Below are 286755 nucleotides of genomic sequence, written 5' to 3' on the forward strand. Positions count from 1 at the left end.
AAAAAATTAATAACTGCGTTTATTCTAGCCGAAATAAAACAATAAGACTTTCTCCAGAACAAAAAATTTTATCAGACATACTGTGAAAATTTCCTTGCTCTGTTAAACATCTTTTGGAAAATATTTTAAAAAAGAAAAAAATAATAATTCAAAGGGGAGCTAATAATTCTGACTTCAACTGTAAATATATATATATATATATATATATATATATATACAATCGTATGTATAAAAAAGAAAATCAAACACAGTGAGTCTCAAAACCCTTTTGTAAGAGGAACTGTTTTTTTTCGCCATTCATTCACATCTGCTGCTGACGTCAGAACAACAGAAACGTTGCTCTTTCACCAAAGTCACTTTAGAGCTAGTATTTGAATGATTCTTTATCGAAATGTCTAAAGTGATGACAAAACAGGTGATTTTGCTCACATTTTAAGATTATAATTTTGAACGGCATGAAATGCCATCAGTCTACAGAGATTTTCCATTATTTCTCTGTTGCAATATTACTATGGTATAAATACAGCACTACAACACACAAAAGAGAGAGATCGACTTAGAAAGTAAGTGATCTGTTTAATCAAGATTTGATCAGCTGTAGTTTAAAATTATGCTGTTTTCTCTTAGGGCTTATTATGCGGTCTCTGTCGCCATCTTGTGGAACATCGTCAACTGTCTGTGCACAAAGACAGGCTAATAGCCGCCAACGCGCTGTCTTTCAGAAATAATAAATATTTTAAAATAGGCACTATCCTTATAAATAAACTGCGTAATTGCAATCTAAACAACTAATTTCTCAACTAAAAAGCCTCAAAAGTACATTCTGTTGCCCAACAGCAGCAATATTTGTCAAACTGTAAAGAGTCCTCAGCTTGTCGCTGTATGTGGGTGGAGTAATACACAAGGCTGAAGGGTTAGGAGGCTGAACGAGTGCTGTTACTGGCAGAAAGAATATTGCACAGCTCTCAGCTAATCACATTAGGACCCAAACAGAACTGTTGTATACATTATTTGCGTATAATTTTATACGTTTAATACGTTTAATTTAGTGGAAAAAAAGCATCTTAAGGACTACTTGGATAACAGAGTTCAAACTCAGAATCACTAACGTCCAACAAGTTCTTGGTCTCAGTTTTGACACGTCTTTAGGAACAGAGCTCCGGTCTTTGTGTCCAAAGATAATGCCGTACAAAGTGCCACACTTTGGATGATGCGTTCACGCTCCAAGTTATTTTGGGAAACAACAGCCATGACCTTGGGCAGAAGAGCTGTCCAATTTAGGACTTCAGTTGGATCTCCTTTTGTTGCTCTGGCATAGTTAACAGACTCAGTTGTCCCGTCATCATACACAAGTTGCGTATTCACTATATATTTTAATTAAACTTGTTTTGTTTGAAAAAAGTTTCAAACATATCTTAAATCATATTGTAATTTAGTTTATATTGCATAGATTGATCCTGCAGCTTCAGGCACCATTCTTTTAGTAATCTCTAAAAGGTCTAATAAAACTTACTTTCTTCTTTCTCTGTCTGGTGCGTCCATCCATCCAGAACGTCATGAGAATCAATATGACCCTTGCCTATAATTAGATATAAATTGATTCTTACCATAAAAATGGGTATGGTGGAGCGCTAGAGTGGTAATTCATTTATTTATTCATTAATGAAATAATAATATGCATGGGTCACCCTGAGTAGGTGTGAGCAGTGCATTCTTGCTTACTGTTATAAATCTGTGTGTCTGCAGTATAATGGACATCTGGAAGCTTGAAGTGATTTAATATAAAGTCATTCTCACTCCGAATGCTTTAGCACCTATATACAGTGGCTTAAATTTGACTAGTTTTACCTTTCTAAGAGTTGAATGAAGTGATAAAAATGTAAAGTGTTAAATAAAGGTAATTACAAATGTTATATTTGTATTCACACTGATTTTATGTATACAGTTTTATACTTCTAATTAGAAAAGAACAGAAATACTGTAGTTTCACACTGAACAGTCATTCATTCATTTTCCTTTGGCTTAGTCTCTTATTTATCAGGGGTCACCAGAGTGGAATGAACCATCAACTATTCCGGTATGTTTTTCAGAGTTTTTGTTTATGCAATTCATAGAACACTGAGACAACATGCAAACTCCTTTTAGAACGGCCAAATGGCCCAGTTGGGACTCAAACTAGCGACATTCTTGCTGTGAGGCGACAGTACTAACCATTGAGCCACTGTGCTGCCAACATTGAACATTTTCTACTATGCTCAAATAATCAACACAAGTTTCCTAATAATTTCAGTCAGTCATATTAATATTGAAAAATTCAGATTCACACACTGAAAACAGTCATGTTTTTTGTATGAATTTGGGTCAAAGACTTTTTGGTGTTTGCATCAAAGTACTTTTATAAAAGTGATTTTGTCGATGAAATGCCTGAAGCAAGTAATATTTCAAATAAATATTTATTTCTAAATTAAAAATCAGTATATTTGGTTGAAAGAAGGGTGACGCGGTGGCGCAGTAGGTAATGCTGTCGCCTCACAACAAGAAGGTCGCTGGTTCAAACCTCGACTGGTCAGTTGGCATTTCTGTGTGGAGTGTGCATGTTCTCCCCGCGTTTGCGTGGGTTTCCTCCGGGTGCTCCCTCACAAATCCACTGCGTAAAACACATGCTGGATAAGTTGGCGGTTCATTCCGCTGTGCTGACCCCAGATTAATAAAGGGACTAAGCCGAAAAGAAAATGAATGAATGAATGAATGAATGGTTGAAAGAACATGCCATTGTCATTTAGCAAAGCATATTTATGTACAAATTAAACACACATTCTTATTTATTGCAATTGTGATAATATTACTATTGTTCATTAAATTATATATGAAATATGAAGTGATCATAGTAAAAGAATGAGCAATCATGTATATTTGATTAGGGTTGGGGAAAGTTACTTTAGAAAGTAATGCATACAGTAACAATATGGAGTTACCCCCCCCACCCCCCCACCCAAAAAAAAAAAAAAACTAATTGCATTACTTAGTTACCTTTTTTGGTAAGTAATGCATTACTTTTGAGTTACTTTTGCGTTACTTTTGTCTGACCTGGCTGAGGCTTGATCTCTTTCAGAACATGCAGGGTTTTTTTCTTCTTAATAGGGAAGCTCTGCAGTTACCAACACACTGTATAACCTTCATTTACCTTAAAAACAAACAAACAAACAAACATGTTTGACACTTTTGTACTTTCTGTCTTATTAAAAAGTAAAATCAGTCTATTCAGATAGTGCCCTTTCCTTTTCTTCCATGTGTTCAAAATGAGAATATTTCTATCACAGTAGTGTAAGCCAAGGCTCTGCCATCTTCCTTTCTGCCTGTTCTGTTATTCTCTCATTGCGTGTAGGATTCATCGTGACATTTTATTCAGCATTTTATTTTTAAAAAATGGATTAACTAAACTGAAGAGAAACTTAAATATTAGCACTTAATTTTGAAAGGTAATGCTTGTTGCTTAAAAAATATTATTACATAACTCGTGTTAGTTGTAATGCGTTACCCCCAACACTATATTTGATTGTTGAAATTTGTATTTTTATTTTATTTATATTCATTCATTTTCTTTTCGTCTTAGTCCTTTTATTAATCTGGGGTCGCCACAGCGGAATGAACCGCCAACTTATTTAGCAAATGTATTACACAGACTTGTGGGGGAAACCGCTGCACGCAAATACGGAGATCATGCCAACTCCACACAAAAATGCCAACTGACCCAGTTGAGGCTCGAACCAGCAACCTTGCTGTGAGGTGAAAGTGCTACCACCATTATTTAAATTATATTTAAAAAAAACTTTTTTGAACAATGTATTTTTAAACATTTAATCTAGACAACTATCCGAAATAACAACTAAGTTACGTCACAGGTACACATACTCTATATTAGCACACATTCATTCATTCATTCATTTTCTTGCCAGCTTAGTCCCTTTATTAATCCGGGGTCGCCACAGCAGAATGAACCGCCAACTTTTTGAATTTATGAACCTCAAAAATTAAAAAAGGCATTAATTTGACTTAAAGACAAAGGGGGACCAGAAGCCATATTCTATAAATGCTTTCAGAGTCAGTTGGATTAAAAGATGTTTAACTAGTTCAAATTCAACATAGTTTTTTTATTCCCAATTATTGGTTAAATAAAATTGGCGGGTTTGGTTTTAGTTAACTTTTACCAGCAAGCATTACTAGCTTGGAAATATGCTATTCTCATAACTTTTCTCCACATAAAAAAAAACATTTTTATGGAACAACACTGATATTACAGTTAAGAATAAATCCTATTTATTTTTATAGAGATATATTACATTTATTTTCCTTATTTGATGACTTGGGGAACTTGTTAACTTATGAACAGTTTATGAAAATTCATCAATTTCCAATCCCATTCAAGAAATGTAACATTATTGTAAATGCTATCCCAAAAGAATTATTACATCTAACAAAAAATCACATTTCATATATAAATAATAAAAAAAAAAAACATAGAACCCTCCTTATTATTTAAAGGTATTAGTGTATATATGATAAGAAATGCAACTACTAACTTATTCTTCGAATTCTCCAACAAAAAAATCGAATTGCTCCAAGAGGGAAATCATATTGGTCAGCGTTAATAGAAGATATTGATTGGAACATGCTTCTCCAATATAAATATGTAATCCCAAACAAAGCAAAGGAAATCCATTTTAAAATTCTACACAAAATATTTCCGGTCAATGCATTTATCTCAAAATTTACTGATATTGTAGATACTTGTTCCTTTTGTCAGGAAAATGAGGAAACGCTCATGTTTTTTCAATGTAAAATCTCACAAAAGTTTTGGTCAGATCTGTATAATTATTTGAATAAATCCCAATCAACAAAACAAATCTTTAAACTGAAAGAAATTATTTGTTATTATTCTAGTCTTAAGAGTAAAAATGAAGAATATATATTTAACTCTTTTATATTACATGCCAAATTCTTTATCCACAAACAATAATTTCTTAAATCCTCTCCCTTATTTGCCCATTTTTAATTGAAATTGATTCCTTGCTTAAAGCTTTATGTCTATCTAACAACAAAAAATTCTGCAAGTTAATATAAACTTATGAAAATATCATGCTTCCAGTATGTAAGTAATTAATGCTTTCTGTATTTCTTGATTTAATTTAATTTTGTACTTCCCCTTTCTTCATTTGTTCTTTTTTCTTCTCTTTCTATTACTTTTTTAATTTTTACTTATTGTTCTTATCACTTTATAATTGTATTCTAGTCTTCTACAGATTACTTCCTGATTTATATTGAAAATTTCTTCTTTTCTAAATAAAAGTTTATAAAAAAAAAAACATACTGTATATCAACACCTTGACCGTCACCGCACTGTGTAAGCTCAGTCTTGAAAACGGTAAATGCACGTGATAGAATAATTTATCAAGAGAAGGTTTAGACAAAAAATATGTACAGAAAAAGTTCCATCAAATCCAAATGGGTTCAAAACAAAAACAAAACGAAACGGCAAAGTACACAGACAGCTTTCCAAGAACACTTCACCTGTGAGTTCTAACAACTACCTGCGTCTGAGGGGTGGGGCAAAAGTTATGTCAACTGCTTTGAGTGACAGAACGACACACCAATAAACAAGCAGCTGCTCCACATACGTCAGCGCTGAATCGAGCCAATGACGATTGATTGGATGTTGAAGGACTCCGCGGACGCGCGCCGTCCAATCAGCGTGCTCCACATGCGGCAGAGAGGCAGTATTGAGTCTCCTGCAATAAAACAAGAGTAACCGCCACTTCCATCACCAGTGAACGGACGAGAAGGACGGCGAAAGGGGTCGAGCGTCACATTTCCAGGCAGGCAGAGGCTTGGACGGGGCTGATTGTGATGTACTAAGCAAGGAGCTTTTCTTTGGCGTTCACTGACACACATTTCTTTGGGGCACAAGAAGAAGACTGTTTGGATAAGACTCCTGGAAGGTGCATTTGCCCGTCTCAACTTTCCACATATGTTCTTCATTGTGGATGTCAATGCATGTGTCACTCATAGGCATATTCTTATATTTTTGTTCTTCCTTTTTTTTTGTAAACAAGGCAGATTTCTTGACTTGAGCGGGATTCTCTTCCCATCTAACCATGGAGAACGCTCACACCAAGAGTGTGGAAGAAGTTTATAGTAATTTCAGCGTCAACGAGAGCACGGGACTGACTTTAGACCAGGTGAAAAGGAATAGAGACAAATGGGGTCCTAACGGTACGTCTGATACATTCTGTTCTTCAGCGTCATGTCAGCCAGCTGAAGTTGACATGAAATTGTTTTACATTTGTTGCAATCAGCCGGCAGGAGCGTCCGAAACATCTGACGTCATCAAACACGCTTTATGGCAAGCCGTAATAACAATAATTTTAGTTAAAACCAACTGCTTCTGCTGTAGATTTTCCCCCAGTAAGCAATCCCATTATTATTAGTATGTTTTTTTTACCTTTTAATTTTGTTTTACTTGATTGTTGAGTTTGAGCTTTCCATGTATGAAATTGTTAGAGTGTCCAGTAGGCATGGGACGATAACCGTTTTCAAGGTATATCGCGGTTTGGTAAAGTAAAGGTTTGAAAACTGCCAAAATTTTCTGCTATACAGTTCCTAAGGTCTGTGGAAAATTTTTCTTATTCATGTTTTTTTTTTTAAGTTTTAGGACAACAGTATCTTCAGCTGAAAAAAATATCCAAACATTTTGTTTTAAATTATAAAGACATCTGTGTTTTTGAAACAAACAAATGATTTATTTGAATTATTCAGGCATATCCTGACATGTTTACTGCTCCAAAATATTTTTATTATTATTTTTAAATGTTTCTCAAAATAAAATCTATTGTGTTCAAAGAGGGGAAAAAGTTTTTGGGTTTTTACCCAAAATGTATAGATAGATAGTAGTGATCACAATACTGTGAAACAGTGAAATCTTTATCCAAGGTTATCATACTGTCAGAATTAGGCATGGGCTGACATAAGATTCTGATGGTATAATAACCTTGGTTAAAAATATCACGGTATTATGATTACTGCTCTAAAATATATTCTTTTTAAATGTCTGAGTAAAAACCAAAACTTTTTTTTCTTTCTTTTGAACTCGATATAATTTATTTTGGAAGATCAACATATCAGGCTAAATGAATTGACTTCTGCTGTCTTCATTTGTTTCAAAATTAGATTTTATTTTTAACAATTTAAAGCGGCATCTTTACATATCTTTGCTGCTGAAGATGCTGCTGACCTAAAAACCAAAACAAAAAAACTAATACATAAACCAAAAAAAATCGTACACATACCTTAGGCACGGTATAGCAGAAAATGTTAACAGTTTGAAAACCTTTACTTTTCCAAACCGCGATATACCTTGAAAACGATTATTATCCCATGCCTAGTCAGAATCTTATACCGGCCCATGCCAAGTGTCCAGTTGTTCCTTGCATTTTTAATTTTACTATTAAGTTGTAAGCTGTTATTCTGAATAGTCCTTACATATGCAACGTGGAAAAAGTAGTTGTAGCTATATGGAGTTAAAAAAGTAATAGGGCTGGGCGATTTAGTGTAAAATTAAAATCTCGATTAATTGAATGTTTTAAATCTATTACGATTAATGTATGTTTTATGTAATGGACAGTATATGCCGTCTTGAGGTCTCTCGTGGATGCAGAAGTAATAAAGGCTTAACAGAGCAGGGTCACGTGACTCCACATGTACAGTAGTAGGGAAAGTAATTGAAAAATTGACCTGGAAAAATTAGCTCGGTTATAGGTTCTGAATGTCAGTTTTGATTAATCGCCAAGCCCTACTATATAATCCTTGCAGGAATTATGGTATCTATTATGATCCAAAAAATTACTTTTACTATTACCGTATATTGACTGTTTTTAAGTAATGACGGTTAAAGTCATTTAAAAAGGACTGTTTTAAATAATTATTCACACACACGGCATTGTTGGCTTACAAAATTCAAACAAACATCATCCTGTTGCACTACTACACTTGATTTTGGTTTTATTGTAAAAAAAAAATAAATAAATAAAAAAAAAATTGTTAAATGAGAATATGAAATATTTGATGGCATACTTCACAAAACAAAGATAATTTAATGTTCACAAATGTTTTATTTTGATTAGATTTTTAAATAAATTGGTCTTGCACTTCATATTTTCATGTTTTCGGTTGTATATGTATTAATTCCGGTACTATTACTCTAAACCGATATTAACCATTTGGTAGAGGCTGATAATTTTAAGCGTTACGCGTGTTAACTAGCGACATTAAGAGTTAAAAAAAATGCAATCCAAAAGAAAATTTCTTGGTGGGGTAGTTAAAGGGTTAAGTCATAAGCAGTTATTTTGAATAGTCTTCTCCTAATGTTCATAGTGATTAGTAAACAGGGAATTCATAATAGTGAATATTTGAATATAATGGAAACTGGTTACCTTAATGTAAGAATAAATGTTAAAACGGCTTGCCATATGCTTTTTTTTCTCTTCACAGAATTAAGCTGAAAGACATGTTGAAATCTTACCTGTTTGTTATGTGACAATCAAAGCATCATCTTTCTTTTTCTTTTTTTCTTAAATTAAAACTGGGCATGAAAATATTCCAGTCAGCAGAAGAGCTTGTAAAGGTTTCACTGCATGTGCTAAATTTCCTTTTGGATTTGAATCAAATATTTATTCCAATTTCTTTCTTTCTTTCTTTCTTTCTTTCTTTCTTTCTTTCTTTCTTTCTTTCTATCTTTCTATCTATCTATCTATCTATCTATCTATCTATCTATCTATCTATCTATCTATCTATCTATCTATCTATCTATCGTGAATTTTAATATACTATCCATCTATCTTTCTATCTATGTACCATCTGTATCGTATCTAGCTATCTACAGTATCGTATCTATAGTATTTTATCTATAGTATCTACAGTATCATATTTATAGTATCGTATCTATAGTATTGTATCTATAGTATCGTATAGTATATAGTATCTATATATACACACACACACACACACTATTTATGTACAATGTATAGTGCATTTTTGTGACTTTATGCTTTCTCTTTTTCATATCATTCAATAACCCACACAGAGTTGCCTGCAGAGGAAGGTAATAATTAATTCATAATCTGTAGCATGTTGTTAATCTTGCTCTTCTAGTCTGATTCTGAAATGTCTGATTTAAATGTTCGACAGGAAAGTCAATATGGGAGCTTGTCATTGAGCAGTTTGAAGATTTACTTGTGCGGATTCTTCTACTGGCAGCTTGCATATCTTTTGTAAGTACATGTTCTGGCAGATTTCTGTAATTATTACAGTTATGTGATATTCTTGGAGTGCAAACATGGTCAGCCATTTGTCAGCTGGGCTTCTCAGTACATATTCGTGTCAGGTGTTGATGGCTTTACACGAGAAAGGAAGCATAGCAATTGCATGCACTCAAATAAGCAGCCAGAGGAGCTGTGAAAGTGAAGATGTCTTGTTAGCTTAGTCACCGTGTCTTTGATTACTCACAGATCAGAAAGGCTAAACGGCTGAGGAAGCGCAACTCCTTAGGAATGGTGACAACAGCATTCAGTGAGATTGAGTGTCTGTCACTAGCTGCCAAATGAGACGTCTTGGTAGTGCGCTGCTGTTTTATGACTGGGGGTTAAGGACCTCTTGATAAATGGGCCTAGATCGTTTACCACTGAATGAAAAGACATGTGGTTGTTTTGCTTGGAGATTTAAAGGGGTGGTAAGGTCAGGCTGTCAAGCAGATTTATGGATGAGATCAATGTATTATATAGAGCTGGTGTTAGTGGTTCAAGATCTTATAAAATAAAAGTTTGTAGGTTCACAGTGTGCAGTTTACCTTCATCTTTATATTAAATTGTATGTTAATTTGTCCACGCTTATATGTACATACACATTTTAATATTTAATTTTAATGTACAACTTAATTTGTAATAAGCTGTAATTTACTTTAAAAATATTTAGTAGTTTATTATAATCAAGTAAATGTAATATTTGATTTTTTGTATTGTTGTTGTTGTTGTTGTTGTTATTATTATTATTATTATTATTAATAATAATAATTATTGTTATAATTTTATAAGTATCACATTTAATTGCATATAGTAAATTGTTAAATGATTACCTTATAATTTATATTAAAAGCTATTAAAATTAAGATAAATATCAATTATTTTTTTAAAATATTGTTTATTAATAATAATAATAATAATAATATTTATTTATTTATTATTAATTTATTATTATTATTATTATTATTATTATTATTATTATTATTATTATTATTATTATTTTTAGGGGTTTTCACCTTTACTAGGATAGGACAGTGGAGATTTTACTGACAGGAAAGTGTGGGTAGCAGTGATGGGGAAGAATCGGCAAAGGACTTCGAGCCGGGAATTGAACTCGAGACGCCATTAGCACCTTGGTGCTATGTGTTAACGCGCTAACCACTAGGCTATTAGTGCTGACAATTGTTATTATTTCTAATAATAATAATATCTACTAATATATCTACATATTTAAAAAAAATATTTAATAGTTTATAATACGCAATTAAACGTAATATTTACTAATTTACTTTTTGATTATTATTATTATTATTATTATTTTGTAAATATTTCATTTAATTGTAAGTAATACACTATTAAATTATTACATTTAACATTTATATTAAAAGCTATTAAAATTAAGATGTATATAAATTATTTTTTGATGATGATGATGATGATGATTATAATAATGATGATGATTATTATTATTATTATTTTCGTAATCTGTTTTTATCATAATAATATGATCTAATTTTTCAACAGTATGATGGTAAAGGTTACAAAAATTTATTGGATTATTTAATATATATAACATTAATTCTTTAATTTATTGTACACTTAATAATATTAATAATAGTAATAATATTTTCGTAAATATTACATTTAGTTGTAAATAATAAATAAACTATATAAAATAATATTATTAATAATTAATAGTTTTATTATTTATTATTATAAATAATTAATAGTTTATAATACGCAATAAATGTCATTTACTAATTTACTTTTTGATTATTATTATTATTTTGTAAATATTACATTTAATTGTAAATAATAAACTATTAAATGATTACATTTAAAATTTATAATAAAAGCTATTCAAAATAAACATGTTTATAAATTATTTTAAAATTATTATTATTATTATTATTATTATTATTTTCATCATAATTTTTTTTAATAATAGTAATGTATTGTACAGTATGATGATAAATATATATATTTTTTCCCAGTACTGGGTTGCAGCTGGAAGGGCATCCACTGCGTAAGACATATGCTGGAAAAGTTGGCCGTTCATTCCACTGTAATGAAGGGACCCCTTAGTAATGAAGGGACTAAACCGAAAAGAAAATAAATGAATGAATAATAATAGTTTTCATAAAATTATAGAAATTAATTGCATTACTATTTATTGTAATATTCATTTATGTTTTAGATATTAATTCCTATGTCACACCTATACATTAGTTTGAATATTATTTTATTTAATTTTAAAACATTTTAAACATTATTAAAATAAAATGTGATTTCTAAAATCAAAGTAATGGTAGGATGGTTGATCCTCATGCTTTGTCTACCCAAAAAGACATTACAGTTCATACAGCAGCTGATGAAACTGGCTGGTCGGGTTGAAGTAGAGAGGTATGCCAGCAGAGATACTGAGGTGTTGGACTCTGTGATTTGACAGCTGTCTCGTACTTGGCTGTGTAAGAGGGCATCTCTGTCGGCCAAATTAAGCTTCTGACCTTCAGTTACTAGCCTTTCATTTCCACAGACAGACCAGCAGCTCTCATGAGAACCACAAAGATTTTAGTTTATCTGAGTGGAGAAAAAAAGGTGTAAAATTTCACCGCTTCATTGGCATGCAAAACTCCTCTCTGAGTTGCAATAAAAGTGTGTGCTTAATGACCTGAAGGAAAGTAAACCACTTTTGTAGCTTCCTATTTTAGCAGGAGCTTGTACATAAAAACATACAGTATGTAAATGAGGGAAATAAAAGATATCGTGCTGGGACTGCAGTGTAATCTCCAGTCATTAAAACATGCAGCTTAGTTTTTATTCCCCCTGAAGTTTAAACTGGTTTCAGATCATGCCCTTTATGCAGTCCAAACAGAATCTCATGTGAATAGCTTCTAAGGGAAAATGTCAATTGCGCGTCTCGTCTCGAATCTTGATCCTCTAGTCTTGAAATATCCACAGGGTGTTTTGAATGTGAAACACTTGATTAGATGTAACAGGACGTGCTGTGACATGACTTTTTTTGTCTGCAGGTATTAGCCTGGTTCGAGGAGGGGGAGGAAACTATCACTGCCTTTGTGGAGCCTTTTGTAATCTTACTGATTCTTATAGCTAATGCCATCGTCGGCGTTTGGCAGGTCAGTAAACAGATTGTTTATCTTAAAAAATTGAAATATCTAATGTTGCTTTTTGCAAAAGTATGTAAATCATATGATAATTAGTTGGTCAACTGCATTCTATACCTCATGCATACATAAACTAAAGAGAGATTGTATAGTAGGATTAGGAAAACTGGTCAGAAAGGAAAATAAGATTCGTATTTATCTTAAAAGTAAAATCAGACACCATCGCTTAACTATTCTCTATTGTGCACATGCGCACACACACACGCAAACACACGCACACACACACACACACACACACACACACACACACACACACACACACACACTCACACACATAAAATAGAGGACAGATAAACCAAACGAAATTATTTTATTTTACTTTATTTCATTTATTACATTGATCTTTCTTCTAACCCCAACAATCTATTTTGTACTCCATATATACACATATATATATATATATATAATACGTTTTATTGATTTTTATATAATGTTTTTGTACAAATTATTTATTATATTTTTATGCATTTTATATTTTTATTTATTAATTATTATTATTATTATTATTATTATTATTAACAATATTTTAAATAAGTTAAAAAAAAGCAATAATATGCAAGTGGTATGACCAATTGACCAATCACCGTTGGTCAAATGTATTACAGACAATAAAGGGATATATTAAAATAAGAATATGAAGTAAGTGTTATTTAAATGTTGACAGATGCATCTTTAGCAGTTATATATAACATATATATTAAAATATTGAATGGTTTATTTTTTATTTAGTTATTTATATTTATTTTATTTTTAATATTACAGATGTATTACAGAAAATAACAGAATAAAGTAAAATAAGAATATGAATTAAGTGTTAAATGTTGCGACAATTAAATGTTAATAGATGCATCTTTATCAATTTGTGTATGTTTGTGTGTGTTAGTTTGTGTGTGTTTGTCTCTGTGGGTCTGTGTGTTTAATTTTTTTATTGTATTTATTTACAAATAAATATTTATTTATTTATTTGTAAATAAAATGATTTAGTGGAGGGCTAATCATTTTGACTTCAACTAAATATTTTAAATTATATATATATATATATAAGTTTGTATTTAATTTTTTATTTATTCATTTTTTTTTGTTTGTTTAATTTATTTATTATTATATTTATTTATTATTTATATTCTCAACTTGTTTTATATTATCCATCTCAGGAACGTAATGCAGAAAATGCCATTGAAGCCCTCAAAGAGTACGAGCCAGAGATGGGCAAGGTGTACCGTCAGGACAGGAAGTCCGTGCAAAGGATCAAAGCCAAAGACATCGTGCCTGGAGACATAGTGGAGGTCGCTGGTGAGTGCTGCGTTTTATATTATGAAGACAATGTGATCTGTGCGTTGCTCGGTCCAGTCTAAAAGCAGTTATTAGCGAGGTCACTGCACTTATGGGTTGTTATATGAGATAATAACACGCTCTCAGCTCTGTATGAACCCTGTTCAGCTTCAATTTAGGAGTAAAGGTATTTTTGGTTACACCTGTTGATTCTCAGAGGATTGTGTGCGTCAGTTCTCATCACATGTTCGTCAGCGGTCATGCTCTTTCCCAGAAGCATGGCTATATCGGTTGATGGCTCCATTGGTTTGCTTCTCATAGTTTTGCTTCATTTGTACAGTTGAAGTTAGAATTATTAGCCCGCCTGTATATTTTGTTCATCAATTTCTGTTTAACAGAGAAGATGTTTTTCTAAATATAATAGTTTTAATAACTCTGATTTATTTTATCTTTGCCATGATGACAGTAAATAATATTAGACTAGATATTTTTCAAGACATTACTATACAGCTTAAAATGACATTTAAAGGCTTAACTGAATTAAGTTAGGCAAGTCACTGTATAATGTGGTTAATAATTTTGACCTTAAAATGTTTTATAATATAAAACAATAAGACATTCTTCAAAGGAAACCGTAATATATGAAATACTGTGAAGATTTACTTGTTAAACATCATTTGGGAAAATTTTGAAAAAGTGAAAATTCAGTGGAGGCCCAATCATTTTGACTTCAACAGTATGTGGAGAGAGAGCTGCTTGATTACTCTTTGAAAGATTGTCATCTAGATACAAACACAGGCATGATGACATTAAATTGTTTAATAAATCTTTAACCATTATCGTCATTTCTGTTACAGAAAATGTACTTCTCACAGAAGTGCTGGGGTATTTGTTTATAGTAAAATCACTGGGAAACATCCATACACATGCACATACATGCACTACGGTCAATTTAACTTACCCAATTCACCTATAGTTGAGCCATCGTGCCGCCTTTTTAAAATTGTATTGGATAATTAATATTAATTATTACGGACAATTTAGCCTACCCAATTCACCTGTATCGCATGTCTTTGGACTTGTGGGGGAAACCGGAGCATCTGGAGGAAACCCAAGCATGGGTAGAACATGCAAACTCCACACAGAAAAGCCAACTGACCCAACTGAGGCTTGAACCAGCGACTTTCTTGCTGTGAGGTGAACATGCTATCTACTGCGCCAGAATGCAGCCCTTTTAAATGAATTGAAACAACACAATTCTTAAGAGTCTTTTTGGGTCAATTCAAAGTTTTCTGTTCAGATAAACCACAATTATGTTCTACTTAACCCTAGTATATTCAGTGGAGCTTGTGCACTAGCCTGCTAATATTGACGGGCTCGTGCGAGTAAACGGCTTTTCAACTCGTTTTACGCTTGAGCAAATAAGTAAATGCCAAAGACTATTTAACTGATTACATTGTATTTACATTACATAATTAATGCTATAAAATGAATCGTATAAAATGAAAAAAAAAGAAGTGTCAATGATGTAGTAGTTAAGGTGTCAACTAATGCACTCCAGTGCTCACGGTGACCTGAGTTTGATTCCCGCCTCCCGGTACCATGCCAGTCATTTCCCTATCTGCTCCCCGTGCTTTCCTGCCAATACTCTCTACTATTTAATACATTTAAAGGTGAAAACCCCCAAAAAATAATTATTAAAAATGGAAAACATTAACCATTCACCTGAAGTTTATCAGTATTGGAAGAAACACTAGCTCGACATATACCCTACACACATGAAACCACTGTTAAAAAAACTTAAGTGAAAAACAAAGTTCAAAAGATTCTATCAAAAATGTTGATTCATCCACAGAGTCGGGTAAAATCTTTAAGGGCGTACTTGCACTATGCTTTGGCGCGGTATGCTTGTAGTGTGAGTGCAAAACGCGCCAAAGCCTGAAACTGAAAGCGAGACGTGACTTTAAGGGACTGTTTCATATGGATTTATTAATCAATCTTACTGTAAATGAACGCAAACTGCCGTAGATTATTAAAGACACCTTTAGCAGACCTCCTCATTCCTGCAGCACGAGGACTTTATGATTGTTTATGAGCGCCAAAAGTGGCGGATCTGTTGGGCGAAATATCTAACTGCGTGTCACTGCATCCCTAAAGACTGCTTGGCGAAATATTTGACTGCCTTAAGTCCCCGAGTCATTCAGTCAAACCATTTAAATAATAAACTGATCTTAAACTAAAAACTGAACTACCCTGATCCTGTTACTATGACCATTTATGTGAAGCTGCTTTGACAATCTACATTGTAAAAGCGCTATACAAATAATGCTGAATTGAATGGAATTGAATTGAATAATACTCATTCAAATTAAAGGTATTTAATTTACTTCTGCAATTAACCATTTATTATAACATGCAATATGTAATTTAATGTTACAGAGATAGAAAAGCCTTGAAATAAAAGCTGTGATAAGGAAGCCCAAAATTGTCTTCATGTGAGATCTGTGAATGGATTTGGGCAACTGATGCATTAAAGAACTTTATTTTATCAGCACTGCTTGAACGTTTCCTTTCTGCGGACCAATTGGTTCTTTTTATCGCTTTTGTGCATATTGATAATTCTTCTGTTTGACGCTGATAGGCTGTTCAGAATCAGATTATGGAATGGTTTAATTATAACCCACAGTGACAATGGTGCAGATGACAGGTGTCGGCCCTGGGCCCATCGCCCACCCCTTCTGCAGCGTCCCACTGAATGCAGCATGTGACGTCAGATAGAATCCAGACAGACTGCAAAGTCACCTTGGAGAGGTCATTGCTGGAATGGTGCTCTTTGGAGGTTTCACGAATGCATCTGTTTCATAATTCATCAGTGTTAGGTGTATTTTATGCATAATGCCTTGTAGATAAATATGTGATAACAGATTTGACCGACCAACCCTGCTTCAATGTGATTAATTTAGAAAGAACAGGTCACCTGGAGCTTTTTGGCTGAATCTGGAGAGCGTTTCATAGTGTGACATCTGCGCTGATTGTTTTAAAGTGCTTTCCTGTGGTCTCTAAATCTCTGTTTCTGCTCCTGCTGAGGGTTGTGAGAATGACGCAGTCCGAGCTTCAGCGCAGCACAGCCGCTGCAGAGGACTCTGGGACTGTAAACGCTTCAGTCGTGAACAGAATTACAAATGCCGCCAGTGGCACCCTGACAGCCTATCAGTTTTGCACAGGGCCGAGCTCAGCATGCGGCCCACCTCACAGTCCCTCATTACTCATCAAACACTGTAATTAGCATAACTTACAGTCTGCTTTGATAGTCTAAGTCAAAGTGCTTTTGATATAGAAGACAACAAATATGTAGTGACTGATGTAAGGATAGTACTTGGTATAAGAGATGTTGAACTCGTAGGCTTTGCAAAAAGGCCCCTGAAATCTTAACCCTTAAATGCACACCTCTGGTTTTTCCATGACCCTTACTACCTTCCCTATTTATTCAGTTTTATTTATTTAAAGGGCACCTATTTTACCCATTTTTCAATATTTAAGATGATTCTTTTGTGTTTTCAGAATATGTATGTGTAGTTTCAGCTAAAAATACTCATCGTATTATTTGTTATACCTTTATATGTTGTCTTTTATAATTGTACTGACATGCGGATGTTGTGATGAATTATAGCGATTTTACTGACCTTATTACAAACATGCACTGTTTTAACAACGTTTTAAACTTGTAAAACTCATTCTTAAGGTGCAGATGATCACAGAGCGCTGAACAGATCTTTTAATCCCAGCTGCTTTGTGCAAGTCCTGTCTTGTGGATATGTTTATAAGCGTTACTCTCGGGACATGTTAATACAAGGCTGTTAAAACTGCACTCCTACGTCACGTTCCAGTTCTTTTTATTGTGGTTTTGCCTTTTATATGGAATAGTATTTTGACTGGAAGTGGATTTGGAGGTGAGTGGGAATGGGAAAGGTCCAAGAGTTGGGACACAAACTTGGGATGTCAGTACAGTACCCATGAGGCTATCAGCATTGATAGAACACCTCCTCCTTTTTGTTACGCACAATATACCATGGGGAAAAAAATTTAAAACGTATATCTGTTTTCAAATAAATTTTTATTTAAAGCATATAATGTCTAGAGTTATATGATGGAGTATTTTTCTGTGCAACAATTAAATGCGATGACTCTTTAAGAGCAAATCATCTTTTATTCCTTATGGTGGGAATGTCTGATACGCAATCGTATGAATTCCACAGGATTAAAACCAAAGAATCTCATCAGCAAAAAAATAATATAAAATTGCTTGAGGGGTTGCTCTGCAGATGAAGGCAGATCTAGCAGTCAGCTTTCAAAATATATTTTCAAAAGCATCATTTCTAATGACTTTAACATGTATAATTAAGGTTGTCTCATAACTTACTGATCCATCCATGTTCTGTATATGACTGGGGCACTAAAGACCTAAATATGTAATAATGATTGGCAAAAAATGTGGAAATGTCAAGGTCATGATACCCAGTGAATTCATTTATTTGTTTATTGATTTATCCATCCTTCCAACTTTCAACTTGGGATGCCTGTTGGGTCTTAAAAAATCTTCATGTCTTAAATTACAAAAAGTAAATTTTAAGCCTTAAAAAGTCTTAAATTCATTGAAATATTGTGTTATAGGTAGGGCCACATAGAATCTGCAGATGTTTTTTGCTATTTCTGTGGAGAATATTAGTAAAAGTCTGCAGAATTATTTTGGGAGTATCATAACTAAAACCTTAATATAAGAAATAAAAAAATAATATCTTAACTTTTATTGTTTAAAATGCATATCCAATTAGATTAACTTTATTTGGTAAATAAAGCAAGTTTGTTATATAATATCTCTAGCAAAAGACAGAAAATAATACTGTACAAACTGCATTGTACATAAATCAGATAAACATTTTCACATTAGTCAATAATATTACTGAAATTAATAAAAAAAACTGAATAAATATAGATTTCCACACATTTACTCAAGTAAATAAACAGAATTGATGATGGGCTGAAAATCCTCTGAATTCTGTGCACGCATAGTCCGGGTGGGCCTAGTCTTAGGTCTTAATTAATTTTAAACGGGTCTTAATTTTGCTTTGTCCAAGTAAAGCTACTCAATTGGGTCAACAACCATTCCATCACCAACAATCCATCTCAATAAAACCTTCTTTTTTTATATATATATTTAGTTTTTTAGTTTTTTTGAAAGGAGATACGATTTACAACAGCTGTTAGACATTTTTACAACAAATTCTCCGTTAAAATGAAAAGAAAACAAAAATAATTGATTCATCATGATAATACCGGTAATAAACTGCTAAAAAAAACTAATATTTTCTCTATTAGAAGTCTTAAAAGGGTCTTAAAGTCGTAGGTTTGACTGGATGAAACCTGCAGACACCTGGTTGTTCCTCAAACAGCATAGAATAGAGCTACCAATGCTGAGGTCACAGGTTAGGTTAGCTGCTACTTTTATATAATTATGGATTGATCCATCTAAGTTGCATTATTTGTGTTTTTCCTACCCAAACTTGGAAATGGATTAACACAGTTTTTAAAAAAAATGCTTTCATGAAGCCACATCATTATGATGTCATTAGCAACAAACAAAAAAACCTTTCTGGCCAAACCGATTTCTGACATTTTTTCCATGCTCTAGGATTGGTCACTCTGTCCTGCAATGTTTTGTTGCTGATAGTTTGAGTCATCCTTACTTTTCCCAACTCTTATTAAAGCCAATAAAACGTTCTGACGTGTGTACAGTGCAGAAGCCGACAGTCAAGTGGAAGGGCTCCAGCTTTAACAGCTGTTCCCATTGTTCACTCAGAGAGATGACCTTATAGGGCAGTGCCCATGATGTACAACCTCTTTCACCCTCGTGTACCCGCTTTCACATTGGCCTTGCCCATTAGCACAAGCTGTGCTCTGGGAATTTAAGCACCCATGCGGGATGGCATGCAGCCTTCCGCTGGACCTGGTAACCATCGCCTATCACTGCAGGGTCTTGCAGCAAGTGGCAGGAACCTAGCAGGTGTTTGATGTCCTTCGCTTGTGGCAGATGAATGTTAAAATGAACGAGAGTAAAGGAGATACTAGTCATTTATTAGCCAACAGTTGATCAGTGATTCTCATCACACATCTGAGTGGTCAATCTGAATCATTAATTTATAGTTTGTAGGCATTTAAAAGTTGCTATTAATGAGGCAAGTTAATTCATCTGTCACTACTGTAGTTATTGGAGCAAAAAACACAATGCCTAATTAGTCAATTTTTTTTGTTAAAATGTGTGCTGCTTTACAGAAAATGACACCAATTTGAGGGTAACAGTGTGCTAAGAGAGCTTTAGCTCCGCCCCCTCTTTTAGAGCGCTGAAGATGTAATCAACTATTCCTAGGGGCTCTATTTTGACGGTCCATGCGCAAAAGCGCAACTGCAGGGTGCAAATGCTTTCAGGGCGTGTCAGGACGCGTTTTTGCTAATTTAAGGACGGGAAATCTGCCTTGTGCTTCGGCGCATGGTCTAAAAGGGTTGAGTTTATTTCCTTAATGAGTTATAGGTGTGTTTTAAGAATAAACCAATTAGAGTCTCATCTCCCATTACCTTTAAGACCCAGCTGTGTCGCGCCAAGAGCGCATTCGCTATTTACAGGACGCAAAGTAAGTCTAAGTGGAAAAAATTAGCACTTCACAAGCAAACAGTTAACAGTTTTTTTTAACAGAAAACTGTTAAACAGAGCATCTACTGCATGAGAATGAGTGATAATGGATCACTTTCACTTTCGCTCTTGGATAGGGAAACCTTTACGCACAGACATCAATTAGTCTATAAATAAATACTTTTGTTTGTTAAGCGCAAATATTCGTTTCAAAACTATTTCTAAATTCAGTTCCAATTTCCAGCAAACGAATAAATGAATAATAATAGCAAAATGTGCTCAAAAACCTGAGTTATATCCTAAAACACATGCTGTGCCCCATATGGTCTAAAACCTGACAGGTGGGCAAATCTAAGCTTGTTTTTAATAAAACAAATATAAATAAGGATATAATAAATAATACTGCTAATAATAATAACATTATACAAAAGCAAATTGTTATGAATGAACTGAAAAAGCCTCCCGAGATGAAGAAGACATAAAAGCAGTGGTTTTTCATATTTATGTAGGCTAGAAAATAATATGTTATGTAATATTTTAATCCTTTATATTTATATTCTATATCTATTCCTATTATATACTATATATATCCTTAATATTTACATTTTTTCATATGTAAAGATATTTGCCTATTGCTCTCTTGTGCGTATTAAGCAGTGCGTAAGCGAGGCGCAACTCTGCGCCGGAGTTTAGACCGGGTTAGTTTTGGTCTAATGAAAAATCTATTATAGTTTATAAAAATAGCAACGCACCAGCGGTCCGCCTCAGAATGCCTTCCTTTTTAGACCAGAACGCCTATGGGCGCACATCTGAGCGCTAATGCTTTTGCTATTTAAACAGCGTAGCGCAACGCCTCAAAACGACTCTTGCACCAAGCTGAAACTACCAAAAGACTACTGCGTCACGCCTTGCGCCACACTGCGCCGGGTGTATGATAGGGCCATATGCTTTAAAAATACTTAAATATTTAAATGACCATCAGCACCTCCAAGTCCGAGGCCATGGTGCTCCACCGGAAAAAGGTGGTTTGCCATCTCCAGGTTGGAGGAAAGTCCTTACCCCAGGTGGAGGAGTTTAATTATCTCGGGGTTTTGTTCACGAGTTAGGGAAGGATGGAACGAGAGATTGACAGGCGGATTGGTGCAGTGGCAGCAGTAATGCATCGATGTACCGGTCCGTTGTGGTGAAGGAGCAGCTGAGTCGAAAGGCAAAGCTCTCGATTTACCTGGTCCATCTACGTTTCTACCCTCACCTATGGTCATGAGCTTTGGGTCATGACCGAAAAGACAAGATCTAGGATACAAGCGGCCGAAATGAGTTTCCTTCGCTGGGTGGCAGAGCGCTCTCTTATGGATAGGTTGAGGAGCTCTGACACCAGGGAGGAGTTTGGAGTAGAGTCGCTGCTTCTCCACATCGAGAGAAGTCAGCTGAGGTGGCTTGGGCATCTGTTTCGGATGCCTCCAGGACGCCTACCTAGGGAGGTGTTCCAAGCATATCCCACCGGGAGGAGGCCTCGGGGAAGACCCAGGACACGCTGGAGGGATGTCTCCTAGCTGGCCTGGGAACGCCTCTGGATCCCCCTGGAGGAGCTGGAGGAAGTGTCTGGGGAGAGGGAAGTCTGGGGTTCTCTCCTAGGACTACTGCCCCCGCGACCCGGCCCTGGAAAAGCGGCAGAAAATGAATGAATGAATATTTGAATGTTTGAATGTCTTTGTAATATTCATTCATTCATTCATTTTCTTTCGGCTTAGTCTCTTGTTTATCAGGGGTCACCAGGGCGGAATGAACCACTTCTTTTTGTAATAAACTTAATTTAACGTTTTTATTGGTACAACCAGCAATTCTAATTAATTAGTTGTCTCTTTCTCCATCTTTTTTTGATTGTGTCGTGAGCAGTGCTTCATTGAGTAGTAGTCTTTTTCTTTGTTTAATGCCATTGAGTACATGATCTTAAACCTTTTTGCCTTTCTGCATTATCTTCTTATACTTTGCTTTGAAATCAAAGGTTGTAATTTGGCCCAATCCCCATTCTAGTTTTGTAAAAAGCATGATGCTAAAACATGAACACCGTTATGAATATATTAAACCATATGCTTGTTTTAGTGTAAAAATGACAAAAAATGCTACTTTGTGCATCTCCTTCTGTGCTGCCGTTGTAGGAAATTTTTGTACTCCTTGGTTTCAAGTGTGGTCCTAAAAAATCTCAGTTTCAAGGGCTATCTAGAAACTATCAATCACTTGTTGCTTAGCTTAGTTTTAATCATTGAATTGGATAAGCCCATTAGTCTTACATTCAAAAATGAAGAGCTTTTTTTCTTAGGTCAAACAATAAAATGTACATAATATTGATAAATCTAGATATACGCACTAATACAATTCACCAAACAAGAAATTATCAGGAAAAAATCATTTTACACCCAAGTATATAAATAAAAGGCAAAATACCACATACATACACAAAGATATACAAGCATAAATTAGAATAATAAAAAAACGAACAAAACAGAAAACAAATAAATAATATAAAATAAATAATTAATTAATTATACAAAGAAAAAGAAAGGGGGAAAACGGCAATTAAAATATAGGTGTCTCCTTAAAATTGTTATAAAAGGGCTCCACACTTTTTGGTGGCTTTGGTTTTATTGCAAACCCAATCTTTTTCACTTGACAAGCATGTAAGAAATCAAAAACCCATTGCCGATAAGACGTGGGAGCTGCTGACTTCCAATTCATAAGAATAAGTCAGTAAAGCTGCAAAGGCTACACTATCGGCTTGTAATGAACTTAATTCAACATAGTCTGGCAGGATTCCAAACAGTGCTGTTAAGGGGTTTGGGTCTATTGACAATGAAAAAACAGCAGAAAAACACCTAAATACTTCCCCCCCCAAAACAAAAATGAAGTGTTTTGACCATTTTTCTATTTAAAATTTAATTCTTTTCTAGTTACATCAAGTACTAAGAGCTACGAAAATTAAAAGTTACTATTTTGTAGGCTGATATGGCCAGCATAATAATAATCAAGAAAGTTTGCTGTCCTTAAGTGGGTTATTGCAATAGGGTTTACAGAAATGCAATTTAGCCCTTCTAAATGTAACATTTTTATTTTTGAGTGAACTGTCCCTTTAATAATTATTGATACATTTCAAGAAAACATCTTAAAGCATGCAACTAAGAAATGGAAAGTAGATCCACCACAAAAGGTCACCAAATTGTTTCAAAAGTCCTTAGTTATCCTAAAACACTGAATAGTACATTCTCAGGGGTTTAATTGTTATATTGAAGTTGGCGACTGTCTCTAAAACCAGATATTCTTCTTGCAAATGGCCACACCAGAAGTATGTGCACAAATCATGACTGCTTTTTTCACATTATAATGATTCAGCTTGACCCACCAACCATTCCCTGTGAATCAGATCACTATTCTATGATGACATGTGGCAAATAAAGAGCAGGCATGTTTGTTTGACCCCTGTGTCCTCCTGCGTCACCATAACAAGCATAGGAATGAATGGTGCTGTGCCACTGATGAAAGCACAAAGCTTTTAAATGAAACCATACTGCTTTCCATCACCTGACCTCCACCCGCGGAGGGTTAGGTGTGAGCTATCTTACCCAGCTGATTGATGCATGCTGGAGGTATTTTAAGATACTGAAGTGCTTTATGATATGGCAGCTGGAATGTTTGCATATACCGCATCTTCCTTTCCATTGTGGTCTTGATCTTTAACGGTGCATTAGTATTTGAGTATTGAGTCCTTGTGTGGGTGTCCTGTAGGGCCCTTTTTGCTGGGTTTATTCTGTGCTCTTTGAGGGCCTGTGAGGAGGAGTACAGTGGGCGAATAGATAACTCTAACAACTCTGAGGTTCGGAGGTCATGCTGCTACCTGGAGGCCAGATATGCCTGAAATAGCTCATCGCAGGGGCTTTTTGTATATGCATACTGATAAATGCTGGTATGTTCTGGAAAGGCTTGACGCACTTGTGAATCGCTCCATAAGGCTTCTCTTAAGCCATGAATCAGCTCTTAGCTAGAACGAAATTAAATCGACACGTCATTCTCACCTCATTGTGCTCGTCTGTGTTAGTCAGCAGTGCTTGAGCTTCTCATTGAAAAACGTATCCATGTAATATTAAATCTGGAGTTTGAATTGAGTATTGTTCTTAATTATTGGCATGTTCATCTGATCCAGTTTCATTTGGGGGAGTATATTGTAAAAACATCCTGAATTGAATTGAGAATTACTTCAGTTTAGCTTGAATCACAGTAACTTTGAGTCAGCAATCAAGGTGCTGAATTGTGATTTGAAATTGTGGTTGGATTAATGGAACTGGCTTTTTGGAAATACACGCATCTCAATCTGCTAATTATTGGTTATAGAAATAAAAAAACAATACAAATTTTGGTGACACTTGTGGTACAGTTCCTGCAATTAACTAACCATTAACTAAGACTTTTAGCTCAGTGAAGTACTAATTTGCTAATATTCAATCATACTAACCAATTAGGGGTGTAGAAAAGGATCATACTTTTATAAGTACCGATAAACAGTCATTATATTAATCAAAACCATGTAGTAAGCCAGTAATTAATAGTGGGAAACAATACTTAATTTTGATGTACAACACTCGCTATTAATAAACCATTAACTGACCTTTTTCCTCTCACTCCGAATTTGCTGCTTATTAATAGCTATTAATGTAGTAATAAGCTCAGAATGATGCTTAATATTTACTTTATAAGTACTTATAAGTACAGTTGAAGCCAGAATTATTAGCCCCCTGTTTATTTTTTTCCCCAACTTTTGTTTAACTGAGAGATTTTTTTTTCCAACACATTTTTAAACATAAAAGTTTTATTAACTCTGTTTTTAATTACTGATTTATTTTATCTTTGCCATGATGACAGTTAATAATATTTTACTAGATATTTTTCAAGATGCTTCTATACAGCTTAAAGTGATATTTAACTAGGTTAAGAAGGTTAGAGTAATAGGCAAGTTATTGTATACTGAAGGTTTGTTCTGTAGACTATAGAAAAAAAACATATCGCTTAAAGGGGGTAATAATTTTGACCTTAATGTTTTTTTTTTAAATAATGCTTTTATTCTAGCTGAAATAAAACAAATAAGACTTTCTCCAGAAGAAAAAAATATTATAAGACATACTGTGAAAATTTCCTTGCTCTGTTAAACATCATTTGGGAAATATTTAAAAAAGAAAACAAAACTCAAAGGGGGTTTATTAATTCTGACTTCAACTGTAAAACCAATATCTTAGCAATAGATAAGCCTCTCTTGAGAATTGGTTCTTAAACTAAAGGCTTTACTGATTTTTCCATAATGCATACAAATCAAGCAATAAGTAAATATTTTTATATTTATTATTCCAATATTTTATGTTGTGGTTTATGTAATTTAGAAATTTCTCTTAACATTACTGGTGTTCACTGTTGGAAAAGTTTCTTTAAAGTAATAATTACAAAAAATTACTGATTACTACTGGAAAATTGTAATCTGATTACTTTTTACATTAAGTAATTAGTAATTTTAATCAGATCACTAATTACTTCATTTTGAAGGTACTTTTAAAACATAAAATATACCTATAAAACTACAACATAAACTGCAGCTCTTTTAGTAATTTAATATTCACTCTAAAACATTACAATGGGTTGATCATAGCAGCTTAAATTATTCAAGACTTAAAGAGTTTGCCCAAGTCTTAAAATTCTTTAATCATTCAATTGTCTTTTTTTTCCCCTTTTTTTTTAAACACAAAAGAAGACATTTAGAAAAAAAACTGGATAGCTATAACCATTGACATCCATAGAACACGCAAACACTGCAGTGCTTTTGCATACTGTATTTGTCTGAGGTAATCAGTCTACGGAAATGTGAATATTCCAAACAAAGCATTAATCTGATCGTTCAGTTCTTGTCATGTGACCGTTTTTATCTAGGTATACCTTCACTCTCGATCCTGCACAAAAATTTTTGTAAACTGTTTAGGCTGAGTTGGGCCGCTGTGTTTTTGGGCACCAGTGTCCTCCTTGGTGAAAAGTATTGTCATAGACTGCTTTCTGTTCTAGTACTGAACAAGTTGCTAGTCGAGTTAAAATCAGCCGAAAATTCTTTATAGAGTGTATTTAGACTGCAGTTCACAGCAATATTTAAGGTTTTCCATTTCGTGAAATTAATGTCACTCCTTCCACTTGAAGAAACAACCACTGGACAGCTGCTATTTCAACTCGCGTTCTCCAGAAATTTGAAAGCACATGCAGCAGAAACCGTGATTTTAAAATAAGCATTTTTTTTTTCTTCTAAAAACTGTATTTGTGACACAATTACACTGACTTTAGTAACTGTTTTCAAATTACACACATTTAAAATGTATTTCGTTTTATTATTGTATTCCTCAAAAATGTAATTAAAATACAGTAACTCGGCCGGTGTCAATTCTCAAATGATTCTCCAACTTTCTGTACAGTATGGGCAATTTAGAGATTTCACTCAAGAACTAAAAATAAAAGAATTCAAAGAATTAAAAATCTGATAATTATTCATTTCTGAATTAAATGCACTGACAAAAAATTGTATATAGTATCATTTTCACTTATTCTCTTCCATTAAATTGTGGTTTGTCTATCAGAGAACCTCATCCATATCCTCTGAGCATCCACACATTTCTACAGCAGAGCACTTGTCGGCTGAGCCTGTTGGTGCTCTTGTTACCAGTGAACAATGCTGGATGACCTTCGGGGAACCAGACCTCATTGTGTGCATTCGTTCCCTGTTTAGGTGACTGAAAGTTGTGATTGAGCTCCATTAAGTCTTTCTGAGAAAAGCCATCCCGGTCTCGTGTTTTGGTGACCTCGCAACGCAACTCCTCACTGATTGTGTCGAAAGGACAGACCGTTAATCCTCAGTGCAGAGATCCTGTAGCAGACACATGTGTGCTGATCTGTGCCAAGGCCACATGGCATCCATTGTTGTCATGCCCTGACATTTTTCATACGGCTGCTATGTGTACTTGCACTGGTGTTCAACATGGACAGATGCTTCGCACACTTTCACTGATGTTCAACATGGACCGATTCTCTGCGCACTTTCACTAATGTTAAATGTGGACAGATCAACAAAGAGACACTCTGTCTGACGTAAAGGAGAGTTCTCCCAAAATGGAAATTTTGTCAATATTGATTCACCCTTAAGTAGGTACAAACCTTAAGTGCAAGACACTATAAATAAATAGGAACAAAATTGGCACCATACCTCCCCAGTTGATTGATTACATTAGGAATGGCTATTATTTTGTGCATACATATTTTAAAAAAAATGTTAGGTTTAGAGGTTGTTTTTTGTGTTAACAGATTTTCGAGTGTTGAGCATCAGTTAAGACAATGTTAGCACTTATGAGCTTTAATTGTGGGGAAAACTGGATAATTTTGAGCTTTTGTCAGCTAATTTTATCCTCCATGCTTAAAATATTTTTTGAGATGGGATCAAAATCGGTGACATACTGTATTGTGAATCTGCTAGTGGAGTGATGACATGTCGGTTTCTCATTATTATTTTTATTATTATTATTATTAATAATAGCGAAGACCACATATTAATATGTGAAGACCTTGCTTAACTATTCATGAGAGCACATGCTTTCCGAAGGCAAGGCAGACCTGTCAACCTATGAGGCCCAATAACTGGGTTTGTGTTTGTTTTCATGATCCATGGGGTTTGTTGCATGTTTCCCTGCGATTCTGTCAGGGCCGATACAGCAGACAACTGCTGGTTTGCAGCAAGCATTTTTTTCAAAGCTTGTAATTTTTAAAGTAATTTTTACATTACTTTTATCAGTTGAGTTTGTTACCATTCAGACACATTGCCTATATCCGTGCTGGTGTGTTCGTCTGTTTAAAATACTTCACATTATCGCAAAGCTAATGGTTGAAATAGACAGGGAAAGAGACCTGCTGCACTGCTATCCACTGTGTCTGCATTCAGACCCAGGGATTAAGGAGGAAAGAAGTCCTCCTCATTTATAGTGTTTATATAAACACGATTATCTTTATGATGATATAAAAAATTGTGGTTGTGTACATGATTTTTAAAGATTTATTATTATTTTTTTATTGCAATATAAATACAATTGGGATTGGGATGATTCTGTAGGGGAGTGAATCATGCATAAAATATAAATGGATACATTTTCATAGATGAATACAATTCAGAAAAGGATACAAATTATATAAACAGTGTTTTTAACCGTATTCAGGTACAGTAATTCAAATAGTCACATGTAAAATAATACTGCGTAGGGTTTATTGTAGGGTTGGGCATCTAAGCTATAATGCCGATCCGATACGCATCTCGATACAAAGAATACGATCCGATATATTAGCGATACATTTGTGACATATTGCGATGCAACACGATACGATTCACACCCATATCACGATACAATGCGATAATTCAGCACTAACTAATTAAATCAAGTTTATGAGATGATGTGAAAGAGGATGCTGTGCCATTGAATGAGTTTGATTATTTATTAACCAAGCAAAACCAAGACTTTTTTTTACAAACTGGCTTTTCTCTCAGAGCCAAAGTGTCAGTTTACAGTAGAGGGCCATTTTAGAACATATAGCACATATTATTTAAGTATTTTCAAGATAAACAGAATGTATAAGTGCAATATATATTAAAATATATATATTTGCACTCTTGCAACATAAAGGTTGAGCATTGCACAACAAGAATTGTGATTTAACTTTTCAAATATGTAAACAAGTTTTACAAAGATATATTTTGCCACTGATTATTCAAAACTTAAGGTCGTGAACTAGCAGTGTTATGCTGCTTTGAAACATCACTGTCACTGTAAACAACAGGCTAATAAAAATATAACAAACCAGCAATCTTCTTGCTGTGAGGTGGTCAAACTACCCACTGTGCCACCGTGACACCCATTATTTTTATCATTATTATTATTATTATTATTAAATAAAAATTAACAGGAGGAGGTGTTTAAAACCTTCGTTCTCCGTGACACTAGGCTGAATATCTTTGCAGATGGACAGGGCTGGCACTGGAAGATGCTTTCACAACAACACTGGCGCCGCTTCAAGTGAGATTTCAGATTACTCGTACTGCCCGCGTATTTTATAGATGCAAATATTATGCAAATTGCATCTGTCCTGTCAAGTCGTCCATCCTTAAATCCATAAGGTTGCCATACTTTAGATTTAAAACTCAGTGGGAACTAAAATGTTTGTTTTGCTTCTCGCGCTTTCTGAGGGCGCACCACTAGCTTCATCCGCACACCTGATACACTGAGTTGTAGTGTAAGTGTACACATCCGCAAATCCATTGCTAAGGCTTACTTTATGTAGGTCGATTAAATTATGCTCCAAAAACAGGTCGACAACACTTGTTAATAAATAAAAAATACATTCTATATTAAAAATATAAGCTGTATCTTGGAAAAACCGATGCATCTCGCAAAAACCGATGCATCTCGATTTGCTTCCAAAATTTCATTCATCCTTTGCTGCTCAACCGATGCACTCGCATCGTGCACGCGCATGACCGCGTATCGATACATATCGATTAATTTTCCCATCCCTAGTTTATTGAATTAAATGATTCAATAAAAAATTAATCATTATTAAAGTTTCAAATGACGCAATTTCTAATGCCTCTATGCTTTTAAAATCCTCATGCTGCAAAAACACATGCAAGTGGTAAACTCTAATTCAAACTCAATATTGCATATGCTGCGATGTAACCATTGCAATTGATCACATTGTATATCGATGCTGAAATGATATATTGTGCAACTCTAATGGAAATGGAGGTTTATGGCTCGGTGCAGAACATGTTCATTTTGAGAAAAATCTTTAAAAAATATGTTCTCTGAAAAAAAAAAAAAAACTCAATGACAAATGTTTTGCATTTTTTATACATTAATTAGTTATTCAGGTTTCAACAATTTTATTAAAATTTTTTAAGTGATTCAAAGCTGTTTAAAGTCCACATGAACTGGAAAAATTTTAGGGGGTTCTCTAACAACATGCATCCAAGGTCAAAAAACACTTTCATGGTCTTATAATACGCATTTATTTTTACCTAATTATCCAAATGACTCTCATATGATTTGTTCAATGATTCATTTGTTCCCAAACTTCTTGGCATGATAATAATCTGAGCTGATTGGTCGACTGCATTCTGTGTGAGATGAAGAGAAATTCCCACCACAGCTTATCAACATTGTTGAAGTAGTCAGAGTGCACAGTGTATGTGTGAGCCCAATGCAGGAGTGCATTAAAGCAATGCAGTTTAACACCAGCATATTGCTCTATTCTTAACCATAAGTAAAAAAGTGACACATTCAGTATTAATCCACACAGTGGCGAAAGCTGAACTATTTTGAAACTTGACTGCCGCACGCGTGTAGAAACAGCTGACGGTGGCCATATCAACGACAAACGGCAGAGAATCATGAGCTCACAAACGCATTTAAATCCGTAAGCAAAGCGGCAAGTGTTGCGTTTTCAATGTGGTTTTAGACGCGATATGAGAATATGAAGAGTTAATCAGATACAGTACAAGCGGTTACAAGTAACAAAACACAATTAAATACATAATTTGCAAGCTAGAGAAAACGAGGCAGCCATTTTAATCACACTTGCTTACACTTGTGAAATAGACCAAGAAACTGGTCCATGAACTGTACTGTAAAGTTCCTTACATCAATAGTCTTTTCTGATCCTTCCAAATGGCCGACAAATCCCCCGTTGTAAGTGTGTAGATTGCTGAAACGCTCATCAGAAAAATGACCGGAACACAGCACAAGGCTAGGGCTATAATGAGATATTTTTGAAAACATTTTTGCAACTTTAACCACTGATTCTTCACAGCCTCGTCTTTGGGTAGGGAAAATAACACTAATTTTCTTTCACACTTCAAAGCACAGCATCTCTGCGACATGATTTAGCTAGGATCTGCTAAAGTGTTTGTCTTTTTTTTTTTTTTTTTTCTAGTGTTTGTGGGCGAGACCGGGAGTTTAAATTTTCCCGGGTCTGCGAACGCGAGAAATGGGCGGGACTTGAGTTCCATAAAGACGTCACACCGACAGGGCTAAAGACTCGTTACAGCGGTGATTCATTCGAACCACTATGAGGGGGGCAGCGTTTGTAGGTGGAGACATAGAAAACAGGCATGACTAGTTTTAGCTGAAGATCTTGTTTTAGGGTCTTGAATAGATCCTGAGGTTTCACCTGCCCTGACCAGCTTAAAAGTATCATCCAAAGCTAATGGCACAGTCGTTGGGAGCCTGCCTTTAGCATTTGCATATATCTATATAGTTAATTTAAAGCTAGATTATATTAATTCATATTTCCACAGCTGTCTCTTTAGGAATGCATATCACTTATACTCTTATGCAGTGTTCTTAAACAGTATTGTTATGAGTTCTGAAAACATGAAGGCAGTATTATTTCTCATATGATTGACTGCATGTGGGGGTGTGGGGGACTCTTCCTGTCCAACAATCGGACAGCTGCTGTCATGCCTTTTATGTTTAAAGCTGATCAGCCAACATATCAAAATAGTTTTCCCATTTTTGGCGCGGCACATTGTTGTTCCCCATTCTATTTTCTTCTCTTGGCCCTGATGAGCTTACATGTGTCTTTTGTTCTCCATGGGGCGAGCATGTTCTCGCTCTCTAGTTGCCTTTTTAAGTCCTTTAATGACTATGAGAAGGGGACTGGTGGATTTTGTTAATTAAAGATCATAACTTAATTTGGGTTCGTCACGTTGCCAAGTTTTTCATCAGTCAGGAAAAGATTTTTTTAGAAGGCATTGAGGGTTATGAGTTTCTAAATGCTGCGTTCTGACACTTGTCAAGATGCAATATGTGGATAAAAAATTACTTAAAAAAACAAGCAAACAAACACCAAAACTTGAAGTCTAAACATAGGGCATCTTATTTCTGTATTGATTTATAACAGTTATTCTTATTTGTAACATTGCATTATTTACTGCCTCTTTACTGCATGTTTTTACACGTTTTACTTTTAAGGATAGTACATTTAGCATAACGGAGTTAAAAAGATGTGTTAAAGGTGTTGTATGTTAGTTTTTGACTCTTCTAAAGCCTAAAATACCATAATATTTTTGCAGATATTTAAGAAATAAGCCAAGTAAACATTCTTGTTTATCTGAAAAACATTCAGATTGAAACAAGAAATAAGAGCCGTTTCTAATATATCAATTTGTGGTGTTGCTTAGATTATTTTCCATATTAAAAAGAGATGTTCTGTCATCGCGTGCCGTTACTTTTTTATCGAACACGATTTACCTGTTGGTCATCAATCTGGCAATCTGCGCTTGCATTTGTTTTGATTTCAGGAATGCAATAACTAGTTCTACCACTGGGTGTCAAACTTGCGTACTGCACCTTTAACCTATGTGCTCATAAAGAGTTTCTATTGTGCAAAACATGGTATTTTGAGGATTATTTCTGCCTTTTTTGTGTTAATATAGATAAACAATATTGGACAATTGTTTTGTTATCCAAGTCTTTTTTTTATTGCAAGAATTGCAGTAAATCAATCATATATATATATATATATATTTATATATATATATATATATATATATATATATATATATATATATATATATATATATATATATATATATATATATATATATATAGCTTTACACTAGTTTTTTTTCCCTATGGTAGCCGATGGCTAACAGTTTCCTTCATACTTTTAATATCTTTTATCATGTTTAACAGAGAAAAACTCTTCTTTTAACTTTTATCACTCAAAGGTCTGAAGTGGAGGATGAGTAACTAATGAGAGAATTTTCCTTTTTGGGTGCACTGTCCCTATACTTCTTTTGTAGTAAGGTTAGGGCTGAGCCAATAAGCAATCTTATATCGAACTGCAATAAAATTAGTCAATAACAATGTTAAACGCTATACTTGTGTTTTTTTTTATTTTTTTTTTTTTTTTTACTCTGAATTGATCTAAGAGCCAATCACACAGTAGAAATGTGCAACTATGGGAATCTAAAAGTGTGTTCATATTAGAGATGTACCGATTTATCGGCCAAAAATGTTATGCTATTTAATGGACCCTTTAATTTTTGTGGCTTCTGTCATTGTTAGGGTACTCCTTTTTAAATCTGGAAACATAAACAGCTTCTATTGAAATGTATATCGTTATCGTTCAATATGGAAAAGAATTATTGAGATTACGTATTTGCCATATTGCCTAACCCCAAGTAAGGCTTGTAATTTTACTACATATTTGCTTATGAGCTAATTATTTATTTGTTTTCTAGTGGGTGATAAGGTGCCTGCCGATATCCGTATCAGTGCCATCAAGTCCACCACACTCCGAGTGGACCAGTCTATTCTGACAGGTAACACTGTTTTTTTTTTTCGTGTCTGTATTTAAGTTTCAAGTGTGTTTTGTCTGTGGATTTACCATAAGTCAAACATTGAGTAAAAAAAAAAAAAATTCAAAGCACTTCATGTGATTTATTTCTCCTTTTTTTTTTTTTGCAGGCGAGTCTGTATCTGTCATCAAGCATACTGACCCCGTGCCGGATCCCCGTGCCGTCAATCAGGACAAGAAGAACATGTTGTTCTCAGTAAGAACATTAAATATCAACTAAATCTTGTTTTGAGCTTGGTATCGATTTAGATGCACCAATTCAATTAGTTTTAGTGATTAGAGATTTAATACAAGGCTATTGATATTTCAAAAAGTAATCTGTAAACACTTTATTTCAGATGCATGGTGTGTTAAAACAAAGTTTTTAAATTAGAATTAAAATGTATTTTATTTTATTTCAAGAAATTATTTGAATATTTAATAAAGAGGTCTTCCATTTAAACATTTTGTAAATTTCCTACTGTCAATATTTATAAAAACATATTCTTTGATTTAGTAATGTACATGGCAAAAAACTTAATTTGGATATTTTAATGCCAATATGCTCTCTTTTTATGCTTTATATTTCTAATTTCAGATTAATTTGAGAAAAATTTGGAATTTGCCAACAAAAAAAGAACTGCTAATAAAAACCAAGCAGTGAAAAAAAAAACTAAAATATTGCAATAAAAAAATCTTTTTTTTTTTTTAGCTATTAATTTTTTTTCTCAATACTTTATTTTTGTTTCTTTCTAAAAATTACTAAAATACTTAGTTTTTTGTTTCTAAAAACTTTCTATGGTCCTATATGTGGTATATATCTATAAGTAAATATGGTCCTAGATTGACTCGGTTAAATGTGTTCCATTTAAGAAATTTTGTAAATTGTCTTCTGTAAATATTTTAAAACTTATTAAAAGATTTTATTAACATTCTTTGCTAAGAACTTCATGTGAACACTTTAATGGCAAATTTCTATATATTTGCATTTATTTATTTTTGTACGTTTTATCCAGATTTAAATGGTTGTATTTTTGTTTATTCTAACATAGCCCTAACAAACCATACATCAGTGCAAAACATATTTGTTGTTTATCTTTCATGTGATGTATAAATCTAATTCCCTTTATTTTGTATTTTTTGCACCATGCTATTTTATTGCCTTTGCAAGTGAACTGAATGTATTGAAGTACAGTTGAAGTCAAAATGATTAGCCATCCTGTAAAGTTTTGTTTCTGAAATGATGTTAACAGAGAAAGGCAATTTTCACTGTTTCCTATAATATTTTTTCTTCTGGAGAAAGTTTTATTTTGGCTAGAATAAAAGCAGTTTTGAATTTTTTAAAAAACATTTTATGGTCAATTATTAGTCATCAGGCAAATTTTTTTCAAGTTTCTACAGAACATACCATACTTATACAACGACTTGCCTATTTACCCTAACTTGCCTAATTAACACAGTTAAGCCTTTAAATGTCACTTTAAGCTGAATACTAGTATCTTGAAAAATATGTAGTAAAATATTATTTACTTTCATTATGGCAAAGTCAATAGAAATCAGTTATTAGAATTTAGTTATTAAAACTATGATTAGAACTGTGTTTCTTTTCGGTAAACAGAATTTGGGAGGAAAAATATTCAGGATATGTAATAATTCTGACTTCAACTGTATATGCATTTTTCAGGGAACCAACATTGCTGCAGGTAAAGCCATCGGCGTAGTGGTGGCCACAGGTGTGAACACAGAGATCGGTAAGATCCGTGATGAAATGGCCTCCACCGAGCAGGAGAGGACGCCGCTGCAGCAGAAGCTGGACGAGTTTGGCGAGCAGCTCTCTAAAGTCATCTCCCTGATCTGCATCGCCGTCTGGATCATCAACATCGGCCACTTCAACGACCCCGTCCACGGTGGCTCCTGGATCCGTGGCGCCGTTTACTACTTCAAGATCGCCGTGGCTCTGGCTGTAGCTGCCATTCCTGAAGGTCTGCCCGCTGTCATCACCACCTGCCTGGCTCTCGGCACTCGCCGTATGGCCAAGAAGAACGCCATCGTCCGCTCTCTGCCCTCTGTGGAGACTCTGGGCTGCACCTCAGTCATCTGCTCCGACAAGACTGGCACCCTCACCACCAACCAGATGTCCGTCTGCAGGGTGAGTGAGTGAGTGAGTGAGTGCATCCTTTCTGCAGAAAGTTCGACAAGCCCATAAAATGGTTTTGATGAGTGCAGTTTGATGTGTGGACATTTGCTGTTGTAACCATAAGCTGTGGCAGATGGGCTGTAGGGTTTAGTTAATGATTTGATGTTTTATAATTGACTTCCCCATTTTTTTACATGTTAGTATCAGTATGTTAGTCTTAAGGATGTCTATTGACCTTATTCTAAAATGCGGAAGTCAACTGTTTTCCCGATTGTCTTAGAACTTCCGATTCAGTCGCCTATAGGAGAAACGACTAGAAATAATAAACGGCAGAAAACGGTCAAACTACTTGCTCTACAAACAAATGTTTGCATGACTATACAGACCAAGTAGAATAATATAATAGGAAAATACCAAATTGCAACATCTAGCAGCGTAATGAGCCGTTTTTAACGTCAAAATATGAATGGAAGTGAATGAGACCGGAAGTCTCGAGCCAAAAAGATTCAAATGGCAGCGCCCACTCGTCGGAGGAGAATAAGGTGAATAAAGTAGTGTGCTCCAAAGATGTGAAACCATCTAGAACATGGACATACCCAAAGCTTGCAGTTTGTTGCTTCAGGGGTGTCCAGACTCAGTCCTGGAAAGTTTAGTTCTAACCCCAGTCACCTGGGTTATCTAATACAGTGGTTCTCAAAGTGGGGGTCGGGACCCCCCTAGGGGTCGCTGGACAATGAAGGGGGGGTCGCCTGGTGTCCAAAAATCTATTTTTATTAAACCATAAGAATTACCATATTGTATTCATAACCTACTGAAGAGGAAAAATAGTCATTTATAATTACTATATACTATATAGATACTAGCTTATAGTTACTTGTTCTATTGGATTGCGACCCCTGTGGTAATTACATTATATTAAAGACAGATGCAGCAGATTGATTTTATAACACCAGGTTTAACTTTCTGGCCCATTTACAGCACTCACATACATTAAAAAAATTAAACGAAGATTAGACCTGGGTGTGTTGGTGTGTGTGCGCTATTGCATGCAAGGTTTCTGTCTTTATAACCACCTCAGAGGATATTGGGGGTCGCGAGTCAATGGCATTGTTATTTTGTGGGTCGCAGGCTGAAAAGTTTGGGAACTGCTGATCTAATAAAGCTCTTACTAGGCTTTCAAGACCCATCGTTGCGACTGTGTTGAGGCAGTTTAGAGCTAAAATCTGCACCGGCCCGCCAGGACCAAGTTTGGACACCCCTAGCTTAAGTGTATCAAATAATTTTTTTATGTCACTTCATACTTATCAAATCTTCTGACCAATCGAATGCTCTTAAGTAAATGACATGCCCTGCCCCGTTCAAGACGCTTTTCATTTGAGCTGATATAAACAAAATGCTATTGGCTGTTTTTATTTGGAGGAGGAGCTACCATAAGTCAAACATTGAGTAAAAAAATTTTATTTCAAAGCACTTCATGTGATCTTTAAGGATGAACAAATTTATCTAGAAAATCTTTTCACTGTGCTGCGTTTTTCATTCAATTAAACTAAAAAAAAATTGGATTTGGGGATCCTCTGCCATTCCTCCTTGCAGATCCCCTCTAGTTCTGTTAGGTTGGAATGGTAAACATTGGTGAACAGCCATTTTTAAGTCTCTCTAGAGATGTTCATTTGGATTTAAGTCAGGGCTCTGGCTTGCCCATTCAAGAACAGTCAAAGAGTTGTTGTGAAGCCACTCCTTCATTATTTTAGCTGTGTGCTTAGGGTAAACCTTCAGCCCAGTCTGAGGTCCTGAGCACTCTGGTGAAGGTTTTTGTTCAGGATATCCTTATACTTGGCCGCATTAGTTTTTCCTTGATTGGAACCAGTCTTCCTGTCCCTGCAGATGAAAAATTTAAGAGGGTCTGAATACTTTCCGTTCCCACTGTAGTTAAACTAGTTATGTTACTCGGGTAAATGACATGCCTCGCTCCTTTCAGGACGCTTCTCATTTGCTTTTCATTCGATGCGATTAATATGTACCACTCTTATTGGCTGAGCTGATATAAATGAAATACTACTGGCTGTTTTTTGGAGGAGGAGCTACCATAAGTCAAACATTGAGTAAAAAAACGTAATTTCAAAGCACTTCATGTGACCTTTACGGATGAACTAATTTACTAAGAAAATGTCTTTTTATTGTGCTGTGTTTTTCATTCAATGAAATTTTTATTCAGAGGTAGATGTACAGTGGGTACAGAAAGTATTCAGACCCTCTTAAATGTTTTCGCTCTTTCTTTTTTTTTTCTTCTTTTTTTGTCTTTTTTTTTTTTTTTTTTTTTTTTACATAGCAGCCATTTTGTTAAAATTAAAATTCGTTTTTTTTTATTAATAATGTACACACAGCTCACCATATTGACAGAAAAAGACAGCATTGTTGACATTTTTGCAGATTTATTAAAAAAATATAAATATCACACTGAAATATCACACGGTCCTAAATATTCAGACCCTTTGCTCAGTACTTAGTGGAAGCAGCCTTTGGATCTAATACAGCCATGAGTCTTTTTGGGAAAGATGCAACACGTTTTACACACTTGGATTTGGGGATCCTCTGCCATTCCATCTTGCAGATCCTCTCCAGTTCTGTCAGGTTGGATGGTAATTGTCTCTCCAGAGATGCTCAATTGGATTCATGTCAGGGCTCTGGCTGGGCCATTCAAGAACAGTCACAGAGTTGTTGTGAAGCCACTCCTTCATTATTTTAGCTCTGTGCTTAGGGTAAACCTTCGGCCCAGTCTGAGGTCTTGATGCCCTGTCCTGCATCTCATCCTGCAACTTATTTTTCCTTTCCTTTTTTCTTTGTTTATGGCCCCCAAATCTGTAATTCTGGGAGTAAGAGTTTGTACTTTTTTATTTAGTTATTTATTTTTTTAATTTGGTAAAATCTATGAACTAATTGGCAGTTTTTTATTTTATTTATTTATTTATTTATTTATTTTTTTTATCGTCACTAATTTTTTAATGTAAAATTCTCGCTATTAACGAACCATTAACTTTTAAAACTTTTCGCTCAATAAACGACTCCTGAAATACCCAATTCAACTACAGCGCATGTCTTTAACTTGTGGGGGAAACCAAAGCACCCAGAGGAAACCCACGCCAACATGGGGAGAACATGCAAACTCCACACAGGAATGGCAATTGACCCAGCCGGGACTCGAACCAGCAACCTTCTTGCTGTCAGGCGACAGTGCTAACCACTGAGTCACGAAGAATAAAAATTAGGTTATTACTAAGCTATTTGCTCTAGGTGTGAAAATGAACAGAGCTTTGCATGTGATAAGTCACAGCTTTTGTGGTTTTGATAATCTCTCTAATACACAGTATCATGATTTTGACTTTTCAGTAATTTTTCATTTTGCATTTTAAACATTTGTCCCTTTTCACAATTGCTAATCACTGGAAACTCGAAGATTGTAAACATTCTGAACACCATCCATCTTTCTCATCCTCTGGCATTTTTGGAAATGTGTTTACTCTAACTTTGTTTGGTTTTGCTGCTCTGATAAAAATCTTCCCAGTCATTTTTGGAAATGAAGTGCTTTGCTGCAACTTCCTGAACAGCAGAGATGGAGATCTCTGTCACAGCACTGATATGCTCACACTGCAGAAATACAGGAATGAACTGCATGATGGAGAGCTGAAGTATCTGAATTGTCAACTTGTTATTTTTTTCTCATCACTCATTCTTTCTCGGTGTGCTTTCTCCACCTTTTCTATGTGCAGTTCTGCTAGTTTTAGTATTTATTTAAACATAAAATCATTCAGGACAGACTTACTGAGTCACTGAATACATATAATCTTCTTATGCTAATACTTGCTTATGCTGCCATCTTCTGACAGCTAACTTTTTTTCAAACAAAATCCTTCTAGACGGCCAGCATGCTGAAGTTAACAACTTTTATCGTAAAGGGAGTTCACACAAAATTGAAAATCTCCTCTTCGTTTATTCTCTCATATGGTTTTAAAGCTATGCGTTTCTTCTGTTGAACACAAAAGAAAATACTTTAAAGAATTCTGGTTGCATTCGACTTCCTTTGACTTCAATAGTATTTCTATACCTACTAAGGGTGCCAGCAACCAGCATTTTTCTAAATATCTTCTTTAATGTTCAACAGAAGAAACCCATAGCCTTAAATCCATATGAGAGAGTAATTGATGACCTACTATGGGTGCCAGCAACCAGCATTTTTCTAAATATCTTCTTTCGTGTTCAACGGAAGAAACTCGTAGCCTTAACCGCGTGAGAGAGTAAATAATGAGGGGATTTTCAATTTTATGTGAACTTTCCCTTTAAGGTAAAAGTTGTTAACTTCAGCATGCTGGATTGGATAGGCTAGAAGGATTGGGCTAAAAAAAAATAGCTGTCAGAAGGAAGTTCAAACAGGTTTTGAAAGTAAAGTGTAAGTAAATGATGACAATTAAAATTCTGTGCTGCAATATTAATTTAAAGAAGCCCTTTACCCAAAAGTTCTGTTGTTTAGAAAATAAATAAACTGATCTGAAACAACATGAGTTGGTGTATAAATGACATGTTCGTTGTTTTCACGTGTGTTTGTCTTCTAGATGTTCATCATAGACAAGGCTGAAGGAGAAAACTGCTCACTGACTGAATTCACCATCTCTGGCTCCACATATGCTCCTGAAGGAGACGTGTGAGTGTCCTCTTCTTGCACTGATATTTACTTGTGCTAATCAATGCTTTAGATTAATTGTTATTTAAATATCAATTACGTGTATCTTTTTCAAGCATTAAACATGGATGTCATTACCCTGTATTGTACACTCACCGACCACTGTATTAGTACCGGGTTGGGTTGGACCCCCTTTTGCCTATTTGAGTTACTGTTGCCTTTCTATCTGCTCCAACTAGTCTGGCCATTCACCTCTGACATCAACAAGGTATTTGCGTCCACAGAACCCCCGTTGGCTGGATATTTTCTTTTTTTGACCATTCTCTGTAAACCCTAGAGATGGTTGTGTGTGAAAATCCTTGTATATCAGCAGTTTCTGAAATAGTTAGACCAGCCGTCTGGCATCGCCAACCATGCCACGTTCAAAGTCACCTTTTTTCTCCATTCTGATGTTCTACTTGCCTCAATGCATTAAGTTTCTGCCATGTGATTGACTGATTGGGAATTTGAGTTAACCTAATAAAGTGGTTGGTTAGTGTATAAAGTCAGATGTGACTTGATTCAAAACATGTATAGCACATACGAGAGGAAAATTAAGAGCATGTGTGAATTTATTAAATATTCTTTGCTTCTGTGGTTGGAGGAGCAGAATGGGTCATCCGTTTTATGGTCCTGGGTTGTTTTGTTGTGCCATGTCCATTGTGGAGCGTATTATCAGATTGGAACATTTAACATTTGTGAAAATGTAGTGTATAAATGTTTATCCATCTGAGGTACAGTTGAAGTCAAAAATTATTATTCCTACTATAAAAATATTATTATTATTATTATTAATATTATTATTATATTCCCAAATGTTATAAAGTTTAATAGGTCAAGAGTTGTCACAATATTTCCTATAATATTTTTTTCTTCTAGAAAAAAAAGCTTTTTTTATTATTCTTTTTTTTATTGCCTAAAATGAATGTTTTTAATGTAAAAAAAAAAATTTAATTAATAATGAAAGTTTTATTGGACCCTTTAGGAAATATGTGTTTTTCGATTGGCTACAGAAAAGACAATGGTGATCCAACTTGCATTGTTAACATAATAACCTAGTTAAGTCTTTTAATTACTATTTAAACTGAATACTAGTAACTTGCAAAATAACTAGTAATTATTATGTTCTGTCACCATGGCAAAGACAAAAGAAAGTGTTTGTTAATTATTAACTTATGTTTATAATGTTTTTGAAAAAATGATCTGTTAAACAACAACACTGGAAATATTTTTAAAATAATTAATTTCACTGTAGGGGCTAACAATTGACTTCTGCTCTACATAAATTGAGACAATCATGAGTGTTTTCTTTGCATATTCTCCAGAATTTCCTTAATTTGTGCAATATCAGATGCTCATTTAGGAAATAACACTCTTATTGTAAAAATTTTCTTATTGTTTTTTCTCACATCTAATAACACATGCAGCAGTTGCCACTTGCCAGTGTAAATATGAGGTGACGCTATTGAAATTACACTAGTCATTACATTTAATCATTAAATCCTTCAACTAAATTTTTCAGTCATCATTTTTTTATAACCCTACTAGCCTTTTTATTTAAATTTATAAACATTTTCCTATGGGTGCGGATGCTTATGTTCTGAGTGTCATTTGCACATCCTGTTATGCAGGTTACATGGTGCCACTGAATTATAGCTTGTGTTATTAAAGTCCACGTGAAGCTGAAGTAGCTGAGACTTTAATTTCAGTATGTGGATGTGCTTCAAACTGACCCTGATGAATTTTGAGTTGGTGGCGGGGCTTTCTTTTTGTGCATAATTTCCTCATGGCAAACTAATGGTTTGGTTAAGAGTATTGGGGCATCAGTTTTGATTTCACACAGACTTTAAGGTTAATGATTGTTTGTTAATTTGAAGTCAAACTGATGCACATGATTGCACTTTTTTTTCTCAGCTTCTGTTTAATTGGTACTTTATTCAATTGTTCTGTTTGGTCTTTCAGATGCCTTGACAACAGAATCGTGAAGTGCTCCCAATATGATGGTTTGGTGGAGTTGGCGACCATCTGTGCCTTGTGCAATGACTCCTCCCTGGATTTTAATGAGGTGTGCTTAATCATTATCCTTTTTTGGCTGGATGATATAAAGAAAAATTCATAACTTGTTGGAAAAATATATATTTACAAAAGTATATATATAATTTTTTTATTAAAAATGATTGAAAAATAATAAAAGGCTTGTCACATCACAAGTATAAAAACAACATGTATGCATATTTTACTTTTATTATTTAAAAAATAATAATAATAGTGCTTAGATTATTCAGTTTTGAGTTGCCCATAGCTAGTGATTGGTATCTGATTTCTGGTTATTTATGTTTTTTTTTAACCTTTTGAAATTTTGGTTTATAGCAACAACTCATTTTTAGTCTAAATATTACCAAAAAAATAATAAAAAAAATTTTTTTGGATGCACCAAAATTTTCAAATATTTCCCATGTGATGTTTTTAACAGAGCAAGGACATTTTTCTTATATTTTTCTTTAGAAGAAAGTCTTAGCATTTTCTTTTTTTATTCCTAACAAACTAAAATAAATAAGTTAAATGTTATTAGCCTCCTTAAAGGTGCAGTAGGTGATTGTTTTCAGAGACATTTTTTGTTGTACTTTGTGAAGAGACTCTCAACTTCCAGTAGTAATATTTACAGTAAATGATCTAAATGTGTTTATGTATTTTTATTTTCTGGGTAAGACTACAAAAATGTTAATTCAATTAAATATTGTCCTGCCGACAATTCCCATAGTTCTGATGAGTAGCCCAAACTTTCTGTAACAAATGTAGATTTGTACAACGTCGCATCTGATCATGCAGATCCGCTATTTTCGTGTACACGTGTGCATGCGCACCAAGCATTCATGTGCAGACGAGACGCGCTGAATCAAAACTTGTTAAAATCCTGAATCAATATTGGAGTTACTTTTGCATGCTGGAGGAAGGATGACAACATGGCTGAAGTATTTCTCTTAGACAGGTAATGTTCTGTTTTAAAACTATTTTAGTCACACAAAGCTGATGTAGAATGTGTTGTGTTATGAATGGGTTATATGCACAGACGTGTAGTTCAGCCACTGAAACTTTACGGTAATAGATTGATGTGACTATTTTCAGTTCCATAAGGGACCTTTTACAGCATCGGTAATGTATATTTTTATTTAGTTTGACAACAAAACATCAGTAAATAGCGCCGTTCGACCTAGCCTACTTTTCTGTGGTGAAAATGCTTTTATATTCACATTGGTTAATTTTTGAACAATGACACCCTGTGATGCGCTCCCTATAGTGTTTACCATGCTACTCTGAATATTCACTCTGAAATAGCATGCAAGTATGGCTTAGTAATAAGTGTAATTCCTGTACTCCGCCGGCCAACTATTAAGCATACAGTAGTCGATTTAGAACAAGGCGTGTGATAGAGTGAGACCATTTAGACAAGTGTTGCTTGCTACACAGCTGAAAGCATGCTAGATATAATACAGTTATTAGATTAAAAGTGTATTATTATAAAGTACTATAAAGTTTTCTAACTGGCGAATGACAAGAACTTGTGGGTTATCTGTTGTCATCTTTAAAGTGCACACGCTGGTGTTTCAGCAGCCGTGGCTTTGGACAGCAGAGGAGGGACAGTCAAAGATATTATGCTAAGCCGTTAACGTTTTGGCAGATCACCTGCTGCACCTTTTAAGATTTTATTTTTTTTATTATTTGCTACAGTACAAACCACCATTGTCCAATGACTTGTTTGATTAACTCAACTTGCCTAGTTAACTTTTTTAACCTAGGTTTAAGTGTACACACTGACAATTGTTAAATTGTTAACTGATTGATAATAAAGCGTATTCGGCATGCTGTCCCGGGAGAGAGCCCTGAGCTCAGAATATCCTAGAGTTCGGGGCTCCCACCCTTTTGAAGGGCGAGAGGAGAGTTTGAGCTCAGGTAGGTCTCGAGAACCTTGTGAGCGTGATGAGATATTTCTGGCTAAGAGGGTTTCTTAAGATGCTATTTTTAAGTAGTCATTTTACTTGCGGTGTATGTTTTTTGACTGTGGGAGGAAACCAAGAAATCCAGGGAATACCCATGCGAACACGTTGGAGAACACGCAAACTCCACACAGAATCGCTGACCGGCTTGTAGAAGGGCCGAACCAGCGGTGTTCTTGCTGTGAGGCAACAGTGCTGACCACTGGGCTGCCGTGCCGCCCTATCAGAGAAGGGGAGGAGTAGGGGTGGAAGGGGGGATTCTTTAAGACGAAGATGACTGGAGTAGAAAGCTCTGGTAATTTATAGTGTGTCAGTATTCATCTTATTGGTGCAAATATAAGGAGCTCATATGTGGTACCAGCTGTTTTCAATCATAAACACGTGATCCTCACGAAATTAGTTTATTATTAAACCACATTACAAGTATCTTTCTAAATGGCTAGAAAAATATGATGTACTGTCGTCATGGCAAAGACAAAATAAATGAGTTATTAGATATTAGTTAACTATTATATATAAAAATGTGCTGCATCAAATTTTCTCAGTTAAAGAGCACTTGGGAAATATTTAAAAAAGGTAAAAATTTCACTAATAATTTAGCCTTCATTCTGACATCACGTCATAGATGTCCCTGGCCAGTATATTGTTTTAATCTAATTTAATGTACCCTTCAAGGGAACATTTCTGATTTGATTTATAGTTGAGACATGATATGATCAAATAAATTCTTGATGATTCAGTGCATCTTTAAATGTGTTTGCTGCCAGTAGAGCAAACACTGTGAAAAGGACTCATGTTAAAGCGACAGTTCACTATTTTCATTCATTAATTTTATTTTCGGCTTAATCCCTTTAATAATCAGGGTTTGCCACAGCGGAATGAACTGCCAACTTATCCAGCATAAATTTTACACAGCGGATGCCCTTTCAGCTGCAACCCAACACTGAGAAACACCCACGCACACTCATTCACACACATACACTACGGTCAATTTGGCCTACCCAATTCACCTATAGTGCATGTCTTTAGACTTTTTTGGGGAAACCTGAGCACCCAGAGAAAGCCCACCTGAACAATGGGGAGAACATGCAAACTCTACACAGAAATGCCAACTGACCCAGCTGAGGCTCAGAGGCAACAGCACTACCCACTGTGCCACCGCGTCACCCTACCCACTATTTTATTTACTATTTTAGTTCCTTTTGTTCCCTACTTCTGCGAAAGACTTCTCTTTTATTGGTATGTCACAATCAAGGGAGGAGTCTGGCTTATTTAAGCAGACACCAGACTCGAGATCTTTGTCAGTTTATCTGGCTAGCGACCTGTTGTGGCAGAACTGTGCGCAATTATCTTTGTGTCGCATACTCTGTTATATAATGTGGATGTAGTGTTTGTTTTTGAGTTCTATAGAAGTCTTTATATTGAGTTTAGTTTTTTTGATATTGTATTTATTCTTTTGTACTCATCTTTTTGGGAAGCGGGTTACTGTACATGTTTGCACTGGATGTTTTTATCATCACCTTTGTAAATAAATTCCACCATTTTTCACACTTCCGGGAAAGGTCATCATTTATTGTGTTTTTGTTGGTGTCGGGCATTCCACGCCTCATAGTAAACCCATTCTGGGGGAACTACACAAATTACTACGTCAGCACTCAGGACATCCAGCCCTCTTACAAGTCTGTGGAGAGGATAGTTTTGGCAGCGTCGCAATACACAAAAATTCGGTTAGCTTGGCACTCATTGACTTCCATAGCAATTTTTTTCCTTCTAATAAAGTCAATGGGTTCCAGCAACCAGCATTGTTCAAAATATCTTCTTTTATGTTCAACTCATACTTTAAGCTCATAAGGGACAATATATGATGATGTAGTTTTTATTTTTGGGTGAATCTTTAATAAATGCAAACTCCCTTTCAGTCCAAAGGTGTTTATGAGAAGGTTGGAGAGGCGACAGAAACGGCTCTAACCTGCCTGGTGGAAAAGATGAACGTCTTTGACACTGACGTCAGGAACCTGTCAAAGATCGAGCGAGCCAATGCCTGCAATGCTGTAAATATTTTGACCACCAGTAAACAATTATGCAACTGCTTATTTAATTCTGATTTAATAACCCATTCTGTTTGTGTGTGTGCACTGTAGGTGATCAAGCAGCTGATGAAGAAGGAGTTCACCCTCGAGTTCTCCAGAGACAGAAAGTCCATGTCTGTGTACTGCTCCCCAAACAAAGCCAAATCCTCCTCTTCTAAGATGTTTGTCAAGGTACTGACTTGTTACCGATGGTTGCTGTATAGACTGTGGTTTTGTCACCTGCCTAAATGAAGGTGTTTTCCTCAGGGAGCTCCAGAAGGGGTGATCGATAGGTGTGCATATGTCCGTGTTGGAGGATCCAAGGTTCCTCTGACTCAGGGCATCAAGGACAAGATCATGTCTGTGATCCGCGAGTACGGGACTGGCCGGGATACCCTGCGCTGCCTGGCACTGGCCACCCGTGACAATCCGCTCAAGAAAGAGGAGATGGTCCTGTCAGATACCGCCCGGTTTGCTGATTATGAGGTAGGGCTGCACGATATTGTAAAATACTGACACTGCAATTATTTTAATATTCTGTGATTTGAAATGTGTGATTAAACTATTTACTAAGCTATGTTTTAAACGCATTTAAACTTGCTAACTTCCAATTTAATAAACTATTAATCCAACTGTTTTACTTGGTATGCTGGTACTGTCTAATGCATCCCAAAAACGTGTTTATTGTTCTAGCCAGTTAACTTTTTTTAGCAAATATTTTTTTTATTTACTTGAACTAAATTAAACTAAAGTTTATTTGTAAAGCGTTTTTCACAATAATTATTGTTTTAAAGCAGCTCTACAACAAGTGCATGTTGTTGTATTCAGGGTGTGAATAATACATTGGCGATCGGGGGCTCAAGTTTTTCGATTATGTTCAGTAATATGCCTCAGTAAACCAAAGTTACAAATTAAATTAAATTACATCTAATTTATAAATCAATCTTTTGTTTTTGTTTTGAGGGATATTGAGTGGTTCTCAATGGCATTTGTTATTATTAAATAAACGGTGACGGGTTTGCATTCCTGCACCTTATAATGGATGACTATGAAAGACGGCATGAAGTTTTTATTACTGTTGAAAGGGTCATGAAACACCAAAACACATTTTTAGTGATGTTGACAGTCATGTATGTGTCCCACAATGCTAAAAACACTATTAGGACACACATATTTCACACAAAAGTGAAAATTAATCGTTTTTCCGTTATTTCAAGCAAATTTGTTCTCACGTCTTGAAAAGAAAATTGAAAACTACGTCATGGCGATAAAATCCTTGTGTAAAACGTGGAGACTTGATGTCTGTACTGGCGGGTACAAAATTACATATTTGAGTTTTCAGCATTAATTCATGAGATAGACTTTGTTCGAACCAATCAGTGCGTTCTATTGTGAATGAGGTGGAACTTCATTAACATGCATGATATAGCTTCGAAGACAGAGAGACGCCACGTTGTGTTGCCAACCGTAATTAAACAATTTCTTCTTCCACTTGTTTTAGAGACATGGGTCGTCAGTGTTGCGTTAATTAATGTGCTACAACACAGATTTTGTTTTCAATCCCCTGCTATGAGAGCGCAGATGGACCCACATGTCGCGTTTTAGCAGACCACTGTAATCCACACAAGTATCTTTAAACTACTTTAACATCACTACAATATTATTGACTAAAAGATCTGCTGTAAATGCTGCTCTCTGAATGTAAACAACTTAATCAAACTTTTACCATCGTGTAGGATGTTCACTCCATTTTGTGAAAGGGTAGTCCATACACACATGGCTTTCTGACACTATCCTACCGAATGCATCTAAGTTACTGAAAAATGCACAGGGTTTTTTTCTCTCATACAGTGTGCGGTGTCAAACATTCCTTTAAAACAAATCTTCTAGTTGTTCCTCGCATCAAATATCTCTTTGTCACTGGGGGAATTCATTTTTTGGCACAAACATGCATTCACAATGGTATGAACCATTATAGGGGTGGTCAAATGTGTATTTACTTTATCTATTATTTTAACTGAAAATATATCAAGGATACAGATCAGATCAAACTATTTCTTAACAATTATAGGGCAAAACACCCATACATCTTGTTTTGATGTTCTTCAGGGGGGGATCAAGCGTTAAATAGGGTGGTCAGACCCCCCAACCCACCTTGTAATTCGCACCCTGGTTATATTACAATAAAAATCCGAAAAAATAAGGTTATTAGTTACCAAAACTTTATTAGTTACTTATAACTTGAACTGTTAAAAGCCATTAGTTACTTGTTAAAGTTATTATATATAAGCATAGTTAACCTGCAGTTATATGGGAGAGGTCATTACCTATTGTCATCTTAGTCATTGTCATAAACGATCTAAATGAAAACTTGAAAGGATCAAACTTCATGAGATTTTCTTAGTTTTCACTGTGAAGTTTTTATTTCCTAAACATTCTTCTCTCTGCCAGTCTGATCTAACCTTCGTGGGCTGTGTGGGCATGCTGGACCCTCCTCGAACAGAAGTAGCGGCCTCCATCAAGCTCTGCCGCCATGCTGGGATCAGGGTCATCATGATCACCGGTGATAACAAAGGCACGGCCGTGGCCATCTGCAGACGCATCGGCATCTTCTCTGACGAGGACGACGTCCACCGCATGGCTTTCACGGGACGCGAGTTTGACGACCTGTCGCCCCATGCCCAGCGTGAGGCGGTCACTGTGGCCCGCTGCTTCGCACGAGTCGAGCCTTCACACAAGTCCAAGATTGTGGAGTTCCTGCAGGGCTTTGATGAGATCACTGCCATGGTGAGCTGCCATAAGCTTGTGACAGATACAGCTTTGGAAAAATTAGTTACGAGATTAGTTTAAATTTGTTTTTCTTCTCTAAGACAGTGGTTCCCAAAGTGGAGTTTGGGACCCCCTGAGTTACTTGATGATTTCCATAAATTAATTTTATTAAACTATTAGAATTCCCATATTTTTGCCATAACCTACAGCAGATAAAAATAGTTTATTTATTATTTATTATTATTTATTTATCATTATGTATATATTATTATTTAATTTATTGTTATTATTATTATTATTATTATTATTATTGTATTTTATTATATATATATATATATATATATATATATATATATATATAAATTCTTTTATTTATTTATTCTTATTTTTATTTATTTACTGTTTATTTATTTGTTATTATTAAAAATATATATTGTGTAATTTTTATTTATTAATTTATTTTTTCTATTGGACTGCGACCCTTGGGGTGATTACATTATATTAAAGACACAGCAATAGCTTTAGATGTAGCATGTTGATTTCATGATACCAAGTTAAACTTTCTTACACATTTACAGCACTTACATACATTTAAAAAATAAATAAATAAACAATAGGCTTGGGCCTTTTTTATATTTATAGCAACCTCAAAGGATTTTGGCGTTGTTATTTTGGGGTTCGCTGGAAGGGTTTGAGAACCCCTGCTCTAAAACAACTAATGGTATTGTTTCCAAAATTGTTGAAATTTGTGCATAAAAATGCAGTTTGTATTAACACAATACCATTAGAAGAATAAGATTAGAAAAGTTAGGAAAGCAGTATTTTGTGGAAAAGCATTGATTTTTAGTCACAGCAATTGAAAACATCAAACAAACAAAGATACTTTACCTGACTTTTAAAAAATGTTGTCAGACCTTCTTATAGGTTTTTATTATTATTTTTTATATTTAACTTGTACAAATACCTATTAAATCCATTACATCCAGAGAAACTAAAAGTTTTCAAATAGACTAAATTTGTCCTGTAGCTTTAGTCCCAATTAATCCCCCTTTTATGCCGTTTGTTATGTTTGTTAGGAATAAACGTAACTCTGTAGTAGGCAAAAGTACAATGATAATCATTGAACATCAGAACATTCTTTTTTTTTTTTTGTAAAAGTAAAAAATACAGTAAAATTCAATAATCAATCCCTTCTCCTAATCATATATGGTATAATTGTCTCAAATTTTGTCAAAACATTTGTAGTGTTGATATTAATTAAAGATTGAATATTACAGTGATTAATGGTGAGGATGATGATAATAATAAAAAATAAATAAAACAATACTTTTTCCAGAGTGCACATATGTATTTGTATGGTCGTTTTTTTTCAGCAATATTATGATAATTTTAATCTCAAACTTTTTTGTTCTAACCAAAATGGTTCGAACAAGTCATGTGCAACAGTTCAGAAAACCATCGTAATAGCTAGTTGTTGTTGTTGTTTGTAACAAATGTTTGGTTGTGTCTCTGCAGACAGGAGATGGTGTGAATGATGCCCCTGCCCTGAAAAAGGCAGAGATTGGCATCGCCATGGGCTCTGGCACTGCTGTGGCCAAGACAGCCTCGGAGATGGTCCTCGCTGATGACAACTTTTCCACCATTGTGGCCGCCGTTGAAGAAGGCAGAGCAATCTACAACAACATGAAGCAGTTCATCCGCTACCTGATCTCCTCCAACGTGGGAGAGGTCGTCTGGTCAGTCCATTTTTATTATTTGTTTTATTATTGTTATTATTATTAGCTTTACAGAATTACATGAAATATCAGTCCTACAATACAGTACACATGAAACAGTACAAAAAAGCAAAAAGGAACCAAAAAAAGTGGATGTAATTCTATCTGTAAATATACACCTATTTTATGTTTAAGAGTGTAACTTTGGTTTGAAAAGTGGGCGGGGCACAAAACGGGAAGAAATGTTTTAGATTTAAATCCCATTTCCATACGTTCAGGGTCAAAATATTTAATTTCAAACTGATGTAAAAAAGTCTTTAACAATTATCTATTAGATTTCAACATTATCTTTCATTTATAAATTTAAGGAAAACAAACCAATAAATAAACATTTTTATGTTTTATTTATTATTAGTCTTTTTCCTCAAAGTGACGGCATGAGCTGCACTCAGCAGTGAAATTGAAACTGAAAGCACGCACACAATTTAAATGATCATTTTGCATATTAGAGTTATGATTACGACAGGCATTTGATATGTTTTTTCATTCATAGCGAACACAGTGTTGTGCATGAAAATACATCTTTATCAGTGTCAGTATAACTACTCTAGCCTTTATTATGAATAGTTGTATTCTGATGTTGTCACTTTACTGAGCATTAACAACCAGGACAAATTTAAAGTCAAGTTAAAATTTAACATTTTAACCAACAGTAAACCTACAGTACATATAGGCCTAATATTATTGTTGTTTTAACATATATTTAAGAAATAGCAACAATAATAGCCTACTCATATTAACCTTTTTTTTACATCTGCAGAATCGTGAGAAAATCCTGATATTTATTTTTAGCAAAAACAATTGTGATTCTCATTTTAGCCGGAATTGTGCAGCCCTAGGTTCAATTTCTTACATTGTGGCTAGTATGGCGCAGGTGCTAGAACCCACCTTTATGCATGTGTTACGTCGTAAATGTATAGCAAGTGTAAACCCATTAATCAGATATGGATCACAAAAAAACGATATAAGCACCAAATCAGAATTGGGCATCAAGACCTGACAGTGTAAACGGGGCCTTGATAAAAATTTTTAGAGCATGCACGTGAAGTTTGTGCATACGAATGTGCGCATAAATGCATGGTTAACAAATGGCTAAAAATATAAAAAGTGGGAAGGACACTAACGGTATTTTGAAACTATGCAAAATGTGGAACTATGACCCTGTATATGCTTGGATTTATACACGCGTAAAAGCATCAACACATACACTCTTGCACTCATATACATACATCTACATGTTTATACATGTGTACACACTTTCACACATATAATCATTTATACACACATGCATACAAATATCAAGTGGTTTGTTGTCTGTGGCTGATATTGATGGTCTCCTCCTCAGTATCTTCCTGACCGCTGCATTGGGTTTCCCTGAGGCGCTGATCCCCGTCCAGCTGCTGTGGGTGAACCTGGTGACTGACGGCTTGCCTGCCACCGCTCTAGGCTTCAACCCCCCTGATCTGGACATCATGAACAAGCCCCCCCGAAGCGCCAAAGAGCCCCTCATCTCCGGATGGCTCTTTTTCAGATACTTGGCCATCGGCTGTGAGTTTCTGTACAAACATACATATGCTGATATTGAATAATTCATTATATGGTGATAATGAACATGCACAATATTGATATCATGGGCACTTTCAAGATGGAGTGAATGTTTATTTATTATTTCAACTTTTAGAGTGGTTTTTAAGAATATTCACATTGTGCTTTTTAAGTGATATAACATTTGCTTGGAGAAATAATTATTTAGCTAATTTTCAAGTTAATCTGGCGTACTACATAATGAAATATTGATTGTAAAATGTTGTGACCTTAGGGGTAATGTACATTAACACTATCCGTCAATAATTTAATTAAACTCACAATGAAAACGATAAAAGCTTTAACTATATATGGTTAATTTCTCAGTTAATGCCTGATAACATTTTAAAATTGTATTCGTAAGCCGATTCAAAGTCGTAATTGTTTTATGACATTGAGTTTACAACTGATATAAGTTGGTTGTATTTTAAACTAATATTAACATAGTAGCTATAATAAATAAGCCTTCTCATTGTTAACATTTACTAAAGAGATGTAGTAGTCGTAGTAGTCGTAGTAGTAGTAGTAGTAGTAGTAGTACTAATAGTCATACTAGTAATAGTAGTCATACTAGTACTTGTAGTCGTAGTACTAGTAGTTGTAAATGTAGTAATGGTACTAATCGTAGTCATACTATGATTACTAGTACTAGTAATCATAGTCATAGTACTAGTAGTCGTAATCGCAGTCTTAGTACTAGTTGTCGTAGCACTAATAGTCTTAGTCGTAGTCTTAGTACTAGTAGTCATAGTACCAGTAATCGTAGTCATAGTACTAGTTGTCATAATTGTAGTCGTAGTACTAGTAGTCGTAATAGTAGTCATAGTACTAGTAGTGTTGCCCCCTTGAACAATGAATAGGACAGCCTTTTGATTTTCTGTAGATTTATTTGCCCCAGTCTTTTTTTTCTCTTTTTTTTTTTTCTGTACAACAACAACGATTCATTTACAAGAACGGTTCACTTACAGACTGAATCACTTATCTGACTCTTCTTCTCTTATGAACACACAATGTCTCTTTTCTCACAGCGCCCTCAATGGTGCATGTATGCATCCCTGTACGCTGTCCTCTCCAACTTATTTATATATAAACCACAAGTAAAATAAAGGCATTAAAAATAAAAGAAAACATGTATAATCCTTTTGAGGCCATTACAGTAGTCATAGTCGTAGTACTAGTAGTAGACGGAATTGTAGTCGTAGTACTAGTAGTCGTAATTGTAGTCAAAGTCATAGTACTAGTAGTAGACATAATCATAGTCATAGTACTAGAAGTAGTCGTAATCATAGTCGTAGTACTAGTAGTCGTAATTATAGTCATAGTCGTAGTACTAGTAGTAGTCAATCTTAGTCGTATTACTAGTCGTAATTGTAGTCATAGTTATAGTACTAGTAGTCGTAATCGTAGTCGTAGTACTAGTAGTTGTAATTGTGGTCTTAGTACTATTAGTCGTTATTGTTGTCATAGTCGTAATCGTAGTCGTAATTGTAGTCAAAGTACTAGTAGCTGTAATCATAGTCTTAGTACTAGTAGTCGTACTCATCGTAGTAGTACTCATAATGGTAGTAGTTGTCAAAGACGTAGTAGTAGTCGTCCATCATCATCATCATCATTATATTAGTAGTATTTTTAAACTAATGTTAACATAATAGCTGTAATAAATTCCTTTTTCTCACTGCAATATTAAATCTCATTAGTAAATGTTAACAAAGTGTTACCTATAGTACCTATTGTACTTTACAATTCTTTTTGCAGTTTAATTTGGTTGAAACATTTGTTTACTCTCATCATGTGTATAAAAGTAGGTAATGCCAAGCATTTTATTTTATTAATTTGCCTGTAAAAATAAAATTTTTTTGCAGCTTTTTGAAGTTCAGTCTGGAATTAATACCATTTACTGAGATTTACATATTCAGCAATTTAATCATAACACGAAAAACTCATTACCTTTGAGTAGATTTACTTACTTTTATATTAGTTTTAAGTTCTTTGTTTTTGTTTTTTTTTTTGCTTGCAATGTGTGAAGCACAGCTGGCACCTAAACCAAGCAGCATCTTTCTGGTCAATGTAACACATTTACATTGATCAAATCTTTGAGATTTCTATTGAAATAGCTGTATTTCACCTGTGAGCAACTTGTCAGAAATTTAAGTGTAACTTGCATATGCAAATATTAGTATTTAATAGTTTTATAGTCATGTATTGCATGTCTATTAACTTGTGTGTGTGATGTTTGTCAGGTTATGTGGGTGCTGCTACTGTAGGAGCTGCAGCCTGGTGGTTCATTGTTGCTGATGATGGTCCAATGATCACACTTTACCAGCTGGTACGTATCTCTGTTTTTAAATAAATGGTGTGTGAATCAGCCTTAGGAAATTTAGGATTCCTTAGGAACTTTCATGCATGGAAGACAAAACCGGCATATGCATTCTTTTATCACACTGTTTGCACATTTCATTTATATCTGCATCTTATAGCTCCTCATGGGATTGTGAAATATTGCAACATATATTATATGGGCAAAATAAAAAGTAATTTCATAGGATGTTTTATATCATTTGATAGGATTTTTACAAGTGCAATACTACAGAGATGCAGACAGCAATAGTAATTATTTTTATGTTTTACCTGCAATCATTCATTTTTGAAATCGTTTTATATTATTTTAGTAATATTTATTTCGCATTTGTACATTTTTAATGAAACTTGCCCTGACATTTTAAATAAAGTAAGATCACATATAAAAAAGTACATTTCTGAGTACATACTTTAAAATGTAAACAATAAATAGTGCTTTTCAAGTGGTCAATAAAAAACAGGGGTTGAATAATGATACTAATACTCTGGCTAATTTGGTGTTGGAGGTTTCATGGCTAAATTTGAACTTCATTGATTGTTCTTACTGGTGGGATGTGCAGAGTGTGAAAGTTTAATTAGCAGAGTTTAAATACAGTTTATGAAAGTGAAGTTGAACATCTCCCATGGCCTAGCCAGTCACCAGATCCTAAATATTATTGAGCCACTTTGGGGTGTTTTGATCCTGTATTGCAAATTGATGCTGTATTAGCCACAAAAGGAGGCCCTACACCCTACTACACCATACTATTGTGGTATGAAACCAGGTGTTTCTGTTTCATTGTCCAATTGCTGTACATAAACCAATAATTGGTTGAATTTACAGAAATCATACTATTTTGCTAAATATATTGTTATCAGCATAGGAGATGGCTTGTACCGTGATATGAGATTTTCTTATTGTCCTAAATCCTCCTTATCTGCGCTCTCTCTCTCTTCCTCTCAGAGTCATTTCCTGCAGTGTTCTCCCGATAATCCTGACTTCCAGGACTTGGAGTGTCACGTCTTCGAGTCTCCTTACCCCATGACCATGGCCCTGTCTGTGCTCGTCACCATTGAGATGTGCAACGCCCTCAACAGGTCAGTCCTCAAAGCACACAGCTGTCTTCCACATCACGTCTGACTGTGAGCTTTGTGTTCATGATGTCCTCTTTCCTCCTGCAGTCTATCCGAGAACCAGTCTCTGGTGCGCATGCCACCCTGGGAGAATATCTGGCTGCTGGGAGCCATCTGTCTCTCCATGTCTCTGCACTTCCTCATCCTCTATGTGGAGCCACTGCCGGTACAACACACACACACACGTCTTCATTTTCTTCTTAACACCACTAGTCAACAACTAGCCGATGTAGTGTACTGTAGATTATACTAGATTGGAGTCATGAAAAAAGTGGTTGCATTAGAAGTGGTGGTAGTTTATTTTATTTTTTAAATTTATGCTTCACTTTACCAGGATAGTCCCATTTGAGATGCAAAATCTCTTCTCCCAGGGAGTCTGAACTCATGGGACATTTCAAATGAGTTTGGCAGAAGATTTAGTACTATAGCTGTCAGTGTAAATGAACAAAGTATTACAAGTACAAGTTGGTAATTTACCATGCAAGGCCTTGAAGATAAACAGCAGCATGTGCACTTTCCTCCTTTAAAACAGTAGTAATAGGAAACATGATGTTGTAGATGATATCAGTAGTAAAGTCATAAATAGTAGAGGAAAAATGAATAGTAGTAGTGTGTGAATTAAATATAATAAATACTTTCTATAGTAATAGAAAATAATTTTAGTAGTACTACTGGTGGTGGAAATTTAGTAGTTGTGGTGATAAATAATTGTAATGAAATTAGAAGTAATGGAAACAAATTGGGTGGTAGTGGCAAAAGTAAAACTAGTTATCATTAAAATAAATAATACTGATAGTAGTAGTGAAAAATAAATTGTAGCGGTTAAGGTACTGGTGATTGAAATAAATGGTAGTGGTGAAATAAATTAATTAGAAATAAATTAGTAGTGATAGAAATTGTCATTGTAGTAGTAGTCATTGCAGAAGTAGTAATAGTATTAGTAGTCGCAGAAGCAGTCATTGCAGAAGTTCTCATTGTATTAGTAGTAGTAGAAGTCGTAGTTGTCGTCATTATTGTTGTTGTAGTAGTAGACGTTGTTGTAATAGAAGTAGTAGTTGCCATCATCATTTTAGTAGTAGTAGTAGTAGTAGTAGTAGTAGTAGTAGTTGTTGTTGTTGTCTCAGAATTTATTGTTGTAGTAGTAGTAGTAGTAGTAGTAGTAGAAGTAATAGTCATTGCAAAAGTTGTCATTGTAGTATTCGTCGAAGAAGTTGTAGTCGTCATTGTTGTAGTAGTAGTCGCAGTAGGAGTAGTAGTAATAGTAGTAGTTGCAGAAGTTGTCATTGTAGTAGTAGTAGTAGTAGTAGTAGTCGTCGCAGAAGTTGTAGTCGTTGTCATCATTGTAGTTGTAGTAGTTGTCACAGTAGGAATAATAGTAGTAGTTGCAGAAGTTGTCATTGTAGTATTCGTCGCAGAAGTTGTAGTCGTCATTGTTGTAGTAGTAGTCGCAGTAGGAGTAGTAGTAATAGTAGTAGTTGCAGAAGTTGTCATTGTAGTAGTAGTAGTAGTAGTAGTAGTCGTCGCAGAAGTTGTAGTCGTTGTCATCATTGTAGTTGTAGTAGTTGTCACAGTAGGAGTAGTAGTAATAGTAGTAGTTGCAGTAGTTGTCATTGTTGTATTCGTCGCAGAAGTTGTAGTCGTCATTGTTGTAGTAGTAGTCGCAGTAGTTGTAGTAATAGTAGTAGTTGCAGAAGTTGTCATTGTAGTAGTAGTAGTAGTAGTAGTCGTCATCGCAGAAGTTGTAATCGTTGTCATCATTGTAGTTGTAGTAGTTGTCACAGTAGGAGTAATAGTAGTAGTTGCAGAAGTTGTCATTGTAGTATTCGTCGCAGAAGTTGTAGTCGTCATTGTTGTAGTAGTAGTCGCAGTAGGAGTAGTAGTAATAGTAGTAGTTGCAGAAGTTATCATTGTAGTAGTAGTAGTAGTAGTAGTAGTCGTCGCAGAAGTTGTAGTCGTTGTCATCATTGTAGTTGTAGTAGTTGTCACAGTAGGAGTAGTAGTAATAGTAGTAGTTGCAGTAGTTGTCATTGTTGTATTCGTCGCAGAAGTTGTAGTCGTCATTGTTGTAGTAGTAGTCGCAGTAGTTGTAGTAATAGTAGTAGTTGCAGAAGTTGTCATTGTAATTGTAGTAGTAGTCATCCTTGCAGAAGTTGTCTAGAAGAGTAGTCGTCATTGTGTGGTGGTCGTCACAGAAGTAGCCATTATAGTTGTAACATTATAGTTTTATTTGTTTGACATTGTTGTTGTTTTGTGTGTGGTTCAGGTCATCTTCCAGATCACTCCTCTGAATGTGACGCAGTGGATGATGGTGCTGAAGATCTCGCTGCCTGTCATTCTCTTGGACGAGCTGCTCAAATTTGTGGCGAGGACCTACCTGGAGCCTGGTAAAGACCTGAAGGAGGAAAAGGAGGACAGGAGAGGCTGGTCCTTCTCTGCATGCACTGACGGCGTCTCCTGGCCCTTCATAGCTCTCACACTCCCTCTGGTGGTGTGGCTGTACAGCACTAACATAACCCAGCTCTTCCGGCACTCCTGACTGATCCCAGACCTGACTCCAAATAACCAGAGACACAACATTCATTAACAAGGAGCAACAATTACCCTTCACGTTTGCACACGCATCCAAGCCTTGTTTGAATTTTTATATATATATATACATATATCTCTATATATAGCGTATTGCTGTCAGAAAATAATGTTTTTTTATTATTATTATTATTACATTTTTAAGCTTTTTTTATTATTATTAAGTGTATATTTTCTCAGGTCGCTTTTTTTTGAAGGTTTCATGTCCAGAGAGTGAAACGTTTATCAGATTACTTTGTATATGTTGGGCTCTCTTTAGCTGGAGTTTGCGTATGGACGTTTATTTTGACGTCAACCGTCATTTCTGTTCCTCTTCGTCGTGAGGAAATCATTTTGCTTGAAGTAGATTTGCAGCTACCTCAGTTTCCGTCAGTTGCTTACTAAGATAGCTTTTATTTTTTATGCTCTATGGAAGACTAGCCAGATGCACTTGTTCCCTTCTACTACAACACTAGCTAGTTTGATTTGATGAATGCTTCAGGATGAAAGCTGTTTTTGGAGATGTTTACTTTACCATGTGTTTATAGGGACGGTGTAGTGATTTCTAATATTATAGATGAATTATTTTTATTGTAATGTACATGTCTGTATATAGTAGTAAATGAACTGAGCACAAATGATCCTCTTGGTTTTGTATTATAATGTTTAGGATGAATTCTGGGATGAAACCGTGCTGTTAGTTGACGAGTGTTGCTGGAAAAACAACTCTTAAATGGCACAAAATCAGTTCTTTTATAAGAGTCTTAATGCGAGTTTGTCAAACGCCACGCATAATTAGAAGCCGATCACACCGAACACACTTAGCCCTTCTGAAAACATGAGGCACACCTTAATGCCTTTATTCTGGCAGCTAGCACTCTGCAACTCTCACATTGTTGCCCACTGAAGCTAAGCAGGGCTGGATGGTAGACCACATGGGAAAGCTTGGTTGCTGCCAGAGGTGGTTAGTGAGGCCAGCAGGGGACACCAACCTGCGGTCAGTGTGGGTCCTAATGCCCCAGTATCTTTATGGAGACTCTACTGCTCAGTGAGCGCCATCTTTAGGATGAGGCGTTACACTGAAGTCCTGACTCCCTCTGGTCGTTAAAAATCCCAGGATGTCCTTCGAAAAAAGAGTAGGGGTTCCACCCTGGCATCCTGGCCAAATTTGCCCTCCAATCCAAACCCTCCCCATATCATAATTGGCTTCATCTCTGTCTTCTTTCCACCAATCAGTGTCCAGTGTGCGTGCCGGCGCAATAGGCTGCCATCTCATCATCCAGGTGAATGCTGCACACTGGTGGTGATAAGGAGATTCTCCCTATGTGTAAAGTGCTTTAAGTGCCCAGAAGAGCGCTATATAAATGTAAGAAATTATTAATTTTTGACAAGAAATAAACAAGTGCGGTGTTCTAGTGTGGCTAGGCAACAGTGTTGGGCACATTCCTTTAAAAGAGTAATTAGTTATAGGAAAGTCCGTTTAAGGCAAGTCATTTCACTCTGCGGCCATCTTTGAAAAGTCTCTCGGGCAGTATGGGGAAACATCAAATTCTCCAAAACTGCTTGCCAAGCTCACGATAACATTCCATACAATAATAAACCAATAAAATTAAACAACAGCTGACTCTTTAGTTTCATTTCTAAATGTTTGTATCACACAAAATCTGCAGAAACCTATGTCTAGTACTAGCCTCTTCCATGGAGTATCATCAGTCTGTAGCGATTGCTGATTGGCTCCTGTACTAGAAGGCGGGGCTTCATTCACCATATTGGTTACACTTTTCCCCATTCCAAATTATATGAGTGACATGTCTTGTGCATTCTGTAGTCTTTGGTTATAGTCACTAGTCATTTCTCGCAAATAGTAACATAGTTACATAATTATAAAAGTAACTAATCACCAGGGAAAGTAACTATTGTGTTAATTTAAAAAAAACTAATGTGTCAGTTGACTGTAAAATATCTCAAAAAAGTCGTCTTCCAAAAGTGATTGTGTCACGTGTGTCATTGTGCCACGATTGTGCCAAAAGTGATTGTGTCACGTGTGTCATTGTGCCACGATTGTGCCAAAAGCGATTGTGTCACGTGTGTCATTGTGTCGCGATTGTGTCACGTTGCATTAGTATATTAGATCCATCTTGGACAAGAAGGTCGCTTGTTCGAGTGTTGGCATTTGCATGTTCTCCAGTGTTTGCGTGGGTGTTCTCCGGATGGTCCGGTTTTCCCCACAGTCCAAACACATGCGGTTCAGGTGAATTGGGTAAACTAAACTGGCTGTAGTGTATGAGTGTGTATGGGTGTTTGCCAGTACTGGGTTGTGGCTGGAAGGGCATTCACTGCACAAAACATATGCTAAAGTAGTTGGCGGTTCATTCCGCTGTGGTGACCCCTGATAAGTAGGGGACTAAAGGCTGATTTATACTTCTCAAAAAATGTAACTGCATGTCGCAAAGACGCGTAGACCGGCTTGGTGCCGGTGACGAGTGTGGGCAGGGGTGAGAGCCGCGTGAACTCGTTGCAGCGAGTGTTTGCAAGTGTCGAGTCCCGTGTAGGAGCAATCAATGACAAGTTTTGTTTTGTGTTTACCTCCTGATTAAAGTTGTTGCACGTTCGCCGATTTCCGCCTCTGAATGAGCTTTAGCTACTTGTACATTAAGGTAGCGTTCAGAAAAAACAAAACACCCGTGAAGAAACTCGACACAGAGGAACATAACCTACTGCCAGCTAGTGCTCCAGAAGTGTTATCGCAGAGCAACACAAACAGCCTGCAGAAGTATAAATGCAGGACTACGCGCAAGGCAGGTGCCGTGGGTCACGCTGATCACTCTACACAGTATAAACCAGCCTTAAGCCCTGCTCAAACTGAGATTTCAGCCATGATTTTGTCATCTGAGACAAATTAGGAAAATCCTAATAGATTTCTGAAATTCCAGGCTAAAATCTGTGATCTTTGATTGTTGGTTTGACATGTTCACTGACAGCCATTTAGTGCCCTTTACGATCAGATGTTTGTTCTCTGATGACGTTCTGGCAGTATCAGAAGATTTCAGACACTTCCCGCAGTGTGATAACAGCTGTGATGAGCATCAATCCAAAAACCAATAGGAGCTCCGAATTTGATGACACAATCTATGAGACAATTCACATGACAAATGACAGTCTCACGCTCTCCTCTCCTCCATGACTGCCAGAAAATATCGACTACAAGTTGAAGGTAAATATTGGACAAGTACAGATTCAGACCTAAAGATGTAAAGTTAAAGTACACTTTTTCTAAAAAAAAAAAATAATAATAAATAATAATAATGTTTGTGGTTTGTTCAAACTATTTATTTAAAACGAGCTGAAACAACACAATTCTCTTTCTTTTTTGGAGGGGTAACTTGAAAGTTTTTACAAATGTAAGTAGATTGAACATAAAACAAATACGTTAACTCCTGAGATGGGTTGCAGCTGGAAGGGCATCCGCTGTGTAAAACATATGCTGGATAAGTTGGCGGTTCATTCTGCTGTGGCGACCCCAGATTAATAAAGGGACTAAGCCGAAAAGAAAATGAATGAACGAGTTAACTTAATTCCTTCATGCTGCCACAACACAAATGGATTGTGTGAAAGCCAGCATTATCTTACTTTGTAAAGAACAATTCCTGAGAAAAAGCCAATTACAGTAATGTTACGTCACACCACTGCACAGAATTAAACATGTTAACAGCATCCTATAACCTGTGAGATAGTTTGAACTGCAACATCAGAGCATAACAGGACCCCTTTAAAACCAATCATCTGTCCAGAGTGCATCAGCGAGTGAGTACTGAAATATTCACACTTCACCTCTCTTTCCTGTGTGTTTGTGTGTCTACTGACGTAATATGCACAATGTGCCAACACCTCGAAAATGTTTGATCATTAACATCTTAATGTTTGCTGTAGCATGACGTCAAATTATACATCTACATTATCTGTATTTCTGAGTTCAACCGTGTCTTATTTTCTCTCTCTCTCTCTCTTCAGCTCCAGAGGATTAAGCCCATCTACTCTCTGTATTCCATGCAGAAGCTTTTCTTGACTTTAGTGCATGTATGTTGTTTCAAGCAGCTCCACACATCAGTCTAGGCCTGCATGTCCAAACAAAAAAAACCTGAATAATTTGCATCGTTAGTTTAGAAGAAGCTCAAACATTAGGAGCGACAAATAAAGCTGAACATTGAAATTTGGAAATACTCTTGAAATGTGACATTAAAGCAGATTTGATGATGCATGTCCCCCCTAATGTTAAACTTTTGTATAGGAACTATTTAATTTGAAAAAAATATTGAACCTTTTGTGAAATATGTAAATTAACCAAAAAAAAACCTGATAGTTTATGTTGCTGTTTTGCGCAGGGATGTGCAATATGTTTTAAAGCCGAGGCTCATTTCAGGTGTGTGTTTGTGTGTGTGAGAGACATTGAGAAACAGGCCGTCTTTTACAGCCGGAGCTGCCAGATCAGTGTTGTAATTATCACAATCAATTGTGGTTCATTAATAAAAAGATATTACATGGTCGTATTGCTGTCTTTTTTGCGGGTTAGTAAATGATATTCATAAGATGGAAAGCATACGAGTGTGTTCATGATTTTAATTGCAAAAACATTTAAAAAATAGTCCTATTTACACAATATAGAAACATTCAAATAATACAAAAAGCAGCAGAAAATAAAATAAGCTTACAGACATTTCAATTTATATGAGCGTGGGCAAATTTCACAGAGCTAGATTCACCACAGAACAAAAAGAAAATGAACTTAAAAACTTTGCATTGGGATAAATCTCTTATTAAAGCAGAAAAATAAACTCTTAATGCAGCGATAAGCTTAATGAACATCAGGAACAAACTGCATTACATAAAAGGATGATAAAATGGTCAAAAAATATTTGACAGTTAATGGCTTCATTTTTTTTCTTTAATTTTGGGGTGAAATATTACCTTTCATCACCACAAAATTCATAAAAAGGTGGGGTGTACATGGTATGTATGAAAATATAATATTTTAAAATAAAGAGGGTTTAACTGTCAAACTGTCAATGTGAGGGGGCAAAAACATTTAACAAAAATTTCTTTCCGATTTTATGGTTCAATACAACTTGAAGAAATTTCCTAACATTCAGCCGCTCCAACTCAACAAGAGTAAAAGTACCAATACAGACCCAAAAAAAGTACTCGAGTGAAAGAAAAAGCTTTTTTTTTGTTCCAAAAACAAAAGGTGTGCCGTTTTTCAACTAATTTAAAATGAGGAAAATTTTTTTTTTTTTTTTTTTGGTGGGTGGGGGGGGGGGGGGGGCTTAATTTATGTTCAATCCACTCAATTGTCCCAACACTAAGCCATCTCTTTAGTACTATTTTTATTGTACCTTTTTAAGTACAATTCCCAAAAAAACAAAAATTTTCTTTGATTTTGGGGTGAAATTTTTATATGTACTCGCCACAAAAATCCATAAACTGAACATTTTTTACAAAGTGTATATTACATATATATATATATATATATATATATATATATATGGCTTGAAATATGACTCGATATGACAAAAACGAACAAATAAAACTATATTAAAGTATGCTTTTTTCCATAAAAAAAAACAAACAAACAAACAAAAAACAACAACACTTGATCGCCTTTATAGAAAAACAATGTAGGACAAACTGTTAAAAATCACGTGGGGGCAAAAACTTAATTTCCTTTTTGATTTTGTGGTGAAAAACTGCTTAAATCTCCTAACGTTCATCATATCCAACAAAAACACACAGCATTAGCACTCTGTGATGTAAAGAGTAACTTTAAACAATCATCTTTTTCAATAGAGTGAACCAAAGCTCAAAAGAGCAGCAGAATAACAGAACTGACACAATGAAAAACAAAAAAGCTGCAAAAGTGAAGCTCATGATGTTCATAAAGCATTAGAAACTATAATGGAGTAAATCCTTTATATGTTTAAATGGACAGTTTATTGTTGGTCTGCTCATCTCTGAACTCAAGAGCTCTCAGTTGTACTATATTAGCTTGTTTTTTTTTAATCTCCTGTATGACAAAACTGGAGACTAAATGACCAAATAATTAGTAGTAAATTCTTTATATTTTTTTAGTCCAAAAATCCAATCGACATCATCCTCGAGGTACAGCTTATTATTAGCCAGCTCAAGAACTCTCTGCTGTACAATATCACCCTTTTTATGACAAAACTGGAGACCAAACCAAATACCAAATCAAAGCGATCCATCAATGTCCAGTAGAGGGCAGCAGTGAGCGTGATGTGTTTCAGAACACATTTGAGTCGTGGTGGTCACTGCATGCCGAACCACTGCTCCTGATCTGCCCACTGCGCCGCCTCGCTGTCGCTGCCCTCCAGATCTCCTTCCTCGCCGCTGCCCTCCATGTCGTCTCCGTCCAGCTCCACCGTGGCGTCTGTGGGACTCTCCTCTTTCTCCATCTTCTGCATCCCCTCTAGTGACTTCTGGTCATTGGGGTCCAGGCTGTGGACGAGGAACAGAAGCACACCGTCATCTTTATATTATAGAGAGCTCAACATGTGGGATTTTATTACTCTGAAATTAAACCACCGGTTCTACTGCACCCAGCCAGCTCTGAGCTGGAATCAAACTGGCATGAGTCGTTGCTCTAACCAGGAGGCTAAAGAGCATGGCCTCCAGCGTCTATGGCTGAACAGCTTTTGAGGTCAGAGGAGTGAAGTTTACCTGCATAGCACTTCGCTACCTGGCCTTCGTAACACTCACTCCCATCCCGGACGAGCCCCCACGTGTAACCCACAGGTTCTACTGCACCCATCCCACCCTGAGCTGGGATCAAACCGGTGATACTTTGCATGGGAGTCAGTTGCTCTAACAAGGAGGCTAAAGACCATGGCCTCTAGTGTCTGTCTAGCACTTGGCTAGCTGGCCTCTGATACAGAAACAATGCATTAAAGATATAATTGAAGAGGAGAGTTCAGCACAAAACTGAAAATCATCAACTCATCCTGCACTGTCGCTCTGTTTCTTCTGTTGAACACAAATGAACAGGAACTCAAGAATGTTGGAAAAAAAACATCCTATTATTGATGCTGCTTTTTCAATGGTTCTTCAGAATATCTGGTGTTGTGTAGAAGAAACAAATTCATTCAAGTTTTGAAGCACTTGAGTCAATTTTCTTTTTTAGTTTTTAGGTGAACTGTAGTGTTTAGTTTGTAGATGAGCTTTAGAAAACACCTTTAGTAAAGCGGCTTTGAAACAATAATTATTGTAAAAATGGCTATACAAATAAACTTGAATTGAACTGAACTATCCGTTTAATAGCATTTTCATTAGCAGAGGAACATATTAATACTAGCATTATTTCAAATGACTTTTTGGGGGGTCTCATTTACCAGTTAAAACCTCAAGCAAGGCTCAGTTTAAAAAAAAAAAAAAAATATATATATATATATATATATATATATATATATATATATATATATATATATATATATATATACGCACGCACGCACGCACGCACGCACGCACGCACGCACGCACGCACGCACACACACACACACACACACACACACACTAGCCCTCCCTGAATTATTAGCCGCCCTGTTTAATTTTTCCCTAATTTGTTAACGGAGAGAAGATTTATTCAAAACATTTCTAATGGCTCATACAATGATTTATAGTGGTTCAGCTGAGTCAATATTGAAGGTAAAAATGTTTACTTTGAGTTTAGCTGCGCATATTTTCCTGTCAGGTTTGTTTTTCACAATCACAACTTTTTGCGTTGGAAGTTCTGCTCATTAATGAGACTCCCTGAAAATGTTTAGCCAATGATAAATCCTTGGGACCTATTATGCAAAAATGACTTTTATAAGGGCTTTAAACACAGTTGTGTGGCAACAGTGTGTGAATATAACCAGGCAGCTTCTAATGGTAAAAATGCATTCATTCTGTTTTTTATAATCACACTTGATAAAAAAAAAATCTGCAGGAACACTTTGATTGACATTTTCCCTTTGTACACGACTTCATCAGAGGGGGAAAGCTCCATGCATTAATTACCATCTCTCCCTCATGAGCATAGGACGTTGGTCTTGTTTGTGAATCTATCTATATGCTGACTCATGAGCGTTCGAAGCTCCACCCTCTTTTGAAAAGAGCGCAATCTCACTAGGATCAAGCCTGAAAGGGTCAGTTTCAAAGAGTTATAAAACATGATCTGTGGGGTATTATGAGCGGAAACTGAAGTGAATTTTATACTCTTTAAAGTGTGAAGTTAATCTATATATTCAAATTATATGTGTATAATCTGCTTGTAGATTTGCCTACCATTAAAACCATTAAAGTGTTATGTAAGGGGAAAGGGCCTGAGGAAACCACTAAGGGTCACGAGAAGTGGATGAGAAGAGAGCGGGAGAAAGCCTGAGTAATCAACTAAGGTGTCTCAGGAAATGGATAAGAATAGAGCAACACATGTGTAAACAGAGACGTATAGATGGATAAGATATATAGTTACCAGGTTGGGGTCAAGGGTTAAAGTAGGAGGGATCTTGTGTAACATATGGAGAACAAAGAAAAAAACTGGTGTAGAAGACTATTTAAACAGGCTATAATTTGAGTGAGACAGAATTTTTCAGACAGAGATGCTACTGGGGGTCTCCTGAAAGTTCTCCTTTGTTGTCGACAATAAAGTATATTCTTCTGTTATTCATAACCTCCAGACTGAGTTTGATTTAGTAAGAGAAAAACCAAGAAAACCACTACAAAACTTCACATACACACTCTAGGGCAGGGGTGGGCAAACTCTGTCCTGGAGGGCTGGTGCCCTGCACAGTTTAGCTCCAACTCTAATCAAACACACCTGCTTAAAGATTTCTAGTGATCTTGAAGACATTGATTAGTTTGTTCAAGTGTGTTTGACTAGTGCTGGAACAAAACTCTGCAGGGACACCGGCCTTCGAGGATCAAGTTTGCCCATCCCTGCTCTAGGGGCATCAGAGACGTATTTTACATCTTGTAAAAAGGGGCATAAATAAGTCACCTTTACACAAATACTGTTAGCAAGTAGCAGAAAAGCTGTAACTTGTTAATGGTTTTAAGTTGTTCCTTCCAGGATCCAATGGATAGAAATGGTAAAGAAGATACTTTGTATGGAGATACTCATGTTTAGCTTGGGACTTGCTTCAAAAAAGTGCATTGGACATAGAGTCTGCCATTTACCTCAGTGCTATACTGTACTGGTCCATCGCTTCCTGATAGTCATTAACAGCAACCAGAAAATCTCCCAGCATTCTGTGCAGCACACAGTCGCTCTGATTGGCTAACGTGTTTCGCAGAAGAGCAATTCCTTCCTCATACTTCTGTTCTCGACCTGTGAGAGAAATTGATTTGATGTTAAAAAATACTTTATTATGATTCAATATTACATAAAAAGATAATAAAGTATAAAGAGACAATAATAGTATAATGCTATATATATATATATATATATATATATATATATATATATATATATATATATATATATATATATATATATATATATATATATATATATATATATACATTAGGGATGTGCGGAGCAGCCGGTATTTGTATTTGTTGAGAGGGGAAAAGTATTTGTATTTGTATTCGAGTAAAATTCAAAATGGCGCAAAAAATATATTTTTTCTATTACACTACTAATTTACGTTATATTGAAAGTATTGTTTAATTATACTCATTATATAAATTATAGATATGCAATATTGGCTGTTGTTTTTGAACATGTGATAAGAAATGTCATTGAAAAGAAAATAACATAGAAGCCATTATCTCATCCATGGTTAAACCAACAACTCATAAAATACCATTGTGAATATTATGAACCCCACCACCACTGTTCTTGTTGAAGGACACTGAATAGACAGAATAAAAACAAATAATACTTCAAAAAACTGTTCCTCTTCTGAAAGAACTTTTTTCCAATGGACAGAATTCCTAAAACTAAAATTAACTAAATAAATCTAAATAAACCCTGCCTGGGAGATCTGGCAGAACAAAAGTATTCTATATAATACTAAAAGATACAGCCCTGCTATTATCATCTGCCAGCCACAAAAAAAGACACAAAGTTTGTTTGTTTGTTTATTTAGAGATATCTGCAAATATTTTTCAATGAATGTCCATGGAGGAATATGACTAGTCAGTCATAATATATTTGCAGATATTTCCAATCTGAATTATAATTATGACAAGTCAAAATATAATTAGAGATATCTCTAAATATATTTATGGATAGTCTGAACAAGGTTTAAATGCTAAGACGGCTTGCCATACGCACAGTGGCACAGTGGAGATTTCTCTAGTTATATCGTTTCAGTCGTTTGTTATGCAGTGACATGCAGTCAAATATTTCGCCAAACAGTCCTTAGGGATGCGGGGACACGCAGTCAGATATTTAACCGGACAGATCCGCCACTTTTGGCGCGCATAAACAATCATAAAGCTCTCGTGCTGCAGGAATGAGGAGGTCTGCTGAAGGCGCGCAGCTGACGTGCAGTAAGGGGTTTGCGTCTTTAATAAACTACGGCAGTTTGCGATCACTGAACAGTAAGAATGATTAATAAATCCATATGAAACAGCCCCTTAAAAGTCACGTCTCGCTTTCAGTTTCGGGCTTTGGCGCGTTTTGCACTGAGCGTGTGTCTTTCTCTCTCTCTCTCTCTCTCTCTCTCTCTCTCTCTCTCTCTCTCTCTCTCTCTCTCTCTCTCTCTCTCTCTCACTCAGGCATGCACTGTGGTCTCATGAGGAAACGCAGCTTTTTGATACAGTGTTTTTCTTGCTCCCGAATACAAATAATTTTTCAAGTATTTGTTCGAATCAAGTATTCGTAAAAACACGCTATTCGTGCCTTTCCGAATACCGTATTCGGGTTCGGCTCCACCCTTAATATACATATATATATATATATATATATAAAACTAACAAAACTAAAAATAAATACTAATTAAATAATGCAGAAAATTATCACAACTATGAGGAATTGACAAATTATTAAAAAAATTAAAAATAATACCAATAGTTAATTATTAAAAATATTTTGATTAAATTATAAAAAAATTAAAATACATAAATTTTTAATTGAGAAAAAATTTAGATGTAAAAGAAATAGAAGAAATATATACAATAACAAAAAAGTCAATTCAAATTTTAAAATAATATTCACGATAATAACATAAAAAACGCATTATTAAATAAATTATAATACAAATAATTAAATATATTACTACTGCTGCTATTAATAACAACAATAAAATAAAAATATTAATCAAACAGAAAAAGAATCAATTAATAGTTATAAGAAATAAAAAAATAATCAACTGTAAAATACATCAAAAAGTAAATTAATAAATTGTATTCATAATCATGCATTTATTCAAGATATGATAAGTTGATATGCCAAACATTATTACTATTGTTAAACTTAAAAAATCAGAAAATTACACTGAAAACTACAAAACTGATAAAAACTAAATTAAAAAAACAGTTAAATGAAAAAAAAGAACTAAATAATATATTGTGTGCAAAATGTTAATAATTAAACAGAACATAATCAATTTATAGTTATGAATAAGAAATAGAAAAATAATCAACTGAAAAATAAATCCAAAAGTAAATAATAAATACATGATTATGAATATAATTTGATAAAAATATGATAAGTGGATCCATCAAATATTATTACTATTATTAAAATAAAAAAGTACCCAAAAATTGAACTGAAAACAAAAACAAAAAATAATAATTATATAAAAAACTAAATAATATATTATGCGCAAAATGTTAATAATTAAACAAAAATAATTAGAAATAAAATAATAATAAATTTTAAATTACATAAAAAATTAATTAAATATGATTACTATTACCATTTATTATATAATAACTTTATACATCAAATATTATTATTATAATCGTTAAAGTTTTTTCAAAACTGAAAAAAACTAAAAAATATGAATGAATTTAAAAACCATAATAACCGTGATGTGCACGGTTTCTGATTTACTCTACAGAGAAGCAGATCTGAGACTCACTGAGCAGCTCTGCTTTCTTGACCACAGCTTTGATGTAGTCGGGCCGCTGTGCGAGGGCTTTGTCCAGCAGAGTCTTGGCTTTCTCCTGGGTCATGGGGTCTTCCAGACACACAGTAGCCAGAATAGTCAAAGTCTGAGCGTTTGCTCCCAGAGTCTTATAAATATTGTTGGCCATCCCCATCGCCTCACGGATGCCATTAGACGCTAGATAGCAGTCGATCAGACCTAGAAACAGGAATAAAAGAAAAATCTAATAATGTTGTTCACACATTCAAAAGAAAAGTACACAATAGAATCGATTTATAGCTTCAAACATGCAGCTTAGCCTTCAGTTTACAGCTGATATTCAAATGTGTTGTGATCAATCAAATCACAAAAAGATCCATCTCTTCTGTCCAGTTTTCTGATGAAGGGGGTTTGTGTGTGTGTGTGTGTGTGTGTGTGTGTGTGTGTGTGTGTGTGTGTGTGTGTGTGTGTGTGTGTGTGTGTGTGTGTGTGTGTGTGTGTTAAAGGGATAGTTTACCCCAAGAAATCTGAAATTTACTCACACGTGTGATTTCAAACCTTTGTGACTTTTATACTTTCTGTTAAATATAAAAGAAGATAGTTTGAAGATGAAAACTGGTAACTATTTACTTCCATAGGAAAAACAAATACTATGAAAGTCAATGGTTACTAGTTTCTAGCTTTCTTCAAAATCTATTTTTTTGTGTATTATGCAGCAGCTGAGCTACAATCATGGTATCTAAAACTCAGAATTTTTGAAAACTAAACTGAAACTTAACTTCATGGTACAGGGCCCGGGTGTAAACAGCCCCATGCTGTGAAAACAATCCAGCCAAATGCATCTGCATGTGATCAAAACTGGAAAAGCTCAAAGCAAATTCTGCTTTTTTTATCATCCACTTGTTTGAAGAAAACACATCTTAAAGGGACAGTTCACCCAGTCCTACTGCAGCGTTTACTGAGGGTGCAACGGTTTAAACTACTGCGGTATGGTAGGTGGTATGTTTAGAAAAAAATATATATACCTCTGTATTGGGTGACAAAAATCTGACAATTCTATTATTGTTATTATTATTATTCGATATGTTTTAATTATGTCTATTATAACTTTATTGCATTTATCATTGTGTGTATCTTTCACTGCTGCACAATTTCATGCCTGTAAAGAGCCTTACCATGCTACATTCTATATACAGTTAAAGTCAGCATTATTAGCCCCCCTGAATTATTAGCCCCCTGTAATTCTTCTCAGCACATTTCTAAACATAATAGTTTTAATAACTCATCTCTAATAACTGATTTATTTTATCTTTGTCATGATGACAGTAAATAATATTTGACTAGATATTTTTCAAGACACTTCTATACAGCTTAAAGTGACATTTAAAGGCTTAACTAGGTTAATTAGGTTAGCTAGGCAGGTTAGGGTAATTAGGCAAGTTATTGTATAATGATGGTTTCTTCTGTAGACTATCGAAAAAAAATAGCTTAAGGGGCTAATAATTTTGTCCCTAAAAGGGTTTTTAAAAAATTAAAAACTACTTTTATTCTAGGTGAACTGAAACAAGTAAGACTTTCTCCAGAAGAAAAAATATTATCAGACATACTGTGAAAATTTCCTTGCTCTGTTAAACATAATTTAGGAAATATTTTTAAAAAAAGGAAAAATTCAAAGGGGGGCTGACTTCAACTGTACTTGTTTTTCCTGAGGATGTTATTATTTATTTGGTGATTGATTCACTAATGTGTATATAGTTTTTCTACGTATATATACACGTATGTGTGTATGTATTGTACCCCCTCCCCTTTATTTTATTTATTTATATTTTTTATTATTTTATTTATGTCATGTCATTGCGTCACCATACTATCCGCATTTCCTCCAGAGTTTCATGCAATTTCGGGTTTTTGATTTTTAATTTGTGGACTTTAACTACAGTTTGGCACTTTCACTTTCATTCATGAACATTTCATGCATGCCCCTCCGTGACAAACGAGATATTGGATGCAACTATGAACTTATGGAAGACTGTTGTTTTAATGAAAGTTCATACGGCATGCTGAATACAAGAAAAAAAACTCAGCATTTCACGATGCAGGTGTCCGTGGTCTGCACTGCTTGGGTAGGTGCAAAGAGTGTCGAACAGAAGTGTGTGTGTGTGTGTGTGTGTGTGTGTGTGTGTGTGTGTGTGTGTGTGTGTGTGTGTGTGTGTGTGCGTTTGTGTGTTTGTGTTTGTGTGTGGACTATCCTGTTGCAAAACACAGAGAAAAGTCCTACATGACGGTAATACTTCGATTGCTGTGTTTACATGTCTGTACTGCACTTCAATAAAGCATCTAAAATCGGCATACTCCACTCGTCTCAATTCAATTTCTGTTTAGTTCGATTATGACCTTAATCTGATTAAATTATTTAAAAAATTTATTAAATTAATAAAAAAATAAATAAATAAATAAAAAAAATAAATAAATAAATCGCTGTTGACATGGTTAACTCTTAATCAGAGTATTGTCTTAATTGGATTAAAATCTAATGATTGGTGTCCTTGTAAATGTAGTCAGTGACATCAATGTGCTGTGTTTTGGTCTCACCTGTGAGGAAACTTGATGTAAACAACAGATTTACATACTAAGAGGTGATTGGACAGTTCTTTGTATGCGAATGCATGTGAATCAAATCAGAAGCGTATGAAGGCAATTTTTTTTTTTGCATTGTTGCAGTTGTTTTTATCATCCAACCAATATTAATAATACATATTCTGAAACGCAGATCACAGGGCACACCGAACTCTGGGAGAACAATGGGACTGGTATTTTATGAAGAACTATTGCACCCATACCATTTACTCACACTCATGTAGTTATAAACTTTTATACATTTCTTTCTTCTGTTAAACACAAAACTAAATATTCTGAAGAATGATGGGAAAAAGCTTCCAGAAAAAGCATTCATTTATTCTTTTTCGACTTAGTCCCTTATTTATCAGGGGTCGCCACAGCGGAATGAACTGCCAGCTATTACGGCATATGTTAAACACAACGGATGCCCTTACAGCTCCAACCCAGTACTGGGAAACACCCATACACTCTTGCATTCACACATACACACTCATATACTACAGCTAATTTAGTTGATCCAATTCATATGTAGCGCATTTCTTTGGACTGTGGGGGAAACCAGAGAACTCAGAGGAAACACAGCGTTACGACAAAAGTTTATTTATTTATTTATTATTATTATTTATTTATTTATTATTACTGGGAGTGGAGTTCGTGGATTTCCCTTACCCCTCTGGCCGATGTTTGAGCTTGTAGGGGTGGCCTGCCTATTTATTTGATTACTTTTGACGATGTTTATGTTTAGGGAGAAAGGTAAGCTTTCTGTATTTTTCTTTCAATATTTATAGGGAATTTAGTGCAAAGTTTGTTATTTTGGCCTGTGGCCACCCTGAAGAGATACTCATTTAAATGTACTACTTTTTTCCATAATAAATCTATGCAATTACTCTCAACTGAGTGTCTAAGTTTGGTTGTCGACTGAAGGGGATCTTTTGAATGAGGTTTTTGTTTTGTTTGAGAAATCCACCACCCCAACACATTTGTTTTTCCACTTACTGTGCCCATGTTAATTTACCCAAGACTTAGGGCGTAATACACAAGGAACACACGCAAACTCTACAGAGAAATGCCAACTGGTCCAGCCAACTCGAACCCTTGACCTTCTTGATGTGAGGTGACAACGCTAATCACAAAAAGTGCTATGGAAGTCTTCAGATTATCTTCATTTGTGAAGAAAGAAACTCAAACAGGTTTGAAATGAGTGAAGGATGAGTAAATGATGGACAGAATTAACATTTTTGGGTGAACTGTCCCTTTAACAACAGGAGTAAACAATGCTAATCATGACCATTCCTCATTAAACAGAAGTGTTCTTGCCTTCGTAGCAGTCGAGTCTGCAGGGTGCGAGTCTCATGGCCTCTCTGAAGTGAATGATGGCCTCCTGCACGCGGCCCATGTTCCTCAGCGCGACCCCCTTCAGGAGCAGCGCCTGCACACTGTTACTGTTCAGCTGGATGGCTTTAGCTCCCAGATACAGAGCGCGTGAGTAACGCTTACTGTAGAAACTGTGACATCTGAGGACAACAACACACATCAGAAGTAGAGATGGGCATTTCATTCATTCATTTTCGTTTCAGCTTAGTCCCTTTATTCATCAGGGGTCGCCACAGCGGAATGAACCACCAACTTATCCAGCATATGTTTTACCCAGCGGACATTTCACACTAAATTATCATATGTCTATCTGTGCACAATGCTTAAAAGGTCAGACTCACCCGGATATGACCCAGGGCTCAGCATGCTGGTCAGAGATGTTGAACAGACGTCCTCCTAAAACCTCCACATCTTCCAGATGACCCTCTCTGGCCATGAGATAGCCGTATACGTCCATACCTACAAATATCAGTTAATTTCAGATGAGACATCATGCGGCACATCAGCATTATTAGGCGACTGGTTATTGTCCTGCACCTTTGATGAGGTACGGGTCCAGCATCTGAGCTTGCTCAAACTTCAAGATGGAGTTCTTGGTGTCTCCGGCTCGGAAATACACATCCGCCAGGGTGACTAGAAGATCAACATTGTCCCTTAACAGAGACTTCTTCTCTAAAGAGCTGAAGAGATATAGAAGATATTTAATATCCAGTTGAAGTCAGAATTATTAGCCCTCCTGTATGTTGTCGTTTCAATAACTAATTTCTAATATTCAAACTTCTTTATTTTGTCTTTGCCATGATGACAGTAAATAATATTTGACTAAATATTTTTTCAAGGTACTAGTATTCAGCTTAAAGTGACATTTAAAGGGTCAGGAAACACCAAAACACATTTTTTGAGCTGTTGACAGTCGTATATGTGTCCCACACTGCTAAAAACACTATTAGGACACCTATATTTCACTAAAAAGTGTAAATTGGTTGTTTTTGCGTTATTTCAAGCAAATTCGTACTTCCGGTTTGAAACGAATTTTTGAAGCTGCGTCACGGTCATGACATAATAGCCTGTATTCCAGCGTGCAGACTGGGCGTCTGTGCCAGAGTGTGTCTTATTATGTCTTACAGTGTGATGCATTAATGCATGAGTAAGGCTTGGTTCAAACCAATCAGCGCGCTCTATTGTGCAACTTCATTAATATTCATTAGTCACAGTGTTTAGACGGCAGAGACGCCACGTTGTGTTGGCAAAACAAGCGTGAAGTGTTGCTTTTATAGTTTGCTGCTGTTAAGTTTCGTTTTCATTTTCTCTCTGTGAGAGCTCAGAGTCACGTGTGGATTAACAGTGTACGCGCCGCTCGACAACAGTAACTTACGTGTCTAAGGAGGAACATTGTTTACCTGAGAGCTGTTCTCATCTGCAAACGCTGAGATCCGGATTAGCTTGTAGTATTCTCTTCATAAAGACGCGGCTCTAGTTGCTGTTGATTGTCCTGTCTCTACAGATTTGGTAAGTGAGCGACCAGTGCTTTTTGTTTATTCAGTTTGTTCGTATCTAACAAACTATTGGACCGAGTGTAAACATGTTAGCACCACAACCAAACTTTAACCTCGTGTAGGGTTTTTACCGCATTTAGTGACCGGAATAACACACGCGGCTTTCTGACGCTACCTGCCGTGTGCATCTAAGTTTCCGAGAAATGCGGAGGGTTTTTTTCTCTCATTCGCCGTGCGGTATCAAACATTGCTTGAAAAATACACGCTTAGAGCAGATCCTCGAATCAAATATCTCGTTTGTCGTGAGGGGCATGAATGAATTCCCTGAATGAAAGAGCCAAACTGCAGTTAAAGTTCACCATTTAATAATTTGGCAAATAATTTGACTACAGATGTCCATGTAGGTTAAACACCATCACTTTCTCCTGTGTGTTTGTGTCAATTTTGACTCTGAAACTCACGCGCGCCCAAATAGACACTCCCACACCATCCCACTTTTCTTCCTCCGACACTCCCCCCTAAACAGAGCTGGACACGCCCACTTTTCTGACTTTTTCCAAAGTAGAGCTGTGAAAACACCCTGCTGAAACGAGGGGGTTTCATGGCCCTTTAAAGGCTTAACTGGGTTAATTGGGTTTACTAGGCAGGTTAGGGTAATTAGGCAAGTTATTGTATAGCAATGGTTTGTTCTGTAGACTATCGAAAAAATATATCGCTTAAGGGAACTAATAATATCGACCTTAAAATGGTTTTAAAAAATTTTTAAAGTGCGTTTATTCTAGCAGAAATAAAACAAATAAGACAAATCCTCACCAGATAGTGTTGATGGCTCTCTGATTGTCTCCTCCATGAATGAAGGCATGTGCTTTGATCCAGACAGAGAGCCAGTCCAGATTGGGGATACTCTGAATCACGTCCATGGTCATTGAGGCCACTTCAGCTCCCTTCACTGACAGAGACAGAAGACCTGCAGACCACAACACAAGGACAGGCTTTCATTCAGCCCTTACAATCAGCATTAAGGAGACTGTTCACCACAAAAATCATCAATTGCTTGTTATTTCCTAACAATGAAGTGGTTCTAAGCTTTTTTGAGTTTCTTTCTTGTGTTGAACAAAAAATGAGCCATTGACACTAATGGCTGGGTCTTCAACAGAAGGAAGAAACAAGTGGGAGGATGACTAAATGAAAATGCTTTAGTCTGTTCGTAGTTTAAATATAAAGATAAATCTTAAATCAAGAAGCATTTTCTACACAACCAAAAAATTTTGTCTTGTTTTCAGAAATAATGTCAAAATGAATTTAAATCAATTAAATGATTTTTTCTGGGACAATGGGCTAAACCAAGACATGTTCCTGGAGGTCTACCGTCCTGCAGATTTCAGTTGCAACCCATATCAAACACACCTGCCTGTAATTATCAAGTCCTGTTCAGGTCCTGATTAATTGGTTCAGGTGTGTTTGATCAGGGTTGGAGCTGAACTGTGCCGGAGAGTAGATCTCCAGGAACAGGGTTGAGCACCTCTGGGGTAAAAAATATAATATTTTAAATACAAATAAAATAACAATCTTCGCTTTGAAATAAGATTATTATGCTCACCCTATTGGAAGACTGTTTTGCTTATTTCAGAAAAAAAACACTTCATTTAGAAGTATTATTTTTGAAAGCAAGACAACATTTTTCTTGATCTAAGAATGTTAAGATATTTGGACTACATTTTTTGCTCCGTTAGTGAACTCTTCCTTCAAATACCAACAAAAAACATACAAAAAATCTAATGGCAGATTATGTTGTTTGAATTAAGACTCACTTCAACCTGACATTATTTCTGAAAACAAGACAATAATTTTTACTTGTATTTAAAGTTTAATGACTTAAGATTTTTTTTTGTCATTTAGACTACTTTTCTTTCAGTGTGGATAAACTCTTCCTTCTAAAACAATTGGCAGATTATTTAGCTTGATTTAAAACTCACTTCACTTTATCATTATTTCTAAAAACAAGACAATATTTTTTACTTGTCCAGAAACCTTTTCTCGCCTTGAAACAAGATTATTATGCTTACTCCATCAGAAGATTGTTTTGCTTATTTTGAAAAAAAAAAAACACTTCATTTTGGAGTATAACTTATGAATAAAAGACAATATTTTTTACTTGTCTAGAAAATGTTTATTGATTTAAGAATATTAAGATATTTGGACTACATTTTTTCTCCGTGGGTGAACTCTTCCTTCAAATACCAACAAAAAATATAAAAAACAACAACTGGCAGATTATTGTTCGATTTAAAACTCACTTCAATCTGACATTATTTCTGAAAACACGACAATATTTTTGGCAGACTTTTGTAAAAGAAAAAGATTAAACATATCGGGACTGTTAAAACAACATTTTACTTTATATATTCTTTCGCTTCCAATACAACAGCTAAGATTATGAATGACGGAGTGTAAAGCCATCTCTCGTGCACTTCAGCAGCGCATCCCGCTGGAGAGAATGCGCTGTTTAATTTCATCTCAAGGTATAAATAAAAACGAACACAGCTGCTCATCACGCTCAAAAAGTCTAACTAAAATGCACAACTCTTGTTGGTTGCACCCGCGAGACGCACAATAAACCCAAGACCCCGATCTTTTAAATCGATGTTTGTGAAGCATGTGAACCAACCGCAGACGCTTTGTCATGTTGGTCGCGACACTCTGCTTCATACCTTATTAGTTTATTACAATAATTACACTTAGCTCTGTCATTATTCTTCACCACATGTAGCCACTCTTTTAAACACATTTTGCCGTCCATCTCTAAACAAATGTTTAGATTATTATTGAAGGTGCTCTACAAGTGGTGAAGTTCCTGGCAGAGTAGAGAGTGAAAAAATGCATGCAGAAGTTGGACAAGAGCTATTAAAATATTAATTGTATAACAGGTATTGGTATCTAATCCCGCCCGCTTTTATTACAAGTTGTGTTTTTTTTTATAGTTTTGGCTGTGAAGTTTAATAAGAATATATATGTATTATATTATACAGTATATTATACCATACTATATATATATATATATATTTGTGTGTGTGTGTGTGTGTGTGTGTGTGTGTGTGTGTGTATATGTATATACACACACACACACAAACACACAAACACACATACACACATACACACATACATACATACATACATACATACATACATACATACATACACAAAGGAATAATCGTTATTATTAATTGTGATTAACATTTTGAGTAAAATAATCGTGATTATCATGTTGACAGACATATATGTGACACGTTGCTAAAACACTTTGAGGTGAACACACTTTAAAATGAAAGTTGGTTGTTTTCGTGTTGTTTAGAGCAAATTTGTTCTTCCGATTTAAAAAGAAAATTTGAAGCTAAGTGATGACGACAAGATCATTGCTTAGATTCCAGCGTGGTGATTGGCCGGCAGTACCAGGCAGTACACAGGGACGTCATTGGGTTTTGAGCATGTCTGGGCATTAATGCATGAGAAATAGTTGGTTTGCAAATTGGTTATTTTTTTAAGCCCCTGCCTCTTTCACCACTTGACACTTGCACCTAAACAAAGCTGGACTCACTTTCCTGACATTTTTCAAACAAGAGGCGAGAAAACACCCCGTTAAGACAGAGGGGTTTCATGAAGTTTCATGACCATTTAAACCTTTTTAGATTTTAGATAGATTGAACAGCAAAATGTGACAAAAACTCATCAGAAAAGCTATTTTTGCAGTGTGGGTGAACTATCCCTTTAAATACCAAAAAAAACCACCAAGTCAAATTCTTACTGACCAATGATGGCATCGAGAGCCAGAGGACACTGTCTCAACACCTCCTTATAGCTCGTAACCGCTGACCGCTCCTGACCGGCCTTTCTGTACAGATTTGCCAGCATCATGTTGATCTGTAACACAAACAAATTATCAGACAGTCTTCTATTTTCATTTGTCACTTTTAGACAAACACTACCATACATTTGTTTGGTATTAGGGCTGCACAAATACATCATTTCAGCATCGATATTGCAATTTGTTTATTATATTTAAAAATCATAAAAAAAATTATTCCAATCAAATTAAAATGATTAATCCTTAAACAGAGCAAATCAAGTCATATGGAGAAATTGCTCATATTGCAATAAAACAAAATATTGCAAAAAAAAAGACATTTATTTAGCCCTAAAACAGAGTAAAACCTAACAAATGTAGAAAGATTATTGCAATTTTAAATAACTTTTAAAAGAATTTTTAAAATAAAGATTAAATCATAATCACGAATAATAATTCATTTAATTAATAAATAATTTAAATTTAAATAAATAAACAATTTAAAGTTAAAAATTTTCCTGTGATTTCCAATCTTGGCATGATCTTTCAGAAATCATTCTTTTATGCATTTCTATTATTAACAATTATTGGTAGGTAGGTACTCAATCCTTAATACTGATTTATTTTTAATAATCAATGTTAATAGATATCTTGCCTCATATTTTTGTGGAAACATTTTATGATTCTTAAAATAATTATTTGTTTTACTCACTCATTCATTCTTGAATAATTTAACAAATAATGACAGGTTTCACAAAAATAGGAAGCAGCTCAAAAGTTTATCACAGATAATAATAATGATAATAATGATAATAACAACAAACAACAATACCAATAATACAAATAATAATAATAAAATAAAATCTTCTTAAAGGATCATTGAAAACTGGAGTAATGATTCAGACACAGAAGTACAGCATGTGAAAATAAACAGACCTTTGGCGTCCTCTGGCGTGAAGGAATCCCATCCAGCACAGAAATGGCATCTTTATCCAGCTTCAGAATAGTGTAACACTCTGCGATCTTGTATTTCACTTCAATCTCTGATGGCAAGTTCTGTAGTTAATGAAAACAGAAAGTCAAATGTCAACAAATGTGAGCATGAGAAATTATGCAGCCGTTACAAACATCACCATGATAATCGAATACAGAGATAGTTTCCACAAGTACAGTAACGTTTAAATCTATCATATGTCACAGTTTAGTGTATTTTGCCATTGTCATTTACATAAAAGAACTGTAGTTCATTGCACCTTCTAGTAAAAAAATTCACACACACACATAACACACAACACACACACAACACACACACCACACAGTTAAAGTCAGAGATATTAGCCCCCCTTTGAATTTATTTTTTTAATAAAATAAGTGACATCACTTATTTACTATATAACTACAGGTTAACTGTTTTTAAATAACAGTTAAAAGCTATTAGTTACTAGTTAATTAGTTAACGTTATTAGTACCTTTTTATTTTTTATTTATTAGTAACTAATAAGGTTATGGTAACTAATAATCTTTTGTAAAGTTGCTTTGAAACAATAATTATTGCGAATAGCGCTATACAAATAAACTTGAATTTAATAAAGGTTTTTAATCTAATTATTATATATTAAACCTTTTTAATATTATTAATAGGCTGCAGTTTGCTAGTTACTTTATTTTCAAGATCTGAACTATCTGCTGATGCTTTCCATAGTACGGAAAAAAATGTCATGTTAAATGCTATTTAAACATTGGAGACATTTAACACTCAAAGAAGCACATAATCAGGACCAGAGGTGATCATTGTCATAGTAGTTTATGCTGTTGTTCAGCAGCGAAGTTGCAAAAATAGAAAGCATTTCTAAAACAGAAATTTCGCACATCGTTGTCACAGTTGGTTTGGATAAAAACTCCTTATAACATGGAAAAGATCACAGCGGCACAGCGAGTGTCACAGTGTGGGTTGTTAGAACATGGTGTAATGTAAAAGGGGGAATGATTACGAATACTGCATAACGCAAATGCAGAGAAGGACCACCACTCCTAACACAGTAAATGGTCAGACTTTGGCTCAATCCCAATTCTACCCCTTAGCCCTTCCCCTTACCTCTACCCCTCGTTTTGCTGTAAAACATTTGTCTGTGGAGCTGACCTGTGCCTGCACCGCAGATGTTGTGCTGCCTGTGCTGGAGGGACGAACTTTAGATGTCTTGCTGAGCATCTTCTTCTGCTGTAGAGCCATGTTGTACTTGCAGGCCGCGTTCCTGTACTCTTTATCATGGAAGATGGCATCAGCATGATACACCAGCAGCTGGTACTTCTGAGACGGGGAGAACAGCTCTCTGAAAAAGAGGACGATATAACTAGTTAACATTCAGCTGTTAAATGAGTTTGCACACATGTATTCATCAATATACAACTGGAAGCTTCCAATTAAAGGTAGTAGAATTGTAGATAATGTTCAGTTTTTCTGCACAGACTGATCACTAGGCTTAATAAGAGCTCAATGTAAAAGCCATGGGTGTTGATTCTATTATGCAATTAATTCATTGTAATTTCTATTTTCTTCTTTAGGGCAACACTGTGGATCAGTGGTTAGCACTAGTGGTCGCTGGTTCGAGTCCCGGCTGGGTCAGTTGGCATTTATGTGTGGAGTTTGCATGTTCTTCCTCCTGTGTTCACGTGGGTCTCCTCCGGGTGCTCTGGTTTCGCCCACAGTCCAAAGACATGCGCTACAGGTGAATTGAATAAACCAAATAGTGTATGACAGTAAATGAGTATGATGTTAATGGATGTTTCACAGTACTGGGTTGCAGCTGGAAGGGCATCCGCTGTGTAAAACATATGCTGGATAAGATGATAAATAACCCCTGATTAATAAAGGGACTAAGCTGTTGGAAAATGATTGAATGAATGAATTTTCTTCTTTAATGTCCTGCTAAAAATGTTTTAGTTTTAGCTAAACAGAGAATCATTACTGATATTAATTTGGATATATTCACATGGACTTTTAATTTTTAGCCAGGCAGCCCAAGGTCTTCCGTTGAAAGGTCTTTCCATTACCAAATTGTGACGTTTAAGATCTGATTTCTCTAAAAATCAGTGATCTTCACTGCCTGTTAGATATACAATATGAAGTGGGTCTCAGATTGAACAAGAAGCACTGCATCAAATTCCATTTCCCCCGCCATGTCTTTAAAATATGATATTTTACGCCAGTATTTTCAATGTAATTTCTGTGCTAGCCTGTTGCTACAGATGGCGCTAGTGGTTACAATGGTCTTTCATCTATTTTTTACGCTTGAACAACAAAGTGAATGCTTAAGTCTATTTAACTGAATGTATTTTAATTGCATTACAACATGGATGCTTTGAAAACAACCTTGTGAAATTGAAAATAGTCATAATAAGCCTTCACCGGATGTTTATCATTGACTTTAAAACTAGCTGTGCATAGAGCCCTTTAAGACATTAAAAATGTGAATATACGTACAATTAGGAAACATCCATGAGGAAAAAAAAATAACTTAAACTTAGAGAGTTCAATTAACAAATCTACTTAGAAATACCTACACATATTAATAATGTTATGTTCTGCCAAAATAGTCCAGGCGCTATAACTATTACAATTTGCACAGTAAAATACAATATTTTAACACCTTCAAGAAAAATGTAAATATAACATGGGGCCTTAATACTAATAAACAAATCCAAACATACACACAAACAAAAAAAACAACAATGATGTTTTGCCAAAATAGCAGTCACTATCATGGTTGAGACAATAAAATTGTATATACAGTTGAAGTCGGAATTATTAGCCCCCATGTTTTTTTTTTCTCCAATTTCTGTTTAACGGAGAGAAGATTTTTTCAGCACATTTCTAAACATAATAGTTTTAATAACTCATCTCTAATAACTGATTTATTTATCTTCGTCATGATGACAGTAAATAATATTATACTAGATATTTTTCAAGACACTTCTATACAGCCTAAAGCAGGGGTGTCCAAACTTTTTGGGCCGAGGGCCAGATGCAAAAAAACAAACGTTGTCGCGGGCCAAATTTTACATACATCACACAGACACGCATATATATATATATATATATATATATATATATATATATATATATATATATATATATATATATATATATATAAATACAGTTGAAGTCAGAATTGTTAGCCCCCCTAAATTATTAGCCCCCGTTTATTTTTTCCTTAATTTCTGTTTAACGGAGAGAAGATTTTTTTCCACACATTTCTAAACATAATAGTTTTAGTAACTCATTTCTAATAACTGATTTATTTTATCTTTGCCATGATGACAGTAAATAATATTTGACTGGATATTTTTAAGACACTTCTATACAGCTTAAAGGGACATTTAAAGGCTTAACTAGGTTAATCAAGTTAACTAGTCAAGTTAAGGTAATTAGGCAAGTTATTTTATAACAATGGTTTGTTCTGAAGACTTAAGGGGCTAATAATTTTGACCTTAAAATGGTTCATAAAAAAATTTAAACCGCTTTTTATTCTAGCTGAAATAAAACAAAAGTCTTTCTCCAAAAGAAAAAAATATTAACAGACATTCTGTAAAAATGTCCTTGCTCTGTTAAACATCATTTGGGAAATATTTAAAAAAGAAGAAATAAATCAAAGAGGGGCTAATAATTCAGACTTCAACTGTGTGTAGACAGATAGATAGATAGACAGATAGATAGATAGATAGATAGATAGATAGATAGATAGATAGATAGATAGATAGATAGATAGATAGATAGATAGATAGATAGATAGATAGATAGATAGATAGATAGATAGATAGATAGATAGATAGATAGATAGATAGACAGACATACCGACAGACAGACAGGCAGACAGACAGGCAGACAGATAGATAGATCATAACAAGAACTGCTGCTTAATTGAATGCATGTAATAGCGACACCCGGTGGTTATTTTTTGAATTACGTTCATTTTTGTATAGCGGGCCAGATTCTATTGGTATTTATAAAAAGCCTCGCGGGCCGCCACAAAACTGATTGCGGGCCGCAGATGGCCCGCGGGCTGTAGTTTGGACATGCCTGGCCTAAAGTTACATTTAAAGGCTTAACTAGGTTAATTATTTTAACTAGGCAGGTTAGGGTAATTAGGCAAGTTATTGTATGACGATGGTTTGTTCTGTAGACTATTGAAAAAAAAAATAGCTTAAAGGGGCTAATAATTTTGACCTTAGAATGACTTAAAAAAAATAAAAACTGCTTTTATTCTAGCTGAAATAAAACAAATAAGACTTTCTCTAGAAGAAAAATATTACCAGACATACTGTGAAATTGCCCTTGCTCTGTTAAACATAATTTGGGAAATATTAAAAAAAAAAAAAAGAAAAGAAAAAATGCAAAAGGGGGGCTAATAATTCTGACTTTAACTGTATATATACATGATATAGTGTGTATATATTCGTGAAGAGACATATTTAAACATATTCTTAAGGAAATTCCTGTCTTTATGAATAGATCAGTGAACCGTTGACTCAAACGATTCATTCAAAACAATGATTGATTTAGAAAAAAAGCTAACTTATGCCTTTATGTGGCGACCCCTGACGAATAAAGGGACTAAACTGAAGGAAAATGAATGAATGAATAAATTTTCTTTTTTAATGTCCTACTAAAAATGTACATTTTGGGGTGAACCTAAATGTCAACACATCTGACTTCTCAATGGGGAACCGGGTTTTAAAATAATAAACTGATCCAAAAATACAAAAACAAGTAATGTTTTAGTTTTACCTCAATAGAGAATCCCTACGGATATTAATTAAGACATTAAATATGTGTATATATGTACAAGTAAGAAATATCCATGAGGAGAAATATAACTTTGGGACACTTTGGGAGTTTAATTAACAAATCTAATCAGAAATAGACATGGGAAGATAACCGTTTTCAAGATATACCGTGGTTTGGAAAAGTCAAGGTTTTAAAACCACCAAAATTTTCTGCTACACAGTTTCTAAGATTGTGTAAGATTTTTTTATTTACGTTTTTTTATTTTTTTTATTAGGACAACAGTATCTCCAGCAGAAAAAAATGTCCTAACATGCTGTATTAAATTGTACGGAAATCTGTGTTTTTTAAACAAATGAAGGCAGAAGAAGTTATTTAGTTCTTATTTAGCCTGACATGTTTACTGCTCCAAAATATTTAAAATATTTCTCAAAATAATATATATTGTGTGCAAAGTAGAAAAAAATGTTTCTTTTATACCGAGACATTTAAAAAGAAGTTATTTTAGGGCAGCAATCCCAATATCGTGAAACCATGATATTTTTAACCAAGGTTATCATACCGTCAGAATCTTATACCGGCCCATGCCTAATCAGAAATACCTAAACATATTAATAGTGTTATGTTCTGCCAAAATAGTGCAGGCGCTATAATTATTACAATTTGCACAGTAAAATACAATATATTAACACCTTCAAGAAAAATATTGATATAACACAGGGCGTTAATACTAATAAACAAATCCAAACATACAAACAAACAAATAAACAGCAATAATGTTTTGCCAAAATAGCAGTCACTATCATGATTAAGACAATAAAATTGTATATACAGTTGAAGTCGGAATTATTAGCCCCCATGTTTTTTTTTTTTATTCCAATTTCTGTTTAACGGAGAGAAGCTTTTTTCAGCACATTTCTAAACATAATAGTTTTAATAACTCATCTCTAATAACTGATTTATTTATCTCGTCATGATGACAGTTAATAATATTTGACTAGATATTTTTTAAGACAATTCTATACAGCCTAAAGTGACATTTAAAGGCTTAACTAGGTTAATTAGGTTAACTAGGCAGGTTAGGGTAATTAGGCAAGTCATTGTATAACGATGGTTCTTATTTAGCCTGACATGTTTACTGCTCCAAAATATTTAAAATATTTCTCAAAATAATATATATTGTGTGCAAAGTAGAAAAAAATGTTTCTTTTATACCGAGACATTTAAAAAGAAGTTATTTTAGGGCAGCAATCCCAATATCGTGAAACCATGATATTTTTAACCAAGGTTATCATACCGTCAGAATCTTATACTGGCCCATGCCTAATCAGAAATACCTAAACATAATAATAATAATGTCATGTTATGCCACAATAGTGCAGACGCTTTAATTATTACAATTTGCACAGTAAAATACAATATGTTAACACCTTTAAGAGAAAAGTAAAATAAACCTTGGGTGTTCAGTTAATAAACATATCCAAACATACACACAAACAAACAATAACAATGTTTTGCCAAAATAGTAAACGCTATCATAATTATGACTTTAAAATTGATATACACACATGATATACTGTAGAAATATTCACAATATGAATGTCCACAAAATGAATGTTGAAAGAATGCTGAAAAATAAAACATTTTATTATGTTTTTAATCATTTTTAATTAGTTTATTTTTTATTTTCTTGATTCTTTTATTCTTGTTTATGTAAAGCACTTTGAATTACCCTGGTGATTGAAATAAACTTGCCTTACCTAAAGGAGATACCCAAAAACTATGATAGCTAACGTTAATAAAAAAAATAACTAGCACTTTTGGAAAAACAATGGTTAATACCATAGTGAATTGTGGACACTGGGGTAAATTTGGTTTTATATTCGCACATTCTGACTTCCTCCTTAATAATATACTTTCCGAAAAGGATTCTTTGCAATTTACGAATAGTAAAATCATATTAACAGCGAGCGACTATTAAAGTACAACATTGTTCACAGTCAATTAAATGGTGGTATTGTTGTTTTGAAGTCATGTTTACATACCATTGCTGACTTAATAATCAAAGTACCATAGTAAACAATATAGAGAGCGTGTTACAAGTTGTCCCTGAACGAATGTGACCAACTTTACCTAAATATCTGACGGTATTGTTGCTCTTATTAAATTACACTAACGTTACATTACTTCACTTAAGCTTACTGTATTATGACGTCACATATCTGTTTTTAATAAATAACACATCACATGTAATATCCAATATTTGGTCAGTCTTCCAGGTGTGTTTATATAGTGACGCACTCACGGGTTGTTGGTGCTCATGGTCAGGAGTAAACTACTGATGATCCGGACATTAGAGTGCAGTCCGGCCGCTGCCATATCCCGCACATGATCGATCACATTCATCTTCAAAATCTTTGAGTCTGAAAGCACAATTCTGGTAAGTAATCGATACGCAGCGCAGCGGAAAACACAGCACAGTGACGGAGAAAAGATTTTTTGAACTGCAGGAAACAATAATATTTCAAAATAAAAGTCGGATATATCGCCAAAAGAAAAGTCGCCGCTCTTGGCAAGTGTTGTTTACAATATTTCAGGTTTGAGGTTATTTGGTCTTAAGTTTCACATTTTACAAAAAAAATTAAGCATATGCTTTAAAAATACATTAATCAAGTATGATTTCTAACATTTGACAATAGTTTCACTGTGTTTACGAGAGAAACGAACAAATGTACAGATTAGTGTTTTTTTTTTCGCTTTAAAAAAAATCTTTTCTATACATTAAATGCAAAAAATGTCTAGAAAATAACTTTTGTGGCAATGGCGAAATATGAGTGGATTAAGTTTATGTTAAAAAGTCAGCAATTTATTCTAACTAAAATAAAGTTATTTTGACGATAAATGCTAATTACAAACATCATTTTAAATTTAAAAACAAATATTTATCTTAGGCTATCATAAGTGTGTTTTTTTCGTGATATTGCAAACCATCATAAACCATTAGGTTACTAGGCCAACCCGTTATTTTATTTATTAATTATTTTATTTATTAAGCCTTTTTTAATAGCTTGTTTTCAGGTTATTTTCATTTTAGGGCCATGCGCTACTAGTCAAAACGAACTCGATATGTTGTATTTTAGCTCTTAAAATAGATCTACAATATATTTTATGTTGTTTAATTTGCATGAGCAAATAGCAGTATAGCCTAAATTACATGTTTTTAAAAGATTATCTTTCTGCCTACCTGCAGCGCACGTGAGTGGTTCCTCGGTTGATCCGCGGTAATTCCACTTAAGTTCTATACCTTTTCCATTTATAACACTGCAAACTTGACTTCGCAGGCCGATCATCTTTAAACCCAAAAGGCATATTTATTATTATAGCTTGACTGCTGCTGCATAATGGGATGTTTCTCTACACAAAGTGCGCTTTTTAGCAAGATGAAAGCATTCAAAGGGTTCTGCGTTTTGTCAATTTTAGCTTAATTGTAATAATATTAATATTAATAATAATAATAAATAAATTTAAATATTATTTATAGTGTAGCCTACTGTGAGACTGTGTAGTAAACTATTTTTTTTATTAAAACATTCTTATTAGGCTACATCTTCCCGAAAAACTAATAAGACTGGCAGTTGCGTCTCTGCTAAAATTAATTTAACAGCAAATTTCTTATGTGTTTTTTTTCCTTTTGGAGCTCAAGAAAGTTGTGTTTAAATAATTAGTTAACCAAAACATGTAATGAATTAAGCTGCTCCTATCATCACAGACGGTACTGCTACTTCATAGTTGCCTAAATATCATTCTGAAATCCCGCCAAGACTCTCAAAGAGCGTAAAAGAGTAATAAGAGTTGAGCATGATATGACGTGAATACTAGTTAGCTCCCATAGAAATATACATTGGATGTCGCCTACCCTGATGTTGTCTATTGGAAGGAATGCGTCAATAGATCCGCCATTTTAGTACAGGGTAGCGCTCCTTTGAAATGAACGCTCCTTTTAATTGAGCGCCATCTAGCGGTCACATGATCTAATGACTAAATATTATGACAACTTGTTCAACTTCTTTTATAAATATATATAACTTGATATTACTTTTTTTCTCACCACCACACTGGTCTTTTTCACAAGAAAAAAATGTTGTTGTTGGAAACTGTTTTTATATACACTTAAATTTGACTTTTGCATGCTAAAAGTACTTGAGTAAGAGACGTTTTACTTGATTTGGGTCATTAGAAAAACTCCATATGATTTATGTAGCCTATACCTGCTGTAGTCAACCTTAATCCTACTGTAGGTAGCCATAAAACCAAAACAACACCCATTCTTGTCTTAGGACATTTTAATAAGCAAATTTTAAAATAACAGTAAGTTCATGACTTGTTAAATATATAGTATAATTTGCTGGTTTTAATCACACAGAATAATATTAAATATAGTTATGAAACAACCATAACATAACCCTTATGTCTTAGGACATCTTTGATTACCTTTTTATTACCTACACCAAATGTTGACTAATGAAGGTACATTTATAACAGCCATTTATTTGTTAGACTACTGTATTGTCAAACCATGTTGCATACAAATGCATTCAACAGACTTACATGCCAGTGCATTGCTGTAGAGGACAAATAAAACACGAAATAGGTGTTTAGAAAGAGTATAGTTTATTTAGTTTGACATGCAAACAAGACAAACTTTCAGAAAACAACCCGAAACATTATAACGCGCTCGCGAATATAACCTGCGGTTGTCTTCAACTGTTGTCTTCAATAGTCCTTATTTGCTCAACAGCTTTGCTGAAAAACAAAGCAAAACATTACAACAGTCAGACAAAGAGCAAAGAGCATAGAATCACCAAGAGGCGACACTCTACAATTTGGGAAACAATAACGCGCTTTTTGAATAAATTAAATAAAAACAAAGCAGCTGCTTTCCATCGCGACAGCAATGAGATCCAATGGACGGCCGATCGCTTTCACTTCAAAATGGCGGAATCCGGGGCTGTTGCTCTTGGTCATTCTAAACTCTTTGCATAAAGTTAAATCATAACAGTTACCATGGTGTCTATTTCAAACTACAGTAAACTAAAGTTTGAAACTATAGTTTAAAATAGACGATGAGTGGGCCTCGCTACTCCCACCCACCATAACCCTCGCAGCGAGGTCCCACTACCGGCCCCCCGTGTTTCCCTGAGGGTCCTCGGGGGTTGTTTGTTCCCTGCCTAGGGCTCAAAGGCCGCCTCGCCCCAGGGAGTGCACGAGAAGACCGGGCGCCAGGCCGTGCCAGTATTCACTGGATGTTGCTCGGCGGCACATTTCGAGCAACAAACACGTAATATTCCTTGCGATGTTACGTTTATGTACGTAAACCACAAGGAACTACAGCACAGACGGGCCCGAGTGAAGCTTCACGAAGCGGACTTCGTGAGATTGGCGTGGCTCCACTCGTACCGTCGGTATTGAACTCACCTTGGTCAAGTACAAACAGCAACACCGAGCGAACTGACAACGCTGACAGAGAGCACACGAGCTTTATAGGAATGCAGATGCAAATTTTTACAAGGCACGTCACTGCTATCTCGTTGTCATGGCGAGCGCTGAAGAGGGCTCACCTGATTGGAGCACACTCGGGAATCTGCGTCACGGCGAGTTGTCGTCTGCCTTACACAAAATTACATTAAATATATTCAATATATATATATATTTTTACATTTTTGGTGCTGTGTAATATTCTGGGATGCAGTAGAATATGGAGACAGATGAATATAATTGGGTATATGCCGAGCTAGTGTTGTTCCCATTTACTTATAAACTTCCGGTGACCGGTTATTGTTTTTTCCATTTTATACGGTTCCTTTTACAGCATTCATGTTGTAATGTAATTAAAATACATTCAGTTAAATAAACTTTGGCATTCATTAATAATTAGTTGTTATTAGTTGTTCAAGCGTAAAACGAGACAAAAGGCCTGGTAAAATAAATGCTCACATTATAAAGACATGGCGGGGAAAATGTAATTTTATGCAGTGCTTCTGGTAAAATCTGAGACCCACTTCATATCGGATATGACTCAGCCAGAGGAGATCGCTGATTTGTAAAGAAAACAGACATTAAAAACGTGCAGATTTTTCCTTTGGCATACAGTTCGCTGGAAGCGCTTAACCCAAGTTACTGGCAAATTAAAAGTCCTATTATTATGCTTCAGCTAAAATCCCAGAATGTCTTTCGAAAAAGAGTACGGGTTTAATCCCGGCATCCTGGCCAAATTTACCCACTGGCCTCTGTCGATCATGGCCTCCTAACCATCCCCATATCATAATTGGCTTCATTACTCTTTCTTCTCTCTCTGTGGAGTGCGGTCTGGTGGAAAATGGCTGCTGTCGCTTCATCCAGGTGGATGCTACACTGGTGGTAGATGAGGAGATTCCTACCCAATATATACCAAACTAGCTAAATTTAATAACAATTTTTCCCCTAAATGCTCATTTTGTACTCAGTATGATGAAACTCTAAACCATTTATTTTGGGAGTGTACTTACTGTAAAGTGTTTTGGGTTGACTTTTCCAATTTCATAAAAAAAATCTTATTTCCAAACGTCTGTATTTCCCCAAAAATTGTATTCTTTGAGTAGATCCTTCTCATTGTAGATTTATTATTGATTTATTGCTTTTTTAAACAAAATTTTACATCCATAAATGTAAATTTTCAAAGAAACACCCTTACTTTTTTTATTTTCAGAAAGGACTTTGAAATTTATGTGAACTCTTTAAAAGACTCTAACAATTACACTGCATTTAAAATGCTTTCTTAGTGTAAATCATTTAAACTTGTTTAATTTGCTGGAATTCTATTTCCGTAGCGCCGGGCCGGATATATATATATATATGCCCAATGGCTCTTTAAAAAATGCCTTTGCCAAAAAAAAATGGCTCTTTGCTAAAAAAAAAAAGTGATGTATGAGTGTGAATAGGAGTGTATGGATGTTTCCCAGTGATGTGTTGCAGCTGGAATTTGAGTCATTGACTTCAATGAATCACTCAAAACAGTCGAATAATTAATTCAGAAACTAAGCAATTTCATGTCTTTATGAACGGATCACTGAATCATGGACTCAAATTAACCACTCAAAACAGTCGAATAATTTAGAAGCTAAGCAAATTCCTGCCTTCATCAATAAATCACTGAAACATTGAATCAAATGATTAACTTAAAAACAGATTCATTCAGAAATAAAAAAAAAACTGCATAGCACTGAAACTTAAAAATGGTTGGCTCTTAACTATTTTTGTTGACAAACAAAAAACAAAAAAAAAGATACACTATTGTGTCTGAAATGTAATCCACTCAATATAAACTGTGTAAAATAAATAATGCAACTACAATAGGAAATATGTTTAAAAAAACTAGCTTGTGTAATGTGATGCATCTTATAAGACATGAGAAACCCACACAGGGATACTTTTGCTTTCAGAACCTGAACTATAGAATCATTCAAACTGTTCAAATAGTGACCGCTTTTACACTCTTAAAGACGATTGTTTTCTTCCTCATTAAATGACACTGTCGATTAAGTCAGAGCACACGTGATTAAAACTCACAAATGAATAATATCACACACCCCCCATCCGCAGTCACACAAAAACAGACAATGTTGATATGTATATTGTTTTACCAGGTTTCACAGGGTTATGTTGTGTACAGAGATACATGTCAGTTGTATGACTTGAATGCAACTGAATCCTCTTCTTCAGACAGTGGTGATGGGGTCTGGGGTCTGGGGTCTTTGGGATTTTGAAACCAACTTCAGTCCAATATGCTCTTAAAAAAATCAGGTTGTCATCATCATCATCATCATCATCATCATCATCATCATAAGAATCAATGCAGGGCTCATTTACATCATGTCCACACGTCAAACCCAACAGTTTGTTTCTCACAATCAACTTCAAAGTGCACAATTGATCACATCTCACGACAACAGAGGAAAATCTCTTCGCAAATGTAAAATCCTTTTAAAAAACAAAAGGAAAACTGCATTATATCAAATAAATCACATTGACACTACCTCTTGAACAGCTTCGAGCGCTTAATAGTAGGTTTCGGATCATGAAGAAGGCTCTGGAAACTCTACAATAATGCTGAAAGAAACTCTGTACCTTGCTGATGTGCAAAGGGGAAAATGTTGAAATGTACCAGACAAACAGTTGTAACAAAATTCTTAACCACAGGAATAAACGAGAATGTTAATCTATGCACATAAATATACAAATAAATACAGGTAACAAAATAAGCACTTTCCCTGATTATTAGCAATTAATAGTAACTGGAAGACAGATTTTAAATAGGCCTCAAAGAGCTGTGATGATGGATTTCATTTGGACAAAAATGTGAAAACATGGCCGTTGTTTGTGCAATAAAATCTGCACGCTATTGTTTCCAAGAAATTCAGAAGCTCAAATCCAGAAAAGTGTCTTTTAGGGTGTGTTCACACTTGCAGTTCAGATATGGTGGTCCATTCTGAACATTATTCATATACTATCCGGAATATGAATCCAGAATACTATCCAGACCAGTATTTATGCAGGCATTATTTTTAAAGCCCGAACAGAACTTAATCATTATCATTTGAAAATCAAAAAGCGTATAAATGTGTAAATAAGTCAAAAAAGCACCAGAAATTCCTTTGAAACACAAACAAAAATAAAGATTTACTGTGGGGAGACACATTTCTAATGCTTGTATTGAATTGAGACAGGTACCATTGTGATTATGATAAAAAAAATAAAAAAAAACAGGTATAGTTGAGAATTCTGTCGCTTTTATTCACCTTATTCTTCACGTATGATCTTGCGCAGCCATTTGAATCATTTTGGCTTGAAACTTCCGCTCTCATTCACGTTTTTAGACGTAAAAAACTGACGTTTTCATTAACTGACGTATTATATTATTCCACTTCGTCTGTAAGATAGTCATGAACACACTTAGTAGTTTGATCGGTTTCTGTCGTTTATTATTCCTAGTTATTTCTCCCATAAGCACCTAAATCGGAAGTTCTAAAATCGCAAAAAACAAAAAAAAAAAAAAAAAAAACGCAAAAACGAGCACACTTCCGCACCGAGGCATAGTTACATTTTGTGATACCATGTCGTGTTTTTTGTTTGTTGTCCACTGCAGGGTAACGCTCAATTGACGAGGCTTGTCTACTGTGTACTTTTAGTACCTCGTACTTTTTTTAGTACCACCTAGGGTGAGGTTTCTGGCAAGCTGTACCATTACAAATTGTGATATAGTTGGCGCCAATAGTGTAGTGATTAAGTGTGTCGACATACCCACTTGTTAAGTCGTGATGTAAGGAATACTGTTTCCGGGTCCATGCTACTTGTTTGAATTGAGAAAATATTAGTTTATGACCACTTATTAAAGTGTTATTTCTATAAAATCATGGTGTACACCAGAATCTCAGTCTGGACAGACACATATATTTATATATATTTATAATATATATATTGCAATCGTGATTTTCGAAAGTATTACATCGCTTTGTAAACGTTTATTACCATGTATATTACCATTACCATATGTTAAGCCTCGCCATAGAGTTTAATATAGCGATTGGACCCGGAATCCGTTTGTGTGAAGTCACACTTAACAAGCGGATAGCACCAAGGTGCTCACGGTGACCCTAGCTTGATTCCTGGCTCGAAGTCCTTCAATCCTTTCCCTTTCTCTTGGCTCCCCATGATTTTCTGTCAATACTCTCCACTGTACCATCCACTAAAGGTTAAAAAAATAAATAAATTGTGAGATATAATGACTGCTTATCACCGAATGGTCTGTGAGAATAGTCACTAGCAGTGTCATTGGATTTGCAACAAGACACCAAACTAATATACTGCATTTAAATAGTTAGCAGCTGCCCCTGCTGTATTGCTGGTTCGCACGACTAAACTATTTTTATATCATCGTAAGGAAAAGACACCTGAAATGGCAACATCATGGTCAGCAGAAGAGGTCCAGAGAGCCAGAACTAGATAGGACGACCCAAAATGAAAACAACGTCATTGCCGAAGAGGCGCACAGTCAGTACCTGGATACCTAGGTTGCTGCCGGAAGCGGTGTTAGTGAGACCAGCAGGGGGCGTTCAACCTGCGGTCTGTGGGAGTTCTAACACCCAGTGAACTGGAGGGAACTAGATACTGCTCAGTACTGCCGTTTTTCAGATGAGATGTTAAACCAGTGGTCTTTAAAAATCCCAGGATGTCCTTCGAAAAAGAGTAAAGGTTCAACCCCAACATCCTGGTCAAATTTGTCTACTGCCATCTGTCCATCATGGCCTCCAAACCATCCTGGTATCATAATTTGTCACCTCTCCACCAATCAGCTGGTGTGTGGTGTGCGGTCTGGTGCAATATGGCTGCTGTCACACCATCCAGGTGGATGCTGTACAATAGTGATGGATGAGGAGATTCCCCCCAATGTGTAAAGCACTTTGAGTGTCCAGGAAAGCGCTATATAAATGCAGGGAATTATTATTATTATCAATAATTCCAGCCACTTTAAGCTGTACTAAACTGCAGTGAAAATGCAAACTGAACCAAGAAAAAAATGAATGAAGCAAGCTCAACCATACAGTACCAAGCAGTGAAACAGCTTTAGGAGTCATTCACATATTGCATCTTTTGCGCACACAAGTTATTTTCAATGGAGTCGCGCGGCTGGTGCACGCATATTGGAAGCGAGGCGGAGGTGGCAGGACACGCTTTTGTTTTTTTCACCTAGTTCTAAAAATGTTAACTTTACAGAATGCCGTGAGCGTACTGCGAGTCAGGAGACAAGAACTGACCGATCAGCTTCATACTCCATATTGAATCTGCATATTTTGGTAGACTTACTTAAGACAAATACAGAGCATGCAAACACTGCAGTGCTTTTGATTTTCTCCATAAAAAAAAAACTTGTATCAGAGCTGATACAACTGAAAACTGTAAAAACTGTTAATACTTAAGGCCAATTCATACATCTCAGACCCTTTGACCTACCCTGACGCACCCCTCAAAAAAATGAAACACACATCGCAACAAGGCGCAAGACCTGTGATTGTTCGGCCTGGTGAAAGGTGATGAGTGTGGGCGGGGCCAAGAGCTTTGGGGCAGAGCAAGGCTGCACTTTTGCTGCTTGTTCAATCTACTTATTAAAAATGAGCTTCAAACAACACGATTCTTATTTTTTTTGGGACAACATAATCCATTTATGTTCAATCCGCTTACAATTGTAAAGAAACAATAAAGTAAACGTATTAAATTTTTGTGGGACAACTCGAAGGAATCGTGCAGTATTTATTACAGTTTTTTTTATGAGTACCACAGAGGAGCTCCACACGGATACCTTTGTTTTGTGTTTATTTTATGATTAAAGTTCATTGAGCCAGTTCTTTCATGAATGAGTGTGAAATACTGCAGCCTTACGCACATTTCCAGCGTAAACTCACGACGATTACTCAACGCAGAATTATAAATGAGGCTTTATTCGCACCAGTTGGTTTTAAAACAAACCTGCCAAGTGTGAACACACTCTTAATATTATTTGCGCAGAACAAACAAAATCGTGAAGTGCTATTAATAACCGCATCGTGACCTATTATCGTCAATGCTCAAAGCTGTTCAATTCAGCAGATAAGCGTACAGCAATCCCTCTAAACCCAAAGAGTCTTAATGTGCATTTGTTACATACAAAATAAATAAATAAAAATATCAGTCTTTCAGGCGCTTTAACACCCAAAGCGCCAGATCGGGAATCACGATTGAACTCCAGATCGCACTGCAAACATCCAGATGGCGAGACGGTTCTGGCATATCAGCGTAAATCCCAGGTTATGATCTCAAAGGATTTAATCTCATGTTTGCTGTCTTGGCGCTGTTCCACTTCAAATGTCCACACAGGTTCAGACGCAGTGCAAGTATAAAATAAAATCTAATCATGTTTTTGTTTTGTTTTTTCTTTTAAAAAATGTTCTGTAAACTGTAACAGAAATACAGTATCGTTTCCAGTCTCGTAGCTGCCATTACAGTAATGTTTGATTGCTGTGTTCTGCAACTTCACCGGAGAGCCGTTTGTTTGTGAGCTATGTCTTTTCCTCTCGCTCTGTTTTTCGCCTGGTGATGTTGCGGGGTTTGATCTTTAAGGAAAGCTCCCACAATGCCTCCTCGGCCAGATGATCACTGAAGTCGTTGAAGAAGGAGACGATGTCATCGTTGTGTTTGAGGTCATAGTGCCTGGAAAGATGAGAAGTCACACAAATGACATTTTAATCTTTCTTATTTGGCCATTAAACACAGAGTAAGGTTTAATTAAGAAAAAAAAACTAAATATATATTTTTAATAAAAATAAATAAAAATAATAGTAATTAGCATGTCAGATTAAATTGATTAGATATTCTTTTTTTAAATAAAGTGTTAATAATGTTTAATTAAATAAAACTAAACCCAACAAAATAAAAAGAATTAGGGAAAAACAAAAAATATATATATAAATAAATAAATAATAATAATAATAATAAAAAATTCTAATTATATATTTATTTTTAAATCAGTTTTCACTGGTTCTCGAATCCAATTGGCTGATAGCTGTGCGATATTCTGCAATAACACATTGTAATCATCTTTGTGTATTACTCCGCCCACATAAAGTGACAGCAGATCAATAAACTCACTACAGTTTGACAAATATTGCAGATGTTGGACAACATAATGTACTTTTGAGTCAAGAATTTAGTTGTTTAGATTTCAACTATGCAGTTTATTTATGAGGATAGTGTCTATTTTAAATATTTATAATTTCGGAGATTCAGCGCGTCGGCGGCCATCAGCCTGTCACACTGAGCAGAGTAAAGACGGTTGATGTTTCGCCACAAGATGGTGACAGAGAGCGCATAATAATCCTTAGGGGAGAAAAACTTGTTTTATAATGTTTTATCAGCTGTTGTTTGAAAATTACACCAAGTAAATTACATTCTAAGTCGATTTCTCTCTTTTGTATGTTGTAGTGCTGTATTTATAACATAGTAATCTGGTGATGTTTGCTTTGCTTCGCTTTGCTTTTTTCATGGTTAATTATTGTGATCTCCCAATTGCAACAGAGAAATACATGGAAAATCTGATTTTCCATTAAACCTTATAATCTAACAATGTGAACAAAATCACCTGTTTTGTCATCACTTTAGACATTATGCTAGAGAATCATTCAAATACTAGCTCTAAAGTGAGATGTGTGAATGAGTTTTTGCTGTTCTGACGGTCAGTCACCAGTGCCAAAATACAGCCATATTGCGATGCTACTTGTGTATACATACAGTGTGTATACATTGCAGTTTAACTGAATAAATAATAAATATCATGAATACTAAAAGAAAAAAATGAAAAACTGAATTTAGAAAGAATATATATATATATATATATATATATATATATATATAGAGAGAGAGAGAGAGAGAGAGAGAGAGAGAGAGAGAGAGAGAGAGAGAGAGAGAAATTGGATAAAACTTTCGGATTTCATAGAACCCTAAAATGGATTTTATAAAGTGAACAAATTTCAAAGTGACAAACATTTTCTTTAACCATAAAATCCATTCAAAAAAATAATTAATGAAAAAAAGGAAAAGATAAAACTCTTGTCACAGGGCTCTATCTCTAATAAAATCAAAAACAAATTTTCACAATCCAAATTAATTACTTACTGAATATAAAAGCTAAATTATTATCATAAATATTATAAATGATATTTTTTATGTTGGTCCGAGTACTCACACTTGCTGGAAACGCCTCATAGTGTCTAAAATATTAAACTGCTGCCAGCGTTTGGAAAAGTTGATCTTTCCTTCAATGTGGTCAGGATTCCCAAGATGCACAAACGTTAAGTCCTGGAGGATGAGACCTCTGCATTTTGTGGAAACATAGGAACATTACACACAGAACATGACAGCTAGATTACAACTTAAAGTGTGTATTTTTCTTAAACGACTGACATCTGTACTTACAGGTACGGTATACATGGAGGCTCCACGTCTGCCAAAGCTGCTCTGTACGCCCGGAAAGAGGACGAACTGTCAATTAAAGTGCAATATTCCTCCAAACCCTGTGAAGACAACATCAGTTACAGTGACCATCATCTGAGAAACAAGGGTCAGTGATGCATAGATGAGACATCACCTGTATGCTATATAACTGCACGTTAACTATGCTTATATACAACAACATTAACTGTTTAAAGCTATTAGTTACAAGTTAATTAGTTAAAGTTATTACTAACTAACGAAATTATAGTATCTAATAACACAAATTTTTCCAAATTTGATTTTAATGCATTAATGTGCATGTTTTGTAAAGCTGCTTTTGAAACTATAATTACTGTGAAAAGAGCTATACAAATAAACTTGAATTGAACTGACCTCAGACGTTTGCTTCTGCCATTCCAGTCTTCTGATAGGAGCTGAATCCAGCGCTGATAATATTGCCAAGTATGAGTTGAAGTTATTGAGCTTCCTTAAGTGCTACATTTACAAAGGGACACAAGTTCATTAAGTTTAGATATAGAAATTAAACAATACAGGGTCACACTTTACATTAAGGTTCATTAGTGAATGTTAATTAATGCATTTACTAACATGAACAAACAATGAACAATACATCTACTACTGTAATGTAATGTAATGTATTTTTTATTTAGTGCCATGTCAGCAACCAAGGCTATCTTCATGGCAGGAATCTTTCAACAATAAATATACAATTTAAAAATCAACAAACAAAATAAAACATAAATTAAATAAGATTTTTTGTGTTAATACATGATAAAAATTCTAAAATCTTTTCTGGTTCCACTTTGTCAAAAATGTCCTTAAAAGAGTTAATTTCATAAAAAGTCCTTCTGGAATCAGTAAAAGCAGGACAGTCCAGTAAAATATGTTTTACAGTAATAGGAGTTTTGCAGCACAAACACTGAGTAGGGTTTTCACCTGGGAGCAAAAAACCATGTGTTATTCTCGTATGCCCAATACGACATCTGGTAAAAACTACTTGATCAAATCGATTCTTAAAATGTCTTAAAATTCTGTGTGAAACTTCAGGTTGAATTTCATGTAATTTATTGTTTTCTAATGCATCCCGTTCCTTTTGCCACTTGTTTAAAATGTAAGCGTTGATAAAAGGTTTCATCTCTGACGGAGGAATTTGGCATTTGTTCACTACTTGCTTCAAAGCATCTTTAGCAGCTGCATCAGCTCGCTCATTGCCTAAAAGCCCGACATGTCCAGGAACCCAGCAAAAAATGATGTGATAAAACTGATTTTGTAGTTGGTGAACTTTAGTTAAAATATTATCAATCAAAGGATGATCATTTGTTGAAGATTCCATAAATTGGAGGCATGATTTAGAGTCTGTGAAAATGATGGATTTCTTTTGTTGTGCATTTTCTATGTACTCCAATGCTAAAAGTAAAGTGCGGGCTTCAGCTGTGAATATGGAGCATTCTTTAGGTAGACTGATTCCATGACTTTGTTCCCCTGTCACCATTGCTGCTGCTACATTACTTTCCATTTTTGAACCATCTGTGAAGATTGGTATGTGCTGAGAGTATTGAGTTCTGATATCCAGGTATTGTTGTTTGTACATATTGGGATGAGTAACTCCTTTCTTCTGGTGTCCTAGCTCCATATTGATTATAGGCATCTTTAAATTCCAGGGAGGCAATGAGTTGAAGTGTATTTGTTTTAAAATGTCCAGGTTTAAATTGAGATTTTGTAAGTGTCATCTACTACTGTATTTGTTCATGTTAGTCAATGTTAGTTAATGAAAATACAGTAGTTCATTGTTAGTTCATGTTAACTCATGGTGCATTAACTAATGTTAACAAGCATGGACTTGGATGATAATAATGCATTGCTAAATGTTCAATTATGATTAATAAATGCTGTACAAGTGTTGTTCATGATTAGTAAATGTATTAACTAATGAACCTTATTGTAAAGTGTTACCCAATACTTTTAGCTGGGATCAATATGCTTAGTTTGTACCTTCATTATTTTGATGAACTTCAGGAGAAGTTTTTCCCGATCCTGGGCTTTCTCCTGCAGGATTATTATGGACCGAACCCTTTAAAAAAAAGATGATAAATAATGTATATGTACAGTTTACTCATTAGCATCCCTAAATATATTTTTTCCTCCATCAACATAATATTTTAGGTTTCAGCTTTCATTAATTCACAAAAAAAAATGTGTTGACCACAGATAAAGCACCTTATTTCCATGATAAAATGGAGACTTATCTTATGTGGGAATATTTTTGGCAATAGCCAATATTAAATTGTATGTGTCAAAATTATAAATGTACTTGGATTTTAATGCATTAGATTGTTTAAAAGGAATTAGTTCAGATTTTAAACTTTAAAAATTATTTCTTCATATTTTTTGGAAGCCAAAACAAATTTTAGATTTTCATATAGCCAATATTTTTCTATCCTAACAAACCATACATCAAAATTATTTATTCATCTTTCACGTGATGTATAAATCTGAATAAATCAATTGATATGATTAAAATTAGTGTTTGGTTTATATATTTGTTATTACATTGGTTAAATATATTATTTAAATTTATGTAAAACTGTGGCCTAATATAATTTAGCATTTAAATTTTATTATAGTCAACTTTGACTAAAATCATGGGCGTCACAGTGGTGTAGTCGGTAGCACGATCGCCTCACAGCAAGAAGGTCGCTGGTTTGAGCCTCGGCTGGGTCAGTTGGCATTTCTGTGTGGAGTTTGCATGTTCTCCCTGTAATTGCCGGTTCATTCCGCTGTGGCAACCACAGATTAATAAAGTCGGTAAGGACTAAGCCGAAAAGAAAATGAACGAATGACTAAAATCATATACAAAAAGTAATTTAAGTTCACTACAATAAACACTGGCTAACAAATGCAAAAACAAACATTATATTAAAGTTAGTTACCAAGGAACTATTTTCATTATCAGTAAGTTTAACTTAAAGCAGGTTAAATGTAAATTAATAAATATATTTAAAAAAAATAAATAAATAAATAGATCACTAAAGTCTCCACTAATAAAACAATATCTTAGGGAAAAAGATAACTGGTCCCACTTTATATTAAGTGGCCTTAATTAATATGTACTTACAGTAAAATTAATAATTCTTTGCTGTGTACTTATTGTGTAAATACATGTTTTTACATTGTACTTATGCTTGAATAAATACCTGGATGTCATTACATCTGTAATTAATTTCTGTAAATACATTTGTAAATAGACTGTTGACCATCCCTTACACCTCAACCCACCCTTAAACCTACCAATACCACCAAACCTGTCCATAACCATACCCGTATCCCAACTCAAGAGCACCACAAGTGTTCTCAAATACATTATCAACCCAGTAAGTACATTGTATTTATTTTTTGATGCCAGTACATAGTAGTTAAGAACAATTAATATAAAGTGGTACCAGATAACTGTATTGGATTAAAAATGTTAACTATACTACTAAATCCATGGTAAATATTGGTGATTGCTGAATTCAAATGCTCTCTAAACTCGATTGTTTCCTCTGCAATTTTCCAGTGAATTGGAATGCTTACTGTATAATGCCAGTTGCATGATCGAGATTAGTCAGTAAGTAAACTCCTTCACATTAAAGGCTTAAAATGTTGCTGTGTTGTTGTTTTTTAAATGAGCTGATAAGTGTGGCTTTCTGTACAAACAAGAACACTGTTTTGTTTTGTTCTGCTTTTGCTGTTTAATCTTTCTCATTTGCAATTAAAATAGCATCTTTTATTAGTTTGACAAATTACAAGAAACACCAGTGTGACTTCTAATAAAATTCAGTTGCATTAACAGAACAAGTTGCAAAATGTGGTCATTTTATTGCAGGCTGGATCACGAAGACTTCAAGAGCACGCTTTATGATATTAAAAGCCTTTCACATTCAAAATTTGACACGAAATTTAAATGCTACTTAATGTTTCTTTGCAATGAATTGTGAAATTTGATAAAAATACTTCTACAACAAATTTCTTTCAGTGTAGTTCATTTTAAAGCTTATGTGAGGTGCTTTGAAACGTGCAGTTTTTATTCGAGGTTTAATGTAAACTCAACTGAAACATGAAGACAGGGCGGGACATACAGTAGCCTCTCCACTTTATCAACTGTTAAATTTCAAAGCCAATAGTGTTTTGTTTTTGTGGTTGAGCTCAAGCGCATCAAATAAAAAGCAAATGAGAAGCGCCTTGAAAAGGGCGGGGCATGTCAGAAACTAGAGAGCATTTGATTGGTCAGAAAATTTGATAAGAAATTGGAGTATGAGGTGATGTTAAGAAAATATTCATCCATTTTGGCAAAATATGACAAACTGCAAGCTTTGAATGTTTGTATCTTCTTAATGCAAATTTTGTCAGTCTTATGGAGCATGTTAGCTTATAGATATCCTTAACATTAACATCTATGAAATTTCATTTTAATTTCACAGAGCTTTTAAATGTCCCCGTATAGACAATACAGTTTTAAAAAACACAAATACACAATAAAAACAGTGTCTTTGTGGGAAATTCTATCAGATTAAGCATTAATATAGACCACACTTGATGAAGGAACGAAAAGCTTAGTGTTCATCTGACTAGATTGTGTCTTCTAGTTTTAAACATTTCTAGTTTAACAGCAGCTTGACAATGGGAGCATCATACCAGTACGACATGTTGTTGAAGTGCTCTGTGAATTGGGTCAGGTTGGGGCTTTTCTCCTCATTCTGTTCTTTTGCCCAAAGTAAAACCTCCGGGATCTGCAAACAAACAGGAAACATATGTCGGCTAACACTCCATCTTTATTAGTCAAATGGCTGATGTGTGATATTAGAGCGATGGCTCCCAGACTAAGGGGCGAAAAAAAGATTTATAAAGCATCACTCTAGTTTGAGGGGTTAAAAATAAAACAGATTGTAATTATAAAACAATTTATTGACAGTTAATGTCACCATTAAAAGAGTGCAAACCTACAGTAATCACTTTCCAGCATTAATCAAACTTCTTACAGAATGTCCTTTCGTTTTCATTCAGACTGTCTGCAGTTTTGTTCAGACCATAGACAGGATCACACAAAATGGAAAGTTCGACTTAGCTTCTTTTTGCCATATTTATTTATTAACATTTTGTGCAGATACAATATAATGTACAGTCGAAGTCAGAATTATTAGCCCCCTTGATTTTTTTTCTTTTTTAAATATTTCCACATGATGTTTAACAGAGCAAGGAAATTTTCACAGTATGCCTGATAATTTATTTTTTGTCTTATTTGTTTTATTTCAGCTAGAATAAAAGCAGTTTAGATTTTTTTTTAAAGCCATTTTAAGGTCAAAATTATTAGTCCCTTTGAGCTATGCATTTTTTCGATAGTCTACAAAACAAACCATCCTTATACAATAACTTGCCTAATTACCCTAACCTGCCAAGTTAACTTAATTAACCTAGTTAAGCATTTACATGTCACTTTAAGCTGTATAGAAGTGTCTTGAAAAAATCTAGTAAAATATTATTTACTGTCATCATGGCAAAGATAAAACGAATCAGTTATTAGAAATGAGTTATTAAAACTATTATGATTAGAAATGTGTTGAAAAAAATCTTCTCTCCGTTAAACAGAAATTGGGAAAAAAAAATAAACAGGGGGCACGGTTCTGCTTTTTCACAACAAAGAACTAATGACCAATGAAAAAAACAATATAGTTATTAAATAACAGTAAATGTAAAAAATAATAAAAAATAAATATATAAATAAAAAAAACTAACAATAAAAGAAATAAATAAATAATAATATTAATGTAAAAATGCTTTATTCCTCTTCTGCTTTAGATCAAGTGTCAATATAATTCAACAAAGTTTTCCATGTTTTGTAAAAAGATTTTAAAGACCCTTTTAATGTAAACCTCATTTTTCCCAAATATAAACACAAAAAATGTATTTATTCATCCGTCATATGAAGGTGGAGATGTTTGTTTCCACTTTGTTTCCACAGGAGAATAAGCCTTAAGTTAAATGTTTTTTCAAAAGTATCAACTATTTTAGACCCAAACAAAGTTTGACTAAGCTTTTATGCAATACTACAGAACGAAGATTAAAAAAACAAACAAACAAACAAACAAACAGATTTTGCGTTCTAAAAAAATTTAACATAGTAAATCTTAGTAGTCAATGTTTATTAATATTTATCAATCAAACTTTTTTGTTGATTTAAAGAGGATTTATTATGCTTTTAACAAGATGTAAAAATAAGTCTTTGATGTCCCTAGAAGTTTAAGCAAAAATACCCCACAAATGTTTTATAACTCTTCGAAACTGCCTTAGATCCATTTTGGTGATGGTCACTTTAAATTTAAATGAGATTGAGCTTTTTTCAAAAGAGGGAGGAGCTACAAATGCCTATGTGTTAGCATAGTGGCAGATTCAAAAAACAAGACTAACGTAATATGCCGATGAGGGGAGATCATCACCAATGGGTGGTTCATTCACCCTCTGATGACGTGTACAAACAAAGAATGTCAATTAAAGTTAATTAAATTGAATTAATTAACTAATGTTGACCATTAGAGGCTGGATTTATCCACACACTGTTGCCACACATCTGTGTTTAAACCTCTTATAAAGTGATTTTTGCATAATAGGTCCCCTTTAAAGTTGAACGTTTGTCAATTACATTATTTGAATCTTTATGTAATTGTAATTAATAAAAAGCATACGGGTCTGCTAGTTTTTTTTAAAGGGGCGATTAAAGAATTTAAATATTAAATTAGGGATCTCTTGGAAAAAAGAAGATATTGGAGAATCTGTACCTCTATCTTATAAAAGAGCTCTGCATCGAGGAGCGTCAGCTGGTCTGCGATCTCATGGCTACGGAAGTCATGCAATGTGCCAGGCCTGATGAAATAAACAGTCAACATCAGGTGGGTTTTCAAAAGCAAGATTTAATAAGCATGATTTAGATGAGGTTTACCTGGCGGCCACACCGCGTGCAGCCAGTGTTTTGAGGGAATTAGTGTACTGCAGCAACTTCTTCTGCTGGACTTTATCCAGGATGTTTTTGCGCAGAACCCGGGCCAAAGTAAGCTCCCCTTTACACAAGAGATTGAACACAAGCTCCATGAGCTGCTTCAGGATGTCTTCCGTCAGCTCCACCAAACTGTTTACACACACAAAAACAGTTGATAAGCAAATATAAAACATCATCAGCAACAATTATCAACCTTATTCTAAAATAAGGCTGCACAATACTGGAAAAATATGCAATATTCAATGCTATTTAGCAATATTTCTCATAATATATATATATTTTCTCCAGATTTTTATTCGCTTTTTTTTGTTATTACTTCAAAACTACAATCAAAACTAAAAAAGGCATATAACTGAAACCTCAGAGGGGTCACTGGATTGCTCTTGAGTTATAGATTTGTCAAATAAATCAAGAAATTGACCCTAAGTAGTCAACAATTTTCCTATTGTAAAAAACAAACCGTCACCTTGGAATTATAAGGTTCTATCTGCGTTCTGAATGATTTTGAGATATTAAAATAAATATATATTGAGATATTAAATAAAAAGTCTTAAAATGTTAACGATTTATATAAAAAAAAAACATCCCATAATGTAAATAAGTAGTCAATTGATAAGAATATGTCAATAATTCAATTTTGACAAAAATGTCAGATAAAACCTTATAATTCCATGGTGACGAAATACGTTCTATTACATAGTTCATAAAAGACAATAGTCAAAAAAGCTCAACAGAGGCATTTCAACAGCTTGCACAAGTGATAAATTTGCCTTTCAACTGTGATTGTAAAGAGTTTCAGCTCACCAAAGCTCATCCACGACACGCACCAGCACGAAGAAGGTGTTTTTACTAGCTCGTTGTTTGATGCTGTCAGAGCTGAGAGAAAATCTGGTGTACGTGTTCAGAGTCAAGGGCAAAAAAGAAAAAAATGCTTGGTGTACAAAGGTTAGATATGCAAAGACTTATAATGCAACCTTCCCAGAAAGGATATCTATAGCGGAGCTTTTTAATGAGGTCCTCTGGGGTTAGAAATGTTCTGTACGTGGTCAAGAAAGCTTCACAGTATAAAACCCGATCTACAAGAGAGCACACAGGGTACATTTATTTAATCAGAATTATAGATCAAGAGTTAACAATGCGACATAAATGTGAAAACATTGTTAGAAATGAATTCATTTGACATTCAAAGGTCTGGGGTCAAAATCGAAGTTAAAAAAGCAGCAATATTCATTCATTCATTTTCTTTTCGGCTTAGTCCCTTTATTAATCAGGGGTCACCGCAGCGGAATGAACCGTCAACTTATCCAGCATATGTTTTATGCAGCGGATGCCCTTTCAGCTGCAACCCATCACTAGGAAATACCCATATACTGTCATTCACAAACACATACACTACGGGCAAGTTTAGCTTGCCCAATTCACCTAAACATCATGTCTTTGGACTTGTGGGGAAAACCGGAGGAGGAAACCCACGCCAACACATGGAGAACATGCAAACTCTACATAGAAATGTCAACTGACTCAGTCAAGGCTTAACCCAGCGACCTTCTTGCTGTAAAGTCAAATATTCTAAAATATTATTCATTCATTTTCCTTCGGCTTTGTCCCGTTTTTATCAGGGGTCAACTTATTTAGCATATGTTTTACACAGCAGATGCCTTTCCAGCTGCAACCCAGTACTGAGACGCGCTAAAATATTATTACAGTTAAAATATTGTCATTTATTTTAAAATGTAAATTATTTCTGTAATGACACCTGAATTTTCAGCATTGTTATTTCAGTTTTTATCTCAGTAGCTATGTATCCATCCACCTATTTTTATGCGCATTTTTGATATGTGCACAAAAAACGGTTGACGGAAACGCCAAGATGCAAATCAATTTTGAAAATGCACAAAAAAAATGTATGCGCATCTTTGAGTGGATACATAGCTAGTGACATGATCCTTTAGGAATCAATATAATACGCTGATGTGGCGCCTAAAGCAGGTCGCACACCAGAAGCGCCATGCCGCATAGCGCCACGGAGCGCTATGCATTTTAGAATTCTAAACATAGGTTTCTATCAGGGTACACAAACCTGTGCCGCAAGTCGACGGCTGTCAGCGGCGCCCAGCTATGACTCAGGACACTGTTCATATTTCTGCTGCGCCACAGAGCGTCATCTGAATAGTTTTATTTTAAATACCATGCGAATGTGTGCATCTGGTGTGTGACACTTTTAATTTTTTAAACCAGTAGGCATCTTAATATAATGTCCGTGGGGGGATTATTGCACGTAATGTATGCAATAGTTTTATATTAGGTTATATTGGTTACGTGGCGAATATTACGCTCTTTCGAGCTCTCTTTCTCTCTCTCTCTCTCGTTAACATTAAATACTTGTGCTACATGACAATATAAAAGCTTTTTTAGCTCCTGTGTATGAGATTTAAGGTTTGCAACTCTGCTGAAGTCTGTTTTTAAATGAAAGCGTCAGAGATGACATCATTCAATATGGTTTTTAATGACATGTGACTCGAATTGGCAGGTGAAAATTCGATCTCCCTGCTAACACTGCGGACACGAGGACATGGATCCGATTCATATCAGATACATTTCCACTAATGAACTAGAACTAAATCTGATTTGAGTAAATCGGAATCCATGTGATTTTTTCCTGCTTACACGTACACGGGCCAAATCTGTGCCACATGAGAGAAATAAAATCAGAATTGAGTCACTTGAACCATGCAGTGTAAATGCAGCCTCAGTAACATTAAATGATTACTATCATATAATTAATTTTGACCAATTTACTGCATCTTTGCTGAATGAAACTATTGTAAATTGTAATAAAATAAATCTCTCCAACCCCAAACTTTTAAATGTCAGTTTAACATCACATTTGAAATCTTCTATATTGTTTAGCACATGTGTTGTTTTTTAAATAAACATTCAACACAATATATCTGACTGGCCCAGATTAGAAGAGATTATTCTTACCTTTGCGGTCGGTTTCAGTGGCATGAACTAATAAAATATCGCCTGATCCCGCTCTAACATCAGGGCCGTCGTCGTTCTGAAAAACACAGATTATGAGGTTTTCATCACGTAGGTTAAAGCTAGAGCTCGTCCTGTAACCAGTTCCTAAACATAACTTGCTAAATAATGTTTCTAAAATCTACTAATAGACGGCTTGCTAGTTGGACTTTGAGAAGCATGATATAGTTGGGCTATTTACTGCTTAATAGTCCTATATGTGATCCAGGATAACCAAACCTTTATGTTGCATGGCTACATTTTCACCAATAGCCAAAAATATATTGAATAAGTCAAATTTATAGATCTTTTTTTTATGCCAAAATTAATATTAAGAAAAGAACATGTTCCATGAAGATGTTCTGTTAGTGTCCTACTGTAATTTTATGACAACTCAATTTTGTATTAGTAATATGCATTGCCAAACACTTTAAATAGACAATTTTAAAGGCAAATTTCTCAACATTTTGATCTATTTGCATCATCATATTCCAGATTTTCAAAATTCTGCATTTTGACCATATATCCTATCTAAAAAAACATATTTTAATGGAAAGCTCCTTTATTCAGCTTTTAGATAATGTACAAAACCTGATCTCCAAACATTGACACTTATGACTGGTTTTGTGTTCCAGGGTCGCATATTGTCTTATTGTAGAGTGGTCTACTTATTAACGGTCTTGTCTATTTTTAATTCTCCTGACATTGGAGTTTTATATGCGCTTCAATTCATCACTGAAATAGCGTTAAGTCACAGGCAGATGGCAGCAGAGTAAAAACTAATGCTTTCACTATCATCACAACCTATGCATTTCAAAAAGCAAAACTGTATATGTGCATACTGTATGCAATAACGAACGCAAAAGTTTACCTCTTGCTTTAGTGTTATGCGAGACATGATCTCATCGTGGTCAATCAAACAGAGCTCATCCACCTCTTCTGAGGTCAAATCTGAGTCCACACACTTCTGCTTCCAGCTGCAAATCAAAGTACAGGTGATACAAATCTTTTTAATCAGATTTTAATCTCTGAAATAGTTTTAAAGGTGCAGTATGTAAGTATTTGACTCTAAATCATAGTAAATACCATAATATGTTTGAACTAGAAGTTGCTAAGTCTTTTATTTCAGTGTGTTGATGCATTTCCAATCACTCAATATTTAAAATGGGATATTGAGTAGGGGCGAGGCTTTCTTTTGCACATCATTCCCTCATAGTAAACTACTGGTATGAAGGGTGTGGTTAAGAATATTGCAATGTAGTTGCTATGGAAGTCCACAAGTTGACATCAACAGAGAAAGACCGCCACTTCAGATGTACTGTAGAAGCAAATGGAAAGACATTGAGTAAGGATTACCAATACAAAGTCTTTTTTTTGTGGATTAACTTGCACTTATGAATTAGTGTAACACACTGTGTAAACATTTGTTTATCTGAAGACTCATGCTAAAGTGCCTTATTTTACTTTGAAAATGTGCATCCCGTGTCAAAATGTCTGTCTTTGTTTTGGTCTCTATAACCTGCCCACTGCCAATTTACACAATTGTATTTATTTTTGCACCCCAGGTTGTCTTGGTTGGAAAACACACCATATTTCATTTCAGTCATGCAGGCTCCCTTTATATATGCGGGTGCAGCCAAAAAGTGACCTCTAGAGGACAGTAGTAGCCTCCGAAATGAGAGGCAGATTAAGAGTTATAAAAAAATCACATGAGGTGGTTTTTATTTTGCAAACAATTGAAAAATTATAAATGTTAACATTAGCTGAGCAGCTTACAGTGTAAGTTTGAAGGGCTGGTGTCCTGCAGAGTTTAGTTCCAACCCCAATTAGACACATCTGAACCAGCTAATTAAGCTCTTTTTAGGTATGCTAGTGTGTTATGCAGGACACTGGCGCTCCAGTTTGGGCACCCCTGGTGTAATGGTGCGTTCACACCAGATGCGGATGACGCGTCCATCGAGAGTGATTTACATGTTAAGTCAATGCAAAGATGCGAATAGACATCCTGCGGCACTATTCCTGCAAATGAGGCAGCACAATAGACTCAGTTTGTACGAATGTGAAAGTGACACAAATTGAGAGTTTTGCGCAATTGAAGTGTGATACGCTCGACTTGGAAAATCTGAACTTTAGCAGACATTTATGCCACATTAACCAATCAGGAGCTTGCTCTTGTAGGGGCATGATTATGACATTACAGTGCCTGTTGTGCCTGTTGTTGGTGTCCCGAAGAAAGTTGTTGGAGAAATCCTCCTGGTAACACTGAACAACAGCTTATCAAACTGGGCTTAGCTCAGTCGGAAGCACCGCTGAAAGCTTCCATCATCCAGGTATAGTTTCTGGAGGAGTTGATAAACTCACAGAGCTGAGTGCACCTCTGAAAGGATCTAGTGGACTTGAAAAATTAAATTAACGCTGTTTTTCAGCCTTCATAAAGCACAAAAAGCATTGCTTCTCTCTCAATAAAATCCATGTTAGGCATTTAACAAAGAAACTGAAGTCACTGGGCAGACAGAAGCCCGGCCCATGACACGAATCCACGCCTATTGTGAAGTGAATTTCACGCGCAAATGAAGCAAATTTGATGCGCGAATGAAAAGAGTAAACTCAAAATGTTCACGCATCTGTTTACGCACGAATATCACGATTTATTTGTGCAAGCCACATCTGGTGTGAACACCCTATTAGGCTTGACCTTCAGGCATGCTTGTGAACTGTTGGCGTTGTCAATCTGGCAACCTGTGTGTCATATCTAAAGCGGAGGGGCCGGATGGAAAAAGAACCCCTGTCCATTGTTTTGAACTTGGACTGGAATATCTATTTCAGCCACTGGGTGTCAGTCCTACATAATGCACTTTTAAAAGAAGAACAATAGAGAGAGAGAGTTTAAATCAAGGACTGTTACCCCTCTCTGTCAGCTGGATCTTTGCTGTGTTCAATAGCGGAGTCCTGGGGCGAATCTTCAGCACCGCAAAAAGAGTCCTGGCAATGACAGAACAAATATTTAATGATTATCACAACTTAACAACAACAATAAACAAAGAGACATTGCTGGGGAAAACATTTAATCAATAAAGGACAACTGGGCTGCATCTTGATAGGATGCAAAATACAGGGAAGAGTACAAAGTGGCAGTTAATTTCACAAAATTTTCAAAACAAGACTGGGAAATATTGAAAACACAAGACAATATATTAGATTAAGTTTCACTACATAACAATCAACCATTCAAATGTTTAGGGTTGGTATGACATTTGAAAGAAGTCTATTAAGCTCATCAAGGCTGTATTTGCTGTTAAACAGAAATATTATATAACAGAACTGCAATTTATTAGGTCTTCAGTGTCACATGATCCCTGAGAAAACATTGAAATGAGCAGCTTTGCATTTATTATTATTGTCATTATTATCAGTATTGAAAACAGTTCTTCTTAAAGGGATAGTTCACCCAAAATTATGTTATTCTTTGAAAAGAGGAATAAAATATTTTGTAAATGCTGAAAACCTGTGACCACTGACTTCTATAGTATTTTTTTTCCATACTAAGGAACTCAATGGTTACAGGGTTCCAACATTTTTCTAAATATCTTCTATTGTGTTCAAAGACACTCAAACAAACAAGTAAATACTATGTACACATACTAATCTTTAGGGTGAACTATCCCTTTAAGAAATCATGTTGCACTGATTAGTCATCCTTTTAAAATATCATACTCAAATATTTGAATGGTAGTGCATGTAATAAAAATACAGAAAATCAGCTTGACATAAAGAGCATGACATGCATCAATCATGAGGTTAGACAAATCATTCGGTAATTAATGAAATCACACACAAAAGCATCACTGAGGTATCACAAGTGTTTACGGTCTCAAATTATTTTTGCATATTTATCCAAAAGCATACCGTTGAGGCGACTGTGCAACATAACAATACAGTAGCCGGTAAACACTAAGACGACTCGCATCAAGATGATTCTGATGATCTGTTAAGAGGTTTAATAACTACTGCTTCGGCTGCAGGTTTTATTTTTGAAAAGCACACAATCATCAATTCCCCAATTCCCCTTTTTTGTTCTCGGAAGTTTTCAACCAGCTCGATTTCACAACAACATCTACATACAAAGTCATCTAAAAATGAGAAGCCTTTTTTTCGTTCAACTTTTTCCCCCCACACTGCAAGCAAATTTCTGCACAAAAAGACATGCTAGACAAGGTGTTTTCAACCTATTTTAACTCATGGCCCACTAAAACAAACACGTTTCCAGGAAACATTTGAGTTAGATTTGAACAAATACATATTAGGGCTGCACACAATTTGGAGAAAAAACCTAATTGCGATTTTTCTGATTAAAATTGTGATTTACTACTGAAGAGCTTCAGTTTTAAAGTGATGGTTTTAACAGCACCAAAGAAAGACACAAAGTATGCTCTGCATGTTTTGGATGTCTTCTTTGTCTGTCACATTCATTACAGGTCTTTCGGTCTCTGCTGGTAAAGGAGACATGGAAAATGTGCAGAGCTGGTGGTCCTCCAGTAAGATGGTTGAGAAACACTACTCTATGCTACTGTATATTATATATAAAATCTCTTAAACACTGTTGCCATTTTTTTAAATAAAGTTGTCAACACACAAATTAAGAAAATAACTACAGTATGTTAAAATTATTATATATAAAATCTTCGATTTTAATAATCCATACACACTCTAAACTATTCTTTTTATCAGTAAAACACTGACGATAACCTACATTAACGTTGAAACAAAGACAGCAAACGTGTTGCCATTTAAAGTGCAAAGAACACAAATAATACTAAAGCTAAAAGGTCAACAAGGAAACGTTTAGATTGTGTTACATTTTTCATATTGCTCAGGGTAATGTCTTTTCCAACTGTCTGAAGCTAAAGTGTCAAAAACTAGATGCTTCTTATATTTGATAGTGTATCGAAATAATCGTCGCTTTTGGGATTTGAAAATCGCACCCTTTCAAATCGATTTCTGCTTATAAACAAATAAATCATGCAGGCCTAATGCAAATGTACCCTTGTTGATTTGATCCATTTAATATAACTATTATCTAATCAAAACTATTTAACTACATAATAACACATGCTATTTCCAAAGTAAAAGGGTATTTATAATGCATCCATGATGCATCAGTGAGCTAGATAAATCCCATTTTATTTATTTAATATTTACATGTATGCGTATTCGCCAATCAAATCTTGTCCTATTTGCGTCTAGTTCAGCAAGTGCAGGTAACTATTTTGGTCAAGCATTCAAAACTGACAGATAATTGTCGGACGGAACCCATTGACAGCTATGTATTTAGCAAAAAAGATTTTACATTAGCGGGTTGTAATTTAACTAATTGATAAAATTCAATTGTGAATGCATAGTAACGATTTTATTATTGCTTGTTATTTAATTATAAATCAAATTAGGAATAGACATTTCACATATACTGACAATATTATTTTTATTAAATAACATCTAGCCTCTACCCCCCCTCCCCCCCCTTCATGACACGCAGGTTGAAAACCACTGTACTAGACCCTAGGGCTGAATGATAAATAGAACTGAAACCACATTTGTGATTGTCTTGCATGTCATGTAAGGAAAGTATGGTGATGTGATCATCAGTAAATCTCCTTTAGAAGGCCAGAGGGCACCCAAAAAAACAAAAACAGGAAATACTAGTCTACATTGGATATCCTTATACCACTTGCAGGATAAACAGTGTATTAAACTGCAATCATTTTATTAAAAGCGATTGATAAACACATGACCACGACAACATATGATTTTTTATCAGTTCTTCTTGCAATATATTCTTTAATTTTCCAGATTATGGGTTCCCAAAGTACCAGTGGTCCAAAAAACCCCCAAGGGGTCACAGGACAATAAAGAGGGGGGTCGCCTGGAGATTTACAAAAATCAAATTCACTTCATTAAACTATTAGAATTACAATATTTTATCGATAACCTACAGAATAAAAAAATAGTAGCTAATATTTAAATAAAAAAAACAACAACATGTAAATAGAAAGCCATCGACCTTTCATAAAGGCAAATCTATTAAAGACACAGCACATTGATTTTATGGTACCATGTTAAACTTTGACACCATTACAGCACCCACGTACATTAAAAATAAATACAGCCAAAACTGAAAACGGAGGATGGTCTCCGAGTGGCAGTGTTCGAAATTAAATGATGAATAGATTTGGGCCTATTGGTATACAGTTGAAGTCAGAATTATTAGCCCCTGTTTATTTTTTTTCCCCAATTTCTGTTTAACAAAAAGAAGATTTTTTTTCACAACATTTCTAAACATAATAGTTTTAATAACTAATTTCTAGTAATTTATTTATTTTATCTTTGACATTATAACAGTAAATAATATTTGACTAGATATTTTTCAAGACACTTCTATACAGCTTAAAGTGACATTTAAATAATTAACTAGGTTGATTAGGTTTATTAGGCAGGTTAATTAGACAAGTTATTGTAAAATGATGGTTTGTTCTGTAGACAGTCGGAAAAAATTACCTTAAAAGGGCTAATAATTTTGACTTAAAATGGTGTTAAAAAATTAAAAACTGCTTTTATTTTAGCCGAAATAAAACAAATAAGACTTTCTCCAGAATAAAAAATGTTATCAGACATGCTGTGAAAATTTCCTTGCTCTGTTGAACATCATTTGGGAAAAATGTAAAAAACAAAAAAAATTCAAAGAGGGGCTAATAATTCTGACTTTAACTGTATGTATCCCTCAGAGGATATTGGGGGTCGGAAGTCACTGGTATTATTATTTTGGGGGTTGCGGGTTGAAAAGTTTGAGATCCCCTGTTTTAGATAATAAAGTATGTAATAATGCAACGTCTTTGCCACTACTAAATATGCTGTGTGTCTTATTTTGTGTAAGAAAACATATTGTTTAACAAATTCATTGATTTCAAAACAATCGACAGAAGCTACAAAGTGAGTTGAGTAAAATGTCATTATATACAACGTTGGGGAAATGCATTACAAATAACACACAATTATATTACTTTAAAAAAAAATAAGTAATAATACCTGTGTTACTTGTAACCAGGGCCAGACAGAATCTGTGGACGTTTTTTGCTATTTCTGCTGAGAATTTCGGAAAAAATCTACGGATTTCTGCGGAATTATTTTGGGTGTATCCAGCAGAGTATCATAACTAAAACATTAATATATTAAATAAAAAGTAATAAATTACTGAATAAAAATGAATTAACTCAGATATACACATTTACTCAAGTAAATAAACAGAATTAATAATAGACTAAAAATCTGCAGAAATCTGCAAAAATCTGTGGAATTCTGCTCGCGCAGATTCTGTGTGGGCCTACTTGTAACTCAATGAGAGACCCCACAAGAACAGACACAATCAAAGATGCCAGAGCATTACATTTTTGCGCTAAAAGTGTTTGCATTATTTTGAACGCATTGAAGAAATGAAAAAGGGATTGTCCCAAAAGACAGTGATTTGACTGAATTAATAAGACAAAAAAATACAAATATAGCAAACACATTGCTTTAAACTTTCATTAATCTGTACATACCGCATGTATAGCTCTAGGGTCAGGAAGCTTTCAAAAGATAACATTACCCTAAATTACAGTTAAGGATAAGTAACTCAATATTGTGGGAAGTCTCTCAATATTGTAATGCATTACTTTCAAAGGTAACTCTCCCCAACACTGATTATATAAGGTATTAGCATGTGCTTTTAGGTTTAACATTAGCAACATTTACGACAATGGGCTGTAGTTCACTGACAAGCAAGGCAAACAGCCGTCAATATCGCAGAAGAATTATTTATAATTTGACTATAACAATGTGATATTTTTCGTAGCTTGTCAGTGACAAGAACACACTAATGGAGATTCACAACTGATTAAAAGAGACGGCTTTATAAACAAATGGGCACAAAAATCACATTCGATTTATCGTTCAGCCCTACTAGACACTTAATATCCAACATTTAAAGCAGGATTTTGAACCAATGACATTTCACAAGACGAAGCCACCAAGCATAAAACAATATTGTCTTGCGCAACAATATTGCCAGACGCTGTTAGTTAGGACAGGCTCAGATTAACATGCAAGATATTTCTTGTTTGTTGATTCTTAGCACTCGCAGAGTGCACCTTGGCGGCAAGCGTTAAGTAAAATAGCAATTATCCAGTTTGCATGAAGCAAAGCCAAGCATTACAGTCACAAACAGCACAGAACGCAGCATGTGAGGCCACCGACAGCTGACATGCTGTTACTTACTCCATTGGAGAGAGTCACATCTCCATTGGCCTGGTTGGATGAATACAGATTGACGTATTCACCCTCCCCACCTTCATCATTAGCACTTTCGCTCTACAGAAAAACAAGAGGGAGGACAGCACAAGCACAGGCAGGCGTCAGAGTAAAGCTGATGGCCAAAAGGGAGCTGAAAAACAGCTCAAATACACTGTTGCTTTTTTGGCGGGGTTGAAATTAAAAGACACTTTTTTGCAAAGCAAGATCCTGCATTACTGGCGCCTGGAAACCTGGCAAGAAGAAGAGCGTTATAGTGAGTCTACTACACATGTTGAGTAGTCTGCCAGAAACACACTTAATTGTTGCAAATCCATGGCCTTGAGAGTGCCTCGACTGCAGCAAAAGAAATAGGATGAACAATAACATCACAATAAATAATCACATTTGTTTAGGGCTATTACATTAAACAATTCTTCCAGCAGATGATATCTGTTATTAGCCTAACAAAGTGTCTAAACTGGAAGCAACATTTATTATGCAATAAAACTATATTACTCAATTATAATAAAAGCAGTCGGCTACATTACAAGTGGACTGACGTCAGACTGAGCGGGCCTGTTTCCTGTCAAAACAAGCTGGGCACTGCCAGTATAGACAAATGTAATAGGGAGTTATAACATTTTCATTTAGATGAAAAAAGAAATCATACTGTATGCAGTATACATATTTTTATAATGAAAACAATTTGTTATAAACAAAGACAAACATATCTTTACATTTTTCACCAATTATTTTTTAAAGCATTTTATTTTATTTCATTGTTAATGAGTTTTAATTTCTATAGTTTATAACCATTTTATACTGGTTATATATAACCATATATATATATATATATATATATATATATATATATATATATATATATATATATATATATATATATATATATGGTCCTCCAGTTTCAACCACAGTCCAAAGCCATGCGGTACAGGTGAATTGGGTAGGCTAAATTGTCTGTAGTGTAAGTGTGTTTGAGTGTGTGCGCGTGTGTGTGTGTGTGTGCGTGTGTGTGTGTGAATGAATGAGTGTGTGTGGATGTTTCCCAGAGATGGGTTGCGGCTGGAAGGGCATCCTTGCGTAAAAAATGTGCTGGATAAGTTGGCGGTTCATTCCACTGTGGCGACCCCAGATTAATAAAAGGACTAAGCCGAAAAGAAAATGAATGAATGGATATTTATATATAGTTTTTTGTTTGTTTATTTTTTATTTGCATAATGATTATTTTTGTGTACCGTCTGTAATAATTTTCGTTTTTTTGCAACTAGAAAACTGTTATAAATAAAACCTTTTAAAGAAGCTTTTTAGATGAAACTCTGGTCAAACTCTGATTAGTCAAACCTATATTTAGTAGTCTCTTTCCCAATAAAACATAAAGTGTTCCCTTTATTCAGTAAATAGATGGAGCTCAGCTGACACAAGATCATAACAGGCAGCTCAGGCACATAACGGTGGGGATACAAACGAGACCCTGCGGGACAATGTGTGTTTAACCTGAGCTTTCAGCAGGTCACAGTTGCAGGATCCCTGTGTGGTACAAGGCTTTGACTCTTTAGATCTCCAGTTTAGATCTCTAGAGGCGTGTGGAAAAAATAAATAAATAAATAAATCACTCAACCCTAACAAGGCAGTGCTGCTGTTAATTGAGGCTGTGAACTATTCATTGCCTACAGGCTACGGCACCTGTGATTCATGTGAGCTATTACCAACTTGTTTCCCCTTGTAGCTGCAGGTAAATGCAGCGACACACGGTCAATAATTAGACAATCAGCACTCTTTGAATGTTTGTGCTACTTCACAGCATGAGAAAAACTACAGAGGTAAAACTGCAGTGCTGGCAGCTACTTGACACTATTCAGTTTAAGGCTGTTTCATAAAAAATTATGATTAAAGGCTAATGAATTTAAAAATTTACAAAAATAATTGTGACTATTCATCTGATAATTACTAAGTTGAAATCTCACTTTTTTATTTCAGTTTTTATCTTCATTTTTTTTTTTTACAAAAGTTATTGAGCTTTTAACAAGGGGCATACACACACTAGACTATCTGAACCGTGCCCGGGTGTGTTTGAGCTCCATTTCCCAGTTTGTTTGACAAGTGTGAGTACTCCGAACTGCGCCCAGGTGCATTTCAGTTGGCCGGCCCTGGCACGGTTGGAAGAGGTGGTCCAGAGCATGGTTCAGCTGGGATGCTTGTAGTGTGTAGAATGCAAAACTCGCACAAGCACAAAACTGAACACGGTCATTACTTTTATGGACCGTTACCACTGAGTGGTCCAGTATGGTACGGCTTTTATGTCCATTTCCACTGTCAAAAGGTACCAAAAAGCGAACCGTAACAATTCGTAACGACGTACCATTTTTTGGGTACCCTTACGGAAGGTTACCTGCACAACAAAAGGGTACCAAAAGCCAAGACGCGCAGCTGAATGCTATTGGTTTACAGAGAAACGTCACCAGCGCATACACAAGCAAGGGAATGAAAACAAAGGAAGCACCATTTTTAAATTCACAGCTGAGACATTACACTATAATAATATATACATATAATAACGATCCATGGACGACCTGAGCTTAAACAAACTTTGTCGTTGTCTTGATGAACCGCCACAAAGGCAAGCAGATGAGCAAAATCTACCTTATAACCCGTAGTTGTTTACAAGGCCGTCTAAAGCGCGAGCCGTTTCGCTTTCTTGCGTGTGTCTATATTTGAAATAACAAACTTCTTGTGCTGATGATAATAACGTGAGCGTAATTATTAAAGTTCTTCTGACATCATAAAAAAAATCAAGTATTGCGTTGATTCAACACATTTTAAATAAGTAGTTTAACAAACTATACATAATTTCGAATATGTTCAATTTTTTTTACAGTATTTGTTTTATATCTCACAAATATTTTTTACTTTAGCTACAGAAAAAAGTAACTGCGACCTTTTCTTTTAAAAAATCCTTACCAATGGGAGCTTATATTATTTAATTTAAGTTAAACTCTTGCTAATTTACATATACATAATTCCTTTTTTATTCCCTAGAATTGTTTTTTTTTTTTTTTTTTTTTTTGGAAATCTGAATTTAAACAGCTTTTGAAAATTCTTCACAAAATAAATAGCTAGTGCCTACTTTATCATAACTTTGTCTTTGATTTTAAATCTGTGATTTTTCATCTCACTATTCTGACGTTTCTTATTAAAATTGGAAGTTTATAACTCTCAACTGTGAGTTTATATCTCAGTTCGTTACCTTGATCAAAAAAAAAAAAAAAAATTGTCATACATTCTTGTGCACTTCTGCAAGTTCTGCTGTTTCCTGAATATTAGACTTTAAGGAAGATATTAAAAGGTGAGGAATAAACATGTTAGATAGTGGACAGGCAGCAGGGACTCACCGTAGGGACAGGCAGAGAGCCCTCGCGGTTCAGAGAGGAGTTAGATGCAGAAAGGCTGAGAGTGGACTCTGTCTCACCGGGACCGGGCCCAGACACACACTGCTGCAGCTGACAAGACAGAGACGAGGAAGAGGAGGAGGAAGGAGACGCAGAGTGTGAGGAAGCCTAGGAGGAAAGAGAAGTGCGGAGGAAGGAAGAGAGAAAAGAGGCCAGAGATTCATCATGCACAGCGCAGATGTGTATTGAATGGAGAAACAGACTGAGAAACTGGCATATTCTATTCAAATCAGTCCCTCAATGATTTTGTGTTGCTATGATTGCACAATTGACAGACAAATCAAGCAAATGTAGCATAATGGAGACACTGATGGAGATTTCATGTGACCAGATGCATTGTGTAAATTGAATTGATCTCATTTTAATCTGGACAAAAACATGTCATACTGTATTATTATTATTAGTATTATACTTGATACATCAGACTTTAAATGACTCGTATGATACATAATGATAACACAAAGAGAAACCAAATGGCTCAGTTTTACTTAGCAAAAATAGCAACCCAGGTTCATTCTGAAAAAGTAGCTATATATACATTTCTGGAGACCACCAAATACATCCCAGGAGCTATGCTTTTTAGCAGTTTTTGTTTTTGCGAATCCACCAAAGGCCGTTGTGTACACATTTTGTGATCTCAAATTTCTCTTACAAGTGCCGTTTTCGCCTGCTGTTCTCACGTAAATCCACCAAGTCAATCCAGAGGCCTCTGTTGACTGACTGACCCACCGTCCTCTGAGCGCTACGTTTTCAGAATGAGCCTATGTTGAAAAGTAGCCATTTGAGACATTTAAATATAAAAACGTTTGCTAAATTACCCACTGTAAATATATCAAAACTTAATGTTTGATTAGTAATACTCACTGCTAAGAACTTTTTTTTAAACTTTAAAGCCAATTAAGATTTCAGATTTTCAAACAGTTGTATTTCAGCCTAATATATTTCAATCCTAACAAACCAAACATCATGGAAAAATATTTATTCAGCTTTTAGTTGATGTATAAAACCTGACTTCCAAACAATAGATTAGTTGTGTGGTCCAAGGTCACTATTTTTCAACAGTTTTATTTCCATACTGTAGAGTCCTTTGTGAATAAAAAAATAAAACCTGAAAAAATCTTGAAGCGACAGATTTGATGTTTAAAAAAAGACCCTTGAGCCCTGAATGGACCCTATTTTCACTCTGTTAAACATGATGTCTACTCAAGACTCAGGCTACTGTGAAGCAGAAAAAAAGCATCAAGTGAAAGAGTTGTACTGTGAAGGTGTAAAATAACGAGAGGGTAACGTTTCTGCTTTTTGCCTGGCAGCTGCTTGTTATTGCAAATCAGAGTGTGGGAACAAAAGCAGGAACTTACTAAGACTAAAAGCACAATTAAATGGCTAAATGCTTGTGCAATTTAGATACGAGCACATATGGGCTACTTAATACCAGAGCACAATACACTTATCAACAGACCTCTGTGAATCCTCCAGCTCAGTCACGTGGAATGAGAGAAAAAAACAAAACAATGGAAACTAAGTCAAATGAAATCTATCTATCTATCCATCCATCCATCCATCCATCCATCCATCCATCCATCCATCCATCCATCCATCCATCCATCCATCCATCCATCCATCCATCCATCCATCCATCCATCCATCCATCCATCCATCCATCCATCCATCCATAGCTTTGAAAAATAATTGAGAACACTTTAAATGTATTATTGATTCTCTGAATTTGTCACTAATAGGTGCACTTGTTGAGTAAATTTACTATTTCCGTTTTATTCCATGGTCTGTTGAAATTCTTGATTCTGCTTGGCTGGAGGGTGTGCGTTATCACCAAAGAGGCTTCCATGTTGTGCATTAAAATCCTTTAATGCACGGCAAGCCGTTGATTATTCCTTACAAAAACTACTGATAACATATATTCAAAATTTCAAATAAGAATATCAGAATTTATTTGCAGAAAAACAAAAGACAAAAAGTCAATACAATATTTCATGTCATCAAACCTTAAGTTGAAAAAATAAGTAAATAATAATAGTATTATTAATATTATTATAAATAATAATAATAACATTAAAATAATATTAACAATAATACACAAACACACCCAAATTTATCTGATTACTATAAATCCTATATTCATAATAATTCTTTTAATATTTGTTGTATTTTATATCTAGTATTTACAGTATCTATTTTTTGGCCCAACAAAATTTTAAAACTTGTCAGGCTCATCCTCTAACATTTTAAAAACTACACAGCCACTTCACTTTTTTTGTAACTTCAATACTTGTGTGACTATGATCTGGTTATGTAAATTCCATTTTTACATGTTAAATTAGATGTCTTATAGCATTTTCTCATGGATGCTTAACATTTTTTTTTCTGATTTGACTCATCATTTGATTGGGACCTATTTGCATTTCATTATTCATTGGATGTATGAAAAACAAAACAAGCTTTTGCTTTGAAAGAAAATTGACCAGGGACGCTGCTTAAAAAAAAAATAAATAAATAAATAAATAAACAAACAATCTTTATTTGCTTGTTTCTAATCTGCACAGCTAAAGCTGCTCAAAACAAATAGCGCATTACATAATGACTTCACAATAATCTTTTCTTTTTTTTTTCTCTGAATTAGAGTTCGCATCTTTACTTTGTTTGATACTTTTTAGCTGAACATATATCAGACATGTCTACACAACACACAATGACGAAACAGATGAAGTAAGATTAGCTTTTACTGGCACAGCATGACACTGATCGCCCGAGGCAACACTTAAACTTCAGTCGACCATCAGAGAATAAATACTGTGCCCTAAGTAGAGCTGCCACTACTTAGTAATAACTACGTATACAGTTGAGGGCAAAATTATTAGCCCTCCTGTGCAATATTTATTCTTTTTCAAATATTTTTAAACAGATTAAAGACATTTTCACAGTATGTACAATACTTGTTCTTCTGGAGAAGGTCTTGTTTCTTTTCTTTACTAGAATAAAAGCAGTTTTTAATAATAATAATAATAATAAACATTTTAAGGTAAATATTATTAGCCTTCTCAAGCAATATATATATTTTAAATTGTCTCAAGAACGAACCACTGTTATACAATGACTTGGCTAACTTGCCTTATTAACCTAATTGAGCTTTTAAAAGTCACTTAATACTGAATACTAGTATCCTGAAAAGTATCTGCTAAAATATTATGTACTGTCATCATGGCAAAGAGAAAAGAAATCAGTTATTAGAAATTAATTTGTAAAACTATTATGTTTAGAAATGTTGAAAAATAAGATTGTAACATAAAATATTGTGTAAAAAGTGAAGCGCTACGAATACTTTCCAGATGCACTGTACCTTGAAAAAGAAGACATGTAAACAAGATGTAAAATTAAGAGTAACATAATAATAATAATAATATTATGAACAAACCTTTAAGTGTAGGCTTCAGCATATTCTTATTCTGAATGGCATTACTTAATTCACATGTCCTTTATGTAACTTATGCAGCTAGCTACGTAAGGAAAAGTTCTTTAAAGGGCACCTTTGGTGAAAAATCTACTTTTCAAGCTGTTTGGACAGACATGTGTGTAAGTATAGTGTATAGACCGTCATATTGGGGTGATATAAACACACACAGTCCTTTTTTTTTCAATTGAACAACATAAAATCGGTGGACGAATTGGAGCGGTTTTCAGACTGACCGCAACTTGACTTAGGAGTGCGGTCCCCCTATCCCCCAATATTGATTGACAGACGCGTCACCATATCCTCAGTTTCTTGTTTCACGTCTGCCATTTTTAGCGTGTGTTTGCTCTATTTTTAGATGTAGGGCTCATTAGGCTCAACACAAGACAAATATTCTCCACATTATCGCTCTAATCTGAATTATTGTTTGTACCTTTTGGTAGGTTTGCAAACATGTAGTTTTCATTGCGTCTCCTTCACAGGTGTCAAACTCAGTTCCAAAAGGGCTCTGCACAGTTTAGTTCCAACCCTAATTAAACACACCTGATCAAACTAATTGAGTCCTTCAGGCTTGTTTGAAACCTACAGGTAAGTGTGTTGGAGCAGGGTTGGAACTGAATAGTGCAGGGCTTCGGCCCTCCAGGAATTGAGTTTGACACCGCTAGTCTACTTTAAACATCAGCCGTTTGCTTTTCTCGCAAACACAAAAGCTCCCTGTGATCTTAGGTGCAGCTGAAAAAGTGCAAGCGCTTTGCCTCATGTGCGCGTCTCTCCATTGGAAATAAAATAACAAACTTGCCTGCAGGTCGCATACCAGAAGCGCCTCTCTGCGTGGCACCGTGCATTTCAGGGGTTCTGGGCACGGGTTTCTGTCGGGGTGCACGCGGCGGCACTTTGGGTCAGCGGCTGGATGCCGCGGCCGGCCACCGACCTGGGGCACCGTTGTGTTTGCCCTAGTGGAGGCCTCTGTTTGGAGTTCTGGAATGCATGGCGCTGTGTGGCGCGACGATTCAGGACACTTCATGTTTCTGCCGCGCCACTAAGAGTGTCTGGTGTGCCATGTCGCAGCTTCGAGCGGCACATTCGGTGCCTCACGTCAAAGTTAATTCAGGATGCGTGGCTATTAGTCTCGGTGTACAAGCTTGGCACTTGAAACTAGCACACAGTTGGCTGTAAAAATATACAGAGACAGAAAATGATTTTGTACTCTCTGCTTGGTCTGTATCTGAGACGTACAAGTACGGCTGAACCCAGCTTAGCTTCTCTCTGTCTGCTGCAAACACAGAGCGTGGGAGCTCTTGGCTCTGCCCCCTTGTTACGTTAGGCGAAACTTATTTTCATGTGAACCAACACGCCCCTAAAACAGCGAGCTGTGTACACGCCCCCAACATGACACTTTTGAACACATTATAATAGAAACATCTGAACTGTGTGTTAAACTGAAACTAAACTGTACACTCAGAAGAACCATAATATTAATATTAAATCATAAAAAAGGGGTAAACTATGTGCCCTTTAATATAGCACAAGAACAAACAACTCTTCATTCAAATGCCAAAAATTCTCATAAAACACTGAAGCACTTTATGAAATAGGAGTAGAAGTGGATTATTAATCTGAGTTTGTAGAAATCTCTCTCACAACAGTCTCACGTTTGTGATCCCAAACATATCTGACCCCGAACACATGACATCGCTTGAGTCTCTTCTGCCCACTCTGATGCCTCCAATATTTATCGAGGAGGAAACAAAAAAAAGCTACACTGGTTTAATTTTGCACAGAGGCCTAAGTTAAGTTGTTAACATTACCAGTGTTTGTGAACTGCACCATATAAATGCACATGACATTCCTTGCATTGGCTATTGAACACCACGTACAACACATGCAATTGCTGTGGTAAACACTGTTACTTAGCTGATAATTATTTTTTTTAATAAAGACTTTTATTTTACTAATAGGTCCAAAATTGTATTATTATTAATATTATGTTTTATATAAAGACAGTCAAAGTAACGTAATATAAGTTGATAAAAAATATCAAGGTATACAGTATACTATTGTTGTCACGATGGAATTGGGTACTGGAATTTTACAAACGTCCATTTTCTGTGAACATTTGAACGCTGTTGAGTGCGTTCTTAAACCCTGCTGATTTGCCATTGTGTTCACATGCTCAACAGAAACAGATACAGCGACACTGGAGCACTTTAAAGCCATGAAGATCAGCTGATCTCTTTATGAGCAGACATACAAGTGATCTGCTGATGAATTGACTGATCTTCATGGCTTTAAAACGATCTAGTGTTCCTGTACCTGTGTTTACACTCAGTAAATAGTGGTGAGTTCGGTGAACGGATGACCTTCACAGCCAATCAAAGTCATTTCTGCTAAGCATGTGAACACAATAGCAAATCAGCACTGTTTAGGAACGTGTTCAGCAGTGCTTAAATGTTAGCAAGAAATGGACGTTTTAAAAATTACAACACAGATTGGTATCGAATTCCAGTATTATGACAATAATAGAATATAGAGTAATCAGAGAGTGAAATTCAATCTATTTGAAGCTCTTTTTTAAGACTCTTTCCATACATTTTAAGATCTCCTCGCCACTTTAGGTTTTACAATGGCGACAATTTAATTTAGTGTAAAAATTAAATAAATACTAACTTCAGGAAAGCACATCTAAAGACGCTTAGCTTGTGATAACTTCTTACCAAAGCAACAGATTTCACAGAAAGTGAAAGAAGAACAAGCTGACTACCTCTATGAAAGTTTCAGAAGAGAAATACAACAACACAATTAGACCAGTGAAAAAAGCTTCCCAGAGATGGGTTGCAGCTGGAAGAGCATCCACTGCGTAAAAACTTGCTGGATAATTGGCGGTTCATTTCGCTGTGGCGACCCCTGATTAATAAAGGGACTAAGTCGACAAGAAAATGAATGAAATGAATGAAAAAAAAGCTGTATGTGAGGCTTTAACAAACACCATTAAATGAATTAATGAAAATTTAGACTCCCATTTAATACAACTCAACACATTCATCTATGGCTGGGGGATAAAATCGGTATCGATATTTATTGACTGAACATCATTGTCAATATTGATTAAAAAAAAATAGATTTAGAATGTAGTTTAGGTATGAAGCACTATAGTTTTATTAAATGTGGCTGCGCCTTGAAAGCAATGCCAATAAGCTGAGGGTGTCAGTTTGTCATTTCCAATGGAGGCACACGACTTGCACAACACACACATTGGGGCAACTCGCACCTGAACTGTGCATTTTCCAGCTGTACCTAGTTAAAAAACATTTAAACTTTTCTGAATGCCGCGAGCGTGAGTAGAACTAATCAATCTGCTTCACACTTTGTATGGAACATACACATTTCAGTAACGGCAGACTAATAACCTCAGACAAACACAGCACATCCAAACACTGCAGCAGGTTTTACTTTTCTCCATAAACTCGTATCGAACACATAGCAATGGTTTGTTTATTTGTCATCGTCTAAAAAAACGTTTGATGGTTGTTTAATTACAGGAGATGCAAGGGAAGCGCAAGCAAAGTCCATTGTAAATGGATAAGGAATCCACGCGCACGCTTGTCCCTTCGGATCAAAATAATAATACATGAGAAAATGAGTGCTGAATAGCAGCAGTGAAGAGATTGTTTAAAAAAAAAAAAAGGATGCAAGGATGTCGCCAGAGTGGCTTTATTTTTTTTTTGCATCCCAGCCACTAGCCCCCCATCTGAAAGATATTTTAGCATAGGGGTAATGTAGTCATTCAACTTCACAGTTTGTAATGTTACAATATGTATTTGAATATTGATGGTTGGTTCCTTTACTTGAAAGCTCAGATTTGATTCTCATAATTTGTGTTGTTGACAGAGTTTGAGGCTCACTGTATCATTATTATTCACACCTTAAAGTTTGCTTTGATTGTTTAGTATTTACTCTTTACCATTGCACACACTTTGTAACCTTTTTTTAATCAAGTTTAAGAGTTTCTTGAGGACTTATGTTTATTTTATTACAAAGATATGAGATATTTTGTTTAAATACTTTTGTTTTTGACTTAAAACGATTTGCCTTCATAATGGTGGTAAATTAAAATAAAAGGTTAAGTAAAACAATTCTAATATTCCAAAATGTGTTGTTAAAATATATTCAATAATTATTGATATCAAATTATATTAAACATGATATAGTTTAAAATTTTTTTTGTAATATCACCCAGCCCTACATTCATCTATAAAGACACTAATGCACTGATCTTCAGTTTTTCACGTCTGACTACAATTTTTTTAACTAGCAAATTGGCTGATTCCATATTTCAGAAATTGTAAACCAGAAAAAAATTAAATAAAATTTGCTCAAAAGCAGTGAATAGTTTTTTTTACACTTTATAAAATTTAATACCTGGCAAAATAGCATTTAAGCCTTTTTTAGGGGCATTACATTTTTCTAAATTGAACTAAATTCATACTTTTTAAAGGTCCCATGAAATAAAAATATTTTTTTAGATGTTAGTTACAGTGTTTTAAGTATATCTATAAGCTAATCCGCACCAGAACGGTGACAAAATTAGCATTTATGGTGTATAAAACCCAAAACATCATGTAACGCTTGCAGTTTGTTACTTCCACTTAAATGGATCAACGGTTTTATTTATGTCACATCTTACTTCAGTATCAGACATGCCCCGCCCATTTCAAGATGCTTCACATTTGCGGCTCTTCAGCTCAACTAATCTCACTAGCAGAGCAGTGATAAAACAAAATGGGGGAGGAGCTACACTATGTCCCACCCTCTCTTCATGTTTCAGTTGAGATTACGTCAAACATGCAACCAAGCATTTCATGGGACCTTTAGGACTCTGCGGACACCCTGAATTATTGATGTCGATTATGTTGACTAATCACAGCAGCCCTAGCCATAAGCAACACAACATTGCATCAACATTTAGAGCATGTGGGAATATAAGTGATTGAGATCTCACCAGTTGTCTCTGTTTTGGGGGCAGTGCTGGCGGAGGAAGAGTCTCATCGCTGCTGCTGAAGGAGTCGCTGAGGCCATACACTTCCTGAAATCGCTTCCTATTGCGCTGCTCATAAATGCTTTCACTTTGTGGCGTCTGATAGAAAACGGAAGGCAGCGGCTCTGAATAGTCCTCCATGAACTGCATGTATTTCAGGACTGTGGGTAGACAGGGGAAAACATAAATAGGTTAAATCGGCACACAGGTCGACAGGTGCAAAAAAACGAGCACATGCTTTAAGAAGAGGAAAGGTTATGATGTCAAGAGGCTAGGAAACTACCATGTGAATTCACACTTTTAATTAACAAGTGAATTGTGTGGGGGGTTTAGCTATTTTGTTTTAGATATTTTGAAGTGATTTAATTTAGGTTTTTTTTTTTCGGAATTTGTATGCATTACAGAAATTAAGATGTACTGTCAGTATTAGACTAGAATAATTTGATTTGTATAACACAGTTAGCATATGCATATATGAATCAAAAGTTTGTAGAAAAATGTCTGAAAACCTTTAATATCCAAAATGACATCAAGAAATGCAATATAGAGCTATGGAAATTTTTAAGAAATTATCAGTTACTCTAGATTTACTTCACAAGTGAATTTATCAATTTATTCTGGATATTTTTAAGTAATTTAATCTTGTCATTTTCATATTTTTTATGCATTATGCAAATTAAGATGTATAGCCAATAATAAATTACAGTGCATCTGGAAAGTCTTCATAGCGCTTAACTTTTTCCACATTTTTTGAGTTACAGCCTTATTCCAAAATGGATTAAATTCATTTACTTCCTTAAGATTCTACACTTAATACCTCATAATGACAATGTGAAAAAAGATTTTTTTTAATTGTTGCAAATGTATATATATATATATATATATATATATATATATATATATATATATATATATATATATATATATAAAAAGCTGAAAAATCACGAGTACAGAAGTATTCACAGCCTTTGCTCAATACTTTGTTGATACACCTTTGGCAGCAATTACAACCTCAAGTTTTTTTGTATTTGAAGCCACAAGCTTGGCGCAACTGTCTTTGGGAATTTTTGCCCCTTCCTCTTTGCAGTACCTCTCAAGCTCTTTCAGGTTGAATGGGAAGCGACAGTGTACAGCCATTTTCCGATCTCTCCAGAGATGTTCAATAGGATTTAGGTCTGGGATCTGGCTGAGACACTCAAGGACATTCACAGAGTTAGTGTGAAGCCACTCCATTGATATTTTGGCGGTGTGCTTTGGGTCTTTGTCCTGCTGAAAGATGAACTGTTGCCCCAGTCTGAGGTCAAGAGCACTCTGAAGCAGGTTTTCATCAAGGATGTCTCTGTACATTGCTGCATTCATCTTTCCCTCAATCCTGACTTCCAGTTCCTGCTGCTGAAAAACATCCCCACAGCATGATGCTGCCACCACCGCCATGCCTGGTTTTCTCCAAAAGTAACATCTGGCTTTCACTCCAAAGACCAGAAAATTTTGTTTCTTATGGTCCGAGAGTCCTTTAGATGCCTTTTGGCAAATTCCAGTCAGGATGCTATGTGCCCTTTACTAAGGAGTGACTTACATCTGAACACTCTACCATACAGGCCTGATTGGTGGATTGCTGCACAGATGGTTGTCCTTTTGTAAGGTTCTCCTCTCTCCACTGATGTACGCTGGAGCTCAGACAGAGTGACCATTGGGTTATTGATCACCTCCCTGACTAAGGCCATTCTCCCCCGATCACTCAGCTTAGATGGCCGGCCAGCCCTAGGAAGAGTCCTGGTGGTTCCAAACATCTTCTGCTTACGGATGATGAAGGCCACTCTGTTCCTTGGAACTTTCAGAGCAGCAAAAATTTTTCTGTAACCTTCCCCAGCCTTGTGCCTTGCAACAATTCTGTCTCAGAGGTCTATGGGCAATTCCTTTGTCTTCATGCTTGGTTTGTGCTTTGACATGCACTGCCAACCCTGGGACCTTATATAGACTGGTGTATGGCTTTTTAAATCATGTCCAATCAACTGAATTTATCACAGGTGAACTCCAATTAAACTGCTGTAACATCTCAAGAATGATCAGTGGAAACAGAATTTACCTGAGCTCAATTTAGAGCTTCATGGCAAAAGGCTATGAATACTTATGTACATGTGATTTTTTCAGTTTTTTATTTTTAATAAATCTGCAACAATTTCAACAAATCTTTTTTCACATTGTCATTATGGGGTATTGTGTGTAGAAGTTTGAGAAACGTAAAAAAAAAATGAACTTAATCATTTTTACAATAAGGCTGTAACAAAAAAAAATTTGGCAAAAGTGAAGAGCTATGAATACTTTCTTTCTTGTGTATTTATGTAGCACATTTATTGTGTATGGCCATATACCCAAAGTGCTTTACAATCATGACGGGGGAGGGAGGGGTCTCTCCACACCACCACCAGTGTGCAGCATCCACTTGGATGATGTGACAACAGCCACAGGACAACGGCGCCAGTGCTCTCACCACACACTAGCTATTGGTGATAGTGATAGTGCCAATTCAGTGGAAGGGGATGATTGGGAGGCCATGATTGTAAGGGCGGATTGAGGGAATTTGGGACTTATTATGTATATATACAGTATATATATAAAACATCATATCCAGAATTTATTAATGTTTTTTGTCATTGTAATTTGATGTTCATTTATGGGTGGATTATTGTTAAAAACATTATTTTCCGAATGTTTTTTTTCCTCCACTTCAGAAAGTCTTTTTATATGTGTATTTTCTAAAAGGTTCACAATTTGAGTTTGTTTATTTACTGCCACATCAGCAACCTATGGCTTTTTTGCGGCAGGATCAATAAACTCACATTTCAAGAGTTCATCCTTAACTGATGATTGATTATGAAGCATGTTTGGCATGCTGTCTCGGAAGAGAGCTCTGAACTTGTGAGATCCTCGAGCCAGATCCCCCCCATTGCAGGGTGAGAGGGAAGTCCGAGTTCAGGTGGGTCTCTGTTGATAATGTTGCAAATACATTATGAAAGCATGGAGTGTCTATGCTGTCAATTTAGATTTGTCAATTTACTTATGTTACATGTTTTTGGTCTGTGGGTGGAAACCGGAGAGCCCGGTGAAAACCCATGCAAACACGGGGAGGACATGCAAACTCCGCACAGAAATGCCAACTTGGCCAGGTAGTGTCTGAGCTAGTGACATTCTTGCTGTGTGGCAATGATGGTAACCATTAGGCCTCCGTGCTGCCCTGACAAGGAAATGGGAGGAGTAGGGGTGGAAGGGGAGATTCTTCAAGACGAAGATGGCTGAGGTAAGATACTCTGGTTATTTATAGTGGTTAAGGAGTCGTCTGATTGGTGAATCAGTGTTAGCTAATATGGACTAGCTGCTATTAATCATAAGCGCGTGCTACTCTCGAAATTAGTTTATAAATAAACGTCACAACATAATAATAACTTCAATAATAACTACATATTTCAAATTTAAAAAATGATACAGGATAAATAAATATTTCATTGGTGGTCAATTTTTACATTATTTCAAACATTTAGCAAACACAAACTGCACATGTAAACGCAGTGACTGCAATCCAAAGCCAATATAAAATTGTAAAGAGCTCAACATCCCCCGTGTGGCCTCACATCAACTCCTCTATCAATCCTCACAGTTGATGTGTGGATTATGACATGATTCAGAGGCTCCTCCCCTGCAAACAACAGTCTTTCAGCAGGAGCTCATTTCCTGCCGGTTTGGGTGAGGCCTTGAGCTGCATTGAGCCAGAGATTTCTCCAACAAAGCCATTATTCCATCTGACCTCACACTGCAGCTGACATCACTGTTTCCCAACACTGAGAGGCTTTACAGATGAAAAACTAGTGAAAAACGGGCTTTGCCATATACTGCGTCACACAGCGCGCACATTTCACAAGGAATTCAGTGAACTGTGCAAACAGCTTAGTCTGAAGACAAACAGAATTGCTATGGATCAAACTACTAGCTTGGACATACAGTAGTATTTGAAGATGCATGTTATGAATGCATGTTATTATGAATGATTTATCTGTTTAGTTCATTACAAAAATAATGTTAATAGTTGTTCCAGCTTGGTCCTGGATACTAATTCTGGTCAGCACATTGCAGACCTGTATTTTCTGTATGTAAGATTTTTTTTTTTTTTTTTTTTTGCTGTTTATTTTGTTGCATGTTTTTTGGTGTCTTTTATTTTGTATCTTTTTGTAATGTTTTTTACAATGTTTTGTACATTTAAATATAATAATAATAATAATAATAGTAATAATAATAATAATAGGTTTCATTTATATGTATATCACAATATGGAAGATATGGAAGTTTTATTATTATAATTATTTTATTTAGAAAAATTGTCATTTATGTATGAATTGTTAATAAAAACATTACATCATTTAAAATGTTTTTCCCACCTCAGAAATTTCTTTTTTTGAATTTGTTTGTTTTTTTATTACTATATCAGCTACTCATGGCAATATCAATATACTGTAGATAATAACATAAGTAATTACTTCAATAATAACTTCATATTTTAATTAAAAAAATATATATATATATTATATTATATTATATATATATATATATATATATATATATATATATATATATATATATATATATATATATATATATTATTATATATAATAATATATTGTATTATTATATTATATAATAATTATATAAAAAAATTTTGATGTAATTTTTTAGTTCAACTTTTTGATAAATAACTTCTAATTCTTCCTGGTGATACATTTTTAAAAACATCCAAGTGCTTTGAGTATAAAAATCTTGTCTACAAGATTTAAAAATTTCAAATTCTAATAAAATGTGTTTTATGGTGAGAGAGGCCTGACAGTGATTACATGTCGGTGGTATAGTACATCCTTTTTCAATAAATATTAACTTCATGGAATTTTTCTTGGATGCGTTTCATTCATTTTATGCTTTTCTGCTTAGTCCCTTTATTAATCATGGGTCGCCACAGCGGAATGAACCGCCAACTTATCCAGCATGTTTTATGCAGCGAATGTCCTTCCTGCTGCAACCCAACACTGGGAAACACCCACACACATAAAAACTACAGCTAATGTAGCTTATTCAATTCACCTGTAAAACATGTCTTTGGACTGTGGAGGAAACCGGAGTACCTGGATGACCCTGGATGAAGCTGCATTCACACTAGAACTATAGAAACTGTATTATGCTTTAAAAAAAAACGGCACAGTATCGGGATCAAATCTGTATCGGTCGATACTCAGAACTTTGTTATCGGGATCAGATCAGTTCTAAAAAAATTGGTACCGGTGCATCCCTAGTTTTTTCAGTTTAAATTATTCATGACTTCTTTTTTTCTGCAACTCTACATTTTTGGCCTTATTTGCATTTATTGCCAAAAAACGGAACTGAAAATTGTCATTACAGTAAACTAAAAGGGAAATAAAAGGGAAAGAACCAAAATTGAAGACTTTCACCAAAACTGCTGTACTTCCAACTAGACAGGTCTCTGTAACCCAGTGATTTGCAATCCTCTAAACAACCCATCTGAATTCTTTATACTCACTATGGCGACTCTTCTTCTCCGGCAGGGGTGGGGGGCTCTGGGGGATCTGTGTGTTCTCACTGGGACCGAAGTTCCCCATAAATACTCCAGGGTTTGAGGGGGGGATTGCACCGAAGAGAGGGAAGGGTGGAGTGTGCATGTCCTCATCTGGAACGTTGTCATATTGAGAGTAGAGTCGTTCCACTGGAGGCAGAGGTGGCCGCCGTTCCTTCTTCGGGAGGGCAGGAGGCATCGACTGGTGCTGGACTGGAAATGAGGAAGATTCGTGGAGAGATTCGGGGAGGGGGCTCAGACAACCCCCTGTGTGTGTGTGAGGGATCTGCTCAGTGCTGGACAGGTCTTGATGCAAGAAGTCATAGTCAGGGTCGTAGCTCTCTGCTGTGTCTGAATAAGCCAGGAAAAAAGAGAGAGAAGATAAAAATCATTCATTTTTTTGAAAGTAGATACTCAGAAATGTACCCATTCATATCACATTTCTCACTTTATTCACAACTTCATGACAAATGTTTGATGAAAATGCTGAAATACAAAATAAATATTAATAAAATACACATTTTAAAAACAGTATATAAAGTAATCAGAGAGTAAAATTCAATTCATTTTAAGACCATTTTAAAGACTCTTTCTTTACATTTTAAGACCTTATAAGCACTTTAGGTTTCAACAAGAAACATTCCAACATTTTAACTAGCAGTATATTTACTAAATATTAACGTAAGACACTAATCATAAACTATAACATTATAACATACTGATTAAAAATATATTAAATCTAGCTAATTCAGCAGGTTGGCGCCTAAAGAACTGCTGAAAAACCGATGATGCCTTGCTACTGCAGAAAACAGAGCAGCATATATTTTTGATTTTAATGATTTCATAAACTACAAAGCATCCTGATATTCACAAATCAAATTCAGGCAAACTTTAGCATACAACAAAACATTGCATAATTAAAAAATTATGTAAAATTTAATACCTTGCAACATAACATTTAAGACTTTTTTATACTTTTTAAGAGCCTCCAAACTCTCTACATTGATTTATCAACTTTTTATACTTTTTAAGACCTCGCGGACACCCTGAAAACGCCACGACTGAACATAAAAATAAAAATATAGCTAAATAAAACTCAAAATCTAAACATTGTGCTTTTAAGACTGCAACTTTCTAACAATTCTGTTATTTACATTTCTGTCTGCATCCTCATAATGGCTGGTAAACTGTAGTCAAATACATCTTTTTTCACATTATTATGTCCTTATGGGATATTGTGTGTAGACTTTTGAGGAAATAAACAAATTTAATCCATATTGGAATAAGGCTGTAACAAAAAAAAAAAAAAATGTGTAAAAAGTGAAGCACTATCATTACTTTCCGGATGCACTGTATATCCCCATATTACACTGCCCTAAAAATAAACTCTCTATTTCATAACACAAACAAGTATTCATAATTTGAAATATGGCTGGTATTTTTTAATGTTAAAGACAGTGGGCCTTGCTTTACACATGCATAGATATGCATAGATTCTAAATAGATTAATAAAGCTCCTAAAACATTAAGTCATGAGAAGTGGACTTTTTTTTTTGATCATTTTAAAAAGCATAATTAGGCTGTTGTCACTTTAAGACATTATACACTGTTAATGTCTCTGAACCTCTCTGTTCTGCTGACATGAATATTCAGCGAGATTTTGAAACACAAGTTTGTATTTGACCGGTCCAGCTGCAGTGAGCTTAAAAAGTGAAGTGAATTTAGCTTTCAGACACTAAGGTGTCTCATTCTGACAGGTCACCTTCACATTACGTTAATTACTCATCAGACATGTTAAACTTTTTCTTTTCATTCATTAATGCGTCTTTGATGCTCTAATGTTTATAAAGTGCATAGATTTAACTGTCTGTTGATTGAAATTATGATTATATATTGTCTTTCCCTAGAGCTTATCCCCTGACAAGCTCTCCCCCTGGAATATAGAATTTAAAAACAAATCAATTTAGGGCCTATGAAAATCAATATCAAATCAGCCAGGTTTCTTTAATCATTAATTGAAAAATAGATCTTTGTGCTCAGCACTACAAGTTTCCATCCCAAAGTAGCTTCTGCAGCATTGTTTGAAATGCATCTCACCTAGAGTCTCACAGCTGGTGTTACGAGAGCACTGTCCACTGTCCTGATCCAGAGAGGACAGCTGTTCATCTGACTTGCTCAATATGCCGATGCTGCCACATGGGGACAGTCGTGGCGATTCTCCTCCATATGAGTGACTGCCTCCAGAAAAACGCCTTTGTAAGGCATCTGCTTCATACTCCTGAAAATAAGAACAGTCAACCTTGAGGGACTATCAAACATTAAATAAAGGGGAGTCTCATGTTGCTTTGGACCCAATGACTTTCATTTTATTGGTAAAAACAGTTCACATTTCCTTCAAAACATTTTTATGCTCCATGGAAAATGGGAGGATTAGTAAGAAATACAGTATCCTTTTAAAAATTGTCCCAGTTACTGATAACTGAGTGACCTTATAAAACATCAGATTTCTGATGAATTCGGAATGGTTACTTAAAAACAGCTCATGGGAAAAAGAATGTAAGACCTTGAGTCATAGCAGTTCAGAGTCATTTTCAGTTTCACAATCTTCTTACCCAAAACGGGTACTAATGAGGTTTAAAACCCTAATTTGTGATTTAGAACAAAATGTAAATATGAAGAAAATTTAAAAAAATATATATATAATACAAGATTCAAAAAAGAAAATTATATGTAATAGTAATTTAGTAGTTTAAAGTTGATCAATAATGTTTTTCAAAATTGTGTTAAGACAGGAACGGATGTTTTATATATACTTTTATAGTAATATAATACTATACAATGTACAATACAATGTTAAATTGTGACACAACGGTGACGTATGGAACACGGTTTCCGTGTCTAAGTCGCTACTCTTTTGAATTGAGAAAATGCTCATTTATGACCACTTTTTAGTCATATCACACATAAGTGAAGTTTCATAAACTAATTTCGAGAGGAGCATGTGATATGATTGTGCACCGCTGGCCACTCATCCATAATCAGTAATAATCCAATCAGAATGATCCTAGCTTAATATAAATGGATCACTTTCTCCTTATTGCTGTATCTTCGTTTTGGAAGAATCCCCCCTTCCACCCCATCTCCTCCTTTTTCTCCCCTTCTAAAGAGGGAGCGATCGAGACCTACCTGATCTCGGATTTCCTGATATGCTTCTAGACCGGGCGGGAGCCCTGGGCTCAAATATCTCCGAGCTCAGAGTTCTCTCCCGGGACAGCATGCCAAACCTGCTATAAATGCCAAGCATATCTAAGTGGGAACTCTTGAAAGCGAATTATATATAAAATCATGGTGTACACAACAGTCTCTGGGCTTGCTTCATCGAAAATACCAAAATTTTAACAATTTATAAAAAACGATTCACTTTCTGGCCATCTAATATTAGGCATGCATATATATTGCGATCATGATTTTCGAAAGTAATGCATCGCTTTGTAAACGTTTATTATTAGTATTTGATAAGTCTTCCTATTCAGTTTAATATAGCGCTTGGACCCGGAAGCCCTTTTGTGTGACGTCACACTTAGCAAGCCGATATACATTTTTTATAATGATTAAAAATGTAGTGTTTTAGACCCCAATGGCAATTTCAAGAAATAACACAAACATGACCTTAAACAATGACCTCTTATTTAAAGGTTCAGGACACCCTGGAGAACTTTTTTTTTATATTAACAGATGTGTGTGTGTTGAGCATCAGTTAAGACAATGTTAGCACCTGTCAGCTTTAATTGTGGGGAAAACTGGATAATTTTGAGCATTTGTAAGCTAATTTCAGCTTCCGGGTTTAAAATGATTTTTGGGGTGGGATCAAAATCGGCGACATAGCGCAGTACTGCAAGTGCAATAATGACGCGTTGGTTTCTCATTATTATTCATAGCGGAGTTTTCTTATCCTATGAGAAGAGCCGGCTGCTTAATTATTCATGAGACCTGCCAGACATGCCAGAGTCAAGCCCGAGCTGTTAGACACGTCACGGACCCACGGCACGGGCACACAGTATTTACCTGTTATGAAGGCTCATATGCGTTTGTTTCCATGATCCACGGGGTTTGTTCCATGTTTTCCCCCGCGATCTTGTCAGGGCCGATCATACAGCAAAGCTGTGTGTGTGCTGCTAGCATTTTTGTCGGGAGAGCAGCACGAGAATTAGAGAATGGCGGACACTGTCTTTCATCAGGAGTTCGTTCACATTCAGACACATCACTGTGCTGCTGTGTTTGCCTAAATTCTCCAGATTACCAGCAGGGCTAACGGTTAAAATAGACAGGTCAGGAGACCTGCTGCACTGAGTCTGCTGGATACGGGGCTTGAGGGAGAATCCTCATTTATAGGGTTTACATGAACACACTTATCTTTATAATGATATAAATTGTGGTTATGTGTATATGAAATTACGAATAACAAATGTAGCAGGGCATTAAATTACTGTTCATTTCTTTGCATTTTAACTTTGTAAACTATAAACTCATGCGTCTCCTCACGGTTTGACTGATTTTGTGAGCTACCTTCGTTCGCTCACGTTCTCCCCTGGTGGCCACGCCCACTCCTGCCCGATGCTCGCGGAGCTCCATGCCCATTAATCATGCATCTTTTGAAAAAAATCTGAAGTAGACTTTAACCGAAAGTGGGGGGTGTCATGGCCCTTTAAATACACTTCAGATGAATTACGAATGGTTATTAAAAAACACTTTTAAAAGGGACTATAAATTAGTCATTTAATGCAGAATTCAGACTGCAGGATTTTAGCCCCAATTTTCACTCGCCGACAGGTTTTGAAAAATCACAAATGCCTGAAATTACAAGCAAATAAGTGCTTGTTCATGTGAGTAACAATCACACAGTGTAAACTACCAAAGACGCGATCTGAGAAAATCGCGATGAGTTGCTGACACCTGTCTGATATTTGGCGTGCTAAATATTTGGAGCTGTCAAAGATTCAAATCATGCCGTGTAAAATGTGTTCTGATTGAAAATAACATTGGCAATCACCTACAGCCAATGAGAGAGCAGCATCCACTAGTATGGGTATCTTCAGGCCAGCGGGAAGGTTGGGGGGGAAGTTAAAAGGGCTCATTTTCAGTTTATTTGTACCCAAGAAATGGAGGAAAAACAAGTGGAAATTTGGCAGCAGCACACGTGTCTGTTTGACGTGTCTTGTGAGCATTATTACAACCATGTCAAAAAAGAAAAAAAGTTGAGGAGAAATTGCTTATTCCCTTTAAACCCAGGTGAGAAAATATGTACTTTTTCTACCCCATGAAAGGCCCAGATAATCATGCGGTGTGACAACATCTGTGACTTAACTACTTTGAAAATCCTGCTGTCTGTACTCAGCATAAGGCTTACATGAATTTCATAAGCTGCAGGATGAAGTGATGAAGCATCAAGATCAAATTCTCACCTGTCGACAGATACCAATGGGAAGACTTGATCCACTTGTGGTGCGACTCATTGGCGCAACCACAGCAATCCTGGTGGGAGACGGTGCCGACTGACGCTTCTTTGGAGGGAGAGCCGGTGGACTGCGAAGAGAGTGTTTGTGTGTCAAACTGATTAATTGTAGCCACTAATAAGTTTTATAAAAGCTGTCAAGCTTTCAAGCAGACACATTTTGAGTTAACAGTACACATGAAATCAAAACTAAGTTTTCAGATTACATCAGTCTGAGATAATGGGCGTGGTTAGCATACTTAACTACGCCCCAGTCAGTTATAACAACAAACAGAAATGGTGTTGAGGAGGAAGTGTCTATTAAGTTGTAATAACTTTCTCAAAACTCCTTTTCCAATGAAATGCCTACTTTACTACATCCAATCAGCTCGCTGTAGAAAAAAACAAGCCACGCCCACTGTTATCTCATTTAATGATCAGTTTCATAGGAACTGCGTCACAACACACACACACAGCTTCCGGTTCATGCAGACTTTAAGTAAGACCGTAAACAATCCTAAGTCATCAGGAGCATTTTTAGCAATGCGAAAGTGGAATCCAGCTCTGGAACCACAAAAACCACAACTTCATAAATCAGTCAGCCTGGTGAGCTGCTCCGTCGCCCCTAAAACAGCTGCTAGTAGTGAAGTCATGCAACCCAGCGACTAGCAGAAGAACTGACTCATAGTGAATGTAGAGTATATGTCTGGCTGACATTTGCAAATACTGATTATCTTCTGAATAACCAGTCTCAGCATGCCAGGTCAGATAGATTTTCTTGACGTATCAAATTGTTTCAGCAGGCGAGAGGCTTGGAATGAGATTAAATCAGGTTCTGGCTTTGAAAGAAAGCTATTAAACACCTGGAAGACCTGTCTTAGTCTTAACACGGTCATTTATTTGAGCGGTCTGATGGATGGAAACCAACTCAGGGCTACTGGTAAAAGGATAAGCCACAATATCAGCTGTGAGCTGAGCGAATTTGGCCATGAAAGCATCTACATGCCATTTCAGTGAGCTAACTGTGCTTCTGGGATGCTAGTGCTGCTCTGACCACTGCAAACAGGCAACAACAAAACTCATTAGCACTCCTTTAAAAATCTCCCTTTTACATCAACTTTTCCAAAATTCCATTAGACAGTTAGAATTTAACGTTTATCTTATTAAGCTTAAACCCATATTGTACTTGAGGAGATACACTTCAGCCAATGTAACAAAAAAGTGTTTTGGATGTTACCATGCTATTATTTTGTTTACCCCTTTAAAAAGTAATCAAAATCAGACTAAGAAATTTTCTGACATCAAAAATCACACAAGAACCAAATCAAAAAAATAAATAATAATATAATTTATCTTTCTGAATCTATATCTACTGCTTCATACATACTGAAGGTCCAAAAGTAATAAAAAAACTGTCAAAAAATTATAAAATAAATAAAATAGTAATAACATTTTTTTTTTAAAAAGGACAGTTCACCCAAAAAAAAAACAATCATCATTTTTCTCCCTCGAGTGGTTCCTGTCCAGTTTGAGTTTCTTTATTTTGTTGAACATAAAAGCAGACATTGTGAATAATGAAGGAAATCGGTGGCCAGTAGCTATGTTTCCATCCAAAGATGCAAATTAAAAGTACGTGCAAAAGAGGAATATCTCTTAAAAGACATGCGAATAAAGCAGCATTTATGTCCAACAAGTCAAAGAGAACAAAAGCGTCACTTCCTGATTAACTGGCACCAAATATCAACTTGGGTTGCACGGTTTACCGGTACTATGGTAGTATCATGATACTATGGCCCCAAACTGTCGGTGCTGCTGTAGTTTGTAAACGGTAGTATTATCTGTATATAATAAATATAAGTATTGTCATTACCGGTCTATCTACAATACATAATGTTACATGTGAAAAAGTCACTTAAATGCTCACACGCTTGTGCAACAATAAACCATTTTATTTTAATAGTCTGTGGAGCCCTTTAAGGTTGCACGTTTTCTGATGTTTCGAACGCACATATAAATCAGTTTATTTCTGTTTCTGTCAATATGATTTAGTAGCTACAACCACCGCGACTCACAAAGTGAAATTTGAAATTACTTTGGATTGTTACCTGATAAGACTGGGGGGAAAACAATAGATGGAAAACCCATAATAGCAACAGGAAACAATTTTTGACAACTTCATAGGGATTAATTGTGTTGGAAAAATGCTCTTTTTGTATCAAATTTCATTTGGTATAATTTGTATCTTCATTTTAAAGTGTCTTTTGTTGGTCAGTTATCTAAAAAAATGAACAAAAAGATCTAATGGATTTTAGTTAAAGTGATGTGCAAATAATACTTTTTTCAGTAATAAGAGACTTATGAATTAACTTCAAGTAGGCCAACTGTAACATTTTAAATATAGTATTTCTGACCAATTTCTTTATAATTTGAGTTATGACTAAAAGTATCGCAATGTAACTTGGTATCGTGATACTTCAGCTGGTATAGTATCATAATGTGAATAGCGACAAACCTAATCTCAACAGAATAACAGAATTTGTTGCTGCAGGAGAAGCTGCGTGAATCTTTTCTTTATTTAATAAATGACTTGCGCCTCAGAAGACAGCATGTCGATGTACACGCAGTGGCGTTTGAAGGCGTAAGATGCAGAGCACAGACGCTCTAGACAGTTCTGGAGGTCATTAATAATATAATAACACTAATACTGAAATGGTTACGGCATTTAAGAATGACCAAAACAAAATTTCAGATGTTTTACAGTGTGCTTAGCCTGCTGGTTTGTTCATTCACACACATTTTCATCACCACATGATCTCTTGTAACAAAATTACATGACCTTTTTTAATGCGCATACTGGAATTTGTTCAGTAAAAGCGTTTCTATCGTAGTTTATGCGCATCTTTTCTTATCAAATAAAAAGTTTATTCTACTCAGTTATGTGCATTTTGTATGCGCATTTTCCAAACAGATTCGTATCATGGCGTTTCCATCAACCATTTTGTTATGTGCATATCCTAAATGCTCATAAAATAGGTGGATGAAAATGGTACTACTGGCTACAATGCTAGAAAAAGTAAATACCAAGGCAGTCAATGGTTCCCGATTTCCAACATTGTTCAAAATATATAATTTTGTGTTTAACAGAAGAAGAAACTCAGACTGCTTGAGTGAGCATAAAAGATTTTTCGTTCTTGGGTGAACTATTCACTTAAAAATGAAGACCAAAAAACATTTGATAAAAAATTATGGAAGATTTGTTCTCTCACTAATAATATTCATTTTTATTATGCATTTTTGAGTCTTGTTGAACTCTGATGGTTAATTAAGTTGATAATAAATGATGTAATATGTCTTTTAAAGTATTTCCATGGGAAATTTGATTGCTGTAATAGAGTAAATATGTACACAAAAATGTGTTGCTAAAACACTTCAACAAAAATTCATGTGGTTGAGATGTTTTAAACCACAATACAACTTTGACTTCATGTTCTTATTAATTTAGCATGTCTATTTAAAAAATCAGCTTGCTGTAAGAGCAAGATAAATGCTGCTTTAGTTCAGTTTCATATTAATGTGAGCTAAATGGACAGTTTACACAAAAATGAAACATTTCTGTTTATTTACTCACCCTAAGGCCGTCTAAATGTATTTTTAGTTAAACATGATTCCACTTACTTACTTACTAACTTACTTACCTACTTACCTACCTACCTACCTGCCTGCCTGCCTGCCTGCCTACCTACCTACCTACCTTAATTAGTTAGTTAGTTAGTTTGTGTCTACTTTGGTGCATTACAAGTACAGAAATTTGTATAATTACAATTACTATAACCGAGGTATTAAAACAGCGAGGTTGTTTATGGGAAAATGCCTTTTGTCCTTATAATTCAAAATGCAACTTAATGGTGTCTTTTGACATTCGAAATTTGCCAAAAGTTTCCTGTGAGGGTTAGGTTTATGGGTAACGGTGGGGTAAATCAAAGTCAAGTTAAAGTCAGCTTTACTGTCAATTTAACCACAAGTACAGGAGAATCAAAGTTGAGTTACTGTCAGACCCTAGGTGCATCGCAGATAATATTAATACGAAAAGTAGAATTTTAAAAAGAAATAACAATAGATACACTTACACATACAATATAATCTAAAAATATAGGTAAAAATTCAAAACAATGCAATTACATATTAGTGCACATGGCAAAGAGTGCAAACCAGAGTTGTGTTTTTTCTGTATAAATTACATTACACCAATGGAGAGTCCTTGTAAACCACCAATACCAACATTTAAAGGGCACCTATTTACCCCTTTTTTAAGATTTAAGGATGCTTCTGTGGTTCAGTTCATTTAGTCCAGACAAAGGGCAACACATGATACATTGAAGCATTTTTCTGACATTTTGGGTCCTTTTCACACCACACTGATTGCTTTGATCCAAAATAGATGAAAAGAACCAAAATGCAGTCATGTGACAAAATCCATATCACTCATTGGCCAGATGTTATTTCCTAAACTGCTTTTCGATTGGTCAGAATTAATGTACCGGAAAATGCCAATGGAACTCCCACAAGTAAAAAACCAGCAGACACTTTTCACTATGGAGGGACGACTGCGCTGGCTGATTGTATCCCTGGTCATAGTATACTATTTAGTTTGTATACATCACTTTAGACAAACTATATCTTTCGAGAATGAAGCACGGCTGCAAATGGCGAAAGCACATCGCAAGTCACTTCTGGAGGAGGCCTGAATTAATTTAGCTAATATGGTCATCTTCCAGGAATATTACCAACGATCTATCAGGTGGTGTTTTCCCTCTCACTCTCTTAGTTTAAATTTGTTAGTAAAGCGCTGTCAACAAATATTTTTCCTCTGCATCCCATAATGCACTGGATTGGACTACGGCAGCTGGATTAGTCCAAAAAGTCTTTTGTGTCTCCAGAATGTTCTGTAAAGTTTCTGCTCATTTATTATACCTTTCAGAATACTGGAATTTTCTGCTCTGAACACAAAGTAGCTGTTTTTGATGCCTGTGCCTTTAATGCTAGTTCTCCCTAGCCACCGTTTCCACGTGCCTGTCAGAGTGTGCCCCAATCTCCATTTTGGCTGCATCAGATAAACAGCACAGTGACGGGCATAAAGGAAGTAGTTACCACGTAACGTTGAAAGACATTTTACAGTAAGAACTTTCCCATTGATTATTTGATGTATGTGTTGTGGAGTTAATTCAAGCCTTTCTGCAATGACGAGTCACACACAATGTCGTTACAAAGTTTAAAGTTCTTTGGACGGCAAATGTGACAGGATACGCGCCAATATCCTCTGCTGTAGGGACATCTTTTATGCTAATGTACAAAATAAACCTGATTTAACGTCCACAAACCGCGATTGAAGCTTCTTCTTTTATAATTGTACTGAAATGCAGCTGTGGTAATGATGTACAGTGATTTTATATTTCTTTATTTTATAACTGCTTTAAAAACATTTTAAACTTGTAAAACTCATTCTTGATCACATTTGATGATGGTTGATGATCACAGAGCGCTCAATAGATCTTTTAATCCTGGTTGCTTTGCGCACGTCCTGTCTTGTTGATATAATTATACACGTTACTGCGGAGACATGTTAATACGCAGCTGTCAAATGATTTGGTGGGTGGGGAAACCGCACATCTATGTCACATTGTGATGGGCCTTGAAATTGAAGGGATTTGGATCCTATTTTAATGCCAGGAAATTTAAAATAAGAGATTGTCTTTATATGACTCCAATATGACTGTGGACACACAATACCTACACACAATTCTGTCCAAACAGCTTACAAAAGATGATTTTCATCATAGGTGTCATTAAGATAGGACGAAATGAAGGGATCATGTGGAACCCAGCATTTTTCACAGTGAATCAAGTTGGCTCTAGTTTATATCCCTCCAAATTAAAACAAAAAAACAACAGCAGCAGCAGCAATCGAACCAAGCTGTAGAGTGAACAGACCAGGTGGCAGGATAAACTTGGCATCAAATTAATCCCCAACAAAAAGCTCACATATCAGAGACACAGACTGGAAGCAGGCCAATATGGAAATGCCAGCAAATAATTCAAGGCACAAAGTGAACTCTCTTTTATGCCAGCAGCACAACTTAATCCTCTCGTCTAGACTTGGTATCAGAATATCTCTTCTCGCCGCTTCTCTCTCTCTATCTTCCAGTCTTCGGATCAGAACTGACACCGTTCAGTTCATTTCTCAGAAAACAGCCCATATGTCAATGACTCTCTGCAAGAGGAAGCAGAGTCTTCGGTGTTGCTGCTGCACCCTACAAAGGCCTAAATTCTCAAGAATACCACTATTTATATCTCTCCTTCACACCTTTTTTGTTCAGGCCTCCCACAAACCATGATGGGTCTGTGCAGTCATCTGTAGCCAAGCACAGCACCGTACTTTAAAATAGAAACGACATGTTGCTGCAAACTGCATCACCTGTGATATCTAGATGTTTACTGCATGCAAACCTGATGAGATGGCATGTTATGATAACACAGCCTACTTCACGGTTTCTTTTATAAACTGCTTGCTTTGTGCAGTACCGTCTTTCATACTATCACACTCATAGTTTTTCCACTTCATAAAGCTTGTAAATGTTGTAAACAGCAGTATCAGTTGGGCCTGGCACTTTCTGCTGTTTTCTATAAGGGTTTGAAATGATGTAGGCTTATAAATCTGGGATATATCTTATCGCAGTTTAAACCCCAGATTCCAATAAATTCGAGTAAAAAAAAAAAAAACTTAAATAACAAACATTTTCAAATATACACCATGTCTCAAAAAATCCAAGCAAAATAAACTGTCAGAATTTCATCAAAGTACCTCCAATTTTAAATATCTTTTGTAATTAGCAAAATTCTAAAAATTCTGGCAAATTCATAAAATTAGATGATATGTTTATACGTTTTCCACCTTACCTGATTTATATCACCGCATTACCTTGTTAAACAATGACTTTGTTTACATGGACATCAGTAATCGAATAATTTGCCTATATATTTTTATTTGTCAGAATAAGACAATAATACGCTTAAGGTGTTTACATGAGTTGCTTTTCGAATGTTTATTTCTTGATGCCATTTTACATGTTATAACACTTAATTCGGTTAACGTTATTGCGTACCCTCGCTATCCACATTTCATGTTACATGTACATTTCGAGTTACATGTAATTTCGGGTGTTTCATTTTTCGACTTTAACTGCAGTTCGGCAGTTTCACTTTCATTCAGGAACATTGCATGGCTGTCCCCTGTGACAAACGAGATATTGGATGCAAGTATGAACTGCTGGAGGAGTGTTTGTTTTAATGGAATTTGATACCGCACGCTATATGGAGATAAAAAAAACAGCATTTAGTGATGGGGGTGTCTGTGGTCCTTCACTGTCTCGGTAGATGCAGAGAATATTGTCAAAACCGCTGTGCGTGTATAGACTATCCAGTCGCAAAATGCGGTGAAAATCCTCACACATCTCAGAAAGTTTTGTTTTAAGGCTTCTTTCCCCAATTGTGCAAATAAACAGGTGTTGCACATTTACGCAGCCAAACTTAAAAAAATAAAATACTAATGATATTTTTAATTGTTTAACTGATACCATAAATTGGTTAGAAAAGCACCCTTTTGGTTAACGGTTAATCGGTTATTATGAGCATCCCTGCAGTACATAATATTTTACTAGATGTTTTTCAAGATACTAGCTAAAAGTGCCATTTAAAGTCTTAACTAGGTTAATTAGGCAAGTCAGGATAAGCTGGCAAGTCATTGCATAACGATGGTTTGTTCTGTAGAAAAAAACCTTTGCTTAAAACGCTAATAATACTGACCTTAAAATGGGGTTGAAAAAATGTTAAAACTCTGTTTATGTGGCGAAAATAAACCATAAGACTTTCTCCAGAAGAAAAAATATTACTGGAAATACTGTGAAAAAATCCTGCCTCTGCGAAACATAATTTGGAAAATATTTGAAAGAGGAAAAAAAATGAAATCACTTATTGTTTTTGAAAATGTTATTGTGGTGAAAGTCAAGTAAAGCTTACGTACCAGTGTTGTTCAGGCACTTTGAGTCCAGGTAGAGGGGGTTTCGGAGGGGCTACTTCCTCCTCAGGTACATCATTTGGGGTCTCAATGTTCTCAGCTGGGGCAGGGCTGTCATTCAAGATGGGTTCCTTCGTCTCAATGACAGGGGGCTCAGGGACACTGCCATAATAATGTGGTAAAAATGAATAACAGTATTAGTGCTGACACATCACAATACACAGCATGTACAGGTGGATTTTATCCATATTATTTGTATTTAAAAAGAAAGTTCACCAAAAAAATTAACATTATGTAATTTACTCATCACTTGTTCCAAACCTTTATTATTTTATTTCTTTATTAAATATATTATTAAGAAAAATGAAAACCTGAATCCATTAAATTCCATAGTATAAAACAAATATGATGGCAGTCAATGGTTACAGGTTTCCAACAATCTTCAAAGTATCTTCTTTTGTGTTTAATGGAAGACAGAAAGTCAAACAGGTTTGGAACAAGTGAAGTGTGAGTAAACAATGACAAAAATTAATTTTGGGGTAAATTAACCCTTTAATTAAACACTTTTTTTTATGGAAAGTTCACAACATTTTTTTTAAATGTAGTTATTTTTCCAGTGCTGTATTTTCATTTTGTATGAAATAATTCCAAGCACAATGTTCATTAGCATAATTCTTTTTATATACCGCTGTGGGCTGGCAACTGGAGGAATGGTTTTGACAGGTGTCGTAGGTGAAGGGTGCTCCTGCTTCTCAATGGCAACTTTAACCAGCTCCTGCAGGAAACCACAGAAGCATCAACTAAAAACAAAGCCTGTGGCTAAATCCAGCTGGATTATGGGTGGAGAATAAATCGACACATCAGCAGCATGTCAAAAACAAGCCCTGACAGAGTTCTACAGAACATCAATACCTTTACACCATCCAGCACTGCTTTGATCACATTTGTGACTGTTGTTATTGTGTCTTTATCTTCCAAATTCACACCCTCCAGCATTACTTGGTCCGACCAGCGAATGAGGTTTGCAAGGCTTTGATAGAGTCGGTTGAGACAGGAGGACACCCTTGAACTGAAGACAAAAGGAAAAGGAAGTCAAATAAGCATTGAATACAAAAAGCAATAAGATTAGAGACGCTTAAAAACATTTTACCTGCTCAGTATCTTGCTATCTAGTTGTACCAAGCCTGTGACAGCCTCCAAAACTTTACTAGCAGAACCAGGAAGCATTTCTAACACCTTCTTGTCCACCGCCATCTTGTCAATAATGGTCTTGAAGTACCGCAAGGCGCTGACCACTTCTTTCTCATGCTCCTCTAATCGACTCAGACTCTAATGTGGTCAAAAAACGTTACCAAGAATGTCACTGACAAGTAAAACATAACTACATGTTTATTTGGTTTTAGACCTGCCATGTTTTCAGACAACTAAAAAATCTACTCCATACCTTAGTTACAGTTTTCTCTGGGGACTTTACGGGTTGTTCTGGTGGTGGTTTGGACTTTTTGTTTGATGGTGTCCTCTTGATTTTGGGAGAGTGGAATTTGTCCTTTAGTTTCATGGTGAAGGATGTCAAGTGGGAGCGCTGGGACTCTAAAGGAAGATAAAAATGAAGTTCATTTCCTCAGGGTTATTAAAATACAAAGAATTTTTGGGGTGAATTCAATTAACGTATAATTTTGCACAACATGACTATAATCTAAATTCACACTCATTTTGCATAAATCCCATTCATAAATGTACTCATTTCGGAATACACAATTCTGGTCATACTGAATAGGGTTGGGCTGATAAAACGGGATCGGTATTTATTGACCGAACACCATTGTCAATATCGATAATAAAAAAAAATGTAAGTTTGAAGTTTCGGTATGAAGTGCTAAAATTTTATCAAAACGCGGCTGCAGAGCACGCGCCTTGGAAGCAATACCAGTAAGCTTAGGGTGTAAGTTTGTCATTTCCAATGAAGGTGTGCGTGCAACGTGCAAGTGGAGTACTCGCAACACGCTTGCATTTTCCAGGTACACTTAGTTGAAAAACATCTGAACGTTTCCGAATGCCCCGAGTGTACCACAATTCATGCAAGTAAAACTAACCAATCTGCTTCACCCGTTGTATGGAATATAAACATTTCAGTAAAGGCAGACTATTTGCCTCAGACAAACACAGCGCACACAAACACTGCAGTGCTGTTTACTTTTCTCAATAAATTTGCATCAGAATGGCAGCAATGGTTTTTCCGTTTATCATACTCTGAGATGAGAGGTGGCATAGTTTACGAGAGACGCCATAGAAAATGGTAAAGGAAAGCACACACACACTTGTCATTTCAGGTCAGAATAACAAAACACGCAAAAATGATTGCCATATAGCAGCAGTAAGTAAACTGAAAAAAAAGGATGTAAGGATGTCGCCAGAGTGGCTTTTTGGTTTCTTTTCTTGTGCATCCCAGCTACTAGTTCCCCATCTGAAAGAGTTTTTAGCAAGGTGGTAATATAGTAATTCAACTTCAAAATTTGTTATGTTGCAGTGTGTATTTGAATAATAATGATTAATTCCTTTATTTGAAAGCTCAGATTTGATTATTAAAACTTGTGTTGCTGGCAGAGTTGACACCTTACAAATGTTGATCTACCTTTACCATTGCATACACTTTGTAACATTTTATTTATCAAGTTTAAGAGTCTCTTTAACACTTAATTTTCTTTTGTTATAAAGAGATCAGATATTTAAATTGCCTAAATATATATTTTTGACAATTAAAACTATTTGCCTTGGTAATATTGGTAAATTAAAATAAAGTGAGTAAAAAAATAAAAATCCTAATATTCCTAAATGTATGGTTAAAAAATATTCAATAATTATCGATATCAAATTATATGAAACAGGATATCATTATCATTTAAAATATCGCCCAGCCCTTATATTGAAACAGAGTTAAATTTTTTTTCCGAATTTTTATTTGTATTATTTTTGTTTTAGTGATTTCTTCATGTTTTGCAGCCATTATTTAATAATTATTTTACCACTAATTAAACTTATCCCATTAAAATAAGCTGCCATGGCAACAATTCTACTTTTTGTTCAGGTAAAGTTCTTACATCTAATATTTATAATGCATTATATCTTTATTACAATATGCCAAATGGTTCTACCCAGGTAGCAAGGGATTCTGGCCCAGATTAAAAAAAAAAGGTTTTGACATTTAAGTAAAGTAATAATGTTACACTGAAAATAAATTACAGAACAATGAATACATAAATAAAAATAAGAACTAAAAATAGTCTCGGTGTACAAGCTCAGAACTTGAAACCATCGCACAGTTGGCATAACTTTGTTAAGTTGCAGCACTTTTGTTCCGTGCAGAAACGCGGTGTTGAGAAGCCTTTATGATTAATTAAATGTGACGAATTAACGCACGATTAATAGTGAAATTGGATAATCGTTGCATTCCTAGATGGCACCGTCTTTAAGGCAGCACACAAGACATGGGCCAGATGTTAAATGTAGTATTTGGCCCAGATGGTAAATATTGATATGTGGGCCATGCAAGTTACAAATACATTTAAATTATTATTTGAGTAAAGAAATATTTTAATACACAAAGTTATTTCCATCTTCCTGTTTGCATCTTCTAATGCCTTCATTTTAACCAAGGAGTCAATCAATATTTAATTATTTGAAATATTAAACTATTGTTTAATGCATGTTGCAAATTAACTGAATTTAACCTACATTAGATATATTTTATCAACCAAATTATTATTTTACAAATTATATTATTATTATTAACCATTACCATTATTATAGCGCCTAAAGCGCAATGCTTCGTGGGTTTATCAATTTCACTGCAGTTGTGACACACCAAGCCTGGCTTCCAAACAATGGCCAAACATGGGCCATATCTGGCCCAGTTATAGGTTATTAACTAGGCTGAGACTTGGCCCAGATATGGTCCATGTTTGGTCCTTGTCTGGAGGCCAGACTTGGACCATTTATATACCATAAATCACTGCGGCATGTGGGCCAAGAAAAAGCTGATTGTGTGGGCCAGAGATTTTTTACTATGTGGGTATTTTAAACCATTCTAGTTCACTGTGATATTATTTCACACCAACCTTATTCTGTATCTTGTAAAAAAATATACAAGATGAAATGCAGGCCTTGGTGTACAATAAAATTGTCTTGAGCTACAAACTGTATTGGTCACAGTTGGACTTAGTGCTCTCTTGGAGCGTGGCGCTCTGCAACGAATTATGGTGATGACACTATTGTGCAGGCCAACAAACCATTTAGGGGCTATTCATCCTTACACACATAAAGGAATGAAGTGCTCTGGGCTTGTGAGGATGCTCTGTGAATTTTCATAAACATACAACACAGAATATTCTACTATAAAAAGTCAGATGAGTGCGTTTAATGGGGTTGTGTCAGGATGTTTGACTCATGTGAATATACAAGCTTTGAAGGCTGGGTGTGAGCAGATTAGCACATAAGTACATGAGACATGAAGAGAATCACATATCAAAGACAGAAGCTCGTTTTTGTTATGTTGATGCATTTCCTTTTAAAACAGGAAACGGGGGCAGGATCAAATGGTTTCAAAAACATTTAACAGCCTATGAGCTTAGTTGAAATATAAATCATGAATATGATTTACCAAATGCTGTTGCTAGTCAGAAACAACCGATTTAGGCATAAAATACATTCCCAATGTTTACACAATCAAACATTTAGGTAAGAGGAGCCTAAAAATAGCTTAAAAATGTAACTCACTAAGCGCTAAAATGAGAGTAAAAGTGTTGGCGAGAATGTAAACAAACAGTGTTACTCTGCAGTTTGCTGGTAAACTTTTAAAAATGTATTATAGCAATGCCTGAAAATACAATATGGCAACTTTAACATAATCATAAAGACAGTAGAAGTAGCTTATGCTTTCATCACATTTACTTTTTTACAAAGTACCGCTCGTAATGAAACTCCCCTTTTCGTGCAAACCCTTCCCTCTTTTGCCACTTGACACTCTCACTTAAACAAAGCTGAACTCAACCACTTTTAAGGGTGTCACGATCCTCCAAATCCTCGATTCGATTACATTTTCGATTCTAAAGTCACGGTTCGGTTTTCGATTATGACTAATTAATTAATTAATAACTAATTATTTATTTGTAGCCTACCGTTTAAACTACCCGACCCGCATGGTCTTTGCTTTACCCATAGACAAATCATACAGTAAATGAATAAAGGCAAGATACACACATAATTACCACCTGTCAATCACTTTTTCTACGGGACTCGTGAATAGGCAGTGATCTGTGTCGTTATAATGGCGTCTGTAAAAAAGGTGCACAACCAACAGGAACCAGCCAACAGTATCTGAGGTGTTCGCTAAAATGACCAAGTGTGAAAGTGAAAGATTGAAGCAGTCTACTGACCCGCTGTCTCGAGCGCATGAATGTGTGTGCCTCAGTGTCTGTGGTCACGTGATGTGTGTTTTTAGCGGAAGTGAGGAAGGAGGGCTGCTCAGAAATGCTACACGCAAGTGTGGATGTAGATCGTTGTTGTTCTAAAATGCCATTAAAAAGCAAAGACCTATTAGTGTAAACAGGGCCTGAGTGAGTATTTTTCGTGAGCAGATTTGCAACAGGGGCGAGGCAGAGGATTGCGATGCGCCCATCGTCTATCAGCCCAACCATAAATACAAAGCAGAGCTTGCAAACTGTGTTTTTTTGTCGACAACACGAATGTTGTCAACATAACTCACTGGAAATCCAAAATACTTCCACACCGGCGACTTTATTGAAAGAGGAGAGGGTTTAAGCTCTGTCGACGGGTCTCCTCGACTGCACTTCACTTCAACAAGCTTGTTTTTTTCCCGCTTGGCAAGCCAAGCTGACGTGACATGGGGACATGGCAGCATCGACGATTCTATTTTTTGATTCGATAATCAAAATTGAGCATAAATTTCAATCGATTTCGATTTAAAAAATCGTGACACCCTTAACCACTTTCCTGACTTTTTATAAACTAGAGGGGGGAAAACCCTGCTGAGAGAAAAAAAAGTACATTTCTAAAGTCGTTGGCCATTGGCAGGTGGAGTAAAATATATTTTTAAGGTCGTGTGGGTGACAAAAACATTTACAAAACAAACATCTATAAATAATATTTTTTTAAATTAATAAACCAACCTTAAATAACAAAACGAAATAAAAAAAAAAACGGCAGGAAGTACAGAACCTGATACAGTTTACTGAAAGTTAATACATTCAAATATGTGCAGGAGAGTAATTACTCTGTGGAAGTGCAAGTCTTATCTGTATTATTTTATCTCACAGTAACTGATGTGACTGCTAATCTGAACAGGTTAAATTGCCCATGAGAGCCAACTTCCTGAATGACTGTCTAAGAAAACGCGGCACTCTGCTAATGAAAACACGCCAAACCAATGAGGTGTGCTTTCGCCTTTAGAGGATGTGATCTTTCCATCCGCTACTCACATATGTAGTGGGAAGTGCTGTACCCTAATTCAGATCCTCTTTTTAAGCATATCCTCTTCTGAAACTAACAAAATAATCAACCACAACCTCTGAACACACACCACATACTCGAGAAGCATCCTCCAGCCACAACAGGACTCAAGTTTCTCACATAGATGAACTAAGGTTGTCAAATGTACAAACTTCAGTACAAATCGATAGTGAAGTGTTGAAAATAAAACAATTATACTGTACCAGCATTTCCTGCTTGCATTTTGAGCGCTGCTGAGTGGATTAATGAACACTGCTGATTGGCTACTAGGGCTATAGGCGGTAAGATCAAATTTTATTTCACAGTATGAGAAAGTTTATTTCACAATAACCAAATATTTAACGATATAGTTTTTTTTTTTTTTAAAGGTTTTTATATTCAGTGGTCCCTAGTTTATTTATTTTTATTTTATCTTTTTACAATTATTATAGTTTTTTAGAGGCTGTAAAACCCCTCTCTATACACTTTATACACTTTTCTCAGACAGGCATTAACATTTTCACACTTTTCTCTCTTGTTTAAACACTCTTAAAGTTCAAACCTTAGTTAAGAAAATAAGTCCAGTAATTATTAAATAAATCCAGTATTATGGAATGAAACCAAACATCAAAACCATTTTATTTTCCTTTGTTTATTCCATAATGGCACCCTACAGCCGCGTAATATCTACTTTCCTTTAGCATGTCCAGAAGTTCACACTTTTTTGTGCGATGGTTAGCATCTTCCTCTGCCTTTTGGGTGCTACCACAGGTGCCTTTAATGGTGCAGAACGTTTTGTCGACATTGTGGGGAGGAAACATATAGTTCAGCAATTCAGAGTCACACTACTAGTAATCGAAAGTTTATATAAGTTTGACAAGCTGAACACATTCTGTGCTGTACAGGAGACATAGCATAGAAGAGATTGATTGAAAATGGTAAATAGACAAGCAGGACGCAGAACACAATGTGCTAATCAGGACGCAGAACACAATATGCTGTAAAAAAAAAAAAAACAAGTCAAAATCCCTGTGGAACTGTGAGGCCGTGAAAAGTGAACCAGGTTATAGCGAGGGAACACTGTAATAAATAAGCTTGAATATAGGGTTGGGCCGATAAATTATATCATATCGAATCGTGATGATAAGCTCTGGACATTTTTACTCGATATTGATGGTAACTGCCAATCACACATCAGAAATATGCAACAACAGGAATGTATAATTGTGTTGATATTAAAAATTCACAACATTTTTGGCCACTTAAAATTATCGGCCAACCAGGATTGGTTAGCGTCCTCATTTCACTTTGCCGTCAACAATTCATTTTCCCCCCAGTAGTATCCACCATCAGTTATGGTTATGATACTCTTTTAAAAGTGGAAACATTAAAAACTTATATAAAAATGCATATCGTTATGGTTCAATATAGAAAAGAATTATCGAGGAGATTGCATTTTTGCCATGACATGATCTGTGTCTAATTTCACAATTTTATATAGACAGACCTTATTATTATAAGCTTTTCTCAATCAACATATTCTCACAGATATAAAATATGCCCAAGTAATAGCAGGAAAATAAATCAAACTGTTTTTTTCTTTAAAAAAAAAAAATTTAAATATAAATTATTAAAATTCTTGTATAGATATTAAAAATAAAACTGCTTACTAAATCAAACACTTCCATGCTATATAGTACACTAAAAACGAGTATGTGGGCCAAGAAGTATGTCCCAATTCAAAGAATTCGAAAAAAAAAGTTTGACCTTCTACTTCCGAGATTCTGAAGTGTGCATCGGATGGACGCTACCCTATGCCATGATGCACCGGGACAGAATTCATGAATGGGAGTGAAGCAACGCAACTGACGCGGAAAGGTCACGTGATGATGAAGACAAAATGGCGGATGTAGTACGTCGGAGTTACGTTTATACTACTGAAATTCATACTGTATAAAACGTCTTTTTCTAATGATCAAGTAGTACATTTAAATTCAAATGCAGTACCTACTTAGTAGGCAATTTTGGAACCAACCAAACTGATCACATTTTGTTGAAATATAAACCATTTCAATGTGGTGTTGCCATTGGCCTATGAACATTTTCTGCCTGTTGTCAAAGTATTTTAATAACTGTAACAAGAGGCAATTCAATCATATCTCTACTTTAAAAAGCTATCATAATGTTATTTATCGATATGTGGACCTTTCAGGATTCTTGGGAGCTATGCAAATTAAAAATGTAAAACAGCAAATACATTAGGACCATTGTTATTGTTTACATCCCTCAAAATGGTGTATAAAGCAATTGGCAACACCTTCAGCCCACTTATTTACATTTCATATATAAATATGAATAAAAAATATTTTAGGGTATACATTTCATTCAACCGTAATGATACCATTATACCGCCCAGCCCCATTGGCTATGTTGTTCACGCTTTCAAAAGATGTGACTGTGATTGGCTCAACAGAGTTCAAAATGTTCACGGCAAATGGACGTTTTAAAAATTTCAGTCTCAATTTCTACCAAATTCTGCACTTTCGACAGCCCTACTAATAATAAGCAAGAGTCTAGTTTAAAAGATCCATGTATAAAGCTTCATTAAAGTTATCTGGTCAATAAAAAACAGCAGTTTTTAGACTGCTTAAAAATGTACTGCATTTTGCATAGACTTTAATCCTCTTTCAAAATAATCACTCTCAATCAAACAGATTTGTGCAACTTGGCATTTCACAACAGTGCTAAATTTAAACCCTAAAACTGTAGTGCATTGAAAAGTCAGCACAACCTGATAAACTTGAGAAGAGCAAACAAAAATAAAAAACATTTTCCTTTTCAGTTTCTTTTGTTACTAAAATAGCATCAAATAATGCAAACATCTCTAGCAGCTACAATACCAGTAAAAGAGATACATCTGACAGCAGAAGACATTGGCCAACATGTTCCTGCGCAAACCAACATCTACTTCACAGGCCGGTTAAGAGAAAAACAGCTAAACTTCTGAAAAGCAGTGCACCGCTTACCCACAACTGATTCAAATTTCTCTGAACACTGAGAGAAAGGAAGTGATAGTTTTGGCAACCTCACAGGGTAGAGTGAACAGACATATTTCCTTATTCATAAAAATGCAGTCAATGAATGCAATCAACAATAAAATAGAGATGCGAGCGGCCATATCGGTATCGCCCAATACATTCCAATGAACTAACTACTCTTCAAGCTTGGAATTTGTAAATGATTTCACAAAAGGTGTCGTTTTTTTTCCTAGTTTGAAAAAATATCAGTTTATCGGCTTCAAAATAAAGTTATCGGTTTGCAGTGTTTCCAAAAATTTCATATGCATAATGAACAATAACGCATCACTACCTTATCTGAACCAAGATAAATCAAGTGAGTCAAATCTTTCAGAATCTGAAATAATAAAGATAACATTGTATGGAAAGCGCTGTGTTCACACAACTCCTTCATGCTATCCCAACACAAATTGATTTAGTTATATTAATTGGTAAATAATTAAGTTGTTCCCCAAAAAAAGCTCATGAATTGTGTAGACTCAGCTCATTTTAAAGTAGTAGTTTGAACAACCAGCTAAAATATTTTTTGGAGTGTATGGCATAGATGAATATGGAAATGTTGTACTGTTCATGAGCTTCAAACACCATTCCAAATACAGTTATCGCTTATCAGTGTTTACAAAAATGTTCGTATTGAACAACAATGCATCACTACCTAATCTAGAACAAGATGAATCAAGCAAGTAAAATCTTTATGAATCTGAAAAAATAAAGATAACATTGTATAAAAAAATGTACACCTTTGGCATAGATAAATATAGAAATTAAAGTAGTGAGCCTCAAACACCATTGAGTCCTCGCCATATAAATGTCATTTGAGCAAAGACCACTGCAATACAGGTGAATCAGAACATAACCCTGACTGTGACATCCCACTCGGGAAGCAGTATGTTTTATCCAATTCTCAACTGCTGAAGTAATATCTTGTTTATTTCATTATGTCCTAGTGAGATAACAACATTGATGACTTAACAATAATTATGATGACACTGGTGGCAACCCCTGGTTAATTAAGGACTAAGGCAAAGGACAATTAATGAATGAAAGATGACACCGAATGCAAGGTATTACTAAAATAACCTTCACATAGCTAGGCAGCAAACTCCAGCTATATCTTGAATAGACAACTAAACATTATAACAACCTATTTACGAAAGGTTAATATTACTTTCTGCTTGCTTTGTCATACGTTAGATCTAAAAATACAACTGTAGATACATTCATGTCAGACCCTTTTGTAGAGTAGAATTATAATTTAGCCTAAATTTCATCAAACAAATTATAACTCAGAAGTCGATGCACACACAGTTTATTTTTGAACATTTTTGCATATTTTGCACGCTTGTAACGAACCTTACAAATATGGCAAAAACCAACCAAATCTTTCTATTATACTGATTGTGCTTTTTAAACACCACTTCGTGGCAATTCATAACTTTATTTAGTGGCTAATCTGTGTGAAATTGTACGATCTCATTTAAACAATTTAGTACGATTTGCTTATCCCATAATGATAGTTGAGTTTAGAGGTGGGGTTGGGTGCCATGCCTCCTTTAAAAATCGTACATTTTCATACATATTCGTACGAATTAGTGACTAAACTGACAAAAATTAAAATAGTAATTATTTCCCATGAGATCAGGCTTGTTTTTTGCAACTGCAAGGTGCCTTTTTCTATTCGTAGCGAGTTTTTGGCCGCCTTGCGTTCTAACTGCATGCAAGGCAATTTTGACAGAGGACTCTTTTTCAAAAAAAGTTCAACACTGTGTGGAAAAAGCACTCGACAGTCATTGAAAAGTTACATAAAGAAACTGGCAATGTATTCCCCGATAAACGACAATATAAACACAAAGAAATCAATAGCACTGATTCAAATAATAATCACAGATGGATTCAAAAATAGAGAAAATGCAACAAATCTTTGCAAACATTTTACAAATTGCAAAGTGCTCTCAGATTCAAACAAGTTCATTTAAACTACAATGACACACACGCACAGATGTGTTATTGCAAATTAAGGTTAATAAACAAATATCTTCTTTCAAAAGGCATTTGTGAAAATGAAAGCTTAATTTATAGATAAAATAATATTTAATTGTCATCCAGCTTGACAAATATATTTGTGCTAAAATCAAACAATTGTGTTATGTTCTTGTTAATTTGATATCATACCACATTACACAGTGCTGTTTTAATTTATTTGAAAAACTTATTCCTGACAAACGGGTGAAATTATTGGACTGAATGACAAAATCAAAGTATATGGTTTTAAAATAACTAACTCATAATTATTCTGAAGCTGCACAGTGGATCCTTCAATACATCAAATGATTTTTGTTCTAATAACCTACACACCTGATAAGATTTGTTTTGATACATAAACTACTGTCACGCTAAATGACTACTAAATGACATTTAAGTAGGTTTAGTCTATATTACATGGTATGATGAGTCATTGTTTGCTCAGAAAAAAATCCTTCTAATGTACAAAAGAAGACGTCATTACTCATTTTTAACCAAGCTTTTATCTTGACCCACTTACAGTGCATAACACATCATTCAAAAGTGTCAATCTTTCTCTTTACCCTACATCTGTGTAGGAATAATTTGTTAACTCATAGCAAATTGCTCTGTGTTTATCACCTCCAAAAAGAAAAAGGAAAGGAAATAAAACTGAATGTTACCAGCTTAACTTTGAAATGTTCACACAGGTCACCATAAATGACTGTAAATCTAAAGTTATCAGTGTAAATGGGAAGAGGAACTTTTTCCTCAGCACCAGATTCCACATATATTTTCAATTTACATCCCTTATGAATATATCCATCCATTTATCTATTCTAAATACACAAGTACACAACATAGTTTAATAAGCTAATGTAACCCGTAAAAAAATCACAAATGTTCAGTAATTATTATTACCTTTAAATGCAAAATATAATAAATTTTGTTTACAACAGACAGTTACAACAGACCAAAACAATGCCAGGAAAGGCCAGACAGCAGCACAAACACAACAGTAACACAAAGCCCGTTGAAAAGGCGTAAACACACAACACAAAACACACATTTAAATCATGAAAACAGCAAATATGAGAAAAATGGGTGAAAACGAGAAGTGTGACAGCTAGCTGAAGTCAACAACAGGGCTAACGTAAAGCAGCTCCGTCCACACCCAAACACAGCTGTCTGGGGCGAACTCATGTAGACATTATTATTATATCCCTCTGATAGATGCATTTAAAGACTTGGATATCCCATCTAAATCCTTTATTTGTCTGGTTTGCCTGTTAAAAATAAGATGAAAAAAAGATGCTTCGATCCTGTCAGTGGCCTTGAACCTTCGACTAACGCTAATGCTAACGCGGCTAACTCAAGTTTATCTTCGTTTCATTATTAAAAGCCAAGCAAATATAAACACTCACCTTGCTTACTGTCTATTTTCCCAGACATCTTGCTGACAGTAAGTGAGCTGGTCACGATCGACAACCGAAAGATGTTGGTTTCTCGCCGTTATTTCAGCATCTTTAGGAGACAGACCGGTCGGTGTGGTCCTGGTCTGTGTCTCTATGTGTATGTGTGTTTGACTCTGCCTCCTCCATCCACACACTCACACATACACACACACTCGATCAGACACTCTCACACACAGACAGCCCAGCAGCTCATAACGATTGTTAGTGAAAGTGTGTGATTTCCGCAGTAATGCCGCCCCCATACGGCACAATGTAGTAGCGGTCCACTCGGTTACTTGCGGGGCGGTCGAAAAATTGGCAAATATTCATTTATTCGTTTTCTTTTTTTACGTAGTCGCTTTATTAATCAGGGGTGACCACATCGGAATGAACCACCAACTTATCCAGCATATGTTTTACACAGCGGATGATGCCCTTCCAGCTGCAACCCATTACTGTCACTACGGACAATTTAGCTTGCCCATTTTACCTATAGCGCATATCCTTAGACTGTGTGAGAGAGCTCCTGGAGAAAAACCACGCGAACACGGGGAGAACATGCAAACTCCACACAGAAACGCCAACTGACCTAGTTGGGGCTCAAACCAGCGACCTTCTTGCTGTGAGGCGACAGCGCTTGGGCAAATATGACCTTTTTTATTTCAACCAAATAAAAGTTGGCTAGCTTATTTTATATATTTAATTAATGTTCAAAGTGAAAAAAAGGAAATTTAAGTTCACATTTCATTTTATAAAAAAAGACTAAATAAATGAAATAATAATTTCCAAAACATGATTTATTTCCAAACTGTGAAAAAAATTATACAAATTTACACTGTAATAACTACGCTAACCGGCCACTTTATTAAGTACACCTTACTAGTTCCGTGTTGGACCCCCTTTGCCTTCATAACTCTTAATCCTTCGTGGCATAGACTCGACAAGGTACTGGAAAAATTCAAGGTACTGGAAAAATTGGGCCATGTTGACATGATGTCATCATGATGCGAATCTCCCGTTTTACCACATCCCAAAGGTGCTTTATTGGATTGAGGCCTGGTGACTGTGGAGGCCATTTAAGTACAGTGAACTTATTGTCATGTTCAAGAAAAAAGTCTGAGATGATTCATGCTTTATGACATGGTGTGTTATCCTGCTGGAAGTAGCCATCAGACGATGGGTACACTGTGGTCATAAAGGGATGGACATGGTCAGCATTAACACTCAGGTAGGTTGTAGCGTTGACACAATTCTCAATTGGTACTAATGGGCCCAAAGTGTGAGAAGAAATTATCCTGAAAATATGGCTGATTAGAAACTTGTGATAACAAGCTTTTGGACAGGTGTACCTATTAAAGTGACCAATGAGTGTAAATAAATAAAGGGTATTTTTTCAGAGGAAATTTATTAAAATGTAACTTCAGAACATAATAAAACTTTACACTATAGCCCAGCTTACTTGGTGGTAAAAAATGACCCTTTTTATTTAAACAAAATGAACGAAATATTGTTCATTTTCTTGTCAGCTTAGTCCCTTTATTCATTCAGGGTCGCCACAGCGGAATGAACTGCCAACTTATCCAGCACGCTTTTATGCAGCGGATGCCCTTCCAGCCGCAACCCATCTCTGGGAAACATTCACACCCACACTCATTAGCACTCATAAACTACGGACTATTTAGCCTACCCCCAATTCACCTGTACTGCACCTCTTTGGACTGTGGGGGAAACCGGAGCACCTGGAGGAAACCCACGCAAACGCAGGGAGAACATGCAAACTCCACACAGAAATGCCAACTGACCCAGCCGAGGCTCAAACCAGCGACCTTCTTGCTGTGAGGCAACAGCACTACCTACTGCACCACTGCGTCGCCATCTACAAATTAATAACTGAGTAAATAAAGCGTATACATTTATTTTAAGAAAATGTGAGTTATTTATAACCTAACTACAGAAAGTAATAATGTGTAACAGTGTACTTTTGTGGATGATCAGTAATGACCTTTTAGTTGACCTACTTTATTTTAGTTTGTTAATGTTCAAATTGAAATCAAAAAGAAAAAGTTGTTAAACAAAAAGACAAATCAAATTTTATTAAATTATTCTGTCCAAAACTGAAAATTCTTTACAATTAAAAAAAATGTACTTCTACAGCTCATTAATAGACTACGCAAATAAACAAACAAATAAACAAATAAACTAAATATTATAATAATTTTAAGGAAATGTATCCATAAAAAATGTAATAACTTTAAGATATAATAAATTGGATTGAAATAAAATGTTTATGCAAAAATATGTTTTTGCATTTCTTGGGAAACAGGTTTAGAAAGGCTACAACACACACCACAAAGATATACCAATACAACACTTTTACAAATATTATCATTATGAGAATTTTTAAATGATGCCTTTCTTGGTAACCAGGTTGAAATTAGAAACTGCTCATTCAGAGGTTGCTCTTTCAGGATACTTAAAACAAGTAAAACAAGACATTTACTTTATAATTAACATAATTACTTACAAATAAGATACTTCATTAGGTTATATTGTTTGTCATATAAAAGAGATAAAAAAACAGGCTCATATAAGTCAGTTGTTGACACATCAACCTTAAATAAGCTACAGCTAAGAAAAAAAAAGTTAAATTTCACTGGTAATTGATTAAATAAATCTCTTTTGGTATCTTGTTAAAAACTCGAGAGACTTTTAGTAAGGAGAACATTAATTTAATTTAATTAATTTCATCGTATAGATATGAATAATTGTTAGAGATATTAATAGATATAACTTGATTGTGAATTTTCTGAAAAAGAGTTATATTTTTAAATAATTATAATAAGAATGTTGGGCAGTTCATTCCGCTGTGGCGACCTCTGATGAATAATGGGATTAAGCCGAAGGAAAATTAATGAATAAGACCGTGATTGTGAAGTAAATCTAGTGTTCGTTGTGATTTAAATGTGTGTCCAGCAGGGGACGCGCCTTCCCCACATCCCACTCTCCTTCCCGCTCAAACTAATGACATCATCAGGATCAATACCCATCGTGCTCACAGAACATGAGGTAATGTTGAATGCCAAACTGATGTTTTAGATGTTAGTTTTAGATTTTACACTAAAATGACTTGTTCTGTTGATGCCCTGAAATGTCTTACACATAAGATTAAATAGAAGGAAAAATATAACCTGTAACCAAAGGAGACTGACTAAACCATGGATGCCCAAACTCAGTCCTGGAGAGCCGGTGTCCTGCATAGTTTCGCTTCAACTTCCTTCAAAACACCCATCTGGAAATTTCTAGAATAGCTACCTAGAAAGAGCTTGATTAGCAGGTTCAGGTGTGTTTAACTGGGCTTGGAACTAAAATATGAAGGACACTGGCCCTCCAGGACCGAGTTCAGCCACCCCTGGAGTAAACCATTCTTCTTACCGTATTTTTGTGTATAGTTTGTATCTTGTCATGTTTAGGGATGTAGGAATGATCTTAAAACATGTTAAACAAAAGTTAGCTTGAACCAAAAGGTGCTGAGACTTTTATTTCAGTATGTGGATGTACTTAAAAAAAAGAAACGGGACTTTCATTTTGCGCATGTTTCCCTCATAGCTAACTAAGGGAAAGAGGGGCGGGGTTAAGAATATTGTGGCTGAAGCTGTTAAACCAGGGCTCACCAATCTTGGTCCTGGAGGGCCGGTGTCCCTGCAGGGTTTAGCTCCAACTTGCTTCAACACACCTGCCTGGATGTTTCAAGTATACCTATAAGACCTTGATTAGCTTGTTCAGGTGTGTTTGATTAGAGTTGGAGCTAAAATCTGTAGGGCACCGGCCCTCCAGGAACAAGTTTGGTAACCCCTGTGTTAAACTGATGTCAACAGAGAACCGCCACTCCAAACGCAGAAGCAAATGGTCTGATTTTGATTGAAGATCACCAAAATAAACATTGTTGTTCAGTGGATTAAATTGCACAGATTAATTATTCGCCTAAAGAATAATAATGCATGCTAGCCAAATAAACATAGTACATTTTGATTTCACACAGACTTTAAAGTCAAAGTTCAAAGGTGGCTATTCAAAAACTCAGTACACAGATTTAACAAGATGTTTTTTAAGGTAAAATACCCTGAGATGATAACGAGATTAGAAACAATGGGCAAGTTTTACGCCGATATAGGAATAACATCTTTCTATAGTAATAAAACTCTGAAGTGTGTAAGTAAACACTTTCTTTTTACCCAGTGGGCCCATAACTAAGGTGTCTTGGGTTAAAAAAAAGAAATGAAATATGCACTATAGTGTTGTTAGTGATATTTAAAAAACAATGTTTTAAATGAATTGTAAAATATTTTTTTTTTTAGGTCAAGTCTAATAGGCTAGCTCTGGTGTAAACAACATGCAAATATAATGCTGAAATTAATTCTAAGCAAATAACATGATTTACCCATTTATTCCTTAACATGGATTAATATACGCTAATTATGTAAAAATATAAACGACTGAAGGAAAAAAATCTAAACATGAGGGGGATATCAAGGTCATTATACTGTACAGTGCAAGCAACAGTAAGTAAATCATATTATACTGAGGGAATTTATAAAATATACAGAGAACAACTGAGAAAAAAAACATGTTAACATTGTTAAATTGACCCCAAATAAACACCTTTACAGCACTTTGAAATATTTTTTAATGTCAGTGCCGATAGCCTAGTGGTTAGTACTTTGATTCTAAGCACTGAGATGCTCACGACGACCCAATGTTCGATTCCTGTCTCAATGTCCTTTACCACAGAGGAATGAACCGCCAACTTATCCAGCCTTTGTTTTTCACAACGGATCAGCAACCCATCACTGGGAAACATCTTTACACACTCATTCACACACATACACTTTGGACAATTTAGCTTATTCTATTTACCTATAGCGCATGTGTTTAGACTGTGGGGTAAACCGGAGCACCCAGAGAAAACCCACAAGAACACAAGGAGAACATGCAAACTCCACACAGAAATACCAACTGGCTCAGTCGGGACTCAAACCAGCGACCTTCTTGCTTTTAGGCGATAGAGAGCCTAAGTAAAAATATTATTTTTCAGCATAATTGTTAAATGCTTTTGAGCATCAGATCATCATATTATTATAAATCTATGAAAATATTTATTAAAAATATTAAGCGTCTTTCAGCCTAATGACAAACACTTTTGGGCATCGGATCATCATGTTATTCTGAATCTTTAAACAATATTTATTAAATATTATTAAGTGTCTTTAATAAATCCTTTTGTACATTAGATAATCATTTATGATTTATTTTATATATTTATTAATATATGATAATAAGACTTATGAATAAGCAAGACATGCGTATTGATGATCCTGTGAACTCAGCTTTGAATCACAGAAATAAACTACATTTAAAAAAATATTTTGTCATGTAAATATGTGTCGATGCTCCTTGGCACTCAAAAAAGACATTTAAAAAATTTTAATTAAAAAAAATATTTTAATTTGCAATAATAATATACATATATATGTTTGAAGTGTCAGAATTATTAGCCCTCCTTTTTTTTTCTTCTTCATTTTTTTTTTAAATATTTCCCAAATTATGTTTAACAGAGCCATTTTCACACTGTCTAATAATATTTTGTGTTCTGGAGAAAGTCTTATTTGTTTTATTTTGGCTAGAATGAAAGCAGTTTTTAATTTTTTCTAAAGCATTTTAAGGTCAAAATTATTAGCCCTTTTAAGCCAAATTTTTTCTCGATAGTCTGCAGAACAAACCATTGTTATACAAAAACTTACCTAATTACCATAACCTGCCTAGTTAACCTATTTAACCTGGTTAAGCCTTTAAATGTCACCTCAAGCTGTATCGAATTATCTTGAAAATATTTAGTCTGTCATCATGGTAAAGATAAAATAAATCAGTTATTAGAGATATTGAGATACAGAGTTATTAAAACTATTATGTTTAGAAATTGTGGTAAAAATCTTCTCTTTGTTAAACAGAAGTTGGAGGAAAATAAACAAGGGTTTTAATTCTAAATATATATAACTTATCACTTTTTTCTTTATTATTGTTTATTTATTTTATTATTTTTACAGTATAATACTGTATATTAATGTGGGCAAAAGCAACATTTTTATTTTAAAATCTCACCAACCCCAAACGATGGAACAATATAAATGTATATTTCATTATTTAATAATTCAATAAAGCTGCTTAGTTCTTGGTCTCACGGGATAGAAAAGTATTCACTAGCTCACGCAATCTCAATGCATGTTTTTTTCTTTAGCATACTACAGTATATAGGGAAGTACGTTTCCTATTTCAATAGAAAATACATCAAAAAACAATATTGATGAATCAAGTTCTATCATCATATCATCTAACGCTATTTATTTATCATTTTTTTAGCTTAAAGAAGCACTTCCTGTTATATTTTTGAGCTTGCACCTCAGTATTGACCAGGAAAACAGCATCAAATGTGTATTTTTTCTATTGCAACTCATATTTTTTTGGGTGAAAGCACTACTCGTAGTCTAATGAAACTCTGTCCTCTGCTCCACTTTGAAAGACAGATAAGAGGCGGATGCTCAAAGGTTGCCTGTGCTTCTTCTGCAGTGGGAATATGTCTGTCAAAGCAAATAGACAGCTGGCCTGTACCGCTCATCCATCAAGCGCTGCCACGTCCACTTTGCACATCTTGATAACCGGGGAATTAACAGCAAGCTCAGAGATCAATGCATTATTTAAGAGGCGGCATGCTGATTGCTGATGAAAATGAATGAAGATCCCGTTCTTTCTGGCCCCGTTTTCTGCCGCGTCCCTCAGGTACCTGCTCGCGGATCCTGTTGAGAATGTAAAAACTGATTCCAGTGCGTCTTTAATTAATGCAATTTCTGACACACGGTCGGTAAACTACACATGAGAAGAGGGGCTTAAACAACCAGTTAGTTGTCAGCTTCATCTAAATATACAGAATTATTAGCCCCCTGTATATTGTTCTGTTTAACATAAATTATTTTTGAACACATTTCTAAACAATAATTTAAATAACTCATCTCTAATAACTGATTTTTTTTGTCTTTGGCATGATGACAATATATTGTTCAGAAAATATTGTTCAGCTTACAGTGCAATTTAAAGGCTTAACTTGGATAATTAGTAAAAATCATTATATAATGATGGTTTGTTCTGTAGACAAACGAATATATATATATATATATATATATATATATATATATATATATATATATATATATATATATATATATATATTGCTTGGGGGGGGCATATCTATCAAAATCAATTAATTATGATGCCATTTACTTTTGTAATGTTATAAAAAAATCATATGTCATTCTTTTGAACACAGAATTAGTTTAAATAAAGAAAACAATTAAGCAAAAGTGTAAAGCAGCACAACTATTTTAAACATTGATCATAATAATAAATGTTTCTTGAGATCAACATATTAAAATGATTTGTGAAGGGTCGTTTGACAGTCTGGAGCAATGATGAAAATCACTGGAGTAAATTATTTTAAGTTTTTTGTCACCAGCTTCTAAATGTGTATTTTTTTTTACCTGTAAATTAATTTATTACATCAGCAAAGAAATGTCTGAGGTCAGTGCACTTACTTAAAAAAAGTCATCTTTTTTTATTCATCTGCATTAAATTGTATTAAGATACATTCAAGTGTTCAAATTTACTGTAAAATAATGTATATTGTGAAAAAAAGAATAGATTTTGTTCATGAGCGTTAAATTGGCTGATAACAGAATTAAATTGCACTTTAGTTTGTGTTTGTCAACAGCATCTAAATATATGAATGTATTATACTTCATAATTTATTACAATGATGTTAAAAACTGGGATCAGTACATTAAAAAAATAATTTTATCAAATAGTGATGCATCACATCACTACTTTCTCATTTTTGAAAATGAAACAGGGTGGCGCAGTGGGTAGTGATGTCACCTCACAGCAAGAAGGTCGAGCTTTGGCTGGTTCAGTTGGCATTTCTTTGTGGAGTTTGCATGTTCTTCATATGTTCATGTGGGTTGTCTCCGGGTGCCCCGGTTTCGCCCACAAAGTCCAAAGACATGCAAATTGGGTTAGCTAAACTTCTTTTTACAATAAAGTGTATGAGTGTTTCTCAGTGATGGGTTGCAGCTGGAAGGGTATTCGGTACATAAAACATATGCTGGATAAGTTGGCAGTTCATTCCACTGTGGCGACCCCTGATTAATAAAGGGAGTGAGCCGAAAAGAAAATGAATGTATGAAAATGAAACATTTTAAATTTTAGTTATTAAAGCAGAAAACGCTGTTTAGATGAATAATCTTAACATTTAATTCAGTATGTTTCTTGACATTTCATTTATTAATTTCAATTTACAACCACTAAAAAGAGCGATCCTTTAAAAACACACTCTTGAAATAATAATTAGATTTAATTTGGGTAAAAATGGACAAACTTCTGGGTTATTTTTTTTAATTACTATTATTACTATTCTATTAATTTTTACATTTGCATTTTTTATAAAGTTTTAAAAGGTTGAAGTCAATTTTTTCAACATAATAGTTTGAATACCTCATTTCTAATAACAATTATCTTTTGTTTTTGCCATGATGACAGAAAACAATATTTTCATAGTTATTTTATAAGATTTTAAGATATAAGATTAAAGTGTGATGTAAAGACTTAATTAGTTAGGGGTTAATTAGGTTAACTTGGCAAGAAAGGACAATTAGGCAAGTTATTGGACAACAGTGGTTTATTCTGAAGGCAGCTAAGAAACAAAAATCCTAAAGGGGCTAATATTATTGATCTTAAAAAATATATTTTAAAAAAGTTTTTATTCCAGCCAAACTAAAAGAAAAAATATTAAAAGATAAAAAATATTATAGAAGTTACTATGGAAAAATTCCTTGCTCTGTTAAACATCACATATTTGAAAAGTTTATAGGAGGGCTAATAATTTTCACTTCAACCAAATATACAGTTGAAGTCAGAATTATTTGCCCCCGTTTATTTATTTTTCCCCTCATTTTCTGTTTATCGAAGAGAAGATTTTTTTTCTACACATTTCTAAACATAATAGTTTACAAACTCATCTCAAATAACTGATTTCTTTTATCTTTGCCATGATGCCAGTAAATAACATTTGACTAGATATTTTCAAGACACTTTTATACAGCTTAAAGTGACATTTAAAGGCTTAACTAGGTTAATTAGGGTTAACTAGGCAGGTTAGGGCAATTAGGCAAGTTATTGCATAACAGTGGTTTGTTCTGTAGACTATTGAAAAAAATATAGCTTAAAGGAGCTAATAATTTTGACCTTAAAATGCTGTTTAAAATGTAAAAACTGCTTTTATTCTAGCTGAAATAAAACAAATAAAACTTCCTCCAGAAGAAAAAATATTATCAGACATACTGTGAAAATGGCCTTGCTCTGTTAAACATCATTTGGGAAATATATATACATATAAAAAAAAGAAAAAAATTCAAAGGAGGGCTAATAATTCTGACTTCAATTGTATATACAGTATATGTCAACATATATAAAAACTAATATACACCTTTTAATGCAACATTAGGTATCCTGAGAGCATAATTACATAGAAAAGACATTATGGAAAAGATACATCACAAATCCATAAATTCAGGAAGGTTTCACGCAGAATATGAATTATGTTAACAAACTGTGCCCACTCAAGCAAAAGCTCTGTATAATAATCGTACATTCTAAAGGTGCAGATCTTTAAGGATTCCTCCGCACTGTGATTACAGTGTGTAACTCCATCAGATCCATACTGAAGAGTGAGCGGGGAGTAAACGCAGCCCTGCAGAGACGGCTTTCCAATGAGGGCGAGTCATTATTAATTCTTTTTGATAGGAAATGTATTTGAATATCTTTCAAGCTGTCCCACTCTCTCCCCACACCTTTCATTTTATATTTTAACCTTATTTAACCGTAAGTTTGGTTGATTTCGCAGTGTACAAAGAATTCACGTTAAACAAGTAACTTCCAAAAAAAGAAGAAAATTACCTTTTGGCCTCTCTTATACATCTGAATATGGTTATGATGTGAAAGCGGCCGCCCACACCGTCTCCGACTGTGATTTTAAACTTCAGGAGATGAAATGTGGGATTGTGGGTGTTTGGATTAGATCCCTGTACACGTGTCTATTCTTGTCATTTTTAGCTTGCTAAAAACAATCATCTAAATGATGGCATCAATGAAACATTAGGTAACGTTCACACTACCGCTAGTATATTAAGGTAGTGTAATAATAGCAAAGCTATAGAACATGTACTATACTGTGTTTTTTTCATATAAATATCAGTCAGGCAAGATGAAGATATTATTAGCTACATTAATAAAAGCAAAAAAAAAAGATTAAAGATTTGTTATGTGTAATTACAGTAGCACAAGAGAAAAGTCCTGAACTACTGAAACGTATTTAATACTTTATATAAAAGGCTTTTTGGGTGATGGCAGCTTAAAGACGCCTCTCATTGAATGAGAATGAACTCTCATGAGTTGCTCAGGTGTGAGTTTTAACAGAGTGTAAAAATCTTGTAATTCTGCGGGTCTTGTTTATCAAATCTGATCTTTATTTTGTATTTTCTATAGAATTCAAGTCAGGTGATTGGCTGGGCCGTTCTGCAGCTTGATTTTCTTTCTCTGAAAGCGCTTAAGAGTTTCCTTGGCTGTGTTTTAGATAATTTTCCTGCTGAAATGTCCACTCTGGTTTCATCTTCATCATCCTGATAATGTAGATGTCGGACTGAAGCAGCTGATATTAATTTACAAAGAGCAGAGAGCAGGTTGCTGAATAACTATGTAGAGATTTCAGCTGCTGTCTGGGCTTTTACTGCCCTTCTACACCTCCCTTTCTTCATGTGTTCTATCCTTTTTTCCTGCGTCATTATATTTTATTACATATAACTTCATTTGTAAACAAATTAGTTTTGTTTTCTTTGCATATATGGATTACTTTGGTTGTTTACCATCATCTGGTGTAAATTTCTAGTCAACAGCAGCTTTAGAAATATGTTTTCTGAGGAAAACGATGACATGTTTAATACTTATTTTCCCCGCTGTATAGTTATTACTATCAAATCAATATTTTGTATTACAAGATTTCTAAAATAACATCCAAACGATGCATTATTTGATTAAGAATGTGCTAATTTGCATAGATTTCTATCACAAGTCAGGTTTAAAATACTTTTTTTTTTTTTGGTACAGATTAGAGTTTTTTTCAAAAAAGGTTTTGGGAATGTCTTTTTTATCACTCTGTTATTCAGAAACAACTATGAACAACTGGAGAAAAAAAATACATTTTCACAACGTTTTGCAGAATGAAATGTTTTATTGTCAGTCAAATATTGGATGAAAAAATCTTTTTGAATATAGAATAATCTGCCAATTTTGGTTTATGTAGCTGCAGCTAAAAGGAGATTTATGGTTTGGGTAAGCAGATACAAACAGCCTGTAATGATATAGTATGTATTATAATTAGTGCTTTCAAATGATTATATAAATATTTATTTAAAAAATATAAAAGTGTGTGTGTGTATGTGCATGATTATTATATAAATATGTTGACATGGAATTAAACTAGATTTTACTTGCTTACTACGGAGAGATTTCAGCTGCAGTCTGGGCATTCACTGCCTTACAACACCTCCCTTTCTTCATGTCTTCAATACTTTTTCCTGCATCATTTCATTTTATTACGCATAACTTAATTTGTAAACTAATTAGATTTGTTTTCATTGCATATATGGATTTCTTTGGTTGTTATCAACATTTAATGAACATTTCTAGTCAAAAGCACCTGTAGAAATATGTTTTCTGAGAAAAAAGGGCTATATGTTTAATACTTCAATACTTATTCCCTCCACTATACTTTCCTCAATACTTACTCCTTCACTGTATATAATATATAAAACTGTCAATACGTTGTATTGTACAGCACACATATATACATTATGTAAATGCAAGCTTTTATTTTGGATGCCATTAATCAAAATTAATTTTTGATAGCACTAATTAAAATCTACAGACACAAATTTATAAAGTGTGATCAAAAATAAAAACAGTTATGAGTGTGTTTGGATGTTTTCTTCACATATGACTCAATAGCCAAAAAGTCCAGCATCTCTGGATAAAAAAAAAATTACTTGCAATGTCTCACCTCAAAAAATAAGCACTGGTAAGCGTATATATATATATATATATATATATATATATAAATCACCCAAGTAAACATGCTCGAAATGGTAGAAACCAAAAGGCTTGCCTACTGTATGTAGCTGTAGATTTTTGTGGGGGCTGGTCATTATTGGAGGATTGCATTCTGGCCCTGCGTGCTTCTCTTTAAATGAGCCGCCCTGTGGATCTGTGCTCTCTGTCCTTCCCAGAGTTACTAAAGAAGCGCTTCTGCTCTGCCTATCAAATCCTGTTTAATCTCTCTTTAAGAACACAGCCTTTCATCTCCGCGGCCCCTTGTGGGAGAAGCCCATTTAGGAGCATCAGCGAAGGGTCATTTCTTAAGGTCAGAGAGGACGTGCTGCTGGAAGTGACAGTGTCCCGATATTAACCGAGGACAAAGACACATCTGAAGTGTCATTGGTTAGTTCTGATGGAGGAAAGGTCACTGTGGTGCAATGCATCAGCTGAAAACGGCTGTAGATATTTATATTTAGATGCCGTCGACAAACTTAAACTGACATGCAAATTGGTTTTGAGGCTTTAGAAATTCAGGAAAATCTGTACTATTGTGAAACATTGTTATGCTTTAAATAATTTGATTTAATAGATTTAAGAAAGTGTTATTTATTCTTATAAAAAGCTGTATTTTTAGCATAGTTTCCTCTGTCGTGCCTAAAGCAAGCATGCCAGTGCAAGCCAGGGCCAGTCAAGTGTCCACCGCCGAATACCATGGGCCAAAGAGGGCCAGCTGGGGCTTCAGGGCGGAGTGAAAGAGGTGGAGTTTGCATGCTGGTTTTTCGATCGCACACGAGTATATGCACAAAAAATAAATAAATAAGGGAAAAAAACACATATAGCTGGTCAGTTTAACCAGCTGGTCAGCCTAAGATATTCCATAAAACAAATGATACTGTAGCATAGGTCTCAAACTCAATTCCTAGAGGGCTTTAGCTCTGCAAAGTTTTATTCCAACCCTGATCAAACACAGCTAATCCAAAGACTACTAGAAACTATTAAGCAGGTGTGAGTTGGCGGTGGTTGAAGCTAAACTACGCAGAGCTGCGCCCCTTCAAGAATTGAGTTTGAGACCACTCCCTTATAGACTAGGGTTTTTTGCTTAAGATTGCCCTTATGCTTTCCTTTTAAATTTAGGAGTGTTGCATAAAATAATAAATAAATAAATAAGTTATAATTTTGTCACATTTTTAACTGTCACATGATGCTTCAGAAACTTTATAAAATAATACAGAAAAGACATCATAGAAATTACATTTGGACTTGCATTAAAATAAAAACAACATGCAAGAATTCCCATACTGGGAACACTTTTATAAACCCTTTATATATTTTAAGGTAAGATACTGCAGAAAATGGTAACACTTTACAATAAGGTTCATTAGTTAATGCATTTACTAACATGAACTAATCATGAACAACACATGTACAGCATTTATTAATCATAATTGAACATTTACTAATGCATTATTAACATCCAAACTCATGCTTGTTAACATTAGTTAATGCACCGTGAGTTAACATGAACTAACAATGAACAACTGTATTTTCATTACCTAATGTTAAATAACATGAACAAATACCATAGTAAATGTATTGTTCATTGTTTGTTCATGTTAGTAAATGCATTAATTAACATTAAACAATGAACCTTATTGTAAAGTGTGACCCAGATAATGAATAATTACATGATAGCCTAGTTATCACTATAAAAAGAGGGTTAAAGGGCTGACAATTCTGTCATTAATTACTCCCCCTTGTGTCATTCAGTTCAATTTATCTTATCTTATTATTTCTATAGCACTTTACAAATTAGATTGTGTCAATGCAGCTTAAAATAGAATTGAAACTGTCAGTCCAGTTTTCAGAGTTAACGTTCAGTTTAGTTCAGTTCAGTGTGGTTTCATTTTCATTCCATTCCCATAAGAACCTTAGAATTATGTGAACACAATTTAAGATAATTTAGATGAAATTTGAGAGCTCTCTGACCCTCCGTAGACATCTAGCTTCACAAAAAGTCTAGCAAGACAGCAAAAAAAAAATGTCAAAACAGTCCATGTGTCTTTAGAGGTTTAATTGCAATGTTATAAAGTTACAAGAAAAAAAAAATCTGAGAACAAAACAAAATAAACAACTATATGATGTTCATGTATACTTACGATCAGTAAAGTTTGGGGTCAGTATAATTTTTAACAGTTTGTTTTTATTTTTATATTTAATTCTCCTGCTCACCAAGATTTATTTATTTTTTACCATTTATTTAATTAAACATGTGAAATGTTATTGCACTATAAAATAACTGTTCAAAAGTAATTTATAATTTGATTTGATTATTTATCCCAGTGATTTTAAAGATGAATTTTCAGCTTCATTACTCCAGTCTTCAGAATCATGAATCTTCAAAAACACTCTATTATTATTATTATTATTATTATTATTATTATTATTAATATTAATGGTAACAGTAATAAAAGCAATAATGACTGGAGTAATATTTCATCTGATATTACATAAAATAAGAAGGCAGTTATGTAAAATTTTAATAAATATATAACAATTTACTTTTTTAAATTTAATAAATGCTGCCTTGATGAACAAAAAAAAAAAAAAAAAAAAATATATATATATATATATATATATATATATATATATATATATATATATATATATATATATATATATATATATATATGTTATATATATATATGACCCCAAACTTTTGACCGGTATACATGAACAAAGCATCATCAATTAACACCAAAGAGAGGAAAGAAGAGAAGTCAAATATAATCATTATTTTCATAAAAACACACAGACTGTTTTGACAATGTTTTTGGTTCATTTCATTTAACATTTTGTGGCCCTTTCTGTCTATGGGGGATGAGAAAGCACTTTGATTTAATCTAAAAGAACTTCATTTGTGTTCTAAAGATGAACAAAGAGTGTGTAGCTAATGATATCATTTTCATTTTTTCCCTTTTTAAAAGATGTAAATTAAGTTTCTGATTACCCTCGAGTGTGAATGTGAAGTTTCAGCTCAGAATATCTCACAAATGTCAATCTTCAAACTCTTTGAAACTGTTCCTTTTAGGCTTTAAACCAAATTGTGCAGTTTTGTTGACTGTGGCTTTAAATTCAAATAAGATTGGTGGAGTTGCAGTTAACGGCAACTTTAGATAGTTAAAGTAAAAGCCTAATCCCGGCCATTTTAAGAGACTTAGAAACTACGGGCAGAAAAAGTTTTGAAGTCCCAAAAAGGCGCATCTTTGTGAATCTCTGCAGAGCACTTAGTGACTCACTTTTAATTTGAATAAGATTGGAGCAACAAAGTTCTGTGTGTCAGCATAATGGCAGATTCAAAGACGGCTGCTTCTCACTAAGGGCTGTCTATGCTATTGAGGGAGAGATTGTCGCTAATGAGCGGGGGCCCCCCCCCAAAGTATCATTACTTTGGTGTCACAAGGTTATGATACGGTTATCAGAATATGATGATTTGCTGCTCAAGTAACATTTACATTACCAAAAATATATTTGTAGGGGTGAAGTTGAACATTAAAGCATTATGGCCACAGCCATATCACCCTGCAGACCAAGACTGGTTACTTACTGAAGCTAAGCAGAGCTAAGCCTAGTCAGTTACTGGATGGGAGACCACATGGGAAAGCAAGGTTGCTGTTGGAAGCGGTGTTAGTGAAGCAAGCAGGAGGCGCTCAACCTGCGGTCTGTGTGAGTCCTAATGCCCCAGTTTAGTAAAGGAGACAATATACTGTGTCTTTTGAGTTACTGTAGCCTTTCTATCAGCTGGAAACAGTCTGGCCATTCTCCTCTGACCTCTGGTATCAACAAGGCATTTGTGCCCACAGAACTGCAGCACACTGGATTTTTTTCTCTTTTTCAGACAATTCTCTGTAAACCCTAGAGATAGTTGTGCATGAAAATCCCAGGAGATCAGCAGTTTCTGAAATACTCAGACCAGCCTGGCACCAACAACCATGGCACATTCAAAGTCACTTAAATCACCTTTCTTCCCCATTCTGATGCTCGGTTTGAACTGCTGCAGATCATCTTGACCATGTCTAAATGCATTGAGTTGCTACCATGTGATTGGCTGATTAGACATTTGCGTTAACAAGCAGTTGGACAGTTGTACCTAATAAAGTGGCCGGTGAGTGTATACATCACACACAAATAACTTTTTCAAAAGCACAGCTACTGAAAGAATCCAAGATGCCAGTCCACAGCAAGAAACGCCGATCTAATTCTTGCGTTCGTTCGATCAATTCATCTCTCCTTCCCAAACAGCTCCAAGAAGCAGAGTGTTTGTGGTTGTCATAAGAGGTGACAGGTGGAGGTCATCGCTGTCAGCTCTTCAGCAGGCCTGCTTTATGGAGGAAAACACTGAACTCAGCACAAACTCCTAAACGGCCCCATTGCCTCCTTTTCCTGACAGCCGGCCAGCGTTTAAGGGATATAGATTAGTCTGTTATAGGATGTGACTGCCTCTCTTACACACTTTAACAAATGTATGATTACATTCAATAGCGCTCCGCAATTTCATCCCGTTTCTTTAAAGGAAGAGAGACGTATGGGAAACGGTTGCCTGCCGGCGCGCGGTCACCGCTCAGCTGATTTTATTTGTGAGCTTTGCCTTAGATTAATTCGTAGCTTTTCCTTTCTCCAGCCTGTCAGGTCAGGGATTAGGTCTTGTTTTTATTGCGCGTGTGGGGTTCTTGCATTTGTCTTCTTTTCCTTTTCAAGGGAATGCGCTTTCGGCAGGAACTCTGCAGAAAATGGAGTGGGTTACATCATTTTTGGGAGAGTTTTTAAAAAAGGAGGATTAATGTTTCACTCGGAATCGATCAGCATGTCAAATGAGGTTGAATGGAGGTACAGATTGGTGTTTAAAAAAGAAAAGAGGAACTCAAATAATGTGAAAAGGCAATGATCAAAATGAAGTTGGTACATGCTGAGGTCAAATGCTGCCTGGCTTCAAGTCATTGACGAGAAAATGGAAAAAGTATTTAGATAAAGCATGGTTATTTCATGTGATATGCACACTTTGCGGGTAACTTGGTGGTGTAGTGTGTAGCACATTCACCTTACAGCAAGAAGGTCGCTGGTTCGAGCCTTGGCTGGATCAGTTGGCATTTCTGTGTGGAGTTTGCATGTTCTCCCTATGTTTGCGTGGGTTTCCTCCTGTCAGACATGTTCATTGAGCATCAGCCTGGTCGGTCTCTTCGGTCATCTAACCAGAGATTATTATGTATCCCTAAGTCGAGGTTGAAATGCAGGGGTGACCGTGCTTTCGCAGTAGCTGGTCTTAGGTTATGGGATGCTCTGCCTCTCTGTATTAAACCTGTTTCATCTCTTTGGCAAAAAAATCCTTATATTACTAAATATGTTAATTTGGAGCTGTTTCATTATAAATAAACAGTTGAATGGTCAGTAATATGTTTTATTATTATTATTGTTTACAAAAGAAAAAATACAGTTACCCCCATGCAATACAAGAATTACATTCAAGAGGTTCGCAACTAACTTACATTTCCTGACTCCAGCATATAAACACAACTGATAATAACAGGTGGAGTTTTGGTTTAACGTCACTGATCAGTCATTCTACCGTCCCTTGGCTCTTTGTAACCCCTAGACATACTTCCTCTTTCTGCAACCCTTCTCTGCATACCAGAACTGAACAATTACGTTCATCTTTAATATATTTCATAACTTCTACAATGATCATGCTCCTTATGCCATGTCCAGGCAGCAGTCTGGAACAAACCTAAATTTATTCTTATTCTGCTTTTTCCACTAGTCAGCAGTTCTTCTAAAAAGTATGCAGCACAGTAAAAAAAGAGGAAGTGTGTCTGGTCAAGATGTGTTATAATACAATAGAAAAGATTGATTAATCTGTTGTTAGTCTAAACATTTTTCTAATACAAAAATAAAGACCCAAAAGTAATAAAAAATAAATTCCTTTGTTCCCACAGCATTTTATCAATGAAAACTGACAATTTTAGCTATAGTTTTATTGTTCTTCGTTGTGATGTGTATTTTGCAGCCCATTGGTCAACCTCTGGTTGTGTTTAATAGTGTCATTTAAATAAAACTGACATTGACATTTCTGGAGACCACCAAATATGGCCCAGAAGCTATGTTTTTTGCAGTTTTTGTTTTAGCAAATCCACCAGAGGCCACTATGAAAGTTTTTTTGAGATCTCAAATATCCCTCACAACTGCCATTCGCGCTTGCTCTTCTAAATAAATCCACCTGAGGCCGCTGTCTACTGACTGATTGACTGACCCAACTGACAGTTTTAAAAAGCAGTCCTGAAAAATGCCTTGTCTGATTCTTTTCCAAGTTTTCAGATTTTACTACATTCTCACCCTGTTATTTAATTATTTTATTTTTTGGCTTCTGTTTTTGGCTTTCTCACTTTTATGGAACTGTTCTTCGTTGGACTCAAATCCCTTCATCGTGGTCAACTCCTCTCTGTGTCTCAAGTCCTCCGACATACATAGCGAGCTACTGTACAAACTGGTAACAGCGGGAAAGCCGTCCATATGGAGGTAAGCGGTCAGCTGGTAAGCGCGAAAAGGAACAGTGTCATACATCCCCGTAGCATTTATAAAGACTAAATGCAGCCTTATGTACATCTGGCTACATAATTTGTGATCTCCAGAAATGTATATAAGGCTAGCTTTTCAGAATGAGCCGTTGTTGCAAAATACTTCAAAATGTCATTAATTTATTTTCATAAAAAAAAAAGAAAGTCAAAAATCTGGAAGGAACTTATTTTACAGAATGTTGGTAGCCACCTGTTTCATTTTCCTTTGGCTTCCAATCTATTCAAATTTTAATATGTGCCTCAGCATACATTTTTGTGAAATATAAAACATGCTGGTTGCTCTGTGCACATTTCAGATGAAAAATGCACTAGAGGGTGCTTTCTATCTTTGCAAATCTGAAATATGTTACTTGCGGTACGTTTTGTTGTACGTTTCGGATACACGTCCTTCTTAACATACAGTACATATTAACTAGCGAACCACTGACTTAAACTCTTCCCTGTAAATACTGAGCATCCAAGCAAACTGACCCCACCAAAATAATTGTCCATTGTCCATACTGAGATTCAATTACAAATATTAGACACTATTAAGTTGTTTTGTGGTATATATTTGGTGTTGTGCAAAGAACGTCATGAAAAAAAAAATTGTTAGAAGTTGTTGTCCCTTTACTTATCATAAATGTAAAAAGAACAAAAGTTGTTGCCGTCGATTTCCCTTGTAACGTTCCTTTTATCTAATATATATATATATATATATATATATATATATATATATATATATACATACATACAGTTGAAGTCAGAATTATTAGCCCCCCTGAATAATTAGATCGCTTGTTTATTTTTTCCCCAATTTCTGTTTAATGGAGAGCAGATTTCTTTAACACATTTCTAATCATAATAGTTTTAATAACTCATTTCTAATAACTGATTTATTTTATCTTTGCCATGATGACAGTAAATAATATTTTACTAGATATTTTTCAAGACAAAAAAAAGTGACATTTAAAGGCTTAACTAGGTTAACCAAGTTAGCTAGGCAGGTTAGGGTGATTAGGCAAATTATTGTATAATGATGGTTTCTTCTGTAGACTATCAAGAAAAAATATGGCTTAAAGAGGCTAATAATTTTGTCCCTGAAATAATGTTTAAAAAAATTAAAAACTTCTTTTATTCTAGCCAAAATAAAACAAATAAGACTTTCTCCAGAAGAAAAAAATATTATTAGACATACTGTGAAAATTTCCTTGCTCTATTCATTTGGAAAATATTTTAAAAAGAAGAAAAAAATTAAAAGGGGGCTTAATACTTCTGACTTTAAATGTATATATATATATATATATATATATATATATATATATATATATATATATATATATATATATATATATAGCCTTACATTTAATTGTTGTATAACAACTGATTAAACATTTTTATTAGCATCATCATCAGGGTGTGGTTTTATCCCAGTGGAGAAACACTATTTTCAGGGTCTTTAATATAGTAAACCAAAACAGAGATAATAACATACTTTTAATAGTTAATAATCGAGTACCTTGAAATGGATAATGAATTCTCTTCTGATAATTGACAATAAAAAGCTTCTGCTCCCGTCCAGGATGACTTCTTCGTGACTAAAGAAAGAAATGTTGTGATCAAGTCAGCGCCCTCAAGCCAATAATAACCAATAATGCTCCTATTCCAAACTTCTTGGGGAAAACCAGCAACTTTCGGAATAAGATGTAGCATATTTATGTGTCTTTATTAGTATGTAGATGTTACAATACAGTTTATTAGCAAAAGGACAGTGTTTTAAATAAAAAGACAACATACCTAAACCAAGCCTGGACGTGACAAGAGCAAATATGCACGTAGCACACCGGAAATGTCTCTAGGGGACCCAAAACCATGACAGACCCTGCTGAGATGTGGGTCTGTTTTTATATGTCGTGCAATCAGGATATAAAATAAACAAAAATAAAACATTTTACCTTTTTAAGACAACCATGTTACATGCATATTTGCAAGTGTTGTGACCAATTTGCTGCACATTTCTTCAGTTGTTTGTGTTGTGACCATGTGCTGTCAAACTGATGAAGATTGTTTCTTAATTTGCTGGTGTTTTTTGTAATCGCATGTGCTTTCTTAAATTGCAGAGCAATTAAGCTCTATCGGCCACCGTAAATATGACATATTTGGTGCTTCATTAAGTCTCTAATTCTACAATTATAGCCTGTATTGAATTTAGAAAACATACTGGAGTCTGAAAGAGCAGATTTATTTTAGTTATACTGTCATTTTGCTACACAGAAAAGCTGGAAAAACAAATATAATAAATGTGTATTGGAAAAAGTGAATACAGTTTGCATGATTATAAAAATTAAGTCAACTTAACAGCTCCAAGTTACAATGGCTTTTACTTGCATTATTTTTGTAAAGCCAACTTGTTTCTTTTATGGCAATTGGTTTTCTCGCTTTATGTAACTCAATTGTTAAAGTGCAGGTTTGTAATGGCAGAAGAATGAGAAGCTTAAAACAGGATTTTTGTGAAGTGCATGATGAAGATGTATAGACACGGTAATACGCAAATGTTCTTTCCATCTCTCTTTGTCTTTGCAAACTTATTGGAGCAGCAGTTGAAATCCTTCCCTCCAACAACAGAATCAGTGTGAAGGAAAGTAACAAACGGAGTTTAAAGCCAGGGCAAGAAGTCTTGCAGTTTCTCACGGCACTGCTGCTGTTGGGCACTCTGTGTGCTTGCCAGCTCCAGCAAACATTGATTGGCTGATTAAGCACAAATTGATTAGCAGGCTCTCATTAGCATCCCATTAGGAATGACCTATACCTAGCAAGACACACCGCACTCTGACTCAAATGGATTAACAAGCACAACAATCCCGGCACAGACAGAAAATCTGTGAACACTTCTGGAAAAGCCAGAAATCGATGGAATTCACATTATTAACCCCCGTCGGACATAAAACAGCGCTCTAATGCCGTATCATGGGTGCAAAGCCCCATTTTAATATTTGCATTTATTTACATTAGCAATAAGCCGGCCAACCTCTGTGCCCTTGAATCAGTCCAAACACACCGTGCGGCTGCTATTTCAATATTACAATCCGTTCCATCAACAAACAAGCAGACATTTATTTCCAGCAGAAAGACAAGAGCAATGTACCGAGAGCATGCGTTGCTTTTCAATAGCTAGGCCTAGGGGACTTTCATTTGAATATATCTAATAAAACAAATTTTCAGACCAACAACAAGACAAGGCTGATATTTTCATCCGCTTGGAAATGAAAGCTGTAATATGCTGGAGGATGACAGGTCACGCAATCACCAGCTGCTAATGTTATTATACGTGAACGTCTTGAGCTTCATCCTCTCAACACAATCCTACACTCTTTAAAAAGCTCAAATTGATTGACAAGCAGTTTTTGTGTTGTGTGTTTCTATTTTTAAAAGTTCTTAAATACAGATGTAAAATGTTTACATTCATTTATATATAAAATATAATTTTTCAAATTAAAATAAAAAGGAACTAAGCTGACAAGAAAATGAATGAATGAATGAAATTAAAATAAAAAATAGAATTAATTTTTTGAACACATTTTAAACAATAATTTGAATAACTAAACTTCTTAGCTATTAATTTCTTAATCAATACAATACGGTCAAACAATATTGACTGTAATATTTTAAAACTACTTTTATTCCAGCAAAAATAATAGAAATAATATTTAAGTAAACTAATATATATATATATATATATATATATATATATATATATATATATATATATATATATATATATATATATATATATATATATATATATATATATATACATTTCTAAACATATTAGTTTTAATAACTCATTTCTAATAACTGAATTATTTACCATGATGACAGTACATAATATTTGACTAGATATTTTTCAAGACACTTCTATACAGCTTAAAGTAAATTTTAAGGGCTTAGGTTAATTAGGTTAACTAGGCAGGTTAGGTTAGGTTAGGTTAATTAGGCAAGCTATTGTATAACTGCATTGTTGTGTAGAGACTTTTGGAAAAATTATAGCTTAAAGGGGCTAAAAATTTTAAATGTTTCTTAAAAAATTTAAAACAGCTTCTATTCTAGCTAAAATAAAACAAACAAGACTTTCTCCAGAAGAAAAAATATTATCAGACATACTGTGAAAATTTCACAAACATCATTTGGGAAATATTTAAAAAAGAAGAAAAAAAAATCTAAGGGGAGGTAATAATTCAGATTATAAATATATGCACACAGGGCGAAGCAGTGGAGCAGTAGGTAGTGCTGTTGCCTTACAGCAAGAAGGTCAATGGGTCGCTGGTTCAAGCCTCGGCTCAGTTGCCGTTTCTGTGTGGAGTTTGCATGTTCTCCCTGCGTTCGTGTGGGTTTCCTCCGGGTGCTCCGGTTTACTTCACAGTCCAAAGACATGCGGTACAGGTGAATTGGGTAGGCTGTATCCCAATATGTAGTGTGTGTGTGTGAATGTGTGTGTGGATGTTTCCCAGAGATGGGTTGCGACTGGAAGGGCATCCGCTGCGTAAAAACTTGCTGGATCAGTTGGTGGTTCATTCCGCTGTGGGGACCCCGGATTATTAAAGGGAGTGAGCCGACAAGAAAATGAATGAATGAATGAATATGCACACACAGTATATATTCTCACCGGCTACTTCATTAGGCACATCTTACTAGTGCCCGGGTGGACCCTCTTTTGTTTTCAGAATTAATATTAAAAAAAAAAAAAAAAAAAAAAAAAATATATATATATATATATATATATATATACATATATATACATATATATATATATATATATGTATATATATATATATATATATATATATATATATATATATATATATATATATATATATATATTTATATATATATATATATATATATATATATATATATCCCCGACACCATTACACCACCACCAGCAGCCTGAACTGTTGATCCAAGGCAGGATGGATCCATGCTTCATGTTGTTGATGCCAAAGTCTGACCCTACCATCCAAATGTCACAGCTGAAATCGAGACTCATCAGCCCAGGCAATGTCTTTCCAGTTTTCTTTTGTCCAATTTTGGTAAGCCTGTGCGAACTGTAGCCTCAGTTTCCTGTTGTGACAGGAGTGGCACTTAATGTAGTCTTCTGCTGCTGTAGCCCATTCGTCTCTAGGTTGGACGTGTTGTGCATTCTGAGATGCTCTTCTGCATACCTCGGTTCTAACGAGTGGTTATTTGTGTTACTGTTCCCTTTCAATTAGCTCGAACCAGTCTGGCCATTCTCCTCAGACCTCTGACAACAACAAGGAATTTGTGTCCACAGAAAGGCCGCTCACTGGATATTTGATCTTTTTTAGAGCATTCTTTGTAAACCCTAGAGATGGTTGTGCATGAAAATCCCAGTAAATCAGCAGTTTCTGAAATACTCAGACCAGCCCGTCTGGCACCGACAACCACGCAACATTTAAAGTCACTTAAATCTCCTTACTTTCCCGTTTTGATGCTCGGTTTGAACTGAGATCGTCTTGATCATGTCTACATGCCTAAATGCAATAAGTTGCTGCCATGTGATTGGCTGATTAGAAATTTGTGTTAACAAGCAGTTGGACAGCTTAATAAAGTATAAAGTATTATTTTCTATTATAAGAATAAAGTATTATTTCTTTTAGTCTGGCTGGCATAAAAGTAGTTGTAAAATCTGTAACAAAAATGTCCTTGCTGCAGCACATGGGTAAATCTTTGGGGAGGGGGGATAGGTTGCCTACTATTTTTTATCTTCAACTGTATATAAGCTTGTATATCATTTCATCCTTAAAAACACAGAAATTAGTAGCCCATCAGCTCTCAAAAATGTGTGTGTGTGTGTGTGTGTATATATATATATATATATATATATATATATATATATATATATATATATATATACATACATATACACACACACACACACACACAAAAATGCAATCAGTTCATGGCCTTCTATAATGCACTCAACTAAAACACGCTCTAATTATCCAGAAGATATTAGCCTCGTCCAAAACAGTAAATAAAAATCACAGACGTAGGGTGAGAACACCTTCAACTCGATGGCCGCTGAGAAAACACGTCCCGTCCAAACAGGGCTTTTAAGGGGTCGGCTCTATCCTCATTAGTCATGACAGCTTCTGCACGCATTTGCGCAAAGTCAAACATCCATTAGCCTGTCACATATAACATTTAACTAAAACCATGAGTAATGCTGGCACAACTTTGCGCCTGGTCTCTGCGACTTGCGTGTGCAACTTCAGTGGATGAGAAACTTCTCGCCATCTGCGATAAGCTGTTAAAAATTCTGTCTGTATAAGTGCTAGAGTTTTCGAGCATCTGATGCATAGTAGGTCTTGTTACCAGCTCTAGTGGGTGGCGATTCAACATGCCAAGAGGGTGAGCTCCATCGTTTCAGAGCGAAGCGTGAATCTCAGTCCAGTGACACATCAGCGCAGAGCGACAGTTTGGTGCCAGAGAATCGTGCGAATAGATGCTTGTGTGTGTCTGTTCTTGTTAATAATGTTTAAGCTGACTCTTACAATGCTCTTCAGGAGATGTATGCAGTAGCAACAGAGATTTGTTCATCACTTCTTTGAACTTAAATAACAGGGCCTGATTTTGGACACATCACTGAAAAGCTAGAGCTCTGTTTGTCTTTACAAACGGTTACATGGGTCATGAACTGCAAAATGAAAATATACAGTGCACCCGGAAAGTATTCATGGTGCTTCACTTTTTCCACACTTTTTATGTTACAGCCTTATTCCAAAATGGATTAAATTCATTTATTTCCTCAAAATTCTACACACAATAGCCCATAATGACAATGTGAAAAAAGAGTTATTGAAATTGTTGCAAATGTATTATAAAAACGTACAGAAGTATTCACATCCTTTGCTCAATACTTTGGTAATGCATTGTGAATTTTGTTTCTTATGGTCCAAGTCTCCTTCAGATGCCTTTTGGCGAATTCCATGTGGGGTGTGGCATCTGTCTGGCTACTCTACCATACAGGCCTGATTGGTGCATTGCTGCACAGATGGTTGTCCTTCTGTAAGGTTCTCCTCTCTCCACAAAAGAACGCTGGAGCTCAGACAGAGTGACCATCGGGTTATTGATCACCTCCCTGACTAAGGCCCTTCTCCCCTGATCACTCAGCTTAGATGGCTGGCCAGCTGTAGGAAGAGTCCTGATGGTTCCAAACATCTTCCACTTATGGATGGTGGAGGCCACTGTGCTGATAAGAACTTTTAGAGCAGCAGAAATTTGTCTGTAATCTTCCGCAGCCTTGTGCATCAAGACAATCCTGTCTCTGAGGTCTACAGACAATTCCTTTGTCTCCATGCTTGGTTTGTGCTTTGACATGCACTATCAACCCTGGGACCTTATATAGACAGGTGTATGCCTTTCCAAATCATGTCCGATTAACTTCATTTACCACAGGTGAACTCCAGGTGAAACATCTCATAAATGATCAGTGGAAACAGAATGTACCTGAGCTCAATTTAGAGCTTCATGGCAAATGCTGTGAATACTTATGTACATGTGATTTTTCAGGTTTTTATTTTTAATAAATCTGCAACAATAAAAAAAATAATATTTTTTTTTACATTGTCATTATGGGGTATTGTGTGTAGAATTTTGAGGAAATGAATGAATTTAATCCATTTTGAAATAAGGCTGTAACACAAAAACTGAAGCGCTATGAGTACATTCTGGATGCACTGTAAGAGGTCATTATACTATAAAAACTTCCTGATGGATTCATGACTCAAATATTTCATGCTAGTATAAAATCAGCTTATATTGAACTAATCTGCCAAAGTGACAGGTTGTGGGATGAGCATCTTTATCGTGTAATACTGTGTTTAAGCTCCACCTTCTCATAGGAAGTTCACCGCCTACTTCTATATCAATGCCTGCTTAGCTCCGCCCACCCGTTCACACTGTATTAGGTAAATGATAAGAGGCAAATACAGGTCTACACAGAAACCAAATGATTGCAGATGCAAGTTAAGGGAAAACGACTTTCTTTCAATCCTGATGTAAGGAAAGAGTGGATGAACTTTACTCTTACTGAAGTTTTAAACTGAGTTTATAAGACAAAAACACAATATGATATATGTATATCACTATATATATACAGTCATGTAAACTGTACTATTTACTTGACATTTACGTCATACGTCAATTTGCATATCACTAACGTCATCACGTTCTACCGTTTCTGTTTAACAGCAAATGGTTAATAAAGGGGTATTTATAATTGCACTACACTTTATATAAGCATGTTTATTTAACTAAATTTATTGCTGTTTGAATACAGTATGTCATTATAGATGTGTAGTGAATGTGCAGTAATCTCTCATTTGTAATAAACTCAGACAAGTTTAGAAACTGTCAATAAAATATCTGTGATTGTGAACAAGAAAAAAATAAACGGTCCAATTAAATTGTTAAAATAAAGGAGAAGTACATCGGTTTGACTGTACAAGGGAAATACCTTCACACTGCCTGTGCTAAATCATTTGTCGTCGGTACGCAGAGGGGTGATCTGCTCTCAGGCTGCAGGTGGGAGAGGCTGCTGTACGAGGACTGACTGGGCCGCCTGTCAGTGCTGTGAGGCGGGGGAGGGGCCGCATCACACGCAGCTCGTTGAGAAGAGTAGGGACGGTACAGTATGGACAAATGACAGTCTAAAAAAAATTCTCCAATAACACACAAAAAAGTCGCTAGATTTGTCGCTAGGGGGGTCTGAAAATTCGCTAAATCTAGTGACAAAGTCGCTAAGTTGGCAACATTGGCGGCAAGCAATCAGAATGAAGTAGTCCACCGCTTGAGAGATGTTCAGAGAACACAGACGTGTGAACTTTGGTTCCGACCAAAGTTGTTCCCAAGAGTTTATTGAAAATCGCGACGACGCGGGGCCCCCTAATCACGCGGGGCCCCCCCGCGGTGCGTGCCCTGCGGGCCCGTCTGCTACGCCACTGGTTCGCAGAGCCCTATAGTGTGGTTGATATGAACTTTGAGTATGTTTACAGGGGCAACAATACTTTAATACGACTAAGACAATACTCTGATTAAAGTCTACCATGTAAACAGTATATATATATATATTATTTACATAATGCTTTCAGCATATTGTAACAGCTTGTCACCCAGTGATAAGCACAGTTATTCGGCAAAATTAACGTTAAAGTGAGCGGCGTTCATCTGACAGCTCCATTTGCGATAGCATCCTCCCAATGGGTATTGGATAAGATGAAATGACCACACATCCAACCCCAAATAAACAACTCATTGAAACTGCAAGTGATTTTACAAGAGAGAAGTTAAAGGCCTACAAGTCTTTGGATGCTAACAAATTTGTTTAGTGTGGTCATGTGCAAGAAATAATGTTCCATGATTACCAGATTCAAAACTATGTAGTGCTAAAAACCAAGGATTTCTGTTTTTGGACTTTCTATTTTGCCATTCTACTGCACAACACAAAATGTTTGCTATTGCAACCGCCCTTTTTTTTAACCGGTATGTGCGGTTGAACTCGTGTGATGTCATGTGTGACGTAGGTTGGTAATTTCTCTATTGGATCTGACAGTAATGTCACACATGCAAAAGTTTGCCTGGCAAACAAGCTTAAAAAATATGCAAAGAGTAAGCATATCACATTAGTGGGGGCTCTTCTAAATCTACAATCTGTCACACCTGTTCAAACAGTGTTCTGACAAGGGCACCAATACAAAGCATAAGTAGGCTATAATAAAAGTGTGTTCTAAATGAGCAACTGTGCCATTTGCATAAACCATGCCCAAACTATCTCCATGTAAGAGGTTTCCACACAACTTTTTCCTCAAAGTCTGCATGAACCAGAAGCTGCAACTGTTTTTTTTCTGTATTGTAACGCAGTTGTTAGAGAAACAGAAGATTAAATGAAAAAAAGTGAACTTGTTTTTTCTACTGCAAGCTGATTTGATGTAGTAAAGTAAACTGACAGTTGGAGGGGAGTGGCTAACATACTTAATACAGTACCTCAGACAGACGCAATCTGAGAATTTAACTGTACACAAAAGGATGTGCTTTTTCAGATTTTAATTTCAGATTACATGGGCAAACGATTTGTTTGCTTAATGACCTGCACAGATGAATTGTTCACCACAAAGTTAGCAATGTGAGCTAACACAATCAATATGGTTAGTCTTGATTTCATGAGCACTTTAAGCCTTCCAGCATCCAGCACAGAACTCATTACATTGCAAACAACATTTTTCGTGGACCTCAAAGAATGACACAAATAAACAAAAATGGCAGTTCACGACTCTTTCAAACGTCACAGAGGCAGTTTTCAGGTATGAACCGCAAAGCGTGAGGCATTCGGCACAGTGTAGATAAGATGAGCAGGGAACAGATGGAACGTGGATGTGGCCTGTGCCTGAACATGGTGCCGATGTACGCACCTCCTACATAAGCCTGGGACTGTTAGCATGGAGATCTTCCAGAACATTCTTGGCATGGAGAGGGATCTAGTCACCATCTGTCTCCCAGGACAACCTCCCAACATAGACCTTCCCCGCCTCCCGGCACCCCTGTGCTCATCAGCACCGGCACTCACAGAAGCCTGTCAATGAGATCCATGAGCACATACGACCATAAGACAATTCTATTCGGATCATCTGCACCACCTGTTAAGTCTCCGAAAAACAGATGACGGCGCGGTATTGTTAACAGAAGACGTTCACTTCGCCAGACTTGTGTGAATCAACAGGAAGATTTCTATATGCACACAACGAGCAAAGCCAGAAACAAGGCCATTGATGAAGAACACAAACTGGAGTCAGTTCGTTTTCAGTGTGTGAATGCTTTGAACAGTTCACTTCAATACGGAGTTTAGAGTCAAATGTGGATGACGAGTACGTTTTGTATAAGATACAGGGCTCGAAATTAACCTTTTTTTCTTGGTAGCACCGGTGCTCCTAACTTCAAAAATGTAGGCGTACCAGACAAAATTAAGTTTTTAAGTCACATGACTGACAGCATCGTGACGATTCAATGGATTAAATAACGTTAGAACATCTCGTGCTTAATATGTGTAGATTCAGTGCCAAACACTGTTACCTGAAAACTCCATCATACCAGCTTTACGGTGAATGCTTTATTCAATTCAATTCAATTCAGCTTTATTTGTATAGCGCTTTTACAATGTAGATTGTGTCAAAGCAGCTTCACATAAATGGTCATAGTAACTGGAACAGTGTAGTTCAGTTTTTTAGTGTTTAAGTTCAGTTCAGTTCAGTTTAGCTCAGTTCAGTGTGATTTAATCATTACTGAGAGTTCAAACACTGAAGAGCAAATTCATCGATGGGTAGCTCTACCAATCCTGAACCACGCGAGCCAGTGGCGACAGCAGAGAGGGAAAAAAAACTTCACCTGATGGGAGTGAAGAAAAAAAACCTTGAGAGAACAAGACTCAGTTGGGCACGACCATTTTAATTTCTCCGCTGGCCAAAAGTCTTGTGCAGGGCTTGAGTAGTCTTCAGTAGTCAGTTTCATAGCGGACTTTAAACACTGGAAGTCTTTTATTCACTCTTCGAAAAGTGTAAATGCTGGATTGACATTCATTGATCACTAATCAGATGTGCCATTATTTGTAACTTTTGGTGGTTTCTAAAACTAAATCCGTCAGTGTTGTTTTTATTCTCTCGGATCCAGACCTTTACATTTTCGTGGCTGTAACTCCCTGTCATCGGAACTGGGATTGACAGTGATTGGCAGCTGGTATGAATCAATCCAATCGCATTCTGTTCTAGCGCAGTAGGCCAATAAGAAGAGCTTGAAGGCATTGCAGGCTTTGTTTACTGCAGCAAGTTGACATACAAACTGTTTTAAACCATTCCTGACCGCTGCGTTTAGTGTATTTAGTGTTAGAAAATAGGAATTTTTTTTATTATTATTTTTGTCTCTTTTTCTTTTAATCAAACAATTATTTGTATTGGTCATGTAAGGGTCATATATTAACTGAACTTCTGTTGTGTGTGAGTGCTGTGCATACTAATTAGCATTTTTGCAGAAGTAGATAGATGCGGGTCCAAAATTAAATTCAGCTCTGCAGAAACTTCCTGTCTGAAGAGAGGTGTTAAAACTGAACACAGAGCACAGAAAGTTGTATGCTTTTTTTGTTGTGCAGGGAATTCGTAGAAAAAGTGGAAGTATGTCTAAGGTGCGGCCAATGGAGGACTGAACAATGACTGACAAATTTCATTAAACTCCACCTGTTAATATCAGCTGCCTATAGAAGTTTTGAGCATTGCACTGAGGATAACAGAATTCTGTGAATCGAATTATTCATTTGTATTCAATAAATTGTTACGATAAGAAAGAACAATTGCCTGAACAATTTGAAAAATACAGTACTGAGGTAAAATTCTACACATCTCTTAATAATTGATAAACCTCTCCCCATAACTATAACCATTTTATCGATCTATTTTGACCACTTTAACCTACTATCAAGAAGAACTCCAAGAAGCTTAATTTCCTCTACCTGTTCAATAGGCACGCTCATTACAGACAAATTTAACTGTGGTTTACATTTAAATTGAAAGTTTGATCCAAACACAATACTTTTGGTTTTTGTCAAATTTAAAACCATCTTATTATTCTGTACCCACTTTACCACTAATTGTAACTTCTCATCTAAATCAGCAGATATTTTTTCTATCGTTGCCGCTGGTAAATATAATGTTATAACATCTGCGTACATAACTGCCCATGCTTGATTTAAAACCAAAGGAAGATCATTGGTAAGAATAGAAAATAACAATGGTCCTAAACAACTTCCTTGAGGCACACCACATTGCAACTCTTTCACTTCCGAATAACTTCCATTTTAAAATACAATTAGGGACCTCCAACCAATGCCAAGCCTACATTAATCATAATCATATATTAATCATACAGCTCTTTTATAAATTTTCTATCAAATGTTTTAAAATCTGCCTATAACTGTTAAAGATTTTAACGTTATTAAAACAAAGGGCAGGCCTCTTTTTGTTTTATTCTTTTCATTTATTTTATTCTTTTTTAAGCTGTTGGATAAGCAGGTGTGTGAAGATGTTCTGATGTTAATGTTTTGTAGCTATGCTGTTGTTGGCATGTTAAAATATATCAGTAGAGCCTGATTAAAAATGCAGTACGTAATGTATCAGACACAAAATTGATGTCAATTAATTTTTTAAATGAAATAATAAATCAATTTAAATCTGACCAGTTAACAGTTAATATTCGGTTAACTAGCATCGGTTGGGAAAATGAACCAAAATAAGCATCTCTGAGGGCCCCATACCTGGAATTGCTAAAGGCCTCCAAATCCCTAAGTCCGCCCCTGCTCTCTACATACATATTTGTAATAAAAATAACAGAAACAGTACCAATATTGAATGTCCTCTTCATCTTTGTGTAAACTAACATGTCACTGTTAATCATACATAAATTCACAAGACCTATTCACAGTTTATTAAAAGTGTATTAGCTCTTATAGTAGAATGATTCTTATATTACAGTATATAATGGGAGTTTCAAAACTATGAAGCAAAGCATGCAGCATCATTATTCAACATTTAAGTGGCTGAAAGTAGTAGCTAAGCAGCTGCCATTGAGACGAATGGGAATGCTAATGCTAACAGGCTGCTACAACAAACCACCCCGGGACTGCTGCTTTCACAGTTAAACCTGAGGAAGTCCGCTGGCGCTGAAATAAATACTGCGATCACGTCTCAAACCCGCACGCTTGAGCTGAATATAAGCGTGCTTCTGCTTTTGCCTACTTGGCAGAATTGCAGCAGGGCAAGGACAGGGAGCACCTGGTCTAGAGATCCATCATTAGCCCCGGTCGAAGCGGTAATTAGGCGTTCAGGAGGAGCGCGCGGGACGAGGTGACGGAGAGCCGGTAATGAGGCCACGGGCCGGGGAGGAGGAACGGCCGCGCCGCGGGACTCCTCACAATTACACCGCACTGCACACAAACATACCGTTCAACACGCAAGGAGGTCAGGCTGAAAAATGTGCTGCAACACAGACGACAGTCCAACAAAGCTTTGAGAAGCGAGGCGCTATTTTGGTTTTGGTAGTAAGTGAGGTAAAGCAATGGCCCGTCCTTCTGTTACACCGCGGAGGGACTTTCTGAGGAAATGTCGAGTTGTTCTGTTATTTCAGTGTTCATGCTTCACTTTTTAGATATCATTTTCTATTATTTATCTATATTATATATTATACGTTTTCTATTATATATCTATATTATATATTATTATTTATCTATATTATATAGTATACGTTTTTCTATTATTTATCTATATTATATATTAAACATTTTCTATTATATATCTATATTATATATTATTATTTATCTATATTATATAGTATACGTTTTCTATTATATATTTATATTATTATTTATCTATATTTTATAGTATACGTTTTCTATTATATATCTATATATTATACATTTTCTATTATTTATCTATATTATATATTATTTTATATCTATATTATATATTATACGTTTTCTATTATTTATCTATATTTTATATTATACATTTTCTATTATATATCTATATTATATATTATTATTTATCTATATTATATAGGCTATTATACGTTTTCTATTATATATCTATATTATATATTACTATTTATCTATATTATATAGGCTATTGTACGTTTTCTATTATATATCTATTATATATTATTATTTTTCTATATTATACGTTTTCTATTATATATCTATATTATATATTATACGTTTTCTATTATATATCTTTGTTATATTATACATTTTCTATTATATATTTTGTAACACTTTAGTTTAAGTAACAAAAATTTACTACTGACATATTTTTGACCAAATATTGTCGCTATATTTACTCCAAACAATCCCACCCCCACCATTTTAGACATCAGACTCCAGAATGTGTCCACTAGAGGAGTGCTCTCAACAATGAATCTCCGAAGTCATCAAAACATTTTTTAAAATAGCCGCAATCCTTAAGTAGGTGAACATTCTTGTCAAAACTAAACAAAAAATGTTACATTATTTGATCCGGTGCCCCGACATTTTATCCTACCCCTCAAATTATGCTACCACACTGTTTTTGACTGGTTCTGAAGTTAGAGTTAGGGATTAGGTAGGTTAGGGCGATATTACAATTTCATATCACACGACTCCACATTCAAATTTACACTGGTAGCAAAATTTGATGGGTTGCATACAGTGTTGGAAAAAGTACTGAAAAATCCCTCAAGTAAAAGTGCCATTACTTGCCTAAAAATGTAGTGTACGCAGAGTAAAAGTATGTGTTGTAAATATTACTCAAAGTATTAGTAAAAAAAGTAGACATTTTAAAAGTACCCAAGAGAATTGAGTATTACGCTGTGAAAAGTTGATGCATTTACATGCAGTCAGTACAGGGATGTGTAAACGTAACATTCTGTAGTGGATTTAGTGATATTCCTATATTCATTCCTTCCTTTCATTGTTTGTTTGTTCCTTCATTCATTTTTTTGTTCGTTTGTTCCTTAAATAATTTTGTCCTTCCTTCTTTCATTTCTTCATTCATTGACTCATACATTTGTTCCTTCATTCTTTTGTTGCTTCCTCGTTTGATTCCTAGTTCATTCATTTATTCGTTCATTCTTTCCTTCGTTTCTTAGTTTGTTCAGTCATTCCTTAAATTCTTCCTTCATTCATTTGGTCCTTCCTTCATTTGTTCGGTCCTTCCTTCCTTCCTTCCTTCCTTCCTAAAGTTCTTTCTTCCATTCCTTGTTTGGCCCTTCCTTCATTCAGCCCTTCCTTCTATTCTTTATTTGTTCCATTTAGTGATTGTTTAAGGCTGTTTGGCGATTTCAGACATCATACAGTCGGCATCCTTCATTTTCTCATCGGTGGCATGCAGTCTGTAAGTATGCCGTCTCCGGGTCAATGCTTGTAAAGATTTTGGACATCTTGAACATTTTTAATGCTTTCAAAAGGTTTGCTGCATTTATAAATCGCCCATGTCTTGCGGTAGTTCAGTATGATGCGATTTACTTTCTATGTGCGATCTTAATTGAAGAATCACAGGACTGATTTTCTACCTTAATCACTGTAGACAAGAAAAAATAAAGTAGTGACTGAAGGTTAAAGGAAAGTAGTGGAGTAAAAGTACCGATACTGCACTAAAAATGTACTCCAGGAAAAGTAAAAGTACACATTTTTAAAACTACTTAGTAAATTACAATTTCTGAGAAAAACGACTCAATTACAGTCATTTGAGTATTTGTAATTTGTTACTTCACACCACTGGTTGCATATTGCATCATCAAAATGTGCTTCCTACTTTTGAATGGGAGGTAGGACAACCTGACATGGTAGAACAAATCGACAGAACACCGGTCCAACAGTCCAGTCGAGTTTAATAAAGTTAAACTTGGATGAAGAGGTTGATCAGTGCTGATTTTATCTATATAGATACATTAAATAAAACAATATTTTAGTCACCTAACAATTTAAAAATGTTAAGATTTACATTTAAATCCATGTGAGATATTACAACAACACACATATATTTATATATATATATATATTTATATTAGTGCTGTCAGAATTAAATAACGCATGCGAATAATTTGAAATATTTAACGCGTTAAAAAAATTAAGTTGCAGTTTTTTTTTTTTTTTTACTTCCTGTTGTGGTGGACGTGTTCAACAGGCAAAGAAATATGGATAAGACCAGGAAGCACTTTTTGCGGAGGAGAGGGGTGTGCAACGTTTTTAAGAACCGGGCGGGAGATGCGCGATTTCCCGGAAGATTATCATTCATTTGCGGGCATCCGGGAGTCTCTGTGCATTTGCAGGATACTCCCACAACTTCCGGGAGACTAGGGATGTCTGGACTGGACTGTCTTAGCAACTGGATGAATGTAAAGGAGGACTGAGCAAAATTCTTTCTACGTTATAATTAATGTTCTCAACTCACAGAAAAACAACTTTACAATGAGTACAATTGTTTGTATTCAATACTTTATTATTATTATTATAATTTTCCATATCTGCAAAGCCTGTATTTTGGCTTTTTTTTTTCCCAGTCCACTTAGAATCAAACTTGGAAATCCTTTTTTTCTTTATTAGTATTGTTTTGAAATTCAAATGGCACTAACATGCCTGTGTTTTTATTTCTGTAATAAATATGGCCATCAAGTCAGGATTTTGACGGTTTATTGTGGGTATGTTGTTTACATGAAGGAATCTGTGTTACAAGTTAAACAAAAATTCTAACAAACAATTATATTTTGAATTTAAATAGTTTTTGTCTTGTGTTTACATTAATTTTACACTTGAATAACCAAAATGCCAAGTTTCAGTCTTTTAAATGCGATTAATCGCGATTAATTTTTAGAAAAAAAAGTGCGATGAATTAATTTTTTTAATCGATTGACAGCACTTGTGTGTACCTGTATATGCTGAGCACTGTATTTATATATATTTTTTCATCACATTGGTTATTGTACATTAAGTACAAGTTGACTCAAATCATACTTTGCAAGTACTTTAAAATTAGGCTAAATTACAATAAACTGACTTCAAACAGCTTGTATAACTTTAAAAAATGATCTTGAAACATGGTTAACGTTAACCATAACATCAATATTGTTCAATTATCATGGATTAGTGATATAATCTTTTACAGTACAGTCTCTAATGTACGTATATGCCAATACTGAAATCCCCATCAAGACTGTTTATTCGAGAACTGAAACACGGAAATAACATCCACTTAAACCTGTTAGCCTCTCTCAGCTTACAAAAGACAGCAAAAACTCAGAAGAGTGAAGGCTGAACGTGTATTAAATATAAAAATGCAATGAAGACTGGTGCTCACTAACTGTTTTGGGGGAGCAGATGCTCTTTTAACCAGGGAGTGGAGAGTAGGTGTATGAATTAGCCCTCGTCGGAGAGAAAAAGCAAGAGCGAAGACTGTGACTTCAGTGCGGAGCTCCAATCTCTGCCGCGATCTGAAGGCAATGATCATTTCACTTGATCAAAGCCCATCATGCAAAAACGGCGCAGCTCCTTGAGTTCTTCAGCAAAGCTCTGAATATAAAGTGAAAGTGAGAATATACGCCTGCTCATTAGGACTTTCAGATGGTTTGAACTTTTAGACTGCTATATATGGCTTAGGACTATTGCAGTGCTCTCAATGTACTACCGATGTTCTTCATGCATGAAAGTTCTACAGTTAATGAAGCACAAAGCAAGTAAAACACATGCTCCATATTTTGTGTATATTCTGAGATCTAGAAAATGCTATGAAAAGGTAAAGTTGCACTCAAAGAAATGACCATTGCTGCTTGTTCAGACTTTATTTAAAATGAGCGGAAACAACACAATTTTTGTATTTATTGGACAATTGATTTGTTTTATGTCCAATCCACTTATATTTGTAAAACGAAAAAAAATATTTAATTGCTTTGAGTTAGGACAACATAAATGGTGTTGGTGTAACTACACTACCTCACAAAAGCCAACAAATAATAACTTGACTTCTATAGTCAATTATTTGGAAAAGTGGCAGAAGGCTGATTTTTCTGATGAATCATCTGTTGATCTGCATCCTAATCATCACAAATACAGTAGAAGACCTACTGGAACCTGCATCCTAAATAAAACAAATACATTTATACATATGGTATATAAGTATTTATAAAACAGTTCTGTTTGGTTCTTGAATTTTTTTTTAGATTAATTTATTGTGATTTCCTGATTGCATTAGGGATATAGTGAGGGGAATCTCTGTAGACTGATGGCATTTCATGCCGTTCAGCCTTATAATCTTAAAACATGAGTAAAATAACCTGTTTTGTATTTAGAATTTACACTAGAGAATTATTTAAACACTAGCTCTAAAGTGATATTTGCAAAGTAGGAATGGTTGCATTCTCTTAATGAGAAAACTCCAGATGTGAAGGAATGGCGGATGAAAGTAGATTTTCTGTTTTACACACACGATAATGCAGTCGAACTGTTGTATAAATGCAATATCACATGAGTAGCAATACGATGTGGCTGTATGTTGTCATATCCGCTTGTTAAGTGTGACGTCACATGAAGCGGCTTCCGGGTCCAAGTGCTCTATTCAACTGAATGAGGAGACTCATGAAATGGTAATAATAAACGTTTATAAAGCGATTTAATACTTTCGAAAGTCACGATCGCAATGTATATGTCCATGCCTATTATCCAAAGACAAGAAAGAGATTCATTTTTTTATAAATTGTAAAAATGTTGGTATTTGTTATGCTACAAGCCCAGAGATTGTTGTGTACACTATGACTTTATGTAAAATTAACTTTAATGTGTGATATGAATAAAAAGAGATCATAAACGAATGATTTCTCAACTCAAATGAATGAGGGCTTGGACTCGGAAACAGTATTCACCAGTACTCACCACTTAACAAGCAGATACAGCCAGATTGCACTGCTACCCGTGTGATATTGCTCGGATAAGAATTTTACTCACCTGGGAAATGGAGGAAACTTGAATGGTTTGAGAGCACAATTAAGTGCACACAGCATGCCATATCATCTGAGAATTGTAAGAAATAATTCCAAAAGGCCACTTACTGTGTAAAGCCACATAAAACAACAGAAAAAAAACATTATGAATATGCCAATTTCAGCAGCTAATCAGCTGGAATCAGCTGATGTGACAGCTACCAGGGAGACCTAGCTGTCACTCAAGTGGCCACGCCCTTAATTATGCAGACTTAAATGAAACGGATGAGTTATACAAAATCACCCACCCCTCACAGTTGTCAGGAAGGGTAATATTAGCTATATACACCAAACCGGTTCTTTATACCAGGCTGTAAACACTTTCTTCTGCTGTAAAGTTGGCCATTTTTACAGTGGGGTCAATAGAAATGTGCTCTATTTTGAAGTTACTTCCTTATTATTAGGTTCACCAGGGAGAGCGGGATGTTTCCGCTTGGTTGAAATGCATGTGAAGCTCTCTCCGAGTGCATTAGTACAGTATAGGTACTTAGCTCCAGTTGATGTAAATACATTACATCTAATCTATGTGGCTCCATAAAGATCAAATTTAAACCATAACGCACATATTACAAACATGAAATAAGTAATAAGGTAACACTACATTGAGGTTTCTAGATAAACATACAACACCGATCTGGCAACCCCAGTGCTGGTTCTATTTTGAAAAGTTGGACTTTCTGTACAGTTCTAATGGTCAATGTGAATAACTGGTGCCTAAAACAAAAGCGTTCAATAATTCAGACTTGCATGTATAATGTGTTGTTGCAGAAGTGAAACCATGTCAGGTGTTCTCCTGCGAACACTCACTGAGACTCACTTTGCCACTCTAAAACTTGCATGATGAGAAATGCAAAAGCAACGGTGATTTTGCGCTATGCACATTTATGAATGTACTCTGAATGGCAATGCATTTTTAATGAACTGCATATGTACATTTTGAATAAGCTTCGGAAGTTTGTAGACGCATATTTAAAAAGCTGAGAAAGTTTCTGCTGATATTTGCAGAAGTTTTATTGAAAAAAAAAAAAACAGTAAACAGCATTACCTGAGATAAAGAAATGAACAAATTGGGATTAAAAAGGGTAACACTTTATCTGAAGGGGGTGTTCATAAGACTGTCATGAAAGCTTTATAATTATGACATTACAAGATTTTATGCATGCTTATGAAAACTTTTAAATAAAAATTTGGCAAATACATAACCAGTCGTTGGGCTTTATTTTAACAATCTAGGCGCAAAGTCTAAAGCACATGACGCATTAAGGGCGTGTCCGAAACCCTGTTTTGGATTCACATGATCTAACAGGGTTGAGCTTATTCTCTTAATGAGTTGTGGGTGTGTTTTGAGCATAACATGCATTAAATCAGTCAGAGTCTCATCTCCCATTCCCTTTAAGAGTCAGTTGTGTCGCGACATGGCGCATTTGCTATTTACTGTACATGGCAATTTATGCAAGTGGAAAAACTGAACGCTTTATTAGCGAGAAAACAGTTAAACAGAGCATCTGCAGCGTGAGGATGAAGAATGAGCCTCCTTCATTCGGCCTCTTTACTTTTACTCTTTACTCCTTTACTTTCGTGGATAAAGAAACGTTGTTGTACGCACTCCACTGAAGACATCCATTAGCCTACATATTTAATTATGTTTGTCAAGCACAAAGATTTGTTTTAAAACTATTTCTAAATTCAGTTCTAATTTCCAGAAAACTATTCGTATGCCTCATACGTCTCCAAAACCTGACAGGTTGACAAATCTAAAACTGTTTTTATTAAAACACATATAAATATGCATATAATAAATACCTCTACAAGTAATAATAATATTATAAAATGCATATTGTCATAAATAAACTGAAAAAAAAAACTTGTCATATATCGGTCATAAACATGAGGCTTGAGACTTGTGTCAGGTCATGATTATAACGGATTATTAACACCTGTTGTAGTAAAGTGTTACCAAAAATTAGTTTTTGTGTATACATTTACAATAATTTTGAGACAAAATTTGGAAAAACAATATCGAATCAGTTTATTTAAAAGTGAAAATTGTCAGGTACAGCTCAAGTACGGCATTAAAGATAGTAACCTACTAATGGTTTACAACTTGAAACACTTTTCGTCCTAACAAAGTCAAGTAAAAATATGATGGAGAATAATGTTCTTCTAAATGAGAGTGAAACAAAGCTGTAATCGTCATGTCCATAACAGATATCTGCAAACAAATGAAGCTGGAAACTGCATCTTTGAGTTGTCTAGGCCAAGCCATGGAAAGCTGTTATCCGGTACAGAGTCACTGCCGGCAGGTGTCATGGAAAGCCTCCAGAGTTCGGAAGTCCCTCCATGTAGGAGGAAGACCCTCCTGCAGGTATTTGCCACAGCGCTGACACGGGGTCTGGAAAAGCTTGATGTAGCTCCTTAACCAGGTCTGGTAAAAAGAACAACACACAAATACTAAAAGTAGAGCCTTATATCTCAGGCTGAGTTTTCATGTCATTCTAGTTGTTGTGACACTTAAAATATAGATATTTATTACACTCACTGACCACTTTAATAGGCACACCTGTCCAACTGCTGGTTAACCCAAATTTCTAATCAGCCAATTACAGCAACTCAATGCATTTAGGTATGTAGATGTGATCAATATGATCTGCTGCAGTTCAAACCGAGCATCAGAATGGGGAAGAAAGGTGATTTAAGTGACTTTGAACGTGGCATGGTTGTTGGTGACAGACGGGCTGGTCTGAGTATTTCAGAAACTGCTGAACTACTGGGATTTTCATGCACAACCTTCTCTAGGGTTTGCAGAGAATGGTCCGAAAAAGAGAAACTATCCAGTGAGCGGCAGTTCTGTGGGCGCAAATGCCTTGTTAATGCCAGAGTTTAGAGGAGAATGGCCAGCCTGGTTTGAGCTGATAGAAAGGCAATAGTAACTCATAAAACAACCGAGGAGTGCTAAAGAGCATCTCTGAAAGCCCAATATGTCCACCTTTGAGATGGATGGGTTACAGCAGCAAATGACCACACCAAGTGCCACTCCTGTCAGCTAAGAACAGGAAACTGAGGCTACAACTCGCACAGGCTCACCAAAATTAGACATAAGATTGGAAAAACATTGCCTGGTCTGATGAGTCTCGATTTCAGCTGCAACATTTGGATGGTAGGATCAGAATTTGGCATCAACATTAAAGCATGGATCCATCCTGCCTTGTATCAACAGTTCAGGCTGGTGGTGGTGTAATGGTGTGGGGGATATTTTCTTGACACACTTTGGGCACATTAGTACCAATTGAGCATCGTGTCAACATCACAGCTTACCTGAGTATTGTTGCTGACCATGTCCATTCCTTTTATGACTACAGTGTACCCATCTTCTGACAGCTACTTCCAGCAGGATAACACACCCTGCCATAAAGCCTGAATCATCTCAGACTGGTTTCTTGAACATTACATTGAGTTCACTGTACTAAAATGGGCTCCACAGTCACCAGAGCTCAATCCAGTAGAGCACTGCAGTATCTGCAGTAACTATGTGATGCTATCATGTCAATATGGAGCAAAATCTATAGGAATATTTCCAGTAGCTTGTTGCATCTATATCATAAAAGATTAAGGCAAAAGGGGGTCCCGGTACTAGTAAGGTGTACCTAATAAAGTGGCCGTATATATATAATATATATATATTTTTTTTTACATATAAATTATACACTACTAACTGTACATATATTGGAAGAAATTTCAGTTGATGTAAACATGAACAGATGTAGTTCTATTATGGGCTGTTGAATGCTCGATTCTGAGTGGCTGATGAACGTTCGAAGGGCTCATTCAGAATGGGTTTTTCCATTTCAATGCATTACTAATCCTTTGTTTTTCAATGTAGCCTGTAGCTTTTCAAAACAGCTTGATGGAGGTACCTGACCATTACACTCTCATTTTTTTGTGCAGTGTTTTTTTTTGCCATGTTATACTGTAAGAACTTTATATAGAGTGCTACTCATCACTGTCAGTTCCAAAGTGGACCAATAAGAATAGCTTGGAGGGTGGGCAAACACCACAAAGTTTCTGATAACAGGCATTTAGTGACACTCTAATACTCTACATCATGTGTTTTTAGATGGAAAGACATATTCTGTGTGAATGAGCCCTAATGTGTGCAAATTTTATTATTGTGAGCATTTATACTTCTGCGTTGTGTTGCACTGCAATAACACTTCCAAATTGCTAGTAGGGACATAGTTTCTATGCTCTGCTATCAAGATTTTTTGACGATGTTTTAAGATTTAGACAGAAACTTGTGAACGTTACAACCTTAGTCATTTAAAAACATAACAAATGCATAAATCTGATGCTCTTCTGCAGGTCTAAGGACTTGTTTAACACTCACACCACTGGTTTTGCTCCACCCCACAGGTCCTGGTCATGCCTCCACACTTGTCACTGTTAACAAGCTGACCCATCACAGATCTCATACTCTGCCTTGTCACAATTTTGTTCGAAGGCATTTGTACCAAGTTCATTTGATGCTTAGACGCTTAAAAACCGTAGACATTTATTGAAATACATCATCTAAAAATGATGTGTTTTATTAGGTATAGAAAATGACAAGGCACATAATTGACTCCAGCTGTTGAAATGTTTTATAATAACATTGTGGCTGCGTTACAACCTTCATGGATTACATTCGAATATTTCAATGGCCCGTCCTTAATTATTCCTTACAAATAGAGTGTTCGTAAGTATACTTTTTATCATTATAATTTATAGTGGTGTAGTTGAATATGTTCATCGAGTATATCTTTTTAATGTACTTTCTGCAATAATTTAATCTCAATATAGCTCAGTGGAAGTAAACAAACTTCAAACACAAACTCTTAAAGACTGGATGAACACAAGAGACTGCCTTGAACTCATTTTGACCACACCGAAGCATAGGAGAGCTTATTTTCCCGGCTAAAATGCAGTAAGTGTGCCAGCGGATGGCCTCACCCTCGGCTGGCCTCATTGCATTGGCATTGGTGGTGTGAGATCAGCATGAGGGTCTGTGGGTCTCACAGCGGTCACAAGCAGACATTGATTTAACAGCAGGAGGAGTGTGTCTGCTCTCCTCTCCAGCCCGTCTTCACTGGGCCGCTCTGCACAGCCGGGGTTTACTTGCACCTGTCAGGACGCATTGTCTTTCCTAATTCATCTGCCGACTCAAACCACCCTCCACTGATTCCCTTCCCTGTTATTCATACTCCAATTAGCACACACAACAGTCCAATTTATTATGTTCACCTTGCTAGTAACAAGCTGGGCCCCATTTTTAATTTCCTTAATTCTTTGTGGCATGGATTCAACATGGTGCTTCCTTAGTGATTTTGGTCAATACTGACAAGATAGCATCTAAAGCTGTGGATCTGTTGACTGCTCATCCATGATGTGAAGATGTGAATCTCCCACTTCTAAAGGTGCTCAACTGGATTGAGATCTGGTCACTTGTGCCTCGTTTCAACTGAGTGGTACAGTTTGGTACAGTACAGGTCACCTTTATAAGGCTTGTGTCTCCACTGCCAAATGGTACCATTGGTAGGAGTGATGTATGACAGAAAGTTGCAGTCAATGTCATTCTCATTCGAAGAAATGTTAAAAAGCAAAGCTGTACTGGTCATTCACATATCATACGGGAAGCACTTCTCACAAAACAGATGCTTAATACACAAATAATTACTGAACAATTACATACAACTCAGCTTAGACCGAATTTGGGTTCAAAAACAAAAGAAAACATATAGCCTAGTCAGTACAAACATCTCATCTGTATCTTTAATCTTCACCAGCACATGTAACCTATTGTTAGAAAGCAATTTTGTCATTCTGGGTTCATTATAGTCCAAAAGGTGATGATAATAGTTAAATACGGCAGTCTATTCTTGTTTTAGGTTGCTGAAAGAATCATTTGTTCGTTTGTTTTTTCCTGCTTCACTTTCACGCTTGTGCGTTTCTGAAAGAATGTAAAAATCAGTGATCACGCGCAGGTTTTCAGCATGAGCTTGAGTTCGTTATTTCAAAGATAACAAACTCAAGCTCATGTGATCTAAATCATTAGATCACTGATGTCCATGTAAAGGTAGTCACAAGCCCCAAACCCAGAAAAAAGGTGTTCTCTGATTTTAATGAAAGCCTTTCCACAGGTTAGTAGTAAGCTAATTTAATGTTATTAGCATAATGCAAATCTTGTGTTCATGCTAGCAAACAAATGATCAAAAAATATATATTAATGCAATTCAAATATATAAAATATAAATTGATGTTTACTTTAAACTTATTATAAATATATATTTATATTGTTCATTTATAACGATTAAAATATATATTGTTTGTCAAATAATTTTGACCATTTTGGCACCAGTAACGTTTTAAAAGTATCGATTTAGTACCAGTATCGAAATAACCCAAAATGATATCCAACCCTAATTATCATGATGTAATGTTTGTGTATTTAAATATGGTGCTTTTTTGTTTTCATGCTCATGGCTTGTCGCACACGCTAGTGATGTTTCTCTGTGAACCAATAACACTCTGCTGCGAATCTAGCAATTTGGTAGCATTTTGATTTCCTTTTGAAAACATACCCAAAAATTGGTATGCTACAGTTCACTTTTTGGTACCTTTTGAGAGTAGAAACTGACATAAAAGCATACTGAACTGTACCGTACTATACCGAAGCACTTAGTGGAAACGTGCTATTAAGTAGACTTTTGATGATTTAAAATTTTCTTGTGATTAATTGTGAAAGCTTTTATCACGGTATATGGTATTATCATGATATTGTCCTAAGCTGCAAAAAAGTTTACCTAACAGGTATAATAAGTAAAAAATATTATTGTAACAGTATTTAATAAGCTGATTGTAACTTGTAAACTTTCGGTGTTAAAGTAGTGAATAATATGGCATTGATTATGCACTACTACATAAGAAATGATTGAATCTTGCATCTCAGAAAGCCCATTTGTTGTTTATGAATCCCCACAACACTCTATATCAAGAAAATGGTGCCATAATTGGGGGAAAATCATGTAGTCTAAGCCGGGTTTTACTGGAGCCTTTCTATGAGCTCAAATCATTCTGATCATCCTCCGACCTCTGGCATCAACAGCTCTTTTTTTCCCACAGAACTGCTGCTCGTCGGATGTGTTTTCAGACCATTTTTTGTAAACCCTAGACATAGTTGTATATGAAAATCCCAGTAGATAGTCTGGCACTAACAACCACACCTTTATCAAAGTTATCTTTATTCATTATTCTGGTGCACAGTTCCCATTCTTTCAAGTCTTAAGATGGGCAGCAGTACAGGGTCTTCGTTGTCGGATTTTGCACTTTAAAATTTTCACATTCTCTATTGGAGACAGGTCGGGACTACAGGCAGGCCAGTCAAGTACCTGTATCCTCGTCCTCCACAGCCAGTGGTTTATAATGTGTACATAATGTGGTTTTCAATTGTCTTGTTAAAACATGCATGGGCCCCTGAAAAATATGTCACTTCAGCAGAGCATTTTGATAACGTCAACATGCCCTAACGTACTCGGCTGCTTCTATTTATTGGCAATATAAATTTATCAACCAATGTCAATTCATTACCAGAATGGCATAACAAAAACGTAATGAAAAAAGGGATCATAAAGCAGTATTTGGAGAGACTAACAACCAGTGGTGTTTTATTTTATTTATTTTTTAAATTATAAATATGCTGTGCCTGCCGGGGATGGCCTTGGACTGAAGTGAATCAATGGTGTGTTTAAATCCATGTACACGGGAGAAAGCCCACAATTCCAGCCATGATCAGAATAGCTCCACATTGATCTTACTGAGAAGTAATCAATCATTCCTCTCTATTCCAAGCTTGGAGCAAAGGTCGGCTGACTATTTAAAGACAAACCTTACTTAAAGCTTCATCACATCAAAAAAATGCATCTACAACAAGGTTAACTTGTTAAAATGTTTACATTTTGGTTTGTTATACGAGTGAGGTTTCTGTGTATTTTCATATATTAAGGAATTCTTCTTTTATTCAGAGGTACAGTAATGTTTACAGTATACTCTGTCGATTCATTTTCACTATGTGTGTTCTCGTGAAATTAAACCAATGACCTCAGTGATGCTTTAACCCTCCTTTACTGGTTGAGCAAGAGAAATATTTCCTTTTTTGATGAGTCCAAGTCTCAGCTTTTGGTCTTAAATGCATACTCGTGTGCTAGCTTTTAGCCTTTAGTTAAGCAGCACCCCATAGCCAAAGGAGGAAAGTCATATTTGCATGTAATATTTCTTTGCTAGCGTCACTATAATTGTAAAAGTGATGCACTGTACCCACCATGAAGGAGCGAACCACAACATCAGGCATCTGCGGTAGCTGGTAATGCAGGAGGGCTGTGGTTGCATGATCAGTGACCTGCAAGAACAAAATCATCACTAAAAACAATAACATGACTGGCTACATTCACAAAACCAAATGAGAATATAAGGTACCAGACAACAATACGGTCATAAGAACAATGGGTTTCAAGTGACTGAACTATTGCTTCTCAAAAAATAAAAATAAAATAAAGAGATTGATATATTTGAATGATTTGCATAAATTCAGATCTTTATCTATTTTGTTGTGATGTCTGAAGGGAACATTGCCCCGCCAACCTGTTCAAAATAGTGTAAGTTTTCCGTTGTGCTGATTAACACTTAATGCATGTTGTTGTTATTACTAGGAGTTATGGGCAAGAATAGAGCAATCTGCTATTGTCTAACTGCATTGCTTTATTGCATTCCTGCATTTGCACATATACACTGTACCATAGCAGCTTGTTGCTTCAACAATGTCTTGATAAGGCATGATGGGTGTTTTGTTTTCAACTGTCAACCAATCACAACAGACTGGGTCATCGGACCAATCGCCACAGATTAGTGTAACGGAAACCAAACTATGAAAATAATTATATAGCCAGTATGACATATTTACAGTCTGTAACTAGGAGAACATTTTCTGTAAGTTAAACTAATGACATAAAATGCTAAAAGAAAATACTAATAAACCAATTCTTATTTAAGGAAATGTCAATTCGCTGCATGTCGTCATACCTTTTTTCTTTTTATAAATATTTATAAATTCTGCTCACTAATTCTGCATTATTCGATCCAAAGTACAGCAAAAACAGCAACTTTTTGAAATATTTATCTCTTTTAAATAGCTGTTTTCTATTTAAATTTAATTTAACAAGTCATCTATTCATGTGATATCAAAACTGAATTTTTAGCATCATTACTCCAGTAACGTGATACTTCAGAAACCATTGTAATAATATATATATATATATATATATATATATATATATATATATATATATATATATATATATATATATATATATATATATAATATTATAAATGACCTTTTCACTTTTGATCAATTTAAAGCATCTTTGAGAGATAAATAAAAGTATTATTTTCTGTAATTTCCTTTTCCATTTCTGTATATCTTTTCTTTTCTATTTCTTTTTAAATTATTATGTTGAAATCAATCTCAAAACTTGCAAATAGAACTTATTTCTAAAGCACGCCTCTATTTTTCACATTTCTACTATTTTTGAAGTACTTTGGATTAAACAATTGCAGGCTTGGTTAGCTGAAGAGACTTATTTAAAAAGATTAAACCTATTTTAAACATCTAAACCTTTTGACTGGTAGTGTATATATAAAATGATTGTATTTATTCAATTAAAAACATTTTAACAATTCTAATTATACAATCTACAGTGCACAATGCTACAGTGCAATACATCTTTGTTCTTGAACTTGTGTTTTACATTTATTTTAGCATTTCTTTCATTGCATGCACAGGCACACATTTGAAGAAGTCCTAATTAAACTCCGCTTCCAGATCAATCTACCTACACCCAGATTAACTCCAAAGTCCAATTTTCAGAAGAACACTATAACCTTATTACTTTCCCTAAAATCCCATCTTCCATCACTAATGTAATTATAGAAAGGGACTAAAAAGCGAACCGCTTCAATCTCCAGTCATCACTTCATTACACTCCCAAAAGTCTGACCACAGTGACCAAAAGTCCCTATGGAGAAAAAACAGAGAATTTTACCTCCCGGAAAAGGAAAAGAAACTCAGACAGCTATTGTTGCAAAAAAAACAAAAAAAAAAAATATAATAATATTAAAAATAAAAAAATAAATAAAATTTGTAAATGGTTATTAAAGGTGTTGTATGTGAGTTTTTGATTCTTTTAAAGCAGTGGGTCACAAAGTAGGGGTCGGGACCCCCTGGGGTAAGGGGTAGCTTGGTGATTTCTAAAAGTTAAATAAATGTTATTAAACTATTATAATTACCATATTGTATCCATAACCCACAGGAGATAATAGTAGTTAATATTTATATAAAAAAAGCAACAACATGCTCATTAAAAGCCATCAGCCTTTACATTTTTTTTTTTAAAAAAGGTTTGTGTGTTTACGTTAGATAAACAACACAGCAATAGGGTCAGCTGCAACAGATTGATTTTGTAGCACCAGGTTAAACTTTCTGACACCTTTATGGCAATCAAATACATGAAAAATAAATACAGGCCACAACTGAACATTGAGGATGATCTCTGAATGGTGGTCTCCAAAATTAAACCAAGAATATATTTGAGCTGAAAATATTGTGCCCACCAGTCTCATTAGTTGAGGTAATTATTAAATTAAACAAAGTAATAAATGACTGTATAAATTATAGCCTATAGTCGTTAGATTGTTGCACTGTCAATATGCTTGTGTTTATATAGGCTTATTTTTGTGTGTGCAGCATTTCTATATTCATAACCACCTCCGAGGAATGTAGGGGTCGTGAGTCACTGTCATTTTATGGGTTGTGGGCTGAAAAGTCTGGGAACCCCTGTTCTAAAGCATAAACATACCATCATATGTTTTTAAAGATATTTAAGAAACATGCTAAACGAACATTCTTGATTATCTAAAAAAACAATGCTGAAGTCAGATATTCTGCTTTAAAAATGTGCTGTCCGTGCCAAAATGCTGTCTTTGTTTTGGTCTTTTAACCCGCCCAATGCCAGTTTAGCCAATTATATTTCAGCACCCCGGGGTTGCCTTGTTGGAAAACCACATATTTCATCGATTCAGTCAGGAAGTCTCTCAAAGTGTGCGTCCGTGACTGAAATGCAACCTCCGATGGACAGTAGCAGCCCCAAAATGAGACACAGATTCAGAGTTCCACCTGAGGTGGTTATTTATTAGCAAATAATATAAATATTATGAACATAAACATTAGGTGAGCAGGTTATATTGTAACTATGTCCTAACAACACGCTAAGTGATGAGATTTGCAGTGATAAGCAATTTGGCTGTTTGCACCAGACGAAAAATCAGCCATTCAGAAGCGCAGAATAGTGCACTCACTGAACTCCAACAAAATGGTACATTAATTCATATTAAACCACTTTAACATTATTAAATGTAGATGCTAAATCACTGCTATGTGTTGGCTTGCACCGATTCACAGTTCTGAAGTTCAATTTCAAATGCTTTATTTTACTTTAAGATCTGAGGTGAAATATCTGCTGCTGCTTTCAGTAGTATGTCAATAGGTGCCATGAAGAATGGCATTCAAACTCACATTATTAGCATTTAACACTAAATAAAGCACATGAGGTGCACCTGAGGTGATCATTGTGATCATTTTCTGTTTCTAAAATATAAATTTCAGGTGTTAGTAAGAACAAAAACTCAATTTAATATGGAAAGTATTCCTTCTATCGCATGCTGTTGCTTTTATTCAGAACATGGTTTAAAGCAGCCTAAAATCAGCCTTCAGGCTTGACAGTCAGGCACACTCCTGTTGATGTTGTCAATCTGGCAACCTGTGCTTGCATGTGTTTTGAATGAGTGTGCAATAGCTAGTTCAACCACTGGGTGTTAAACTTACATACTGCACCTTTAATGTATTTATTAACATGAACTAATTATTAAAAATACTTGTATAGTATTTATTAATCCATTAATAACACAAAAATTCATGCAAAATAAATGCATCAACTAAAATGAACTAACACAACCTTATTGTAAAGTGCTACCAAAAAAAAATTGAGTAATGCATTAACAAACACAAAAAAACATCTGTGTGGAAACTATCGGACAGCGGGGACGTGTGAAGAGTAAAGAACGATTAATTAAGCGAGCACAGAAAACGGGAATGCAGAAGTGACAGCTGGGAGGGGAAGATGAGAGGCAGCCCGTCCCTTCAGTTTCGGGTTCAAGAACGCGTTTGCAGCCGGAGAAAAGCAGAAATAAACAGGTCTGCGCTTTGATCAGCCCGTGCCGATGCGAGCAGCTCAGTTACAATGCCAGCCGGGTTCCTGCAACCCCTCGCTTTCAGTTCCAGGCAGCTCCTCGTACACATTCTCTTAAGTTTTTATCCTCCACGCTCTTTCAAAGGTGCATCAGCATTACCCAGAATGCATGGTTTCATCTGCCTCGGAGGCTTGACTGCTCTCTAATTCCAGCCTAATGAGATTCGGGCAGGCTGGAGAGAAGACGCCTGAGCCCAGATGTTTAGAGGCTGTCAAATGAGGGCCAAGTGGAAATGAAATCAAAAAAACTAGCACGGGGACAAATGATGTCTGAGGGATGAAAGGCTGGGATTGGAGGCGGAGAGGTGACAAAAAACGCCAGCGTCATTGGGAAGATCTTATTAGGATTTCACGGACATTCTATGCAAATGTTAGTTATTAATTTATTGCACTGCTCAAATGGAGAATACAAGAGCAGGGTGGTTTAATTACACACTACGGGTAATGAGAAAGACACGGTCTGTTGACTACAGTGAGTTTTGTGTATTTGTTAGGATGTGTTAAGATGTTACCCACCTTTTGAAATGCTTGATAGTTGGACTTCGACCAGATGTCCAGCTAAAAAGAAAAAAAGAGAAGTAGATTTCAATCATTGTAAAGCTCCTTAAAACCCAACTGGATAGTCAGTACACTGTAAAAATCCAACTTAAAAATTGTTAACTCAGTTTGAAATTGTAAACTAGGTGGACATATTTTTGAGTTTAGAGTTGAATTTACTCATAAAAATGATTTAACTGCACGTTTAGAACTGTGTGTTTAATCAAAATAAAATAAATCAGTAGAGGAAACTTTGAATTTTGATTTCTTCATTTCAGCATTTCTACTGTAAAAAAAAATTGAGTTAATTTAAATAGTTAAGCAACCAGCTGCAAAGAAACTGAGTTTATTAAGCTTCAGTGGTTGAAGTTGATCCAAATTATTGCGTAAAGTATACTTAAACATTTTCAGTCAGCCTTTTCAGTCAACTTAAAAAAATAATTTGATAATAATTTTGATACAATAACCTATGCTACAACGCGGGATTTGCTGGCCGTTTGCTATTAAAGAAGGGAGAAGCAGACACTATTATTAATGGGACTTTGTCTGACTTTGACAGGGACTTCTTTCTCTGGATCATAACATGTACGTGTAATTAAAATTGTTGCTGTTTTTGTGTAGTTTGCAAAAAGTTTGTTTAATTTTTGTGTTCTAAGTTGTAATCACTCCATGCGGCGTGCTTCTTCCTTTATCGAATTTAAATTAGTTTCTGAATTCGCGATTCTTTGCTGTTTGCCTTTGCTATGGCCACCATCAGCTGTTCCTACACACACGTGGCGTGGTCAGTTTTCAAAATAGTTCATCTTTTGCCACTGTGTGGATTAATACTGAATGTGTGTCGTTATTACTTGGGGTTAGCGTTAAAAGTAGAGTAATATGCTGGTGTTTAACAGCATTGCTTTATTGCATTACTGCATTGGGCTCTCACATACTTTCTGCTACTTCATAGTTGTGGTGGGCCTTTCTCTCCGTCTCATGCTGAACGCAGTCGACCAATCATAACAGATTCTGTCATCGGACCAATCAGTGCAGATTAGCTTCACGCTACGGAGGGGTTTGGGAACAAATGAATCGCTGAACAAATCATATGGGAGTCGTTGGGATAATTAGGTTAAAATAAATGCATATTTTAAGACAATGAAAGTGTTTTTTGACCTTGCATGCATATCAGTATGTTGTTGGAGACTCCTAAAATCGACCTTTTATAATGTATAATAGGGGCTTTTTAAATAAAAGGTTTTAAGTAGTATTTTGAAAAAATTGTTTAAAAATGTATAAATAAAATAACATAATAGGTATGTTTGTGCACTCTGGCAGTTTATATAAGAAACTTCTGACAAATTAATACTCAACACTAACTTTAATTTTAATTTTAATTAACCAGCATGCATTTATATAAACGTACATAAAAACGTACAACCCCAAATCAGAAAAAGTTGACACAATGAAAAAAATGCAAGTAAAAAGAAAGTAGATATTTCCAAATTTATTTTGACTTGTAATTTATTGCAGACAATATAAACACATATTATTTCATGTCTTGTCTGGTCAACTTCAATTCATTTGTAAGTATAAATCCTTGTCTGTTATTCAGACCTGCAACACATTGCAAAAAAAGTAAGGACAGGAGAAATTTAGGGCTAGTAATCGTGTAAATTGGTTAAATAATGATGTAATTTGAAACTGTTGATGTCACCGGGTGATTGTAATAAGGAATTGGTGCAAAAGCAGCATTCGAGAAAGGTCTAGTCTTTTAGGAGCAAAGATGGGCTAAGGATTACCAGTTTGCCAACAAATATGTGAGAAAATTTAAATGTTTAAAAATAATGTTTTAAATAAAGATATAAAGACATTTGTATATTTCACCTTCATCTGGAGGAGTTTCAGTGCATGCGCAAAGCCTATGCTAAACAACCTTTATCTTGGAAACCTTAGGCACTGCATCAAGAATCGACAATCATCTATAAGCGATATCACAACATGGGCACAGGACTACTTTGGCAAACCTTTGTTAAGTACCACAATACATAGTTACATCCACAAATGCCAGTTAAAACGGTACTGTGGCAAAAGGAAGCCCTGTGTTAACAGTGTCCAGAAGCGGCGTCGACTTCTGTGAGCTCAAAGGCATCTGAGATGGACCATCACATAGTGGAAATGTCTTTTTTTATTTGCGATTTCCATACTGTCCCAACCTTTCTGATTTCTGATATTAAAGGGATAGTTCACCCAAAAATGAAAATTGTCATCATTTACTCAGCCTCCTCTTGCTCGAGTTTCTTTTGTGTGTTGAATACTAGAAAATTTACTAGAAAAGATACTGAAAATCTTTTTTTCTTCAAGCAGCCATTGACTTCCAGAGTATTTTTTTTTTCTACCATGATTGTCAATGGCTGCTTTTCCCCTCAACATTCTTCAGAATATATCATTTTGTGTTCAACAGAAGAAAGAAATTCACAAAACTTTAAAGCTACCGAGTAAATAACAAAGAGAGTTTCATGTTTGGGTGAACTATCCCTTTAGATATACAATACATTGAGATAAATGACATATTGTTGCCTTGAGTTTTTCTTTTTAAAGGAATGACTCTAGGATACTTTATTAACTGGGAAAACTGGGTATTTTAATTAATGCTTCGAAAACAAAACCAAGCAATCCGCATAGCTTTTGTACTTCATAGCATTCAGTGTTGACTCAGCATTCTTTAAAGTGTACGGTCTAGTCTAGTGATCTTCCATTGGTGATTTTCGCTGCATGTGTAGATGAGTTTGTTTTACCTGTCTCAAACAAGCACTGTGTGATCAGTCAGTCATGGATTGAGCTCAATGGATTCTTAAACCAGAACATTTAAATCTCCACTGCTCAACAATTAATTTTACCAACTGGGTAGAGGGTGCCTGTCTTTCATGGAATTAGGCAATTTTATTAATAATCTTTAAACAGCTGCAGCCCAAAGTAGTTTCTTATAACAACGTTCCAGTTATAAAACCTGGAAATGTGATATTTAATTAAAATATTACACATCACCTAGAATTAATGAGTACACAGTTTCCAGAAGAAGAAACAACAAAAGATAAATGTTATAATGTCATACATAAATATAAGATAAAGTAAAATAAATAAATGGTAAGCCACCCCCTATGCCTTAATCTAGCGATGCATTGTAAAGTTTCAAGCATGACTTGTTAGAAAGCCAAGGGTGAAATCACAGAGATCTAATTGTGCCAGATTTTTGTGAATTGAACACAAAACAATTAAGTCATGTAATCAATTTGATTAGCATAGTGGAATTTATTCAGTAAATGTGTTTTCATCGTGTATTCAAATGTTTCTTATCGGATAAAAAGGTAATCCTTCTCAGTTGCACATGTTTTTTATGCTTATTTTCAACCTTTTTCACGCCGTTTTTATTATGCATTTTCATGCGATATTCCAAAATGTGCATAATAGGTGGATGGAAACATAGTTATTGATGAGACCAGTACACAGATCTTAGAGGGCAGATTAAATACGTCATATCAGGGACCTGTATCTCTACCAAGGAAGACACTTATCACACTTAACAACCAGTGATTTATTAATGCTCTGCTTCTTGAATTTGACAGGATAAAAACTAGTTGCAGGTTTTTGTCCTCCATTTCCACCAACTGATTGAGTTTTATTTACTTGGCACTATCCAAATCATCTTTCTTAGGCCCTGTCCACACCAAGTGGCAACCTCGAGAAGCCAATACAAAAGTAACAGAAACTGCCAATTATCGAAAAATAGCTGTTTACAGCCAGGTACAAAGAACGATTTTGGTTTATATAGCTAATATTACCTTTCATGACAACTGTGAGGGGCGTGATTTTATTTATTTTTTTATTATAACTCATCTGTTTTCTTTATATTAGGCTATATTAAGTTTGCATAATTAAGGGCGGTGCCACTTGAGTGACAGCTAGGTCTCGCTGGTCGCCGTCACTTCACTTCACCTCAGCTGATTCCAGCTGATTAGCAGCTTAACTATGCCTACACATCGCATTTTTGTGTTGTTTTATGTGGCTTTACGAAGTCAATTGCCTTTTGGAAGTATTTCTTACAATTATCAGATAAGATGGCAAGCTATGTGCACTTAATTGTGCTGACAAACCATTCACATGGCCTCCACTTCCCAGGTGAGTAAAATTATATACTTATATACCATCTCTAGCAGTCAGCAGTGTTTACGTACACACTCAACAATGCTCAAATGTTAGCAGGAAAATGGAAGTTAAAAAAAAAGACAAAAAAACTTTCAGTACCGATTGTTACAAGAATTCCAGTATCATGATCACACTAGTTAGTAGAGCAGCTCAACAGCTGAATCCCTAATCAACATTAATCCTGAACTTAACTCAATCATCACTGAAAAGACTCAAATTAAAACATAAACATCTATTCAATTAATGCTAGCTTATCTTATCTAATATAAATAAATGTTACTTGACTTAATTACTAAATTAACTTTTTTTGGGGGGGTTGAACCATCTCTATAAACATTAGAAAAAAAATATACTTTGCTATAGTGTTGTCACGATACTAGAATTTGGTACCAATTAGCACAGAAATTTTAAGAACGCCCATTTCCCACGAACATTTGAGCGCTGTTAAGCATGTTCCTAAATGCCACCAATGTGCCATTGTGTTCATGTGCTTAACAGGAATGACTGTGATTGGCTGTGAAGGTCGAGAGTTCACCGAACTCACCACTGTTTACTGAGTGTAAACACAGATACATGGACACTGGAGCGCTTCAAAGTCACACCGATCAACTGGATTGTCTATAAACTGATATACAAGTGATCCGCTGATGAATCGTGGCTTTAAAATGGTGCAGTGTCCTTGTATCTGTGGTTACACTCAGTAAACAGTGGCGAGTTCGGTGAACTCTCGACCTTCACAGCCAATCACAGTCATTCCTGTTAAGCACATGAACACAATGGCACATTGGTGGCATTTAAGGAACATGCTCAACAGTGCTCAAATGGGAAAGAGCCATATTTTAAATTTTAATATTGATTGGTACCCAATTCCAGTATCGTGACAATCCAACTTCGCTAGATGTTATTTGACAGTGTAAAGGTCAGTTACGTTGAGCCCTGCGTCAGGTTGTTGTGTGAGGGCCTAAAAAAAAACTCATCACTAATTAAGCCGTTGAGCGAAGGTCATCAGAAGAGTTTTCAAAGACGACAACAAATCAAAATGTTCTCCGAGTCTAATATCAAACAGGCCCGGTGTCAGCATTTATCAGAGAAATCAGACTCCATCTCCCCTCTGTCCTCAAACCCACCTCCATACACTGCTGCCCTTTGAAGTAAAAAGAATGCCGGATAGCAAATTACCCAAGAGATGTCTGAGATAGTCTTTGAAGCCCTACTTTGATAGCATAGTTTCCCTTCTCCTACCCCTTCCTCTCCCTTTTTTGTGTGTGCTTGGGGGTTCAGGCGAGCTCCGTTGGACCTCTTGCATATGGTTATGGTGAGCTATGTGGCATCGTTTGGACTAGAGGCGCCGTTTAAAGAAAAACACAGTCAATATTCTGCTCCTGAATGAACATCATCTCGTACAGTCCCCAAATTACCTCTAAATTATACAGGTACAGTTGAAGATGATTATTAGTCTTCAGGTAAAATTTTCATTCTATCAAATATTTTCCCAAGTGGTGTTCTTCTTTCCACACATTTTTAAGCATAATAGTTTTAATAACTAATTTGTTTTGTATTTGTCATGATGACAGTACATAATATTTTACTATTTATGTAGCAAGATATTAGTATTCGCCTTTAAGTGACATTTTAAGGCTTAACTATTATGTGTGTGATAAGATGCTTACTGTAGGAAACGAGACGAAATGAAACACATTGGGTTCACAAGAACAAGATGAGGCAAGATTTTTATACTATTTTTTTGAATCCTCGATGAAATATATGAATGGAAAATATAAAAGTATTTTATTTAACTGAATTGTAATGAATTTTATTTTACTTTTATTTTAACGAATTATATGCTGTAAAGGGCATGCAAACAACGCTAAATATTTGCTAATATACAAATGGAAAATAGATTTTTATGAAAAAAAGAAAAAAGAAAACTGAAAAATGACTATTTAGATGCTTTTAGTCAACTTGCAATGAATATTTTACTTCTATTTTAATGAATTATGCCGTAAATGACATGTGAACGAACACTGCAAAATATTTTGCTAAAAACTCTACTGACTGGACAAACTCTGAGCTACTGGATGCGAGTATGGACTGATAGGAGAGAGCCGTTTTAATGGAATTTGACAGCGCACGCCGAATGAAAAGAAAACTTCTGTTTTTTTTCCGGACGGCATAAATGATGGCGATGATGTAGGGTGTGTGTCTTCAGGAGTTTACTGTGTGTGTGTGTGTATACTCTGAGAAATTGTGTGTGTCTGTGGTGCTTTACTGACTCGGTAGGTGCAGAGATTAGTGTCTTGGCTTATCCCGTCACAAAATATGGCGAAAACTCCAACACGATGGTTTGATTATGGAGTTTATATGTCTGTACCGCACTTCAATAATATGACTAAAATAGGAACACTCCATGTATTAATTCCATTGGTGTTTATGACGATTATGACTCTAAGCATATCTTGCTATTCCATCACATGGTTAACTTGTGTAGCAGAAGTTGTAGCCTTTGCTTTTGGACGTGGCAACTTTTTTTAAAGAAACTGTTACATTACAACCGCCCAAGCAAACAAGTGACCAAAAAGCAGACCAAAAAAAGTGTACCAATACCTCCTTGAAGAGGTGGTCTCGGTACGATTTCAAACAAACCCTAGAGCAGTTTGTTTGTGGTGAGAACATGATCAAACTAGAACAGACCCAACCGCAAAAAGTATTGTGCCTATTTGGATGATCCAGCTGCCGTAGTAGAATGCACAGTACTATATTATGGGGTGTGGAGGAAAAACACTCTTTGACAGAGCTTTACCAACAAATTTAAACAGAAAGAGAGAGGGAAAAAAAAGGAAGATGACCATGTCGCAGTTTAGCTAAATTAATTCACGCCTCCTCCTGAAGAGACTTGCGATGCACCTTTGCATTAACATTTTCCAGCCGCAGCTACGCTTCATTCTCGAAATGCATAGTTTGTCTAAAGTAATGTATACAGACTATATACAGTACTATACTATGATCAGGGCCCAGTCAGTCAGTCGCTCCATAATAAAATGCAACATTTTGCCAGTTTGTTTACTTGCGGGAGTTCCATTGTCATTTTCCTGCACATTAATTCTGACCAATCGAAAAGCAGTTAAGGAAATATGTTTAATAAAATCTGGCCAATGAGTGATGTGGATTGTCACATGACTGCATTTTGTTTTGTTTTTAACTGGTTCGGACCAAAGCAATCAGTGTGGTGTGAAAAGGACCACAGAACAGGAGAAAAATGCTACAATGTATCATTTGTTGCCCTTTTTTCCGGACCAAACGAACCGAACCACAGATGTGAAGGCTCCCAAAGATCCTAAGTGATTCTGATTGATTTCTGCTCAACCCCAAAACTTATTTTTAAATAAGCAGTGTGCTTTTTTAACATCCAGAAAAAGCTCATCTAATTTTAAAGCTTCCTAAATATTAAATCTATAATGAGCTGGAATTAATGACTGTTTGCTGTTTTTGAGAGTTTGAGTTTTCTTTCCAAATAAACTTGATCTCATTTCTGTTGAGTTGCTCTGTAGTGTTTATTTATAACAGAATTAAATATAAACACAGTTCAATATAAACACAGTATACAGTATATAAGCATCAAATCAACATTGCATCTCAATTAATGATCTCAACATTGCTTATTTATATTGACAAAAGTACTAATAAACTTAAATCCCCTTTTCTCTCAATACCCCAAGCAGAAAATCATAATTTTATGCTGTAAAATGTTCATTAACAGTTGTAGAACTGTATATTTTAAAAGAAATGGCCTGTAGTTGTGATTCATGGATGTTTTAAGGCTGCCTGATATTGTAAAAAATTACACATTGTGATATTTTTTTTATATATACTATATGATAGACTTGCTTTGTTTACTAAATAAGTGGATCTAGATGAATTAAATCGTAAACTTTAAAAAAAAAAAAGTTAAAAAGCTACTTTTTAAAATTTTATTTAAGTTTTTAGTTATGATACACCCAAAATATTTATATTTTACAGATTTGCCTGCAGAAATAACAAAAAAATGTGCACAGATTCTGCCTGGCCCTAATTATAATCCAGACTCCACATTGGGTATATTCGTGATGTGACTATAGCGAATTATCACATTGCAATATTGATGTTAAAACGATATATTGTGCAGCCCTATTTTCCACTTAATTATGTTTTTGGATTGCATTATGGGACCTTGATCTCTGCTCTGACAACCTCTAATGGTAAACATTGACCTTAGCAATTAAAATGTCACACAGTCTTGGTTCATGTATGTTTTTTTTTTTGTTACCAATTTATTTTCTTTGAGAAACACTAAAACATTCTGAAATTACTAAATGTAACGATAGATTAATATTTAATGCTATTAAAATATGTACATTAAGAACAAACAATAAATAAATAGCACAATAAAAACACTAGAAGACAATGGTTAAATATAAAAATAGAAAGAAAATTAAATTAATATAAGCAATTTTTAATTTAAAAAAACATTAAGGACAAAATTATTAGCCCCTTTAAGCTATATTTTTTCCTACTGTCTATAGAACAAACCATTGCTATATAACATATTATATACACACACACACATACATATATAAATAAATAAATATATATATATATATATATATATATATATATATATATATATATATATATATATATATATATATATATATATATATGTGTGTGTGTATGTGTGTGTGTGTGTGTGTGTGTGTGTGTGTGTGTGTGTGTGTGTGTACGCATACACACGTTAATTTGAACAATAAATAAATGTCCTAATATTTATGGCCCAAATGAACTTTAAATAAAAGTACATGTTTGGATATTTAGACAATGTAATTTTATATATTTTAATTTGTAATAACCACCGTTTTATTTTACCTTTAACAAAATACACTCGCAAAAATTGCTATAAACAATCTGCCATAGTAACTATAATTGTTAGCAACAAAAATTACAAATATATCCGTTTTAGCAATATGCAGTCAGCAATACGCAAACACTTTATTTCTCATCTACACTACCAATATCTATCAGTGATCAATCAATGTTTTTTCACCGCAGTAATAAGCTCAGTTTGGTCGTCACTGCTGATATCCCGGTGCGAGCGTTGCTGTGACAGTCAGTTGCAGCTTTCTGTTGAAGAAGCGGAGGTTAATTTGCGATTGCTCACCACACACATTTGGACGCAGAGGCCCAGCGGCGCGCAGCACAAAGCACCGGCCTGGCAAGCAGTTCAGAAGATTCACATGGGCTGCCATAATTAACTGTGATCAAGCTCCTCTGCAGCTTTGATGGCCACCTCATATTAGTGTCACCAAAGAGTGTTCAAACGCTGCGGAGAGGTACAGATCGCTTCACAATGAATGAGAGGAAGCTGACACGGGGGACGTGAGGATAGAGGGTATCGCATACGTACATGCTTTTCATGTTCAAGAGAGAGCCCGACTCGTCATGTGAATTATTAAACGGCTGCATAGAGACTTTTATCAATAGATTCAAAATACGGCCATTTCACCTTCTTACCTAAGCCAGATGAAGCCTACTCGAGCTATGTTTTAATGTTAAACTATAGACTTAAGAACTGAATGAAATTATGTTTTACCTTTCGGTCCTCTGTGTATATGTTCTCGTGGAAACCTCTGACAATCGTGCGGTCGATGAAAAGGCTCCTCATTACCACGATGGCTTTCAAAACCTTCCCCAGAGTCACCTAGAATGAGAAAAATTCAAGCTTCACTTAATATATGGGAAATTTTGCTTTTTTAAAACTCTGTTTATGCCCAAATGTGTTCACAAAAACAAACTTCTAACAAAAACAAACTGTAATAGCTTAAAATTAAATGGACTATTTACAAACTGAATATTTTAGTCCTTGAAAAATACTGAAATTGTTTGTAATTACTACATGTATTGAGGAATTTATATTTTAATCCTGATAAAATATGAATGAAATATGTACAAAAAATAGCATAGAAAAAAGCGAGAAAAGACAGTGGCTGACTATGATAATAAAAAAAATATATAAATAATAATAGAACAACCTAATGTCTTTTTCCTATAGAATTTTAAGATTTATTTTTACAGTTAATAGTTTTTTACCCCATCCCCTTTTTCTTTGTTCTGTATATAGTTTCGATAAGCATGATATAAAATGAGGGAAAGGGATATGTTGTTCTGTCGCTGTCAGGAAGAAATTTCTGTTTCCTTTTTGATTCTGGAAAAGCTGGAAAAATGACGTCTACCGATGCTGTAAATTGTATCTCTGTGCGATAAAAACTTTTTAAAAATAATAATAATAGGAAAAAAAGAAAAAAAAATGAAACTAATAAATAGTTTAAAATTAAATGAAGAAATTATTTCTCTAGCAAATAAAATAAAATAAAATTAAATAAAATAAAATCTTACAAACCTTAAGATGCTAAAAATAGAATATTTTGTGATGGCTGTACCCTTTTTAACAAAAGCAAAAATAAATAAAAAAGATGTGCATGAAAACATACAAATTTGCAAAAATAAATGACAAAGTTCAGGAGAGGAAAAAGTAATCTGAACTCCTCAAACAAAAGTTACAATTTATATTTGTTAAATTATATATATATATATACACACACACACACACACACACACACACACACATGCTTGTATACACGCATACATACACATGTTTTTTTACAAATATTTAATTTAGTTTTTTAGGGAAACTGTATCTTCAGCTGAAAAAGACCCTCCATATATATATATATATATATATATATATATATATATATATATATATATATATATATATATATATATATATATATATATATATATAAAAACTTACATACACCATAGAAGCGGTATAACAGAAAATTTTGACGGTTTTAAAACCTTGACTTTTTTTAAACCACAGTAAACCAAACCTTGAAACTGGTTATCGTCCCATACCTAGTTAGCACATCAACAAAGTACACCAAATTAGTTTATATTAATGCAAAAAAAAAAAAGAGAGATCTTCATCAGGTACAAACTTAGTAATGTACTTCCATTAGGTGTATAACCTTGTATATGTGAGGAAGAATAATTAATAAAAATAAATAAATAACAAAAATAAGACCGGTAAATTAATAATAAATAATTAAATGAACTTCAAATCAATACACAAAGCCTCAAAAATTATTTAAATGGTTTATGATCTCATTTAAAATAAAAAAATTCAATATTTTATGATTGATTTACACAATTTAAGACTGCAATTAAAACCAATGCACAAATATAGCAAAAATAAATGTCAAATGCATTGTTAAGTAAAACTCGACATGACCTTCGTTAACAAAAATAGTTAATTTACAGATAAACACAGTAACAGATTAAAAATCCAACCCAAACATCTTTAATTTAGTATTTAATTGCGAATCAAAAATAGCTGCTTTGCCCAATTTTTCTCAGATACTGAAACATACAGCACAAAACTCTCGTCTCTCTTCTGAGATCTTGTTTCTCCTTCATGCCAAAAAAAAGTTCACACTCCAAGCCTGAAGCCATCTGCTGCCAGGAGGGGTTTCGCTCGAGTCTTTAAGCTTAAGATGGGTTTAATCAAAGGCAAAGGAGGAAATCCCAGTACAATATTCTCAAATCCTCACATTCACTTAGGTTTCCTGTGTACGAACCCCTCCAGAGAAACACTGATACTGTAGAACGGCGGGCCAGGCAGAGGGGTGAGGATCTCTGAACCAAACCCTCGTTTTATTTGCTAAAGCTGTTCAAACATCAACACCATCCCATTAACAAAACGGCAGTGTGTTTGGGCTGAGCTCCACTTGCTGAATCGTTTGGGCATCGTGCACAGAAAGGGATGCTGGGGAAGAATGGTCAGGTCTGAATGCTGGCAGGATGGGTGATGGCTGGTTTTGTGGCCCCTGAGATCTAACCCTACCACTGACTGTGAAGGGAAAATGCTCAGATGCCCCGGGATAAAACACCAGGACAATGGCGGCCTGCGGGAGAAAGTTCAGCTAAAATAACACCTGAGTGACAAAAAAAGAAAAAAAAAGAAAACTAAGAATGCCCCTTATGGCTCGTTTTATGAGAAATGGCAATTCCTTATAACAACCTCACTTACTTCTAAATGTGTACATTTGTATCTTTGACACATTACCATGCTATTATGATTATGATATGAGGTATATGAGCTGAAATATGAATGATATAAAATATGGATATGATATATAATACATGGATAAGATATTATGAGATATGATATTAGGTATCATATTAAGTATGATATGAGGTATGATATGAGATATGAAATGAGGTTTGATATGAGATAGGACATGAGGTATGATACAACGTATGTTATGAGATATGATGAGATATGATATGAGATATGAATGATACGATATATGGATGATATGATATATTGATAAGATATTATGAGATATGATATGATATGATATAGGATATGAAATAAATGAAATGAGGTATGATATGTATGATATATGAGGTATGATAAGAGGTATGATATGAGATGAATAATATGATATAAAATGAAATATGATATTATATATTTATAAGATATTATTAGATATGATGTGAGGTATCATATGAGATGGGATATGATATAAATGATATGAGATATGATATGTATGATATATTAGATATGATATGAGATATGATATGATATAATATGGATGATATGATATATTGATGATATGATGTGAGGTATGATATGATATAGGATATGATATAAATGATATGAGATATGATATAAATTATATATGAGATATGATATGAGATATGAGGTATGATATGAGATATGAATGATATGATATAATACGGATGATATGATATATTGATAAGATATGATACGAGATAGAAGATATGATATGTGATATTATGAGGTACGATATGATAGGAGATGATAGGAGGTATGATGTGTGATGAGATTTGGATGATATGATTTAATAAGGATATGAGATATGAAATGACATGACATGCGATATTATGAGGTATGATATGATATAAGATATGATGTGAGGTATGATATGAGATTTGGATGATTTGATATAATATGGATGATATGAGATATGATACATAGATAAGATATTATATGACATGGTATGATACGAGGTATAAGATTATATGAAATATGAGGTATGATATGCGGTATGATATGGGGTGAGATGGATGAGAGGATATAATATAGATGATATGGTATATGGAGAATAAGATGTGGGATATGATATGAGATATGCTACGAGGTATAATATAAGATGATATAAGATATAATATGAGGTATGATATGATATATATATATATATATATATATATACGAGCAATATCACACGAGTAGCGATGTGTACGAGTGTGATATTGCGTTTATACAGTTTGACGGCATAATCGTGTATATAAAAACAAAATCAAACATGGAGAGTCTCAAAAACCCTTTTGTATGAGGAACTACTTTCTTCCGGATTCAAATCATAAGCTGACAGTTAAACAGTTGAGCGTGCACAGGGTTCAACGCTAAGGATTTTTTCTACTGGCCCGATTGGGCCAGCGGTTCAGATTTTTACTTGCCCGGCCAATATTTTCACTGGCCCCACCAAAAAAAAAGAGTTAATAGCTATTTCTTAGCCACATGTTTTTAATATTGTGTCAAAAATGTGTTTGAATCTAGAATTTAATATTTTTAAAATGTTAAAAAATGTATGAGCATATCTTCGCATTGTACCCATGTAAATGTTTGCTTCCAAGACATTCTTTTAGCCTTATAAATTCATTTTGCTGTACTGGTTTTTACCAGGTTATAAAAAAACGACATGCTCACAACATCCAATCAGATAGAAGGAACCAGAAAGCAATATGGTGTTTACAGCATCATTGAGAAGGTAGCATTTAAAGGCTTAAAAGCACAAACTGTTTCTCGATTCGAAGACTTTATTCATATGCAATTGACAAATAGTCGCAGACAAATTGAACTTTTGTGACAAGGCACTACGAATCGGGCCAGTAACAATTCTGTCTACTGTCCAGAGCACCTCGCACGCTGGCCCCGGGCCACCGGGCAGTCCTTATTGTTGAGCCCTGGTGCATCTTTTAAACTTTGGATCTGTAGTGTGTGCTTTTTGCTGGCTGTATGTGGGCGGAGTAATACACAAAGGGTAAAGAGGCTGTAGGAGTTCTAATATTGCAGAACAATCAGATTTGAGAACCAGACAGAACTGTTGTGTGTATATATATATATATATATATATATATATATATATATATATATATATATATATATATATATATATATATATATAACAGTTTAACATAAGTTATGTTATTTATAATTATTTTAATATTCGTTTATTTTTACTATTTAAATAAATAAATTTACACTCTTACACAATCTGCCATTTCAAGCATGTACATTATGTACTTTTTACTCAAGAAGCCCTCTCAAAAAGCTCAGAATCAGAACAAATAAAATATCGGCACATTTGAGATTTATAAGAGATTTTTCAAGTTCCTCAGCACTCCGTTTTTATAAATGCCAAACCAATAATGCAATATGGAGAGGACTGCTGTTATAGAGTTTATTTTGAAGTCTCATAACAATAGGAGACAGGGAAAAAGAGAAGTAAAAAGAGACTTGACTAGCATTACAATAAATGGATTGTCTTTCAGCCAATGAAGCAAAGCAAACATGTCACTGAAGTCCAGAGACAGAGTGTGCTGAGGCTCTATGCATAAATGAATAAATATATGAATGGGAAATTATTCATTGTTTGGGTGAAAGAGGCGATTGTAAACACAAGCCATACCCGCTGAAAGAGATGTCACTGTTACTGAATCCACCGCCTGGTAATTGGAGAACTTTTATGGAAAATAGAATTTAGTTTTTGAAAAATGGAGATGAGCCTTTTGGACTTACTGTATGCAAACGAGGCATCCAAATAAACAAGATCAAAAGAAATCCAAGTAATCTGAACGCAATGCTCAGCCATAATTAATTAATAAATCAATTTTAAGTGAAGATTCAGATTCAAAATCTGAATCGAAAGTTAGGATTTCTGTGAGTGATGATGTCATTATAGATATTATTATTTTGTTTATTTATTTTGGTTTATTTTACATCCAAATCGCTTCACAATCATGAGGGGTGGGAGTCTCTTCATAACACCAGTGTGCAGCATCCACTTGAATGATGCGACGGCAGCCACAGGAAAAGGGGCCAGTGCACTCACCACACATCAACTATAGACCTTTTTCTTGGAACGCAAAATTACCCATTATGCTTTGCGTGTATGCGCAAGGAGAATGCGAAGAACTTCCGGTCGGCAGCTGATGCGTGTAAACAGTCACATTTGGACAGCTTTGAAACGATAGTTTTAATCTATTTTACCTGCTTTTATCCTCTTTGAACTAATACTGTTGTCCATCAGCACCATCTCCTGGACTGATCATTTAAAGAAATGCGATATAATAGGATGGAAAACAGCTGCTGTAAGGCATTTTCTCCTCGTTGTCAGACGGCATCTTCTGCAGTTTAAGTGAAGCCTTGTCATCGTTAAAGTCAACATTTTCTCTTTATTTCAAATATATAACCAGCTCAAACAAATGTAATTCAAAATGTAAATGTTTGAAACACACACATAGCCTGAACTGTCCCACTGACACACTGATTTAATAACTGTGACAAAGTGAAAATATAGGCTAGTGTCATTTCGAAATGACAGAAAAACACAAACCGTGGTAAAAACAACACACGAAATAAAACACAAACGGCTCGCGATTAGAATGAACAGCAAATCAGCCAGCAGAGTATCAATAACAGACTTTTTTTGGTCATTTTTGTAAATTGCACGACTTTCATACCTGTTAAGTTTCATGCCAGTACTCTGGTTTGCTCTCTCCCTCTCTCTCTGTGTGTGTGTGTGTGTGTGTGTGTGTGTGTGTGTGTGTGTGTGTGTGTGTGTGTGTGTATGTGTTAAAGAGCCACTGAGCTAACAGGCCGGGAACTGACATACACACTGTATTTCTGACGGCAGACACGTGAACTAGGAGAACGTTGTTCTCGTATTTCTGACGCACTTGAACTACATGTGACAAATTATAACAGCTTTAACAGACACATTTCTAAGTTGTGTGTCACAAAAACACTCTGTTATCCATTAAAAACGTTATTGAAACCCATTTTCGGAGCGCAAATTACCAGTTGTACACGCTGTAAACGGAAGTTTTTAACATTCTACCGGAAGACGCTATGGTGCCCTCCAGGCAGCAGCCATAAAAAAGGTCTATAGGTCAGGTAGAGTGACAGTGATACAGTCAATTCAGGTGGATGAGGATGATTGGGAGGCCATGATCCGTAGGGCTGATGGAGGGAAATTTACCAGGACTCCAGGGTTCCACCCCTACTCTTTACGAGAAGTGTCATTTTAAAATTTTTAATTAATTAATTTTTAATCATTTTTAATTTTTAATTACTACAGAGTAAGGACCTCAGTTTAGGTCTCATCTGAAAGACGGCGCTCACTGACAGTATTGTGTCCCCTGGGGCATAGAACTCGCATAGACCACAGGTTGAGCGCCCCCTGTTGGCCTCACTAACACCACTTCCAACATCAACCTAGATTTCTCATGTGTTCTCCCATCCAGGTACTGACCAGGCTTAAGGCTGATTTATGCTTCTGCGTCAAACAGAACGCTTCGTACATTAAGGAAGCGTTCAGAAAAAAACAAAACACCAGCAAAGACACTCGACACAGAGGAGCATTAACACCTCACTGCCAACTAGTGTTTTGGAAATGTTATTGCAGAACAACAGAAACAGCGCGCAGTAGTATAAGTGCACAGCTACGCACATTGCATGCACCGTGGATCACGCCGATCACTTGACGCAGAAGTATAAACCAGGCTTCAGCCCTGCTTAGCTTCAGTGAGTAACCGGTCTTGGGCGGCAGGGTGATATGGCTGTGGCTGTTTTGTATAATTGTAGCACTTGAAGTAGCACTTGAATGAAGTAGCACTTGAATGAAGTTCTGCACAAGACTTTTGGCCAGCGGAGAAATTAAAATGGTCGTGCCCAACTGAGTCTGGTTCTCTCAAGGTTTTTTTTCTTCACTCCCATCAGGTGAAGTTTTTTTTTCCCTCTCCGCTGTCGCCACTGCCTCGCATGGTTCAGGATTGGTAGAGCTACGCATCGATGAATTTGCTCTTCAGTGTTTGAACTCTCAGTAATTATTAAATCACACTGAACTGAGCTAAACTGAACTGAACTGAACTTAAACACTAAAACCTGAACCACACTGTTCCAGTTACTGAACCACACTGTTCCAGTTACTATGACCATTTATGTGAAGCTGCTTTGACACAATCTACATTGTAAAAGCGCTATACAAATAAAGCTGAATTGAACTTTGAGTTTAAGAAAAGTGCATTATAAATAAAATGTATTGTTTTCATCATCATCTATTACTATTTTATTATCATTTACGAGAGGAAACACATTTTTGATTCAAAACTTCTATTGTTACTAGTCAAACTGTAATTGAGCTCTTAAAAGTGTTAAAAAAGTATGCTAGCAGTCACAAGTCACTTTTCTAAAACATTTTTTTCAGCTAAAACATCTAATACAGCATTTTTCTGGTGCAAACTTTAAAGAAAGATCAATTCAAAACTAATGGTTAAGAACAAACATGCTGGAAATATAAACAATTTATTAATTGTTGGATCCAAATCCTACAAACATAATTTATTATTTAAATTTTTCAAGATATATTATTTTGTGTTCAACAGAAAAAAAAGAGAAGAAACTCAAACAGGTTTGGAACAAGTGAAGGGTGAGTAAATGACAACAAAATTATAAATTTTAGGTGAACTATAATTTTAAGTTTAGCTTAATTCATTTAATTTTGAGTTCATGTAAATTGTTTCTATTAGGTAAAAGATTATTAATATTTTAGCGAATCTTATTTTATTGAATTATCTGTTATATTTTACAGCATAAAAGGGCCATGAAACCCCCCTCTTTCAGTTCAAGTCTACCTCCGAATTTAAAAAAAGAGCTCAGAGATGGGCGTGGAGCTCGGCGAGCAGAGGGAGGAGTGGGTGTGGCCAGCAGAGCAGAGGGAAAAAGAGGGGAGCGAACAACTTTGCTGTCAGTTGGCTAACAAGACGCAACCCGTGAGGAGACCCATGATTTTAAAGTTTACAAAGATAAAATGCAAAGAAATAAACAGTAAGTAATTTAATGCTTTACTACATTTGTTTTTTGTAATTTCATATACACAACCACAATTTGTTATATCATCGTAAGGATAATCCTGTTTATATAAACTCTATAAATGAGGAGGACTTCTCTCCTCCTCAATCCCTGAGTCTGAATACAGACACAGTGGATAGCAGTGCAACAGGTTTCTTTTCCCTGTCTATTTCAACACTTAGCCTTTCCGGTAATCTGGAGGATTTTAAACATGTGTAAACACAGCAGCACGGATATGGCCTATGTGTCTGGATGGTAACGAACTCAACTGATAAAAATACAAAGTCCGCCATTCTCCAATTCTCGTATAGCTCTCTTGAAAAAAATTCTTGCTGCAAACCAACAGCTTTGCTGTATTGGCCCTGACAGAATCGCGAAAAAAAAAAAAAAAAAAAACATGCAACAAACCCTGTGGATCTTAAAAAACAAACCCGTGCCATGCGCAGTAATTGGGTCTCACAGCTTGGCAGTTCTGCCTTGTGTTTCAGAAAGCACATGCACTCATGAATAATTAAGAAGCAGGGTCTTGTTATAGGATTAGAAAACACCACTATGAATAATAATGAGAAACCGACGCGTCATCACTCCACTACCAGATTCGCGATACAGTACGTCACTGATTTTGATCTTGCCCCAAAAATAATTTTAAACCCGAAAGATGAAATTATCTGACCAAATTTCAATATTATCCAGTTTTCCACACAATTAAAGCTGACAGGTACTAACATTGTCTTAACTGATGCTCAACACAAACAAACCTGTTAACATTTCACAAAAAATACTTTAGGGTGTCTTGAACCCTTAAGCTATATCATTGACACTTATTAGAAAATTTAAATAAACCACAACAACAAAAAGCATTGGTTAAAATTAATAAGTAAGCTAATTTTCAGTGTGATTTTAAGAATAGATAGTGAGGAAATGACGATCTAGTGAACTGTTTTGTTTCACTTTTAAAGAGATAGTTCAAAACATATTTAATTTTTTTCCTCTGTTGAACAAAGATATTTCGAAGAGTTCTGCTTGCTGGCAACAATTGACTTCAATAGTAGGGGGAAAAAAATTACTATGAAAGTCGATTGTTGCCAGCTAGCATCATTTTTCAAAATATCTTCTTTTGTGTTCAGATGAAAGAACCTCATATCGATTTAAAACCACATGAGGGCGAATAAATGATGAGGAGAGTTTTATTTTTGAGTGAACTATCCCTTTAAGACCTCCACATGATGCTGTTCAATCAGCAAACATCCAGCAAACAGGAGTGTACAGATATATGTAGTGTACAAGACATATACACAAGACCTTCAACAGTTGACACTGGGGAAAAAACGAAAATCTGCAGACATGACCAATCATGTCAAGATCGTGCAGAAATACTCATTCAGCCCGCTCGTACTCCACAAGCCCTCACAACACATGTTTTCCCCGCTTTAAGGTTTGCTTATTAAATTCATGTCTGCCAGAGAAGCTGAACGCCTGGCCTCTGCCCGGAGCCGCTTGGCGCTGCCAGTCGACACCAGCACTCACAGCCTGAATCCATTACCCCTGACAGCCTTTAAAGTCATAGTTCTCCCAAATGTAAATTGAAATATTATTTTTTTTCTTGGCAGAGAGGCAACTCAAAGGGTGGATGCCCAAAGACCAAAGCGTTTAACTTGTTTTTCGTTCTCTCAGAACGGATGATTTATAAATGTGCACACTAAGAAAAACGAGTGTGAAAAGAAACAATACAAGTAAGAACTAACTGTTCAACAAACTGAGAATAAAAGGAAAAATAACAGAAAATGAAGTGAACTGAGTGATTTTTGCCAAATGATGTTGACTGAACCCTCCAGATCAAGATTCAATTTTCACAAAATCAAAAAGAAACTTTAAAAAAGCTAAAAAACAATAATAATATAAATACACATAAATACAACATGGCAAAATGACATTATAAAAAGACTGGCAAATAATAAATAAATAAATAAATAAATAAATAAATAAATAAATAAATAAATAAATAAATTAATTAATTAATTAATTAAACTAAGAGAGCAAACTGAAAAGTGAAAAAGTAGCAAAGAAAAAGAAAGAAAGAAACAAAGAAATGAAAGAAAAAATAAAAACAAATGAGGAAATAAATGAAAAAAGAAAAAACTAAGAAAGAAAGAAATTAAAAAGAAAAAGGAGGAAAGTAAAGAAAGAAACAAAGAAACTAAAAAATAAAGAAAAAAAAAAACAAATAAATAAAGAAAAAACAAATAAAGAAAAGGAATGAAAAATAAAGAAAGAAAGGAATAAAAAAGAAAGTAAAGAAAGAATGAAAGAAAAAAATAAGCAAAAAAAGAACAAAATGAAAAAAACAAAAGAATAAAATTAAGAAGGGATGAAGGAAAGCAAAGAATGAAAGAAATAAGACAAAAAAGAAACAAGAAAGAAACATTAAAAATAAAAGCAAAGAAAGGAGGAGAGAAGGAAAGGAAAAAGGAAATAAATAATTATACACTCATCAGCCACTTTCTAGCAACTAGTACCGGGTTGGACCCCCTTTTCCCTTGAGAACTGCCTTAATCCTTTGTGGCAGAGATTCAACAAGGTACTGGAAATATTCCTCAGAGATTTCGGTCCATATTGACATGATAGCATCACGCAGTTGCTGCAGATTTATCGGCTGCACATTCATGATGTGATTCTCCCGCTTCACCACATCCCAATGGTGCTCTATTGGATTGAGTCTGGTGACTGTGGAGGCCATTTGAGTACATTGCCATGTTCAAGAAACCAGTCTGAGATGATTCACGCTTTATGACATGGCCAGCAATAATACTCAGGTAGGCTGTGGTGTTGACATGATGCTCAATTGGTATTGGGCCCAAGTAAATACCCCCTTTACCATTACACCACCACTAACCTGCACCATTGATACAAGGCAGGATGGATGCTTGCTTTCATGTTGCTAACAACAAATTCTGACCCTACCATCCTAAAGGCGCAGCAGAAATCAAGACTCATCAGACCAGGCAACGTTTCTCCAACCTTCTATTGTTCAATTTTGGTGAGCCTGTGCCAATTGTAGCCTCCGTTTCCTATTCCTAGCTGACAGGAGTGGCATCCAGTGTGTTCTCCTGCTGCTGTAGCCCATCCGTCTCAAGGTTGGACGTGTTGTGCATTCAGAGAAGTTTTTCTGCATGCCTCGGTTGTAACGAGTGATTATTTGAGTTACTGTTGCCTGTTTTGAAATTTGCGTTAACGAGCAGTTGGACAGGTGTACCTAATAAAGTGGCTGGAGTGTGTAGAAAAAAAGTTTAAAATTTTTTTTAAAAAGGATGGAAAAAATTAAAGAAGGCAAGAAATGGAGAGACAAAATGAAAAAGTTGTAAGAGAAGGAAGGAAAGAAGAAGAAAAAGAATGAAAGAAAGAAAGAAAGAAATCATGACTGAATTTGAGTAACATCATACAACCTAATAAACAGATGAGAAAAGTAAAAAGCAGTAATAATGATTAGCATGTGTTTGCTAAAGTTTCAGGCTTTCAGCTTCTGCTGGAGTGTGTGTCTTCTGCTCTTTCTTCTGCTTTCATGCGAGTCCCGCTGAGAGCTGCAGCTAGAAAACCAGCCCTGATCACCAGCCGCGAGAAGCACAGAACTTCACACACTTTCTCCCCACATGCTGAGTAGCTTTCTCTTTTTGTCTTGTTTCGCCACAAAACGATTTCAAAAACGAAGATGATTTAGAAAAGCTGTGGACACAAATCACCACACACTCACAACACAACCATTATCCTACTTGTCAAACAACAACATCTAAATCCCTTATTAAATTAAGAAACAATTCTGCTTTCTCAAACGAGCATGTCTTTAGTCTGAATTCTAAACTAGTTGTGAACTGAAGCCGGATGGTTTGTATCAGAGACTTTTTCAAGAGCCTTTCATGAACTTGTCATTGTAATTTATGAGTTGCACTAAAATAAAATAAAAAACTTCATGTCCTCCCTAAAATGATGATCCCTTAAAGCAGGATTTGAGGAGATGATCAAAGGCCTCAGACTGAAATGGCAGTTCTTCATGGAGGTTAATATATCCTAAAACACAACACTGAAGTCTGAATCACTGACGCAAGAGGACGTGCTGAAGAAAGAAACAAAGCTGGAACTGGTGCTGAACTTTTTGGCACCATAAAAATTGTGAATAGTCGCTCACAAGTGTGACACATAATATATTCTCTTTTGTCTTTTCTTTCTTTTATTTCCTTCTTTCATTTGTTTCCATTTTCTTTCTTTTTTTCTTACCAACTTACTATCCTATTATCTTGTTTTTCCTTCGTTCCTTTCTTTCCTTCTTTTCTTTCATTTTTTATTTTATTCTTTCCTTTTTCTTTCCTAAATTTATTCACTCATTCTTTCCTTTTCTGTCTCTTTCTTTCTTTCCTTCCTATTTTCTTCATTTCATTTATTTCCTTCTTTTTTATTCTTTCTTTACTTCACTACTTAATTCATTCACTCTCTTTCTTTCTTTCTCCTTTCTTCTTTTCTGTCATTCCTTCTTTTCTTTCTTTCTTTCCTTCCCATTTTCTTCTTTTCTTTCTTTCCTTTTTCATTTTATTTATTTTATTATTTTAATCTTCCCCTTTTCTTTCCTAAATTAATCAATTTACTCTCTTTCTTTCTTTCTTTTTCTTTCCTTCTTTTCTGTAACCCCTTCCTTTTCTGTCCTTCTTTCTATCCTTTTTTGTTTCCAAATTTCTTTCCTTTTCATTTTATTATTTTTTTCTCTTTCCTTCTTTCTGCCCAACTTTCTTTTCTTTTTGTTTTCTTTCTTTCTTTGTCATTATTTTCTACATTCCTTTCTGTCCTTCTTTCCTTTTTTGCTCGCAGAGAGAAACTGTATTTCATGCATTAATGTAATGTTCCAGACGTAAGCCTTTGTTTACTCTTTTACAGAATTTGTTGTGCCTTTTAAAGAAACCTTTTCCAATTATTTACTAGTGGGTTTAAATATGTTCAGAGAAAACATTAAATGTCAGCTTAATTATTTTTTAATTGAACAAGCTAAAATGGCGGAATACAGTACCAGAAAGCCAAACATTGAAGGAAATGCAAGTCAACTTCTGTCAAATAAAAATCCTTGTTAATTAAAATTTTTTTAAAGCTATTGATAATCTTCCTTCTTTTGACTTCATGTAATGTATGAAAATGATTTTTTTTGCTCCCATTTTTGTTTATTTGTTTATTTTTTGCGAGTTAATTGTTTAGATAATGTATTCATATTTTTGTAATAAAGTGTTGTGAAAAAAATCCTTCCCTTCATTCTTTCTTACTTTCCTTCTGTCTTTCGCTTTATTTCATGAAAAAAAGAAACAGAAAAAAAAAACACCAAATCTCTAGCCGTAATCAGAAGTGTGAAGCCGGTTTGTAGCGTCAATAGCTATTCTGGGCTTGCTTTTCAGATTGAAGCTAGTGGGAAAGTAAGTAGCTGGCTCCGGGCCAAAAGGAGCATAAATACTGAAGAAAAGAAGTTGACTTGGAGTGTGGTAAACGTTCAGGCCGTCCTGGAAAAGGTTCATTAGCTGATCTTAAGTGCATCCCCAGACCGACTGGATCGCAACGGCGGCAGATGGTACTTTTTATTTGGAGTGAGAGTGGGCTGCCGGGAGGGAGGGAAAAGTGGCAAAAACTGTGAGATTGGACAAAAAAGAAACAGTTTCTAAGCAACAAGTGAGATCTCGAATCAGCTGCGAAACAAGGAAGGAAAGCAGCCAGGCGAAAACGCGGCCAAGCGTCTTGCCCCGCACGACCTTCCCTTTGAGAAAAACGGATCCTCATTCAAGTAGCTTGAGACTAAAATAAGTTTGATGTTCAGTCGGAGCATTCTGCTGTGTGCTTTTCAGCTCATTTCTGAAACATGCCTTGCTTGCACTTTGTCAGAAACCGGGTAAAATGCAGCTCCATTTCACATCAGTCTTTAACATGCTTTTTAAATTTGAACAATATCTGGATATTCTTTAGTTTAGTTGCATCTGATCACATATTATTCTACAGAATGGCAAATGATAATTATTCAATTAATTAAAGAATGACAAGCAAGCAATACAGGCTCATAGGAAATATGAGCATCAGTCTACATGTTTGAAACAGCAAAAATGTACTGCAATTTAAACTTCACTGCAGTTTCTAAATAAAATTAACACTGTATCGGTATGATGCCAATAAAATTTGTTCATTTTTACACTAAGGATATTTACTGTGACATATCAATGAATAAAGGATTATTTTTGTGCAATTATTTGCACAACACCAAACAAATATCCCAAAACCAGTCCATCTCCATATAGACAACCTTTCAGGCATGGTCAGTGTGCTCAGTAGCTCACCTTGTACGGCACAGGTGTCAAACTCAGGCCATAGCTCTGCACAGTTCTACTATCCTAATTAAACACATATAATCAAACTAATTGACTGCTTTAGACTTGTTTGATACTTACAGATAAGTATGTTGAAGCAGGTCTAGAACTAGTAAACTAGGTAAAAGTGGGGAGGATTTGAGAAAAGAAACGATTGATTTCAAGTGTAGTTTAAAGAAACAAATCATTTGTGGATTCAACTGTGTATTGGTCATTAAAACAGTTGACCAGATCCCAAAGGCAAAGAGAGACAAACAGAGCCAGAAAATGTACCACCTTGTCAACGTGACTGTTAATGATATTTAATCTGACAGAGATGAATGTGGACAGAAAAGTATCTAAACCATAAGTCTCAAACTCAACTCCTGGATGGCCACAGCTCGGCACAGTTTTGCTCCAACCCTATTCGAACACAGCTGATTCAATTAGTCAAGGTGTTTAAAAGTAGTCTTGAATACCTTATTTAGTTGGATCAGCTGTGTTTGATCAGAGTTGGGGCTGTGGCCTTCCAGGAATTCAGTTTTAGACCTATGATCTAAACTCTTTCAGTGTGGTCAACTGCAACTTCAAAAAACAAACAAAAACAAAAAAAAAACACATGCTAATGGCAGGTGTAAAGGCGACATCTCATTTGACACCTAACAGTCTTGTCCCTGAACTCCAAATAGCACTGGGGGGAGCTGTTTTTAGGGAAAACTGTCAGTTCAACAGATTTTGAGGAGCACAAATTGCACTATTTTGAAACGGGTGGAAATCTGAATGTCACTGCTGAGGTCTCTGAGAGCGTCCAGCTCATTAGCTTTCACCGCAGCTTTACTGTACCATCAAGAAACACGAAGAACAAGCTGACACATCACAACAGCCCTGAGTGCAAAGAAGGGTGTTTTCCAGCTCTGACCCTCCACCTCCAGACGCTTCTGTCCTCATCAGCACAATCCTACAATCGGAGGTCAAAAAGACGTCAATACTCTACACTCGGCCCTCCGACGGCCTCAAGGTTTCGACCTTGAGTCATAAGGAATATTTTGCATGCGGATCAATAGCGGAACAAGGTCACTTTAAAATTCAATTAACAAAATATTGTTTGACTGTGCTGTGAACTGTTGAGGTGACAAACCAGAACCACTGAGTCAAGGTGGATCGAGGAAGCAACAGAACAAGCAGCCAGAGAGAGAGACTTGGACTGTGCATTCTGCAAACTGAGCTGTGACGCTCATGTTGTCCATTCTTTAAACCATCCACAAAAAAATAGTCAAAGGCTGCAAACTATATACACTACCAACCAAAAGTCTTGTCCTCAAGTGTTAAGGAACAACAAATAGTAAATTGACTTCTAGTTGATAATTTAGTATCAGAAGTGGCTCACATGAAAGGCAAAGGCCACTAGATTACGCTTATTTTACCAAAATAAAATATGATCATGATTTTTAATGATTTGATTAGGACAGTAAGGTCTGACTTTGCTTAGACAAAAGTCTTGACACTTAACAGTAATAAAGTAGAGTATAGAATGACATGTGTCATGTATAGAATGAATATATAGTCATGGTGCAGTGGAAAAAGAAGTAATATTGTATGACTCCCATGAGGTTGGAGGACTGCATTCATACATCTCTGCAATGACTCGAATAACTTATTAATAAAGTCATCTGGAATGGCAAAGAAAGCGTTCTTGCAGGACTCACAGAGTTCATCAAGATTCCTTGAATTCATCTTCAATGCCTCCTCCATCTTACCCCAGACATGCTCAATAATGTTCATATCTGGTGACTGGGTTGGCCTATCCTGAAGCACCTTGAGTTTTTTTTTTTTTTTTAGAAGAAATGCTATCCTGCTGAATAATTTGCCCTCTCCTGTGGTTTGTAATGTAATGGGCAGCACAAATGTCTTGATACCTCAGACTGTTGATGTTGCCATCCACTCTGCAGATCTCTCACACACTCCCACACCGAATATAACCCCAAACCATGACTAATTTCATTTATCTTTGCCATAATTACAGTACACAATATTTAATAGATATTTTTCAAGATAATAGTATTCAGCTTTAAGTTACATTTAAAGGCTTAACTAGGTTAAGTAAATTAACTAGGGAAGTTAGGGTAATTAGGCAAACCATTGTATAACAATGGTTTATTCTTTAGAGAATTAAAAAAGGGGGGGGGGGGGGGGGGGCTAATAATATTAACCAAAAAATGGTTTAAATATTAAAAATTGCTTTTATTTTAGCTGAAATGAAACAAATACAACTTTTTGAAGAAGAAAAAACAATATAGGAAATACTGTGAAAAAATTCTGTGGTCTGTTAAACATTACTTGGGAAAAAATTGAAAAAGAAAAATAATTCAGAGGAGGGCTAATAACTCTGATGTCAACTACATCCAGTAGTCAACATTTGAAATGGATCAAAAAAGGTGTTATTTAATTGTCTTAAGTCTACTTTGATGAAAGGTTTGATGGTATTAGACCTCCTGCTATTTTTTCAAATTATTTTTTCAATATTTTCCAAATTATGTTTAACAGACCAAGGACATTTTGACAATACTATTACATTACCAAGGTAAAGTTTGGGGTGTTTAAAGTGCATTTAGTCTAAACTTTTCAGAGCTGCATTTAATTAATAGAAATACAGAAAAATTAACAAAAGTTTTATGAAAACCAACTTATTAATATAATTGCAAAGCTGATTTTTTCTAAAAAAAATTAATGTAATATCTGGTGCTCAACAAATTTAATTACTAATGCTGAAAATGGTTGTGTAAAAGATTTTTTTTTCAGGATTCTTTGAAAAATAGGATGTTTTTAAGAAACAGTGCTATTTGAAATGCATTTAAAATGATAAATATTTTTATGGTCAATTTAAAAAAGCATTATTAACCAAATAAACGTTTTTTTTTCTAAAAAAAAAACAAAACAAAAAAAAAACTCTTGATTAATGCAAATCCTTGGATGACTTATTATAAAATAATAATAGAAAAAGACAATCAATATAATAAAAATATCAATATAAAAGTAATTGTTACGCTGTTGCCTGCTTGTGTGTCATGACGTCACTCACTATTTGTTTCCCGGAATCTGGTAGGTCCGCCTCTCCGCACCTGTGGCGAGTTGCTCTATTGCAAATATGGACCAACGTTCAGCCGAAAGAGAGGGGACTTCCCTGACAGCCATCAAGCTTATTAATTTTCTAAAATTTCCTGCCTTTTTTTCTTGTTTAAGTCTTAGGTTAGAGTTGGCTAGATTCCTAAGTTAGTCTTAGGTTAGAGTTGGCTAGAGTCCTAAGTTAGTCTTAGGTTAGAGTTGGCTAGAGTCCTAAGTTAGTCTTAGGTTAGAGTTGGTTAGAGTCCTAAGTTAGTCTTAGGTTAGAGTTGGCTAGAGTCCTAAGTTAGTCTTGGGTTAGAGTTGGATATTTGTTGGAGAATGTGAGTTTTGATTCTTTATTCATTCTTTCTTAGTTATGACACATGACTAGTTTGATTATTTTGTTGTAATAAATTTACTAGTTAAGACAAAACTGGATTATGTGTGCTCTATATGTTGCGTTCCCTTGTGAATTAAAACAAAAAAAAAGGGTTTGTTACAGTGATACTATAGCAATATTATGTGCACATATGCATTTATTAGATCAGAAATACTAAAATAAATATCCTGCAAAATGTTCTTATGAATATAAATATTTTCTGTCAATGTACAGCACGGTGGGGCAGTGGGTAGCACAACCGCCTCACAGCAAGAAGGTCACTGGTTCGAGCCTCAGCTGAGTCAGTTGGTATTTCTGTGTGGAGTTTGCCTGTTTTTCCCATGTTCGCGTGGGTTTCCTCCAGGTGCTCTGGTTTCCCCCACAAATCCAAAGACATGCACTAAAGGTGAATTAGGTAAGCTAAATTGTCCGTAGTGTATAATTCTGAATGCAAGAGTGTATAGGTGTTTCCCAGTGATGGATTGCAGCTGGAAGGGCATGCCCTGCGTAAAACTTATGCTGGGTAAGTTGGTGGTTCATTTCGACCCCAGATTAATAAAGGGACTAAGCCGCAAAAAAATTAACGAACAAATAAAATGTTGTTGTTTTTGAAAAAACGTTGTTCCTGTAATTTAAATCTACATTTTCAGCCTCATCATTACTCAACATATGAATAATCACATGATTTCCCTTATTTCTTACATATTTTACATTCAGGACTTTTCCATGACTTTTCCATGACAACAAACCTTTCAGGTAAACATTCATGACCTAGGGCCTTATCATACACAAGGCGCAATAAGGCGTAAGACCTGTTTGCCCCATTGTGTTGCTACTTTCAGATCATTGCAACCTCAGTTTTCCAGTTTTAAGCCAAGTTGTTTCAATAGCAAATCCATTTGCACCACTTTGTGGACTCATGGGTGTTTCTGTCTAGAAAAGACGTCTGTTAAGGTTAAGGGGCGTTGCTAGTTTGAGGAACTAAAAATCAGCTGAAAGCAAGTCTAAACCAGCGCAGAGTGCATTAGTTGTGCGCCTCGCTTACACATAGCTTAAACACTCAGGATGTACAGCAATATGCAAATATCTTTGCAAATGAAAAAGAATTAAAGGAATAAAATATTACAAAAATTATTATTTTCTACATAAATATAAAAATCACTGCCTTCATGCCTTCATCTCGGGGGTGGGGGGAGGGGAGAGAGAGGTTTAGTTAATACATGGCAATATTTTGTAAAATGTTATTATTAGCAGTATTATTTATTATATGCATATTTATAATTGTTTTATTAAAAAACAAGCTTAAATTTGTCCACCTGTCAGGTTTTAGACCATATGGGGCATAGGATGTGTCTTTGGATATGACCCAGTTTTTTTAGCACACTTAGTTATTATTGTTTATTTATTCGTTTGCTGGAAATTAGAACTGAATTTAGAAATAGTTTTGAAACAAATATTTGCGCTTAAGCTAAATTAATTACGCATAGGCTAATGGATGTCTGTGTGTACAAGTTTCTCATCCATCAAAGGAAGAAAGAGAAAGTGAAAGTAAAGGCTGATTGGAGGAGGCTCATTCTTTATCCTTTTACTGCAGATGGTCTGTTTAACAGTTTTTCACAATGAAGCATTCAGTTTTATCACTTACAAAATCTGAGATGTAAAAAGCGAATGCACCATGGTGCGACGCAACAGACTCTTAAAGGGATTGGGAGATGAGACTCTGATTGGCTTATTCTTAACACACCCAAAACTCATTAAGAGAATGAGCTCAACCCTGTGTCACGGCGCCGAGCATATTTTTTCGTCCTTAAAATATTAAAAGTGGATTCAGACACACCCTTAATGCTTTTGTACCCTGCACTTTAGACTTTGTGCCTAGATCGTTAAAATAGAGCCCCTATTGTCTCATCTAATGTCTATGTACACATGGTAAATTTATTACAGCCTATCAAAAATGTGACCATCTACGTAGGTTATATTCATTTGTACATCTGTAAAATTGTTTTAAGACAGTATCTTGCAGTCCGTGTGAATATTTTAGTTATATTGGCTTGTGTTTTTTCAGAATAGTACAAATTAGCATTTATCACCCACAGTATCCTTTTCCAGGACCATATGAACCCTGATTTTTGACGGCAAAATAATGAGAATGAACAATCAGACAAATCAAGTATAACAGCAAAGAACCAAAAACAAAAAATAGACAATAAGTAGAGGAGTAGTGAAGAGAAACGTAGCGATGCAGAAGTGGAAATAAGCGTGACATTAGAGAATCTACTGCACACTACCATCAGCTCAGTGGCTTCAAACAAGCCCTATATATTCTACTGAAGGCAGTTAAAAGCATTTCAGTGGCAGTGCCTATACGCATGTTCATTTCCATACGCCATGTTCATCGGTGCCTCAGACAGAGCCCTGTGGGACTCTTCACGTTCACATCCGGCTTTGATCCGGACGCTGCCGGAGTGACAAGCTGCAGTTTGTGGCAGCACATTTAAAAGTGGCTTTTAAGATCTGAAATGCATCCTCCACTGGATTAAAAAAAATAGAGTATGATACCGTACACAACATATCTGCAGTTAATAAGTGTCATGCAACGGGGGTGTGAGGTTAAGCTGGCGGTATTATAGGGCCAGGAAAAGCAGGTAGAGGGCCTGAGAAAGATGTGTTTTCTGCGCTAATTAACATCCCCTAATTATGGTCAGGCAAGGCTGTTAGGCAGAATGTGCCCGTGGAGAGGCGTCCCATGCCCCAATTAATGCCAACGCGCTCTGTGTTTTTACAAAGTGATTTTAAAGAGATGCAGCACTGCCGCCGAGAGAGCTTGATTGCCTCTTGTTGTAAATGGCAGATGTGGACCATAACATGATGCGTGTGTGTGTCAGGGTATATGCAGGAATCCTAAAGGTAATTTCAATACCTTTTTAGTCTTTAAGATCTTCTCAGAATATTTTAAGACCTCATCGCCACTTTAAGTTTTAATCAGTATCAAACCTTTAACTTAACAAATAGTTGTTAATAAACAGTTGTAGATAAATAAATCAATGAAGCACAACTCGAAAGAAACGAAGCTTGAAAGAATAAATTATGTGGTTGTTTTCAGCAACAGGCTTCAGCCACTGTTGTCTTTGTCTTTCGTCATTTTCCCATTTTGCCGTCTGTTTCGCTCCTTGGTTTCACTACATTGGGAGAGCGTCACATCACCTTCGCAAATTATGTGACATCACACGGATGGAGGAGCTTGGCCGGACACTGGCCCGAATCGCGTGGATTAAGCATGCCATTGATAATATTAGAAGGAAATAAATATATGCATGCAGGCTTGAAAAAAAATTAAGACATTGTAAAAATGCAATTATAATTTTGTAATCATTTTTAAGGGCCTTAATTTTCCCATAATTGATTTATCGATTTTTAATACTTTTTAAGACCCTGCGGACACCCTGGTGTGTGTTTTAACTCTTTCATCCATTTACCGTCATTTAAATCATTGCCAAAAGAGAAAAAGAAACTCTAACTACACTTATGATATTCATTCATTCATTCTCCTTCGGCTTAGTCTCTTTATTCATCAGGGGTCGCTACAGTGGAATGAACCAATTTAAATAAAATATTTAAATGTGATTTTCAATGCAATGTAGAGTAAAAAAGTAGAGTTGAATAATAAGAATTTAAAATAGTATATATTTGGAAAATAATGTTGAATATTAAAGAAAGTATAAAATATAAAATAAATAAAATGATAAAAGTTTTGATAAGAGGTTTAATGCAAATGAAAACAGACTTGGATAAACGTAAACGACAGCAAAATATAATATTATATACTTAAAATATTACTTAAAAAAACTTATGTTTAGTGCAAAATAAAACAAAATAATTAATGAAAAAAAAACCCGAAAAACAAAATAAATTCACTTTAAATGTTCATTGCAATAAATAAAAATAATAATAACAAACAATAAATAAAAATAGCGTCGCCTGTTGGCATTTCTATGTGGGGTTTGCATGTTTCCCAGTGTTGGCGTAGGTTTCTTCTAGGTGCTTCGGTTTCCCCCACAAGTCCAAAGACATGCACTATAGGTGAATTGGGTAAGCTAAATCGTCCATAGTGTATGTGTGTGAATGAGAGTGCATGGGTGTTTCCCAGTGAAGGATTGCGGCTGGAAGGACATCTGCAGAGCAAAACAAATTCTGGTTAAGTTGGCGGTTCATTACGCTTTGGCGACCCCTGATTAATAAAGGGACTAAACTGAAAAGAAAAAGAATAAAAACGAATTGGATATGGTGAAAAATAAAACATTTGGAAAATATCAACTAAATAAAACAATAATAATAATAAATAAAAACTATTTCAAAATATTTCTAAAATATTCAAAAAAAAAAAAATCTGAAATCGAGATTACAACCACAGAAATAATAAATAAAATAAAAAAAATTAAAAAATTAAATTCTCCTTAACAATTCTAATCTTCATTCTCATAACACATCCATCATCCATCACAATGAGTACATTTCCTGCTGAATGCTTTGTTGAGCGCCCTAGAGAAGTGCGTCTGAAGAAGGGCCTGGCAGTGTTTGAGCCCCTCCGGTGACGGATCACTCCGGCCTGCCAACTGGGCCATCTGGAAGTGCCTGCCCTGTGGGTGTGAACCACTGAACTCCCACTGCTGTGGAAGGGGCATTTGTAGTCTTCCTGGCGCAGCGGCCAAGATCCCTCAGTCTCTCTTTCCTCTCAGTCAGCGATGCCAAAAGACATGACGGCAGCAGAGAAGTGTCAGAGCAAGTCTCAGAGGTACACGCGTATGATGTGTGCCGTGAATGACCCAACTGACAACTCGCATCATCTCTGAATGTCATCATTCAAACCGACCCCCAAAAAACAGCATTATGGTAGAAGGTAGAGATGCACCAATTAACAGGCCAGAAATCTAAATCGGACATTAAGTTTCAAATGTGTGAATAACCCAACTAACTAAAAATTCACATGTCTGAATGTCGTCAGTCGTAATTTTTTTTTTAGAGATGGCTTTAATAAATGTAACAAATATAGACTTCTGCTCATATATTTGCCATCCTGTGATCTTTTACACATTAAAGTATGTTGAATTGACACCAAGTGGTTGAACAAGGTATTGCGGTCCAAGTTCAAAATATTGGAGAAGTTTTTTTTTCTTTTTTAAATGAACCAATCAACAGGCCAAAAATCAGAATGGGATAGTATTTAGTTCCATATGGGTTTTTTCTGAGATGGCTTTAAAATAAATTAAAGGGCACCTATGGTTAAAAATCTACTTTTCAAGCTGTTTGGACAGACAGGTGTGTAAGTATAGTGTATAGACCATCATATTGGGGTGATATAATCACACACACTCCTTTTTTTCTTTCTTTTTTTCAATTGAACAACATAAAAACGGTGAACCCATTGGAACGGTTTTAAGATCGACCGCAACTTGACGTAGGAGTGTGGTCCCCCTGCCCATCAACACTGATTGACAGGCGCGCATCACCATATCCTCAGTTTGTTGTTTTACGTACGTCATTTTCAGCGTGTGAGTCAAAGCGATGTCACTAAAGGAACACCCTTGCTCTATTTTTTGATGTAAGGCTCACTGGGCTCAACACAAGATCAACATTCAATTATTGTTTGTAACTTTAGGTAGGTTTGCAAACATGTGTACTTTTCATTGCGTCTACCTTAAACTTCAGTTGTTTGCATTTCTCGTGGTCACAGAAGCTAACTGTGATCTTAACTAGGTGCAGCTGGAAAGTGCGAGCTCGTTGCCTCACGTACGCGTCTCTCCTTTGGAAATAAAATAACGAACTTGCCTGCTTTTACACCAGAAGCGCCATGCATTTTAGAATACTAAGCACAGGTTTCTATCAGTGTACACACAACAGCGATTCAAGTCCGCGGCGCCCAGCCTTGACTCGGGACACTTCGTATTTCTGCCGCGCCAGAGCACCATCTCAAAAGTTTCATTTTAAATAACATCCAAATGTCTGCGTCTAGTGTGCCGTGTCGTGGCTCTGAGAAGCGCATCCGTTGTCAAAGTTGATTCAGTGTGCGTGAACTAACCACCCTCTATTCCCTTGTTACGTTGGGCGGTAAGTCAAAACTAATTTTCATGTGAAGCAACACACCCCTAAAACAGCGAGCTGTGTACAAATCTTAAATCTTAAATAAGTATTAAATCTTAAAAAATGGGTAAACTATGAAATGTACACGTCTTTAACAAATATTGACTTTCGTTCATATTTTTGTAATTCTGTGAAGTTTTCAACATTAAAGTTGCAGTATGTCGAATTGACATCTAGAGGATGTTCTAGGTATTGCGACAAATTCAAAGTTTTTTTTTTAAATTAACCAATCAACTGGAAAGAAATCACAATCTGATTTTATTAGTTCCATGTTGTTTTTCGTGATGGCTTTAATAAATGTAACAAATATAGATTTACTCATATTTTTGCAATTCTGTGATGTTTTCCACATTAAAATATGTTAAATTAACACTTAGTGGTTGAAATAGGTATTGCGGTCCAGATTTAAAATATTGTAAAAGTTTTATATATATATATATATATATATATATATATATATATATATATATATATATATATATATATATATATATATATATATATATATATATATATATATATATATATATATCAACCAATCAACTGGCCAGAAATCAGAATCGGATTTTATTAATTCCATGTTTTTTTTTTTATTGCTTTAATAAATGTAACAAATATTGACTTTCATTTACATTTTGTAATTCCATGTGTTTTCAACATTAAGGTTGCAGTATGTTGAATTGATTATATATACAAGAGATAAGAAAGAAATTGGTTTCAAAATTTGTCAGTTTGGTGGAAAAAAAGATCGACAGCTGGAACATGCAATGAAAATTCAAGACTGATGCGTCACTACTAGAAGGAAAAAAAAACATTTCCAGGAATCTGATGAAGTGTTTCATTCACAAAAAATCTAAAAATGACCCTTTGAGAAATCTTGATGTTTACATGAGAGTGTCATGAACCTAATTTGTGTGCTACTAAGAAAGCATCACTTCAGATCAAGAAAGCTGAGATGAGACATGACTAAATAGAAAGAAAAAAACACACTTGTTAACAGCACGAAGATGATGACAGAGGCGGATGGAAATTATCTTTGTGACTCTGTTACACTGGGCAAATTTAGACATGCAAATTTGTGACTACTGGCATATTGTATAAAGTTCTTTTATTACTCATACCAAATTGTTATTTATATACCAATATAAATATGGTAACCTTTACAATTTTTAAATACATACAAACACATTTATTTTTAACTAAGTTAAAACTAAGAGAGTTAGACTATAGGCTTTTTTGTCTATCCAAAAATAAATCAATAAAATCCTAAATTGACTGTTGAATGAACCGGTTTTTAAACATACAAAGTGGGCTAATGATTCAATAAACCATTTATAAAAATGGGAATTTGCTTTGTTTTTAAACAAATCTGCTGTTTTTAATAAAACCTTTGAATGAATAATTCAGCGAATCACTTGTTAGGACAAGAATATGCAGCCACCTAATGACATAATGATTAAGTAATATTAAGATATCATTTAAAAAATAAATAAATAAATAAAATGATTGAGATAAAGATAAATTTGTCAATTTTGCACAAATTGCTTTCATAAAACAATCTAAAAGAGAAAGCGCTTCATGATCTGTTTGGGATCTGAGATGCCCGAAAGCCCTTTAAACCGGTGGTCCAGAGTGTATTTTTAAGGTTTGGTTGTATTTATGAAGCGCAAAGCAATGTGTGTTCATGCTTCATTTGTAGAAAATCAGTTTTCTTTTTCACATATACTTTAATTGACGGCTTGGGTGAAACATGCTCAGCCACGCCCCTCAAACCATTATTTTGCTGCAAGTGAAAGAGAAGAGGATTAAAACCCCGCCCCTACTAAATATTCCATTTCATTGGAAATGAGTCAAAGTCTTTCAGTACATTCAGACTCTAAAAGTTTTCATAGTTTTTAACTGTTTGACATTAACATTCTGTACTGCTGAATAATAGAATTAAAACGATCATTATTATTTGAACACATAGAGCCCCAGAGACTCTGACATAACATCAGCTTGCTAACAAGCAACCCTAAAGAACGCGTCAAACCATTTAAATGAATGGCAAAGTGCCGAGGGAACAATGAAAATCAATACTGTCCGGAACACAGGAACATTTTAGGCAATCAACAGCAGTAATAACTGATGTTAATTCCCATTATCGGTGCAACAAGCCTCAGTCATCCTAAAACACACATCTACTAATTAGCTTAAACAGATAATAAACTGAAATAATCCATCTGTTATTAGCAAAGAACTTTAAAAATCGTGCCCAAGAAATTCTACTACCGATGTGAACTCATGTGTACACCCTTTGCAAAACTTTGCTAGTGTGAAGGAAAGTCCTCAAAAAGTCAACAATCTTGGTCCCTCAGGGATGTTCTCTGGGACGACTCACAAGGAGACTGACAGAGCAGTCAACAGAGAGAACAAGGGCATCCAGCTCTCCTCCACCGTTCACTCCAAGACAACATTAGTCAGAAGAAACTTCTACATGGGTTCACTGTTTTTGCTATCCTGCTACATTAATGACTCTGAAAACACAAACATTTTTAAAAGTACAAATTAAATCTGTGCATGTCATTAAGAAAAAATACAGTTTGCCCATGTAATGTTTATTTGAAGTCTGAAAATGCACTTCCTGTTTGCTTTTATTTAAATGCTCTGATTATGTCGGTCTGATGTATTGGGGTGGCTATATTAACCACGACCCTCCAAATGTCAGTTTTGACAACAAACAGAAATGATGGTGAGGAGGGGGTGTCTGTTAGGTTGTATTAACTCTTCTAAAACCTATCTTATGATCTTTCTGAATGAAATGCCTAGTTTCATACACCCAATCAGCTCACAGTAGAAAAAAACAAGCCACGGCCTGTAGCAACTGCGTCACAATACGAAAACAACAACAACAACAAAATGGTCACAACTTCCAGTTCATGTGGACTTAAAGATTGATTTATACTTGAGTCTTTTCCGCAACTTCGCTTGGGTTGGCGACGAATGTGACATCATTGCGATGTTGGCAAAAGTTTGTTTCGGGTACGCATCACATCATTTCAGCTTTATTAATCCAAAACAACGGCCTGATGTGAAGTGCTTTAGTTTTCTTAGAATTTTTGAAGGCAAACGTATACCACATGTTTTATTAGTTTACATCTAATTGCCATAAAGATTAAAATTAGGGCTGCACGATATTGGAAATATATGACACTGCAATATTTTGTTTTTCTACAATATACATTTGAAAAGAAGATTGGGATGACACTGTACGTGATTCATTAATTCAGCCCTTATTTATCAAGGGTCACCACAGCAGAATGAACCGCAAACTATTTAGCATATCAACCGGCATATGTTTTATGCAGTGGATGTGGAGTTCATTTACTGCGGATAATTTTTGTTTTACCCAATTCACCTTTAGCGCATGTCTTTGGACTGTGGGGGATACTAAAACACCCAGAGGAAACCCACACGAGCACGGGGAGAACATGCAAACTCCAGACAGAAATGCCAACTGGTCCAGGCCGGACTCAAAGCAGTGATCTTCTTGCTGTAAGGTGACAGTGCTAACCACTGAGCCACTGTGCTGCCCATTCGTAAGTGAATCATGGATAAAATAAAAGAAACTAAATAAAACAGAAACAATAAATAAAATAGAGCAAATATAAAAGTGAAATAGACAGTGCTTAATACTTTTTATGGGGAGTCAAGTACAGAAATGAAATAATCAAATGTAAAATCACTGTGCAGTCTTCACTGTAAAAATATTTCAATAAAATTAATCTTTATTAAATATACAAATGGTTTAATTGCATGTGCTTGACTGCTAACAATGTCAAAGGCCTTAAAAACTTTCAGTGTTCATCATGATTCAATTCTGCAGTTACTCCAAAAATCTCTGTGGCGGCTGTCAACTGTAATCAACTATAACCCCAACATATAAACTCAACATTCCAGATCCTGCGACTATTGCAGACATTGTGATATCAATGCTGAAATTATTTATTGTCCAGCCCTAATTAAAATTAATTGAAAATACACATTGAAATGATTGTATTTTTCGCCACATCCAAAATCTCGCAAAACAAAATACACTTAACTCTTTTAAAAATTGTTAGAGCTTTAAAATACGCTTGCTTAGCAGGTTTTCATGTCTTACATTTTTACTCTTTCAAAACAAAAGTCTATATAGCTAGTTAGCTAGTTAAATTGGTAAAGTTAGACAGACTTAGTTAAGTGAACTACAGCCAGCAACTTACTATTGATGCTCATGCACTCACATGTAATATATAAGCGTTTCATGACCTATTCACTCATTTGCCAAGAAACAAATACAAAGAAGTGATCACAATATATGCATTTCTTACACGAAGCTCCTTTACTGCTATCCAACTGGCCTAAAATTGATTGACTTTGCTCTGACAGGAATCAATCACCCATAACTGTATTTAATCTTTTTTCACTCATGAATATGATCAGTCATCAGTCAAATGAAAATCCTGTGCTAAAAGAAATAAGCCAAAAACCCATGGCACAAAAAAAAAGATCAAAATGTCCAAGATTTTTGGATATTACAGCATTATGACTGATTTCCAACCAATTTTTTCCAGCAACATGATCGTCCACTGAAAATAAGCAGGACTGAGTGCAGTCAGTACCTGGGGATGGAAGACCACAAGGGAAAGCACAACACAATGGCTAAAAAAACCAAGCCAATTAATTTAAACAAACAAACAAACAAAAAAAAAAACTTGTCATTTTGCCTCGGAAAAGAGACAAATCGTCACAATATAGAAAAAAAAAATCCATGAATTGATTTTTGTAGTACTTTAACAACTCACCAATAGAACCGCTGATGTCCCGTTCGGTCGGAAAAGCTCGATTGACATGTCTGGAAACATTCGGCCAATTCTGGATATGACATCATCCACATATCTACAAGAGGAAAGAATTTCATGAGCACAGAAAGTTGCAGATCCTTCACTTCAAGAACAAGCTAAAAGGGCCTTGGGTCATGGGCACTGTCAATACCAAATCAATAGCTTTTTATTAAGGTCTTGGTATCGAACAAACTAATTGTTTCTTTGGACACAACACATATTGATGGAGTTTAAACAGTCAAGTTTGTCTTTGTCGGCATGTAATGGTCACTTTTGAATAATCACACTGAACTAATCTTCAGGATGAGTGAATTCTAGTTTTAATGGTTTCAATTGTTTTCGTATTTACTATATGCTATTGTTTCATTCGTTATTACTAGGCCTGGGCAGAGATTAACCGTGATTAGGAATGGTCATTATGGTAAATTTTGCCAACCTAAAACCGCTGCTCGTTAACTGAAAATTAACGGTTAACTGGTCAGATGATATTATTTAATTTAAAATAATTGTTGACATGTCTATTTTGTGTCTGACATGTTAAATAATGCATTTTAAAATACTGATTTATTTTAACATGCGAACATATTAACAACAGAACATAAACAGAAAATCTTCACGCTCCTGCAGAGTTTCAAACAGCATAGAAATAAAGAATAACCTAAATAAAAAGAACAAAATTAATAGTCCTGCCCTAGATAATTTTCAATTAAGGAAAAATTTAGATTACAAACTGAAAACACTGACTGAATCCTTTTTAAGAGCCAGCATTTTTTTCCCATCGTATGTGTGTTTTTTATTTTAATGATTTCCATGTTTGCTTGTTTTTTTTTTTTTTTTTTTTTCTTAAAGTGACAACAGCCATGAACCACACTCGGGCAGTACAAATGAAACCGAAAGCGTTTATATCGCATATCGCAATTTAGAGTTATGATTACAACAAGCATTTGATGTTTTTTCCTTTAAAGCGACCACAATGTGTAGTGAATGAAAATAAACGTTTAACAGTGTTAGTATAACTACTCTATAACAACTTGTAATGTTAAATATTTTATCAGTGGAAAAAAATGGTCTAATAATGTTGTCAATGACAAATGACAAGCCCATGCCTCAAACATAATAATTCTACTTCAGAATATCTAATAGTTGTATTTTGATGTCATCAATTTACTGTGAATTAACAACCAGGACAAGTCTAAAGTCTATTCAAGTCCACCGTACAATATAAAATTGTCTATATAAACTGTCTATATAAAACTGAGCATTTTAACCAACAGTAGACCCACACATAGGCTTAATATTATGATTGTTGTTTTACCATATGTTTGAGAAATAACAATAAAAACAGCCTACTCTTATTAACCTTTATTTTACCTCTACAGAATCATGAAAAAAATCAGATAACACTTTATAATAACTACACACTATGAATCATTTATTAAGCATTAGCATCTAGTAAATTAATTATCTGTTAGGCATTAACTCTACATTAAAAAACATTAGTAAGCAGTTTATAACTGCAGCTACAAATGCTGCATTCTTGACTTACAACCACATGTATAATGTGCATAATAATTGTACTTTTATACTTTGTTAATGTTTTATTTTTTATTACTAAATGAAATATTGTATTATTTACAAACCAGTTGTATTTAAGAGTAGTCAATGGTTTTTACGATAATTCAGAATGAGTTAGTAAATGATTAATAAACTATTATATTCAACATTTATATATCTTATTATTCAGGCATAAACTATTAGTTAATTTCTATGTTAATAAATGCTTTAGTAAGTCAACTTCATGCAGTTTTGTGACCTAAAGTGAGGACTATTTATGCTTTTTAAATCCCCTATAAATGACAATTAAAGGCTTGGTATCAAATAAACAATAATCATTGCAATCTTATCTAAAAAAGTAAAATTACTGTAAAGTTTAAATATTGCTGAACAACAGGATTGTCAAAATACGACATAAAATCAGATAAAACAATAACAACAATATAATAATTTAACAATATAATAAGATACACACTGTACAGTAATTTTGGTTGCTAAGATTTATTTTTTATTTGAAGTACAGTTTAATTTGTGTATCTTCAAACGAATAGAAATGAATAATGTTGTTTATGCTCTTTTTTCTTGTTTAAAATTTAACTGAGCCTTCAATTGTCAGTTATAAGGGATTTATAAAGCATAGTCCTCACTTTAGATTAGGTCACAAAACTGGATGAAGTTGAGTTAATAAAACATTTATTAACATACAAATGAACTATTAGTATATGCCTGAATAATAAGAATTATAAATGTTAATTTCAATAGTTTATTAATCAGTTACTAACTCATTCTAAATGATCTTCAAAAACAACCAACTATGCTTAAATAACTGGCTTGTAAATAATGCAATACTTTATTTAGTAATGAAAAATAATTAATTAACAATTAAAGTATAATTATTAAGCACATTATAAATGTGCTTATAAGTCAAGAATACAGCATTTGTATCTGCAGTTATAAACTGCTTACTAACATTTATTAAAGTAGAGTTCCTGCTTAACAGTTAATAAACTCACTATTTGCTTGCTTAATAAATGGTTTGTAGTGTTTAGTTATAATAAAGTGTTACCGAAAATCATTATTCTCATTTAAGCCAGAATTGTACAGCCCTATTATTTTATTACTTTTTACAAGTTATTTTTATTTAATTTATTTTTCCATTAATGCTTAAAGAATGAATCACACTTCAGTTCATAAGTAGTTAATACTATTATTATTTTAATATTAATTGTACTATTTTAAACTATAATTTATTTTTTACATTTCATTTATAAAAAAAATCTTAATAGGATTTAGCCAATTTTCTTAGTCTTTTTAAAATATTCATCACTTTATTACTTTTTACAAGTTATTTTGCTTAAATTTGTATTTCCATTTTTTCAATTGATGCTTAAACAATAAATCACACCTCATTTTCATCACAGCCATTAACACTCAAAATGCTGTCAGAAAACACGAGAACACGTATCAGAAGCAACAAATGCTGCATAAGCGAAAGCGTTAAGGCATCGATTTGCATTCGCCATCAACAAGAGGCTCCACTGTTCCACATCTGACAAAACCTTCAATGCTCCAGAAGAAAAAACGAATACTTAAAGCCCTGCCAGAGTTGCTCAACAGCCTCGTTAGACATCAATAAATTGGAGCGAGAGTGCCAAAAGCCTTCAGCCATCCCTCGAGTCAGCAGAACAGTCCCCAAGAAGAGTCGCCCAACATGTATCGTAGGGTCAATGCTAATAAGGGTTTAATGAAAATCTCCGTTGCCACCAGCTATCAATAGACTTGAGGGACTGGCCCTGCACGCAGACGAGGAAAATAATTCATTAAAGGAGCCACGGTGGGCGGCTGGTGGAGGGATTTGTTTAAAAGTCATTTGAAAGTTATTAGAACAACTATGGAGATAATACTTGGATGTGGAGGATCCAGGTAACCCACGGACAGGTGCGAATGAGGACACGAGCGTGTATGCTTGCGTACACGTACATCTGTGCGCGCGATGCAGCTGGAAAACTGACGAAGATTAAGTTTCTTCATCACGTTGAGAGCTCTCGGTGATTTCCCCGTAACAGCATTTTCTTCCCCAGCAGGGAAGATCAAAAGCAAAAGTGAAGTTGTTCAACATTCCTCTCTGTTTGTTCGCAATTTCCCCCGTGCCTACAGTATGGTTCTTCATTTACTAGCTTAAATTAAATAACAGCTTATTAAATAGGCAAGAACATCACCAGCACAACGTATGCTTGTATGAAGCTTTTTACTGAGGAGTTTGGGAATCATTAGGTTGAGATTTTAACTTTTCAGGAGATGTGTGATCAGTGTGGACTTTCTAGGGCTAGTTAAAGGGATTGTTCACTCAAATATCATTTATTCTCCTTCATGTGGTTTTAAACCTTTATGAGTTTCTTCTGTTAAAAACCTGAAGAAGATATTTTGAAAAATGCTTGCTTTTTGTGCCTATTGGCTTCCATGTTTATTTTTCTCTGCTATAGAAGTCTATGGCGGTGTGCAAAATCGCCCACTACTCATGTAAGTAGGTACTATTCATTCATTCATTTTCTTGTCGGCTTAGTCCCTTTATTAATCCGGGGTCACCACAGCGGAAAGAACCGCCAACTTATCCAGCAAGTTTTTACGTAACCCTTCCAGCCGCAACCCATCTCTGGGAAACATCCACACACACATTCACACACACACTCATACATTACGGACAATTTAGCCTACCCAATTCACCTGTACCGCATGTCTTTGGACTGTGGGGGAAACCAGAGCACCCGGAGGAAACCCAAACGAAGGCAGGGAGAACATGCAAATTCCACACAGAAACGCCAACTGAGCCGAGGTTCGAACCAGCGACCTTCTTGCTGTGAGGCGACAGCACTACCTACTGCGCCACTGCCTCGCCCAGGTAGGTACTACATTACACTTAAATTAATATTTCCATTTTTTTTCAATTTATGCTTAAAAAATGAATCCCATCTCATTTCATATGTAGCTAACACCATCTATTATTATCAATTTTAATGCTTGTTGTGGCGGCACAGTGGTGCAGTGGGTAGCGCTGTCACCTTACAGCAAGAAGTTGCATGAACTGGATCTGAACAATTTGCATGCAAACATTGTCAAAACTTAATGCAGCTCCTGTATTACTCTACTGAAAGCGTGTGACTTCCATCTGTCACCTGTCTTTGGTTGGAAATGGTGGAAAGTAAACATAATTGAATGCTTAATGCTGACTAAACCCTAATTGTAAAATTAATTAAGTAACAACCAAAAAAAAATTTGAAAAACCCTGCAAAGATTATAGACATTTAAAAAGTTTAATTTAAAAGCATTTAAATTCACTTGTCAAACAGGATGGCAAGTACTGCATACTAAACTCCCATGAACCGAAACCACCTCTTACAGCCAAGCAATTATTTTATCACCTGGCATAGGTGGTTTATTGGCAATAGAACTGATGGGATGTAACCAAACAGGGTTAGCAATTACATCTCCATTGGCACCACAGAGGGGTGTCGGGCAAGTTACAAGACAAGACACGTTTTAATATTTCCATGCTTCATAATTCATAATCTCTGGAGTGAAACCTACCTAATCTCCATGCAAACTAACTCATCAGTGCTGGACTCACACACACACACAAAAAAAGGTTGTTGTTTTTTTCTCCTTCTGTGGCTCTGATTGTTTTCTCAAGCCAAGCAGAGCATGAGGCTCGTAATGAATTTTAGGCACGGTGAGGCTTGGATTAACATATTGAACATTACTTGCACATCAACAACTGTACACTCATTAAATCCCTCCGTGTTCAGTCTGTAAAATCAATACCTGCTTGTATAGATTCTGTGGTCCAAAATATGGTCAAGAATGTGTAAAATCAGTCAAAATGACTGCCAGAATGATCCATAATCGCAGCAAAAATGGTGCAAATTTAACCACTATAAATATGTATGTATACCATACTTTATTTTACCAACTCTTTTATTTGAAGAGAAATTAGTAGGTTTCTTTCAAAACTGCCATATTTATTCTAAAAGCAGTGTGTTATTTTTTATGTGATCTTTTCACATGCATGATTTACTGCACAGAGCCATAGTTCACTGGGTAGTGGTGCAAAAAGCTACCAAAATCAATTTCGAGTGCGATGTTGTGTAATTTCTCTGTATACTATGGCTCTGTCGTGGAAGTCTGCATTCTGTGGGACCCAACAAGATTTTTTGCAGGGCAGGAATAAATTGTTATAAACTTCCAATAAATTGTTCAGCTTGCATAAGAAAACGGTCAGTTCACTGTAAGGAAACCCACATCAGGCAAGTCTGATGTATGGGAGTCTTTTTTAAAGCGCCACAGATGCAAATGAAAAAAAAAAAAAAAAAAAAAAAACTTTACGCGATGTGATAAGACCTCAAAGTTTCACCCTTTAGCAGTCAAGACGGCACTCATGTCTTATAACAAAGGGGCAAACAAAACAGACATTTAGCCTACAATCTTTGCACAAGCTACATCTTTATCTGTTATCTCCCTCTTTTGGTAGTACTCAATTTAAATGTGATATTGTGGTAACCAGATCTAAATTTAGCGAAAACGGTGGGGTCAGGTAGAAAATCATTCTAAGTGGGCATCAGGTGAACAAAGACTGAATATACAGTGGTAGCGGTCAGATGCAAAAACAAAAACCTCGCAGGAGTGGGACTATAAAAACAGTCTAGTGCAGACCTCTACTATGTACTAAATTCTGCTCCATCTTATCCACATAGAAGACTTTAATTCCTTTAGAAGACCATTATGAATGAAACTTCTCACTTACACATGACTAAATATGCTAAGGATTTTTTTTAATGGCCAAGTTAAAACCTTAAAAACCCTTAACAAATGTTAATGTAAGGAAGATAATAAAAGCATATTGTACAAATAGTTAAGAAATAAACATTGGGTAAAACATATTGTTGGTGATTGGATAGGTGTTGGCCCTATTGGGTAAAGCTTTTCATGGACATGGAAAAATTAAGACCCGTTTAAAATGATTTAATACCTCCAGCACAATGTTTCAGTGGATCTTTAAGGTCATTTTAAGACTTTTAATGGTGCTTTCACACCTAGATGTTTGTTTCAGAACCTGTCTTATTTCCCCCGTTAGTGCAGTTCATTTGGCATATGTGAAAAAAACAATGGATCTGGAAGTGTGAAAGCACCCTAAGATCAATAAGAACCAGCTTTATCGACAAACTGTGGATGAAAATTGCATTCGATTAATCTCACTACAACCCTAATGTGGATTAATAGTCATTTTATGACAGTTTCTTGCACAGAATAATTGTTTTGTCTAACAATTAAATTTAATTTATCTATATTTCTAAAGCGCTTTTACAATGTAGATGGTGTCAAAGCAGCTTAACACAGAAGTTCTAGTAAATTGAAACCGTGCCAGTCCAGTTGCTGATGATACAAGACCCCAATGTATTATCAGAAAGTATAGAATGTATTAATTTACCTTTGCCTGTGTGTTTTGTCTTTCTACTCTCAAAATGCAGAATGCACATAGTTGTTGACTTGAATTTTATGAATCACAAAAGACTACTGTTTCATCAAAAAAAAAAAAAAAAAAAAAGGGATGACCAATCCAATCAAACAAACAAAAAAAGCGATGACCAGAGGGCAAGTAAAATGACATAAAATTGACATTTTTAGGTAGAATCTCCCTTTAATATGTCAAGCATCACTGCGCAGAGACTTTAAACTAAACCATAATAGTTACAGTTCTTCATAATTTCTGGCAAACTGACATTTTATTTACTCACCAAAGCCAGTATTTACTCACATTTGGCTCTTGGCTGCCTTGAAACCCCAATGTTTAAAGGTCCTTGTTAAAGTCAATCCCTCTAGTCCTGCCACAGGCCATCTCTCTGAACAGGTTTTCAATCGTCTCCTACCCATCTGCCCTGTTATACCACTGCAGCACAGCAGAACCACACCAAGAAAGGTCAAGAAAACCAATGGAAGATTATGTGACCGTATCCCCTTGTCCTCCAGTGTACTGCATTACTGTCAATCAGCAAGGCACCGTGGGCCATTCTGCAGGTGACGACTTCATTTCAGGTTAAAATATTCAGCAGAAACTCACCATTCAGAGTGCAATTAACACCTAGATTGGGTGTTATATTGAGGAAGCTACAAGCAACTCAATTAAATATAGTCAAACTACTGTCATACTTGCCTTCAGGTAAAGTGATTTCTGCAGTCTCTGCTCACGGTACCACAGAATGCTTTGCACCAATCAGCTGAACTGTAAATGTCAGGTCTAAAATATGTCATTTAATTAAATATGATGGCATAACAACACTAATAGGCTGGAGGCACCAGCTATTTGTCTTATGCGTTTTAAAAAGTATAAGTATGTCGTTTAATTTTAACATTAATACAGTATGTAAACTCATTGGCCATTTTATTGGGTACACCTTACTGGTACCGGGTTGGACCCGCTTTTCTGCTGTAGTGTAAACACAATGCTCAATTAGTACTAATGGGCCCAAAGTGTGCCAAGAAAACATCACCCACACCATTACACCACCACCACCAGCCTGAACCACTGATACAAGGCAGGATAGATCCTTGCTTTCTTGTTAATGACGCCAAATTCTGACCCTACCATCCAAAAGTCGCAGCAGAAATCGAGACTCATCAGACCAGGCAACGTTTTTCCAATCTTATATTGTCCAGTTTTGGTAAGCCTGTGCGAATTGTAGCCTCAGTTTCCTGTTCTTAGCTGACAGAGGTGGAGCCCGGTGTGGTCTTCTGCTGCTGTAGTCCATCCACCTCAAGGTTGGATGTTTTGTGCATTCAGAGATCCTCTTCTGCATACCTCGGTTGTAACGAGTGGTTATTTGACTTACTATTGCCTTTCTATCAGCTTTAACCAGTCTGGCCATTCTCCTCTGGCATCAACAAGGCATTTGCACCCACGGAACTGCCACTTACCAAATATTTTCTGTTTTCGGATCACTCTCTGTCAACAACGGACCAAACTCTGTTGACATTAATTTAAAAATAATTATAATAATATATTAAAAGGAATAAATAAATGATGAACGAATCCAATCAATCCAAATAAAAATGTTAGTATAATAGTTTTGTTCAGTTTGACCTTTTGTTAATTTAGGAAACTACAGAGCTGTTTGAAGGCGTGAAAGATTCCACCATGAGATTCTACCACACAAATGTTGGTTTTCTTTTCTCTCTCATCCTTGTAATCTAAATGCAAAGTTAATGAATGCTCAGTGGACAGAGGTTCTGCAGCACAATTTAAGGATCCACTCTGTAGTGTGATTTGAATGTTAATGCATCAGATTATCGTCCAGATGATGAAACACTTTCAGTGGATTACATGCAGACTGTTTAAAAACTGATGCGGCCACAAGAAAGGGGATCTTTAAACACCCCTGAGGATGGCAGGAAGTCAGTGTCATGGGACCACAAAAAAGGAGGCGCGTGTACTTTGTTCATCTTGATGTAACAGGGTAACATTGCTCTCTTAGTGTGATGGATGATACAAAGTGATCAAATAGCCCTTTCTTGTGACTGCATGTGAGGGTGAGATGAATACTGATAAACGAGTGCTGTCTTCCTCTCCTTCCTTTAATCAGGGATCAGCTATGACTAAAATTTTCATAACACTCTGCTCTCTAAGCTTTGCTGCAATGCAGTGGAGGAAAGACGCAGATCTTGACCAGCACTCTGTTCAATCTGAAGATGGAACATCAAACAATCTGAAGGCACTCTAATTGATGTGAACATTCATATGACCAGATAATAAAGGAGAAGTAATCAAATATAACATGCTGGAGTTATATTAGTTGGTTGCATTTTGAACAATATAAAAAGTTACTGAACTTATGATTTGAATAGTTTAACAATAAATAAAAGATAAACAGATAAGTGAATAAAGCACTAACTAGAATTATAAACACAAGAAATGAAGAAAAAGAAAGTAAAAAGAGAGAAAGAAAAAAGAGAAAGAAATAGAGAAAGTAAGAAAGAAAAAGAAATAAGAGAAAATAAAGAGAGATAGAAAGAGAAAAAAATAAGAATGAAAGAAAGCAAAGAAAAAAGGAAAAAGAAAGAAAGAGAAAGAAAGAGAAAGACAGACAGAGAAAAAAGAAAGACAGAAAGAAAGAGATATAAAGAAAGAAAAAGAAAGAAATAAAAAAAGAAAGAAAGAAAGACAGAAATGATAGATAAAAAAGAAAGAAAGAAAGAAAGAAAGAAAGAAAGAAAGAAAATTAAGAATGAAAGGAAGAAAGCTACGAAAAAATGAAAGGAAAAAAGGAAGGAAAGAAAGTAAGGAAGAAAGAAAGAAAGTTAAGATTGAAAGAATGGAGAAAGTAAATAAAAAATTAAAGGAAAGGAAAGAAAGAAATAATCATAGGAAGAAAGAAATAGAAAAATAAAAAGAGAAAAGAAAGAAAGAAAGAAAGAAAGAAAGAAAGACAAAGAAAGTAAGACATAAAGAAAGACATAAAGAAAGACATAAAGAAAGACATAAAGACATAAAGAAAGAAAGAAAGAAAGAAAGAAAGAAAGAAAGAAAGAAAGAAAGAAAGAAAGAAAGAAAGAAAGAAAAAAAGAAAATTAAGAATGAAAGGGAGAAAGCAACAAAAAAAATGAAAGGAAAAAAGGAAGGAAAGAAAGTAAGGAAGAAAGAAAGTTAAGATTGAAAGAATGGAGAAAGTAAATAAAAAATTAAAGGAAAGGAAAGAAAGAAATAATCATAGGAAGAAAGAAATAGAAAAATAAAGAGAGAAAAGAAAGAAAGAAAGGAAGAAAGAAAGAAAGAAAGAAAGAAAGAAAGAAAGAAAGAAAGAAAGACAAAGAAAGTAAGACATAAAGAAAGACATAAAGAAAGACAAAGAAAGACATAAAGAAAGACATAAAGAAAGAAAGAAAGAAAGAAAGAAAGAAAGAAAGAAAGAAAGAAAGAAAGAAAGAAAGAAAGAAAAAAAGAAAATTAAGAATGAAAGGGAGAAAGCAACGAAAAAATGAAAGGAAAAAAGGAAGGAAAGAAAGTAAGGAAGAAAGAAAGAAAGTTAAGATTGAAAGAATGGAGAAAGTAAATAAAAAATTAAAGGAAAGGAAAGAAAGAAATAATCATAGGAAGAAAGAAATAGAAAAATAAAGAGAGAAAAGAAAGAAAGAAAGAAAGAAAGAAAGAAAGAAAGAAAGAAAGAAAGAAAGAAAGAAAGAAAGAAAGAAAGAAAGAAAGAAAGAAAGAAAGAAAGAAAAAAAGAAAATTAAGAATGAAAGGGAGAAAGCAACAAAAAAATGAAAGGAAAAAAGGAAGGAAAGAAAGTAAGGAAGAAAGAAAGTTAAGATTGAAAGAATGGAGAAATTAAATAAAAAATTAAAGGAAAGGAAAGAAAGAAATAATCATAGGAAGAAAGAAATAGAAAAATAAAAAGAGAAAAGAAAGAAAGAAAGAAAGAAAGAAAGACAAAGAAAGTAAGACATAAAGAAAGACATAAAGAAAGACATAAAGAAAGACATAAAGAAAGACATAAAGAAAGAAAGAAAGAAAGAAAGAAAGAAAGAAAGAAAGAAAGAAAGAAAGAAAGAAAAAAAGAAAATTAAGAATGAAAGGGAGAAAGCAACAAAAAAATGAAAGGAAAAAAGGAAGGAAAGAAAGTAAGGAAGAAAGAAAGTTAAGATTGAAAGAATGGAGAAAGTAAATAAAAAATTAAAGGAAAGGAAAGAAAGAAATAATCATAGGAAGAAAGAAATAGAAAAATAAAGAGAGAAAAGAAAGAAAGAAAGAAAGAAAGAAAGAAAGACAAAGAAAGTAAGACATAAAGAAAGACATAAAGAAAGACATAATGAAAGACATAAAGAAAGAAAGAAAGAAAGAAAGAAAGAAAGAAAGAAAGAAAGAAAGAAAGAAAGAAAGAAAGAAAGAAAGAAAGAAAGAAAGAAAGAAAGAAAGAAAGAAAGAAAGAAAGAAAAAAAGAAAATTAAGAATGAAAGGGAGAAAGCAACGAAAAAATGAAAGGAAAAAAGGAAGGAAAGAAAGTAAGGAAGAAAGAAAGAAAGTTAAGATTGAAAGAATGGAGAAAGTAAATAAAAAATTAAAGGAAAGGAAAGAAAGAAATAATCATAGGAAGAAAGAAAAATGAAAGGAAAGAAAGAAAGGAAATAAAGGAAGAAGACAAGAAGGAAAGAAAGTAAGGAAGAAAGAGAAAGTTAAGATTGAAAGAAGGGAGAAAGGAAATAAAAAAATGAAAGAAAAGGAAAGAAAGAAAAAGGAAAGAAGGACAGAAAGGAAGAAAGAAATAGAAAAATAAAGAGAGAGAAAAGAAATAAAAAAGAAACAGGAAGAAAAAAGAGACAGAAAAAAGAAAGAAAGACAGAAAGAAGGAAAAAGTCTGCACTACAATAATTATATGATGAAATAGATAGAAAGAAAGCTCTCGCTAACATTCAAAGTCTGACTTGACAACACAGACAATACATACTTTAAGGCAGTGTTTCTCAACCATGTTCCTGGAGGACCACCAGCACTGCATGTTTTGGATGTCTCCTTTGTCTGTCACATCCTTACAAGTCTTTCAGTCTCTGCTAATGAGCTGATGATCTGAATCAGGTGTGTTTGGTTAAGGAGACCCGGAAAATGTGCAGAGCTGGTGTTTCTCCAGGAACGTGGTTAAGAAACACTGATTTACGATATGCTTACATGTCTTATGAGGTATGGATACTCTACATTTCATTTGCACAATACATAATATAAATTATATTGCACAACATAAAAAAAACAACGCAACATCTACATTTTATTTTAAATCAGCTTAAATAAAACATATTTGCAAATAGAAGCACACTCCAGCGAACAAGCCAAAGTCAACAGTGTAAAAGAAATTTTCCAGATATGTAGAAAAGCTTGGGGGGCTAACCTGTTTTTTTCTAAAACACTTTTAAAACTAATGCTTTATTAATGTTAAACTGAAAAGATCTAGATGCTCATAACTAATCTGCTGCATAATTATATAACATGACTTTGAATCAAATACAGATCTATGCAATGTGCAAATATGAGAGAGTCAGGTTGCAGCTGTTGTTAATTATAGTAACATGTGAAGTAAATCTGCAGGTCTCGTGAGGGTGGCATGGAGAATTAGTCTCGGTTCAGTAACTGTGGCTTTGCATGTCTGGCCGATGGGAGCAGGAGGCACTAAAATGACAACAGCTCTCTACATTGATCCTCAGCAGGCGGCGGTCTCATATCCAGGAGATTCAGAAGCAACAGAAAATCCAACTGAGGGCATTTCTGACGTCGCAAAGGTCACCTTGAGTTGACCTGACTGACTTTCAATGCAAATACAGTTGAAGTCAAAAAGCAGTTAAAGTTCCCACAGCACAGTTACAACATCACTCCGACCAGACAAAATTATAATTTCTGAGGCAATAAGACAGTTGATTATGCTTGAACTCACAGTGCACTGGGAAGAGCGGATGGAAGACGCAAATGAAAGGAAACACTCAAAGTACTAGGAGCTAGCAGAGAACTGCCAGGAAGGGGGCTGGAAGACCCACTTTGAGCCAATAGAGGTGCGCTGTAGAGGGTTTACAGGGCGTTCACTCTGTAAAGTCTTCAACCAACTAGGCCAAGCAGTAGCTGCTAAGAAGAAGGCCATTTAGTCTGTTTGTGAGGCTACAGGGAAAGCCCCAAGATGGCTATGGAAAAATGTGGGCTGATCTGTGGATGATGGCTACTGGGATGCAAGCTGGGGTCTGATCAACCTCAGCTGGGTCACCTGGGTGAGGGTGTCTGATGTTGAAAGACCGGAAACACCCAATGACCCCAGGACACATCACTGATGACACATCCCAGTGCATTTTAGCATATGCAATGCCATGATCTCTGGTAGGTATCATCTTGCCCCAAAAAAGAGGATTGGCTTTGCGAAAGCTGGGAAGGAACCCTGCCAACTGCAAAGGTGAAGGTCAGGCCTCCTCCACTTAGCCCCTGACTGGCAGTTGCAAGTCAAACTGGGAAAGCAGTTAAAGTTCCCACAGCACATAGTTACAACATCACTCCGACTAGACAAAATGATAATTTCTGAGGCAACAAGACAGTTGATTATGCTTGAACTCACAGTGCCCTTGGAAGAGCAGATGGAAGATGCAAATGAAAGGAAACACTTAAAGTACCAGGAGCTAGTAGAGAAGTGCCAGGAAGGGGCCTGGAAGACCCACTTTGAGCCAATAGAGGTGCGCTGTAGAGGGTTTACACGGCGTTCACTCTGTAAAGTCTTCAACCAACTAGGCCAAGCTGTAGCAGCTAAGTAGAGGGCAATTAAGTCTGTTTGTGAGGCTGCAGAAAAAGCCACAAGATGGCTATGAATAAAGTGGGCTGATATGTGGATGATGGCTACTGAGATGCAAGCTGGGGTCTGATCACCCGGGTAAGGGTGTCTCCTGGGTAAGGGTGTCTGATGTTGAAAGACCCGAAACACCCTATGACCCCAGGATACATCACAGACGATGCGTCCCAGTGCATTTCAGCATATACAATGCCATTATCTCTGGTAGGTATCATCTTGCCCTGAAAAGGAGGACTGACTTTGTAAAAGCTGGGGAGGAACTCTGCCAACAGCAAAGGTCAAGGTGGGGCATTCTCCACTCAGTTCCTGACTGGCAGTTGCAAGTTGACCTGGGGAAAAAGTTAAAGTTTCCACAGCACATAGTTACAACATCACTAGGACCAGACATAATTATCATTTCTGAGGCAATAAGTCAGTTGATTATGCTTGAACTCACAGTGCCCTGGGATGAGCGGAGTGGAAGAGGCAAATGAACGGAAATGCTCAAAGTACCAGGAGCTAGTAGAGAAGTGTCAGGAAGAAGGTAGGAAGACCTACTGTGAGCCAATAGAGGTGCGCTGTAGAGGGTTTGTAGGGTCTTCGATCTGTAAAGTCTTCGCTCCGGCAGCCATCTCTCTGCAACCCTCACATGGTCGCCCACTGTAGCTAAGCAGGGCTGCGCCCGGTCAGTACCTGGATGGGAGACCACATGGGAAAGCTTGGTTGCTGCCGGAAGTGGTGTTAGTGAGGCCAGCAAGGGGCGCCCAACCTGCGGTCTGTGTGGGTCCTATTGCCCCAGTATAGTGACGGGGACGCATTACTGCTCAGTGAGCGCCGTCTTTCAGATGAGATCTCTGTGGTCGTTAAAAATCCCAGGATGCCCTTCGACAAAGAGTAGGGGTTTAACGATGGCATCCTGGCCAAATCTGCCCACTGGCCTCTGTCCATCATGGCCTCCTAACCATCCTCATATTCCAATTGGCTTCATCTCTGTCTCCTCTCCACCAATCAGCTAATGTGTGGTGTGCGGTCTGGCGCAAAATGGCTGCCGTCGCGTCATCCAGGTGGATGCTGCAGACTGGTGGTGGATGAGGAGATTCCACTCCATTGTGTAAAGCGCTTTGAGCGCCCAGAAAAGCGCTATATAAATGTAAGGAATTATTATTATTATTATTCAACCAACTAGGCCTAGCAGTAGCAGCTAAAAAAAATTTGCCCCTAAGGGTGCACTTACACAATGCTATCTAAACATGCCCAGGCGCGTTTCCTGATTTGTTTGAGAAGTGCGAGAGCTCTGAATCTTGCTCAGGCGTGGTTCAGTTGGCCTGCCCTGGCCCGGTTGGAAGAGGTGTGGCAGAGCGCATATGAATAGTGTCCTGAGATGTGGCTGGGCGCTTCTGGTGTGTGACCCCTTTAAGTCTGTTTGTGAGGCTGCAGAGAAAGCCACAAGATGGCTATGGATAAAGTGGGCTGATCCATGGATGATGGCTACTGGGATGCAAGCTGGGGTCTGATCAACCTCAGCTGGGTCACCTGGGTGAGGATGTCTGATGTTGAAAGACCCGAAACACCCTATGACCCCAGGATACATCCCTGACGATGCGTCCCAGTGCATCTAGATGATGTTTCTTGGACACTAGTGACGAGTCCTGTGGCTGCAGATATTCTGAAGATATTCTGATCTAATTTTGATCACTGTTTCTGGCAAATTTTTATTAAAAATGACCTGATTATCTTGTAAAACACTGTTCTACTAGCCTGGTATAGCAAAGACTAAATTATTATTTCAGAAAAAAAAGTGCTCATAAATTGTTTTCTAATTATGATCTCCACTGATCTATGGAAAGAGAAAAACAATTATTGGATATATACAGACACAGCTGAGTCTCATATTGATGGGAATCCTTCAACATCATATGGCTCCCAAAATGGACTTATTACATTGAGTACTACAACGTATTAATCAAATCACATTCTGTAGCTGCCGTCGTCTTAGCTGGTGGGAAAGTGTTTAAGCGCAGACCTGATCCCTTTGAGCCAGATTAGATGAGTAAATGCTGTGTAATTCTGTTTACAGGATTAATATTGCGATGAATGCACGGGATGGGACCAGATATCATCCAGACTCTCCTCTGGGCCTCAATTATGAGGCTAGTTTAATATTCTGCGATTTTAAAACGAATAGTTTTATGGGCACTCCTGCTGGTTCAGTATGAAAGATTATAACAGACTGAATGAATAAATGGATCAATACAGCGTCTGGTATGGGATTTGATTATTATGAAGACCTCTTTTGATTTTTATGATTATAAAATGTTTAAATTAGCTAGACTGGGTATCCCTTGGTTTGTGCACCAAAACTAGGCCAGTTACGTGCGTAATTATTCATAACATTATCATTAATTTAAACAGTAAACATCTACTTAAATGCATTTAAAAGCATCTGGTTTTGGGACAGGACTACTTTCTCTTGTCAGTCCACTCAAGCGCTGATGTCGGAGGTGATTGCTATCAGAACGCTGGGAAATAAAAAAGTAACATAAAAGCAAACGCGCATGAAGGTTGTGCTACATAATTCATGCACCGCTCCTTTTAGAAACGGCAAATTCATCAGGACAATGACGTTTGACAGAGGAGCCGCTGTCTCCGTTCACCTTGCTCCGTTCAACATCCTCTCCCATCCGAAAAAACAGCAAAGTACGATTAAAGATACACAGTGCACCGCAGACTGATGTTCAGACCACTTTGAGTAGAAGCCGATCTATCAGGAGCACCTCACGTTACTGTACTGGTAAAGACTGGTAATGTTTATCAGGATGCCAATATATGCACTCAAATTGGCCTGTCGAGTTTCTGCTTGTGGGCTGGGCAGCTTTTGCAAGAAAAACACCAGCAGTTATGACATTTGAGGGAGCTTTTAAATGCAATGACACTATAGAAATTGCAAAAAAAAAAGTTGCATATACATTTGAAGTCAGAATTATTATTATAATTGAAATATTGGAGCGATAAAAAGACAATATATATTTTTTTTATTTCCTGACATTAAAATAAGATCCTTCCCATTTTGAGGCCCACCACAATGTGACATAGGAGTGCGGTTTCCCTACCCACTGAATTCACTGACAGCCGTGTATTAACATGTCTTCACAATAACGCATATAATCATATCAACAAGACAGGACTTGCGCAAAGCAACTGGGATTAAAAGATCTGTTCAGCACCCTGTGATCATCAATCATCATCAAATGTGATCAAAAATGAGTCTTACAAGTTTAAAACACTTTTAAAACAGTGCATGTTCGTAATAAAGAAGGTAAAAATCACTTTAATTCATCACCATAGCCGCATGTTAGTACAATTATAAAAGAAGAAGCTTCAATCCCGGTTTGTGGACATTAAATCAGATCTATTTTGAGCATCAACATAACAGATATCCAGACAGCTGTGGATATTAGCATATATCTTGTCACATTTGCCATGCAAAAACAGAGCAAAGTTAAACGTGCACACTTTGCGTGTGTGAGTCTGTGTGCATGAACTTTGTAATGGCGCTGTGTGAGACTCATCATTGCAGAAAGGCTTGAACTATCTCCATAACAAATACATCAAATAATCATTGGGAAAGTTCTTACTGTTGTTTTTCCCACAAACATTACGTGGAATCTGCTTCCTTCATGTCTGAAGATGAAGACACACTCTGACTAGCATGTGGGAATGGTGGGCAGGGACAACTACCTTATTTCCATTAAAGGCACAGGCCACAAAAACAGCTACAATGTGCTTTGAGCTGATAATACCAATATTCTAAAAGGTATAATAAATAATCTGATGGGTGTTTTGTTCTGAAACTTTACCAACACATTTGGAGACACAAAAGACTAATCTTAAATCTTGAAAAAGGGGTAAAATAGGTGCCCTTTAAGCAAGTTTTTTACTTAAAACAAGCAAAAAAAATCTGGCAATCGTGTAAGTAAAATAATCTCGTTTATAGAGTTTGTTTTGCTTTATTGTCATATTATATGTATATGTTATACACTGAAAATTTTCATTCGGTCTCCTTGTCCTTCAGTCTCCGAAAAAAGCACAGTGCAGTATGAGTACCCAGAGAGGCATCAGAGCGAAGGAGAGCACTACAACTTGAAATAAATGAACGATCACTTTGAAAGACCTTGGAAAGAAAATAAAATGCCACGGCAAGATCAGATTAAAAAGAGCACATTTGCAAGGAGAAACAGAAGTGCTATCCCATCAGTGGGCTTTTTTAGAGGGACTCGGACCACCTGGGCTCCGCTCTGGTCTATTCAAGCCGTCCTCTATACTTATTTTCTGTTCATTCTCCAACCGTCTTTCATCTTCCCTTCAGAGTCGGTGCTCCCTTCTCCTCTCCACTCGCTGAATCTCACTCACACTACTTTATTATTAAAGCCTACTGTCTACAACCCCCGTGACACCACCAAAGACAATGAGCTATTCTGCTCTCTCGCTGTAATCAGAAGAACCAATAAAGAACAAGAGAATCAATGATGACCTCTGAACTGTTACCATTGGGTTTATAGACAAACAAATGCTGGCGACTTCAGTTTTCATGAATGTGGGCCTTGTTTTGTGCTTCTTTAATCTTACATGTCTATGTGTAGTACTTTTAAAGTACTCGGAAAGTAGTACTTGAAAAAAATTGTGGATTCAATATTTCAATTGAGTGTATCAATTCAAGTATTGGGCCTAGGGAATGCCATGATATTACAGCCCAAAACATCACTGATCCACGCCCATTCTTCACTCTGGGCCTGCTACAGTCTGGGTGGTACGCTTCTTTGGGGCTTCTCCACACCATAACTCTGCCAGATGTGGGAAAGACAGTAAAGGTGGACTTAGAGAACAATACATGTTTCACAATATCCACAGCCGAAGGTTTTTGCTGCTGGCACCATTGAAACCAACGTTTGGCATTGGAGTGACCAAAGGTTTGGCCATAGCAGCCCAGCCAATATTGACCCTGTGGAGCTCTTGGTGAACAGTTTGGTGGAAACAGAAGAGTTGAGGTGCACCTAATATTTTATAATAATAAAATAGGTTTTATTTTTTGCATACACCTTTGAAATAGAGCCGCATTATTCTGGATAACCTGACAAACAATTTTTGCTTATTTTTTAAAATCCTGAACACAATTAAATCTATTCAGGCAGCGACAGGATAACGTGTTGTAGCATAGGTCAGATATTTGTAATCGCTTCTTACATTTTAATAACAATAGTGTTATATAAATAATTATTGGATGAATCGTTAAGCCTGGCACCACATCGCGGACCTCCGTTGACTTTGCGCGCACTATATACTTTATACTTGACGCATTCGCCACTATGATATTCTTTAAACAACAAGGGGCGGTCAAAAGACACTGTACTTCTCTGTTTATCTGTCTGATTTTACGGTCAAAGTTTTCGGAAATACGTCAAAAAGATTTTATAACAATTCAAGATTTTTTTTTATTTAAACTTTGATGTATCACTTGCTTTTGTTCACATCTCGGACAGTTTTACCCATTACAGTTTATTAAAATATTAGTAACAACAGGCCATGAGTTGCTTTACAAATATATATTTTATATTATGGCAAAAAGCAAAAAAAGTACTAAGTAAAAAAAAAAAAAAAAAAGCAGTAGTAAAAATCTAAAGACTAAAGACTTTTTTATATATAACCCAATCAACAAATCACACATTACTGTTGGGCTAGTTTGTCCTCAACTGATATGCTAAAAAGGCAATAATTGTCTTACATTCCTGACCATTATCACCAATAAAACCTAGAAAAACAGGGAATCAGTGTGTTGTAAACTATTAGGTTCAAATATTCTTTTACAGTTATCAAAGAAATATATTGTGACATCATTTTAGTTTTGTAAATATTAAATTGTTTTAAATTCAATATTGTAATGTACACATCAGTGTAAAATATGACTGGTGGAAAAACATATTCTGTAATTGTGTATTAAAGCCACCTGGGTCTCCACTTTTGCCATGGCCTCTCTTTTTGATTTTAACAAACTTATCCTTTTAACAAAAACTTCCCTCCTTTCCCACTACTGTTGCAATTTCTAGCCAGGAATTATTGGCCATCTATTTATCCCTAAGATCACGCATGGACGGATAATAAAGATGTCTGTACATTCGCACTGGTTTCAGACAAAATCTCTTTAAAGTGTTTTACTGTATATTTGACTCAAAACAAATGCTGCGCCGTGCAAACAGCTCGCACGAGTCTCAAAAAAAAAAAAAAAAAATTTAATTAATTAATTAATGCGGTCCACCAGATGAAATCAAGATCGAGCACACCCAAACTGAACTTCTGCAAACACAGCCGCGCACGCTCAAGCGAACTAGCAGATGCGTTGAGTATAAACAAGGCTTTACAGTCTATTGTTTATAAATAAAATGTGGCAAGAATAAAAGCTAAAGACATTTTTCTTTATAGTATTTTCCTTTTTTTTTCTCCAAAAGAGTGTTGGAATCAGAACAGAGTATGGATAAAAACCAGATTCGATAATCTCTAAAAATTCAAATGATACCCAATTCTAGTTTTACATCAAAACAATTAAACTGGTTTTTCATGTGAGAGAGTATATTGATAACATCATAAACTTCCACATCTCTGATAATGAGATACTGTTAAAAATATGAACTTGCACTCACTGTGTTGGAAGGGCGAGGGTGCTTGGCTGGACTTTGGGTCTTCGTTTGGCAGATGTTCCCATCTGATTGGCTGAGCGTTTGAGTGACTGTTGGTTCAGAAGACTGGAGGCCAGACCTGCATGATACTGCAACTACAGAGGAAAAAAAAGAGATTTATTTACAAGTGCTGTCACGAATACCACATTTTCATCTGATCACGATTAATCAATTTCATTTACACTACTTTCAGCATCTGCCCAATTCGTTACATGGCTATTATGTCAAAATTGATTCTCAAACATTGAACCGATTCAGAAACTAACAACAAAAATGTCCAAAGAAAATTCTACGGCTTTACAAAGAACAGCTAAACGTTTCGAATATAATCACCAGACTAATTGGGCTTTTAAGAATTGTTTACTCAAAGCAAAGCTCCAATCTTGTCTACAATCTGTTGTTCTGAGAGAAGCACACACAGTTGCTTGCATATCAATCCTCCGTCACGTTTTTCCTTGTGTTCTTTATGCCCACCTCCTCCCCCTCGCCTCCTGTCTTACTATGCTGAACGTAACATGGCGAGTGTAATATCTGTGGCTTTGATGCTGTAGTATCGCAGAAGCCTGTCATTAGCTCTTCCGCTCATGTGATGAAACCATGCGAAAGGTGTCCACTACCCAGAATGCACAGCGTTAAGACATTCAAGTCAGAAGAGATGTTAATGTGACAGAACTGCAGACGCCACCAACCTCATGCCACGGACATCAATCTGACATGCTTAATCAATATCTGGGTAGATGCATATTGGTAAAAGAAAGGGATCTAAGTGTCTTCATGGTTAGCTAAACAGGCTGAAAAATTATTTTGGTCACACTTTATTGTCATGGCCCGTTCATTAAAGTTAGCAGCATCAACAGATATTAAGCATACAGTCTACAAATACTCAAATAGACCAACAAAATAAAGTGTTACCATATATAAATTTTTAAACTGTTCAAATTGTGTAGTGACGATTGTTAAATCACACAAACCACAATTTTCTTTAAACGTCACTCGAAAAATGGCAATGCTTACAACGATAAACAGCTAGCAACCTGTGAAAATAAAGGGTGTATAAAAGTGTATCTATCTAACCTTTACTACAAGATAATAAATAATTACTTTTTTTAGTTACAATATATCAGTAAATTTATTACTCACAATATTTTATTAGACTCAAAAATGGATCAATCTTATTTATAGGGAATATTTTATAGTTTATTACACATTACAGGGTGGTAACTGTTTCTTTGATGCACCGCGAAGCAGACACAAACAAGTCAGTATTGGTTCAGTAATAATCATAACCAATTATTATGTCTATATGTCAATATCAATTATCCTATATGTTTTACATTGCAGTAGCTAACTATGGCGAGAGAGGACACTGCGAGTAATTAAAGCGCTTCAACTACTATCTAAAACATAATTAACGATTAACCATAAACAAACATTAATTAACGATAATCCAACGTTAATGTTAAACGATTAATTGCAGGTAAATGCATACAAAATAAAAGTCTGCATTTACATAAGTTTTATGTGTACAGTGTATAATAATTATTTAAATATGAAAGCATGCATACATTTTAATACAGGTAAAGGAATTGTGTGTGTGTGTGTGTGAGATCTATCTGTCTGTCTGTCTGTCTGTCTGTCTGTCTGTCTGTCTGTCTGTCTGTCTGTCTATCTATTTAATACAGGTAAAGGAATTGTGTGTGTGTGTGTGTGTGTGTGAAATTTATCTGTCTGTCTGTCTGTCTGTCTGTCTGTCTGTCTGTCTGTCTGTCTGTCTGTCTATCTATTTAATACAGGTAAAGGAATTGTGTGTGTGTGTGTGTGAGATCTATCTGTCTGTCTGTCTGTCTGTCTGTCTGTCTATTTATATATCTATCTGTCTATCTATCTATCGGCACAATAAAATTATATGACAGTATCAAAATCATAACATATTAATATGTTAATATATATTAGAATATACATGTGGGCATTTATAAGAAATAGACTGTACACAAGCATACAGTATATTATGCAACACAAACTTTCAGCTTTATATGTTATTAGTCACGATTAATACAGTTGAGTATGTTGCTTAAGACAAAACAAAAAATAAATAAAATAAATGATAATATTGTGTTAGAATAAATATTATATTTGACGTTATTTTGCAATGTTGACTACCTTAATGATACATCTTTGAGCCAGGTGTAACATATGGGGACTCGACCGGGATGAGGTAAGTTGTTAGTGCTAGTGTGTGGATGCAAAACAAGACAAAGTTTCCCAGTACTGGGTTGTGGCCAGAAGGGTATCTGCTGTGTAAATCATATGCTGGAATAGTTGGCGGTTCATTTCACTGTGGCAACCCCCTCATAAATAAAAGACTAAGATGAAGGAAAATGAATGAATGAATGTATTTGGAAGACACAAAGGCGAGTAAATTATGACAGAATTGTCAATTTAGGTTAAACTTTTCTTTTAATTCTCAACAAACAGAGTTATTTGAGTCTTTTATTGAACATTTCTGCATGTCCTCTTATTGCAGAAAAAACCAGCATCGCAATATTGTGCTCTAAGCTAACCACCAGAAGGCTAACTTGATTATAGATAAACTATGTTCAATAACGAGTAGCTTATAGCTTAAAAAACTACACCTCCAAAGTATTTTCTACTGTACCACTGTTCTGGGCAGCCGGCTTGCTGGGAAATCTTAAGAAAATCAATAGTCCTGCAGCAACACGCAAGGCTGCTCGCAACACAAGCGGCGACAAAAGCGATCTCATCAGGTTTCGGGATTCATCGCCATGCTCTCCCACACAAACCGGCTCTTAAATTAGAGCCCGCATAGGCCCGTGCCTCATTAATTGCTATTAAAATATTCCTCCTATTGAGCTAATTAGCCATGTTGGAAGCAGCGGAGCTACGTTCGCGGAGTGAGAAGCAGACGGCACAGCACTCCCCGTTTAATTTGGCTGACCAAAGCAGCTGTGTTAACGGGGAATTATTTTAATTAACTGAATCTCCTTTTCGTAGCTAATGAGCCTACTTGGTAAGGGCCAGATCTTCTATGAGTGTAGTGTGTGTTGGAAAGCTGGGCTCCAGCTGTATGGAAAGCCCTTGCTAATAAATAAAAGGCCTACATAACAAGGTAAGGGGAGAAAAATAAAAACAACAAACAAGATGACAAGATGCTGTAAAGATGGCTCAGGCAACTTTGAATGTCAAGTGGCTTGAGGAATTTGGTGCATTAAAAACATCCACACCAATCACCGTTGGTTTAAAGATTGGTCTCTGGCAGCTGTGTAGGTTTGTTAGTGCTGCACAAAAACAAGAAATGAGAAAAGGCTAGTGCATGCAATGACAAGATGCTCTCTTGTTTAAATGTTCATAATATTCAAACATTTCAAGATAAATCTTTACATAATTCTAATGTGTTTGATTCATTTCAAACTGACAGTTCAAGCTGATTTACCCTAATAGTTCACAGACGTTCTACTTAAAAAAATAAAATAAAAATGATACATATTGTTACATGCCAACAGATATTGGTTGTCATTGGCTGCGTCCGAAACGGCATACTTTCATACTATATAGTACTGTAAAATCAGTATGCGAGCCGAGTAGTATGTCCGAATTCATAGAATTTGAAAATCAGTACATGAGAAGTACCCGGATGACTTACTACTTCTGATGAGATTCTGGAGTGTGCATCCAATGCACGCTGCGCTATCCCATGATGCCCCACGAGCGAATTCATGAATGGGAGTGAAGCGATGCAATTGACGCAGGTAGGTCACGTGACCATGACAAAATGGCGGATGTAGTACATCTGAATTCCATTCATACTTTTCACATTCATACTGTATAGAACGTACTTTTCTAACAGCTAACTAGTACCTTTAAATTTAAATGCAGTACCTACTGAGTAGTAGGCGGTTTCAGAGGCAGCCATTGTGTTTTTCTTTCTACCAACCCAGTTCACTTCCTTGTTTTGGCTACTGCAGTTCCTGATTGGCTGGTCCACCTCCACTTGATGCAACCGATCCTGACACTGCCTTATGCTGACTAATTCCTCAGTAACAACTTGGTCCCTGTCTCAGCCAATCAGACCACTCCAGCTCACTATATATTTTTTGTCTGCCAACAGTATGTGAGTCTTTCAAGTGAAGACCTTGGCTGGCTCGACTTGTTAATGGTTTCTGTGCTTGTTGCTTGCTTGATTGAATCTGTGTTTATGTCCCCATTTTGTTCAGTTTTGTTGTGATATATTGTCTGTCTTATCCTTTATTTAAACGGTGTTGTCGTTTTGGTTTAGTCACTGTCTGTTCTTAACTGTGTAATCAAATATTCCCTTTCCTCATGTTTCCCTACAGAGGTTTGGTAGAAAGACTGGTAGGTAAGTAGGTCACGTGACATACTTTTCAACACATAGGAGTTTAACGGTCTAGAAAAGCACCAGGGAATGGGGTGAGCGCCAACCCGTGTATTTTTGGTTAAGCGGATAGTTTGTGTAATTTAGGCAAGACGTCTTGGACATTAAAGATTTATTTTTCACATTATTGTTTATTAGACTAGATTAGAGGGGATTTGACTAAGACTGTTTTGTTTAGATTGTGTCTTTGCTTTAGCACCACCCATAGCCAGTCTTTCTAATTTATGTTTTGTTTTGGTTGTGATTTGTAAATATTGTAAATAGCTCACTCACTGATCACCAACTTTAATAAATCACTTTGATTGCACAGCAATTCTTGTATGTGGTCATTACTTTGAGTACAATTTTCTTTGGGTGTTTGTTTAAACAAGATCCTTGGTCAAGTGTGCAGCCCCACTCCCCTAGATTGCCTAGGGGTTGTAACACACATGTATATATTTTTTCCATTTCTACTATATACAGTAGGGCTGCATGTTGGAAAATTGACACTGCAATATTTACCCCGATAGAAATTTACCACATGAGTTAGGCCCAATCCCAATTCTATTTCTGTACCCCTACTCCTTCTCCTTGGCCCTTGAAACAGAAAGTGAAGGGGAAGAGCTTCAAAATTTACCCCCTAAGAAACGGGACACCACTACAACACCTGCACACATCATCATACGTCAACGTGATCTCCTACTCTACAGTATATGAGATCAACGATCACGACTGCTGTAGTTATTACAGTTGTGTTTTTTTTTTTTTTTTTGGTATTTAACTTCAGGAAATCACTGAAGGCAACAATTTCATGTTATCATAACGATCTAATGTGCCAATAAGCTCATAACTGTACTGTGTGTATTTACACCCTGGCCATGTTCATCCATGTAAACGCATGAAAACAACATTGACATTAAAGCGGACACTGTAAAAAGGTTATTAAGGTTATTAAGAGTATTTAAGTGTCATCAAGTGACTAAATGTAGTAGGACTACTATAGCGTAGTTATTATTATTATTATGGATTATAGATAGCAGATCTTTAGGAGATTTTATTTTAGCTTTTTTTTTTTTTTAATTTGTGTATCTCTTTACTTCCATGCACAGCCATGCTGTCGCTGTAGAAGGTGTATTCTGGGAAATTTTCTTACCCCTTGGTTTCGAGTGTAGTCCTTAAAAATCTCTGTTTCAAGGGGTATCTAGCCTTTCCCCTTAGCTCTACGTCTTCAAACTAAAGAAAACTGTGGTAAGGGGTAAGCGGAAAGGATTGGGCCCATGTCCATGTCGCCCACCCCTATTAGAAAGACTTGGTGAGAATACAAAAACTCCTCCTCCGAAAAGAATATTTAAAAATCTTAATCATTTCAGACTACACATTCTTTCATGTTGAACATTCTTACTGAAATAAATTATGGAAGAAAGGTTGTAAATATTGTTACATGTTAACTGTAAGCAAATATCAAAAGACAAATACTAAACACTGTCGAAATAAAAAGATCAAGATATTTTATGACATTTAGAGGACAGAATGAAACCAATCTTGCCCTCCTGCTGTGTTTCCTAACACAAAATTGTACAGCTAGAGTTACAAAGAAACCTAGAGTTTACAAAGAAAAAATAGAGAGAGAGAGAGAGAGAGAGAGAAGCACAGAACAAAAGAGAAGGAGGACAGCGAGGAATGAGTAGAAAACAGAGAGAGAGACACCGAGAACAAGACAGGCATTAGGCAGAATGCTGTCAGGCAGCTGAGTGTGTCATCACATTGGGGCAGATGAAGATTAAAGTGCGGGGTCAGAATCTGACTTGTGAGAGGATGCACGGGACAACCACACACAATCAATGTCACAGACAAACGAAACAGAACAAGACAGCCTCTTTCACTGGAAGCAGACACAATCATGGAAGCACAGGAAAAGCATTGCACTGCCATATAGCACATTATCAGGACATAATCCAAGCTGAGACGGCTTGCAAATAATGTCTGAAAACGCATAATAAAAATGCAAGAAAAAATGGAAAAGCTTTACTTGAAATATAAATAATCTGCTAAGAAAAATGCAAGACATTCTTTAGTACACAATATTTTATGTGCAATATTTTATCAACAAATAAATGTTTTAAATATTTGGATCATTTAAAATAACATAAAAACAAAGCATCTCTTAAAGCATTAAATGTGCTGTAAAGGCTTAGAATAAAGTTAAGAGTGATTAAGGGTACTTTCACAACTGTGGTTCGGTTTATTTGGTCCAGACCAAGGGCAACAAATAATACATCGTAGCATTTTTCTGCCGTTTTGGGTCCTTTTCCAAGCACACTGATTGCTTTGGTCTGAACCTGTTGAAAAGAACCAAAATGCAGTCATGTGACAAATTCCACATCACTCATTGGCCAGATGTTATGGAATTTAATTTCTAAATTGCTTTTCGATTGGTCATAATTAATGTGCGGAAAAATGCTAATGGAACTCCCCAAGTACACAAACTAGCAAACACAAAATAATGCATTTTACTATGGAGGGGCGACTGCGCTGGCTGACTGTATCCCTGGTCATGGTATAGTATATAGTATGTATACATCACTAGACAAACTATACATTTCAAGAATAAATGTATAAATTTCAACGACTGTAAAACAATGTTTAAATCTATTGCACATCCCAAGGCGCATCGCAAGTCACTTCAGGAGGAGGCGTGAGTTAATTTTGCTGCACTGCGATTTGGTCATCTTCCGGAAATATTACCAACGATCCATCAGGTGATGTTTTTCCCTCTGTCAGATTGAAATTGTTGATAAAGTGCTGTCAACGTATATTTTTTTCTCCACATCTCATAATGCACAGAGCATCGGACTACGGCAGCTGGATTAGTTCAAAAAGGCGAAGTACTTTCAGCAGTTGAGTCTGTTCTAGTTCGGATCATGTTCTCACCACAAACGAACCGCTCCAGCGTTCGTTTGAAAGCGTACTGAGGCTACCTCTTCTCTGTACGTTTTTTTGTTCTGCTTTTGGTGTGCACTCGAGTGGAATTGCTACATTCACACCTGCCCAAATGAGCCACACCAAGAGGCAAAACAAACTATAGTGCGATTCAATCGAACTAAATAAGGCAAGTGTGAGAACACCCTAGAAGTTATGAGGGTAAAAAAAATCCTTATGTTGATTTGTTTTTATTATTAAGATATGATTAAGTAATATGTCAAAAGCACAAATGAGAAACAAATGATTACTCATAGCATCAGCTTAACTAACAAGCAGTTAATATTGAGCGAGTTACATTTTAGACAAATATTTACTAAATATAGACTCTTCTTTTATGTTTTACGAGTAAAAATTTCCAAATAAAAGTGAAGAGCAAATATCTAGCTCACAGCAACAGTGTTGTGTTCCATTTATGACTTACTATGATTTTAAAATATGAGATTTTTACATTTTTACATTATTTTCTTTGTTATTAAATAAATGAATCCCTTGAATTATTCAACAATCACAAAATAAAACAAATGGTTGCTAACAACTGCCAGTTTTTGTGTCTTTGTAAAGATGTTGTGGTTCCAAAGCAACGTATCAGCACAAAAAACATTCAAATATTTTTGTATGGAATTTGACACTTATGATGCGACTATTCACTGATATATTTGGCAAAACTGCCAAGATTTAGAAGTGATACTGATATTTAAAGGTCTCATGAAGTGCTTTGAAATGTGCATTTCTATTCTGTGTTTGACGTAATAATCTCAACCAAAACCGGAAGAGAGGGTGGGCCATAGTGTAGCTCCTCCCCTTTCTATAAAACAGCCAGTAGCATTTTGCATTATACCGCTCTGCCAGTGAGAGTGGTTTAGCTTAAGTGCATCAAATGTGAAGCATCTTGAAGGGGGCGGGGCATGTCAGATACTAGAGAGCATTTGATTGGTCACGACTTGATGAGAAACTGAAGTATGAGGTGACATGGAAAAAAAAAAACCCGCTGATGATCAACCTCTACCTCTACATTTTTATATCAGTTTTACATATTGTAAATGCTAATTTTGTCACTGTTTTGGAGCACATAGTTTATACAATTCCTAAAAACTAACAATACTTATACGAACATCTAAAAAAATTTTTATTTCTTGACCAATATTTTAACTAGGGTTGTAACGGTATGAATTTTTCACGGTATGATAATCGTCTAAAACAATACCACGGTTTGACGGTTTCGCGGTATACGGTATGTTACAAATGTTACAAAATAATAGAACAGTGAAGCAAATTTGACTTTTTCCAAATAATATATTTTTAGTTACTATAAACAACACCACTTACAATGAACAAATAAAAATAAGAAAATAATAAATAATGTGTCAAAGTCCAAATAAAGTCCAAATAAACATGGTGCAAATCCTCAGTTAAAAATAGATATAAATATTTACTATACTATAAATAGTTACATAACGAAACTAGATTCAATATGGAACATCCTTAGGTTTTATGTGCCAGCATGGATATGGTTGTCTGTGGATTTGGATATGGTTGTCTGCAATGCAGACAAACAGCTGCATCTTCATTTGCGTCTTTTGAAAACAGCTAGAGCAGCAGTTCGTCTTTGCTGTGTCACTGTTTTGTCATGTTTCTGTGCTGCTGTGCATGCAAAAGTACTTAGTATGAGAATTATTTCATGCAAAACTTTTTTTTTGCGTTTTATTTAGCCGCGCATAAATGTATGCCTTTCTCTCATTCAGTGTTGTTCAAAAAGCTTGGTCCACAAACAAAAGCGAAACCTTTGCTTATTGGTTGTGATATAGCGAGTTTGAACCAATCTGGGCATGGAGGAGGGACAATGCATCAATGTATCATGTCTGATTTGTCCGGAGACACAGTGACGAGCGTTTCTTTGTCAAATCAGCGTTGTCAAATGTTGATGACGTAACCGCACTGATTCCGGAGCCTCTGAAAGTCCGCGAATGTTATGTGATACAGCACTGGAAAGCTGAGATTCTCTTCTTTATGCCAATCTTTGAATTGTATGAATCGGATCAGCGGATCAAAAGTTATTAAACATTTAAGAGCAATACTTATTTTTAGCCGCGGGCGGCTGTCTCGGTCTTTAAGGGTTAAAACCGTTGATATGCAATTGTTCATGGTATGATAATCGTGCACGTTCAAATCGTGGTAAACCGTCATACCGGTATATTGTTACAACCCTAATTTTAACACAGACTATTTCAACATTCATTGGCTGCAGTTTCTAGGCTAAATGAACACTACGGGGAAGTATGACACCAATATTTTAAGTTCCATTTTATACTGAATTAAAAAGACATTTTTACATTATCCAACACCAATAAATTATTTTCATGGAGTTTTTTGCACAACACCAAATAAATATCATGAAACAACTAAACAGTCTATAATTTGTTATTTAATTTGTTTGCCTCAACAATCTATCTCCTTATGTACAACTTTTTTGCAATGGTCAGTTTGCTCAGAAGCTCACCTTGTACAGTACTGTACTAGAGATGCAGAGCACTCAGCTTCGAGTCCAGATTCACAAAAGAAATAAGAGCAATGTAAAATCAAGTTGAAACAATGTGGTCGCAGTGCTTTCTTCTTTCGTTTGCTTTTGCTTATCAATACACTATTTATATGTTGGAGGCTGCACAATATATTGTTTCAGCATCAATATTGCAATGTACCCATTCGCAATAGTCACATTGCAACATATGCAATGTTGAGTCAGAATTATAGTTGATTAAGAGGCACATAATTGTGTTTAATTACTGTATTTTATATAGAATCTAAGTAATTTTATGCAAAAGTTTATAACATTTTGAATTTTTGTCCTGTTTCTAGTCCAATTATCTACAGTTCAAAGGCGAAAACATTACAAGATAATTTTACTCACCCCATTGGCAGATCATTTCACTGGTTTTAAGGAAAAACTCTTAATTGTGACATATTTCTTCTTAAGTTGAAAACAAAACAATATTTTCACTTGATCTAAGTATTTTTCGATATTTGGAATAGAAACGAGACAAAGAATATTATTTTTTGCATTGTGATTATTCAATTTCGGAACATGAATACTGTAATGAAAATCGTCAAATAGTGCTATTCAAACTATCTTGTGAAACTGTATTGATGTCGCAAAATATATTCACAGAAAAATTAAATATCTCAATATCAAATTTTTCCAATATCCTGCAGCCCTAGTATGTTGTAAATACTAGGTTAGGTCAAGTCCCATCTTCTTGTGGGTTTATATCTAAAACAAAATGTACTCGAGGTAAAATATTTCAGAGTCACAAAAATGTAGATAGCGCCCTCAAGTGGATTTGTCATCTGAAACGTGCAATGAAAGTTAACGGTGACAAGTATTTGACGTTTCGCAAAAATGTATCATGCACATATTTCTAATAAACCTGTGCTGGATATTTATTAATCTTAGTATCTATTAGCCTTAGTATCTATGATTTATCGTATTATGTCCAGCTACATTCAAAAACTCATTTAATTCTTTAAAAGGCCTCTTAAAAATTATATTTTTAATGAGGCCAGGCCCATCCCTCAGATCTCTGCAATGCTCAGACTGCACTGCATCATGCTTTTGCATTTAATATTGTGAGCAAAACCAGAAAACTCCTATGCAGAGGAAAAGTCTTGCATTATTCCATGCAACTAATTGCAGACGCCCATCAAACCCAATATCTATTCAAAGAAGCTTTGCAGAGGAGGGAACGGCAAAATCATGTAACGAATATTAAGTGCAAGTTGAAACAACCCTCTTTGATCATCCGCCGCTTACAACCCCGCACCCGAAAATGATGAAATGACTATTTGTATGAGTGAGTCTTTTTCTAAAACACCCAAAACTTTACACAGCCTTGAGGGGAAAATAGACTCAATTTGTTAAACTCAGTTCTGTTCACTTTTGAGAATTAGACTACCGGGAGAATGTACAAACAGACCACTTATAATCTTTTTTTTTTTTTTTTTAACCAACAATATTAATTCTGACTATATAAACCAAAAATATTCTGTTGGTCCCACTTTATAAGGTGGCCTTTACTAATATGTACTTACAGAGGAATTAATAGTTTGTTACAATGTACTTATTGTGTAAATACATGTATTTACTGTGTACTTATGCTTGATTAAATACATGTATGTAATTGCATCTGTAATTAACTTTTGTAACTACATTTGTAAATACACTGCTGACCATTCCCTTACACATTAACCCACCCTCAAACCTACCCACACCACCAAACCTGTCCATAACCCAACCTCTATCCCAACTCAAAAGCACCACAAGTGTTCACAAATACATTATAAACACAGTAAGTACATTGTATTTATTTTTTGATGTAAGTACATAGTAGTTAAGGACACTTAATATAAAGTGGGAGCATTCTGTTACATCAGTAATAGTGAAACCAGTCAATTCTATTCCTGGGACACTTTCCCTTCAAAGCAAACAAAACATTTTCTTAAGATTTGACATTTAACATAAAGTGTATTCTAAGCAAATGCCTTAAACTAAAAGCCCAGGAACCTGTAAAGCCCCAGTCAGATCCCATGATTTTTTTTGCTAGTCATGAAAATCACTATGTCAGATTATGCGATTTTGTCTTGATAAAATCTTGACTTGTAGTGGGTAACAAATGTACCAGACTACATGATTTTTCATGGACAGTCATTCCGTGATGTCTACAACAACACTGTAGAAAATTATATGACCAATTAGTCCAAACAGCATATGTTTTTAGTTCATTGTAACTTATTAAACCAAGTTAATTATGTTCTAACTTAATTTTATGAGTTAAGCAAGCTGTTTTAAGTCAGTTTAACATAATAAAAGCTCAATGGACTAATAAGATTAATTTGTTTCAGCTTAAAAATTTAAGGCAACCAGGATTTTTTACAGTGAAGGGTTATTTCCCAAAGCAGACACAAGTGTTGCTCTAACAATATTTCTAATCTTAAAAAAATATATAATAATAATCTCAATCTCAATAAACACTGATGCTTGTTGAAAACTAGGCTACAATATTTAAGAATAAGATGAAATTTTCTTTTTTAACATTAGGATATTTTCTTTGAAATCTAAATGTATATTTTCATGCCAGGGTTGATTCTGGGTATTTTTTCAAGTGAAAATCCTGGGTACAAACCAGTTTATTGATTGGCAGACAAATAATTCTTAGCAGCTGGAAATCAGAAAATGCCCCTTTCTTTCAAGA

General features: G+C 35.4%; 4 protein-coding genes and 1 long non-coding RNA gene across 28 annotated transcripts in view; 1 reads left to right on the forward strand and 4 right to left on the reverse strand.

The window, feature by feature from the left end:
* Positions 1-5820: 5820 nt before the first annotated feature.
* Positions 5821-63567, forward strand: atp2a2a (ATPase sarcoplasmic/endoplasmic reticulum Ca2+ transporting 2a). 2 transcript variants are annotated; one of them, XM_021478220.2, is made up of 22 exons: positions 5821-5996; positions 6111-6270; positions 9137-9154; positions 9241-9323; positions 12383-12487; positions 13690-13828; positions 33850-33930; positions 34076-34161; positions 35629-36093; positions 40689-40777; positions 42758-42860; positions 46710-46841; positions 46932-47051; positions 47127-47345; positions 49311-49646; positions 51144-51364; positions 52749-52951; positions 55228-55313; positions 56289-56422; positions 56507-56624; positions 58722-58842; positions 63035-63567. In XM_021478220.2, exons 2-22 carry the CDS (start codon positions 6153-6155, stop codon positions 63046-63048), a joined length of 2991 nt encoding a protein of 996 aa, XP_021333895.1. In that variant the 5' UTR covers positions 5821-5996; positions 6111-6152; the 3' UTR covers positions 63049-63567.
* LOC141375583 (uncharacterized) lies at positions 5911-8062 on the reverse strand. The gene is made up of 2 exons (XR_012384130.1): positions 7411-8062; positions 5911-6516 (listed from the first exon to the last, which is right to left on the reverse strand). It is a non-coding gene; the product is annotated as an uncharacterized lncRNA (long non-coding RNA).
* A 1098-nt stretch (positions 63568-64665) lies between the features above and the next one.
* On the reverse strand, positions 64666-88627 carry anapc7 (anaphase promoting complex subunit 7). 2 transcript variants are annotated; one of them, XM_073909555.1, is made up of 11 exons: positions 88267-88541; positions 82580-82769; positions 81376-81495; positions 80405-80516; positions 77412-77565; positions 75640-75782; positions 75444-75561; positions 75046-75242; positions 71104-71328; positions 68249-68399; positions 64666-65533 (listed from the first exon to the last, which is right to left on the reverse strand). In XM_073909555.1, the coding sequence occupies exons 2-11, from the start codon at positions 82667-82669 to the stop codon at positions 65344-65346; spliced, it is 1500 nt and encodes a 499-aa protein (XP_073765656.1). In that variant the 5' UTR covers positions 82670-82769; positions 88267-88541; the 3' UTR covers positions 64666-65343. The 2 variants fall into 2 exon arrangements, with proteins under 2 accessions (XP_073765656.1, NP_001107057.1); NM_001113585.1 differs by having other exon boundaries at positions 65344-65533; positions 88527-88627.
* Positions 88628-93874: 5247 nt separating this feature from the next.
* rapgef1a (Rap guanine nucleotide exchange factor (GEF) 1a) lies at positions 93875-162973 on the reverse strand. Of its 4 annotated transcripts, XM_005166904.6 has the most exons (25): positions 162818-162973; positions 151256-151401; positions 150962-151140; positions 150724-150880; positions 150498-150586; positions 149818-149973; positions 141712-141832; positions 138347-138527; positions 136217-136600; positions 130603-130799; positions 122081-122245; positions 118659-118751; positions 113257-113333; positions 111223-111328; positions 110316-110391; positions 108322-108406; positions 108135-108227; positions 107274-107459; positions 107113-107197; positions 104975-105069; positions 102293-102371; positions 100673-100774; positions 100262-100359; positions 100032-100160; positions 93875-98500 (listed from the first exon to the last, which is right to left on the reverse strand). In XM_005166904.6, the coding sequence occupies exons 1-25, from the start codon at positions 162843-162845 to the stop codon at positions 98350-98352; spliced, it is 3258 nt and encodes a 1085-aa protein (XP_005166961.1). In that variant the 5' UTR covers positions 162846-162973; the 3' UTR covers positions 93875-98349. The 4 variants fall into 4 exon arrangements, with proteins under 4 accessions (XP_005166961.1, XP_073766195.1, XP_073766196.1 ...); XM_073910094.1 differs by lacking the exon at positions 122081-122245; XM_073910093.1 differs by lacking the exon at positions 118659-118751 and having other exon boundaries at positions 96717-98500.
* Positions 162974-203322: 40349 nt separating this feature from the next.
* Positions 203323-286755, reverse strand: part of med27 (mediator complex subunit 27) — a 241308-nt gene continuing 157875 nt past the window's right edge. For 18 of the 19 annotated variants that reach the window (XM_073909251.1, XM_073909248.1, XM_073909247.1 and 15 more), the window contains 6 exon segments: positions 274105-274235; positions 253485-253578; positions 224053-224160; positions 214224-214265; positions 209669-209746; positions 203323-203743 (listed from right to left, as the gene is read on the reverse strand). In XM_073909251.1, coding sequence (XP_073765352.1) covers positions 203609-203743; positions 209669-209746; positions 214224-214265; positions 224053-224160; positions 253485-253578; positions 274105-274166 — 519 coding nt within the window. In that variant the 5' untranslated portion in view covers positions 274167-274235 and the 3' untranslated portion in view covers positions 203323-203608. 19 annotated transcript variants of the gene reach the window in all.

The sequence above is a fragment of the Danio rerio genome, chromosome 8 (genome assembly GCF_049306965.1).
Source record: "Danio rerio strain Tuebingen ecotype United States chromosome 8, GRCz12tu, whole genome shotgun sequence".
NCBI classification, from domain to species: domain Eukaryota; kingdom Metazoa; phylum Chordata; class Actinopteri; order Cypriniformes; family Danionidae; genus Danio; species Danio rerio.

Excerpts from the sequence above, each read along its gene's own strand:
- atp2a2a (XM_021478220.2), top strand. The coding sequence starts at position 6,153 with ATGGAGAACGCTCACACCAAGAGTGTGGAAGAAGTTTATAGTAATTTC. Across the intron at positions 40,778-42,757 it reads TATGCTCCTGAAGGAGACGT|ATGCCTTGACAACAGAATCG; the intron begins GTGAGTGTCCTC and ends TTGGTCTTTCAG. Across the intron at positions 51,365-52,748 it reads AACGTGGGAGAGGTCGTCTG|TATCTTCCTGACCGCTGCAT; the intron begins GTCAGTCCATTT and ends TCTCCTCCTCAG.
- anapc7 (NM_001113585.1), bottom strand. The coding sequence starts at position 88,627 with ATGAATGTGATCGATCATGTGCGGGATATGGCAGCGGCCGGACTGCAC. Across the intron at positions 68,400-71,103 it reads CAAGAAAGCAGAGCTGCTCA|GTCGAGAACAGAAGTATGAG; the intron begins GTGAGTCTCAGA and ends TTTCTCTCACAG. Across the intron at positions 65,534-68,248 it reads CAGTACAGTATAGCACTGAG|CCTGGACCCCAATGACCAGA; the intron begins GTAAATGGCAGA and ends CCTCGTCCACAG.
- rapgef1a (XM_005166904.6), bottom strand. The coding sequence starts at position 162,845 with ATGTCTGGGAAAATAGACAGTAAGCAAG. Across the intron at positions 151,141-151,255 it reads CAGAGAAAACTGTAACTAAG|AGTCTGAGTCGATTAGAGGA; the intron begins GTATGGAGTAGA and ends TGACCACATTAG. Across the intron at positions 108,228-108,321 it reads ATTAAAAAGCTCCGCTATAG|GTACACCAGATTTTCTCTCA; the intron begins ATATCCTTTCTG and ends GACTCTGAACAC.